The sequence below is a fragment of the Pseudogymnoascus destructans genome, assembly GCF_001641265.1.
Source record: "Pseudogymnoascus destructans isolate 20631-21 unplaced genomic scaffold scaffold_10, whole genome shotgun sequence".
Taxonomy (NCBI): Eukaryota; Fungi; Ascomycota; class Leotiomycetes; order Thelebolales; family Thelebolaceae; genus Pseudogymnoascus; species Pseudogymnoascus destructans.
In genome coordinates this window covers 527,825-791,225 of record NW_020167529.1, presented here as the reverse complement: position 1 = coordinate 791,225, position 263,401 = coordinate 527,825, and the positions used below count along the sequence as shown (strand labels likewise).

The window sequence follows — 263,401 nt, the reverse complement described above, 5'->3', positions numbered from 1 at the left end:
GCTACCACCAAGCATGAAGATACATCCTGTCTTTCACAGCAACCTCTTACGACTTGACTCAGATGATGCTTTACAAGGCCAGCACCATGAACCACCCGTGCCAATCGTTATAGAAGATGAACTTGAATGGGAAGTTGAAGAAATCCTAGATTCTAAATTCCTACGGAAGAAGCTGTTCTATATGGCAGCATGGAAGAACCACCCACCAGACAACACTTGGTTTCCTGCTACAAACTTCAACAATGCACCTGAACTCACACAAGCTTTCCACCGAAAATACCCACAGAAGCCACAATGATCTTACTCTTGATCAGGAGATCAATCTTAGTAGGGGGGGGGGGTAGTGTTACGATTATAGCTTACGGTTGTTACGGTTGTACGGTTGTTACGGTTGTTACGGTTGTTACAGGTGCAGCCTTAGCCACCAAGGCTACAACTGCTAAGCAGACAACTGTATATTACGATGAATAGCCTCACCTTCCTTCCTTCTTCTTCTTCTTCTCTCTTTAGATTCAACCTAGCTTATTATTCTCTGGACTGGCTTCTTGACCTCCGTGACCATCGTAACAGCACCCATCTTACTGCCAAACGACGTAAAGCTCCTGCTTGGCCAGAGCTCGAGGCTGCTCTTTTCAAGTGGCAAAAGCACATTGAAGAAAAAGGAGGGATAACAACCGGGGATATACTGCAAGAGAAGGCGAAACAAATCTGGCAGTTGTTACCACAATACACGGATAAGCCTATACCTAATTTTAGTATAGGTTGGCTCGAAATTTTAAGAAACAACATCAGAGCAATAACCACATTAGACACGGCGAAGCAGGTTCAGTTCCTACAACAGCAGAAGACGAGATGAAGGCAATTCAAACACTAGCAGGAGATTTCAAAGAGGAAGATATATATAACATGGATGAAACAGGGCTTTACTGGAGGATGACACCATCAAGGGGACTCTCATCACAAGGAAGGCTCGGATTGAAGAAAGACAAGGCACACATTACTGTTGCAGTTTGTACCAATGCTACAGGTTCAGACTGATTCTGACCTTGGTTTATTGGCAATGCAAAGGTGCCACACGCCTTACGACGAGTTAATGTTTCAACAATGGGAGGAGAGTGGAGATGGAACAAGAAAGCATGGATGAATCAATATATCATGGCGGAGTGGTTACAGGCCTTTTACCTCCATATAGGAAGTTCTAGATCTATACTCCTTACCATGGACAACTTCTCTGCACACATTGCAGCTATTAAAGATAATCCTCCTCCTCTGAACATACGGATTATTTGGCTACCTCCAAACCTGACAAGTCGATTCCAACCACTCGACCAGGGCATTATAGTTTCTCTAAAAGCTCATTACTGTCGACAATGGCTTGAATTCATGCTTACATCATTTGAGAACAACACCAACCCTCTTGATCTTATGTCTCTTCACTTTGCACTTCGCTGGCTAATTCGCGCTTGGTATCACGATGTTACGAATACAACTATCTATAACTGTTTCCGCAAAAGCACTATAGTTGTTCAACCGTTACAGCTGCCTCTTGAACCTCTCCCTACGCTAAGCAACCTATACAATCAAGTTAACAATGCTGGGCATATTCGCGACGCTATGGACCTTGCAAACTTCTTAAATCCAGCTGATGAATCAGTACAAGAGGAGGCAAGTAATAGTGATGATATATTACAAGATGTTGTATCACAATATATTCAGGATACTCAAGATGATGAAGACGGAGAGCAACCTGAACAGCCAATATACTCTATAGAAGCTGCTCAACAGGCTTTGCAAGTTCTGATTAGGTATACTGAGTCTAAAGATGGGGTTGATACAGCATATTTACGCTCATTTGAGCGATTTGAACCGCTCAGCTGTCACAGGGCACATTGGACCAGTGGATGATGTAATAGCTTGGCAAATTTGATATCTCGGTTTTCTTGATAAGTCTATATATTTTAGCTGCCTACAATGTATCGACTTAGCGCGACTTGACTGTACTTGCCTTAAAACTCTACTTAGTTGCTACGGGTGGTTACGGACGTTTACTAGGTTTGGATTTCGTCCGTAATATGTTTACGGGTTTAAACACATGACCACTTACGGCAGGCAGACTCGCAGTAGGCGCCGGTGCACAATACTTGTTGTATTATTCTATACTACAACCCAGCAATTCTATAGTAGTTTCTATAATTGCACCTCAATATACCATGTAGAGCCATCAAGAGTCAACACAGTAAGCACAGAGTCCGAAACAAACCTCTCCAACCCATCCCATCCGCACCCTTCTAGTAAACAGACTCCACAAACACCCAGCCTCACTCCAGCGGCATCACCCGGCGGCAGAAAGCGCAAAATTAATTTCCGGCCAGACGGCATCGCACCACCCAATGGCGCTACCCCCTCATCCCTCTACCCCATCCCCATCATCATCCCCAAGGCTCATCATCGTCGCACAAGCCATTCCCAAGTCCAAACACCCCAAACCCACCACCCCTTGCACCACCACCCCATCAACTCCCTCCTCACCAATCACACCCCACCAATCACCAATCACCCCCCACCCCTGCAACCCACCAATCCTATTTTTACCCTCCCCCATCCCCACCTCTTCCCTGCACGAGCGTAGCCATGCCCGCCTCCAGCCGCGTATATGCACCTACCCGTATATGCACCTACCCGCCCCCTCGCGCTCGCTTCTTCCAGCAACCATGCGCGTGCGTGGACCTGCGTGTATCTGCGCGAGTTGGATGTTTGGAACCAATCAATACTCCGAGACAGATTCAGAACCATAGGCACACGCACACACACGCTATCGCGCGCCGCAGCCGTGTAAGCGCCGGGCGCCTTGGGACGAGTTGTGATTCGCGAGGTCCAGGGGTCGGTGTCTACGCCGCTGCACGTCGTGTGAGATGGCGTTTTTTAGTAGCGCGCGTCGTTCGCTGGGTTTCTTGACATGCTCGGTTTCGGAGGGGAAAACAAACTGTCCTCCACTACACAGCGAAAGCGCGCGCCGCGCGAGGTGCTAAGTTCTAAGTTTAGGTCTCACTGTCCCGCCCTCCTCCTCACTCTTCCCAACTCCCAACTCCCCCACCCCTGCTCGCATCTCACACCATTCCCGTCCTCACGGCGCGGCGTCGGCCCTCTGCTTTTCATGCGTGCGGCCAGGTATCTAGCCAGGCAACCGTGCAAGGCACGCGAGTGGAGAAATATTGTAGATTCTCCCGCTCCCCAACACCTCTGATACCACACCGGCGAAGTACAGATCCCCGAGGAGGATTCCCGGGTGGCTGAAGGGGGTTTAGAAGGGGGCCCGCTGCGGGATGTGCTTACACCCGGTTCTGGGCGTGCGGAGCGGAACAGGCTGGTGCCGTTTTGGGTGCGTGTTGGTGCAGGGGGGCTGGGTGGGGAGGAGGACGGGGAGGGAAAGGGGAGGGGAGGGGAGGGGAGGCATAAATTAAGGTGTGTGGGGTGCGCTGTTGGTGGTGGGTGAGGTGATTTGTTGGTTCGGTCCGCTGAAGGATTTGGGGGATGGGCTGCATGTCCACTTTCTTGCAGTCTGATGGGGTGTCGTGCTTCACGATGAGATATTCCCTCGTGACGGATAGAGGTCGTGGAGGAAGCTGGGCGAGAGTAGGCAGTGGAGATGGCACGAATGGGATTTGAGACCGAGATTCATGATACGAACGTTTATGTTCATTTGATCTTTATCTGTATGCGATTGATTTCATTCCATTTCCTTGCAAGCAGCAACAACGCCTTGAAGCCGGAGCTTGATATGCCCAGTATGCTCACTTTCCCATCCCATCCCAGTATGCTCACTATGATGCCCACCACATGCCACACTCCCGTTGCCCTTCAAGCCCCTCCTCTATACGATCTCTACCCCTCTTAGATATCTCCATCAAACCCACTCCCTACGTCCTCACCAACCCCTTCGCAAGCAGCAAATTCTCCTGGGAAAAGATTCTCTGCCAAATCTCCAACCATCTCGCCAGACCCTCAGGCATGGGCTTCCCTGGATTTTTGAAGCTGCGCGTCATGATCTCGCGCAGGCGCATGCGTAGCGTCCGGAGCACAACCATGGTCTTCCAGTCCGAGACGGCGAAGCGCGCGCGGTTGCCATCGAGGATTAGAACGCCGGCGTAGAAGTCGCAGCGTACGTCGCCACAGAGGAGGGCGATGGCGAAGTCGGTTACGGCGGTGGTTTCGTGCGCGTTGTAGAATCTAAAGTATGGGTTAGTATGGAGTGTGGTAATGAGTAGACGACGGGAACTTACTGCTTGGCTTGCATGATGTGGTAATAGGAGAGCCAGTTGATCTCATGATGGCCTTTGTTGACGGATGTGGGATGCAGGGATATGGATTGGTTGTTGGCGACGTTGCGGAAGCCCTTGCCATCGCGAACGAGTAGCTTCGGGTACAGCGCCCAGGCGATGACGGATTGGGTAATCAGGTCGTTCTCGCTGTTTACATTGGCGCGCTGCGGGAGCTCGAAGAAATCGTGGCGTCGGCTCGAGTATCTGTTTCGCTTGATATGCGCGCGTTCGCGTTCCGTCAGGGGCAGGAACCCAGAGTCGACGAGGGAGACTGTCAGTTGGCCCTTAAGATCTTCGATGTTGGATAGGGTTTGGGGGCTCAGGAAGTTCTTGCGGCAGAACTGGTACTCGGATCCGGTCGTGTTGCACACGCGCTTCCAGGCTAGGTATGCGTTGTAGTTTGTCAGCAGGTCGCTGTCACCACGGCGGAAGGCGAGCCTGACTGTGTCTGCTTGTTGGCGTGCGCCGAATGGAGCCTGGAATGGCGACTTGGAAGATAGGATTGCTGCGACGGTGATTGTTGCATCAAGGCACTTGAATATACTTCCTAGCAGGATTAACTTGCCCAGGAATACATCGAGAGGTAGACGCGACAGCTGTATTCCCAGAGGTGTGAGCCCTTCGGCAGCGGTGAGTGCTCTAACATCAATGAGTGCGTCGACAGCTCTTCGGATATTCTTTGCCGACGGGGGATCAAGGGCCTGACCCAGCGTCTCCTCGATGCCTCCCAGCTTGCAGGTCTTGACTCGTATAGCCAAGTCTTGGAGCGACAGCCGTAGTAGCTCTGGAGTTTGCTGATCAGACATGAGCTCATCGTGCCTGTACTTCGTAAACAGGTGGAAGCATAGTCCTTCCTGTACACGTCCAGCTCTTCCTCGTCGCTGCTTCGCGTTGGCTCGTGAAATAAACGTCTCCAGCAGTCTCGAGAGTTGTCGCCGCTCATCGAACCTCATCTCTCGGTGCTTTCCGGTGTCTATTACGCAGGTAACGTCCGGGATTGTGATACCTGTTTCGGCAATGTTCGTGGCTAGCACTATCTTCCGAGTTCCAGGAGGAGGCACCAAAAACGCCGCTTCTTGGTCTTCACTCGCGATGGATGAATGCAGCGGGTATACATACCAGTCCGTTCGGAAAGTGGGCAGCCCAAGAAGTATGTCATTCAACTGGCGAATTTCCCCAATACCTGGTAGGAATACCAAAATAGCCTTGCTGAAGGGAACATACCGCTCATCGGTAGCGATCTTGGCTATGAGTTGTGCCACCAACTCAAAATCAATCCGGTACTCATCCATTTGGAGGATAGTGTTCCGGGTCTTGGCGCTATAACCACGCAGCAGCTTCGTATTATCTGCCTTCGTCTTTTCGCTTGTTGGTGCATCCTCCAATTCGGCATCGTCGTCCAAGTCGGTATATCTCTTATTTTGTGAGCCATTATCCAAAGAATAACCGGTAAGCTCCACGGCATCCTCGAGGTAGCATGAAGTAACTGGGAAGGTCCTTCCGGGGACTTGCAGTACCGGGGCGCCGTCCAGATACTTTGAAAACCTCTCGGCATCGACAGTAGCAGACATCAGGACAACCTTGAGGTCTGGTCTCCGAGCCATCAGCTTCCGGAGGATTATTAGCAAAAAGTCGCTGTCAATAGTTCTCTCGTGCACCTCATCCAAAACTATGTGTGTGATTTCTTTGAGATCGTTGGAACTTTCCAACATGCGCATAACAATTCCAGTGGTGGCGTATACAACGCGAGTCTCTCGAGATGTGTTGGTTTCAAGACGGATTGCATATCCGATTAATGACCTGGGCGTCCCGACATCCCCTTTACGTTCCCCAAGCTCCTCGCTCACGCGCTTCGCAAGAGAAATTGCAGAAATTCTGCGTGGTTCTGTGCAATACAGCTTGCACGGCTTTCCTTGTGATAGCTGGTGTTCTAGAATAAAAGCCGGCACCTGGGTGCTCTTACCACAACCCGTTTCTCCACAAATAATGACTACTTGCTCCCGATCAATTGTACGAAGAACTTCCTCCTTGTAGCCCCACATAGGCAACTGCATGCGAGACTGCCGCATTGTCTGGTATGAGGGCGTGTTGCTCTTGTCATGCCATATCTTCTTGAGAGTCTCGGGGGAGACACTAGAGCTACCTGGTGTCTCCGTCCCAGACTCATCGCTGGTATCATTGGGAGTTAATAAGGCACGGCGTCTAAAGCTAGTCGTCAGCACGACACCATCTTCCTCTTCCCGATCCCTCTTCTGCCTGATAGTATCCCGAAAGCCGCGAATGGCTTCTCTATCGAGCGCATCTGCCTTTTCTTTCCTTGCAACAGCAAACTCCGTCCATAGCTCACGCCATACCGGAGGGAGCCGCAGGAACACTTTTTCTTCTCTCACTGAAGTGCTGAATATGAGAAACAGCGCTACGGTTGCGGCGTAAGATTCTGATTGGGCCGCATCAGGAGTGGAGATGCTGGTCATTGTAATTGTGATTGATTTTGGTGAACATATGCAATCAATCTCGGGAAAATCCGAAGTTGGTGACGGGACTTCTTGAGCCTTGGACCAATTTACCCTGACGGAATGGCGGTTGGAATAGCTAGTTTTAGAGACAAGCGTGTAAACTATCTTCACGGAAGAATCTCTAGAACGGCAAGCTTCTTCTAATACCCTTCTAGGACTTATGCCTATCGACTTTCCAAAATCTCTGAGGGTGATCTTGCCGCCATTGGTATCGTTGATAACCACAGTGCTCTTCCCGGTGACTGGGTCAACTTCAGTAACGGGAAGATTTGCAAACAGGTCGGCAATGGCACCATCGTCATCGCTTGAATCATCTTCGAGTAGGTCTGCTCCCATTTTTGCAGCTGCGCGCATAATCTCATCATCAGAGTCATCATCACTAGACTCAGCAGGGTGTGGGATCCTCGGGGGAGGGCCACCAGACAATTCCTGCCTTTTCGCCGCAGCTTCTTTCTCGAGGGTAATCTTCCGCTTTTGCCACTCCTGTTCAGCCTCGTATTGATCAAAAAGAACGTCGGATTCAATTTTCACAAGTTTCCTATGTAGCTTTGCCATCTCTGGGTCTTGGGGCGCTTGGGTACCCTTGTTTCTCTTGCCATTGCTGGCCCCTGCTCCACGCTGGGCTGCACCCCGTGCCGAGTTTTTCGGGGGTTGTAGATGGAATAGTTTCGTCTTTGCTTCTAGATATTCTGGGAGTAGTTCGTCCGCATCTATATCGCTCTCGTACTCGACAACTGCGGCCTTTGCGGGTCGCGCGGCCACTTTTGTAACGGGTTGCTCTGCAATGCTGTCTTTCGAGTCTACGTGGCGTATATCTGCTTTTATCTGCCGTGGTGTGGTCATTCCTGACACCGTAGGTGTGCCGGCTTGAGAGTCTGATTGTCGGTCGGTTAGCTAACTGATCCAAAGATACGCTTCGCCCACTATGAGGACCTACCCATTTGTAACTTTAGCTGCAACAGGGATTTTGTTTGCCAATTCTCATAGTCCGGCAACTCATCTCGGGAGCATTCACGTGCCATCCACTGCAAAGATTCCTCAAGACCCCAGATTGAATCTTTATTTCCGCTGACCATCTTATCGGATATGCTTAGAATGTATGTGAGAGCCATGCGGACTCTGTCGTCTGGGAAGCCTGCACCGGCCAGAGCTTGCTGTAGGGTCCATAATTTTATGGTTAGATCCTCCTCTGTGAGCGGCTTCAACGTTGCAGGGGAGTCTGTTGTGCTCGGGCCCAAGGCTCGATGATCCGCTGTAACTATATCCAATATCTCGTCCATTAAATCTGGAGGGAGCCATTTTCGTGTATTCAAAAAGTCGGCTTGGCCTCGTAGTAGGCGCCGATCTGTCTGGAGCCTGGTTACCTGGCGGGCAGCATCCCGTTTAGCTTTTTGCGAGTACTTTTCGACCAGCACTTGAAGTTCCGATTCTTCGAGTTGTTTCTCGAATTGCTCGGGGGTTAGCTGCGTATCTGTATTTCCGGTTGTTGTGGACTTTGGCAAGCTTTCCGTCGTTGTCTCATCCTTCCGTTGCTCTGATTCATTGTCTGGGCTTTCGTCTGAAGGTGTGGTTTCAGCAACTTCAATTCTCACCTTCGATGCCACCGAGGTCGTAGCAAAGCCACGGGCAGGGTTTGATGCTGGCTTCTTTTTCTTTTTGCCTCCCGCCATAGTATTATAATTTTGTCGGCGTTCTATTGAAAAAAATGGCGGGGGTCACCACCGCGTAAATAAAGTTGAATGACGCGGGGGTGCCTAAGACCTTAGTAACTTAGTAACTTCGGGTGAACTTTAATCCTTCGTTCAGCGTCCCTGGCGACCAAAACTTCCATGTCCGGTGAGAACTATCTCGCCTCAGTAATCCGCTCCATTGCCGTAAAATTGCAAGATGGTAGGGGCAGATCTGAAAGATGTAAGGGGAATGGACCTCGAGGCCAGCAGAAAGGCGCTCTCCTCCTCCTCAACGGCGACCCGCACAGCATATCTTCACAGTATTGATGAACGACTCTCAAACAAAGGTGCGTGGCAGGATGAACCTATTCAGTGAGCATGCTAACCTCTATTCTCTGTAGAAATCGAGCAGTCATCGTATCCAACTCTACTGGAACTTATTTTTACCACATATTCCTTTTACCAAGACCGAAGCTCTAGACGCCACGTTGAACAATGTCTGAGGACAGTATTTCGAGCAGGCGCAAGCCCAGACATTCTCTCTCCCTTCATCAAATCTTTACATACCGAGGCATCGAAAACCAACATAGCAGCTATCAACGCGTTTGTTTTAACTGAATGGTTCAGCATCCTTATTCAGGAGTGCAGTGGGACACCTTATTGGGCGATCTGGGGGCAGGAACTAGTTGCAAGTGACGCAAAGGTTCTAGAACAGTGCCAAAAGACAACTACAAAACCCAATATTAGGCACTCTGCTTTCGTTGTGACTAGAAGGGCGCTTCGAAAGGTTGTTTCTTGCCAGGATTCGGCAGAGGCTTCGATTAGTGATGCGATTGAAGGACTGAGTGCGAAAGCTGCCCAGCCCAGCGCAAGAAATGCCATCATGCTGGGCGTCATCGCTGGGGTCTGTTCGAGAAAACCAGAAGCAAAAGGCACTCTTGAAAGAAAGAAGGAAAATTACTACAACTTCTACACAAGAGAGATTATTGGATCTCGGACGCCAGTGCCGGCCCATATTGCAAATGGACTTTATGATTTCTTCTTGGATTTCACTAGTGCAGAGGAATTGGCGAAGCACGTAGCACCATCCCTAGAAAAAGCCTTGCTCAGGGCCCCCGAGATTGTCCTGGATGATCTCATTACGCCGTTGGTGGAATCGCTACCTAAGAGCATCGACCTTTCAAAGATTTTGCAGGGGAACCTCTTGAAACCATTACTATCAAACCTTAAATCGACAAACGCAATCATTCGAAACGGCGCGCATAGCGCTTTTCGAGTCACCATACCTCGTTGCCACGACGATTCTGCGCTCAGCGTTATCACAAACGAGATTCTGCTTCCCTTAAAGTCTGGGAAGCTTCCGGCTGCGGATCATCGGATCCTGCATTCGGAAATTCTGAAGGTTTTGCCGATAACCGAAAGCTTGGTAGAAAAGGTCTTGCCGGCAGTCTCTGCGGTTGCCGCAAAGGAACCCAACGAAGGAGCGTTGAGCGCAGAGACATCGGTTCTGTCCCTTTACACATCATGGTCACTGACCAATGGGACACCACTTCCCAAGGTGGTCCTAGAAGCATTCAGCAAAGGCTTATCAGAAAAGAAAGCGCCACTACGAAAGCTGTGGACGCTTCGACTGGGTGATATTTTGTGGGCACAAGGGGATTCTGACCTTGAAAATAAGAATGTTATAGAGCTCGCTGAAGCCACCATCCCAAGCTTGGTTCAACTCTTCGATGAGGTTGCCTCAAACCCCATTGCTGCTGGCCAATCCGGCGTTGTTGTTGGTGGTTATGTTTTGATAGCTCTAGCAGCAGCCAAACTCCCTTCTTTGAGAAGTTCGAAGGTTAACGAAGCCATCAAAAAAGCAAAGGTTATTCAACAAGCTCTGGCATTTGAACCTAAACCTTCATTCTTACTCAATCATCGAGTTTACAGTAAATTAACTAATGATGAGGATCGTCTCTGGCTTATTCGTGCCCTCTCGGCTACAGCTGATGAAGCCTCTACATCCGGTCCGAATTCTGCGACAGCCATCGCGTGGTCACAGGGGGTAATATCCTGTATTTGCTCAGCAAACGTTCCGCCTGCTGTGAGACGACAATGCATAGAGGTGTTATCGAAAACCTACGCACGACTCCCCCAAGAAACTTCACCAATGATTGTCTCTGGCCTATGGCATTGGGTTCGCGACATCGAAGTTGGAGAGAAGGACTGCGCCGCAGCAGCCTCTAAGTCCGACAAGGCCAATCTCCACTTCATCGCAAAGGCCATATGTCTTTCCGCTGCAGATGCATCGAAATTTGGCTTCGAGATAGACCAGTCCGTAAAGGAGAACCAAATGGTAAAGATGTTGGTTATTGCTCGTCCCGAACTTCTTCCTGGCGTTCAGTGGATTGAGCTTTGCCTCAGAGTTGGTGTGGACCCCGGACATCTCTGTAGACAGTATAACGATGCTATTATTGAGCAAGTTTTGGAAATTACAGATTTCAAAGAGGTATGTTCAGCCTCTATCCAATTGTACGCCACTAACTTTTTTGCAGACTGCAGACCAAACCCAGTACACTATCAAAAGTGCAGCTTTCAATGCCGCGGCAGAACTTGCCTTTGTGGCGCCTGACGTTATGACTTCCCGAATAGTTGATCTATTTCAACACGATCTCGATCCTAAACAGTTGGATGATATTGGTCCTACAGAAGCCGCAATATTCCGAACTCCTGAAGGCACTTTATTTGTTGACGTACTGGCTAAAAATTCACAGGACTACGTGCCTAACAAGAATACAAAAGACTACGACACGATGAAGTGGGAGGCAGAGTTGCGCACCCAGCTAGCTCAGAAGAAGGGCCAGCAGAAAAAATTGACTCCAGAAGAAAACGCAAAGATCAATGCACAGCTGAAGAAGGAAACCGCGATACGCTTACAAGTTCGGCAATTGGAAGCTCAGCTAGTGCGCGGAATTGGCATTATCAAAAGTCTTGCTGTTGGCCCCCCAACTGAAGCTCAACTGTGGATGAGCCCAGCTGTCACCTCTCTGATCAACATCATCAATGCTGGAGCAGGCCTTGTTACAGGCAATGCAGCTGCCGAGGCATATAGGCTTCTATCGGAGAGGGTGGTCACCCGCATCGGACCGATTCGTCCATTCATCGGAATTGCAACCCTAAGAGCGTTGGGAATCCCCCACCTACCCAAAGAGCTTACCCAAGAGTCCCTAGGGGAGCTCATCACCAGAGTTCTGTATCGATTACGGTTCTCTGGCGAGCAGAGGCCTTTCGATACGGTTTCTTTGACGTACATGTTACCTCTGATATTCCTTGTGTTGCGCAATGGTGGTTTTGGTACGCAGGAAGATTCTGAAGCGCAAGTAGTACTTGCGATCGATTTTCTCAAGTTCCACACCGATGCGTGCTCCGATATTATAGTGCCACGTCGCGAGGTTCTCTCAGTGCTTATTGGATCGATGCAAGCCTATAACCAGCACTACAAGGCTATCAAGGAGTGCCTGGCTGACCTTTGTCGCTCGGTTGCCCCCACTATCAACGAGGATGAAATTGCAACTCTTGTCCGAGGAGCTATCGTGCCTCAGACATCGGTCCGAACGTCAGTTTTGCAATCTATCAGCGCCGAAATCGACCTCAGCGACCTAGAATTCTCAGAGGAGATTTGGCTTGCGTGCCACGACGATATTGAGGGCAACGTTGAGCTCGCGCACGAAATTTGGGTAGAGAGCGGCTTTGAGGTTTCGAGTGATGCCGTCTTCACGATCCTACCATATCTCGAAAGAGAAGACAAGCAGCTTCGCCGAGCAGCCGCTCGAGCTCTTGCCGCGGCAGTAAAGCTGCACCCCGGATTAATTACAGAGATCCTCTCGCGCCTTGAATCCTCGTACGTAGAGCTAGCCAAACCAAAAGTGCCGCAGCTCGATGAATATGGGATGCCTAGAAAGATGGATATGAGAGATCCTTGGGAAGCTAGAAATGGCATCGCACTGGCCTTCAGAGAGTTATCTGTCGTCTTCAGGGAGGAATTACTGGATTCGTTCTTGAAATTTCTCATTGAGCGCGGACCACTCGGTGACAAGAGTCCTCATGTCCGAGAAGAAATGATCGAGGCCGCGAGAGCCATCATTGCATTGCATGCGAAAAACAAGGTCGAAGACCTGATGAAGACTTTTGAACAAACTCTTGAAGGGCCAGATAAAGGCTCGGATTTCAGCGACAGAGTGAACGAAGCCGTCATTATCCTGTATGGCGCACTCGCGAGGCACCTGAATCCGGGGGATTCTCGCATTCCGAAGGTTGTAGCAAGACTTCTTGCGACTCTGAGCACCCCCTCTGAGACGGTTCAATACGCCGTTGCTCTCTGCCTTCCAGATCTTGTCCGGGCCTCCCCCGGCGAGATTCCAGACTACACGCAAAAGGTCATGGACCAGTTACTCAATGGTAGTAGCTATGCTTCACGCCGTGGTGCTGCGTATGGTCTCGCAGGGTTAATCCAGGGTACCGGTATCGTTGCTCTCAGAGAGTATCGCATAATGCTCACCCTCAGGAGTGCCATCGATAACAAGAAAGATGTCAAGCACCGTGAAGGGGCACTGCTGGCTTATGAGCTTCTCTCGACTATCTTGGGTCGTATTTTTGAGCCATATGTCATTCAGATTGTACCCCAGTTGCTCTCCAGCTTTGGAGATTCTAGTGCGGACATTCGAGACGGGTGTCTTGCTGCGGCAAAGACATGTTTCGCTAGTTTAAGCTCATACGGTGTCAAAAAGATCCTTCCTACACTTTTGGATGGTCTTGATGACCAGCAGTGGAGAAGCAAGAAAGGTGCCTGCGACCTTCTCGGTGCCATGGCCTACCTCGATCCTCAGCAGCTTGCCCAAAGCTTGCCAAAGATTATCCCCCCGCTTACCGGTGTTCTAAATGACAGTCACAAAGAAGTGCGTCTGGCTGCCAATCGCAGTTTGAAGCGCTTTGGAGAAGTCATCAGCAACCCCGAGATTAAGGGTCTTGTGGACATACTCCTAAAGGCTTTGAGCGATCCGACAAAGTACACGGATGATGCACTTGACGCGCTGATCAAGGTTTCCTTCGTCCATTATCTTGATGCACCTTCTCTCGCACTTGTTGTTCGTATTCTGGAGAGAGGTTTGGGCGATCGATCCGGAACAAAGAGAAAGTCAGCACAGGTTATTGGAAGTCTTGCACACCTGACAGAGCGTAAAGATCTCATATCTCATCTTCCGATCTTGGTTGCTGGTCTAAAGATTGCTGCGGTAGACCCCGTACCCACCACGAGGGCTACAGCGTCCAAGGCTCTCGGTTCACTCATCGAGAAGCTGGGAGAAGATGCACTTCCAGATCTTATTCCAGGGCTCATGCAAACCCTCAAAGCCGATACTGGAGCAGGCGACCGCCTTGGATCGGCACAAGCTCTCAGCGAAGTCCTCGCAGGCCTTGGCACGAGCCGCCTCGAAGAGACACTACCCACGATCTTACAAAATGTCTCGTCATCGAAAGCATCTGTTCGCGAAGGTTTCATGTCTCTTTTCATATTCTTGCCTGTTTGCTTTGGCAACAGTTTCGCAAATTACCTCAGCAAGATCATTCCTCCTATTCTTACTGGCCTTGCCGATGAGGTTGAATCGATCCGCGATACATCTCTCAGAGCTGCCCGACTCCTTGTCAAGAATTTCGCTACCAAAGCCATCGATCTCCTCCTTCCGGAGCTTGAGCGTGGCTTGGGAGACGATAGCTACAGAATCCGTCTCAGTTCCGTCGAGCTGGTTGGGGATCTTCTTTTCAACCTAACTGGCATCAGTTCCACGGACGAGGATGAGGTTGAAGAGGGCGCCAAGGAAGCCGGAGCATCTCTGTTGGAGATCCTCGGCGAAGAGAAGCGAAACAAGGTTCTCTCTGAGTTATATATCTGCCGCTGCGATACTGCCGGCCAGGTTAGAACTGCAGCCGTCAACGTGTGGAAGGCTCTTGTTGCCAGTCCTAGGGTTCTTAAGGACTTGGTTCCTACACTCAGCCAGCTTATTATTCAACGCCTTGGATCCACAAACGCTGAACAGAAACTCATTGCTGGCAACGCCCTGGGTGAACTCATCCGTAAGGCTGGTGATGGGGTGCTCTCCACCTTGCTACCTACTCTCGAGGAAGGCCTGCGGACTTCTACAGATGTTGACGCCAGACAAGGCATTTGCATTGCTCTTCGCGAGCTTATTTCATCTGCGTCCGAAGATGGATTAGAGGACCATGAGAAAACACTGATATCTGTTGTTCGCGTTGCTCTTATTGATTCGGATGAAGAGGTTAGAGAAGCCGCAGCTGATGCATTCGACTCTATGCAGAACATGTTTGGCAAGCGTGCCGTGGACCAAGTCTTGCCATATCTCCTCAACCTTCTCAGAACAGAGGGCAAGGCCGATAATGCACTGTCTGCACTTCTAACTTTACTGACGGAGACCACTCGCTCCAACATCATTCTCCCAAACCTTCTCCCAACCCTCACTGCCTCGCCAATCAACGCATTCAATGCAAGGGCCCTGGCTTCGCTATCAACTGTAGCCGGAGGGGCTATGACAAGGCGCCTGTCAACCGTTATCAACGCACTGGTGGACAATATTATAGTGTGCAAGGACGAGGAGCTTCGCGCAGATCTCGAGTCATCGCTAGACACTGTGCTCCTTTCCATCGATGAGTACGATGGTCTCAATACAACCATGAGCATTATGTTTGGCCTTGTCAAGCATGACGACCACCGAAAGCGCGCAGCCGCCGGATATCGCCTTGCCAACTTCTTTGCAAATACCGACGTCGATTACAGCCGTTACAACCAGGATATCGTCAGGAACCTGTTGATTTCGTTCGATGATACCGATCTGGAAGTGACCAAGGGTGCATGGAGTGCCCTGAACGAATTCACCAAGCAGGTGAGCAAGGTCGAAATGGAAGCTTTGGTCCACTCCACCAGACAAGCTCTTCAACGAGTTGGCGTACCAGGATCCGACCTGCCAGGGTTCTCGTTGCCAAAGGGAATCAATGCCATCCTCCCAATATTCTTGCAGGGTCTCATGAATGGCACGTCTGACCAGAAGACGCAGTCCGCGTTAGCCATCTCCGATATACTCGACAGAACTAACCCCGAGTCTCTCAAACCATTCGTCACGGCCATCACTGGACCTCTCATTCGAATCGTATCAGAAAAATCGACTGATGTGAGAGCTGCTATTCTCCTAACCTTGAACAATCTGCTTGAGAAGATTCCAGCTTTCTTGAAACCTTTCCTTCCTCAGTTACAGAGGACGTTTGCCAAATCCCTCGCGGACACGTCTAGCGAAGTTCTGAGGACTCGAGCTGCGAAGGCGCTTGGAACTTTGATCACCCTGACTCCTCGGATTGATCCTCTAGTGGCAGAGTTGGTGGCAGGATGCAAGACCTCTGATATCGGTGTCAGGAACGCCATGTTGAAAGCCTTGTATGAGGTTGTCAGCAAGGCCGGAAGCAACATGAGCGAGGCCTCGCGCTCTGCGGTGCTAGGTTTGATTGACACCGATGTCGAGGACAAGGATGCCACCATGGTAATAACAAACGCAAAGCTATTTGGTGCACTGATCAAGAATGTATCGGAGGACAACGCCACAAGCCTAATTAAGAACCGCGCCATGACGACTCACTTTACCCACGCTTCTATTTTGGCCCTCAACTCCGTTCTACTGCAGGCACCTCAATCATTAATGGAGTCATCATTCGCTGAGGGTTTGCCGTCTGTGATCTGCAAAGGCATAGCTAGTAAAGACGTGAGTATTCCTAGTCTATATCAGAGAATATTACTAACTTAATTAGCCCTTCATTTCCGACAACTCTGTGTTAGCAGCCGGAAAATACATCTTGACGAAAAGCCCAAAATCTTTTGAGGCCAGGAAGCTGATTTTCGAAACACTGGCTACTTACATCCCAGCGGGGAACCCAGCAGATACGCGAAGGCTAGCTTTGGTTGTCGTCCGCACCGCTTGCCGGCACCACATGGAGCATGTAAAGCCACACCTCGCGGTATTAGCTGCACCAATTTTTGCCAGTGTCCGAGACACTATCATCCCAATCAAGCTATCAGCTGAAGCGGCCTTCATGGCACTCTTTGATGTAGTTGATGAGGAAGGAAAGGTCTTTGATAAGTTCATTGCGAGTCAAACGCAGATGACGCCGGTCTCAAAGAGAGCTATGCAAGACTACTTCAAGCGTGTTGCATTACGTTTGGGTGCCCAGGCCAGGGAAAGGAGGGATGCTGAGGGTGGCCAGGGCGGTCTTGGCCTATCCAACGATGAAGTCGACGACGAACGCGAAATATGGAGCGTAGGCAAGGTTGATCTTGGAGAGGGGACTTCAAGTGATGACTGATGTATCTGAAATATTCAATTCTGTAAGGCATGGCGCTCTTGATATTAGGCGCAGGCCAGAAGAGTAGGATACGGTTCACAGTGGTAGATTCACCAGAAATAAAAATGTATATATGAGCATAGCCAATGTTGTCTTACCATGAATTCGTGATTCTCCCTTTCCGTAGTGATTTATAAACAGATATGCATTAATAACTATAAAAATACACTGGTCGCCTCATACATTATTCCTGTCACGATTGACAAAGTCGTTGGTCGCGTGGGTTGATCCTCGGGGGTCCTTTCAATCCCTTATCTTATCTTATCAATGGCAAGGGCTAACCCTCCACTTCTCTCACATTTCGGTGGTTAATCCCCGAAGAAGTTTAGCGTTTTGCCACAAGCGAAAGCCGCCATCTTTGAATTCCATTCCGACAAAGTACAGAGACGAGGTCGAGAGAATTCACGACAACCATCGACAACCAACGGAATCCATCAGGAAAGACAAGATGTACGTTGTGCGAAAATACTTCTGGACGGCATACCTTGAGATACCCTATCCGAAGACGTTAGTTACGATCGAGTGGGAGCACCCACGATTGATGGAGTCATCGATATGGAGGTCCCACTCGTCAAAACTATTCACGACGGAGTCGACCACGACACTTGGGGAAATCTGTCCAGCAGAGGCTTCTGATTAGCATTAACTAACGGATTATCTTTAGGGTTAACCTTCGTACCCAGAAGCGCCTCGCGGCGGCCGTTGTGGGATGCGGACAGCGCAAGATCTGGCTCGACCCGAATGAAGTCTCCGAGATCTCCAACGCCAACTCCCGTCAGACCATCCGCAAGCTCGTCGCTGATGGTCTCATCATCCGCAAGCCAGTCACCATGCACTCGAGGGCACGCGCGAGAGACCACACCGATGCTAAGAGACTCGGTAGACACAAGGGCTTCGGTAAGCGTAAGGGTACCGCAGATGCTCGTATGCCAAGGTATGCCACACAACTCCGGCTATGCGCTTTAGGGGGCGAGAGACTATGGAATAGGCACTGACAACCACCACAGCCAAGTCGTTTGGATGCGCAGACTCCGCGTTCTCCGCCGCCTCCTCGTCAAGTACCGTGCCAGCGGCAAGATCGACAAGCACCTTTACCACGAGCTTTACCACCTGAGCAAGGGTAACACCTTCAAGCACAAGCGCGCCCTGGTTGAGCACGTACGTTCCACCTCGACACAATTTGCAACATCTGAGCTAACAATGCGCAGATCCACAAGGCCAAGGCTGAGGCCGCCCGTGAGAGGACTATCAAGGAGGAGATGGACGGCCGTCGTGCCAAGACCAGGGCTGCTCGCGAGCGCAAGCAAGAGAGAGTTGTCGCCAAGCGTGCTGCCATGTTCGGTGATGAGGAGGAGACCGAGACCAAATAAGCATTGCAACTTTTTACGGGGTAGCTGGAGCGGGGCAATGGTCTTGCAATTAAAAGGCTTGGTTGCTTTTCGTTATCAGGGCTTTCAGCATGTACTGCATGGACAATGGTGTCATGAACTCTTTCAAAGCGTGAAAGCCTTCTTCTGTTCGTGGTGACAACAGGAGATACTGATCTCCCTCGTGTGGCCGACCCCTTCCAATGCCCATGGATATACCGTGTTTCTGTTTACTGACCGTGAAGGACCAAAGCAACTCTTTTCAGGTGAGCGCAGCGCCATGCTTTCACCGTGACCAACTTCCCTCGTTTGACAGCGAGTTTTATTCGGATCTTCAACATCCAACCATTGCATCCAGCCACATTCTCAGCCATGATCAAACGCAACTTTCAAGTTGTTTCTCAGTACCTATTTCTATTTGTCTTCATTTTTCTTTGTTCCACAGTCCACAACTGTGTTCCCCAAATCAGGCATTAGTGTGTACAGCATTTCGAGCTCTCAATGCTCCTCTGCTGAAGGATAACTATCTTTCGTGCCAAGATCTACCACCAAACCCTTTCCTTACCAAACACCTGCTCCCTATTTCTCTCTGGGAAACTGGTGCATGAAGAAGGGGTTACATATCACCTATTATACTGTCTATTTGGACGTGTAATAGTTTTGTGGGCATTTCGAGGGTTTCTACTTGCAGAGGTATGCATATATTTTCTGTTTACTATGATATTATACATCATCGCCCATACAATGATGACAAATGGTCAAGAGACCAGATATATAACCCAGCTCGTTGAGGCACAAATTGCCCTATGAAATAAGAAACATGTTCTGATACAACAACAACAATTATTCTACATTATTATAACTCAGCAGACCCGTTCCGTTGCTAACGTTGACTGCAGCCGGTTCACGTCACTGTGACATCTACAAAATCTGCGAGACAAAGTCTTCTCGAGGGTACGTTTATATATTTTCTATTCAAGCTTCCCCCATACAATGATGACAAATGGTCCAGAGACCAGATATATAACCCAGCTCGTCGAAGCACAATATACGTGCATTGTGAGATAAGAAACATGTTCTGATATTTATTTAACTTCTTCTTTTGAATCAAACATATATTATGGCTCATCATACTAACTTGGTATCAAGGTTTTCTCTCTACGACTTAAATATTGTTCTTGGGGTTATAGCTAGACAGTATAAATGAAGAATTATTACACTTATGATTGTTTGACCGCGTGAAATTCATATTCGTGTTCCATAAGCACACTTGCAACTAATAATCTAGGAAGCTAACTATATCCCATGATCCACATGCAACGTAAAGACCAGATTGTGTACGAACGAAGTAGGTATTCTACAACCACTTGACGCCAAAACCGCCCATTTATCTGCCGGGCCACTAAGCAGTGGAGTCCCATGGCAGAGCAAACGTACCAACCCATTCCTCAACCTCACTACGTAGCTGTACAATCTCCGTCTGGCCATCGCCCTCACCGACGAACTCCAAGAAAGCCTTGACGCTACCAGGGTTCTTCCTCCCCTTCTCAGTCTGCGCCTCAAGGGCCTCCTTGTCCAGTCTCTGGGTAATCGTGACGGCGCGGTTGACAATGTCTGCCACGCGAGAGAAGTCCTCGGGTGTGAAGCCACGGGTCGTCATTGCTGGCGTACCCATGCGCAGTCCACCGGGCTTCAGAGCGGACTTGTCACCTGGCACGGTGTTCTTGTTGGAGGCAACACCGACGAGCTCGAGGATGCGCTCGACACGGGCACCATCAACACCTTGTGGCTTCAGGTCGATAAGGACAAGATGGTTGTCAGTACCGCCAGAGACGATGGTGTAGCCGAGACCGCCCTTGTCCTTGGAGTCACCAAGGCGCCTGGCCAAAGCCTGTGCGTTTACGAGGACGTTCTCCTGGTATGCCTTGAACTCTGGGCTTTGGGCCTGCTTCAATGCAACGGCAAGAGCAGTGATTGTGTGGTTGTGGGGGCCACCTTGGTGACCTGGGAAGACGGAGGAGTTGATCTTGTCCTCAAGGTCGTACATAACCTCCTTCTTGGTCTTGGGGTCAACCTTGCGGACTCCCTTGCGGTAGAAGATCATGGCGCCTCTTGGGCCACGTAGAGACTTGTGGGTCGTCGTGGTAACAACGTCGGAGAAGGGGAATGGCGAGGGGATAACGCCAGCGGCAACAAGTCCGGAGATGTGAGCCATGTCACTGAAGAGATAGGCCCCGGCCTTGTCGGCGACCTCGCGGAAACGCTTGTAGTCAAGGAGTCTGGAGTAGGCCGATGTACCGGCAACAATCAGCTTCGGCCTATATAGCATAGCCAGCTCTTCCAGCTTCTCGTAATCAATCAATCCGGTCTCCTCATTGAGACGGTATGGGAGCGTCTCGAAATACTTGGAGATGGCCGAGATCTTCTTTGTAGGTGTTTGGTAGCCGTGTGATAAGTGACCACCGTGAGGCAAGTCGAGGCCCATCAAGCGATCATGGACATCAAGGACAGCCGAATAGGCGTAGAGGTTGGCGGGCGAGCCGGAGAGTGGCTGGACATTGACGCCCCATTCGGCGGGGTCCAGGCCAAATGTCTCCAAGGCTCTCTTCTGGCAAAGCACTTCCGCCTGGTCGATGAACTCGTTACCGCCGTAATATCTCGCACCTGGGTATCCCTCTGAGTACTTGTCTTTGGCAATTGGTTAGCATTGTTCCGGTAATTGCGGGGGGGGTTCAACTAACTTTGCATCACACTTCCAAGGGCATCAAGAACGGCTTGCGACGTGAAGTTCTCCGACGGAATGAGGTTGATAAAGTGCTTCTGGCGACGTTTTTCCTACAGCAGAGTTAGGAGCAGTTTTCCCCGATTGCACGATGGTATCGCTCACCTTCTGCAGGATCTCATAAACTTGGGGATCGCCATGTTCGAGGTCGAGCGTTAGAAGCTGCAATTGAGTAGCGGAAGTCAGTGGAAGTCCCTCAGATTCGCTAGATTTTTGTACTTTCTGCTGGCCTTCTGCGGACCTCGAGGACTGTGCTCTCCGTGCAAATGCTACTGAAGCAGATGCAGTTCGAGGGAACGGCCTGGAGGCCACAGCACCCAAACGAGACGCGAGTTTCAACGACATCGCAATTCTGGAGAAACGTGTTTAGTCTCTGTCGAATTCGTTAATAGGGTGTGCCGTCTTACCTCAGAAGGCCGATATAGGTGCCTCTTTTTCAGTGCTTCTGTATTTATATATACATATATTATTGGGCGGTTTCTTGTGCTGAAGCCTTTCGGAATCGGAAGTCCATGCCCGTACTAGATAAGCTCGGTAGGGTAATGTGACGCATTCAAATATTTCCCCTGCGCGCAAATCTTGGCTTGTCACTCTACCCCCCAATTGGCAGGAACTTGGCTCTACAAACTCTTACAATCGTCCATGAAATGGCTACAGAGCTACACAGGCAGGTCCAGCTCACGCCAATTATAGAATATTAACAGCAATTTGGCAAAGTCGTTATTGCAACCTCAAATTGCATTTCTACCATGTATTGATGCAAACCCTCAACAAGCTATGAGACTTTCTTATTCGCATTCATCGTAAACTCAACTAGATCTTTGATCCAATAACACTTCCGCCGTCCAGCGTGATGGTTGCTCCATTGACATAAGAACCAGCCCTGCTACTCAAGAACAGGCAAGTCCCAGCCACATCCTCGGGGCTTCCAATCCTGTTAAGCGGGATTCCGGCCTTGATATTTTCGCCAAAGTCCTTCAAGGTCTGCGCCATCATTTTGCTTTCAAATGGCCCGCATGCAATGACATTGCTTGTAATGTGTCTCTTTCCAAGGTGGTTGGCCAGGACCCTGGAGAGATGGTGCAGACCAGCCTTTGAAGAGCTGTATGCAAAGGTCTCGAGGGTCGGCACACGCAGGCCGTCGACGGACCCGATGTTGATGATGCGAGAGGGAGAGTCCTGGCCAGCCTTTGCCTCCAGGCTCGGTGTGAGGAGTTGGGTAATTGTGAAGACGCGGTGAAGGTTGAGGGTAAGAACACGGGTCCATGCGGCGTCAGGGTACTCGTCGAACGAAGCTCCCCAGTTAGAGCCAGAGTTATTCACCAAGATATCTAAATGATCCTCACGCTTCTTGAATTCTTCGGCGAGGCGCTTGCAGTCTTCCAGCTTGTAGAAATCGGCGGGGATAGCATGGGCAGACCCAGGACCTTGATGGTGAGAGATGTTAGCAAATGACGCATGTGATGGAGCATTGCTTACCCAGCGCATTCAGTTCAGTGCAAGCCTTGTCGCACGCCTTTGCGTCTCTAGAGGAGATGTACACTTTGGCTCCGTTGGCAACATAGCCCTCGGAGATCATACGCCCAATGCCTTTAGCACCACCGGTGACGAGAACAACCTTGCCCTGTATTTGGATTCAGCCTTCAATTCTGTAGGGTCATTTGAGACACCCAAGTAGCTTACCGTGACGTCGAAAAGAGTAGAACGATCCATCTTTAATATATTTCCAACTTCTGCTGCAAAGATATACACAATTAAAGATATTTGTAGAAGTAAATGGAAGAGTAATTGAATGTTGCGTTCCCCTCCGGACCTAATTAATCAAATCTATGCCTCGGCCCGTGGGCGAGTTTGCTATGTTTGACCACCTACGTAAGTATTGATTAATAACCAACGGGAGTGATGATGATGAACTCCCGTGGCGGGGTACTGATTCTGGCCTTCCAAACTTACTAATGTGATATTTATTAGAAAAGATATAAACTCGTTAGTTAGCTAAAAGGCACCTTCTCCTCCACACACACAAACCAGTGAAGGTTGAAGCACCCTTTTCAAGACTCCCCAACCACACACATAAGACGTCACAATGGCCAACACAGAGGCTCGAGAGCGCCTCCGCCAACACTTTTTAAATGCACAGGAATCAGACCACCCTATTAAATGGGATGAGCTCTACCGTGAAGGCTTCATCCCCTGGGACAAAGGCCTCCCTTCCGCACCCCTCGCTGAGGCTCTGGCGCGGCGCGATCTGATCAGTGAGCCTCCGGTTGCTGTATCTGGCACAGGAAAGCAACGCAAGCGAGCTCTTGTGCCGGGTTGTGGCAAGGGCTACGACGTGCAACTTCTTGCTGCGTTTGGATATGATACCTACGGGCTCGAGACGAGCGAACTGGCACTGAAAGGAGCGAGGGAGACAGAGGAGAAGCACGGTGGTGACGAGGTGTATCGAGTGAGGAACGAGGAGGTCGGAAAGGGGAAGGTTACGTGGATTACTGGGGACTTCTTCAAGGATGATTGGGCAAAAAGTCTGGGGGAGGGGTTCGATGGTACTTTCGATGTGCTGTTCGATTATACCGTATGTTCTAGATCCAAGGTGATATCTCCAAAGCTAATAGCTAATCTCATCTAATAGTTCCTAAGCGCGCTCCCGCCTACTCTGAGGGCAGCTTGGTCACTCCGATATAGCCAACTGCTGGCGCCTACCGGCCGCCTCATCTGCCTCGAGTTTCCAACCTATAAACCTATCAACTCGGGAGGTCCGCCATGGGCTCTTCCCCCGAGTGTATATATGGCGCATCTGCCCCGTCCAGGGAAGACGCTAGAATATGATGATCAAGGCGGGATCGTTGAATCCAAGCTGGGCGAACCGCTTAGCGACGGCCTCGTGAGGGTAGCGCACTTCCAGCCACAGAAGACTCATGCGGATGGGTACGATGCGGACGGTAACATGACGGATTGGGTTGGTGTCTGGGCACACCCTATACTCGAATCATAAATTCGTCCATCTGTAGCAATTACGACACCATTCAAGGTGCCTTCCGAAGCGAGTTATAGTGCTCGCCCAATCCGTATCCGTGGTGATAGTATGCCAGCCATATCTTCTCAACCTCTTCTTCCGTCTCTTCTGGGGAGAACTTGTCCAGCCTGCCATCTTGTAGAACGCAAATCTCGACATTGTAGCTCTTCGCAAGCGCAATCAGCTCGACTTGTCCACCCCACTCTGCGGAATTTTCTATTTTCTGTACGTATGCCGGAAGCGGTTCCTCTAAGAACGCCTCAAACTCGTCGGGGTGGCCTTTAATGTATTTCGCCGCGGTCCTCCTGACTGCCTTGTATCTGAATGCTTCCGTCTTCTCGGCGTCGTTCTTTGTCCTGAGATCTATGCCAGCTTGGTCGAGCTGATCCGCGACGGACGAAAATAGACAGTGGCCATCTGGTCGGATCTCTTTTTCGTCCAGCTTGTGGGTTTTGAACGCCTTCAGCATGGCGGTCCGTTCTTGGCGTTTCCAGTTCGGGAGTTTCGCGGCTTCCTCTTCGGTTTTGATGGCCTCTGCTTCTTGCTCTGCGGCGCGGCGGGCTAGACGCTCTTTTTGGCGGTTGCGTTTGGGCTGAGCCTCTTCTGAAGGTGCAGGGTCGGAAATGGCAGTTTTCTGAAGATCCGCGGCGAGGGTCTCGTCCTGGGTAGGCGCAACTCTCGCATCATTCTCTGGTTTGGATTCTACCTCTGGCTCGTCTTCCGGGGCGTCTCCGCACAGTGCAGCGAGCTCAGCTGCCTGAGCCTCTTTCAGCTGCCTTTCAAGCTCTGCGCATTCATCGTTGGCACCTTTACGTGTCTTTTTGGTGGCCTGCTTCTTTTTTTGGGTGATGCGCCCTTGGAGGTCTTTATTTTCTTTGCGGTGTCTCGCCTGGGCTTCCTCCAAAGCGTTCATGGCTTCGTGTAACTGAAAGAAGCTGGCAGATGTTTGCGTCTGCTACCACAAAATTTCGCTGTTACCCCATGAAGTAGCAATGCGTACGCGGGGGGGCGTGTGCGTAGTAGGAATAGTAAGAACCCCTCGATATTGCACAATTGTTTAATCTTCACCGCTAGCGTCTTTTGAGCCTCGGCCTCCCATCATTCGTGGGGGAAACTTCACCCGCTAAAGTTATACGAGTATTTGCGTGCCGTTACTGCCGAAATCTATACCAAATGACGCCAATTCCCAGGATGGATTCCCAATATGTCAAGCTTTTTACGCCGAAGCCCCTAGAGGCTTATGGGTTTAGTTGTAGGCCGGGCGGCTATGAAAGGCCCTCATCCCCCGCTCTCTGGCCATAGATGATCCCAACATTCTCCTCATGTTATTTCCTCGGCCTCGTTCTATTTAACGGACATTTGCACACAAATATACATACGTCCATGTCCATATACATATGCTCCAAGTTTATAATTTTATCTGTGGCAAAACTTTCTCTGCTAGACCAACCAACAGTGTACTTTAAGAGCCCCTCCGGTATCGCCATTGCCTCGGCGTGATATCTGACTGTTATTATGGTAGATGAGCCAAGGTTGGGCAAGACACTCGATGAGACCCAAGACGTAGAAAAGGTGCCTCTGGGCATTGTCTCGGAAGCTGACCACAATGGCGAATGTGGTGCCGTCGGCAATGGGGAGAAAGCAGAGAAAGGCTTGGGTGGCCTCTCAATTTCTCGCCCTTCAACCAGCTCCATAAGTCCGGACCGGGCTGAAGAAACGAAGGAACATACTCGATCCAAATCTCAGTCGGCTTCGGTGCGCTCAAAGGCTGTGACCATAATACCGCGGTCCAGAAGAAGGGGGTTGCTTGGGCATCTTGCTCTTATTCCCGAAGTAACACATCCTCCGGAATATAAGAGGAAAACGAAATGGCTCATAACATTCATCGTGGCATTGGCTGCTGCGGTTGCTCCCATGGGGAGCGCTATTGTCTTTCGTAAGTCAATTCACGGCTCTCACCTGTATAATTTGAACCTCCTTAACCCGTACTGATTATTTTTAGCTACCCTGTCAGAGTTGTCAGCAGAGCTCCATGCCTCATCTACGGTCACGAATCTTTCAGTTGCTTTATATATGCTTGCCATGTCTATATTCCCATTATGGTGGTCTTCATTTTCCGAGACGCTGGGTAGACGAACCATATATCTTGTGTCATTTACACTATTTACTTTATTCGCCATTCTTTCTGCGATCAGCACTTCGATTAGTATGCTAATTGTTATGAGAGTCTTATCTGGTGGTGCTGCCGCATCGGTCCAGGCCGTTGGTGCAGGCACCATTGCAGACATTTGGGAAACAAAGGAGAGAGGAAAGGCGATGGGGATTTTCTACCTTGGACCTCTCATGGGCCCTCTACTTGCACCCATCATCGGCGGAGCCCTTGGACAGCGGTTTGGCTGGCGAAGTTCGCAATGGTTTCTTGCCGTCTATGGCGGTTGCCTGATTCTGGTCCTCACTTTCTGTCTCCCGGAAACGCTCCGGAGGACCTTTCCTATCAACGAGTCCGCTTCTGCAAACCCAGAAGCTAGCGGAGACGCCGTCATGCCAGTTGCATCACGCATCACAACTCGCCAGTCAGTCAAAGACCAAACTGTCACCGTCGCCCGCGTTTTAAAGCGGTGCTTTATCGACCCGCTCGTGATTGTTACGTATCTGCGTTTCCCTGCTGTTGCGCTGACAGTCTATTATGCGTCAATCACCTTCGGTTGCCTCTACATCCTCAATATATCACTCCAACAAACCTTCTCGTCGCAGCCATATGGGTTTGGTACCATGATTATCGGCCTCATGTACATCCCTAACTCTTTAGGCTACATCTGTGCAGCTCTCTTCAGCGGGCGCTGGTCTGATATCATCATGGCCCGTGAGGCCAAAGCTGCAGGCCGCTACGACACCGAAGGCCGGCTCATTCTCCTCCCTGAAGACCGTATGTGTGAGAATGCATACATGGCGGCAGCAATGTACCCGCTCGCATTGGTTTTGTACGGCTGGATCGCATGCTATGGGCAGCATTGGATAATCGCTGCCGTAGCAAATTTCTTTTTTGGCATTGGCAGCATGATCATTTTCAGCTGTGCCACGACCATGTTGACAGAGTTCATGTCGAAGAAGAGTAGTAGCGGGGTGGCATTGAATAACTTTGTGAGGAACATATTTAGTTGTGTGGGAGGCATAGTGGCGAGCCCTCTCATAGATACCATTGGAAACGGTTGGCTATTCACTGGTTTGGGTGTTTGGGCACTGGGGAGCGGCTCAGTAGTATGGGCGTTGCGTCGGTTTGGGCCCAAGTGGAGGGATGAGATGGTGAAGATACAAGGGTGAGAGGAGAGAGACCCGAGGGTGAATTTGTAAAGGTCGGCGTCTGGGGTTTATCAAACATATTGGGAAGTCCCGATTTTGGGTATTTGAAGCGGCGTTAATATTATTATTGGCATAGCCGGCATGTCATGTTGGAAACCTTCCAAATTCACAAATCAGTTTTCTTGACCACCTCCTTGCTTCGCTGCCTTTTATATTGATGTTCTAGTCATGTCACATGGATGCGACGAGGTTTGAGGTTTTTGTGCCGAGTGGCAGGTTCGTCTGTGTTGACGGGCTCTATAACAAATCTGGACTTGTCAAGGCCGAGAACCAACGAGATGGCATGGGTTGGTTGTGAAGCGTTACTACCACCTAAGACAAAGTTGGGCTACAAATCTGTGGCATGTCTTATGCGGGTAGGGATAGTACTGAAACAGCTTGATTTCCAATTCTCCGTAGTGGACAATGCCGTGAAACAAAAGGTTCCTTCTATCGAAGACATGTGTGGCTTCGCGGCAAAACAACCACTCCACCTTGCCAGAACGGTGGAAATGTAACCATGCTCGTGGATCCCCCAGGTCAGAATTAACAAAGTAAGTGAATGAATGGGATTTATGATCAACTATATTTCACGACCATTCCCTTTGGATAGTCTTCTTTCACAACTTAGAACATGCAGGGATCAGGTAATCTTCATAGTTCTCGGTTCTAAAACTAGCACTCTTTGTTCTAATTTTATATTCACTACTCCCCACTCATTGTTATTGAGGACAAGGCAAAGACTATTCACCTCACTTCGGCACCATTCTGTCCTTGGCGTCACACATATATACCTTAAGGTATCCGTGAGTCTGCTGCCACTCTCAGTAACTTCTTCACACACCACTATCCTGACGCTCTGATAACTTGAACTTTGGGATATATCTTCATCATGAGCTACGTCCAGTGGCTCTTCGAGGGCTTAGACTACGACCAGAATAAACCTGTGAGTTTGATATCACTTCTTCCCTGTCTATGACTTCATAGATGCTAACTTGCATGAATCAGATCTATATCGATGCGAACAACCCAAATCGCAGCCTCTCCGCTGCCCAAGTCAAGACTTTAGTCCTGAAGATAGGTTCAGGCTTGCAAAAGTTTGGCCTCCAGAAAGGCGACTGTGCTTGTGTGGTCAGCCTCAACGACGTAAGTTTTTTTTTCGTCTCATAATGTCTCATTCTAGAACAATAGAGCTGACCATTCTAGATTTATTACACGCCGACATACCTCGGCATCATCGCCGCCGGAGGAATTTTCACTGGTGTAAATCCAGGATACACAGTTTTCGAGGTGGCACATCACTTGCGTGTCTGCAATGCGAAATTCGTCATCGCCGACTTACAAACCTTGTCCAAGGTTAAGGAAGCAGCTACGGAGGTTGGGATCCCAGAATCCAACATTATTATCTTCGATGTGCACCATGAAGGTGTGCTGTCCGGGGCAACGTCCTTCTGGGACCTCATCGGCGATGATGAGATTACCGTGGTGGACGTAGTCGACTCAGCAAATGTCCCTGCATCATACATCAGCAGTTCTGGCACGTCAGGCCTCCCGAAAGCCGTGGTGATTCCACACGCATACTTGATCAACCAGTGTCAGATCCAGACTGAGAGGAAGATGTCATACGAGGTAAGTGTTTTCTTAGTATTCCAGGGACCAAACTGACTGTGTCCAGGTTAGCAGACTGTGTTGTCTTCCTCCGTTCCCTGCCTACGCCGCCCCGTCCCAGCATGGGATGCCACTGAAGACAGGATCCCCCTGTTACGTTATGCCGCGTTACGATGGAAATTCGGTTTTGGATGCTGTTGAGAAGTATCAAATTACGGAGGTGCTACTTGTTCCACCGATGGTGCTCTCGCTGCCCTTGTTGCCAAAGTGTACGATCTCAGCTGTGGCATCTCTGCGTCAGGTTTTCTGCGGCGGAGCGGCGATTGCATATCATATCCAGGAACAGTTGTATGACATTCTTCATCCGGATGCTCGCATCAACCAGATCTTTGGGATGTCGGAATGCGGCTGGGTTTGTGGATTCCAATATCCAGAGAAAGATGAGACCAGTAGTGTTGGTCGGCCATTTGCGGGGTTCTCCCTCAAGTAAGTCTTATTTATCTCCTTTCCCAATTCAAATTTATAAGCTAACCAAACCCCAGAGTTGTAGATGATGCGGGAAATGACTGCCTTGAGGATGGCCAGGTTGGCGAAATCTACATCAAGCCTCCCTTCCCGATGCTCGGGTACCTCAACAACCCGACGGCCACCGCGGAGGCTTTTGCTCCTGGTGGTTGGACCAGAAGCGGAGATGTCGGATACGTCAAGGATTCTAAGTGGTACGTCCCTGACCGCAAGAAAGATGTCATCAAAGTCAAGGGCTGGCAAGTGAGTCCAACAGAGTTGGAGGGCGTCCTCTTGCTACACGAGGACATCATCGACGCGGGTGTGATTGGCATCCAGGCCGCCAATACATACGACGGTGCTCCCCGCGGCTTTGTTGTTAGGCGCCCAGGAAGCACTATCACTGAAGATGATGCCAAGGTTTGGATGAAGGAGAGGCTTGTGCGGTATAAGCAGGTGGATCGAGTTATTTTTGTTACAGATATCCCACGAAACCCAACGGGGAAGATTCTGAGGCGCCTGTTGCAGGAAGGCAAATACACCGAGGAGGTCCCTGCTGTTGGCGAGCATACTGCTGTGTCGGAGGCCGCTGTTGAGAAAGTCCTTGTCACTGAGAACGGAACCTCGAACTCTGCGGCTATAGACGAGCATGTTGCTGCACCAAAGGCCATTGCTCAGGAGATCCTTGTCACTGAGAACGGGACCTCAAACTCTGCGGCTATAGACGAGCATGTTGCTGCACCAAAGGCCATTGCTCAGGAGGTCCTTGTCGCTGAGAATGGAACCTCGAACTCTGCGCCTATTGAGGGGCAGATTGCTGTACCAGAGGCCATTGTTGAGGAAGCCTTCATCACTGAGAATGGGGTTTCAAGCTCTGCAGATGCCAGCGAGCATATTGCTGCACCAAATGCCATTGTTGTCACTTGGAACGGGAATCCAAAAGTCCTCGTCACTGAGAACGGAAATTCAAGCCCTGCAGCTGTATATGAGTATATTGCTTTGCCAAAGACCGTTTATCAGAAGGTCCTCGTCACTGAGAACGGAAACCCTGGCGCTGCGCCTGTCTATGAGTATTTTGCTGTGCCAGAGACAGTTTATCAGAAGGTCCTCGTCACTGAGAACGGAAACCCTGGCGCTGCGCCTGTCTATGAGTATATTGCTGTGCCAGAGACCGTTTATCAGAAGGTTCTCGTCACGAGGAATGGAAATACTGGCTTTGCGGTTACCGGCGAGCAGATTGCCGCACCAGAGACCGTCGATCATAAGGCCCCCGGCACTAAGAATGGGCTTTCGGGTTCTACGACCGGCTGCAGCCACATCGCTTTATCAGAGGCCGTCGCTCAGAAGCTTCTTTCCACTGAGAACGGAAATGCAAGCCCCGCGGCTGCTTGCGAGCATATTGTTTTACCAGATGTCGTTGTTGAGGAGGTCCCCATCGTTGAGAACAGGATTTCAAGCTCTGTCTTACCCAGCGAAGATCGTGTTGCTGTCCCTTCTTCCTGATTTCGCGGATTTACGGATGATAACTGGGGGTGTGATAGGGCGTGAGTGGGCATCAGGGATTATTTTTGTAGACGAATGATATTTTTTGCTGGGTTGCCTTGAGAGTAGATGCGTTTATTTGCGTTAGACTGCCATTGGGTATTATTATTTGGCTGTTTATTTTAACTACCAAAACATTACCCAAATAACATTTGCAATCGGTCCGCCCCTAGGGTTAGCAATTCGAATATAAACTTGAATACGGAGTACTAGGCTATATTCATATTCATGAATATTTGAATATAGATAGCTCTAACTAAATTAGGTAAGGTAATTACTATAACTACGGCGGAGGTGTTGTTCATAAGTTTTGTGAGTGGGTCGGGCTAGGGCCCCCTGCGTAGGCTGGCTTGGCAATTCTGGCCAAAGTACCGATTCTCATGCGTCACGAATACTTGAGTGTGAGAGCAATCAATTCTGTATAATAATGAGTAGAGTAGATACCTAAACCCCTATATAAAACTATACTATAAGTCTAGTACTCTGTGTGCATACCATTTGCAGCAATTACTGCTGCCATACGTGTAGGCATACTATTAAGGAGAGCATTAAGCTCAGCTTCTCCAACTTGCTCCCATGCTTCCTTGATGTCATACTGACATTCGTTGCACTCAGTTTGCTATCAAACTCGAGAGCAAACTTAGAAATCTCCTCCTCAAACCTACAAGTCACCATACATATCTTGGCTTATCACACCAACAACAGAAACAATACTACTCAACGATTGCTGCAAACTCTTCTACTACATCTGTTTATGCTACATACATCACGGCATATCATTTGGACACTCATTGAACAAGTTATTAAGAAAATCTCCTCCTTAAGGGGGTGGGCCAATACTACCACATGGCATATCTCTACCAACTAGAGGCCTAGGAACATGAACGATAGCTCTAGAAGCTTCTACAACCCTCTATGATTCATTACACGTCATCGCTCCTTAGTTACCCACAAGATTGGTTAAGTTATGACATAATTTGTCTATAGGTACTCTGACCTTGGACCTCCTTTTCACTTCCTATAGGCTAGGAACCCAAGAGATGGTTCTATGGGATTCTCTTACGTTCACTACATGATTAGCAAGCTAGTTGTGGGTCGCACTTGATTTCTAATACATTTACCAAGCCTGGTTAGTCATGGAAAGTCATGGAAAATGAGAGAACTACACTCCTTTGGCATAAATAGGATTGCCCTTTCCTTAAGAAAGGGCAAGCAGGCAATACAGTAAATCGACTAGCACATACTTCTACGTCTTTTCCAAGCTTCCAAGCATTGATCTTGTTATTCTCTGTTTTTGAAAAGTCAGTGAGGTGCTAACCTCTGACTTACCCCTGAGTTCTCAGACTCAACATTTGTTGCAACTTGTCTAAACCACTTCACCACATCATACACCTGATTGCTGCGTTGTGGAATAGTCTAAGCTACAACCCTTTGGCTCTGTTTCCTAAGACAGTGTGTTGTCTTAGTAAATTCATCCCTTCCTTGGGTGGCTAGATTCTCATATCTGGTGCACCCACCATTACACTTGACAGCTACACGGAGCTGGTCGTAGGACATATGTTCTGGATGATTATCTTGTAGATAATTCTTCATAATATGCCACACCCGTTCAATTGGGTTGAGATATGGTGAATACGGGGGCCATTCTATAGGGCAAATACCACAGGATCTCAACTCTTCATATGTTGCACCTGCTCTATGACCTGGAGCTCCATCTTGCATCAATGTAAGGCCTGGGTGTAGGCGTAGCCAGCCGTGGATTAGAGAGACAGTATGAGCCATATAGGACTCAGCTCCTATTTTCCCATATTCCTTCTCCAAAATAGTATAGGACCCTTTCCAAGACCACCTGAGAAGCAGCCCAGAACATCCAACCTCTAGGGATTGTTAGTAAATCCTATAGTAAATAGGAGTCTCTTACCTTCTCTGTTGTACTCTATCTACAACACACATATCATCCCACATTTCCCCTGCTTTTCGAGTAACCCACGTAGGAGTATGGCGGCCTCCCGTTACCCACATCTCGTCAGTCCAAAGTATCCTATTCCAACCATTCCATACCCAATCCTTATGTTCAATAGCCCATGCAAGTCGCTTTTGTCGATTTGTCTCTGAGATAATAGGCTTCCGCATAGCAATCCCTTAATAATTATTAGTCTATATAGTAGTAAAGTAGAGAGGGATACTCACGTCGATTATAGCCTCTCACAGACAGAGCACAGGTTAGGACAAGCCGTGAGCATGGAATATTAAGAATGCATATTATATTTGTATATGGCATACGCCTATTCGTGCGAGATGAGGCTATAAACTCAATAACCTCTTGAACTTGCTCATCAGATAGAATAAGTGGCCTACCCGAACGCTTCTTCGGAGTTGGAGGGCCCTGGCAAGCATACCAAGCCTGCTGTTCCGTGCAGCCAATATAGGCTGCAACTTTTTGGAACTCCCAATCTAGGGAGCGTAGTAGTGTGCAACGAAGCTGCTCATTGCGAGTAAGATGATGTAACACTGACTTCTAAACAATAGAAGACACAGAGGTTTCTTGCGTAAGGTTGACTTGACAGAGGAGGCAGGGGATTAGACACAAAGGCTTTCCAAGTAACACGTTACAGTATTGTAAAGAATACTATATTGAGTTGAGCACGAAGCTCCTATCTAAGGAAATACTATCTACATATATAGTGGCGTCGTGCCAAAGGGATATCCGTGGATAACATGGATAACATAATATCCATGATATCCAATGTTATCCATCACCTGATATTCCGTGGATCCCTGTGGATAACATGGATAACATAATATCCAAGATATCCAATGTTATCCATCACATGACATTCTGTGGATCGCTGTGGATAACATGGATAACATAATATCCATGATATCCAATGTTATCCATCACGTGAGGTTGCAGCCGTAACCGCTAGCCATAGAACTAGCACTTAGCCGTAACACTAGGTCCCCCCCTAATAGGCCTAGTCCCTAGGTCTTGGTGATTAAGTAGTATGCTGACTACTTAGGTAGGGTGGCACCCACCACTTGTAATGGTGGGTGCACCAGATGTGAGAATCTAGCCACCCAAGGAAGGGATGATTTTACTAAGACAACACACTGTCTTAGGAAACAGAGCCAAAGGGTTGTAGCTTAGACTATTCCACAACGCAGCAATCAGGTGTGTGATGTAGTGAAGTGGTTCAGACAAGTTGCAACAAATGTTGAGTCTGGGAACTCAGGGGTAAGTCAGAGGTTAACACCTCACTGACTTTTCAGAAACAAGGAGTAACAAGATGAATGCTTGGAAGCTTGGAAAAGACGTGGAAGTATGTGATAGTCGATTTACTGTATTGTCTGCTTGCCCTTTCTTAAGGAAAGGGCAATCCTATTTATGCTAAAGGAGTGTAGTTCTCTCATTTTCCAAGACTTTCCATGACTAACCAGGCTTGGTAACTGTAGTCGACGTAAGAGAATCCCATAGAACCATCTCTTAGGTTCGTAGCCTATAGGAAGTAAAAGGAGGTCCAAGGTCAGAGTACCCCTATAGACAAATTATGTCATAGACAAATTATGTCATAGACAAATTATGTCATAGACAAATTATGTCATAACTTAACCAATCTTGTGGGTAACTAAAGAGCGATGACATGTAATGAATCATAGAGGTTCGTAGGAGCTTTTAGAGCTATCGTTCATGCTCCTAGGCCTCTAGTTGGTAGAGATATGTCATGTGGTAGTATGAGTGATGTCATGTAATGAATCATAGAGGGTTGTAGAGATATGCTATGTGGTAATATCGGCCCAGTAACTAAGGAGCGATGACGTGTAATGAATCATAGATGGTTGTAGCAATCGTTGAGTAGTATTGCTCTTGTTGTTGGTGTGATAAGCCAAAATATGTATAGTGACTTGTAGGTTTGAGGAGGAGATTTCCAAGTTTGCTCTTGACTTTGATAGCAAACTGAGTGCAACGAATGTCAGTATGACATGATACCCCTCTTAAGGACGTTTGTTAGCTGTGTGCTTGCCCTTTAGCCAGGTGGCTTTCTTAGAAAAAAATTCTAGAATCAGCTTGGATGCATTTTTTAGATTTCTCTTAGGTTCCCAAGTGTTGTCACTTGTAGGATAGCCTTTCCACTTAACGAGGAAGTAGTCCTGACCTCTAAGTGTCTTTTTGTCAAGGATAGACTCTACTTCATATTCTGGTTGATCCAAAATCAGAACAGGAGGTGGAGGAGACTGAAGTGGTCTTAAGGAACTTTCTTGTGCCTTAGACAAGAGAGATGCATGGAAGACATTATGGATAGTCCAAGTAGGTGGTAATGCAAGCTCGAAAGCATTCTTGCCAATAGTCCTTGTGATCTTAAAGGGTCCAAGTCTTTTAGTATCAAGTTTGTCTGATGGTCTAGTAGTTGTGATATGTCTTCTAGACAAAAAGACTTGATCACCAACTTTGAATTGTGGTGCAACCACCCCCCTGTTAAAGGCCTGAGCCTGCTCGTCTTGTGCACGCTGTATTTGGACCTTGAGATAGTCCTGGAGGCCCTTAAGGTAGATGATTCTTTCAGTAGCAGAAGGGTTTTTGAGATTTTCAGGACAATTAAGTTCTGCCACTTCAAACCTAGGGTGATAACCATAGTTTGCATAGAAAGGTGTCTCTTTTGTGGTGTTAGAGACCGTGTTGTTGTAAGCAAATTCTGCAAGATGGAGAAGATCTGCCCAGTTGTCTTGAGCATAGTTTGTATAAATTCTTAGATATTGTTCAAGTACAGAGTTGACTCTCTCTGTCTGGCCATCTGTTTGAGGGTGATAAGCTGTAGAAAAGCGTTGTTCCATGTTTAAGAGTCTAGAGAACTCCTTAAAAAAGTTTGAAGTGAAAACTGCTCCCCTATCTGAGATCCAGTGTCCAGGAATTCCATGATATTTAAAGACCACCTTGAGGAATAGCCACGCAAGTTCAGAAGCTGTGATAGTCTCATTGCAAGGCTCAAAGTGTGCCATTTTTGTGAGCCTTTCTACCACCACAAGGATAGAGTCATAAGGGGTAGCACCCCCTTTTGGGATAGAAGGAGGCAACTTGACTATAAAGTCAATGGATATGGAGTCCCATGGGCGTTCTGGTATAGGTAGAGGCTGCAAGAGGCCATAGGGCTTTTGCCGTGTAGGTTTGTTCAAGTTGCAAGTTGTGCAAGAAGATATATAGTCTTGAAGAGTAGTCCTTAGACTAGGCCAGTAGAACTTTCTTGTTAGAAGTTCATAAGTTTTTGCAAAGCCAAAGTGCCCTGCAGCTGGAGCATCATGGAACTGCTGTAGGAGGTGTAGCTGTAATCGTTTATCCCTTGGGACATAGATATAGCTCTTGAATAAGAGAAGTCCTTGCTGATTTTTTGAGAAATTTTGTAGTCCAACTTTCTCAAGAGAGGAGCCTTTCTTCTGGAGGTATTCCAAAGTTCTTTTGGCAAAGGGATCGTGGTTGTAAGCATCTTTGAATGCTTTAAGAAGTGTTGCTGAGGGTGTATAGTCTTTAAAGGTCTCTGGTTTCTGAGAAGAGGTAATGGGGGCAACTTGGTTTTGAGGGGATAAGTTTCCCTCTAAGTCCTCTGTAGTGCGAGGGTTGCTTAAAGATGCTGCTATAAGCTTTGTAGAGTCTAGCAGGGCCTTTGTATTGCTTGTTTTAGCAGAATCTTGGTAGTCATGTCTTCTTGAGAGGAGATCTGCTCTTTGATTCTTGGCCCCTGAGACATGTTTTATAACAAAGTCAAAACCTCCTAGTTGTTCAGACCACCTTGCTTGTCGTCGATTGAGCTGTTTAGTGGTTGTAAAGGTCAAGAGATTTGAATGGTCACTGTAAATAGTGATAGGATAGTTTGCCCCTTCAAGGTAGCATCTCCAATGCTTTAGAGAACATACTATGGCAAGCAGTTCCTTGTCTGTAATGGGATAGTTTTGTTCGGCTGCTGATAGCTTTCTTGAGTAAAATGCCACAGGCTGTAGCTCTTCTTGTTTGTCTTTTGGAGCTTGGTATAAGATTCCAGAAATGGCAAAATCTGAGGTGTAAGGACACAGGGAATACGGCTCTCCGTAGGTGCATATGGGAGTGCGAGTCGGAGGTGATGCTGTATTCTATCCTATAGGTCTACTACGAAGGATACAAAAAAGATAAAGGGGGAGCTTACAGCTTCCTACCCCTTAAATATCCGTCTCGGGTCCGACTCTAATCAAGCTTAGCGTACCCTCGGTACTACTTAGTCGGTAATCCGAATCGACCCCGACTCCAACCCCTATGTTGCTGTACTACTATGTTATCTACTGCGCGTCCCCTTAGGGGTCCGAATGCACCCCGTGTAAGGAGGCATCCTTACATTACCCCCCGCCTTAAGGAAGTGCTTTGTCCTCAATGCACGTGGCATAGTATCGCGACCGAGGAGTGTCCGAGTGTAGGCCCTAACCGTAGTCTTTGTTATGGGAAACGTATGGCTGAATGCGTAAATTGGGAGTGGTGCTTTAATCGTAATAAAGGGTATTTAGGCAGGTCCGAATGCACCCCGTGTAAGATGTCCGAGGGTAGCAGTAAGCGTCGCGAATTTCTCAGTTACTGTGCGCGCGCTAATCCGTCTCAGAGATTCATTGTTGTAAGCGGATGTTATGAAGCAACCGGTTCCGCCCACATTTCGAAGCTTCTTTTACCACAACAACGCTCACGAACCCCCCTCCCGAGAACAGTAAGTGGCCCCGTCTGTTCGAATATTGTATACTAACTGATTGTTTCATAGAAACAAAACCAATACCCAGACGATCGCGTAGGTGATGGTTGCGCGTCGACGCGCGGGTGATAACTCCTGTGGCTTGGCTGACGGTTCCGTAGGAACCCATTCCGCGACGATGCCGGTGCCCCCTCCTCCCGGGGCCCTTACTGCAGCCTTCCGCACTTTGTGCATGCGCTGCGTCCGCCGCAAGGCGAAGGTGGGAGCGGGCGAGCCCGCCCACGACTGTGTTTGGAGCGCCTCGAGCTCCAAATGCAACCACTGTGTGGGCCAAAAGGCCAATTGTGTTCCGGTGAGTTGTCGGGTGGCCTACGGGCTCGTGTTTTGGTTTCTGTGGCTGACCTTGTGGGGATAGATGGCCTGGTTCCTAGCCGACGAATACCAGGCGATTGTCGACGCCGAAACGTCAACCAACCCCGATCCCGCCGCCGCGAAGGCTGCTGCCGCGGAGGCAGTTCGGGTGGCCAACCTCACGGCCGCCAATATGCCGAAGTTTCGCTCTCCGGCCGAGGCTTCGGCCTACATGGAGAGCATGGCTCTCCGCAACGCCGTCGAGGACGGCCTGCGCGTAAGTCTACCCCTTGTGTTATGTCTTGTTTTGGAACTGACGCTGTGAAGCATGTCCGCCAGGCGGTGACGGCGGTGGGGAGGGATACGGCCGCGCTCCTCGAGGGGCAGGGCTCCTTGCTGGAGGGCCTGGAGTCCTCCCTGAAGGGGGTGGGGAAATCGGTGGTGGCGGCGGTGGACAAGGTGTCCGTGGCCGTGGCGGCGGGGCCCCGCGGCCAGAAGAGAAAGAGGGGGGAGGAAGATGGGGATGAGGCGGCGGAGGGGACGTTCTCCGCGCCCATTGGATGAGACTCTGTGTCGGAGGGAACTCGGGCTGGGCTCTTCGCGTGGGGTCGCTTCGACCCTTCGTCTCACATGGTGGTAGCCGCTTGTTGCGACGCCGGTGGGACGTTTGGGAAGGGTGGCTCCCGCAAGAGCCCGGGACGAGTGTGCCCTGGCTCAGAGGGTATTTAGTTTAGATTCGTGGGTAGCAACGAGTCTGTTTTTTTCTGCTTTGCCGTGCCTTCCGTGACCGTAGCTTGGCCCGCCCGTCTCCCATGCCGTGATCCATCCGGGTAAGTCCTTCGGCGGTCCTGGTAGGTTGGGGTATTCCGTGTGGAACTCTCGAAGCTTGAGCGGAGAGTTCTCGAAATTGGCTGCCGGGTACCACTCCGGGTCGGGGTCAAATCCTACCCAGCTCACCTGGTATTGTAGCTGCCGGCGGCGAAGTCTCACGGCGAGGATCTTTTCCACTTGCCATTCTTCTAGGCCGTTAATGACTTCGCTGCTAGGCTCTGGTGGTGCTTGCCCAGGTAAGGGGTTACTCGGAGCTTTAATGAGTACGTCCGGCGAGAATACATCGTGTATTTGAGACCCAGTGGGTAGTCGTAATCGGAATGCGTGACCGACCTGTTCCAATACCGTATACGGTCCGACCCATTGTTGCCCTAGCTTACGGCTAGGACGGGTATTTTTGAGATTCTTCGTCGAGAGGTAGACCTTGTCTCCTACGCTCCAATCGACAGCTCTTCGGCGTCGATTAGCATGCCTTGACATCTCTTCTTGCGCTTTCGCCATATTTCTTTTGGCGTATTCCCAGGCGGTGTGCATACGAGTAGCCACCTCCTTAGCTTCGTCTTGGTTCAGAGTTTCTCGGGGGGTGGTTCCCTTTGGTGTGTTCCAATCCCAACTGGTACGGGGATCCGTTCCGTACTTGAGTCGATACGGGGTTATCCCGATCGATGCGTGAGGGAGCGTCATCTGGACCCGATCCATGATAGGGATGAGCTCGCTCCAATTATCCTGGTAATAGGATACGAATGGGCGCAGTCTCTGATCGATATATCGGTTCATGATTTCCGTCTGTCCGTCGGTCTGCTTATGATAAGCCGTCGACAGCTTGATCTTGACGCCGATGATCCGGCAGAACTCGTGCCAGAAGGACGACACGAATTGGGGTCCGCGATCACTAATGATCGACACCGGGGTATGTCCGAATCGATAAATCCATTCGATGAATAGCTGCGCCATTTGCCGTGCATCCGTAGTCTTGTGGCACGGTATGGTTACCGAACTCTTCCCGAGGCGGTCCATGAACACTAGGATGCTGTCGTATCCGTGCTTGTCCCTGGGGAACTCCTTAAAGTCCATCGTAAGGTGTTGCATAGGGTAGTCGGGGACCGGTAGGGGGTGAAGGAAACCCTGTTGCTTCGTGACATTGGTGTGCGATAGGCGGCATGTCATGCAATTGCGTACGTACCGTGAGCAGTCCGCTTCCATACCGACCCAATGATACTTTGGGGCGAGCAACTGGTAGGTCTTCCTGCCACTTGGGTGTGCGGTCGACACTTGGTCATGTGCCTCCCGGATGAGTTTTGTACAAAGCTCTGTGTGACGGTTCACACATAGGCGGTCTTTGTACAGGAGGAGTTGGTCGGCTAGGGCGTACCCATCCGGTAGGGGTTGTTTCGCGCGTGTCTTGGCGAACGACTTCCGGTTGCCTACGCATAGTGCCTCAATCAGATCGAAGGGCATCTGCGTTTTCAGGGGGTCGATGGCATTAATCGATGCTACATAACTGTCGGCCAACTCGGCACTGATACGGGGGTGTAGGCGGGCTGGGCCAAGTAACACCCTCGCACGACTGTCTAACTTGACTTTTTGCTGCATTACGAGGTCTTGGCCTCTTCGGCTTAGAATATCCGCCTTCTGGTTATTCTTACCTGCCGTATACGTAATGTGGAAGTTGAAGTCGGAGAGTAGCTCCATCCACCGTACCTGCTTCGCGGTGAGAACCTTCGTGGTCATGAAGTATTCCAGCGATCGGTGGTCCGTATAGACGTCCACCCGGTGTGTCACCGAAGCCAACTCGGGTCTCCATTTCGCGAACGCTTTCACGATTGCGAACAGTTCTTTGTCGTGGATCTCCCAGTTGATCTCGTGGCCGGTTAGTACGTGGCTATAGAAGCTTACTGGGTACCAGAGCTTGTCCGGGTGCTCCTGTGATAGCACGCCGGCGACGACTCCGTCTGAGGAATCGGTCTCCAGCTTCGTAGGCAATTCGGGGTCGAAGTGGTAAAGTGCCTGGACTGTTAAGAGTTGTCGTCGCAATTCTTCAAAAGCGTTCTCACACTCCTCAGTCCATAGGAACGGCTCCGAGGGGCTTGTGATAGTGGTTAGGGGCTTGGCTATTTTCCCGAAGTTCCGTATGAACTGGCGGTAGAAGCCACAGAAGCCTAGGTAAGACTTTACACCGGTGACGGTGGTTGGTCTGATCCAGTTACAGAGTGGTTCGATCTTATCAGGGTCCGCTTCCACCCCGGAAGTGGTCAGTATGTAACCCAGGTACTTCGTACGGGTAACGTCAAACTCGCATTTCTTAATGTCAGCTTGGAGTCCGGCTTCTCGTAGTCGCTGTAAGACTTTATGTACATGATCTACGTGTTCCGAAGGGTCTTTGGAGTATATTAGGATGTCGTCTAGGTAGGCAGTACAGAAATCATCCAAGTACGACATGAGAACGTCGTTCATGTACCTCTGATAGGTTGCGGGACCGTTGGTTAGGCCAAACGGTAGCACTTTACATTTGTAGGATCCGTAACGAGTCCGAAAGGTCGTGTACTCTTCAGAGTCGGGATGCATCCGTATACGATGGAAAGCTTGTCGGATGTCGAGCTTCGTGAAGATCTTTGCTTTTGACACCCGGCCGAGCAATTCATCGATGCGCGGAATGGGATATGGGTCGTTACGAGTGAGGCCATTCAGCTTCCCGTAGTCGATACAAAATCTCAGTTTCCCATCCGCTTTCTTAACGAATAGTATAGGCGACGCAAAGGGGCTATCGCTATTGGCGATGAAGCCCTTGTCGAGGTGCTCCAACAGGTATTGCTTAGTAGCCTTTAGCTCCTCGGTGCTTTGTCGGTAGAGCGGTGAAAAGGCGTTTGGTAAGGGGGCCTCGAGCTGTATCCTGTGATCGTATATGCGGTGTGGTGGAAGGCGATCTGATTCCGACTTCGAGAAGACGTCGGCATAGTTTCGATGCACAAACGGGAGCTTCTCCTGGATGAGTGATGTCGTCTCGTCGTCCTCTTCCGATTCTCTCTGCCGAAGGATCTGATCAATTTCATATATACTAGCCTGGAAGAACTCGGCGTCGCTCCACATCATCTCATGATAGAAGGCATTCGCACTAATCTCGCAGATCTGCACCGGTGCAAACCCATGCGTTGGCGTCCTCTTCGGTGGTCGTGATGGAGGATCCTCCTCCTTCCGAGGTGTGCTCGGTGGGGAGTCGGTGATTTCTTCGTAGTCCGAAATTATCACTTTCATTTCCATCGGGCGTCCGCCTGCGCGGCGTCTGTCTTCGTGTTGGATGGCGGCATCCCTACGATTCGCATCCGACTGGTGTGCCGGATGTCGAATGGACGTTTCGCGCGAGTGGTAGGGCAAGGTGATCTCCTTGCTCCAGCTAGGAGTTGGCGGGTACTCCTTTGGCCATACTAGCCGGCTCTTTGCAGAGTCGAGTAGTATTCGGAAGCGGCTGAAAAGCTTCCTCCCAATTATCACATCTTGCGCTCCGAGGTCCAGGAGCACAAAGGGGCAGTTATATATTCGGCGTCCTTCGACTGTTAAGTGCAACCGAATATACTCCGATACGTGACCTTGGATTTTTCGCTGAAAACCACGTATGGGTACAGAGTAGGGCAGTTTCCGTATGGGGCTCTGAAGCGCCTTCGACAGTCGTAGCGCGAAGGGCTTGTTGATGACGAGGTATCCGTTTGCTCCTGTGTCTGCGAGAGCCTTCGTTTGCACACCGAGTCCGTTCAGACTCAGCGTCGTGTCGACTAAGAACTGGGTTCCGCCCAAGAGTTCTTGTAGGTCGAGATCTCGCAGATCACATTTGCGTAGACCTAGGAAGGAGCCTTTCCCTAGGCCTCGTCGTTTTCCTCCAGGGACGCATCCGATTGGAGTTCGACTGCGTCCTCCCACTGCTCTTCGGGTTCAGGGGCTTCGCGGTCAATCTCTTTGACTGTGGGGTTGAGCGGGCACCTGTCCTGGAAATGACCGGGCTTCCCGCATTTGAAACAGTTTCCAGACGCAGCCGGCACGGCGGTCCGCACGCGACCTGTTATGTCCGGCTTGGGGGCGGTGGGTATGAAAGGAGTCCTCTGGAAGGAACCCAACGGACTTCTTGTCGTCTTCGGTGGTTGGGTCTTGGCGGCCTCCACAGGCGGGAACCTGGATGAGCCGAGGCGGGCCCGTCCTGGGAAGCTCGACTCGCCGCTCTTGGACTGGGAGCTCAACTCGCCGTTCCTGCGTCGCTCTTGGTCGAAGGCGGTTAAGGCTCGGACCATGGTGAGGTAATCGCCTTTCCATTGGTCCTTCACGACCGCCACGCGGCTGCGGAATTGCGGTGTGAGCTTGTTCCACATATACCGAAACCACTCCGATTGTGATACTTGTCCCGTAATCGCCGCACTTTGGAAGCGGGCTTTGAACTCGGGGAAGGTTTCGTGTAAGTGACCCTTTTCGCCCATCTGCATATCGTCGAATTCGTTCCGGGCCTGTTCGGTCTCATTACCCGTAAGGTAATATGATCCTAATAGGTCCATCATTTCGTCTGCGCTCTGGAAGCCATGCGTATCCGATAGGTATTGGGGTTCCAGATATTTCTTTGCCAGGCCGGTCGTAGTTCCCCATATCAACGCTCTTCTCGAGACGTCGGTAGGGTAGTGGTCCTCATTGACTACAAGTCGGTCCCGAATGGACGCGCTCCATTGCATAAAGGTATGTTCTATCCCATCGCTGAGCGGCGTAATCTTCTCAGAGATGGTGGATTTCTTGTAACGGTTCGGAGGGTCCACGGTGTACTGTCGGGGTAGACCCGGGATTGAAGGAGAGCGCGCATTGTCGACAGGTGGCAGTCGAACAGTGCCGGGCGTGTTTCACATTGTCGGTGCAGGCTGTTCGTCTTCGTCGGCCTCAATGGTGCGCACTGGGGCGTCGGCAGCCGGTGGTGGCGTAGACGGTATTCGGGTCTGGCTAGCTACGAGGCTGGCTACCATCGCCTTGAGCTCCCGCATCTCGTTCTCGAGGTTCGCTATGCGATCCGGGGGGCTTTCGGATGGCCCTGCGGTCGTGCCCGCTGTGGCGGTTTGCCTAGTTGTCATTCGTAGCGGTTGACCGTCATTGTCGGGTGGTGGGTTTTGTGTCGTCTTGCGCGACATCTTGATTCGGGGGTGTATCGAGTCGCAGTCGATACGGAAGAGTTTGACTTCCGGTAGCTTGTAGCTATCAACACTCTTGTTCACAATTGCCTCTGTGCTTGAGGGGGTTCTTTAGGATCTCGTATCCTATTCGGCGCCAACGCGTCGACGACTTTACCAGCTTGCTCTGCAGGATCAAACCCTGATCCACTGGCTGTCCGTGAGTTCTCTGGGGTCACGGCTATTTGGAGTCATCAGGTCTCTACTTCGAAATGTCACCGAGTCGCGGTCGGTGGTGTTTCGACAGTTCTCCTGAGTCGTTCCGGTTGTGGGATTTATTTAGGTACGGCCGTCCCCGGCAAGCGTGATCTTTTTTGTATAATGTAAGGACACAGGGAATACGGCTCTCCGTAGGTGCATATGGGAGTGCGAGTCGGAGGTGATGCTGTATTCTATCCTATAGGTCTACTACGAAGGATACAAAAAAGATAAAGGGGGAGCTTACAGCTTCCTACCCCTTAAATATCCGTCTCGGGTCCGACTCTAATCAAGCTTAGCGTACCCTCGGTACTACTTAGTCGGTAATCCGAATCGACCCCGACTCCAACCCCTATGTTGCTGTACTACTATGTTATCTACTGCGCGTCCCCTTAGGGGTCCGAATGCACCCCGTGTAAGGAGGCATCCTTACATGAGGCATCTGTCTCAAGAGTGGCAGGTTTCAAGGGGTTAAAGTGTAGTAACATTTTCCCTTCTTTGAATTCTCCTTTAAGAGCATCGAAAGCATCTTGCTGTGTCTTATCCCAGTGATACAAAGTGTCCTTGTGAAGTAATTGAGTAAGGGGTAAAGCCAAGGATGTATATCTTGGTATAAACCTCCTGTAATAGTTGGCAAACCCAAGGAAAGACTGAACCTCTTTAATGCTGGAAGGAATAGGCCACGTTTGTACTGCTTTTGTCTTTTCAGGATCCATCTGAATGCTTTCTGTTGAAATTCTATGTCCCAAGAAATCAACTTGAGACATATGGAAAAGACATTTCTCAAGTTTGCAAAAGAGTTGTGCTTGAGATAGCTTCTCTAAGACTTGTCTAACATGTAGAACATGCTCTTGAGTGTCTAAAGAGTATATAAGAATGTCGTCTAAGTAGACAACAACAAAGATATCCAAGTAAGGTCTTAGAATATCATTCATGAGAGCTTGGAAAGAAGCAGGTGCATTGGCAAGCCCAAAAGGCATTACCTGGTATTCAAAATGACCATAGCGTGTTCTGAATGCTGTCTTCCACTCATCATCTTCCTTGATGCGTATCAGGTTATAAGCTCCCCTGAGATCTAACTTGGTAAAGATCTTTGCTGAAGAGAGCCTATCCATGAGCTCAGGGATAAGGGGTAAAGCATATCTGTTTTTAACAGTGACTGCATTAAGGCCCCTATAATCAACACAGAGACGCAAGGAGCCATCTTTCTTCTTGACAAAGAGAATAGGAGCTCCTGCTGGTGAGGAAGAAGGTCTGATAAAGCCAGAACTAAGGTTCTCATCTAGGTATTCTCTGAGAGTTTTCAGCTCTAATTCAGATAGAGAGTAGATAGGGCCGTAGGGAGGCATTGAGCCTTCTGCGAGTGGTATCTCATGGTCATAAGGCTGGTGCTTTGGCAGAATTGATGCCTTTGCCTTGTCAAAAAGATGTTGGTAGTCTTGGTATGCTAAAGGCAAAATGACCTCCTGAGATGATTTCTCCAAATCTGAAGTAGCTGCTATCTCCAGGACAGGTTGGAAAGGTTTAACCCATATCAGAGATGATATATCGTCCATAGTTTGGTCAAAATCCTTGATCTGGGACAAGTCTGAGTCTTGGACCTGAATAGGGGTAACTGAGGCTTGAAGGGTTTTTTCAGTATTGAGCTCCGGATTTGAGCTAAACCCAAGCGATAAATGCTTCCAATTGATAGTTGGATCATGCCTTTGAAGCCATGGAAGACCTAGGATGACTGAGTACTTCATTGGTATAACATCTAAGGAGATGGTGTCTGAAAATGTTGATTTTCCTAGGGGAATCTCAAGTTTGAGTACTGGGGTGTTGCAGGTAATGGAACCTGAACTGATAGGAGTTCCATCAATGACTCGGAGCAACTCTGGAGTGCGTTTGGGAATTGTAGGTAACTGGTGTGTCAAGATGAGGTCTTGAGATATAAAGTTGCCTGTTGCCCCTGAGTCTATCATAGCCCTTGTAGATAACACCTGTTGTTTGAAATGGAGTTGAATAGGGATTAACAGGTGTGTGAAACTCTGAGAAAGCACCATCGACACATCTTTGTTGTCTAGGGGAGAAGTTGTAGTCTCAGTTGAAGTTGTGCCTGGTGGGGATTTTTCAAGTTTTTCAGGAATAGCAGCTGTGACTGTGTCTGAGGCTGCTATATGTTTTGATTCAGCACTCCCCCGTGCTGAATAGCACTCCTGAATTCTGTGCCCCCCTTTGCCACAGTATAAACAAAGGTTGTTGTCCATTCTGTGTTTTCTTTCTTGAGGAGTAAGTTTACCCCTTTTCAGTTTTTGAGGGCTTCTTGTAGGCTGAGGTGCTGGATTTGCTGTAGATCTCTTTATAGAGGCGTCTAAGTCCATAGGTTCAGGTGCTGAGTCCTTAGCAGTTGGTGTAGAGGTGTAATTGTTGAAATTTCTTGTTGGATGCCAGTCTTGGTTCTTCTCCTTTCTTCTTTCAAAAAGCCTATCATCAAGTCTGACAGCTTTCTCTATAAGCGTTTGAAGTGTTGTAGGGCGTTCTTCTTTGCTGAGTTCATCCTTAATAGAGCTCTTGAGCCCTTGGTAGTAAGTGAAGACTAAGGCTTCTTCATTCCAAGTCAAGTGAGAAGTGATTCTCCTAAATTCTGTTGTATACTGAGCAGCAGAGGTCTTTTGACATAGTGTTACGACGGAACAAGAAGGCTGGCCAACTACAGGACAGGAAGGAGGGAGGTCGCATGAGACCGGCCCTGGTACCTGGAGGGGCAGCGGGGAATAGTAGTTCCGAAAGTATCACGTGACGGACTCGCAGGATGATGAGAAGAGTCCTAAGAGTCCAGGACTCCGAGGACTCGAGTGAGTTCCCAGGAGTCCACTAGGCACGTGATGGACTCGCAGGATGATGAGAAGAGTCCTAAGAGTCCAGGACTCCAAGGACTCGAGTGAGTTCCCAAGAGTCCACTAGGCACGACGCCACTATATAAGTAGATAGTATTTCCTTAGATAGGAGCTTCGTGCTCAACTCAATACAGTATTTGTTATATACTAGTAACGTGTTACTTGAAGCCTTTGTGTCTGATCCCCTGCCTCCTCTGATAAGTAAACCTTTACGCAAGAGAACCTCTGTGTCTTCTATCGTTTAGAAGTCAGCGTTACACTTTGAGCACCACTTCTACGAGGTACCGGCTTACACACAAAGCAACATGTCTGTCGTCAGTTCGAAGGGGAAAACCCCCACCACGCCAACTTCGTCTCAGAGGTCTAAGCCTGAGAATGAAGAGATGCCTGATGCACCCACCGTCAACGAACTCAAGGAAACTCTACGCGTCAAGTTGCCCGACACTTACTCCGGCAACCGAAAGGAACTTGAGGTGTTTTTGCTACAGGTCGAACTGTACCAGCACTTCAATGATGAGAAGTTTCCCACCCAGGAGAGCTATGCCCTGTGGACTGCGTCCTACCTTAGGGGGGAAGCCCTGCGATGGATCGAACCATTCCTCAAGGACTATTTCAAATATGAAAGTACCAATGGAAGCATGACAACTACGCAGACTATGTTTGGCAGCTGGAATGGATTCTGTAAGGAAATCCGACGCATGTTCAGAGACATCGATGAGATTAAGACCGCAGAAGACCATCTGTTTGCACTTAAGCAGACTGGCAGCGCCCTCACATACTCCACAGAATTCCAGAGATACGGCAATCAGACAGGATGGGACGCCAGCGCACTCATCAGCCACTACCGACGTGGGCTGAAGAGCCATATACGTATGGAACTTGCCCGTTTGGAACAACAACCAACGGACATGGTAGCGCTAATCGAACATACGGTCCGAATCGACAATCGACTATACGAATTCCAGAAGGAACGTCGGACCTATGACAAGCCCAAGAAAAGTTACCCCTACCGGGGAAACGAGGGCAGACGACGGGATCAACACCCGCGAGACAACCGTTGGTCAGACCCAATGGAACTCGATGCCACGTTCAAACCTGGACGACCCCGTGACCCTAAGAAAGACAGACAATTCAAGGAACGACTCTGTTTTAACTGCGACAAGCCAGGCCACATGGCCCGAGACTGCAGACAGCCAAAGAAAGGGAACGGCGGACGCAAAGTCGGCAAACAACTCAATGCCACCTGGACAGGACAGTTGAACGCAACGTTTGTGAGCAAACAGGACTGGGGAATAAACGGCGAAAGCACCCCAGAAGACGAGAGCTCAGATGAAGGGTCGGAGGCGGAATCGTTCACCGTCTCGGAACAGGAGACCTTCGATGAACTCGCACCTACGGAACCAATGAGTCCACGGTGCAAGAACGTAGTAAGACGCATGGCAAAACACGCCCACGCGAAGATTAGGGCCGAACGAGACAAGCCCAATGGCCAGAGGAAAATCCCCATGCTTAAAGACCTCTACGGGAACCTGTTACAGGAACTTCCATTAAAATGCAAGGTGGACGACTGCAAGGATGACCTCTGGAGATACTACGACCAACTAACGAATACCCGCAGGCTGCTTGGCACGTCCCAAGACGTAGCTAAGTTGGAAGCCCAAGAAGCGGAAGAACTGGAGAAGGATGTCGAGCATATGGCTAAACTGAAGTATATGAAAAGCGTCGAACTTTACTACCAGGACCGCAGGAGAGCCCTGAAGAAGTACGACGAGAAAGCCAGAGATATGCTCCGACGGGAAAATGCGAGACCCACTCCACGCATCGAAAGGAGAGCCATGGAGCAACTAGACACGTTCTCCACGCCTCCGAGGGAAGATAGTGCATGGGTGAGAGGACAGCAGGAACTATCAACGATAGACGCAACAGAGACTGATCATCCCTGGCACGCGTATGTCTACTGGGAGTATTGCAGCGAAGATGACTGCAAGCTCCACTGAAAAAAGAAACACCAGAATCAGTTGTTTCCCCGATCCTCGCCCAGGATACACTTCAGAGACGCAGAGCAAGTTCACGCCCTCAGGCGAAGCCAGTCTGAAGGGGACTTGCCTATCAAAAGCGAACAGGTATACGAAAGATATCCACACCTGCTGAACGACGCAGCAGAGACAGGGAGACGATCTCCCCAAGGACCACCATTGGAAGCGGATGAATACTATCCTTCCTCGGACGAGTCAAAAAACTAGGAGTCCTCGACGGTAGGCCACCGGCGAGCGACACGAAGAGGCCTAGTACAGACCAGCTATGCGCCACGACGGGCAGCATGCAACTATATGTGGTCGCTAAGATACAACAGCGACACCTCCGAGCAATGATTGACTCAGGAGCGACGGGCAACTTTATGACAAAGAAAGTAGCAGACACGCAAGGTTTCAAGACGCAATTGAAAACCGAACCATACCCGTTAATGGTCGTAGATGGAGAGCCCATCTCGACTAATGAAGGAATGGTGACCCACGAAACGGTCCCATTGGAAATGGTCATGCTACACGGGCACAAGGAAACGATTCAGTTTGACATCGTGCACATGGACAACCATGCGTGCATCCTTGGTATGCCATGGCTCAAGAAACACAACCCCCAGATCGACTGGTGGAACGAGAAAGTTGTGATGAGCCAGTGCGCGTGTGAACAACGGACGGACACGCGACAACGGGAGAAACCCTCCCAGGGCCGGAAGGAGTTATGTGCAACCTCCGAGCTCGATGACCTAGCCCAGGCATCCTCACCGACGAGTATACCGGTGGAGTACAAGGAATACGAGCAATTATTCCAGGAAGGCCCTAAGAACGAGGCGCTTCCTAAGCACCAACCATGGGATCACGAGATACCTTTGGAGAAAGACAAGAGTCCACCGTTCGGACCAATATATCAGCTATCGGAAAAGGAGCTGAAGGTACTTAAGGAGTACATCGATGATAACCTAGTGAAAGGATTCATCAGACCATCCACATCACCAGCAGGAAGTCCGGTGCTTTTCGTACCAAAGAAAGACGGCTCCCTACGGTTATGTGTGGACTATCGAGCGTTGAACAACATCACAATCAAGGACAGGTATGCCCTGCCGTTAATCAACGAACTACACGATAGATTTCAAGGAGCAAAGATCTTCAGTAAGCTAGATCTGCGAGGAGCATACAACCTGATCCGAATCAAGGCTGGAGAAGAGTGGAAAACAGCATTCCGCACCCGCTATGGCCTATTCGAGTATCAAGTCATGCCCTTTGGGCTAACAAACGCACCCGCATCTATGCAACGACTGATGAATGATGCTTTGCACGAATACTTAGACATCTTTACCATTGTCTACCTAGACGATGTCCTGGTGTATTCAGCAACCAAGGAGGAGCATGTCAAGCATGTCAAACTCGTCCTGAAGAAACTAAAGGAGTACAGCTTACTCCTCAAACCAGAGAAGTGCGAGTTCCATAAAAACCAAGTCGAATTCTTGGGTTACATTATTGGAACGCATGGCATCAAGATGGACCAAGCAAAAGTAACGGCAGTGTTGGAATGGCCAACACCGACCACGGTCAAGGAAGTGCAAGCCTTCCTAGGCTTCGCCAACTTCTACCGAAGATTCATCTCGGGATATTCCAAGGTAGCTCAACCACTCACGGAGCTTACCAGAAAGGATCTCGAATTCAAATGGACGGACAAGGCAGAGGCTGCTTTCCAGGAACTTAAGACGAAGTTCACGGAAGCACCTATCCTTGCTACATTTGACCCTGCAAAGAAGATCATCCTCGAAACGGACTCTTCTGACTTCGCAATTGGAGCATGTCTGAATCAACCAGACGAGAACGGTAAGTTCAAACCAATCGCGTACTACTCTAGGAAACTGTCACCCGCGGAACTCAATTACGACATCCACGACAAGGAGCTACTGGCTATTGTCGTTGCCTTTGAGCAGTGGCGAGTATATCTTGAGGGATCCACCTACCCTGTGCAGGTATGGACGGATCACAAGAACCTCATATATTTCACCACGACCAAGGTTTTAAACCGCAGACAAGTCCGCTGGGCAGAAACCCTCGCAGCCTACAACTTCACGATAACCTATCGCAAGGGCTCCGAGAATGCAAGAGCAGATGCTCTCAGCAGACGGACCGACTACGCCGGCCCAAAGGAAGAAAGACCTAGAGCAATTCTGAAGAAAACAGATGCAGGAATACAGTACAACGAGTTACTAGCGACGATCTCAGTCATCGAAGATACAGAACTCGAGGAAAGACTCAAGAAAGCTTATGCAACAGACGAATGCGCCAAGCGAGTCTTGTCCAAAGTCGAAGGCGACTTCACCATCGACGAACAAGGATTGATTCGATACAAAGGGTTAGTGTATGTCCCAAGTCAAATGAGACGCCCGCTGGTGCAAGAACAACACTCGTTACCAGCACACGGTCATCAGGGAGTAACGCGAACCTTCGAACGAATCACTCGACACTACTACTTCCCAGGTATGAGGAAGCAGGTAGAGACAGTGGTAAGAGAGTGCGATATTTGCAGCAAGTCAAAATCCAATAGGCATCTGCCATATGGACAACTCAAGTCGACACCAGTACCAAAAGGAGCGTGGAAATCAATAGCTTTGGACTTCATCGTCAAGCTTCCACCCTCCAAGGACCCGTTAACAGGAATAGAATACGACTCTATCCTCGTCATCACGGAAAGACTCACGAAATATGGGAAGTTTATACCATATCTAGAAGCTAGCGACGCCGAGGCGCTCGCATATACCTTCATTCGAGTCATATTAGCCGATCATGGGATGCCAGAAGAAATCATCTCAGATAGAGACAAGCTCTTTACTTCGAAATTCTGGAAATCATTGATGGCGCTACTGGGAACAAATCATAAGCTATCAACAGCTTTTCATCCCCAGACAGACGGCCAAACAGAAAGATTAAATCAGACCCTTGAACAGTACCTGCGAAGCTATGTCAATCATCAACAGGATAACTGGGTTCAGATCTTACCCATCGCACAGTTTGCATATAACAGCGCGATGACAGAAGCAACGAAAGTCTCACCGTTCTTTGCCAATTATGGCTACCAGCCAGAAGCATATAGGCAACCAAGACCGGATGAATCACGAGCTGAACAAGCCCTGATCGTGGTGGAACAACTGAAATCGTTCCACGAACAACTTGCGACGGACATCCAATTCTTAAATGAACGATCCGCCGCATACGCAAACAAGAAGCGCAGTATGGAACCTGCCTTCAAGGAGGGGGATAAAGTATACCTACTCCGGAAACATATCAAAACGAAACGACCAAGCACAAAGTTGGACTTCAAGAAATTGGGACCATTCAAAATATTGAACAAAGTCAGCTCAGTTAATTACAGACTGCAGCTACCTAAGAAGTCTAGACTACACCCGGTATTTCATGTCTCACTACTGGAACCAGCAAGAGGAAATACCCCAATTGCGACCGACACCGAACTCCAACCCGAGAATGAGATAATCGAATATGAGGTCGAAGCGATCCTAGACAGAAGGTTAGTAGGACGTCGAGAAGAGTTTTTGATAAAATGGGAAAATTACGAACCTACGGATAATTCGTGGGAACCAACAAGGAACATCAGCAAAGAACTGCTGGAGGAATATCGACGCCGCCATCCGCCAGCCATTGATCCCAAGATGCAGGGGAGTAGGCCAGTGGATCGGAGGAAGCGGAGGTCCCGGTCACAGACGAGGAGGCAGCGCTAACTGCCTGTTCCTCGACCTCAACAGCGTCACGCTTCTCAGCAGCCACACGTTCGGCCTCCTCTGCCGCATCAAGCTCGTCGAGGGTTTTCAAACCTCGCCGGAGCATATCTTTACCACGGGTTCGGATGAGGCGTTTCTGCTTCCGCAGACGAAGTAACTTCGAAAGGGTTTCTTCCTCTTCGCAATCCAGGCGATCCTCCTCCCGTTCGAGCTTCACCCAGTCGGGATGCTCAGGACCCATACAGTCACACTTTTCTTTCAAGTTGCGACGAACGCACTCGGCGCACCGCCGTGAATCATTTGGAGACGACACGCAAGTAATGTTTCGCCTCACGCAGTTCGAGCAAGAATCCATTTCGGGTAGTTCGTATCCGTGGTTCTTTATTCGACGGACAAGATCGTTGCGTTCCTGGAGTTTGCGGGCAGTGTCAGTAGGCATGTTGCATGTTGAAGGACTCGCTGAGGAGCAGCAGAGTCCCGGGGACATGGACGTACTTATAGGATTTGAGACGAATGCCCAGGGGAAGGGAGCGAGTGTTACGACGGAACAAGAAGGCTGGCCAACTACAGGACAGGAAGGAGGGAGGTCGCATGAGACCGGCCCTGGTACCTGGAGGGGCAGCGGGGAATAGTAGTTCCGAAAGTATCACGTGACGGACTCGCAGGATGATGAGAAGAGTCCTAAGAGTCCAGGACTCCGAGGACTCGAGTGAGTTCCCAGGAGTCCACTAGGCACGTGATGGACTCGCAGGATGATGAGAAGAGTCCTAAGAGTCCAGGACTCCAAGGACTCGAGTGAGTTCCCAAGAGTCCACTAGGCACGATGCCACTATATAAGTAGATAGTATTTCCTTAGATAGGAGCTTCGTGCTCAACTCAATACAGTATTTGTTATATACTAGTAACGTGTTACTTGAAGCCTTTGTGTCTGATCCCCTGCCTCCTCTGATAAGTAAACCTTTACGCAAGAGAACCTCTGTGTCTTCTATCGTTTAGAAGTCAGCGTTACACATAGCTTCTGTAGCTCTCTTTCTGCTGTAGCAGTTTCGTTGATGTCTCCAAAGGTCCTGGTAAGTTCCTCTTGAAACTGGTCATAAGAGGTAATCAAAGGTGTAGTGGTATTTTGGTTGTTGCCACTAAGTCTTCTAAGATATGGCTCAAAGAAGTTGAATGCAGATCCACGGAGGTAGCTGGCAGCGAAATATATCTTCTGAATATCTGAGGTGAACTGATGAGGCCTGAGGGTGAAGTAGATGTCCAGTTGCATAAGAAATCCCTTCAACTTCCTCCTGTCTCCATGGTATAAATCTGGTGTTTGCACTTTAGGAAGTGCACCTGGGGTACCCGACATAGCCAGAGGAGCTGTGGGAAGCTCTGTATGATGTGTCTGAGTTGAGGATTGTGTTGCTGAAGTGTTGGCTTGAAAGGTGTTTTCCAAATTCTCAAGTTTGTTTGCTATATTTTGTATAAAGGCAAACAGTTGTTGCATCTGCTGTTCAGCAGTAGTTGTAGGAGCTTGGTCGTCCTCCATTGTAGTATCGAAGTGCTGCTATAGAAATAGTTGAAGCTTGAAGCAGACAAGGTGTAATGGTGGGTGCACCAGATGTGAGAATCTAGCCACCCAAGGAAGGGATGATTTTACTAAGACAACACACTGTCTTAGGAAACAGAGCCAAAGGGTTGTAGCTTAGACTATTCCACAACGCAGCAATCAGGTGTGTGATGTAGTGAAGTGGTTCAGACAAGTTGCAACAAATGTTGAGTCTGGGAACTCAGGGGTAAGTCAGAGGTTAACACCTCACTGACTTTTCAGAAACAAGGGGTAACAAGATGAATGCTTGGAAGCTTGGAAAAGACGTGGAAGTATGTGATAGTCGATTTACTGTATTGTCTGCTTGCCCTTTCTTAAGGAAAGGGCAATCCTATTTATGCTAAAGGAGTGTAGTTCTCTCATTTTCCAAGACTTTCCATGACTTACCAGGCTTGGTAACTGTAGTCGACGTAAGAGAATCCCATAGAACCATCTCTTAGGTTCGTAGCCTATAGGAAGTAAAAGGAGGTCCAAGGTCAGAGTACCCCTATAGACAAATTATGTCATAGACAAATTATGTCATAGACAAATTATGTCATAACTTAACCAATCTTGTGGGTAACTAAAGAGCGATGACATGTAATGAATCATAGAGGTTCGTAGGAGCTTTTAGAGCTATCGTTCATGCTCCTAGGCCTCTAGTTGGTAGAGATATGTCATGTGGTAGTATGAGTGATGTCATGTAATGAATCATAGAGGGTTGTAGAGATATGCTATGTGGTAATATCGGCCCAGTAACTAAGGAGCGATGACGTGTAATGAATCATAGATGGTTGTAGCAATCGTTGAGTAGTATTGCTCTTGTTGTTGGTGTGATAAGCCAAAATATGTATAGTGACTTGTAGGTTTGAGGAGGAGATTTCCAAGTTTGCTCTTGACTTTGATAGCAAACTGAGTGCAACGAATGTCAGTATGACACCACTGTCCATAGACAGTCAGGCTTTAACCATGTCTTCTTCCAAACATACCAAAATCAAAGAACGTCTTGCTCTTTCCCAAAGGATATTGGCTACTGGCTTCGAGATGCCTTCTTGTAACCGTTGCGAAAAGAAACACTTGAAGTGTGTTGTTTCTGATGATTCGAAACGCTGTAGTGAATGTGTTCGCGTCAATGTGCAGTGTGATGCTTGTGGTCCTTCTATTAGCGACTGGGACAAGATAGAACGTGAGGAGCATCGTTTGCAAGCAGGGAGGAGGCAGTGATGGCCAAGATCCTTCAACTTTGTCAACAACAGCGCTTGTTTTGTTCCCGTGCTAAGGACATGCTTCGTTGTGGTCTAAAAACCATGGACGAGCTAGATGAAGCAGAGGAAAAGGAGTGTAGGGAGGCAGAGGCCAAAGGGACTCTCTTATCCAACCCTTCTACTACTGTCTCCGAGGGCATCGCCCTTGACCAGGAATTTTTCGCAGCCCTGTCTCCTGGCTTCTTTGAACATTGGGGTGCCGACGGTGAAACGCCTCCAGCAATTCTGGACAGCTAAGGTTTCCTACCATTTCCCATGAATTGTCCGTAGGTTCATAACCTTTTCATTTTATCAAAAACTCTTCTTTGGGTCCTACTAACCTCTTGTGTAGGATCACTTCGACTTCGTATTCAATGATCTCATTCTCTGGTTGGAGTTCTGTATCGGTCACAATTGGGGTGTTTCCTCTTGCTGGTTCCAATAGTGAGACATGAAATACTGGGTGTAGTCTAGACTTCTTGGGTAGCTGCAGTCTGTAATTAACTGAGTGTAAGGACACAGGGCACCCAGCTCACAGTAATAGCATATGAGAGTGTGAGTCAGAGGCTAAACGGATGCTATCCTATAGGTCTACTATGAAGGATACAAAAAAGATGATGAGGAACCCGTTGGGTCAATCCCCTTAAGTACCCGAAACGGGTCCGACTCGGCTAACCTGCCCTAACTCTCCCCACGTGACCATAACCTGCCCGACTCCAATGCTTTCCGTCACTGATGGCGGAGGCATCCTTACACTGAGCTGACTTTGTTCAATATTTTGAATGGTCCCAATTTCTTGAAGTCCAACTTCGTACTTGGTCGTTTCGTTTTGATGTGTTTCCGGATTAGATATACTTTATCCCCCTTCTTGAAGGCAGGTTCCATACTGCGCTTTTTGTTTGCATACGCGGCAGATCGTTCATTTAAGAATTGGATGTCTGTCGCGAGTTGTTCATGGAATGATTTGAGTTGTTCCACGGCGATCATAGCTTGTTCTGCTCTTGATTCATCTGGTCATGGTTGTCTATATACCTCTGGCTGATAGCCGTAATTGGCAAAGAACGGTGAGACTTTTCTTGCTTCGGTCATCGCGCTGTTATATGCGAACTGTGTGATGGGTAATATCTGAACCCAATTATCTTGTTGGTGGTTGACATAACTCCGTAGGTATTGTTCAAGGGTTTGATTCAGTCTTTCTGTTTGACCGTCTTTTTGGGGATGGAAATCTGTTGATAGCTTATGATTTGTTCCCAAAAGAGCCATTAAAGATTTCCAAAATTTCGAAGTAAAAAGCTTGTCTCTGTCTGAGATGATTTCTTCCGGTAATCCGTGATCGGCTAATATGACTCGAAGGAAGGTGTATGCGAGTGCTTCAGCATCGCTAGCTTCTAAATATGGCACAAATATTCCATATTTCGTGAGTCTTTCCGTAATAACCAGGATAGCGTCAAATACTACTCCTGTTAACGGGTCCCGAGAGGGTGGTAGCTTAGCCCAAAGCTATAGATTTCCATGCTCCTGTTGGTACTGGAGTCAATTTCAGCTGTCCATATGGCAAGTGCCTATTGGATTTGGATTTGCTGCAAATGTTGCACTCTCTTACTACCGTTTCCACCTGCTTCCTCATACCTGGGAAGTAGTAGTGTCAGGTGATTTGTTCGAAGGTGCGTGTTACTCCCTGATGGCCGTGTGCTGGTAGCGAGTGTTGTTCTTGCACTAGCGGGCGTCTCATTTTGTTTGGGACATACACTAATCCTTTGAATCAGATCAATCCTTGTTCATCGATGGCGAAGTCGCCTTCGGTTTTTATTAAGACTCGCTTTGCACATTCGTCTGTTGCATAAGCTTTCTTGAGTCTTTCTTCCACTCTGAGTTCTCCACAGTGGCAATCGTGGCTAGCAACTCGTTGTATTGCATTCCTGCATCTGTCTTCTTCAATATGGTGTCATACTGACATTCGTTGCACTCAGTTTGCTATCAAACTCAAGAGCAAACTTGGAAATCTCCTCCTCAAACCTACAAGTCACTATACATATTTTGGCTTATCACACCAACAACAAGAGCAATACTACTCAACGATTGCTACAACCATCTATGATTCATTACATGTCATCGCTCTTTAGTTACCCACAAGATTGGTTAAGTTATGACATAATTTGTCTATGACATAATTTGTCTATGACATAATTTGTCTATAGGGGTACTCTGACCTTGGACCTCCTTTTACTTCCTATAGGCTACGAACCTAAGAGATGGTTCTATGGGATTCTCTTACATCGACTACAGTTACCAAGCCTGGTTAGTCATGGAAAGTCTTGGAAAATGAGAGAACTACACTCCTTTAGCATAAATAGGATTGTCCTTTCCTTAAGAAAGGGCAAGCAGACAATACAGTAAATCGACTATCACATACTTCCACGTCTTTTCCAAGCTTCCAAGCATTGATCTTGTTACTCCTTGTTTCTGAAAAGTCAGTGAGGTGTTAACCTCTGACTTACCCCTGAGTTCCCAGACTCAACATTTGTTGCAACTTGTCTGAACCACTTCACTACATCACACACCTGATTGCTGCGTTGTGGAATAGTCTAAGCTACAACCCTTTGGCTCTGTTTTCTAAGACAGTGTGTTGTCTTAGTAAATTCATCCCTTCCTTGGGTGGCTAGATTCCCACATCTGGTGCACCCACCATTACACAAAGGGTTGTAGCTTAGACTATTCCACAACGCAGCAATCAGGTGTATGATGTAGTGAAGTGGTTTAGACAAGTTGTAACAAATGTTGAGTCTGGGAACTCAGGGGTAAGTCAGAGGTTAACACCTCACTGACTTTTCAGAAACAAGGAGTAACAAGATCAATGCTTGGAAGCTTGGAAAAGACGTGGAAGTATGTGATAGTCGATTTACTGTATTGTCTGCTTGCCCTTTCTTAAGGAAAGGGCAATCCTATTTATGCTAAAGGAATGTAGTTCTCTCATTTTCCAAGACTTTCCATGACTTTCCAGGCTTGGTAACTGTAGTCGATGTAAGAGAATCCCATAGAACCATCTCTTAGGTTCGTAGCCTATAGGAAGTAAAAGGAGGTCCAAGGTCAGAGTACCCCTATAGACAAATTATGTCATAGACAAATTATGTCATAGACAAATTATGTCATAACTTAACCAATCTTGTGGGTAACTAAAGAGCGATGACATGTAATGAATCATAGATGGTTGTAGCAATCGTTGAGTAGTATTGCTCTTGTTGTTGGTGTGATAAGCCAAAATATGTATAGTGACTTGTAGGTTTGAGGAGGAGATTTCCAAGTTTGCTCTTGAGTTTGATAGCAAACTGAGTGCAACGAATGTCAGTATGACACTTTGGCTCTGTTTCCTAAGACAGTATGTTGTCTTAGTAAAATCATCCCTTCCTTGGGTGGCTAGATTCCCACATCTGGTGCACCCACCATTACACATGTTATCCACGGGGATCCACGGAATATCAGGTGATGGATAACATTGGATATCATGGATATTATGTTACCCATGTTATCCACGGATATTCCTTTGGCATGACGCCACTATATAAGTAGATAGTATTTCCTTAGATAGGAGCTTCGTGCTCAACTCAATATAGTATTCTTTACAATACTGTAACGTGTTACTTGGAAAGCCTTTGTGTCTAATCCCCTGCCTCCTCTGTCAAGTTAACCTTACGCAAGAAACCTCTGTGTCTTCTATTGTTTAGAAGTTAGTGTTACAATATAGCTGTGAGGGAAGTGCGCTCCTCTTAAGTAGCTTCTATAGTTAACAAACTACGTAATAGGGCCTTTGGCGATACGAGTCTAATCTACTAAGTGAAAGAAGAATAGCAAAGTTGCTATGGCATACACTGCCTAAGAACAAACCCAGAATGTTACGATGGTCATAGAGGTCATGATGCTAGTCTAGGAAAAGTAAGCTAGATTGAATCTAAAGAGAGAAGAAGAAGAAAGGAAGGAAGGTGAGGCTATCCCTCATAATATATAGCTGTTCGCTTAGCGATCCCTTGTAACCTTGGTGGCTACCATAGCTGCCTGTTCCTATAGTTGCTAGCAGCTGTAAGCTGCGATTGTAACATAGAAGACCTTAAGTCTATAAACGACAAGACAACTTTAGCAGGTGAGTCTAAGAAGAGAGACGAACTTCAAGATGATATCCTTAGAGCTTAACTTGAGGATATTGGATTTGCGCTGAGTACAGGAGCATTTTGTAAAACCTTGTGGAAAATTGGCAAGGTCACGTCTCGTATTTCTCAGTAAAAGTGCTGATCGTTCCCATCGAGCCTGATGAATGTATTCATCCCCAATTCCGCATCTGTCATCAGCGCATAGCCAGCATTGATCTTGACGAACCGCTTTGGCTCTCTGTGAATATCAAACTCCTCGGAGCTGTAAGGGCCAGATCTGTCGAACACCCAAAGCCGCATCACGCTTCCTCAGATCGTAAACCCGGGCACGAATCGCCGAGCCGGTTGGCTTCCAAACACCTCGCGCGCGTAGCCTGCCAATTGTAGCAGTGTTTCTGTAGACGGTAACCCCTAGTCACTATATTTGATATTTCTATCTTATTTCAAACCACCAGCCACCGCACCGGAAAAGTCTGTGGAGCAATACAACCTGGCAGAAAATCAAACCAATCTTCCCTCGTGTTGTATGTATTGGTTACTTTCATGCATTCGTCGTAATCCGGGTAGAAGCCGCTTTCCTCCCAATCGATAATGCCAGTCACAACACACCCGTTGTTTTCGTCCATTTTGACCATAATGTTATCTCTCCTGACGTCGCAATGGGTGAAAACAGATTCCTGTACTGGAGGGGGGAGGAAACTCCTTCGGAATTTAACATAATGCCCACCCGCAAAGTGTGAAATCGAGAATTGCCAATTTTCGTACTCAGCTCCTGTGCTGATGACCTTTCGACTCCTATAGTCCTCCCGATGACAGTCTGCCACACCTTGACCGCCGATGCCGCCTAAGGGGTAGCCATCCTGCTGCCTCAACGTCCTAGGCCTGCCAAATATGTCGCCCAATTGGCGCTGACTATAGACTTTGTTTTCTAACGTGAGCGTTGGCCACGCTTTCGTCAATGTCATTGAAGGAATATAAGTCATAATATGACTTTATAAGGGTCAAGGTCGATTAGTCCATGCGGCCGTGGTGCAGGTATGTCTGGTGCGTGCTCAGCAAGATATGCCATAGTAGTATATTCACCCGAGTTAACCATTTTCTTTGTCACCGATGTCCTCGTCTCTGTCTTACAATAGTATAGTTCTTGGGGAATTGTGAAAGCACATCAACTTCTGGATCCTCATTGATCATGTCCTGTAGTTCGTTGATGGTGTTACATCCGGCCGAGTGCAACGATTACACTATGCCCCCGTAAATATCATATTTCTAATACAACAACCACCTACCTATATAAAATGTCTCAAACACGTGGTATGGTATGTCTCGGAATCTCGCCGCGACTCCTCAATCCTGAATTGCTTTTCCCCACACGACCAATCACTCAAATTAATAAGCTGTAGCGAGATATTACCGCTGCACATGCACCCAACAGCGACCTCGATATCCAAGGTTTTGAAACCAAACCACGTGATTGGAGACACATGCATCGTTGTCCCTACAACATAGGCACGCCGGCCCTGTCCGCACATATGGGACGCATGGTATGCGGCCAATATCGGTCCGGCGCTTGGGGTGAACTGGTGCTGTGTTGCTACAGTACAGCCGTTGCGGGATACCAGAGTAGGAGGTTCACGGAAGGCATTGAAGGAGGATAGTCCACGCGGTGGTACTCTAGTTCACGCGGGGAAACGGAGATGTGTATCCACACCTGCTGCTTGGATGCATGCACATGCTACCCTACGCACAGTGCTTGACCTGGTTGGAGGTCGCTCCATGGAACCTCACCAGCTCGTCTCACCAAACGGCTCCATACTTGCGGCGACAAAGAACGGATGAGACCTACTATCCGCATCAGACCGCAAACCCGAGAAACCACCTACCTCACTAGCCACACACAACCTCACACCTTACCATCGTCCCTTCTCCCCGGCCAAAAACACAGCCAATAACCGCCCCCCTTGGCAACACTGATAATGAACGGGCAAGAGCCGATGGATCGACGGCGCTGCTACACGCATAAGCCCCTTCACCCTAAACACACCGCCCGCCATCCACTCGGTCTTCCCCCGACCCCGTCCTCGGACGAGAACAAGAGACGGGATGTGAGAATTCGACAAAAGCGAGCGCCTCTGAAGATTCCCAGCACGCGCTACGGGGCGGTGGATGCAGGGTGTGGCCATGCAACGGGATGGTGCTTGGTGCAAGCATGCTGGATTTGTCCGATGCATGGTTGCGCTGTATTTGCACACACACACGCACTCACAGTCACACAGCACATCACAGGAACCTACATTGCATCTCCCCTTCCTTCCTTCCCACTCCGCTCCAGTATCCCCCCTCGAGCGAGCCCCAGCGCTCAACTCCAACTCAACAAGACCATGTTTTACTAACCAGCACCGCCGCCCATGCGGATCTTCCCCCTTCCCTGCCCAGCACCGCCTCCCATGCGGATCTTCCCCCTTCCCTACCCAGCACCGCCGCCCATGCGGATCTTTCCCCTTCCCTGCCCAGCAAATGTCTTGCCCGTTTCCACGCCCCGGTTCCGCGGGCAGCCGGCCCACACACCCCGTCTCGACCAAGCGTCCCACCGCCATGGCTTGGTATCCCCGTGGCAGCGTGGCCCTCCCGCCGCCCCAGCTGGCGTGCGTTACGGTCGCTCGGTTGGGCACGCGAATACAGTAGGGTAGGGTAGGGAGGTGCGTGGTTGGGCACGCGGGTATTTGGGAGGTGCTGTATTGCACGGGCGGGCGTGGACAAGGTGAGGTGAGGTCGGCGGTTGCAGGTACAGTAGGTAGGTGCTGCAGAGGGAATGAAACAGTACCTTTCGCTCGAACCCGTTTTGAGAGGAGCGAGTTGTTGGTGGTGCTGGGTTTCCAGGTTTCCCATCCCTATACCCCGTACGTTGTTGTTTATGCAAACCGATTTCGTGCATTTATCCATAGAGAGAGTGGTGTTGGCTGGTGCACCATGAGCGACTTGACTTGCTGGCGATATCTTCCCGCGGGCCCCGGCTGTGGCCGCGGAATCAACTCACGACTCCACCACTCCATAACTGGAGCGACGAGTGCGACAGTGCTAACCACAGTGGTGCCCTCTCCAGAATCGCTACCAGCAATCCACGCCGATATAATTTCCCTCCCATAGCCATAGCTCCATCCCCCCCCAACCTAGCTTATTGACAAGATGCTGTATTAAAACCACAGTAAAAATTCCAGCCCCCAATAGAAAAATGAGCCTTTTTCTTAACAAAAAAAAACACTATCCATCCCATGCATGTATGTAAGTAAGTAAGAAACAAACACTAGCCACCAACCAAACGAATTTCTGGCACCTTGCATGTCCGTGATCCTGCTGGCAGACAGATCCATATCCATGGGGGGGAAGCGACCACGGTAATTCCCCCCTGAGACCACCCCTCTACTTGAGACCTCTCTAGGGGGCCGCGGGCGCTGGGCACACAACGAACCAGCGTTATCATAGGGGAGTGGAGAGGGGAGCGAAGAGGGGAGGGGAGACGGGAGGGGAGAGGGGAGAGGGGAGTGGAGATGGCAGCGAAGAGGGGAGGGAAGAGGGAAGGGAAGAGGGGAGGGAAGAGGGGAGGGGAGAGCGTCCCTCGCCGGTGCTAGCCCTTGACGCTCCGCTTCGGGGGATGGAAACACGTCAGAGTGATCAGCGTGTTGTTGGAGTCAGTGCTTCAGTAGTGCACAGCTGCCCCCTCCCTTTCTCGGAAAGGTCACCCAAAGAAAATATACACACACAGGGAGAGGGGACATCATGGTGGTAATTTCTAAGTAGTTGTAGTAAGTTATCCGTAAAATTTCCAATCAGCTGTGCTACGTCAAGTGGCAAGCCATATCTTCAAATATCGATGACGATCCAAGATGAATGTGACCGGGCGAACAAGAAACCCCCAAAACTATGTGCTCGTTTCTCTCTGATATATATGTGCCTTCGGGAGAGCTCTTTCCATCAAACTAAAAAGGTAGAGCTTTGCGCCGACAAACTCCACGCCATATTTGCAGTTTGAACCCTAACACACATCTCTCATGACATGAAATGTGACCCTGTTGAATCATACGCCAACGTTTGAACCCCCTCCCACCACCCACCCAACCCAACCCTCTTTTGATACTCCGTTCGCCGTTGGGAGAAGAGCTGAACAAGAACAATGCGAATGACATGACGTGCGTGCAGATGTGATGTGATGTGACATACGTCTACGCAAACGTACGTCTGATGAAAAGACGAATTCGGGTTAAACCTGCTCAGGCTGGGGTTTCTGTAGATGATGATGATAATAACGACGCACTCCGGGGGACCATGCCGCTTCGGAGGAGCGGCGTCGCTCTCGCACAATCGATGTAGTATAGAGGATAGAAGTCATAACGGTCATGGCACAGCCCAGCGCGGGGCCTCGGCATTCCTGTCGCTAGACGGGCAGGGGCCGCTCATAAAATAACACACTTCTTGACCTTTGGCTTATCGTCCCTGTGGTTCCTCGGTGGCCTATCGCCGCGCGACGTCTCGCCGAGCGTGGACGCCGTGCCCCTCGCGCTCGGCGTCGAGCGCAGGCGCTGCTGCCGTTGTCGGCGGAGCAGGCGCACGACGTCGTAGAAGGCCTTCTCGACGTTGATGCAGTTCTTCGCCGAGGCCTCGACGAACTCGCAGCCCAGCTCGCGGGCGAGCGCGTGGCCCTCCTGCGTCGAGACTTCGCGCTCCGTCACGCGGTCCGCCTTGTTGCCTACGAGCATAATGGGGACGGCGCCGGGGGGGGCGGAGGGCGCGGAGAACGAGCCGGGGTATGAGGGCGGAGAGGCTTCCTTGACACGCTGGATCTGGTGGTGAAAGCGCTGGATGCGGGTGAATGAGGAGCGAGAGGAGATGGAGTAGACGAGGACGAAGCCTTCGCCGTCGCGGATCCACTGGTCGCGTAGGGCGGTGTATTCCTCCTGGCCGGCTGTGTCGAGGACCTCGAGCATGCAGGATTGCCCGTCTATGACGACTTGTTTGCGATAGGAGTCCTCAATTGTCGGGTCGTAGCTGGATAATTGCACATTAGCCACGGAGCTGGAGCTTCGGGGGGGAAGTCACTCACGTCTCGACGAAATGCTGGAGGCATAGCTGTATCGTTAAAGCGGTCTAGAGCTGTGCGTGAGCTTTCATGTCCCAGGGGCGGAGGGAGAGGGCCGCGAGAGCACCGACCTTGCCAACACCACCATCTCCAAGGACGACCAGCTTGTACAGGATCATCTTTCCCGACATATTGTAGAGGGTTCTTGTTCTGCAATGCTGCTTCGCTAGATGTTCATGTATCTCGACTGTGGGGGGGGGGGGGAGTTTATCGGCGGCGGGACGAGCTTCTTTCAAGGACGAGTAATGGTGGGGCAAGAGACAGAAGACTGGTTTTGCATGGGCTTTGGGTTGCTGCTTGGTGGTACTGCTGGCTTGCTGCGCCAAAATTGTCTGAGAGATCGAGATGGCCAAGCTTCTACAACAGTACGTCTTTCCAATGCAGTCTCGTGCGGGAAGGGAAATTTCAGGGAAGAGCGACAGCGGAAGGAAGGAAGTAGAGTACAGGTGTAGTCGCAGTAGTCGCAGAGTAGTCGCAGTAGTCGCAGTAGTCGCAGTAGTCGCAGTAATTGCAGTAGTCGCAGTAGTCGCAGTAGTCGCAGTAGATGGGATAAGAGCAATGTAGTAGTGCGTTCAGAAGCTCGGACGGAGTTTTGGGTGGTGGGTAACTACTCTAGAGGACAGTGGAGTAATTAATTGTACAAGCAAGTACGGAGTACAGCACAGTACAGCACAGTACAGCACAGTACAGCACAGTACAGCACAGTACAGCAAAGTACCTACATACCGTCAACCCACCGTCAACCCATCCTGCCGCTACGATATCCACGCCGAGAGAGAGATTTACAGTACAGCACAGTAATAGCACGGCGGCAAAGAAACACAATCCAGTCCTGGGCCCCCCAAAATCACCTTCTCCACGAAACTGTCACTATGACAGCAAGTCCCCATCTCGTCAGCACTCTAGTTAGCGAAGCGACACACCACACCACCCACCCACACACACACAATGTAAGCAAGGGTTACGACACCACACCACACAACACTGGCATAACGGCGGGACCACACGGCGAACAATGAAGCTTGGAGCTGTGCCTGCTAGGTGGACCCAGTGGCGCCCACAGCTCTCACTCACCACTCACCACTCACCACTCACCACTCACTCCATGGACCGAATTGTCAATGTCAAGCAAGAGGGGTATGGGACACTTTGATGTATAAAAATGGACGTCTGGGCTCGATCAGCGACGGATCGGCGAGGTACCGTCTCGCGATAGCGATAGGCGCGAGGGGATGCTCATCATCGGCTCTGGTGAGTGGCGTGCGAACCACGCCGAGCGCTCCAACGCCGTGGGATATGGGTGGTAGAGAGAGGAGCCTTCTTCTAGCCTTGGCCATCGCCCAACTACTACTACCCCCGCGGCTCTTACTAAAATCACGCACGCTCATGAGGGGGGGGGCCAATGGTATGGTATGCATGAGAGGTGCTTGTAAAAGCTGTATTTGAATGTCGTAAATCGCCCGTCTGGCGGCTGCTTTGCAGTTTGAATAAACCTATCTGCATCTGTTTGCAACAATCTCATCCCCATCATCCCCATCATCCCAGCCATAACCCCTCCCGGCCAAGATCAACAAAAATCCTCCAAAAATCCATCCTATCCTAAACAAAGAAGAGTTTTCCCAACTCCTCCAAACGCCCTTTCAAGTATATACAGAAAAATCTGTCGGCTCGTCGTTGAGCCCTTTGGTATTTGGTTTGGTGAAATGCGATCAATCAGTCGCATGCTCGTCGCCAAACGGCGTCCCATCCTTCTTCTTAGCCTCCTCCTTAGCGCTCGCCTCGCTCTGAGCCTTCTCCGTCTGAGCCTCCTCAATGACCGCGCTCAAGCTACCCTTCTTCATATGTCCCTTCGTCCTCGGCGACGAAGCAGCTGGCGACGGATCGCTAAACGGCCCCTGCTCAACAGTGGGCGTGTCGTCGATAATAGTGATAGCTGCGGATTCGCGACTAGCATCATTTTCCTTCGCCTCGGCCTCACCCGACTCCTCGGCCGTGGATTTCGGCTTATTATAGATCCTTTTAGGGGTCACTCTGACCATCGTTGGCTTGATCTGCGTAGCTGTAGCTGCGCTGGCGCTGTTGAGGAAGGTGGAGCCGATGCTGGATACTGGGCTGGGCGGGGGTTGCATGTTGTTGTTCTTATATCGGTTGCGGTCCACGCTTGGAACCGGGGGTGTTAACTCGGCAGGACTGTGGCCTACGTTGGACTTGACGCTGATAACAGCTGCCTTTCCTCTCATGACGGTCTGGGCGGGTAGCGGCGAGACGACAGCGTTCTTGCCGTAGATGGTAGATGCGACACTGGATCGTGGTGCGTATGAAGTTCGGTCAGTCATAGCAGAGTATGTAGAGTCGCGGAGGTCGCCAGGCATGAAGAAGTGTTCGTCCTCGTAGCTCGGGGTGCTTGCGCTCGAGAGGGCGATAGGGATCGGCGGAACCGGGGGAACGAGGAGGCCAGGCGTCGAAGGCGCCGATCTGTTCGTAACACCTGGAATATACGCAATCTGGATGATGTTGGATGCTCTGGTGAGAACGGTAGAGGCGATAGAGCTGACTGTATGAGTAGACGCACGCGCGTCCCGCCTTGATGCGAAATCCTTCTCCGAATCCGTCGCTTGGTTGGTATATTGCTCCGCATATTCCTCCTCGTACTGGGCCCTCTTGTTCTTGACAAAGAATCTCCACGCAAGGTATCCGATAATCGCAATCGCGGCCAGTCCTCCGATAACACCGCCCGCGATGGCACCGACATTGGGGCCAGAGCCACCACCGCCACCAACTGTTGACGTATCAGGGTTCGCTGGGGCGACTGCTGTAGAATCGGCAATACAGGACGTCGATTGGCAAGTGTCGCAGGTCTGGACTGATATCGAGCATTTCGAACCTGTCGGACAGGATGGGCAAGCAGGTGTTACTGAAGGGCAAGGGACACACGCGCGGGCAAACAGACCCCTCGATACTAGCAAAGGTTAGAATCAAAAGAGAGGCAGGTGGGTTGGGTTATGAACTTACCATCGCCGCCGAAGACCGCCATTTGAACGGTTTATGGATAGTATATGATAGGGATGGGAACAGGCCCGGTATAATTAGTAGAGAGAGCCTCTGCTAGCAAGGCAAACGATCTGAGCACAGCCCGGAGTCGTCTCACAAGTTGTGGTTGCTGCCGTACCGAGTTCTGGTCCTGAAGCTGACGTGGCACAGCCGTACGAGTCTATTCTTCTGACCACCTGCTGATGTCCTGTGGAACTCTGTTGCTCAACTCGTACGAGCTTGTGTGTTGTGCCTGGGGGTGTATAATGATATTTGATTGAAGTAGAACAGTCGATTGCAAATCGTATCGGCTGGCTGTTTTATAAAGGTCGGATTCGTGGTAAGATATTTGTTTGAATCGCGACAGATGAGGCCAAGGCTAAGAGCGGATGTCGAGGGTCGGGGTTCGAAGTAGCGTTGGGGACCCGAAAAGCCGGTGAAAGAAAGAGCAGTTCAGGGAATCGAGAATTGGGAAGGAAGTGTGAAAAGAGGACCCTGAACAATAACACGGATGGGTATGAAGATGAGGGTGAAGATGGGGATGGAGATGGAGATGGAGATGGAGATGGATATGGAGATGGAGATGGAGATGATGGTGAGGATGAGGGACGAGGCAAGCGGTGGTGAGATGAGATGCGAGTCGAGGGGACGTCGTGGGTGTGGGCGGCATGGAAGCCATGGCTGAATGATCCGAAATGACAAGGGGGGGGGTGGTTGATAACGCATTAGGCCGAAATCAGCTAGGACATACAGGATTAGCCGTGGACCCCCAGTGAGCCCTTGGTGTTCCTGGATGGCGGCGTTTGATTCGCGTCGTAAGGCCAAAGTACATACATGTACTTTGTGTAATATTAGATCTAATCTATACGAGTGCGCTGTACGGACGCTTATACCATTGGCAATCATATGAAGAGGAGACACATGGCTGTCACGGGCGAGGGATCATCCCTCGCACAAACACAACAGACGGTCTTCTCCGTCTTCTCCTCCCCGCTATACCCAACCTCTCCCATCGCAAATCCCAAATCCCACCAACTCAAGCATGATATATATGCACAACCAGGCGCAGAAAGGTGGCGTTCGGAAAGGTTCCCTGGCGTGCTGAAACATGGCCTCTCCGATCATCCCCACTGTAAAGGTGATACTGTACCGCGGCCGTTCGCTATCACCCACGTTTCAGAAGCAGACTCTCCACTGCATCTCCACAGATCCGCTCGACTGACACTCTACCGACTCTACGTGTATTGGTCTTTCTTGGCAGAGGTCTGGCCTTTTTACGGTCGTGGGTTCAGGTTGCTGTATCCACATAATCGTTCAGACAATCAATCGAGCGATTGAGTTGCTTGTACTCGGAGGTTAATGTGAATCACGATGCTGAATATTGCCTGGTAAAATTGCACATGCGCAGTGGTCAAAGTGAGGGAAGCAAGGGAACAGCCATGCCGAAACTTGTACAGATCTCAAATGTCTCACATAAAAAAAAACGTGATCTTTTTAATACATGTAGCAACATACCCAAACAAAAAACGCCGGTCATTATATGTTGACGAGACATACTTGCGAGCGCAATACGCCCTTTTCAACGTCTCCTGAAGCAGCGCTTGATTCCGGACTTACCCAGGAACCACAGGCATCCAATAAAGCGAACGAGAGACAGACAGACAGTAGCGATGAGCAGGGCCTGGAAGAACTTGGCTGTGCGAGCAGATGCTTTGTTCTATGATATTGTTAGTTAACGCTCGATGGTGTGTATGGATGTTTAAACTTACCCCGAATCCGAACGAATCGAAGTTGTCGCTAGTAATGACCACCGCAAGAATGGCGTTGGAGAAAATCCAGAAAGCCACCAGGGTCGTTCTGAAAGACTTGTACGAATCCTCCAAAGACTTGGACTCATCCTCCTTGGGTGCCTTGTATTCCTTGAGAGCGCGCTTGACTGTTGCCTCAAACTGGCTATCAATATCCTCTTGTGGCTTGTCGACTTCTTCGATGACAGCAGCCTTGCCCTCAACCTTGGTTGTCTGTGCAGATGGCAAAGCATCGACCTTGTCCGATCCCTTGGTTCCCCAAGACACATCGTGCCAGTTGCTGTAGGAGTAGACGTTGAGGATGTTGATGTACGAAGATGCAACAAGCAGGTATTGAGGGAAGGAGTGGAACATGTGCCATGGGTCCAGGTAGAGGAACGAGGCGACAAAGTATAAACCGAAGGTGGCCGCCAGCGCGATGAGAATGATAGCGGAGCTGTTTGACGAGAAGATATTGGTGGTGAAGATCGCTGTTTTGTCCACGTTTGGTCCGACAAACGCGCGTACAACCAAGAACATAGACAAAATAATGACATACAACTGAATGAATGAGAAGATCATGAACGATGTGATGTAAGTGTAGCGGGATCCCTTTGGCCTATTTCCGAGGGCCAACACGAATTGCATGACCAGACATCCGAGGTATAGGTACTTCAGAATCGTGTTGATAATTGGCGTCGCTGTGTCTCCGAAAGGCCATCCGTGATGCTCTGCTCCGGTACCCGAAGCTGGCTCTGGAAGACCAACAAGATCCATAATGACAGTCGTTGTAAGCCAGTAAGATGCGAGCGAGAACCAAGTGAGGATAACCGTGAAGATGTTGTAAAGAAGTTGGATATGGAAGAAGAACATGCGGACGAAGTTGTGTCCACTCTTGTACATTCTACCAAAGTGCATAACGGAGTAGACACTGGCAGCAAATGAACCGTTGAGCCATCTTCTACGCTGGCCAATGAATTCAGGGGCGCCCTCAGGAACATCCGTTTCTCCCTTTGCCGCCTTGATGTATGTCAAATGCCACTTCGAGCCAGCCTTGGCAACCAACTCGAAGCAAAGAATACGATCCTCAGCCAAGAACATGTTCTTCTTGAAAATATTCATGCCCTCGATACCCTTCTTTCCAAGAATCGCAGAAAGCGTGTGATCACCATGGAAGTACTGCTCGAGCGGGCGGCCAATGATAGCACGGTAACGGTATGCTGAGAAAGCACCCGGCAACACACTGACATATCCGAAAGAACTCTCAAGCGGCTTGTCGAGAATGTTACTGATCTTGTACTCGAAGTTCTGGGCTGCAACCAGAGGGTTGATCAGGTTGCGCCCACCCTTGCCCAACATGGCGTGGATTTCACCACAAGCTCCTCCGAGATCTTTGTCGTTGAAGAAACCTTCCCACAGCGACAAGAGCGATTTGGGACCAGGCTTAGTACCGGCATCCAGCAGAATACAGACCTCTGGGTTCAGAATACGCCCGAAAGCGTTGAACAACCAACGATGGGAGTTGATCTTCTTGCTGTTCTTCTGCTTCAAGCAGAACATCATCTGCACGGGTGGCAGGTTGTTTGCCGCACCCTCTTGAGGGCGCACAAGCTGCTGGTTGGCAGTCACCGAGATCTGTGTCGTGTACTCGAAGATATGGGCAACTGTCTCCTTACCGTCGATATCCTTCTTCATGACACCTTCTTGGAAGACACCGACCGTGGCCAGAACGTCAAGAACGTCCTTGTCGCAAGCATCAAAACCATCGAAGACCAAGCAGACGACAATCTTTTGCCATGCCTGTCCTCCCTTGTTCCAGAACTCAGTCTTCTTGAGACGGACAATGTCGTTGATGTTCTGCATGACACCGTGCAGCGTGCGCGAAAGCAGCGCCTTATCTTCGTTATAGTATGTAATTGCAATCAGGAGCTCGGTGTGCCTATTGTACATCGCGGGCCTCAAATTGTAGCCGTTCCTCATTGTGAAGTCGTTGGGGTCGCAGGTAGCCGCAGTGTATCGCATGTGGGTGAATTCTTCATTCCCAGCTTCGACATCGGCGGTGTATTTCTTCTCTATCGAGTTCTTGATGGCACTCGGGACTGGGTAGTCGATACTGAGGACCGAGCCCTGAATAAGCTTCACCTTTCTTGTAGGGTAGCGCTTGAGTCCGCCGCCAGGAGCCTGACGCTTTCTCCAGGCATCTTCCGAGTCGATCGTTCGCGATGGCGACGGGGCTCGGTTTGTGCCTCCGAAAGGAATGTCCTCGAGTTCGATTCCTTGCTGGAAGGATGAGCTGCTCGAATACTCTGTTGCGTGGTGTGGGTTCTGCTGCCCAGGCACCGCGTACGACTCTGTCAAGCTGTATGCTGTCGAGACAGGCCTCTGAATTTCCAGGTTCGATTGATTGTTGCCATCAAATGGGGACTGGTATGCATGCCCACCGCTTGGGGATAGCAGGCCCAGTTCGGATTCATCGCGAGTGTCTGGCCTAGGTTGGTTATACTGGCAGTTTGTTAGCATTTGGCAGCAGTTGGTTCACCACGCCGAAGGGGTAACACATACTCCAGGATTCGAAGGATCCACCTCACGAAGAGATGCCCCTGGATTGTAACGACCGTCCATTTGTGTGATATTGATGGAGGCGACGCGTGTATTGCGTTTAAACCATCAAATTATTGCGAAATGGATGGATCCAGAGATATCTGTGTAGCCTCCCGAGCAGGACGCGTTGCCTGGTCGAACAAAAGTTGTTTCGGGTTTTCGAACAAAAAGTTGTTTCGGGTTTCGCAGCTTTTGGGTCTAAGGATAGAGGGATAGCGAGAGACAAGAAGGCACAACGGAAGATGGCCTTTGGGGGGTGAGGATAAAAAGGGGTGAAAACAGTTTTCTTTGAAGACCCCAGTGTGAGGATTTGGCAAGAAGTCTTGAAGCAGAAGAAATGTTTCACAGTTGTGCTCTGTGATTAGCATTCTTCAGCTTTGTGGAGTTGAGTGCTCCAAAGTCCCGCCAAGAAGCGCTACTCCTAGCATTGCCGCGACAAAGAAGGTGCCGTGATAGTAGTATGGTACTCTATTTCAGAATCCACCATCCTGAGTTTACTGTGTATCTGTGCATTGGAGATTTTTAATCTTGTCCTCCCAACTCCATGAAAGCAAACTCCTTACTCCTGAACTCTATAATATTCCTGTCGAAACAGACATGTTCTCTGGACATGAGAGACAACAGGTGAGATTACTCTATTCTAAGCAGGATCCCCCTTTTGCCCTTTTGCCCTTTTGCCCTTTCGCCCTTTCGCCGACCAACCACCCTATTCAAAGGGGCTTTTTTTAATGAAGTAATCTATAACATACTACAAATATATACATAGCACACGCTGACAGTAGATCAAGGACAAAAGCATTTAATCCTCTTTGTACAGAGTATTGAACAAAGAAATGGGTCGTCGGATGTACAGTAGAGAGCAAGACTTCTTAGCTGGCAGACAAATTTGTCTTTGGTACCTACCAAAAAAACAAATAAGTACGCGGCGAGCTAGGGGTAGGTACCCCTAGCTCGCCGCGTAAGTCACTGTGCCTACGTCGTTTTACTCCACAACATGCTATTTTATACTTTACCGAGGTATGGAAGCGGCAGCCATCCGTGCTTTATTCTAGGCTTTTGGTGACGCCGAGACATCATATCACAATTTCGGTGTTCTACGCGTGGTCATTCTCGCTCGCCATACTGTACTTGCTTGAATTCAGTATCTTGTTCACCAATCCCCGTTTCATCATGCCTTAGTACTACTAGTCCATCGCCCATTTCTGTAGTGTAGTGGTATTCTGCAGTACTCGTATGCATGCATGACAGAATATCAGCGATCGTCGATATGGTCTCGCGACTTATCGTATAGGAGAAAAATAAGGGTCGCGGAGTTGAAGTTGCACCCTTTTGCCATATAAGGAATCGATAGCTACAGCATGCCGTAAGACGTTGCTTATACGGAGTAGAGTAATAAGAGCTTCAGTGTTGTTGAACTGACATATGGCTGATTTTTGACCACCAGTTCGGTTACAGCGCCCGACGACAAATTAATTCAATCTCACGTGACCACTATCAACCACGATACTCAAGATCGCCAATGTTCAGATAACAAAACAAGTCTCCCCCTCATTCTCCCAACCCAACCTTCAATACTCACTTCTCGCTGTTGCATAACACTCCACTGCCCTCTATTATATAAACCAGCCCGCTCTATCAAAAGAAGGGCTTGCTGTTTATCGCCCTCTATACGCCGTCGGAGAGGGGCGCCAGCCAACCAGAAGAGCACCGGGAATACCTTCCCGCAGGCGTCCAGCCTGGGTATACCGCCACCATGTTGAAAATATGGTCCATGGTATGCACTTTCCACAGCCGGCCCCCGAGTGCCCCGAAGCATATTATGCTAACGCCCGATATAGAAAGCAAAGGAGCAAGCGGCTGCCAACGCAAACGGCACGAAAAAGAAGAAGGTCACAGCAGCCCAGCTGCGCGTGCAAAAAGGTCTGTCCAGCCCAACCGAGAGAGAGCGCCGGGGCTAATCAAGCCAGCTAGATCTCGAAGAGCTTGAGCCCAGCCGAACATGGCGCACCGAGTTTCCCGACCCCAACGACATCCTCAACTTTACTCTGACGATCGACCCTGATGAGGGCATGTACAAGGGCGGACGCTTCCACTTCTCCTTCGCTATCAACCAGAACTTCCCGCATGACCCGCCGAAAGTAAAGTGCACGCAGAAGATATACCATCCGAATATCGATCTCGAGGGCAATGTGTGCCTCAATATCTTAAGGGAGGACTGGAAGCCGGTGCTGAACCTTAACGCGGTTATCGTTGGATTACAGGTTCGTGGTTCCCCGCAGATCCTTTATAACACCACTAACATATGTGCCAATAGTTCTTATTCCTAGAGCCCAACGCCTCCGACCCTCTCAACAAAGATGCAGCCGAAGACCTACGGTCAAACAGGGAGGGGTTCAAGAGGAACGTCAGGACAGCCATGGGCGGTGGCCCTGTGCGGGGTGTGCCTTTTGAGAAGGTTCTGAAGTAGCAAGCCCGCGATATAGAAGCATATGGGAACTACGGGAATATTTTTTGGGCATCTGAGGCGTTTTAGCACAGCGGGCTCATGGAGCTTATTGCGGAGGCTTCGGCCGTCGCATTCGTGAGGAATGCCCATATATTACTACGGGCGGCACTGAAATTCAGACTCTCAAGGCAACTTGCTATGGTCTTTCCGATGTGTCCTGTGATGATGTGTAGGCCCATGAGAAGGTGAGACGCTTGAGGAGGCACCAGCTCGTGTGAGTGCCGCCTAAAAGTCTGGGGAAGGGACAAGCGTATGACAGCAACCAAGAGGCTCCGACTAGCCCGCAGTCCCCGTTGTTGTTCAAGTTGCCAACAGTAACTACCAAAGCTTTTCAATCTGTTAGTGACTGACAACTTCAACTATAAGAAGGGATTCTATTAGCTTAATTGTAGGTATTAGTTCCTAGCTCTCTAATACTCGAGGTAACACACGTGCGTTAGTGGCGGAGAGGCTCGATGCCTACATGACTCATGTAACATGAGGAACATTAGCTACATTATTATAATTCCATAACTTGCTACAAACTTATAGCAAGCTTTCCACAAGTATAATCGAGAATTTGGCTTGTCGTTGCCTTTGCCCATGCTACCATTGCATATAGTAAGTAGCACCGCTTATTATACGGGTGATCAAGGCAGGACGACATAGTAGGGCCGAGACATAAAGTGAGTATTCGTGTTATCTAGCCAAATTTCAAAGAATGGTATTAGTTACACGGCCTTCCTTTGGCTTTCTAGGCTCCTGCAAATGAACAATTAGATGATTCGGTAGATAGTTTCATACGCCTATGACAGTTCTATACATGGTTTTGAACCCTGTTAATGATTTTGTCTGTTATTAGCAGATGCCCAAACAAGTTGCTATATTCCTAATTCTTAGCTACGCATAGTCCCGGGCTTTTTGGGCATTATGCCACCTAAAAGTATAAAGAGTGACTATGCATAGTATTAAAACTAATCGAACTTCTCCCTTCGGTTTAATTTTTAAGTGACAGGGGAGCAAAACGGCTATAATAGTTTCTGGGTCATTTGGAGTCTTCATCTTGTTTATAGTTGCTAAAGTCTACTTGAGCGATAACGGTGCCTATGGGCTGATCTGATCCTCTTAGTAGCTGTTATGCACGGCCTTTTCCTCCGACTTTTCGGCGGCAAAAGTAGCAGCTCTCAATTCCGGATTTATATCAGCTTTGAGTCACCGAAAACGGCAAAAACAATGACCAGGCTGGGGTTCGATCCCAGGACCTTTTCGGTACATTTGAAATGTTAACGAAACGTGATAACCAACTACACCACCCGGCCAATTAGATATCCTCCGTAGTGATCAAGCTCATCAAGAACCAAGGACCGCGTCATGAAATAGGCGAGCCTGTGGAGTAACTACGGTTTACCGTGCAGCAAAACCCCATAAACACGTGACTATGCCGAACTAGCGCGCTTTTAGCTATGGGGCGTCGGGGAAGCGAGATCGGCCTCAAAAATTAATTCAATACTCGAGCTACGTATCCCCCCACAGACCTTGACTCACTGTTATAAGTATCAACAGCCCCCCCATCTTTCTTAGCTATTGAACCACAACACACAAATGGCTTCACGAACTCTTTCACGAGCTGCCCGCTCCCAATTGGCACGCCAATTCTCTGCGCCAGTGGCTAAGCGTACCTTCGTGTCCGCCATCAATGCTGCTGCCAGACCAGCTGTCGCCAGAGCTGCAGCTCCAGTCCAGCAGTTCCGTGGTGTCAAGACCGTTGACTTTGCTGGCGACAAAGAGCAGGTCTATGAGCGCTCCGACTGGCCTCGTGAGAAGCTCCTGGTAAGTCCTCCCCGACGATGAATCGCCCAATTGGTGATCCCACCGCCTTTTCGGGTTTTCGTGCGACCTCGGCTTACGATTTCGTAGGAGTACTTCAAGGATGACACTCTTGCTATGATCGGATACGGTATGTTGAGCTCGCTCGGTCAATTGGTGTGCACTACTAACCAATTGCTCAGGTTCGCAAGGACACGGTCAGGGTCTCAATGCCAGAGATCAGGGCCTCAACGTCATTGTCGGTGTCCGCAAGGGTGGACAGTCCTGGAAGGAGGCCCAGCAGGATGGATGGGTTGAGGGCAAGAATCTCTTCGAGATCGATGAGGCCATCACCCGTGGTACCATCATCATGAACCTCCTCTCCGATGCTGCCCAGTCCGAGACCTGGCCTCATATCAAGCCGCAAATCACCAAGGGAAAGGTACATCAAATCTACATCCAGTGCCTAACTTCGTATTACTAACACTCTTTCCAGACTCTTTACTTCTCTCACGGATTTTCCCCTGTGTTCAAGGAGCTCACCAAGGTCGATGTGCCAACTGATGTCGATGTCATCCTCGTCGCCCCCAAGGGATCCGGCCGCACTGTCCGCACCCTTTTCCGTGAGGGCCGTGGCATCAACGCCTCCATCGCCATCTACCAGGATGTCACCGGCAAGGCTCTCGAGAAGTCCACTGCCCTCGGTGTTGCCGTCGGCGCCGGATACATGTACCTTACCACCTTCGAGAAGGAGGTCTACTCTGACCTTTACGGTGAGAGAGGCTGCCTCATGGGCGGCATCCACGGTATGTTCCTCGCCCAGTACGAGGTTCTCCGTGAGCAGGGCCACTCCCCTTCGGAGGCCTTCAACGAGACCGTCGAGGAGGCTACCCAGTCCCTCTACCCTCTCATCGGTGCCAACGGCATGGACTGGATGTACGAGGCCTGCTCGACCACCGCCCGCCGCGGTGCCATCGACTGGAGCAACAAGTTCAAGGACGCCCTCAAGCCCGTCTTCAACGATCTGTACGACTCTGTTAAGACCGGCAAGGAGACCCAGCGCTCCCTCGACTACAACTCCCAGCCTGACTACAGAGAGAAGTACGAGGCTGAGATGCAGGAGATCCGTGACCTCGAAATCTGGAGGGCCGGAAAGGCCGTCCGCTCGCTCCGCCCCGAGAACCAGAAGTAAATGGTTGATGGGTCGGCGGTGGCTGGTGGTGGTTGGTGAATGGCAGTATTTGTTGATGGGGGAATTTATTTTCGAACGGCGCATGTTTGTACTATAACTCGGTTTCTATATCATCGAATATGACGCCTAAAATGCAAAAAGTTGCTTACTCCATTAAAAAAAATTACCTTAAACATAACATCCTGATGAATTCGTATGTGAACTCGCACCATGTGAACTCACCGAATTGCGATTGAATGTATTCCAAGACGTAATAGTCCAATAATGACACATTCCTCCGCAATCGGCATTCCGCAATCAGCTGCCAAACCACTCCATTCCCCTCCTTGCCCCGGTTGTTCGGCGTTGCTCCGATATCCAGTTTTGCGGCTCGGTGTGCGGTGACCAAGTCAGTGCCTGTCTTGCGAGAGAAAATGTGGGGTTGAGGGTCTCGCCGCCGTTCTCGCCGTTATCGTATCAGGGCTAGGAGATTAGTCAATGGTGCGGAGTAGAGGCATGGTGGGATAGCTTTTCTATGAGGGGTAAAATTATAGGGTTAGGCTGGAAGAATGGTAGGAATACGGAGTACGAGGAGTAAAGTCTATATGTGCCTCAAAGGGGCAGGTAATTGTAGATTCCAGGGCGTAATATTCACATACTAGTATAGTATAATCAGGCCCAGACGCACCTCCACATGTGCTTACCCCGCATACCCCTCCATCTCTCGTAAAAATATATCTTCAACCCCTCACGCTCACATCCTTCTCCTAACATCCCCATACCCTCAAATCTTTATACCCTCGTATTCCCCTACACACCCGCTACTACCACATCACCGCCACCACAATGGCCGACCCCACCTCCCTCCCCCTCACCCGCGCCTCCGTCCTCTCCGCCCACACCCTCATAACGCCCTTCATCCACCGCACCCCCGTGCTCACCTCGACCTACCTCTCCCAGCTCGCCTCCACCCCTCGCGCCGCCGCCGAGCTCGAAGGCACACCCTGGGCTGGGCAAACGCCCGCGAACCCAAAGATCAGATTCTGGTTCAAGTGCGAGAATTTCCAGAAGGTGGGTGCGTTCAAGGCGAGAGGCGCGTTTCATGCGCTGCTGAGGCTGGTGGAGAGTGAAGGGTGGGAGGAGGGGGGAGGGAGGGAGAGGGGGGTGGTTACGCATAGTAGTGGTGAGTTCTTCTTCTTCTTCGTCCAGTCTCTGGAGGATATAAAGCAATTGCTGATTCAATTACCAAACAGGCAACCACGCCCAAGCCGTCTCCCTCGCCTCCGCAACCCTCAAAATCCCCTCCCACATCGTCATGCCCCGCATCAGCACCCCCGCCAAAATCGCCGCCACCCAATCCTACGGCGCCCGCGTCCTCTTCAGCGGCTCCACCGCCCCCGAGCGCGAAGCCGTCGTCGCCGAAGTAATCACCGAGACAGGCGCTACACTTATCCCTCCCTACGACCATCCGCATGTGATGCTTGGACAGGGGACCGCGGGGTTGGAGTTACAAGAGCAGGTTTTGGAGGCGCAGAAGGAGATTGGGAGGAGCGGGGGGCTGAATGCGATTATCGCGCCTTGTGGGGGGGGGGGTTACTGAGTGGCACGGCGCTGAGTGCGGAGGGGACGGGGATTGTGGTTTTTGGCGCGGAACCGGAGTTTGAGGGCGCGGATGACTGTAAGAGGGGTCTTGCGGCCGGAAAACGGATCGAGGCGGTCAAATCATTAACGGTGGCTGATGGATTAAGGACACCCGTGGGAGCGTGGCCGTGGAAGGTGATCAGTGATAAGAAGCTGGTGAGGGGAGTGTATAGTGTTACTGAGGAGCAAATCAAGGCTACGCTGCGCTTGGTGCTGGAGAGGATGAAGGTGGTTGTTGAGCCGAGTTCGGTGGTGGGGTTGGCGGTTGCGTTGTGGAATGAGGATTTCAGGAGTGTCGTTGAGGCGGAGCAGGGACGGGAGGAGTGGGATTTGGGTGTTGTATTTACGGGTGGTAATGTGAATCTTGAGGGATTGGGGAAGTTATTTGAGGCGAAGTAAGGGGAGAGAAGTGTATCTCATCTATTTGTATTTGGGGATTGAGAACAACTCTGTGGCTCATATTACAACAATATCACATATTTATGCCCTATATACCAGGCATACATGCCCCTCACTACCACTCTACGCGAACGCGTACACAAATCCCACCCAACCCAGCATCGCGTCAACCGTGTATTTGTCGCCTCTTCATTATCTGCCTCTTCAGCCCCTTCACTCCTGCACGTACCTCGCCAGCAACAAACGACACGACCACAAATCATGTCCACCGATCTTGCAGTATCGAAGATTACACCCGGAGTTCTGGAGTTCGTCTACCTGCCATAATCAGACCGGAGTCGTTGGAGCTGACTAACATTATCCAGTGCAATCTTCAACGACCCCGAACGACGCGCCACAGACTTCCCAGTGCCAGTATGCCAGTGCGTCCAGATCAAGCCTCTGGCATCCCAAGGAAATGGAGCAGAGAGATATAGGGTGGTCCTCAGCGATACCAAGAACTTCGTACAGAGCATGCTCGCCACAGGTACGAGGGATGATGAACGTCGCCTGGCACACCAGCATCTAACAACAGTACAGGGGCCAACCACTTTATACACGACCAGAAGCTGAAGAAGGGTTCGCTGGTGCGCCTGAAGCAATTCCAGGCAAATGCCCTCAAGGGCAAGCGGTAAGTGAACCCCAGGTGTCCTTTGAATCGGACACTGACGTTTCTAGGATCTTGGTGATCATGGACATAGACGTTTTGGCCGAGTTTGGCGAGCCGGACAAGATCGGAGACCCCCAGGCGCTGAAGGTGAAGGACGAGGAGGAAGATGTGAAACCTGCCCCAGGCGCCGTATCAGGCGCTGGGTTTTACGGAAACAAGCCCGCTCAACAACCAGCACAGCAATCGCTCCCATCCCGGACCGGTCCTTCGAGCTCTGCCGGACAAGGGAACATATACCCAATCGAGACGTTATCACCATACGCACATAAATGGACCATCAAAGCTAGAGTATCAAACAAATCGGAGATCAGGACGTGGCACAAACAGAGCGGCGAAGGGAAGTTGTTCAGTGTCAACCTGCTGGACGAAAGCGGCGAGATCAAGGCTACGGGATTCAACGAGCAATGTGACCAGTTATACGACTTATTCCAAGAGGGTTCTGTGTATTACATCTCGTCGCCATGTCGGGTTCAGCTTGCAAAGAAACAGTTCACAAATCTCCCAAACGACTACGAGTTAACCTTTGATCGGGAGACTAAGGTTGAAAAGGCCGAGGATCAAGAGAACGTCCCGCAAGTCCGGTTCAACTTCACAGACATCGCAAGTCTACAAACGGTAGAGAAAGACACGACGATCGACGTCATTGGAGTGCTCAAGGAGGTCGCCGATGTCACCCAAATCGTGTCAAAATCTACCAGCAAACCATACGACAAGCGTGAGCTAACTCTCGTTGACGACAGTGACTTCTCTGTTCGTTTGACCATATGGGGAAAGACTGCGGTGTCTTTTGATGCTCAACCCGAATCGATTGTTGCGTTTAAAGGAGCCAAGGTCTCGGATTTTGGTGGGAGGAGCTTGAGCTTGCTTTCATCCGGCTCTATGACCGTTGACCCTGACATACAAGAGGCTCACAAACTTCGGGGCTGGTACGATACTCACGGACGCAGTAACACATTTGCGTCTCATTCTGGAATGGCGAGTGCTGGAGCTGCAGGAGGCCGCCAGGATCCCGTCATGACCGTTGCCAAGGTTTACGAGGACAGCCTGGGTATGTCAGAGTCGACTGACTACTTCTCTACCAAGGCAACGATCGTCTATATCAAGCAGGAGAATTTTGCCTATCCTGCTTGCTTAAGTGAGGGATGCAACAAGAAGGTTACAGACATGGGCGATGGCACATGGCGCTGCGAAAAGTGTGATATTACACACCCCAAGCCCGAGTACAGATATATCATGTCTCTCAACGTCAATGATCACACTGGCCAGCTCTGGCTGAGCTGTTTTGACGATGTTGGACGGCTGATTATGGGCATGTCTGCCGACCAGCTGATGGCTCTGAAGGATAGCGAGGACCCAGCTGCTGGGCGGGCATTCGAGGAGGCTAACTGCAAGACTATGTTGTTTAAGTGCCGCGCCAAGATGGACAGTTTCCAGGACCAACAACGGTAAGCACTCCCATCGTTGACTTTGTTTAGAAAATACTAATGGAGTAATATAGAGTACGTTATCAGGTCACCGCCGCAAGTCCCGTGAACTACTCACAGGAAGCACAGAAGCTGGCCGAACTGATTAAATTGTACAACATCTGATTATTACGAGCGTCAAATAGTCTGAGCTCTCATGTATTGTCGAGTTCAGGCTGCAAACAGCAGCTAAGGGGGGTTGCTATGGTCTGGACGGGGAATATCTATCTCACTGTAACGAAAATGAGTCGTATAGATGAATGGGATAAATATTATGTAATTTTTTGTTGTGGTCTCCTCATACTATTCATTAATCCGTGACCCCAGTTGTCATGATTCATAAGCTTCCACTTCGTCTGTACACCCACCCCCTATCCCCAATCTGGGCCTGATCTAGGCTACATTACAGCCATAAGATCTTCATCATCCGTGCCAACAATCCAACCCAGATCATCTCCACCATAGGCATCAGCATAACTAGCGCCCACCTGCTTCTTCTTCTGTTTACGGACCCACGTCAAATACTCCTTCTCGTGCGTAAGAAGATGGTCGGTGGCTTTGATATCTTCCACCATAATTTCGATGCGCCCCATGGCCTCAGCAAGTTCTCGTTCCACCACAGCTTCATCAGAGACCCGTTCTGTCGGGGCGAAACGGAGAAATGCAGGTTGGTCTCCCTGGGCGCCAACAAGAGTGCCGCGTAGTTCCCCTTGCGATATCATACTACTGACCAAGGCTTCCACGGCGCCTTGAGTCTCCAAACTGGCACCTGTCTCGGCACTCACGGTATTTTGAGCGATGTAAGAGACTGGAATCGTCTCGTACAGACTCGATAGCCTGCGTATCTGGTGCTTTTGATGGGCTCCCAGTACAACACGCATCAGACCAGCATTTCCGTCTCCACTCCAGATGTTCGTGCCCGCAGTAATCTCTGCGTTGAGTCTTGGAGCAGTTCCCGACTCAAACAAACTGGCCACCATGTCATAGGGTTTCCCGATGACATGGAACGCTTTGGCAGCATTGCTGTTTGTATTAGGGGGAAGGGTTGGGACCTTCCCAGTCAGAAGCACCTTCACCAATTTCCACTTTTTGTAAGTCTCCGCCATTATCTTGCTGACCGCAATTCCCCTGACCGGATATGTAATGACATTCTCAAGAGACTCCGCGGCGTTTTCCCACTGTTGTAGACCGATAAATATTGAGCCGCTGAAGGAGAAATATTCGAGGATATCTTGTGTACTTATTTTCTTGGTGAGGCCCGACTCTACCGTGAGGTACTCATGGGCCGTGAGACGAAGCGAGCAGGCATGTTTCGGGTGACGGCCAGTGGTTGGGATATATAAAATGTGCCGCTCGAGGATGGGAGCCGCACGAGTGTATTCCTGGGATTCAAGGGCCAGCCGGCTCAGAATAAGATGCGCCGATGTTAATGTTGACGCTCCTGGGTCCAGTCGCAGGATGGCGCTGGCGATAGGTGAAACGGCAGCTCCAGGCTGTAAAGGTATTAATAATCTATGTCACGAGTTTGATTGGGTTGGCACATACCTGTCCAAGATGACGAGCAAGCGCTGCCACAACTGTAATGATTTCTAATGTCTCTGACCCAATATATCTAACCTGTCTAGAATCGAATTTCTCCAGAAAGTGTACGATTTTCTCCCATAATGGCAACAACTCTTCAGGCGGAGTGTTTTGAGCCGATTTGGGGGCGCTCTGGACTTCGCTGACGCGGGCGAGAAGTGCAAACGCATATGGTATTGAATTCAGCGCCGGGTTGATAACCTGCAGGAAGTTAGTCAAGAGCAGTGAATTATAGCGGTGGGAGCCTCACATTAAGAATATCTTCACCGCCAGAGGTCGTCTGGAGAAGTGTTTTTGCGGGAAGCTTCTTGATGCTTTTGACTTGCGACTTTATGATCTGGTCATAGTGTTCGTCGGACAGTGGCTGAAGGGGCGGCGGATGAACTGGAAAGGATAGCAATGATGGCAGTAGTTTATCCATCTCCGTCTGTAGGGTGAGTTACTGTCAAGCCGTGACGTTGTGGGTTCGATACGTTGTGAGGTGAACGTCAGATTTGTAGTCCAGGCGCCCACGCGATAGCTTCTTTAGCAATACGCCTTACCCACCATCAAGAGACTGCCTAATGGAGAAGCTGTGTAGAGGTCCTGCAAGCACTACCAGTGCGCAAGAGGCGTCAGAGACCGTGCTGCCAAAAGTGGATGGGCAGTAGTGTAAGTCCTCTACCGTGAATTAGAAAACGTGAATCAGAAAACGTTATGTCCTGTGATAGCTAACTTATCGTGTTGTAACTTACCTTCAAGGCGGCGCGACATCCGGGCTGGTTACGGAGCCATGGTTTTTCCGCGACTTCAGGTACCAATCGGATTGTATCTCGGATTGATCTCGGATTGTGTTTTTACTCAATCCATCTCTCACAAATGACTCTTATAAAATTATAAATCAAGCAATCAAGCTTTTCCACCTTCAACTGCAAACTTCGATCAGTTGATCCCTCTATATCCCGATTTTATTTAGCGACGACATTGCCCGTCCTCCCCCAGCCTACAGCAACGAAAGCTGTTCTCTCGAATTCGCCCCGCCATCTCGAATCCAAGTCCGAGCTTATTTATACCCCTCACTCAATGTCTCTCTCCAACGCCCAACCCGTCGACGCCGGCAAGGCCGCCAAAACAGCATCCCACACCCTCGCAACCCTCTCCTCGAGCGCCCGAAACGATGCGCTCACCGCAATCCACAGCGCGCTCTCCCAATCCAAGGACGAGATCCTGGTTGCGAATGCGCGCGACCTGACAGCCGCCAGGCAGGCGGCCGAGGACGGGTCGCTGAGCGCGAGTATTGTGTCGAGGCTGGACCTGGGAAAACCGGGAAAGTGGGAGGATATGCTGAAGGGGATACTGGATGTGCGTGGACTGGAAGATCCAGGTAACTAAATGCTGTCCCTGCATTTAAATGTGATATATGCTAAGAAGCGCCTTTTATAGTTGGAAAGGTCACCCTCCGCACCCGTCTAGATGACGGCTTAGACCTCGAGAGAGTTACCTGCCCCATCGGCGTCCTCCTAATCATCTTCGAGGCACGCCCAGAGGTCATCGCAAACATCGCCGCCCTGGCAATCAAGTCCGGCAACGCAGCCATCCTAAAAGGTACGTACGCCCCGTCCGACATTCCCCGAGACCCAGGCTGACTAGGTTGTTGCTGCAGGAGGCAAGGAATCCACCGAGTCCTTCGTCGCCATCTCAACCGTAATCTCCAGCGCCCTCTCCACCACCGCCGTCCCCAACGACGCCATTCAGCTCATCAAAACCCGCGATGTGATCCCCCAACTCCTTGCGCTGGACCAGTACATCGACCTTGTCATCCCGCGGGGCTCCAACGAGCTCGTCCGCTACGTCAAGTCGTCGACTAAGATCCCCGTCCTCGGTCACGCGGACGGAATATGCTCGATCTTCCTCGAGCAGAGCGCCAACCAAGATCTAGCCACGAGAGTCATCGTCGATTCCAAAACCACATACCCCGCCGCATGCAACAGCGCCGAGACCCTCCTCGTCGAATCCGCTGCCCTAGGACTCCTCCCGCAGGTCGCAGAGGCACTACTTGCGAAGGGCGTCACCTTGCGCTGCGACGCGGAGAGCAAGAAAGTCCTCGACGACAAACTGCCCGCGAACGAGTCGATCCAGGCTTCCGAGCCCGTGGATTACGATACCGAGCATCTATCCCTCAAGCTCGCCATCAAGACGGTAGACTCCACCGAGGCAGCGATAACACACATCAACACGCACGGATCCCACCACACCGACGCGATCCTAACCTCCTCCTCAGAGCTAGCAGAGCGCTTCATGGCGGCCGTGGACTCAGCGGGTGTATTCTGGAATACCTCCACACGGATGGCGGACGGTACGCGCGTCGGGTTCGGCACAGAGGTGGGCGTGAGCACGAATAAAATACATGCTCGGGGTCCCGTCGGACTCGAGGGGTTGATGATCTATAAGTACAAGCTGCGCGGGCAGGGCCATATCACAGCCGAGTATGGGGAGGGGGAACGCCAGAAGAGGTGGAAGCATGAGCGGTTGCCTATATAGATGAGAAAGAGGACGAATGAAAGCGAAGACACATAAGCGTGAGAGGTTAGTTGTACATATAGATGAGAAATGAAGAGAATTGAGAAAGAGGAGGAATGAAAGCGAAGACACATAAGCGTGAGAGGTTAGTTGCACATATAGATGAGAAATGAAGAGAATTGAGAAAGAGGCGTGGGATTCATTGCTGTTCCACTACCCTATCTATACATGCTTGACCCGTTAATCCCATATTCTACGTTAATACTCCTACCCCCAAGAAACTTAATAACAATTTATCCCCCACACCCAGCCTTAATCCCGTCCCTTATAACTCCCCATCCGTTCAATCGACCCCATAATCCCACTCCTCCCCCCCAACCCACTCCCCGGCCTCGCCTGCCCACTCCCACTCCTCGCCCTATCCCCCGCCCCAGCACCACCGCCGGGGGGTCTAATCTTCCCCTCCCCCGCCGCCCCCGCACTATAATTCGGCGCCCTCAGCCCCGACGCCCTTGAAATACTCCCCCGCAAATTCTCCACCCCACTGTTCACCGCCGGCCCCCTCACCGACGCACTCGCTTCCTGCAACGCAAGCAGCTCATCACACGCCGCGACCAGCTCCCCCTTCTCAATCCTCTCCTGCTGCAGCTCCTCGCGCAACCCCGCGTTATCAGCCTTGAAACTCTGCACCTCCTGCGCCAACCCCTCAAGCCGCGCCTCCAGCTCCTTCGCAATCTGCGCATCCATCGCCGCCTGCGCGCGCAGCTCCTCCGTGACGTCGTTCACAGGCATGCGCGGCACGACACCGCTCATCGTAGCGTCGCGCCCAAGTCTAAGATGATCATTCTCGTGGCCAAGGTCCTCAACCTTAGCTTCGAGCTCCTTAACCCTCCTATCCCATCGTCCCTCATAACTCTTCTTCAGCGCCGCCACCTTGGTCTCATGCTTACTCTTATACAGCGCATGCAACTCCCTCGCCACCTTCTCGACCGCAAATTCCACCTCATGCGCCGCGCTCGCCCCCGCCGCCCTCCTCGCCGCCCCCTCCCCCGGCGACCCCGGCCCCGCCGCGCTCTGCGCAGCCACAGCGCGCATACCAGCCATCTTCGACTCCGCCTCCTGCGCCATTCCCTCCGCCGCCTCACGCCGCTTCTCACTCTCATCCAGCCGCCCCTCCAGATCCTCGCGCTCCCGCTCCGCATGCACAATCTCCTCCTTCACATTGCGCAGCACGCCCTCCATCTCCCGTCCCCTCTTCTCCCACGCCTCCTTCTCCGCCTCCAGCTGCTCGCGCGCCGCGCGCTCGTCGCGGAGCATCTCCATCCCGTCGCCTGCGCGCTTCTCCGCGTCGCCGATCGCCGATTTCAGAAAGACGACTTCGGCTTCCTTCCCGCTTAGCGAGGCTTTCAGACTGCTTATCTCGGAGAGCAGGGCGGATTTCAGACCTTCTACCTCGCGGGGGGTGACGGAGGGCATGCTCCGCGGGGTCGGGGCGGGGGGGATGTCGAAGTCGAGGAGGTTCGACATGCGTGTTGAGGAGGGGACTTGGAAGCTGCGGTGTTTGCTGGGGGAGGGTGTGCGCGCGCTGCTGCTTGTGTAGGAGGTTTGATTCCTCAAAGGGGACTCGTAGCTGTGGCGCGCGCTGCTGAAGTTGTTGAACTGCTCGGTGAAATCGATGATATTCGTAGTGTCGTGCTGCTCGCGGCGCGGCGTCGGCGAGGATTCCTCCTGGAGCATTGGTCGACGGAGCGTTGCGGGCGTGTAGGAGGCCAGGTTGGGGGGCGCGCGCGAGGAGAGCGATTTGGTGGGCGTGTGCCCGATTTGTGCGTACGTCGTCATGTCGGGGACGGCGGAGAAGGCGCTGAATGCAGTTTCGTCCGCAAATCCCTCGTCGTCGCCGCCATTGCGCGTCAGGACCGTATCATCGAAGCCGGATTCGGCATCGGCGTAGTCGTCGCCCGTGCCGTCGCCGCTGTCTTCGTCCTCGAGTATCTGGATCGCTTTCGTGAGGCCCTCGTTGTCGCGCAGCACGTCGTTGATGGTCAGGGTCGTCTCCTGGATTTGCCTAGGCGCAGGTTGAGGCTGGGGTTGGGGTTTCGTTTCTTGTGTGGGCGAGAGCGCGATCTTGACGGGGAAGCGGCGGTCTGGCGAGGAGATCTTGCGCGGACTCCTTTGGGATGGTGTGCTTGCGTCTGACTGGATCGAGCGGATCTTGAGCATCTTCAGGGGAGACACCACGCTATTGCGATTCGCGGGCGTCGGCGACGGCGATGAGGCCTCCTGCTTCGCGGGTGGGATGTTTTCGGACTGGTTGCCGTTTGTCATGAAGGGCGAGCTGGGTGGCCCTTCGGACAGGTCCGCCTCAGGGTCTTGGTACATATTTGTTGACATGTGCTGTTTGAGCGGTGATGTCGACGTGTTCATTGCGGTGTTGGACTTCGCGGAGAGGGGTTGCGCCATCCTCCGAGTGCCGGCCTATCGGGAATACAAATGTCTTTCGCCCTTTTGCTGTGGATTTGCGCGTGTCACTGGTGCTGGTAGCTTACGCTGACTCCATGGGAGCGGTCGCGGAGGTGGTTATCAGTGAATAAAGTTGGGTTGTGTTGATGCCAAGTAGTCGCCCTGGTAACCGACGCAAAAAAGGCCAGAGCCGCCATCTTCTCAACGGGTTTGACAAAGACTTTGACTTATTTAAGGCGCGACTAGTTTTACATGATCTCAGCATGCAGCTCGAATGTTTAAGAAATACTCTAATATAGTGCCTGTGCACCTCTCTTTTTTACAGTAGCTATATATCTGCTATATCGGGAAAGAGTCGGCGAGGTGAGTCTTGTGTCTGTCTCGTCTGTCGTTATCGGCGGGAACCGAAACATTTTAAACGTGGACAGAGGAACGAACGACGAAAATCAGAAGGGACTCTGATACGCGTACCTTGCTGGAGGAGGCGGGCGGCGGTGCAGTAGAGGGGGAGTACAGCATGTGCTCTTTAGTACCGACAGACGCCTGATCCGCAGTGGCAGTTGCTAGAGGATGTACGCTCATGCCAGTGATGCGTATCCGCTAAACTTCCCGCACCGTACGGACCGTTGCAAGGGGAAGAAAGAAAGTTATAGCACAGCTACTGGTAAGTGTTAGGAGCGGCTAGAGTACGGCTAGAGTACGGCTAGGGTACGGCTAGAGTATGGCAATAGTACAGCTAGAGTATGGCAATAGTACAGCTAGAGTACAGCTAGAGTACAGCTAGAGTACAGCTAGAGTATAGCAATAGTACAGCAATAGTATAGCAATAGTATAGCAATAGTATAGCAATAGTATAGCAATAGTACAGCAATAGTACAGTAATAGTACAGTAATAGTACAGCAATAGTACAGTAATAGTACAGCAATAGTACAGCAATAGTACAGCCACGCTACAGCACAGCACGGCTACAGCCTACAGACAGAGCCGCCGTCATCGTTCGGGATGTCTCGGCGGGGAATAATAACTTTGCTTTGGTAATGTGTGTGCAGATGCAAGGCATACATTAGCATTTGGAACGACAAGCGTTTAGCCAGGACGGGAGACGGGAGGACTGGGGATCTGAGTTTTGGGGGGGGGGGGTATGATATGGGGAAGGGGGATCTGAGTTGGGGGGGGGTGGTTTGGGGAAGGGGGGGGGAAGGGGGAAGGAGTGGAAGTGGGAGGGGTGGTTTGATGGAAAGGGGTCGGGGCAGGCTGTCTCAACTCTGTACTCCGGATACTGTCGCTCTGTTACTCTGCGAGATGCAGCCATGGAGACAGGCATGCTGCATCCCCTATCTCCTAGGAAGCGCAGGCTTTGAGTTCCTTGATACAGGGCTAGACTGGGTTGGGAAGGGGCAGGGTGCAAGTAGCCGTGCAAGCACAGCGATTTTGTGATTTTGTGATTTTGTGATTTTGTGATTTTGTGTGGAGTATACATGGGACACAGCATATTTTATATGTACAGATGGATAAGCATAGTACAGACGTCTAGAGGGGTGATGTGCACTAATATGTACAGAAGAGTCGAGACAGTTCAGACGAGACGACTGGTCTCGGAGTGCATTTGCTGTAAAGAGCAAGTGGGAGACGATCAAGATCACCATCACCATACCATCAAGATCACCATCAAGATCACCATCAAGATCACCATCAAGATCACCATCAAGATCACCATCAAGATCACCATCACCATCACCATCACCATCAAGATCACCATCATCACATCACCATCACCATCACATCACCATCACCATCTGGGGCGTAGTCGAGTACGGGGTCAAGGGATTGGGTATGGGCGAAAGGTGAGTTGAGTGTCTGATGGGCCGGATAAGGGAGGACCGAAGTAATGAGGCTAGGAGGAGCAAGGAGCAAGGCAGAGTTGAATTGCGACACGTATGAGCCGAGCACATGACAGAGTGACAGAGTGACAGAATAACAACATGACAGAATAACAACATGAGAGAATGACAGAATGACAGAATGACAGAATGACAGAATGACAGAATGATAGAGTAGAGTATACATGTACTACAGGTTGCATACATACAAACCTACGACTGTTCCTCTCTCCTCTCTTCCTCTCTCCTCTCTTCCTCTCTCCTCTCTCCTCTCCGCCTCTCTCCTCTCCGCCTCTCTCCTGTCCGCCTCCCCGCCTCTCCTCCTCCGCCTTTCAACCGTAGTACTGCGTAAGTACCATGTATGCGTGGTGCGTGGTGCGTTGTGCGTTGTGCGTTGTGCTGTGCGTTGTGCGTTGTGCTGTGCGTTGTGCGTTGTGCTGTGCGTTGTGCGTTGTGCTGTGCGTTGTGCGTTGTGCTGTGCGTTGTGCGTTGTGCTGTGCGTTGTGCGTTGTGCATCTTCTAGTAGTAGCTAGTTCCCGGAGTGCAGGTGCAGATGCCGCGCCGCGCAGCGCAGTGCAGTGCAGTGCAGCCGTCCGTAGTCTGCCCGTAGAGCCATCCAAGCTTTCTAGGGGACGCGCACGATTTGATGGTACGGTGTGCGTTGTGTGTAGTGTTGTACTCGTACTGTATGTGTGTACTGTATGTGTGTACTGTACTGTACTTTGTACTGTACTGTTGTACTGTATGTGTACTGTACTGTTATACTATATGTGTGTACTGTACTGTTATACTGTATGTGTGTACTGTACTGTATGTGTGTACTGTACTGTATGTGTGTACTGTACTGTTGTACTGGATGTGTGTACTGTACTGTATGTGTGTACTTGGTACTTGGTACTCGACTACTGTTACTGTACGTGGGACGGGTGGATGGAGGGACAGGGGAACTTGGGTGATGGGTGGACGGGGATGGACGACGGGGGAAATGGGGAAATGGGGAAATGGGGAAATGGGGAAATGGGGAAATGGGGAAATGGGGGAGGGGAAACGGGGTTAGGGGAGAAGATGGGGAGGGGAGGGTACGGAGTACTCTAGTAGTAGACGACCAGATAAGAGTACGTACCCGACCTTGTGTGTGGTGTGTACTTCTAATCGACCAATGACAGGCAACCACGTCTGTGCTGCCCGCTCCTCTCGGGGCCATCCTTAGTCTGTATGTGTCTGGCTGGAAGTTCGGTAGGAACAAAACACTATGGAGTCGGGGAGGAGGAAAGAAAGATACACTCAAAACCAAACTGCCAGACATGGTTCTCTCACCATAGTTACTATACTCTATCTACCTATCTACTCTACCCTTCTCTGCCCTACTCTCCCTTACTCGGCCTCCCAGCCTCCCAGCATCCCAGCATCCCAGCCTCTCAGCCTCTCAGCCTTCGCTTCTCATGTTGGCCCTCCTCCTCTCCCCATCACCTCCCCCCATCATTTCTCCCTCTCCCTCTCCCTCTCCCTCTCCCTCCTCCCTCCCCTCTCTACCCGCCCTCTCTACCCGCCGCTCCCCAGCCCCTCCAATTGGAAATGGCCCCCTTCATTGGACGATCGACCCCTTGTCGGTTCTTATTGCCACGCCACACACAACACACAGCCGACCGCGAACGCGCCAAAGGTACTGTACCAGCTGTACCTGCTCGACTGGCCAAAAGTACCGCGCTAAAACTAAAAGATACCCCGGCGCCAGTACGATTAGTGTCCTACCCCATACTACCCTCATTCCCTCTGCCCCAACCGCCAATCACGCACGGTCAGACCCGCTATTCTCAACCATACCGGCGCTAAAGACAGAGCAGGGCACTCGTCAAAAGTCAAAAGTACTCGGAAGGGTACTTCGCCTGGAACCATCTGCTATTTTCACGCCCCGCCCCCCTCCCCAGCTTCACCCCATCCAGTCCTCTTCCGCCCACCACCACTCCCACCAAATACTCACCAAACACTCTCCTATAAGCTAACAACACAACACCACCAACCAACTCGCTTAGTCATCATCAAAGGTAAAACGAAACCCTTCGCTTCCCCCACCACCTAACCAATTGACACCATACAACACCAACTGTGAACTGTAAAAAAGGACTCAGATTCTTACTCTTAATCCCACCCCCCCATCATATCCCTTCCCCTGCCCCTTCCCCTGCCCCTTCCAGTGGTGGTGGTGGTGGCTTGTGTGGTAGAGTATACATAGTATTCTACTTTTGTAAGTTACTGTACTCTCTCTAATTACCTACTACCCTACTACCCTACTACCCTACTACTCTACTACTCTACTAACTCTACTAAAACCACTCTACTCTACTCTACTCTACTCTACTAAAACCACTCTACTCTACTCTACCCTACCCTACTCTACTACCAACCTCTACTACCAACCTCCTCCTCTCTTCCTCTTCCTCATCCTCCTCCTCCCACTCACCCCCCCCTTCCCCCCCCAAATCCCTACCCCCCCCCCCTCCCCCACTCCTCTAATCCTCCCAAAACCCTGCCCACGTCCTTGCACCTCCGTTCCGCGTGCTGTACAGCACTCTTGCCGTAGCGAGCACAGCTCTACTCCCTCTCCACTCCCCGCCCAACCACTCACAATTCCCGAACTCTGCTGTCGCTAATGCTCTTGCTATGACCTGTATACTTACCAACGTAAACCTCCATACCCCGTTACTACATCCCAACATCCACTTGCATTTGCATCTTCAACCTCTTCTTCAAAACTCTTTCTTAACCTCCTCCTCCCTCCCTCTACCCTCTTCCCCCTCTCCCCCTCCCCTCGCGTCGTCTCCCCTCCGTCGCCAAAACCGAATTCTATTCCCCCATCGCTGTATCTATCTGGAGAGGTGTTGGCCCCGATCAGGTACGTCTTGGGCAAATCTCATCTCGGCTGCTGTCGCCAATTCTCCTCGCGCGTCTTTGTCCTCCCAGTCTCACCATCAAGACATACATTGCGCGTGCATTCGACGGCCGCTGACTCTTTTTTTCTTATGTTAGAGAGTGGTGGAGGACATCGTCATCTTCACACAACAAATATTCTTCGAGGAGCTCTACGAGTCTCCAGGTGGTACTACTCCTACTACGCCGCTGCTACTGCTGCTTGGTTCACTTGCTACGTTCACGCTCAAACGACCTTAACGACCTTACGAGCTCTTCCTCGGCCACATAAACGCCTACGCGCCCCAGGACCCTCGCCGCCAAAATATCACGTCCCAGACTGCCTCAATTGGCAAGAGTACAGCAGCCCCCCCCCCCCCAACGACTCTTAACGAACTCTACGATATACACGTTCTGCTCTTTGAATATTCCCCCGCATTAACGAATACCAACTTGCGATATCCATCTTCTTTTACCTTGCAGCGAGCATAGAAGCATCATCACAACTCCCCCACACGTTCCCACAAAACTTTACCTCATAGTTCTTCTCTCCAGCCTTCTTCCCCAAGTTGGCTCTAGCTGTGCTCGTCCGCTTCCTGCAAACGGCGCCAAGTTTGTCACGTAAACATAACCCTTCCCGCCTACACGCACTTGGCAGCTGCGTTTCCAATCGCCAACGGATCGCGCGTCTCTTAGCTATATCAGGACCAGCCTACCGAAAAGCTGGATTTTCCGTCTCTCTCCCACGCCTCAACCTGGGGACCGAGCAACATTCCGCCCTACAGCCTGCAGTCTTTCCAGCGGTCGTCGCATGCGAATGAGAGGTTGCCGTCGTTGCCATTGCCACAGCCGCAAGTGGCCTATTCGTCCAGTGCCTCATCCCCTCGGTTTGGCTCCACGTCGTCAGCATACACCAATAGCACCGCAGACACGTCGTACTCCGCTGACTTAAACGGCGCGAAATCTCAATCTCCCACTCTGCAAGCTAGTGGAGGCCTCCAAACACTGTCGCATCAGACACCGGCGAGCAATTCTGCTACTGGATATCAGTACAGCCCAGAGTCATACAACAATATGAACCAGGCGCCTCCTGATATGTATTACTCCACACATATGTCGGCCGGACAGGCCCCAGCACCGCAGACCGTGACATCTGGTGGCCTGGGTCATTACCCACACCACCAGCAACCGCCGTCGCTTCAGCCCGTGCCGGGGCAGTACTCCGCCGCGCCGGGGTCTTATGGACAGTATGGATATTCTAATGGCCTCACATCACCTCAGCAATCGGGGCAGGTCTCAGGCTCCTTAGGGTCACAACCGAATGTCCTGTCGCTGCCGTCATTAACTGCAGCGCAGCCAGTCATGCACGGGCAAGGATATCCTCAACAGCAGCAGCAGCCGTTCGATTCGACCGGCCAAATCGCTCCTCCTGGCATGAAACCCAGGGTGACGGCGACGCTTTGGGAGGATGAAGGAAGTCTCTGCTTCCAGGTAGAGGCCAAGGGCATCTGTGTTGCGAGGAGAGAAGATAACCACATGATTAACGGAACCAAGCTTTTGAACGTCGCGGGCATGACTCGAGGACGCCGAGATGGTATATTAAAAAGTGAGAAGATGAGACACGTGGTCAAGATTGGGCCGATGCACCTCAAGGGCGTCTGGATACCGTTTGAACGCGCTCTGGATTTCGCCAACAAGGAGAAGATCACAGAGCTGCTGTACCCCCTCTTTGTCCACAACATCGGCGCGCTCCTCTACCACCCGACAAACCAGTCGAGGTCACACAGTGTCATGGCTGCGGCCGATCGCCGAAAGCAGGAGCAAAACCAGATGCGAAACCCGCAAGCTCCCGGCCTGCCTTCCATGCAGTCACATCATCACCACTCGATGCATAACTCTGGAGGTGGCTCTCTGCCAGGCCCGCAACACTCCGTCTCGGGGCACTCGGGGATTGGTGGCCGCTCAGATATCCAGCGCTCGCATACGTTTCCAACTCCCCCGACCAGCGCCTCGAGCGTGATGGGAAACCTGGGGACTTCTGATGGCTCATTCCAGTGGGGTGGACAGAATCTAAATGGCGTTCAAGGGTCCAACCCGCTCGCGATTGATACTGGGTTGAGTAACGCCCGTTCGATGCCCACAACTCCTGCTACGACGCCCCCGGGAACCTCCATTCAAAACATGCAACAGTACCAGCAAACATCGCAATCATACGACACGTCCAGACAGCAAATGTACTCTGCGCCGCCTCTGCAACAGGGTGCGTATCCTCAACCGAATGGCGCTCAGACGAACATGGGCCGGTACAATCAGACTGGTGCGTACATCAAGAATGAGATGGGTCCGCCTTCAGGGCGTGCGCCAGGGTCCGTGTCGGATGGCGAGCACCACGATACGAAGCTCCCCAATGGTCTCATCCACCACAGCCAAGGCAATGATCAAGTGAGCCACTCTCAGCCAGAAGAAGAGGCGGAACACGATGGGGACTACGCCCATGATAACGCCGCCGCCTACGATGCGAACCGGGGCTCGTACAATTACGCGCCTGGTCCTCCAGTCGGTTCCATCACAGGCGAGCACGCCCATATCTCCCCAGAGTTGACAGGCTCGCCGAACCACAACAGCGGATCTGGCCATGTAACACCGCGCACCGCCACGACCTCTCAGGCCTACTATTCCCAACACCAGGGCGGATATAGCACTCCTCCACGAGCCCAGCCGCCGTCGAGTAATCTGTATAATGTAATGAGCAGCGAACGAGGCACCGCCAATGGAAGCTCAACTAATGAAATGTACGGCAACCAGTCAGACTTGGGTAATCCATTAACAAACGGATTTGTAGGCCAGCCCCTTACCAACGGCGCCACGCCGAGCAATAAGAGGGGCCGCGACGACGATGACGACCAACGGCCCTCGAGCCGCGATGCGGGAGGAGAGACCGATGGCTTGAAGAGGAGGAGAACCATCCGCGAAGACTCGGCGCATAATCTCAACTACGACGCGCCCCTCAACCGCGCTCGCGCGACGATCTCCCAGCGTCGACGATGATGCAATCAATGAATGACTTGACGCAGCAGTACTTCCGTACTATAGATGTTGGCGATTTTGTACCCTTTTTTTTAACTCTTTGGCATAGCAACGGCATCTCAGCACCCCTCTCTCCACCACCAAAAAAATACACCTAAAAAAACCTCTTCAACGTCCTGATGGCAAAGAAACAGTTGGCCAAAAAGACCGCTTTTCTCGTCCATCAATGACACAAACACTACACTCATTCGAACAATCTTTTTCCTTGGGACGTCTTTAACGAAAGTGTGCCTTCGACCTTTTTACCTCCCCTTTGTGTGTTCTGTCCCTGCTCACGAAAAGGGGGGGTGCATACGCACCACACCCACACACGCACACGAAACACACCGATACCGAACCCTATTTTTTACGTTTTTGCCCCAAGTTAAGGAACGAAACACACCACACCCCACCGACCCTTTTTAACGACTATTGAAATTTTTGAGATGGGAAACATGAAATGAAATGGACGCACGCCCTATCCCCTCCCCCCAACGAAGAAAACGGGGGGAAGCCGGGGGGGGGAAATATCTTATTTTCATGATCTGGTTTTTTTTTACAGATATACAATGCGATGTTTGCTGGCTCGGGAAATTGGGAATGGGAAATGGGAATGGGATGGGACGGCTGTCCCGCGTCTTTGATGAAACCAGGCGTCGTGGACGGAGTTTCGAAATGAATCCCCCTCCCCCCCCCCAAAGTCTCCCCATACTACTCTAGCCTTCTGGGCTATGAGAGAAGTTTTTTTTTATGATGACATGATGAACCTATCTTGCTTTTTATGTTTTTTGCTTTTTGAAATTTTAACTTTTAAATGGGGGACTTTTTTTTATGTTGTTGGTTGATGCGTCTTGCGCTTGGTTGATAGAGTAGCCCATCGTTCGCGTTTTGTGGAATGATGTGATGAGGGGACAATCAAAAGCCTTTTTGTGTTGAACGTCTTGTTTTATGAGGACTATGTGATGTGACGTGACTCGTGATGTTGTTGTGCCCGGACGTCCCTTGCCCATGTTTGATTCCGGACAGAGTAGACGGGGTCTAGAGAGCCAGATTGAACTCGACTATAGCCAAGTCCTCCCATTCCATCCTCTGGCAGTATTGATAGCTTGCCCGCCGCCGCGAGGTAGATAGATGAACGGGCCTCTCCAAGAGGCTTAGCTTATCTCCCGATATTTCCAGCATCTATGGGGAAGGGAAACATGCATATTTCTACGTCAAAAACTCATAATGCCGTAGAAGATATCCCACGGCGAGGGCGGATGTTGGACATAAGCACCTGTCATACTGCCATGGCTACACCTGCTAACACCCCCGTCAGCACCAAAAGTATAGCCATGCACCGAAAATGAGAATACCATCACTGTCAATCAACAAAGTTAAAAATCAAAACCTATGCCACTACATCATTAACACATCCTAGCGCCGCTCAACCCATCCAAAGCTTAATCCCTACATATAAACCCCCCAATCCAATTCCCAAACAAAATACATGTTTTTCCCACATCATACAGGTATCACAAGTCTTCGGTTGGTCGTCGGGTAAAAGGAACAACCTCGGATCACGTGCACTTTTACGCGGTAACCCAGCCAGGTCTCACGACGTACCTTGTACTACAAAGATGGCACATTGTGCATCCCGAGCTTCAAGGCAGGGAAAGTGTTCGAACTCTCGTTTTGCTGCTGTGATCAATCATTGATTTCGCGTCTACGGGGTTTATGACATTATACGGACTATTTGGCATTCAAGCGTGTGCGAGAGTATAGCAAGAGCTTCGAAGGTAGGTTTGTGAGGTTATCCGTCGGTGCTGGTTGCACGTATGGTCTCTGTGTTGCCAATTGGGCTTTCTTACATAAAAGAGAGGGAGAGAGAGGCCCAGCAGCTTCAGTTCTAGCATTCCACACAGAGGAGAGAAGACTTTTAAGCACTCACTAACACATCAGCAGACTACCATCCCATCACCCACAATGCCTCCCCACGCCCAGGACGCCATCCAGCGTCGCTCCCTCACCGACCCCGAATCCTTCTGGAGCGAGCAAGCCTCCCAGCTTAGCTGGCACAAAAAGCCATCTCGAGCACTCACCCTCACGCAAAAGACTCTCAAATCCGGCAAATCACACGACCACTGGGAGTGGTTCGCCGGCGGCGAGATCTCCACCTGCTACAACTGCGTTGACCGCCACGTCGAGGCTGGGAACGGGGATAGCGTGGCGATTATATGGGAGAGTCCGGTGACGGGGGGGAGGACGACGTATACGTACAAGCAGTTGCTGGATGAGGTGGAGGTGTTTGCGGGGGTGTTGAGAGAGGAGGGGGTTAAGAGGGGGGATGTGGTGTTGTTATACAGTACGGCCTCCAGTTTCCTACCTATCAATTCCTCTCAATCCCCATCTTCAAATCAGAGGGAGAAGAGAGAGACCAAAACTAACACCAACCGCAGTGCCCATGATCCCCGCAACCCTCATCGGCACCCTCGCCATCTCCCGCCTCGGCGCCATCCATGCCATCGTCTTCGGCGGCTTCGCCCCCGCCGCCCTCGCGCAGCGCATCGAAGACTCCAAGCCCGTCGCCCTGCTCACCGCCTCGTGCGGCATCGACGGCTCCAAGCCCGCCGTGAGCTACACGCCCTTCGTGCGCCAGGCCATCGCTTTATCGTCTCACAAGCCGGGCAAGACGATAATCTGGCAGCGCGATCAGCTGCGTTGGAAACTCGATAAGATGGCGGGGGAGAGGAATTGGCAGAGGTCGGTTAGGAGTGCGAGGTTTAGGGGGGTGAAGGCGGGATGCGTGCCGGTTAAGTCGTCGGATGGGTTGTATATCATCTACACCTCTGGCACGACGGGGCTGCCCAAAGGTGTGTTGCGCGAAGCGGGCGGTCATGCGGTAGGCCTGCACCTATCCATCAGCTACGCCTTCGGCATCCGCGGACCAGGCGACGTGATGTTCTGCGCCTCTGACCTCGGCTGGGTGGTCGGGCACAGCTATATCCTCTACGCCCCGCTCCTAACCGGCGCCGCGACGGTGCTCTACGAAGGCAAACCCGTCGGCACCCCTGACGCCGGGGCATTCTGGCGGATCGTCGAAGAGCACAAAGTCAACACCCTCTTCACGGCCCCCACGGCGCTGCGGGCGATCAAGCGCGATGATCCCGAGAACGCGCGCTTCCGCGAGGTGGGGGAGAGGGGGGGGTTGAGGTCGCTCAATGCGCTGTTTTTGGCGGGTGAGAGGTCCGAGCCGAGTATCGTGACGATGTATCAGGGTCTGCTGAAGCAATATGCTGGCAAGGGGGCTGATGTGGTGGATAACTGGTGGTCCTCCGAGTCTGGGTCTCCCATCTCCGCCATTGCTACCTTTCCCAACTCGGGCACCGGGCGCAACGCGACGACGCGAGTTGCACCGCTGACTGTCAGGCCGGGGGGGGCGGGGAAAGCGATGCCGGGGTTTGATGTTAGGGTTGTTGATGATGAGGGGGTGGAGGTGAAGGAGAGGACGATGGGGAATATTGTGATGGCGTTGCCGTTGGCGCCGACGGCGTTTAGGACGTTGTGGGGGGATGAGGAGAGGTTCTATGAGGGGTATTTGGAGAGGTTTGGGGGGAGGTGGGTGGATACGGGGGATTCGGGGATGATGGATGGGGAGGGGTATGTTTATGTTATGTCGAGGTCGGATGATATTATCAATGTTGCTGCGCATCGGTTTAGTACTGGTAAGCCGTCTCGTCGCCGTCTGGTCGTTGTCTTGTCGTCTCGTTGGGGAAAGCGAGGGGACAGTCTGTATGAGAGAAAGGACGAAAGCTAACCAGCACAGGCACAATCGAACAAGCCATCTCCTCCTCCCCCCTCATCGCCGAATGCTGCGTCGTCGGCATCCCCGACTCCCTCAAAGGCCACCTCCCCTTCGCATTCATCACGCTCTCCACCCCCTCCCACCCCACGTCCGCGACTCCCTCCGCCGCCGTCTTCGCCGAGATTCAAGGGTTGGTACGTTCCCAGATCGGTGCCATCGCGAGCCTCGGGGGGGCGATCCAGGGGAAGAATATGATACCGAAGACGAGATCGGGAAAGACGCTGAGGAGGGTGCTGAGGGAGTTGCTGGAGAACGCGGTGCATGGCGAGTTTGACAAGGCGGTGAAGGTGCCGGCGACGGCGGAGGATGCGGGGGTGGTGGAGGTGGCGAGGAAGAGGATTAGGGAGTATTTTGAGGAGGGGGGGAGGGAGCAGAGGGCGGCGATTGAGGGGAGGGCGAAGTTGTAGGTGGAGGGTAGTTGGGGGAGGGGAGAAGATTGATCGAGTGGTCGTGGGGGAGGGGAGATGGCCGAACTACCTATCTCCAACCTTAGATACGCGTGAGGAGAGGAAGAATGTGATGATGAGGTCATATCAAAACAATTCCCCCCCCCACAGAAACGCGGATGGAGCCTTCTCCAAGACATGATCCGGTCGTAGCGAGACAAGACCATGCAAGTCGGAGCGGGCAGGGTGGTACTTTGCATATCTCCTCGTACCTCACTCCGGCCGGAACGCTCGCTGGGAAGGCTCGGAACCTGGGCCGGCATGATGGGGAGGTGGCATCCGCGTGGAAAAGCGGGACCTTTGGCGTCTGGGCGATCAAACAGGCATGTTTTGTCATGATGCATGCGGTGGGCCGCGGAAAATGGGCGATGAGGTATGTAGTGGTTTCGGGCAGTAGTTTCGCCACGACAAGGAAGGGGAAGGGAGGAAAGTTGGAGGACACAGGAGAGAGGGACTTGGAGGTCGTGTTTGTGTGATTATATGTGGACGGCTTGTATGGAGTGAGTGGGTTGGTGGGGGGGTGGGTGAAATAAGAGTAGGAGTATCGTATCTTGCGGATGGGTGGTGTAGATGGTGGTGTAGTGGTGTAGTGGGTGGTGTAGATGGATGGTGTAGATGGGTATGTATGGGGATGGTGGTGTAGATGGTGGTGTAGATGGGTGTAGTGGTGTAGATGGTGGTGTAGATGGGTGTAGTGGTGTAGTGGGTGGTGTAGATGGCTGTAGATGGCTGGTATATGGGGATGGTGGTGTAGATGGGTGGTGGGTGGTGTTGGCTGGTGTAGATGGCTGTAGATGGCTGTAGATGGCTGTAGATGGCTGTAGATGGCTGTAGTATCGTACCTTGCGGATGGGTGGTGTAGTGGGTGGTGTAGTGGGTGGTGATGATTTAGTGGGTGGTGTAGTGGGTGGTGATGATTTAGTGGGTGGTGTAGTGGGTGGTGTAGTGGGTGGTGATGATTTAGTGGGTGGTGTAGTGGGTGTAGATGGCTGGTGTAGATAGATGGCTGGTGATGATTGTGGCTGGCTGGTGTAGATGATTGTGGCTGGCTGGTGTAGATGGGCAGGTGGAAGGCGTGAGATAAGAAGATAAGGAAATCAATGCTGACTGGGGTGTCTGTGTGAAAAGTCTGATATGATGATGCCCCCCCCACTCCAAACCCGCCCTAGACCAACCAGGTGACAGCCACAACAACCCATCCAATCACCTCTCCCCCATCTGGCGCCCTACCTGAAATGAAATGTGGGGCCCGGACTAACGCGTTAGAGAATTGGTTGCTGAGTGGGAATTGGTCTTGCCGAGTGGGATTTGGTTTGGTCTTAGCGCCTGGGAATTGGACAGGGTATAGGGGTTGTACTAGTGGTGAGGTGCGTGGGAGGACTGGACTGGTGTGCGCTTTTGTGAGGGGAGGTACTGCCTTGGTAGTGTGACCTGGGACAACTTTAAGAGGAGAGGTCCTGCCTTGCTACTGTACCTTGGGACGACTTTAACAGAAGTACTGCCTTGGTAGTGTGACTTGGGACAACCTTAAGATTGCGTGGTCCCACTGCAAGTCACCACCGCATCCTACACCTCGTACCAATCCGTCTCGACGCGTCTTTCCCACCACACCCATCATCACCCCCCCATCCCATCCCCCCCCCGTCCCCCCAACCCACCCCCCCCCCCCCCACACCCAAATCCTTCAACACCGCCGCTCATCATTCCGTATAAGATCGTTTCCTCTCCCGACATTTTCAACTTCTTTTCCTTCCTTCCTCACCCAACACATTCCCTCACTCAAAACAACTCCAGACTTTTAGTCACTTACTTTCGTTTAACACACGCCCTCTCCAAAAACTCACCAGTAAACCATCTAATCAACCTTTTTTACTTTTATTTTTATTTTTTCAAAAAAAAAGTAAATTCACCCAATCTTTCAAGATGCAATTCTCCGCCGCCGCCGTCGCCGCTGCCCTCGTGGCCACCGTCGCTGCCCACAAGAACGTCACCTACGTCACTGAGGTCGTCACTGCTTACACCACCTACTGCCCGGCCGCCACCACCTTGACCTACAACGACAAGACCTACACCATCACTGAGGCCACCACCCTCACCATCACCGACTGCCCTTGCACCATCTCCAAGCCAGTCACCGTGACCCCAGTTGTCGTCTGCCACACCTGGTAAGCCTCCAAAAATACTACAATCCAGTTCGAAAGATCCCACCGCCCCCAAGCTAACAAACCCTCCCTCTACAGCTCCCAGCCAGCTGCCCCTACCTACGTCAACTCCACCACCCCCGTCGTCCCAGTCGTCCCAGTCGTCCCAGTCGTCCCAGTTGGCTCCGGGGTTCCTCAGCCAACCCAGCCTCCTTTCAAGGGCAGCGCCAACCGCGCCGTCGTCGGCTCCGCCGCTGGCCTTGCTGGTCTCCTCGGCCTCGCTGCTTACATCTTGTAAGTAGCTAGCTGCTGAGTTGAGGTGGAAAACTATCTTCTGAGAATCGGGAGACACTACGCACCTTCCTTCACGTGGACACGATGATCGGCACACTTTGCGAGTCGGGAGTTCATGAGATGGATTTTAATTTGATGAGGGGATCTGTGTGTGGTATTTGTGGAAGCGGTCGGGGGGATTAGATGAGAGGGATTTATTAATTCAAAGATGTGTCGGTGTGCATTGCTCTATGGAGACTCTTCATGTGTTCTCTACTTCATGGCCATAAACCTTTTACTTCTTTTTCTCGTGTGTGCAACCGCTTTTGATGGATTGGACGATATTTGGTGTGTGTGGGAGACTGGTTTTTACTTCTCTCTGGATGAGCTCGACCTTTTTTGGCATCTCGATAGATGGAAGGCTCATGCAAATATGAAACGTTTCGATATATTCTCTCTCGCCCTGTCTTGTATGTTTTGACATTCTGCCCGCCCCTTTCGACTTCACTTTCAAAACCTCACATTTTTCTGCTGTGGGCAGCATTTCCTTGGCTCTACCCACTTTCAAAACCTCACATTTTTCTTCTTGTCGGCAGCATTTCCTTGGCTCTACCCAGTTTCCTCACCACAGTACTCCATAACAATCTATATAATAGCCACTATCGAAAATACCCATCCCATCCCACCTCGTATCCCCAAACCCACGCGATACAAATCTCCACATAGACGGGTATTTCGTGGATGAATAGTGGGTTCTTTTACGCCCCGTCTGCGTTCCTTGGTTCCGTCCTTGTGTACAGCAGATTCGCCGCGGTGCCGCGGAGCCGGTGAGCCGCCCGCTTTTTTTCCTGTTACTACAGTACACAACTTTCCGCAATATGAAAAAGCAAAAACAGGGTTTTTTGGTACCGAGGACAACAGTACGGAGTACTGGTGGGTAAGATACCTGCAAACAACAACAATCGCAGTAACTGGCTGATGACTGGCTGATGACTGGCTGATAACTGGCTGATGACTGGCTGACCGACTGACCACACGGATATGCCCGGCTTGCTACATCCAATAAACCACTGCTTTCCCCCGTTCCATCGGAAACTGCCCCTTTCCCATTTTCCCGTCCTTTTGCGCCTCCGGCTGCACCGGCCGGGGCCCGGGGTGCGTCGGTCCCGTCTGTCACACAGCCAGTCAGTCAGTTGGATGGATTGGTTGGATTGGTGTTGGAGTCATCCGTCACGTCAGCGAGATTGATTGTCAGATTGTCCGCTTGGTAGGTACTGTACTGTCGTACGGAGCGCCAAGATGATGGTAGGGCCGAAGGGATACGGTAGGATCGTAGACCACGGGATATATGGGACGCACTCGGGAATTACCCATCATACCGTCCCGTCTGATCTGAGGCACGAGAGCTGATGGGGATGGATGCATGGGATGGATAAGTGGTGATGATGCATGGGCGTGCTCCTCGGCGCTGTGCTGGGCAGGGTGTGGCAGAGACTCAGACTCTGGATAAGGGCAAGCACAGAAAGCAAATCGAGGAACTAAAAGCAATGTTTCTACCCATCCAAAAGTTTTATATTCTCCGTCCTCTCCCCTTCCCCTCCCTATATAAAACTACATGTTTGTATACAAAAACAAAAAAGACTATCGAAAAATCGGGAAAGAGTACCCCCACAAACAAGCAAGGCGGCTCGCTCTTCTCTCTCTCCCGAAAATGAATGACAAGAATGGTATAATGCTCCGGCAAAAGGAACAATAACAAGGTCCCAGCCCCCTTTCCCCTTCCCTTTCCTCCAAAATTTTCGGTGTAAATAATGCGCCAGCAGTTGTTGTGTCTGCTGTCGGTGGCGGTTGGTCCCAACCCCCGAATTCTCCCTCTTCAAACCATTACCTCCCCAAAGGCCTTCGTCTCACGCCTCTCACGCCTCTAAAAGCCTCTAAACGGATCATCCCTTCCCCCCCCCTTCATCTCCTCCTCCCCTGCCGTCCTACTCCCCCCATACCAATCCTCCACATCCGCCGTCGCCCCATACGCCCCCCTCCCACGCCCATAATAACTATCCCTATTCCGAGTCCTCCTCCTCCTCTCATTACTCCTCCTCCTATTGGCCCCCGACCGCGTCGACCCGCCACCCATCCCCAGATCATCAATCTGGACCGGATAATCGTTATCGCTCCTCGGGAACGCGAGCGGGCTGATAAACGCCTCCATCCGCACCGTCCCGACCGCTTCGAAGAAGTTATTCACCACGGCGCCGGGGCGCGACGAGGCGTCGGAGGTCCGGATCGAGGTGCGGTTGGAGTTGTTGGACAGGCCGTTGGAGAAAGAAATACTATTCCCCCCCATGACGGAGCTGGAGCGCTGGGAAGCGGTGTAGATATCGCTCGACCCATTAGTCCCAACGCTCATCCCCGCCGTACTGCCCGCAGGCGCGTGCCCGTAATTGCTGAACCCCCCACCGCCGCCGCCATTACTGCTCCCGCCCGTCGACATGGCGCCACGCTCCGAGAAGCCGCGGAAGGATAAAGGCGGCGGGATGCGCGAGCCGGTGTTGCTGCGTTTGCGGCCGTGGCCAATACCGCTGATTAGCGCGCGGTCGGTGAAGCGCGGGACGATGGGCGGGTCAGCGGCGTCGGGGACGAAGCCATCACCGCCGTGTGGGGCGCCGATGTCTTTGACGCTGTGGTCAGTGGTGCTGGCGCCGCCGCGGGTGCTGGTGTCGGTTCGGATGCTGTATTCGCCGCGGTGGATGCTTGACTGGGCTGTTGTAGGACCGGATTGGGTGGCGAGGGTTGTGCGGCCCTTGGCGAGGCGGATGGAGTCGCGGATGGGATGTTTCTGGAGGCGCGCGCCGTTTTGGCGCAGGATGTCGAAGTTGCCGCTTTCGATTGGGGGTGGGTGAGGCGCCATCACTTCGGGGATGGCTTGGGAGGAGTGGGCGAGGAAGGAGAGGGCGGTTAGCCAGATGTAGTGGCGTTCTCGTGATGTTGCGGTGAATTTCAGGGCGCGTGCTGGGGTCAGGATGAGAATGGAGCGGTTGAAGAGGTTGTTAACGCCCTTTGGCGCCGCATTATCGTCCTTGACGTCCAAAACAGATTGGATCGTTACTGTAGGCTTCTTAGATATGAACATAGAAAGGAGTTGATATTGCTTACACTTGCGACCACTCTTCCCCATCAGAGCAGGCCCAGAAGTCGGCTGTCTGCTACTCCACATGACTGCTCTCTCGTACGGTGCAAGCCAAACCCAGCGCTTGTGACGAACGCCATTCGACGCATCACTATCCAAAGCGCCAGACTCTGGGACCCCAAACGACTTCCTCCTCCTGACATATTTGAACATCCACTCGCCGACCATCGTTTGGGCAATCGCATCAACCACGCTAGTGGCTTGAACAGAGCTGCCAGCAGATTGTTGGGTATTAACTGTATTCGCCGTGGTATTCGACGGCTGCTTCCTGTGCGTGCTGTATCCGTACGAGCTTCTGTTGTCGCGGTGCTCCATGTACGGCGATGTGATTTCGTTGTGCGGCATTGGCGGCAGCTGTGGGCTCTCTGGAGCTTCTGTCGACGGCGAAAACGGCGGCGGGGATCTGCTCCCACGACGTCGAGATCTGCCACCAACATGAGGCAGCGCGGCAGCAGAACGAACCTTGCGAATGCTATTGATCCGGTGATGTCCTCTACCGGATGAACGGCGAGACCACGGTTCCCGAGTCGGGCTCCTGCTGCCATCGCTAGGAGCACTCGCGCTGAACGGAGTCTTTCGGGAGCTTGCACGCCTCGGAATGGGGAATGGTGGTTCCTTGACAGTATCTGGCAGGCTAGGGCTGCGAGTACGGCCTTGGTGCGCAGCAATCCCATTGGATATAAGGGCAGCACGGCGCATTGTCGTCTGTTGAGGTCGAGCAGGCGGCATTACCAGGCTAAGTGGCTTATCGAATTGTCGGATAGTTCGCGTGACGGCCGACTTTGCGCCAGATGTATTCGAATTATCTCGCATTATCACCTCGCCGTTGGCATCGTAGCCCCCTTGTGCCGGTCGGGCTTGCTTTTTCACGTGGTTTGAGAAAGCCTCTTCAGCAGGCTCCTCATCCTCTGGAACAGATGTTGGCGCCATTGAGGTCCGCTTGCCTCTGTTGAGAGATTTCCTCGGTCTTGGAGCAGAGAGCGCTGTCCTGAAGTCGCTATCACTCAGATCACCATCGGCAAAGTCATCCGCGTCATCAGAGCTGACATTCTCGAAGCCAGCGAACAAGCTGCTAATGCGAGGGGGGCGTCTGATCCCCTTGTCAGTCGAAATAGGTCCATCATCATTGTTGCCCGGATACGAATCGTGTGTCTCGGCTGACATTGGCGGGGCAGGAGGCGACCGCATAGGAACTGGCGGCGACGAAGGCGGCTCTCCAATGCTCTGGTTGCTCTTCTTGCGTCGCGGGTTTCGAGGCGGCGGCACCACACCCGGTGTGAAAAAGCCAGCGGGCTGGGTTGACGGTTCAGGAGAAGGAGGGCATGATGATATTGATGAGGGCTGTAGGTGCACGGGAAGTAGATTTAATCGCTTATCAACTCTGATTTCCTCCGTTTGCACGGAAGCGGAGCTGTATGGAGCGGCTACCTGCATGGAGACTTGGCACGCAACGTCCTTAAAGTACTGTGGTAGCAGCGATTCTTTAGGAGTTGCTGGCCTTGACGTCGGTGGGTGTATTGAAATTGATGGGATTGTTGGGGGAACAGGGGGTGCCTTGACCACAAGCGCCCATTCACCTTCAGTCTGTGTCGAGATCGAGATCATACATTCCTTCTCCACCTCCGAGACAGAGGTCGGTGTCGTGGGCGTTCTCGGTGGGCTAAGTGGCTCATCAACGGTCTGGCACGCACTAGAGACCATTGCATCCGCTGCGTTGGGAGCGACTTGGGGAACAGGAGTACTCGCCCGGACGCGTTTGCGGCGTTGGTTGGCCTCCGTCTCTCCTCCTTGGCTATTGTCAACCTGTCTCAGTTGCGGGTCGGCCGCGGGATCTGGTAGTACAGCTGGGCTCGAGGCAGAGATAGATGGAGAGTACTGTGTGCTGGAATCAACATAGTCAGGCTTAATGAGTACCAAGGTTTCATCGCCTTCCGCAATGCGCCCTTCGAGCTTCTCCAATACCGACTGGTTAGCAAGAACTCGGCCGCGGACAACGCTACCAGGCCTCCTGACGCTTTCAATGCTCTGGGTATGTTTGTGGTTCCTTGATATCATACTATCGCGGCTGAGATTGCGCCTATGCGTTGTGGAAAGAACGCTTTCGGGCCCATGAGTGTTGGAGAGAACGCTCTCGTGCCCATCCGGATACATTTGCGACAGCTCATCGTCGTCTCCGAAATCGAGCTCGTCGGCAAGACTCATACCAATCAGCTTTGACCCGTTATTGGGGAGCATAGAGAAGCGGACACTGTTTGTCATGCTCATAGAGCGAACGCTGGCCGTGTCACTACCATGCCCTCCGAGCTCCTCGGCCTCGGACTCCTGCATAGGGTGGCTGGCTTGATACGCTGCAACCTCATCAAGGACGGTCTTTAGGCGTCCTTCAGCTACGTGGACCTTGCGTTCGAGTTTCCTACGCTCATCGTCCCACGAATCTTTGTCTTGCGCCCACAGGCTGTGAACCCTATCGGAATCCACCTCTTGCGCGCGAACCTTCTTCTGTGAAGCATCTAAACGTTTCTTGATGTCGGAAATACTTTCCACGGCCTCATCACGCTCTCTTGCCAGCTCCCCAAGCGCATTGGATGTTCCGCCTTCCAGGAGCGCTAGTTGGCGCTTCAAAGACCGGTTCTCCTTTGCATTGGTAGACAGAGAGAATGAGAGCTCCTCCACCTCGCCTTTCGACGCATGGAGAGTCTCTTCCAGCCCCTCAATGGCTCGTATCTTCTCCTCCTGGTCCCGTCTCAAATTGAGAATTTCCGCCACCAGGTTGGCATGAAGCGTAGGGGTGAAACGTCTCGGGTCGAGTATGGATATGTTTTCGTCCGTCGTCACGCCCCTCGACTCCCTCCGGTTGTGCATCTCTGCATGGGGTATGGGGCCCGGCGACGAAGCGTGCAGTGGCGATACGGACTTCTTCCGCCTTGAGCGTCGAGAGTGACGGGACGAGTTCCTACTGGGTGTGTCTACGGGCGTAGGCAACGGCCGCTGAGCAGCCGAAGCATACTCGTCGTCCGTCTCCCACGCGTTCATCTTGCCCGTCGGAGGGTTGCTAATGTCATTTGGTTCGTTTCGTTACGGCGTCGGTTCGCCGATCCGCACTGGTATGCTGGGTAGAAATCCGATGGCCAAGTCTGATAACTATATAACGCTGGAGAGAACTGGCGGGGTATGATTGGAAAGACGAACGAACTGCGTGCAACCGTTAGGGCGTGTGAACAGCATGAGAGTTTGGCATTCTGGGGAAACTGACGAGTCTACTCCGGATATCTTGAGGTCAAGATTGCCGACAAGGGGAAAAAGGGCAGTACAGCAATTGGCGGCTGAGAATAAGGAGATACTCAAAAACGAAGGGCTCCAGCAAATCGCAGATAGAAGGCGAGTGTAGGAATAAAAGCTCTCGAGTCAACTCGAGGTGAAGAATGGTCGGAAAAGTAGAAGGAAGCTGAGTCGAGTCGACTCAGCAGCGTTCGTTTTTGGTGGATTGTCGAGTTGTTAATGGTGGAGCGTAGGCGTTGTTGATTGAAGGGGAGTAGCCCAAGCTAGCCAGACGGGATTAGAAGGATGGGGGAAGGCGGGGGGAAGGGCGGGGGGGATGTGAGGAGGTAAGGTACAGGGAACGATTTAGGAAGTACCTCATGGTAGGGCAGTCGCAAGGCACACTAATTGGTAGATTCGCAAGTCGGCGGTGTTCCTGACCTGTCCCCGATGCTGTTTCCCCCTTATTCCTGCTCCAGTTGGCGTTGTTGTGTTCCACTTCCTGTTGCAGTTTGTGGATATTTCTTTTTTCCCATTCTCCAAATTAAGCAAATTAACCCAAGGTGGATGCGTTAGCGTGTTTGAGATGCATGCGACCTTAATGTGATTGTGACTGTGATTGACACGGACGATAATGTGCGGCCCTAAGAGAACCTAAGAGAACGGCGTACTGTACTGAGGAGTACAGCAGTTAACAGTTAGTCTACAGTATTATCTCGTTAAGTCGATACACGATTAGTCGATTTTCTGGATAACTCGATAACTTTCTTCGGATCCTTCCATTCGTCATACAAATCACGATACACACGATATTGAGTCCCTTTTCCCAATTAGCGACTTAAACTAATTACTGGACTACTCTTAGAATACCTTCAAAATGCCTTCGAAAAAGCTCTATTCTATGTCTCTCGAACAGCGAAAAGCCCTCCGAACCTGGCATCGATCTCACCATCCGAAACCTACACAAAAGGCCACTATACAGTGGTTCCTCGAGAAATACAATCGTCAACTTAGCCAATCTACAGTCTCAGAATCCCTTAGCTCTCGATTTTTGGACCTTGACAATACTTCTAATACTCTGGAAACAAACAGCTCTAAAGCTCAGTGTCGCCGCACTGTCGCCTGGCCTGAATTAGAAGCTGCTCTTTATGACTGGCAGAGGCTTATTGAAGAGCGTGGCGGCATTACAACTACAGAAATCTTACAATCAAAGGCGAAGATTATCTGGAATCAGCTACCACAATACCGTGGACTACCTACGCCAGAATTTAGCTACGGATGGATCGTAAAGTTTTGACAACGGCATAATATATTATATCGAACTCAACATGGCGAAGCTGGATCTATTGGTGTCACTGCAGAAGAACAAATGAAGGCTATACAAACTATTGCGGGGGAGTTTTTAGAGGACAATATTTACAACATGGATGAGACTGGGCTTTACTGGAGGATGAGCCCTTCAAAGGGCTTTACAACACGATCAATTCCAGGACAGAAGAAGGACAAAGCACGCATATCAGTAGCCATTTGTATTAATGCTGCTGGAACAGATCGACTTCCTCTTTGGTTTATTGGAAAGGCTAAAAAGCCTCGAGCTTTACAACACGTTGATGTAGGGGCAATGGGTGGGGTTTGGAGGTGGAATAAGAAGGCTTGGATGAATCAATTTGTTATGGCAGATTGGCTAAATGCTTTCTATACTCATATTGGTACGTCACGTTCTATACTGCTTACAATGAATAACTTCTCAGCCCATATCGCTGCAGTGGAATCGACGCCTCCTCCTCCAAACATACGAATTATCTGGCTTCCTCCAAATGCGACCAGTCGATATCAACCTCTCGATCAAGGTATTATAGCCTCTTTAAAAAGCTATTATCGTCAGCAATGGCTCGAGTTCATGCTTGAATCTTTTAGCAACAACCTGGATCCAATCAAAACAATGACAATACACTTTACAATTTGCTGGCTTATTTGATCATGGCATCACGACGTTACAAATATGACTATCTACAATGCTTTCGAAAAAGCATGATTCTTTTATGCCCAATACAGCTTCCTATACACCCACTCCCTGTTCTAAACGACTTATATACTCGAGTACAACAAGCTGGTCATATATCAGACGCTATGGACCTTTCGAACTTTTTGAATCCAGCAGAGGAGGGAATACAAGAGGTGGAGGGAGGCTTAGATGAGGACACAATTCTACAGGAGGCGATGGCTCCATATATACAGGTTTCCGATGCTCAAGATGATGACGATGAGGAGCCCCAGCGTCCTGTGCTCACCACACAGAATGCTGTACAAGCCCTCCAAGTTCTGATTGAGTTCTCAGAATCTGAGAATAGTGGCATCACGGATCCAGCATCATTTTTGCGCTCTTTAGAGCGCGTGGAGAGGCAATTAGTGGCCAAACAGGCCAATGAGTTGGTTCAAGGCACGTTGGATGGATGGATGGTTTAGCTGAGGGGCTACTTCGGGTCTACTTCAGATCACTTTCTAACTCAATATTTCTATAACTCAATATATTTATGCATGACCAATTACATCAACTTAACGAGATAAAACTGTAGTATCTAGTATCTAGTATCCAGTATCTAGTATCTAGTATCTAGTATCTAGTATCTAGTATCTAGTATCTAGTATCTGGTTTCTAGTATCTAGTATCTAGTATCTAATACTAGGTCGTCAGCCTACGTATTCAATCGCTCTTCAAGGAGCAATTAGCAGTGACAAAGTTCAGGACTGTCTATGAAGGCGTCTTCCTCAACTACTTGACCGGCCACAAGGAGCTGAAGTTCCTTGTAGTACTAGCATTAGTGTTTGTATTAGGGTTGGTGTTTCTAGGGGAGTCGAGTCTATAGAGTGAACACTCTTAGCGCCGTTCTCACTTTGCCTTTCTTCTACAGAATCATCTAGTATATCCTCATCGTTAGGATCATCAAAGCCAGAGTGCTCTTGTGCTCTCTAGCTAATGGATCTATTACGACTTTGAGGATAAGTCTGCTAGTGCCTCCACTTTGTAGCAAGAGTAACGGATAACGAGTCTCAAGTATTAAGCGCTCGCTATGACGAAGTGATAACAGTATTTACTACCTTACTTCGCTGTGTTTCAATCTGCTTTTCCTCGCTAACAACCCTAATCTAGTTATAAGTTTAGACAGTCAATTCTGACTCGCTATCAGTTTGTTTAGTCCTAAGCCTTAAGGTATTTCCTTCTCTTGTCGATTTCCTGCTATACTACTTAGTAGAGACTCTTGTGGTCTTTACTAGTCTCCCTTTCGAAATCGGCCTATATATAAGACTAGAATGTGGTCTTCTTCCCTAGTCAAAATGCTTTAGCGTTTCGATTGCAAAGTCAGAAGAGGACTAGTACGTTGTCCTTCGTTAGGGGCGCCATCTTCGCTAGAGAGCCTTAAGGATCACTATGTGTTGCTAGCTTGAGACTTGCAATCCTCTTAGCATTTCGGTATTGAATTGCGCCTTAACCATAGGCTGAACAGGCAAAGGAGGACTACCTATATCATCGTCTTCGAGGACAGAGCGCTGCTAATGACTAGGAAGTAAAGTTAGAGGCTGGTATGCCTGGAATTCAAGGGGTTTGGTATACTACTCCATAGTTATCACTTGTATTGAATATAATACAATCATACGACTCCATTACTAACTCTACAGCTACATAACATTCCTCTAAGGTGATTACTAACAAATACTCTTAACTACAACAGGATTATGGCTTGTTATAAGTCTTTAACAGATAACTGTTAAACCTCTACATGTCATACTGACATTCGTTGCACTCAGTTTGCTATCAAACTCAAGAGCAAACTTGGAAATCTCCTCCTCAAACCTACAAGTCACTATACATATTTTGGCTTATCACACCAACAACAAGAGCAATACTACTCAACGATTGCTACAACCATCTATGATTCATTACACGTCATCGCTCCTTAGTTACTGGGCCGATATTACCACATAGCATATCTCTACAACCCTCTATGATTCATTACATGACATCACTCATACTACCACATGACATATCTCTACCAACTAGAGGCCTAGGAGCATGAACGATAGCTCTAAAAGCTCCTACGAACCTCTATGATTCATTACACGTCATCGCTCTTTAGTTACCCACAAGATTGGTTAAGTTATGACATAATTTGTCTATGACATAATTTGTCTATGACAAATTTGTTTATAGGGGTACTCTGACCTTGGACCTCCTTTTACTTCCTATAGGCTACGAACCTAAGAGATGGTTCTATGGGATTCTCTTATGTCGACTACAGTTACCAAGCCTGGTAAGTCATGGAAAGTCTTGGAAAATGAGAGAACTACATTCCTTTAGCATAAATAGGATTGCCCTTTCCTTAAGAAAGGGCAAGCAGACAATACAGTAAATTGACTATCACATACTTCCACGTCTTTTCCAAGCTTCCAAGCATTCATCTTGTTACTCCTTGTTTCTGAAAAAGTCAGTGAGGTGTTAACCTCTGACTTACCCCTGAGTTCCCAGACTCAACATTTGTTGCAACTTGTCTGAACCACTTCACTACATCACACACCTGATTGCTGCGTTGTGGAATAGTCTAAGCTACAACCCTTTGGCTCTGTTTCCTAAGACAGTGTGTTGTCTTAGTAAATTCATCCCTTCCTTGGGTGGCTAGATTCTCACATCTGGTGCACCCACCATTACACCACAGTCCTAAGTCCTAAATAGGAAGTAGTGGAGCTTGGGCTTGCAAGGTTTGTATAGGGATTATGGCACTAAATTCTCATATTTCTATACTAACTACATATGGGGGTGTTGAACAGCCTGTTCAACAGTTGCTAAAATGCTCTACTGTCCCTAACTGTCCCTAGCTGTCCCTAACTGTCCCTAGCTGTCCCTAACTGTCCCTAACTGTCCCTAACTGCCCCTAACTGCCCCTAACTGCCCCTAACTGCCCCTAACTGCCCCTAACTGCCCCTAACTGCCCCTAACTGCCCCTAACTGCCCCTAACTGCCCCTAACTGCCCTGTCCCTAACTGTCCCGAACTGTGGTCCACAGCAGTACGCCCTAGCTTAGCCCGTCCGTCCCCTCATTCGGCATCGCTGACTTGCCGTGTGACTTGCCGTGCTGCTGCCAAGATAAATATCCCTTCTGCCAAGATATATAACTCCCTCAGCCTCGTCATCCTGACCGAAGCCTCGTCCATTTTATCAGTATCTATCATATCCATGTCGTCCGTCGCGAAGGCGTCCTCCGAACAATGAAGGAGTGGTCGCGTATCCCAGTGTCGTTCCTCAATCCGACGGCGCAGAGGCGTCCAATTGCCCAGCCTCCGGCGCGTCTCAGTGCCCCTGCTCTATGACAGCCGCCCGTCAACACAACCTCCAAGAGCCAAGACTGAAGCTGATAGCAGCCAGAGAGTTCAGGATGTCCATCATCTGTGTCGCTCAAGAGACAATCGAAAAGGTATGCCCTCACCAGCGCGCGCTCTATTCGCAGCTCCATCTTGCTAACCAACTTGCAACAGAGGCACGCCATAGCCGTCTCGCCCGCCGCCGAAGGCCAATTCCTCGCCCCGCCACTCTCGAATACCCCGCGACCAATCCTCCACAACTCTGGCGCATGCTCACATACTACCCGGTCTGGGACGTCTCCTACATGGTTGCTCAATGGTTCACCTGGGGCTCGGTAGTCTGGGTCATAAACTCCTTCCTCGTCTGGCTGCCCTCCGTGCACCCCTCGTCCGCCTTCCGGGGTGAAACCACAAACGGTGGCGGCATCTCCGCCTTCATCGGCGCGACCATCTTCGAGATCGGCAGCATCTTCCTCATGATCGAAGCTGTCAATGAAAACCGCACACAGTGCTTCGGCTGGGCTTTCGAAGAGGCGCTCGAGGAGAACGGGCTCCTGCGTCTACGACCAAGTAGCGAGAATTGCACGCACCACCACCCAAACAAAAAGAACCTCGTCGGAAACCGCAAGATTCCCTCCGGAGAAACCGCTCAGGGGAAACTCCTCGCCCCCAACAAATTCGCCGAAGCCAAAGTCCTCGAAACCTGGGTCTGGTTCCCCTCCCTCACCGGCACCACTACGTCCGCGAAATTGGCTTCCTCACCTGCCTCGCCCAATACGTCGCTGCAACCATCTTCCGGATCGCCGGCTTCACCGCCCTCCCCACATCCAATCCTCCCTCTCCCCTGCGGCCGTAGACGGCGCATACTGGGCCCCCCAGGTCATCGCGGGTCGGGCTTCATCATCTCCTCCCTCCTCTTCATGATCGAGACGCAGGAGCGGTGGTGGAAGCCTGCGCCGCGGACGCTGGGGTGGTAGGTTGGGGCGTGGAATTTGGTGGGGGCCGTGGGGTTCACGATATCGGGGGCGTTTGGGTATTGGCAGTGGTGCCGAGGGGGGAGGAGGCGGTGCGTCGTGACGTGGAGGGTGCGTCGTCGTCGGGTGGTACGGAGTAGTGGTGGTGATTTCGGAGTTATTTGGGTTGGACAGCACATATACTATTTGGTGGGATTTCGGAGTTATTTGGGTTGGACAACACATATACTATTTGGTGGCAGGCGTTTCGGGTTCTGGTTAAACAACGCATATATGAATTGTTGTACAGCAGATATTTCGGGGTTGTTTGGATTCGCTATGTTCATATTATTAAAAATATACGTTAGTGTAAATATATTCAATTTATTCGAATTTGTTAACACGTTGGTGAAAACTTGGGATTTATTTGTATTCTCCAATACGTAGATTAATGGACGATAATAATTTAGGAAGCAAGGGAGAAAGTAGTTAGTAATCCAGCAAAAGAGTGGTTTTGGAATTAAACTAAGAAATATAATTATATATTTGTCATTCCAAATGTGATCATTTGCTGACTGAGGATGAAGAGCTTATTGATCAGTTTCTGAGCGAAATTGAGCTGTATTTTACAATTCTATGTTCTGTGCCAGAGACTGTTGACGTCCAGTATTATTGTTTACTTGTCGTATTGGGAACAGATTTTGTATCACGTATAGGTGTATCACTTCACCTCGACGACAAAACCATAACTGCCAGTGGAATAATACACACAAATGGGCTCATAGCTTATCATATTCTAGTCAGGCAGCATCCTTAGCAGAGGCGTAGCTTATGCTGACGCTTGGTAACTCAAGCCCCCAGTAGATAGCTACAAACGCTCCAAGAAATATACATAGGCAAATTTCTTCACCTCCTCCATATTGTCAGCCTCCACAACCTTCTCATCGTTGAAGAGGACCCATGACTTGGCCTTATCCTGTTCAAGCTGCCGCCTAATAAAGGCTACATAGTGACTACCGAGAGTTAGCACGTAACAAGCTATAAGAATGGACTACCTCAACTTACCCAGCGTGGATGCTACCACCCTTATGGCAGATAATCGACTGCAACTCAAACCTAGCAGGCAGCGCATCAGAACCAGAAGTCTCATTCGAGCGCCCCGTATCCGCAGACTGTCCACCCTCATCAACGTCACCCTGGTCATCAGGGTGACTGAATAGCCAATCAACAGCGCGCTCCATATCGCCCCCCGTTTCCTTCAGAGCTTTACGGGCGTGGTTTGGGCTGAACCCCATATTGCCGAGGTTTTCGAGCTTCTCCGCATCCACAGATGCTGCTGGTCCAGCAGAGGTCGCAATGACCAGCGGCTCGTCGATATCGGGGTCCTCCATGTGAGCAAATAGCCATTCCATGGCTGCGTTCGCATCAGCGTTGCCGGTTGCATGCAGCGCCTTCTCGCAGCGAGCGGCTGGGAATCCCATCTGCTCCAGGTTGGAAAGAGCTTCTGGGTTTGCGGTGAAGGATGGCTGGGCGCCTGCTGCATCTTCGGGCATGAGCTCCTCAGTGTCCTGTTTCCCAAGAGATTTATAGCTATCTAGCGTGATAGGGTCGTCACCGACAATAACTGGGACGTCCACCTTCGTCGGCACCCAGTTCACGGCCATGATTCGTCTGGCGTTTACGGCTAGGACGGCGGGGAAAGTTTTGAAGAGGGATCTCTTGGTAAAGCCGTCCTTGCTTCCACAAGAGACACAGGTTAGTTCGACAACCTCCTCTGCAGTGAAGCTGTCCAGGCATTCCTTGAATGTGACAGGCTCGTATTCTCCTGCAGAAGAGGATGGTTCTTCACCGTCTTTCCGCTCGATCTTTCGGACAGGAAGTGGGACAGAGATGTTATCCTGCTCTTCCGTACTGTACCTAACTTTCTTACATGACAGGCATTGCAGTCGTTGCTCCATGACGAATCGGAATGCATCTGTTGGGTCGCCTAATTCGGGCGGATGCTGAGATCGATTGATGAGCTTGAAGAGATGCAGCAGGAACTCAAAGGCATCTTGTTGGCGCATTGTTGAAAACTCGACGTGCCCACGACCAACTAGATGTTTCAGCATTGCTGGGGCGAGGCCTTTTTGGCAAGGAACCTCTGCCGAATACTCGGATGCAATGACATCTGAATCGGGCTTTGAATATCTGCCAGAGAGAAGGCCATCGGCGATCTTTCGCAATTGGGTCTCAAGGTCTTGCGCCGGCTCCTGGACTTGCAAGGGTTCTTCATTGGGGTGGAAGTATCGTTTTTGAAACTGAGGCAGCGAAAATAGGCACTGGGTTGTACTAGCCAAATAGCAGCTGTTGCCGAGATTCTTGAGACCCGTTAGGCCAGGGCCAAATAATGGCTTGAGCTCCTTTCCGTCTTCGGTGGTCATAGAAAATTCCCACCTTAGATTCTGCTCAATCTGCATTTCCGTGAGACTCTTTTCTGTCTTCTGGCGCTCGGCAAGAATAATGCCCCAGTGAGCTAGATGCTTTCCGAGATCTTCATCAACTCTCTCCTCGTCACACTGGTAACAGTACACGTCGGCCGTGCCTTCAGGGGTGATTGATCCCAGCTTGACGGCAACGACGTGGTGCGACGCATCGGCATGTGCCAAGCCGTGAGACTGCCCACCAACTCCGCCAAACTGGGCTCGGCCACAACCCAAATTCCCACATTGGAGACATAGCCAAAGATTTTCCTGCAAGTTGCACATTGAACAGTGGCCAAGGTTTTGAGACTCAATCGCTCGCGCTGGTTCTTGGGCGAGTGTAAGGATATGCTCGCAAGACGTCATTTCCTGTTCCCATGCCTTGACTTCTTCTTGTCTAGAAAACGTGTTTGCTTTCATGACTCCATCAATAACCGATGCGATACGGGCTGAAGTTGTATCCACATCATCAATCCCGCACTCGTAGCAGCGAACAACCAAGTGGGTATCGAAACGATCGGCTTCTGTTTCTGCGGCTATGGCAAGCTTCGACATCTTTTGTTTGGGTTCATCTCGAACAATTACTCGCTTGGTTCGGCGGATGTTGAGAACGAGGGGGTGGTGTGACCGAGCATAATGTAGCTTGCCATGGTTCCTCTCGCCAGTGCATCCTCCATTGAAGCAATAGAGGCAAACGTCTAATCCAGCCGAATCATCCTGGATGAGAATATTAACAATGCATCGTTGTGTTGTTCAAAGGTTGGCATATGCTTACAATAGAATCAAAGCACTGTGTGCAGTCTTCACGGTAGACAGCTTGATTTGGGCCTGGTGGGCGCAACTCTGTTCGATCTAGTTAGCAGGCTGGCTAGTGAGACTCGCAGGTCACAAGATTAAGCCTGTGAGATACTGAAATGGACATAGGAAGTGGGCTGGATTGCGACTGTCATTAGCTTACCCAAAGATTCGAGATGTTTACACGCCATGTTGTCTTGTGCCTGGAGCGAGCGTATGGAGAAAGAAAGAGCGTATGGAGAAAGAAAGAGGGTGCGACAGATTACAGTATTGTGGGTTTCGGGATTCGCGAGAACTTGGGATAGTTAGATGTCCATAATAAAGCTTTTCGTGTTTTGTAGTGGATGCTGAGCTTGGTGTTATCGAGGGGAGCTGTTTGGTGTTGTCGAGACAAAGAGGTCTGAACCTGAGCAAACATGACAAAATGGCGGGATGACGAGAGGGGCGGGGTTGTAGCGGTTGTAGCCTGGAGGTACTGTAGGTTGTGTTGTTCAAAAAAGGTTGGCAATATGCTTTTTACAATAGAATCAAAGCACTGTGTGCAGTCTTCACGGTAGAGACATAAGTTACGGTACGGAGTTAGACATGGGAGGGGTTGATTATGCGCTCGTCACGTGCATCGGAATTTGCCACCCATGTCTGGTGATTTCATATTTCCTGCATCTCCCGCGCGATTACCGTTTATCTGATCCTCCATCCTCTTACTCAATACATACCCACAGACCTCGGGATTCTACGACCACCTACCTCGTCATCAACCTCGATAAGCATTAAAACCTATACCATTTCGACTAAATCGATCTATTACACCACTGCAGGATCTACGATGTTTCAACGGGTTATCGCTACTGCTCCGCGGGCGGCCGCGAGGGCATTATCAGCTCCGACCCCGGCATTTGTACCTTCTTCGACACGGATTGCAACACCCGTCGTCGCCAACCGCATCGCAAATGGCCGCAGACAATACCACGAGAAGGTGCTAGATCACTATTCTCGGCCGCGCAATGTGGGAAGCATGTCCAAGGCCGATACCGATGTCGGAACGGGACTTGTTGGCGCACCAGCTTGTGGTGATGTGATGAAGCTCCAGATTCGGGTGGATCCCACCAACAACACCATTTCCGATGTGAAGTTTAAGACCTTCGGATGCGGTTCAGCAATCGCCTCATCATCATACTTGACGGAGTTGGTGCGGGGAATGACCTTGGAGGAGGCGGGAAGGGTACGGAATACGGAGATTGCCAAAGAATTATGTTTACCTCCAGTGAAACGTAAGTACTATCTGCCATCCTATACAGAACCCTTTGCTAATTATACTATAGTTCATTGCTCTATGCTGGCGGAGGATGCAATCAAATCAGCTATTTCAAACTACTACACCAAGAACCCGGAGACCAAGGCTACTAATCTCGGTGGAACCGGCTCAAGCATGCCAAAGATTGATATCGAGACTGTGGCCCAGGGATCATCGGCGACCGCGTAGGTATGAGGATACTTGTTACGGAGAGTAGTGTGCGGCCATGGATAGATGGCATGACGAGAGTTTTCAAAGACGGGGAATCCACGGGGAATTCATGGGGAATTCGTATGTAAACGAAAAACAATTGGTAAGCAGAGCGACTTCTGCTTAATGACAGGCTGGGTTCTATGAAAATTGGTATCCGGAAATGGTATTGGACCATTTGAAAAGTGCCATGCGACTTAACTCTCCTTGGATTATGCATATTTAGGGGTTCGATATTGCTCACTGTTCCAAATTGGGATTACTTAGTTTGAGCGCAGGGTCGTTCTATGAAAATAAATTCAGAACCTATTATAATTGATTAATCACATGACTCGCTGACTTACACGGCGAAAATTTGATCCGATCGGTGAAAGCCTAGAATATTTTTTGATTTAGTCTCGTCCCTAGCCGGAACTTTTGAGAAACTTGATAGCTTCGGCACATTTGCACAATCGCGCAATCATGGTCAAGAGAGCACTCGAAGATCCCGAGGTTGCAGCTGCGTCTGCCGGAATTCAGGCTACTGCGCCGGCGAAAAAGAAAAGCCGCAAGGAAGCGAAATCAGGTGGCGCATCAGACAATGGAGCCGATGATACTGTAAAAGAGACAAAGGAAGAACGCAAGGAGAGGAAACGTCGCAAGAAGACGGAGAAACTTGCTGCCGAGAAAGATGGCGATGCCTCACCGGAAGATCTGGCTGCTCTTAAAAAAGAGAAGGCCGAGAAAAAGGCATTAAAGAAGGCAAAGAAGCTGGAGAAGGCTGAACCTGCCTCAGTTACGCCCCCGTCCACCGAGTCGACCACATCAGCAGCATCGACTACACCAGCAGCAGAGACTACCAGCACTGGCAGTTATACTCCGTCTGCCGACCTGGCAGGCCTTCCACAGTCCAAGGTCGACCAATTCTTGACTGATAACTTCATCAACATTACCGACCCAACGTCGCAGCCCTTGCTGAGACCCATCATCGACTTTGCCCACCTTCCAATTACCGACCCGAAACAGCGCGCGCCCTTCAAAGACTTCAAAAGCCCCACACCAATCCAGTCGGCAGCATGGCCCTTCTTGTTGGCCGGCCGAGATGTCATTGGAGTAGCGGAGACGGGTTCAGGGAAGACAATGGCATTCGCTGTGCCATGTATCAGGCACATCAGCGAGCAGCCAAAGTTCAAGGGAGCGAAGGCTGTGGTTGTTTCGCCAACTCGTGAGCTCGCGATGCAGAGTTACGAGCAAATCAACAAGTTGGCCGCCTTGTCTGGCATGCAAGCCGTCTGCGTGTACGGTGGTGTCGCCAAGGATGAGCAGCGAAGAGCGCTCAAGACTGCCGACATTGTGGTCGCAACCCCCGGTCGCCTGAACGATCTAATCCAAGAGGGATCGGCGGATCTTAGCAAGGTCAGCTATGTCGTCTTGGATGAGGCTGACAGGATGTTGGATAAAGGTTTCGAAGAGGAGATTAGGAAGATCATCAATACCGCCCGCCCACTGGGCAAGAGACAGACACTCATGTTCACCGCCACCTGGCCAGAATCTGTTCGCTCGCTGGCATCGACGTTCATGACGTCGCCAATTAAGATTGCCATCGGAGACAACCCCACGGGAGACCTGCGTGCGAACACTCGCATTGTGCAGAAGGTCGAGGTCGTCGACCCTCGCGGCAAGGAGTACCGCCTGTTGCAAATCTTGAAGGAGCACCAGAGCGGCAGCCAGAAGGACGATAGGATTATCGTGTTCTGCCTGTACAAGAAAGAGGCAACCAGAGTCGAAGGTTTCCTCCGCTCGAAGGGCATTAGAGTTGCCGGTATTCACGGCGATCTATCACAGGAACAGAGGACGAAGAGTCTTGACGCTTTCAAGAAGGGAACTACACCAGTACTTGTCGCCACCGATGTTGCTGCGAGAGGTTTGGATATCCCAGCAGTGAAGCTCGTCTTGAACTGCACGTTCCCCCTTACCGTGGAGGACTACGTCCACCGTATCGGTCGAACTGGAAGAGCTGGCAAGGAAGGATTGGCAATCACTCTGTTCACGGAGCATGATAAGGCACAGTCAGGAGCGTAAGTTTCTCTAATTGGTACCCCATAACTGGACAAGAATCTAATGTGCTGCAGTTTAATAAATGTCCTAAAGGCTGCAAACCAGCCAGTCCCAGACGAATTACTTAAATTCGGCACGACCGTGAAGAAGAAGGGACACGAGGCCTATGGTGCATTCTTCAAGGATGTGGACATCTCGAAGGCAGCGACCAAGATCAAATTCGACTAAGGACCGTTACGATATTGGGATCATGTTGACGGCGTTCGGACTGAGCGGTAGCATTGCAAAAGGAACTTATGCTCGGACAGGACGCTTATTATGTTAGCGGGTATATGTTCAGTAGATTAGTGGGTTTACTTACAGAAGAATGAAGAAGCTACCTCCAATTACAGTAGTGGTGATGAAGGTTTTGATGTCGCTGCCCTCTTGTGAGCTCTGGTAGTAAAATATGGCAATAGTCCCAAAAGCAGCAGCCACCGTCGTTGCAGTTGGTAGTATCAGACCCAAGTTCAATTGGCTGTTATGCCTGCGGAAAAAGTTGTTGATAAAGTTATAACTCCATAGTATCCGAAACACCATGTTTGCCATATTTGCGTAAACAAGACCTATCGCGCCGAGATCGACCAGACGAAGGAAAACATAGCCAGTGCTAGCGAATCCTACAGAAAATGCCAACATCCAGAGCGACTGGCGGTTCAGTTGAGATTCGGTCGCAACAACCGATACGAAAGCTTCCAGTACGCCATTGTATGCCAGGAGGGGTATGTAGTAGCAGTACTTGGAAAGAACGTCGCCTGCACCGCTTGACGCCCATCTACTGCCGACAACGAACTTCAACAGCAGCGGTGCCATGGTTGGTCCAACGGTCATTGCCGATATTGACATGAGTGTGTATATCCGCAGAAGCTTGTGCAAATCGTCTCTAGCAGATGATATTGTCCCACTCGAACGCTGGCCGTTGCTGGAGTAGAGAAGTTTGCCAAAATAGTTCCTGCTGCTCTCTTCGATGGGTTGGAAGACCATGCGAGCAACAAGACCTCCATAGTTCGATGCCAGGGCATATATTCCCTGAGCGGAAAGAGATGCTAGATACGATATCAAGAGCACATCTCCTTCTGTTAGAATATGTTTGACAACTCCTTGCACAAAAAGGCTCGCCCCGAGCGTCACCAGTGGCTTTGAGAAATATGACATGATATAAGTTTCATTACTACTAGTTCTGGTAAGTAAAAGCCTGATTCAAGAACCACATCCCACTTACCTCGGCGCTATCGGTCTTGCAAGCAATGAAAAGTTGTCTGCAGCTGATATAGCTGAGACTCGCCAGAGATAACATAAAAGTATTGACAGGCCATACGTCCATTGGCCAAGTGCGAAGGGAAACACGCCCAGATCCAAGCCAGTCTTGGAAGCGAAGACGATGGAAGCGCATGTAACGACGCAACGGAGTAACGCTCCTATAGACTCAGCAAAGGCCCGTGTCTTGTATTCGGACTTCTGCTGGACAACAACAAAGCACGGTTCGGCCAGCAACTCAAAGACAGCTGCGATCGCATAGAGCTGGAGGGTTTCTTTAAAGTAGAGGGTGCCGAGAACCTTGGGGTTGGAGCGCAGAGAGCGAATGTATGCCCAGGCCAGTCCCCACGCAAAGAAGATCCCCAAGAATATTGAAACGTAGGCCAGATTCACAAGCGCCTGCGTCTTTTCTATGGCCAGCTTCCTCTTCTGTTCCGACTTTTCTCTATCCTGTGTAGATTTGTCTGCCTCTCCAGGACCTTCAGAAACTTCGGATTGCCGTTGTATTGCTACTCGTAGGGACTCTCGGGCGAAAAATAGTACCGATATCAGGTACACCTCGAACTGAGTCGATATTCCTAGCAAGTCTGGAGATATGAATCGCAGGAGAATCTGGTTGGCGGCAAATGTCAAAGCCCGCGAACCTATCTGTAACGCGATGAGGAAAGTCGCGCCATGAGCAGATTTTTCGAGAAGAGACTGTTGCATCACAGAGCTAGCCGTCCCTGTCGCGTCCATACCTGTCGATTGACTGTGAATAGGGAAGCTTGCTGGAGGTTTGGACGTCGGACGGAATGGAATTAATTTATTCCGAAATATTTATAGCGGTCTCCTAGTTAAACCCCAAGAAAGCTAGCCTTTCCACCCCTCTTGTCTTTTTTTAATGGTGAGAACGCAGCATTAGCAATACCCGCACCGCTCTTGCGAAGGAAAGCAAGGTTTCCTCCAGGTTTCGCCAGAGCAGGGGCAAGGGATATCCTTGTTGGTCGTTTGTCTGCCTCGTTATACTCTTCGTCAAATATCGTCTTCACTGTCCCGAATACCTTGCGCTTCCTCTTCTTGGGCTCTGGTTCATCGGGGATTATAGGCGCTGGAGCTCCTGATGACTTTTTGCGGACGTTGTGCTCTAGTTCATGCGGGATTATTGGCGCTGGAGCTCCTGATGACTTCTTGTGGACGTTGCGCTCTGTTTCGTCGGGGATTATTGGCGCTGGACCTCCCAGTGATTGTTTGTGGATGTTGCGCTCGCTCTCAATGGCTAGCTGTCGAGTGTTCTGTTCCTTCTCGAGGGCAAGTTTCTTAGCGCCCCGTTCCTTCTTGAGTGCAAGTTGCCGAGTGATTCGCTCGGTCTCGGCGGTAAGTTTTTGAATGCTTCGGTCTTTCTCGAGGAGAAGTTGAGAGTTTCGCTCGTTCTCAATGGAAAGCTGAGTGTTTCGCTCTTTCTCGAGGATGAGTTGAGTGTTTTGGTCGTTCTCGACGGGAAGTTGAGTGTTTCTCTCGTTCTCTTTGGCCAGTTGGGTGTTTCGCTCGTTCTCAAGTTGGGTGTTTCGCTCGCTCTCAATGGCTACTTGTCGCTGGAGTTCGTCGTTATGACCTTGGAGCAGGAGGATTTGAAGTTGAAGGCGCCTCGAGTTTTCGTCCTTGGCGATGCTCTCCTGTTTTAGCAGGCTGTTGGAATATTCCAACTCCATGTACTGCGATGTTGACATGTGCTATAAATTCGTCAGTAACCCCAATAAACCCCACCATGTGCATTAGAACACACCTCGATAGTAGTCGAATCCTCGAACATCAAAGATGAATCCATGGTATGCATAAAGTATAACTCGAATAGCTGTAAGTATTAATTAGACATAAAAGATGCGATACTCCGGTAAAGTTGGTATCTATTTACTTGATCATGTAGATACCTGCAATCGCGTCAACAGTAAACAACGCTACCGATACCCCTGTTAAGTTAGCTTACTCGAAGCTTACGTAAGCTTGTTTGAGGACAACGAGTATCTGTGAGCCAGCTCAACTACAAGCGTCGAACGCAATCGTAGCTCTTCAATTGAACGATACGATTTCTTCACGATGCGTCTCTTCGGCGATCTGATATTCGCCCTCCTCTTGGCGCCATGCCTCGCCGCCAAAAAGGCAGCCACGGACCGATTCCCCGATTTCCACGCCAAGTCGCTGGCGTCGTCACCATTGAAGCTCACTGATGCGAGCTATGGCAGATTGACCAAGGCACCGCGGGATTACTCGGTCGCAGTCCTCTTGACGGCTCTGGAGCCAAGATTTGGATGTGTGATGTGCACTGAATTCCAGCCGGAATGGGAACTTTTGGGCAAGAGCTGGGCCAAGGGCGACAAGAAGGGCGAGTCTCGTCTGATATATGGCACACTGGACTTTGGCGATGGCAAGGACACTTTCCAATCCGTAAGACTATAGTGGCTTGGAAATATACATGTGCTAACAATAATAGCTTGGGCTTCAAACTGCCCCAGTATTGCTATTCTTCCGACCCACAACTGGCCCTCTTGCGGTTGCAGGCAACGCACCTCTCAAATATGACTTCACTGGCGGGTGAGTTCTACTTGTTGTTACGTATATGATAGTCTGCTTACATTGATAGACACCAAACCGCCGAGCAAATCCACGCCTGGGTTAGCCGACAAATACCGGATGGCCCTCACCCTGCGATAAGCCGCCCTATCAACTGGATACGCATTATCGCAGTGACAACGACTGTTCTCGCAACGATCACATTCCTCGGCGTTGCATGGCCGTACTTGCTGCCTATCATTCAAAACCGCAACCTGTGGGCGGCCATCAGCTTGATTGCCATTCTCCTCTTTACGAGCGGACATATGTTTAATCATATTAGAAAGGTGCCGTATGTCGTCGGCGATGGACATGGTGGCGTCAGCTATTTCGCAGGGGGCTTCTCCAACCAGTATGGTCTGGAGACTCAAATAGTTGCAGCCATGTGTAAGTTATTTGCTTTCATTGTCTCTTGACGATGAACCTCCATACTATGAACCGAATCTAACAGAAACAGATGGCCTTCTATCCTTTGCTACCATCTCGCTGGCTCTCAAGGTTCCCCGCATATCTGACCCGAGGACTCAACAAGTTGCTGTGATTGTTTGGTGTGGTATTATCTTCGTCATGTACAGCTTTTTATTGAGCGTTTTCCGCATCAAGAATGGTGGATACCCATTCTGGCTTCCACCGTTCTCATAGACGTACCGTATTCTAGATACGTCGTGGTGACACAAGATGAGAAAAACAATAGTTTCGTGGTATGGGGTGGCTGAAGAAGTCAGGATTGTGGCGTTGTAAGAATTACTGGGTTTCAAAAATGAGACTTAGATGTATAGAACGGGCAATGTATGCCTTTATCTATTCGACCAATTGCTCATCTTCTGACTGTTCGCTTTTGATGTGGAATTTGTATTATTATTTCTCTTCACCAATCAATCTATGTTACAATGCTTCCTGGAAGCTGTTATATCCCATCTCCCCCGAAAATGTCCGCGTATTTGGCCGCTTCTTTTCGGCGTAACGCCACAAAATATGACTCTTTTGATTCCTGATCTCATAAGCATGACGTCGGAATGCAATTCTGGGAGTACATACACTTCTGGAAGATTCCGGCTTCTCTCTATGAACGGCGCCAAACAGTTTCTTAAGGCGGTTCTCCAACTGTTTATCTTCGGCGCCTTGGTAGAACTTGCAAACAAAATGGCCGCCAGTTTTGAGAGTGTCGTATGAGAACTCTAGCGCAGCGTTGCATAGATCCTCGGACGTGTTAGCTGGAACAAAAAATTAAATAAAAGGCGACTCTTACCATGCTCCCTGTGTGGTCTCTGAACGGTATACCGCTCGTATTCATCATCCTAATATACGGATTACTTAAACTCCTCTTCCAAAAACCACTCGTTTGTTCCCAGGGTGCGGACATATCACTTAGAACAATATCAATCGTCTTCCCCGATTCATCCTTGAGCTTCTTGCCCTTGTCCGCCGTTGGCACATCTTCTAGGGAATCTTCTAAGCCGGGCTCCTCAGCCATAGGGGCGTGCATCTGCTGTTGAGGTCGACCTCTATGTGGATCATTAAGAAATCGTTTGATCTCTGCCTGCACATCTTTTGACAAGAAATTTCCTTGGATCGTAGATACGCCCTTCGGCGGCTGCGCAGGAATGATATCTATTCCAATAATACGGCCATTGGGCTTGGTGCGTTCCACAGCAACCTGAGATTGAGCGTCAAGCGGGTTCCCACTGGCATCTCAAAAACGACTTACCTGTGACCAGCTTCCTGGTGCATAACCCTATACTGTCAACAATCGAAACATCGAGGTAGGTCAACAGCTCCTTACCAGATCTATAACAGTCTGTCCCTTTTTGAACAGCTTGTATTTCGAATCGATCTTTCAATCTATTAGTTGCAGTTCACATATATTAAGGGGAAAACGGGTTCCCACCTCTAGCAATTTGAATGCTGCCCGGCTTTGAAGACCTCGAACCTTAGCTTCCCTTGCAAAGGAGTCTCGCCCTTGCCTGCTCTTCCACCGAGTTGAAGAGGACGAGGAGCTTTGTCTTGTTAGGGGCGGCGTAGAGCTAGTTCGGAAACAGCACTGTGCGACCAATCGACAAGGCGTCAACAAATGGTGATGCAGCCTCCCATTGCGGATGACCCTTGCTGCCGGCAAAACAACGAAGGGTGGCATGTAGAATTAAATGGTCAATTGTCCACCTTCCATAACCAGATGGCTTTGCTTCTGATTGGGTTTGAAGTTCAGGATCACGGGAAATCCGCGAAATGCGCGGTAGGTGTCTTTCGAACGCCGTAATCAGAGTTCGGACTTGGGGCTGTCTCACTAGCTTTTATGGTGGATTTGTGCAGATATGGGTGGTGACAAGGTGCCACGGGCTTAAATTGCGATCATGATCTCTCAACCCCCCACAAGTTCCACACTCGAGAAGGTAAATAATGTCTACGGGGTAAATAGCTTCATATCTGGACCAAAGTGAAATAAGGCACAAGGCACGAGGCACAAGACGCACATTTATAACCCCCCAGCGCACAAATCCCGAATAGGAAGCCGCATCGCCATGTTTAAAGAATGGGGCACACGTACAAAGTGGGGAAAGGGCTGATGATGATGCGCGCCACGCCAAACCAGTCAGGGGAGGATGGCTGGGATAGTGCAAGTACATAACACAGCTTACTACATACCAGCCACTCAGGGTCACGGATGACAGCGGTTGGCGCACGTGGGACCCTCTTCAGATCAAAGGGGAAGCTGAAGTGATTCGGTTACTGTCCTGTACGTTCGTCTCGCCTCGTACGGTGCCTGGTGGGTGAGAGAATAGCGTGCTGCATCGCCGGTGCTTGGACGCTTTGGGGAGGGATCAGACGGTGGCTGCCAAACTAAAGTACGGAGTATAACAGGGATATGATATACTGAAGATATACGATGGATGCAAAGCTTGATGGCATGCTGCCGAGATGGGGTAGCCGAAGGCAGGGCTGGGTGGGTATTAAAGATGAGCAGGCGCCACTGTGGTGGGTGCAGACACGAGAGCTTGTTGTGAAAGAGCTATTCGCCATGGATGAGCACGAGAAGTATGATCTACTTGATGACGCTGGCCGCGAGGGCGAGCCAGCGAAACAGCGCACGCGACGGGGGAGACTGGCGGCATGGGTCGCGGTGCCGTTCGTGATAATCGCTGTGATATATGCGGCCTGGGCGCTGTCGGTTGGTATTCAAGACGAATCGGGCGGCTGGGCGCAGAGATTTGGAGGCAATGGCCACAAGGAGATTCGAGAGGAAGGCAAGCAGGAGTACCTCATCGGTGTCGGCAAAGGTGATATCACTGGGTATGTAAACACCATCCTCTAAACCTTACACGCAAGACGCAGATCCTAACAGCTCCTAGCCCAGTCGTAGAGCTCAACTTTATGGGCTACGCCAACACGGCGCAAATTGGCACGGGCTTGCGCCAGCGCCTGTACTGTCGCGCCTTCATCGTCGGTGATGTCAATAAGCCAGAAGATAGGTTCGTCTACCTCATCACCGACATTGCGATGGGTGACACGGCCATTCGATACGGGATTCTGGAAGGCCTTGCTGCATTGGGACCCGAGTACGCCATGTACTCGCAGCAGAACATTGCTGTCACGGGGACGCATTCGCACTCCGGGCCGGGCGCTTGGCTCAACTACCTCCTACCGCAGATCTCGAGCAAGGGATTCGACCATCAGAGCTACCAAGCCATTGTCGACGGTGGGGTTCTCGCCGTCAAGAGAGCCCATGAGAGTCTTGGTCCTGGATACCTGCGCACCGGTCAGACGAAGGTATTTGGTGCCAACATCAACCGCAGTCTGTTCGCCTACTTGGCAAACCCGGCTGAGGAGCGAGCAAAGTACAATGCTAGCTCGGAGGATGATGGATCTGTTGAGAAGGACCTGACGATGCTGGCTTTCCAGAGTACCGCAGGCAAGGACCTTGGCGTTCTTACCTGGTTCCCCGTCCACGGAACGAGTATGTTGGGAAACAATACCCTGGTAACAGGTGACAACAAGGGTGTCGCCGCATACCTCCTCGAGAAGTCTATCGGCGGAGACTTTGTAGCAGGATTCTCACAAGCGAACGTTGGTGACACAAGCCCCAACGTCCTTGGAGCCTGGTGCGAAGACGGGTCAGGCCAGCAATGCTCCTTCGAGAAGAGCGTCTGTAGCGACGGGAAGAGCGAACAGTGCCATGGACGTGGTCCATTCTTCCGCGAAAAGGATAACGGCGCAAAGTCGTGCTACGAAATTGGTCGACTGCAGTACCAAGCTGCCGCTGACCTCTATTCCAAAATCAAGAATGGGAACTCTTATGTCGTCGGTAGCTCGGTGAAGTCGTACCACACATTCAACGACATGTCGCACTTCAAGTTCCCTCTCGCCAACGGCACGGTCGTAGAGACTTGTCCAGCCGCTCTGGGCTATAGTTTCGCGGCCGGAACAACGGACTGGCCAGGCTTGTTCGACTTCACACAGAACGATCCTGGGGAGCCCGACGCGAACCCAGTCTGGAAGTTTGTTTCCGCGCTCCTCAAGGCGCCCAGCGCAGCGCAGAAGGCGTGCCAGTACCCGAAGCCGGTGCTACTTGACGTGGGCGAAATCACCGTTCCGTATCTCTGGACACCGAATATAGTCGACGTGCAGTCATTCCGCGTGGGCCAGTTATTCATCATCGTCAGCCCCGGAGAAGCGACCACCATGGCTGGCCGCCGCTGGAAGACTGCTGTCCACGACGCTGCCATCTCCATGTCGCTCACCGGATCCTCCGCCTCCGTTGATCCCATCGTTGTCATCGGTGGCCCGGCAAACACCTACTCGCACTACATCACCACGACCGAGGAGTACGGCATCCAGCGCTACGAAGGCGCAAGCACACTCTACGGCCAACACACACTAAACGCCTACATCAACCTGACGCTGACCAACCTGCACTACCTTGCCCCCGGCGCCACCGACCACCCCGCCCCCGGCCCGCTTCCACCAAACCATGTCAACAACAGCGTCAGCTTCATCACGGGCGTCGTATACGACAACCCGCCAATCGGCAAGAAATACGGTGCCGTGAAGACCGATGTTTCTGCGACATACACCCGTGGCCAATCCGTCTCCGTCACCTTCATCGGCGCGAACCCACGTAATAACCTCAGACTCGAGGCCACGTACGCCGCTGTGCAGAAGCGCGACACATCAGGTGCATGGGTTACGGTGCGTGACGACCGCGACTGGAGCTTGATGTATAACTGGAAGCGTCTGGATGGACTAATGGGGACGAGCGACGTGACGATAGTGTGGGAGAGCGAGGCGGATAGCAAGGCGGGGACGTATCGGATTAAGTATTTTGGGGATGCGAAGGCGCCGATTGGGGGGAAAATTTCGGCGTTTGAGGGGACGAGTGGGGTGTTTACTCTTTCTTGAGAAGGGATGAATAATATGCGTTCGGTATATTGCTAATTGCATTTGCTTTGAAGATAGCTTTGCTTCAAACTCGCAAACAGGGACTCTCACATCCAATTGCGATCAATGAAATAACTCATGTGATATATGGTATTTGGGTGAAACTAAATACAGCCAAACTCCACTATTATAACTTTGAACAGCCCTCTTTTAAAACCCAAGTGCCTTGTTTCCCTCCTCCAAAGCCTTCCTCACGCCCTCGCTTCCCTCAACATTCCACTTTTCAACTCCCAGCGACCTCCTCGCCTCCTTACTCTCCTTTGCCAGATCAGCCTCGGACCCACGACCAACGTGGTGCTGCTCTCCCAATCCGCCTGGGAAATCTGGCGGCGGGAAGCCCTTGAGGAAATTGGCACGCTGGCGAGCAAGGTAGGCAGCGTTGGCGGGAGTGAGGGGTGTGGCGGGGATGTAGATGACGCTGGAGTCGGTGGTACCGGTGTGAGAAGTGTCGACAGAGTGAATTGCTATGAGATGTTAGCTATGTGTTGGTAGAAAAGATGGATATGAGGGAACTCACTATCGCAGTGCCATGCCACGTAGTCGCCAGGACGAACGGCGGGGATGTTAATCATCGACTTCTCTAGCTCAAGGTGAGGATGCAGCGTATCATTTAACTCAAGGCACAGACCCGGATACGCGCCCTCCAGCGTCGAATCCTGCTCCTTCTTCAACCTCCAATTATCCACCGCCAGGAAGTCCTCCTTCCCCAAACCCTCCGGCCCCCTTACCGCCTCAAAGAACGGCCGAAGCAAGTAATACGCCGTAGCCCTATCAAACAACGGGTTAACCCTCAACGTGCCCTCCCCCGGCGCCGTAGTCGACATGCTCATCCACCCCTGAAACATGCGGAACATGCTACAAGCACCCGAGCCACCATAGTTATCACTAACAGCATTCAACCGGCTGGAAGACTCCCACGGATCGAACGCCGCCAAGTCGCCACGGAAAACAGGGTCATAAACGCCGCCCAGCCCATAGCCGTGATCCTCCCACCGCTCGACGCTGCCGCCGTCGCAGTGGGGACCGAGCGCGAACCGGTTGTCGCCTGGGTTGCGGATGCGGAGACGGTCGGCGTAGGAGACGGGAAGGGTGGGGGAGAGGGGGGCCGTGGGGGAGGAGGACCGCCAGTGGCTCATTAGGAAGGATTGTGTGGCGAGGAGGTTGGGGTGGGCGCGGGCGCGGAGCTGGGGGCGCGACCAGTAGAGTTCGTAGACTTGGGGGTCGTCGGGGGGGAAGGCTGGAGGGGGGGAAGTTAGCTTGATGGTAGATGGGAGTAAGAGGCGGGGTGGGAGGTACCTTTGGTTTGGGGGTTTTGTTTGATGTATTCTCTTATCTCGGCCTTCCAGCCTAGTGCTTCCTCTTCGCTCACTACGTCTCTGATGACTGCAACGCCTGTCTTCTTCAGGCGTTTAGCAAAATCTTGCTGGGTATCTGGGTGGTCGATGTCCTTAAAGTCCAGCTCTGGGATAATGGCCAGGCCTGTGCTCTCAATCTCTTCTATCTCTCGACGAAGTTGGGGCAGGAGAGTGTTCCATGCATGCCTCACTGCATCTTCATTGCCGTTTATCAAGCGCTGTTTCTGCTCTGCAAAACGCCGAGGAAGCGGCTTTTGGACCTCACCGCTGAGAGAGGAGAAGACAGACGAGATATCACCTTCCTTCCTAGACTCGGTGGATGCAGACTGCATACCACGCCTTCCAACACGGGCAATCTGAGAACGCAAGGGCTGAGACAGCCTATTTGGGGATCTGAGAGTCGAATGCATAGCTGCAGTTTGGAATAAAGTCAGAACCTATTATCCAGCGGAAATCACAGAGCCAGGCCATATTTATAATTTATTAAATGCTATAGAAAATGTTCGCACAATCGCGACAGTTCCCCATGGGTTACAGTGGTCCGGTACGTCACTATGAGAAGAAGTCTTAGAGCCAGCCCGGTGTGGCGGTGGCTGGTGGGGCGGGGTTTAGTGGGGTAGAGTTCTCTTTCATCACCTCCTCGGCCCGACGTGAAAGGCTACTCTTTTTAGTCTTATGTTCTGTCTTCTATTATATCATAACCCATACTAAATGTTAAATTATTAACACCTGTGCTGTCTTCCTCTAGAAGCTTTATATATCCCTGCCTGTCTGATTTGTTACTTAAGTCTCAGATTGTTGCGCTGGTTGCTTGCCAAGCTTTCATATATTCACTGTTCCTGTATTCTATGACGTCGTCGGTTCGGGACCATCCTTGCATCCTTGCGAGAAATGTTTTGTGTGTACCTGGAACCCACGACAAGAGAGCGACCACAAATGCGTCAACAGCAAGCCAAACCCAATTGTTTCTGAAATACATAGGATTTCCGATGCAGAGTTTCTACTATCTAAATAATCGATTGATCAACTTCCTCGACCAGTAGCTCTCGGCGCGCGACGAGGAGCTCGTCCGGTGGCAAATGTCGAACCTTCCACCGAACTACGAGCCAGCAGATGAGCTGCCGGCAGTATTTATCGGGCCAGATGGTACAATCGAATACCCCTCCCTTATCCCGCCTCATGTCGAGTTCCCTTGCACCACACCACGGGGCACACACATACAGCGGCCGGTCACGGTCAAGGCGCCCGCTGGAGAGGGACTTGGAGTGAACGAGCCTTTTCCAGATCAACGGCTGGGTGATGCCTCGACGTGCGGCAAACCATTACCATATAGACCGTTGAACCAGGAGGCTGGAGAGGTTGGCGAAACTGGCCCTGGAGCCCTAGAGAATCCACCGAGGGATGTATCGCCACCTTATCTAAACCACCGCCCTTCGCCGGTGATAGGATGGCGGACAGAGCAACCGGAGCCGGCGAGGAGACATAGGATGTCGCATGGCCGTCGGGCAACCGAAGGTTCTGGGCCCACTGGCCTGGTTTTGACCCCTACAGCTAATGGGGTCAACGCGGTTGATTCAGCTGATACGAGTGATACATCGTCGAGCTCACCATCATCATCCGAAGAATCCTCATCAGAAGAAGATGAAGAGCCTCAGGGGGTTCTTATGAAAGCGCAGAGTTGGGTTGGGCGGGGACGTAATAGAGCAGATAGCGACCCCAAGTCGTCAAGGAGGTCATCTACAAACGCGAAAGCTCGAAACCGCTACAGGAAATTCAACCTGGGGAACGATAAATATAAATCGTCTGGAAAGGTGTCGAAGAATGACGGGCGGCTGAAGATTAGTGTGAGCGACACGAGCAATACTGGGTATCTGGCCAAGGCACTGGGGGCAACGTTTCAAAGACGCGTAGGACATGAACCTGAGCTAAGCCGGCCAAGCCCCAGTGGTACGGAATTCAGTTCGAGACACAAGCCATTAGCGACATGTTCGGACTGGAGCTATCCTAAGCAGCAGAAGAAGCTCTCACTGAATGTTGTGATTATGGTGATTGGTAGCAGAGGAGACATCCAGCCGTTCCTCAAGCTCGGAAAGGTGCTCAAAGAGAATCACGGACATCGCGTCCGAATCGCAACACATCCAGCATTCCGAGATTTTGTGGAGCAAGACTCCGGTCTGGAGTTTTTCTCAGTCGGCGGCGACCCAGCAGAGCTTATGGCCTTCATGGTCAAAAACCCGGGCATGATCCCCACTATGGAGACTCTTAAAAAGGGAGAGGTGGGAAGAAGACGAGATGCAATGGCAGAGATGTTCGAAGGTTTCTGGCGTGCTTGTATCAATGCTACCGACGACGAGCATGATGTTCACAACCTAAAAATGATGGGCACAAAAGGGCCATTTATTGCTGATGCCATCATCGCAAATCCCCCGTCATTTGCGCATATTCATTGTGCGGAGCGTCTTGGTATCCCTCTACATCTCATGTTCACCTTCCCATACACGCCAACCCTTGATTTTCCCCATCCGCTTGCGAATATCAAGAAGACAAACGTTGACCCGGGGTATACGAACTTTATGAGTTATCCACTGGTGGAGATGATGACTTGGCAAGGTCTGGGTGACTTAGTGAATGGCTTTAGGGTTAAGACTCTTGGCCTTGAGCCAGTTTCGACACTTTGGGCACCAGGCCAGCTCTATCGACTAAGGGTTCCGTACACCTACATGTGGTCGCCAGGCCTGGTCCCCAAGCCAAAGGATTGGGGCCCAGAAATTGATATTGCTGGTTTCGTATTTCTCGATCTCGCATCGTCCTTCGAACCGCCGGAAGAGCTAACGAAATTCTTGGACGATGGGGAACCACCAATATATATCGGCTTCGGTTCAATCGTGGTTGATGACCCGAACAGGTTTACCCAAATGATCTACGAAGCAGTAGAGATTGCTGGTGTCCGTGCTTTGGTGTCCAAGGGATGGGGCGGATTCGGTGGAGATGATTCTCCAGAGAATGTCTTCTTGCTGGATAACACGCCTCACGACTGGCTATTTCCTAAGCTGAAAGCGGTTGTTCATCATGGTGGAGCTGGGACTACAGCAATAGGCCTCAAATGCGGTAAACCGACTCTCGTTGTCCCCTTCTTCGGCGACCAGTTTTTCTGGGGGAATATGATTGGGAAGGCAGGCGCAGGAGCCGAGCCGATTCCATACAAGGAACTCACAGCTGAGAAGCTGGCAGAAGGGATCAAAACACTACTGGAAAGCAAGACCCAGAAGAAAGCCGAGGAAATCGCCAAGAGCATCGAAAAGGAAGGTGATGGCGCCGAAAACGCGATCAAGGCGTTCCAACGTGGGCTGGCTATTCGGAACGAGCAGTCCATGCGATGTTCCATCCTTGATGAGCGATTAGCTGTTTGGACGCTCAAAAAGACGAACCTTAGATTGAGCGCTTTGGCAGCAGACTTTCTTGTGGCTTCGAAAAAAATCAAGTGGAAGCAACTCAGACTTCTGAGGCATGTCGAATGGAATGATTTTGAAGGGCCCGGGGAGCCTGTAACGGGAATCGCCTCTACTATTGCTAAGAATTTTACTTCTGCCGCTACAGGAATAGCTTCTATCCCATTTAAACTGGCTCAAAGCGCAAAAACACGCAAGCACCATGAAAACAAAAAGGCAAGAAAGGAGCGTAAGGCTATCGCTAAGGAAAAGCGAAGGCAAATGCGTAGTGCGCCTGTTCAGAGCTCATCCTTTGCTCCTGGGAATTCAAACAATGGAGCTGGACAGCCGCAAAGTCAGCAAACCGATCCTCTTGAAGCTACTATTGCAAGGCGAGATCTCCTTCCTCCTAACCAGATCCCGAATGTGGTAGCATTCACGCAGGGTGACACGGCTGCAGAACAGATTCAGGGAGGACGTCCTGAGGGGTCTCAGGCTGGAGGGGACCAATCTGTCACAGACAATGACTCTGTCCTAACTGCAGAAAACCCTCAAGGGTATGCTGAGGAGATTGCTGGGGATATTACAGGCGGATTGAAAAAGAGTGGCTGGGCAATAATAAAGAGTGAGTTTCCCAAGCGCTCCATATGAAATCAGCTCTAACTATAACTCTGCAGCACCCATCGATCTCTCGACGGCGGTAGTCCAGGGGTTCCACAACGCCCCCCGCCTTTATGGTGACGAGACTGTTCGCCGCCCTACGCGCATCACAGGCATACACTCTGGACTCAAAGCCGGAGGCAAGGAATTCATCTTCGGCATCTATGACGGCTGGACCGGCCTGGTACTCCAACCGTACGACGGGGCCGTCCGCGACGGGCCCGTGGGCTTCATAAAAGGCACCGGGATGGGCCTCATGGGCTTCGTCCTCAAGAACCTCTCGGCAGCCATTGGGCCATTCGCGTACACGGCCAAGGGCGCGCAGAAGGAACTCCACAAGGGCAAGCAGCCGACGAAGTTTCTCCGCCGCGCGAGGATAATTCAGGGGCAGCGCGATCTCGTTGCGCTGAGCGACGAAGAGCGGGCTGTGGCATCGAAGAGGGTCGCGCACGGGTGGGCGGTTATGGAGGAGCTGTGGTATGAGATGGCGGAGGAACGGCGGGGCCGGTTGTTTGGCCATATCAAGGCGGTGCGTGAGCGCAAGACGTGGCGCATGGAGGTGCGATTTGACAACACATTCATGGCAGAGAAGGCACTCGAGGCGCTGCACCGCGGGGATGGAGAGTGTCTGGAGACGATTTTCGAGCACCAGAGGAGGCAAATGGAGGAGGAGCGCATGTTTACGAGGACGGCGGCGAGAAGAGATAGGGATGTTGGGCGTGACAGGGCAACGAGGGCAAAGAGGGTGACTGAGTTCTTGGCTAGGGAGGAGGAGGAGCAGCGTAGAGCGGAAGGGTTGGGCGGCGTGGGCCCGGTTATTGAGCGGCCAAGAGGGTATGGTGATGGTGGTGTGGAAAATTCACAGAGCCAGAGGGATACGATGGATAGAGTGAATACCAGAGAAGTTTAGTGCTATGGAGAATGGGTTTGTACTTTGGTGAAGGTCTTGAGAATACCTAGTGACGCGGGCATACAGGCGGGCTAAACATATACCACCTTTATTTATAGACATCTATAGCACATACAGTACATATGATATGTATAATGGAGACAACAATAATCAACTATGAAAGCAAAATGTGATATATTATCTATTTATTAACTTACCTCTACTAATACCCATCTATATAATCAAAAAAAATCAAAATTAGTGGTGATAAAGTATAATAGGCATCTCCAGCCCGTCCTTTCCAAAACGTTCCTAGCCTGCTACGGAATTCTACCACTCCTCCTTCAGGGAACGCCTCCAAAAGGCAGATATCAACACACGAGCCGCCTTCTGGTTGGCCACAACCGAGTGGATCACAGATCACGCTTGGTTGTTGCCTTGCGCCGTAGGCTTTTGCTCTTTGGCGACGGGTAGCGGAATTGAACAACCCCTCTCAACCTCCGCACTCGTCAAGGGGACTCCACCGCTTAATGTAACGGGTGCGTAGTGGGATTTCATCCAGTAGGACGCGTCACGGGGTATTGTGAATCTTTCTGAGTTTGCAGGTGCCGCCTCAACAAGAGGGGTCTCTTTCGCCTGATCTTCAGGTTGCTTCTTGGCTGGGGTTGGGATCTTTGAGGTTGTTGGGACCTTTGGAGGCTGCCCATCGGAGGGTATAGGCGCTGAAGCTGACTTTGGCTGCTGCTGGGGCTGAGTAGGCTTGTCGGAGTGTACAACCACTGGAGTTGACTTTGGCATCGAGGGTTGAGTAGACTGGTCGGAGTGCACGGCCTTTGAAGTTGGCGTTGGCTTTAAGGATTGGGTAGGGTGGTCCGACTGCACAGACTTTGAAGTTGGCTTTGTCTTTGTGCCTTGGTCCATCTCCGCTTCGGCCATCCCCTTCCTGAACGTGGCCTGCAGTTTCGAGAATTCTGAACCTGGAAGCTCTGCAAGATCCTTGGCTGCTTCACGGGATCGTTTTTCAGCAATATCCTCTGCGATCCTTTTTCCTTTGTCGAGACGCATCCCCATTGCCTTTGCCTGTACTTCTGTAGGTGCATCGAGTGCCTCTGATGTCCCGCTACCACCGGCTTGCTTTTTTGGAGGATAACCTGGCAGCAGAGCAATATACTTCTTGTCTCTCCTTAATGACGCATCTTGAGCCATAATAAGATCCGCACGAACACCCATAATTTCTTCCTTCATTGCATTAGCTGAAGCCTTCCACTGGCGCAAGTCATATGAGCAGCTGCCTTCCATAAAGCTGAGCTTTTTTTGGAGCGTCGCTAGCTCTTCCCGTAATACAGCCTCGTTTTGGGAATGGCTGTCGCAAACTGCCTTGTGGTCGTTGACAAGAAGCTCCATATCAAGACGGTGTTGTATAATCAGTCCACGATTCTCTTGGGATGATTTCTCATGTGCTCGGTGAAAGTTTGTAGCGGTATCCATCGCTGCCGCGTAAGATCGCTGCCCTATAACTAAATGGGCTTGAAGATTCCGAATTATATTATCCATCTGACGAATTTGTTCGTCCCGATGCCCTATAGCAACCTGAGCCTCTCGGGCGCGTGCTTCGAAGTCATTCTTGCTGGTTTCCTCCAAATCCACATGGCTCTTCATCTCCAGCGCTAGTTTGGCCTCGGCGTCTCGGCATTTTGTTGTTCATCCGAAAGCTCAGTGCTGAGAGTTTGGAGCTTATGCTGGAGGTTGCGAGATTCTTCGGCGCCTTTGTTGAGGCGGGCCATCTTTCTTGCCACTTGATTCTCCAGAGTTTTGATTTGATTCATGTAGAACTCTCTCTGTGCATTGGCGTCCCGTTTTAGGTCGTCGATTGTGCCCTGCCTCTGCTTATGGGTGTAAACCGACCCATCTGGAGCCTTGACTTGCTTAAGCACCGCAATATACCCTGATACTCTGGCATCGAGATCATTAATTTTCTCAGTCTGATCCTTGATTTGCGCGCAGGCTCCGCGATATTGCACTTTTAGATCGCCATTCTCGCGAAAAACTTCTTTCCTAATCTTCAGAGCCTCTGCGAGTTCAGTATCGAACTGGTCCTGTTGAGCTTGCATGGATTCGGCGTGCTTGAAATAAGCGTCGTTGAGTTGTTCCTTGAAAACCTTGTCATTGTCTGATATTTCCTTTTCAGCCTTCCTTGCCCTTGCCTCCAGAGCCTCACTGATACGCATCATATTTTGTATTTGGAGCTCATGTATATTCAAGTTGGCATCAGGCCCATCCTCAAAAGTCCAGCTTCCCCCATCAGATGCGTTATCGCTGTTGACGCTATTGACGCTTTCAGGGTTGTCCTCAGCAGATTGTGAAACTTCCAGCAGCCAACTGCGCTTCTGCAATTCCGGAGTGACCACTAAGACAGGATCGTCGTGCACATTTCCGTCTGCGCTTGGATTGATAACATCTGTTGTCTTAGTGTCACAGCCAGTATTATTCACAAGATGCTTGCCGTTGTCACTGTCAACATTTTGCTGCAGCCTGTCGTTTATACCTTCATCCGGATTGTTGCATTGATCTCCTACTTCTGGACGGCTGAACTGGGGCGATTCTTGGAAGCAGTTCTCGTCGGCCACCTTGTAGCCCATCTTTCTCGTTGCAGAACTGGCCTGATTCACTCTGGAATGTAACAGGGGCTTATTTATCCAAGCCAAGTGCTGCTATTGCTAGCTCCCTCTTGGTTTATTTTTTGTTGGCAATCATAGTTTGTGATCTTTATTGGCAAAAGGAAGCAGTGGGGTATGAGAAGTGATATCTGTGTAAATACAGGGAAAATACGAGATGGAGTAAAAAGGGAAAGAAAGACTCGGACCATATATAAGAAGAACACGCAGAATCACGCCGTTATAGCCTCGGAAGCTTACTATCAGTCCCATGGAATCGAAATCAAACTGGCGCCTGACACATCTCAAGATATGCGGATTTAGTGCCTGTCCTGGCTTAACGCTATGTTTGAACCATGAACCCCAGACGTCCTCCTGAAATACCATGCACCGACGTTCCACACCCTGTCTGTTATTATCCATGAGTGTCTCAGTGTCTACCGTGGTATTTCGGGGTTTGTGCCTTCCAGTGACTTCGACGCAATTATAATCCCAAAATGGCGGAACATGCCATTCTTAGCCAGATGTCTTAAACAGCGGCATCTGACACATCTAGCGGCGGGTAACTCTTGATAGTGTCTCAGTGAAAACGCGGGAATCCAATTACTAAACTTAATATTCGTCAAACGGATTTGTGGCGTGATAGTTACCACCCAGGCCATGTTGTCATCGCTATCGCCAAACGTACGGTGATGTTATCATCCACTAAGAAAAAGGCAACAGTAGACTGGAATCAGTTGAAATGATATACACAATTTCCCCATGACAATAGAGTAATTCCTGAACCTAACCTTCAACTCAGTTTGGTAATGGGAGAATGCCTTGCTCTTTCTCTTCGGACGTCAGAAGTCTAAGTGGGTAGGTAATGTCGTTCAAACAAGCAACTATGGATTCAGATGGGAAGGCGGGGCTTCCTAGTCGTTGAAGATCGAGCTAGTCCTATTAAAGTATACGGTCCCGTCAAAGTACGAAGTACATATACAGTATACTGTCGATCACCCCACAGATGGCACGAGTGCAGCTGCGTCTGGGCTGATATCAACAACGCCGTTACAGTTGGTGGTCATGGCTCGCTCGACCACGCTGGGTGTGTTGATTTGTGGATCATGGCTGGACTATACAACTTGTGTACAAGTTCACTTAATAGCAAGTTTTCGTGGTGTGTAAAACCAATTTATTCGAATTGTTAAATCTACAGTCTCGAATATTAAATCCCAACAAAAACAATTTCTGTAGTATCCAGGTATCGACACTCCAAAATAATATCCCCATATGGATACCACGACAATGCAGCCGGTAAAACTCCTTCCTCTCCCATACAGGAAAGACCGTAAGCTACATCCGACTATCACCTCCGAGCCCTTTTCATATATCCGTAACTCCTGTTAAACTCCAACATTGAACTATGCGTCCATATCCCGTCCCTTCATTACGTATTCACGTCCATCATTGCCGTCATCATGTTTTTAATGCAGGCGGCCCCGAAGCGTTCAGCCTCTTGAATTCATTCCCTCCAGCCATATCCTCCTCGTCTAGTGGCCGTTTACCGTTCTCATTCGTGTTTGTTGTTGGGTTACTGCTTCCTGGTTGCTGTGTGGTGATCTCCGACGACTGCTGCGCAACCGCAGTCGGCTGTGGCTGAGCAGCAGCCGCAGGAGAATCGTTATTGACTGCTGATTGGTACAGTAGTTTTTGGTGACCTTCGTTAGATTCTGTGCCAGGCGCATTCTGAACTTGATGTGGTGTCAAGTCACCTGAAGCTGAAGTGGTGTTTGCAGCTGGAGGAGGAGCGGGTGATGCGCTGGTGGTGGCCCGGAAGGAGGGGTTAGCGGAGCTACTGGAATTGGCTCGAGTCATCCCTGGAGTCATCATAGGCGGTCGAGGAACAGAAGGGCCGTTTGGTCGATTGTGGGATTGGCCAATAAATGTAGGTCTTTGCACAGCGGGACCTGGTGTTGGAGCCTTCTTGGCGGCAGAGATGTCGGAGGTTGCATGAGCTGCGTTTCCTGTTGGCGCAGGGGTGAGTTGGGCCAAGGCCTGTCTTGGCGCAGCCTCCGTTTGTTGCGTGCTTTGCTGCATTGTATTTGTCCCCAATTGGGCGGGAGGTTGCTGAAAAGTGCCGTTGTTAAACTCGGGGAATCTTTTAAGCATCGATTTCAGGGCAGCCATAATTTGATCCTCTAACTTCAAATCAGATTCTACCACCGTAGCTGTGCTCTGAGAAGTAACCCCCATGACACGGTTGATAGATGACGCAACTAAAGCTTCGGCCTTGTTATTCTTTGGCTTCATAGTAGCAACCAAATTTGTCCGAAAGCTATCAATGGCTCGCCACATTGCGTTATCCGGTTGTGGGGGCCCTTGCTCAATCGGTCGGGGTTGTTGTGGAGTTTGGTAAGGCACACTTTGAGGGGGCGCTTGGCTAGGATTGTGAGATGTATTTGGTGGCGCTTGTTGAGTGGGATTAGCCGGTGGCTTTGGAGCATATGGCGAACTGTAAGTATTGCTCGTAGCACCCATGGGCTGAGCAGTCGGTAATGCGGAAGGGAATCCTGGAGGAGGTGCGCCGCCATTCATGGAGTGCTGTCCTGGTGGAAGCGGGTATCCATTCATGGGCTGCCCAGCGTATTGTGGAGGTTGTCCTGGCCGTAAATGGGGCGGCATGTGGTTCATGGCATAGCCAGGAGGCGGCATCATACCAGGAGGCCCATGCATCATATGAGGATGCGGCCCAGCACGGTATATCGGTTGTTGTAAATGTGGAGGCAACTGATGAGGAGGAGTGGGCCGTCTCTTTTTCTCCTTCTCGATGGAAACTCCGTCTACGATAGCCCACATCCAACCCTTCCCGTCTCTCTCAACCTTCCTAAAAGCGTGGTGCTGCGAAAGATTGTGCCTGACACTACTTTGCCAGCCATTTGTGTTGCACTTAAGCACGAAGAAAGGATATCTACGCTGTATGGCGCGATATATCTGTGGTAAGGACATTTGACCTGTTGGCGAGTTGCTGAGAGCTTCATGAATAAGGGTGACGTAGTTTGCTTGAGGCTTCGCTAGCTGCTCTGGAGTAAGATCTGCCTCGTTGAAAGTAGGTGACGGAGAGCGAGGTGGTTTTGTGGACTTTTTTTCCTTCTTTTCTTTGGAGGGTCTATCGTCCTCCCAAGAGCCCTCCTGCTTGGATACGAGAGCATCCGGGTCCTTAGGCTTCCGCTTGGTGTACTTCCTTTTTTCGGTCTTGACCGGAGATTCCTCTACTGGATTCTTCCTAGGTCTACCAACTTTGTTCTTTCCGGACGTGTCCGGCTGTGAAACCGTCTTTTGCGCAGCTCTCTGCTGTGCCTCCTTCTTGGCTAGCTGCTGCTCCCGTTTCGACATGATGCCATTTTTAGGTGGACGCCCGGGGCCTCTCTTCTTTTGTGGCATGGGCATCGACTCTGGAGTTTCTTTGGATTGCTCATCTTGGTCATCATTTCCATACTCCGCCTCATCCGGTACCTCTGACAGTTCGCTGTTGTCTTCTTCGATATCGCTCCCTTCTTGTTGCTCTCCAAGTTCATCTCCGTCTCCTTCTTCGTCGTCTTCACCTTCAATCCCTAATTTGGGCCGATCTGCATCATCCGATACTTCGTCACTGCTATCTCCAAGTAGAGCGCCTTCACGAGTGGCATCGTCGAAATCGAAGCTCATTTCCTTTCCTCCTTCGACATACCGATCTTGTATACCAGATTCTCCGTGCTCAGCTGGGATTTCAGCGCCTGTTTCCCCAAGTGCAACGTCAGGCAGCACAAAGCGCACAACGACCCCCCCAATCTGAAGATAGCTGCCACTCTTCAAAGGAATAACATCCTCATGATAGTAGAAAATCTCGTCCACAAACGCGCCATTCCGCCCGATGATTTCGGCTTCAAAGAGAGATTTCTTTGAATTGTAGGCAATCTTTACATGCCGCCGGGAGATGGCCTTGTAGCCGCTTGCAGGAGTGGTGGCGGGTGGATGGATTCCCACCAAAGGGCAATCGTGTGGGGAAGGTCGTAAGGATGCCGGGTCAACAGGTACTGCTCCGGCGGTTTCGGGGGCATGCCGACGAGCTTGGGGCTGGGCCTGATACTCAATTTTGCCGCTTGGTTGCACCAATGACTGCCTCCTAGACACTCGGTTTGACGAAGACCCGGTAGATTTTGACTTCTTGCTGGCTTTGCGGTGCATGCGACGCCTCGAACGTTCGTCGCTGTCGGAATCATCGCCATCTCTGAGGATACCACCACTTTCGCTAATGACGGACTTTGTATATTTGCTCTCCTCCCTTTTGATCCGAACCGGGGTTTTTGGCTCTCCCCCAATGCTGTGCTCGTCCATATTCGCTTTTGCCTCCTCCGCATCTCGCCTCATGGCATTTCGGGCAGCTTGGCGATCTCGCCCCAGTATTACCGAGTAAGTGTTCATATAGAATTGTCCGTCCTCGAACTCGAGAAGAGCATATGCTGAGATTCGAGTCTCATCATTATGACGGGTAGGCTGCGGCATCTCGGCGTAAGGTCCGTTGGAATCGTTTGTGTTATCCATCGAGATGTCGTTTCCAGAGAGAGTTGCCATTGCGGACGCGTTCAGAGCTTCAGCTAGTCCTGGCGGGGCCTGATATTGCAGCATATGTGACAAAGCACGCAGTTGTTCGTAGTCGCCAAGGGGGACGCGGGGATATTCCGTGTCATCGTCGTTGTTCTCTGGTGTCCGAGGGATTGCCGGCTCCATGATAAGGTCACTTTTAATTTGAACTGGTTGTGATTCGGCCGCGGCGCTTTCCACATTTGGCCCAACATTATCATTGTCTGCACTGATCTGGAGCTGCTCAATTGAAGTGACCCGTTCTGCGTATTCCGGGTTCGCATCCTCTCGCGCCGTGGCTACTAGGATGTCATTCGCTCCCGGAGCGGCGTTATCTCCAGCGGTGAGTTCGAAGTTGGTTGGCCTATCATCAAAAGCAGTTGTGACCATAGTGGCAACAGCCTCATCTGAGGCAGCATGCGGTGAAGTCATCGCTGTCGCTCGATAGTAGTGACAGCTCTTTCACCGGCAGTGAATCCGTCCGATAGGTGTCAGGGTACGCTCAGTCGCGAGAAGGCAAAGGGCGGGTTCTGATTGCGACAATTAGTACTTTCTGCGCATCCATGTTAGCGCCGTTATCACGTGATATTATGGAGGGGTGACCCATGAACGACATACGAACAATGATGGAAGCAACAAAAAGACTGGGGATTCCTATCTCGACATTTCCACGGGAATAGCAATGCTTTTATGGAAAGCAGCAATGTTAATTTATAGTATACACGGATCCTTCGGATGGCTTTCTTCGGGAAACTTAAAAATGGGCTCAGGCGTTCTGGCCTATGACTGACTTCCTTTGAGAAGCACGAATTGTAATTGCTCATGTTCTGGTTTGGAGCGTTACTAGCCTGATCAACGGTCGCGTCTACCAAGCGCAAGTTTAGACTCAATTTCTTCTCTGTGTGGTCTTATTTCCCTTCCATTCTGCGCTAGTACTTCATTATAGTCCTAAATCCAGCAGCAGTGGTCGCTGACGTCACATTATTCCCAAATCTTGATATCAACTCTTTATATCAACTGTCATTGTGCTTTCAATGGGTTCAAATACAACCAGTTACTATATCTCAACATACTTATATCTCACCAATCTGGTGCTATTTTGCCAGCAAGTAGCTGACGTGGCCGGCATGTCGATTCCTTTTGTCCCAATCGCCTTTACAAATGACAATCCTTGTCACATCAAAATTGTTGGACCATGCCTTGCAATCCCAGTGGTTGTTGTACTAGCTGTATGATTATCACTTCTCAAGCCTCCACTGTCTCTATCTGACTCTCTTAAGGTGGTATGCTGGCCGGCATCGCTCTTCTGTGGATGTTGTGCTACCGAGAGGGGAACGCGGTATGTTAGAACATTGTTCTACTCTAAAAATACTTGAGCTGATCAGCGTCAAAAACGAAGCACTGCGATGCTGCCTAATAAAACATACGGCGATATCGTAAATGCAATACCCATATAATGGGACATTCTATCCATAGTGGCATGCAGATTAGATATCTTCCAACATCATTTATTTCAGCCCGATTGAGGGCTTTGTATTAGGAACGATTAGTTGATCAGTACTATATATATATACTGGCAGGAGACTTTTGTATAGACTCAGAGTTGAGTATCGCGAGCATTATCATTAAATTGTGATATTGAAGTTGTCATGGGAGATAAATTCATAAAACATCAAATGCAATTGCTTCATTATCTCTGCCTTGAATACCTATATTGAAGTAGCAGAAGAGGGAAGCAAAGGCGGCCTGGTTCCATTTTCAAGCAGAGATGATTTGAGGCTAGGTTATTCGTACCTCTGCTAAGCATTTTTTTGTTTACAACTTCTTTCGAAATTACCTGACACGCCTAAGTGCTTACTTTGTTTACTCCTTGCTCCTCAAATTCACTTTTCACTTCCATTGCTTTCATTTCCTGCCGTCTTTCAATCGTTCAGTTCGTGCATCCGAATGCTGAACACAATAACTTCCACTACACTCATTGATAGTCACCTTCAAGCTTGCAATTTTTGCTTCCAAAAGCTTAGACACATTCACGCCTGCCACACTCATTAAATTGTCTATTCCAATATTACAATTCCTGCATTGGAAAGCTGTACACATAAACTTCTATTACGCTCATTGTCCATCACCATTCAATCTTACAATTCTTGTATCCGAGACTCCGATGTCCACCACTCACAATGGGCCGAGTGAATAGAAAGAGAGCTCAGAAGAGCTTTGATGCTCGTCATCGCAGTACACGCTTTCATCGTGCTACTCGTTTCAGTATGATCTCTACAGAATATCTATTTTATCCTACTGACATAAATAGGAGCGTTCAGATCTGCACTAAAAGGCGTTGAGAGATTACCTGACGAATTCGTGAAAAACCTCAGATGGTTTACGCCATGTCTTGGTTAGTGGCCTCACTCCCTACTTGATGAAGTCCATACTAATTCTTGGTAGGCCATCGCCGCGAGGCTTCTCAAAATAACGCCCACCTTCTACCCGAAGGGTATCTGACTAACCATGCAGACGCACCTGGATATATTCCTGTTGGCAATAGGGCTCCCCAAGACTTGCAAAACAAGCAGAGAGCTCTGAAAAACTTTTTGTTTTCTTCTAGAAAGACCCGTGTACGCGGGCACGATGCACGAAAGCGCAGTCTACCCCATCCAAACTACATGGGGATCTCACCGGCAATCTTGCTGGAGATGATGGTCAAAGTCGCAAAGGTTAAATGGAAACCGCCACCTATTTTGGGACACGCAAGTACAAGCAATGCGATTATGCTGCAAGCTGCGATGTCAGAGGACTCGCCAACAATGGTTTCGGTGAAGAATATCGAAGGAATACAATATGCCCTCGGTTTTCTTAGCAATCTCCCAGAAAATGTATTGCCAACATTTGTACAGAGAAATTCGACGTTGAAGAGGTTCATACGGCGAATGGAAACACACAATACCTTTACCGCATCAGGCCATAGCGAAAAGCCGAAAAATGATCTGGGCATTATAGAACAGACGGTTAACCAACTGCAACGCCGTGACCTGGTAAAGCCATACCTTGACAAGTTGACTGCTTATTCTTCGGGGCAGAAGGATTTCAGCGTGGATGCGGAGACTTTGATGCAGAAAGTTCTCGTTGACGCAACAAATAGTGCTGCTCTAACCCCACGTCCAAGAGAAGGCGAAGTCGATATGATGATGGTGGATTCCAATGAGCGAAATCTGCCGAAACTTCACCTTGATACGTCTCAGAGGCGTGCGGTGATCTCACTCCAAGGTAGCCGCTGCAATCCTATTAATCTTGAAAACATTGGTTTGCCTCAAGGTCTTTTTCAAGAACTTCCAAATCCCTTTCTTCACTCACTCGAAGGTGGCCGTTGCAATCCTATTAATCTTGAAAACCTCAGTTTGCCTGAAGATCTTTTTCAAGAACTGCCAAATCCATTTCTTGACAAGTCTTCAAACGTCGCGGCGATTAATCTCATAAATATTTCTCAGGGACAACCGGATGCCGTTCTTGGCAAAAGGCCTCGAATTGTCATGACGGGAGATCCTGCGCTGTTGGAACTTTGTCCTGAAGAGGCAGCCATGCATTGGAGGTTTGACCGTACATTGTACGTAAGAGCCCCCGAAGCAGCTCGCGCAGCCATAACAGCTCCACCGCCTTGCCATCATGCGCCATGCATGTATAGCACTTGCGAAAATTACTTGAAGAAGCGTATCACGTCTCCTTTTCGCGAATTCCCTATGATAGGTGGACCAGGAGGACAGTATATGACAACCCCATTTAATTTCGGGGACCACGTTGAAGGCGTGCAGTTTTTATCAGCGGCAATCAATGCCGATAAAACTCGTAAACCGGGTAAGTCATGAAATTCATTGCTGCGCTATAGGTAACTGACAAATATAGACCTTGCGAGACAAAAGACAGTCCAAAAAGCAGCTGAAGTTCAGAAGTATAGGAGACCGATTCACAGATATTCACAGGCATTGCAGCAGACGAGACTTGCTGAAGGACATCCTAACTGGCACGACCTGCCATATCCAGCAATATCTCTCGAGGAAATATCATCTTTGGAATTGGAACTCACTGAGGCTGACAAGAGCTTGGCCCGCCGCATGCTCATGGATGAAATAATTAAAGATACACCTGAGCGGCGCAAAAAACTAGAGGAATATGATATCCAGACCCTTTTTCCAGAACTACAGCCAATCCAGCACGAGTTTGAAGAAAATGGGTATTCCGAGCCGCGTGCAGTGCAACATGAGCCTACCACGGTATCCAAAGAGTCTATTGCAGAAGACCACTGCAGTAATAAGGGCCAATCTGGACATGGATCAAAGCGTCATCAAGCCTCTCCTAAAGAAGAACCCCGGCCACGATATTTCAATTTTGAGCTGGAAATCAAAGCGACTCTTCTCGATGGTCCTCCGATATTCCGTCCAAGGAGTCCTTCGCAAATGTCCACATCGTCTGAATCTGATGTCTTTGTAGACTGCGAAGAAGAAATCTCTCTCGTTAGATCTTCTCCACCAAAAGCAGAGGCAGAAACACACCCTGAGATAGATAGCGATGAGGTTATGCTGCGCTTTCAGTTTGCTTCTGGACCGGTTTACACCCGAAATACAAATTTGTATTCGACTTACAGTTCAAGCTTGCCAGAAAGTGCAGAGTGCAACCAGCACCCCACGAGAACAAACCAGGCCAACAAGGAGCCAACATCAATCTTTGCCGGAGAAACGGCATTCTCCAACCTAACAATTGCAGATATGCAGCCGAACAGCATGCCTGGTACTGGATTTCCTTCAGAGGCATCACCACAAGCAGCAGTGTCTACTGATTCTATTCTGGTATCAGTATCACCATTTGCCCCTAAGTCCCTGGCTAGCGAGCCGATGGTCAAATCATGCCCCAAATGCGACAAGAGGTACAAATACAACGGGGCCCTCAAAAGGCATATACAGAGCTGTCAAGTTCCAGGTATCCCTGAAGAATCTCCCCTACCACATCCTTGCCCCACCTGTGGAAAAATATACAAGAAGCTAGGGAACCTCTGGCTTCATATTGCTACATGTAACTCAAAAAACAATAAGTTTCAAGCCACAGGATTTTCAAAGCAGGAAATTGAAGAAAAGAAGGCTTGTGGAAACTTGGTGCCGTTTCCACGTGATAATGCGAGAACTGCCTCTGGAAAGCCACTCTGTGAGGCGTGCAAATCCAAATTCACTTCAAAGAGGGAGTTGGCCAAGCATATCAAGGCTGAATGTACGACATTGCGTGCCCAGGGTTCATACGGCAGAAAAAATAATAAGCAACTTGGGGCCCCGCTTGCATTAAGCTTCAAGGAGCCGATGTCTGCCTCGGATTTTGAAAGCTCAGATGCCGAGAGCGTTGCTGAAATGACTTCTAGCATATTCGCTACTCCAATTGGCAAATATGGTCAAAATTCTGTGCGAGCAGAAAGGCAATCAACAAAGGGCGATGCTTCTGGAATGGACTGCGGAGTGAGGAAAGGCTCCATGGCAGAACAGTTGGAGCTAATTTATGGACCACAATCCAAATATCGTACTCCTACTAACCTAATGTCCTACTACTCATCCAATATCATGGAGAATCCAGCTCTGGGTGATTATTCCGGAACAAATGGAGCAAAAAATGGTAATGATTCTGATATGGATGTCAGCCCAACACCAGAGCCGAAGTCGCACAATGTTGGAAAACTTTCCAGGCTTGCCTCGAACTTGAGCTCAGGGCAACGACCAACCAGAATAGGAATGTCTCAAGGCTCGGAACCAATCGTCGGCGGCGAAACTCCAGCGTCTGTCTCACGTGTCCTCGTCCTCGAATCTGGACTGTCGGAGCTACAAGATACCAAGCCCCAACCTACTAGTCGAAAACTTTTCTCCCATGCCTCTAACATGGCTGGTATGTCCAGTCACTCACTTCCTAAAGTTCAAGATCAGCAAGTTCTCAAGGGATTCGACTTGGACTTTCCACCACAGCCCACCTGCTTCTCACCCCACAAGGCTTCTGCAACTTTCCGCCGCAGGAGGCTATCAAAAGGGTTGGGACCATATCGCAGCAGGCTAGGATCTTTTGGGTCGGAGGTCGTCACTATCCGATGTGCAACCCAAGTCGTTTGTGATAAAATTGTCAATTTTCTTGGTAAATTCAAGGAAGAAGATGCCAGACCCCAAATCGTAGTTGTGTCGGCGGGTGAGAACGAGTTGACTGTGAAAGTCATTGTGCGGCCAGGGTTTGATATCACCGGGATTAGGATTGATGAACTACCTGGAGTTTTTGTGGAGAGTGCGAATAAAACGTTCATATTTGCGCAACCAGGTCCAGACGTTGGGAGTAATATTGAGAAAGGACGCCAGAGAAAAGCAAGAGGTTGAGCTGGGGACACCTGATGAGAAACCAGCTAAGAGGACAAGAGGATGGAATCTCACAAGGAAATACAGGGAGGAAGCTCGCCATCTTAATCACCACCGCTAGGTGCCGATAATGATGGCCATGGGTGGTTCTAGAAGTAAGAGATGCCAAGTGTTGCGCGAGAGGGCATCCATGTAGGATATTTGTTTGTATAACCATATCACAGCGTGTCTAGCCATCTGAGATTTGTGAAACATGAGTAAGGGCAAGAAAGGGACCGCAAACGGCAACCTCTTGAGCTTAGTTTCTATTTACTTCGGAGTAAAAGAAAGAATAGGCTTGCTCATGGGCATCCTACTGACACGAGTTTGATGGATATTACAGGTGTCGATCATTGCACTAAACTATGCACGAGGGCAGGCTAGCAATACAACACACTTGTTTTTAAAACCAGTCTGGATTACTTCGATGCTGTTGAGTCGTAAATTTTCTCCACTAAGACTGTTAATGTGACTGTTCAAATCAAAGAGTTTGCAGGCGAAATGGAACGCCTCTGTTAAGTGCGAACCATATCAAATTTTGAGCCGAAAGCTATATTAAAAGCTCTAAAGAGACTTAAGTATTAATAGGTTTAAGAACACTCAAATCCATACATACAATTTTCTCTGGAATGATCACACTTGTATTCCCTCCAACTTCTTAACAACCTCTTCATAAAATGTCATACTTAATGTCGCAGCCACCTCCCCTCCCGTCTCATCTTCACCCTCCTCAATCCCCAACTCCTTGCCGCCTCGCAAACATCTTCGAGCAACCTCCTTATACACCCCCCCCATCCTCGCGCCTAACTCGCTCACACTGCTGTCATCCAGAAGTTTTGCCCGGATAGTCTCAACTAGCTTCGGGTGTCCACGTGCACGCTCCAGATCAAAAACCTCGCCCCCCGCGATGCTGCTGCGAGAATGCTGCAGACTCTCGGTATGAAGCCGAGCCATTACCCTATCGATACTAGACCAGTATGCCAGCTCGACCAAGATAACTCCAAAAGAGTATATATCGAAACTTTTCCGATACGCAGGTCGTTCTGGACCCATGTTGAGTGTTGACGGATGGCGGTAAATGCCAAACTCCACATCATCCGCCGGTTGCTCGGTGAATTCACCAGGTCGTGCTGGCCGCGCAAAGTCGAACCCAGAGAGATAGGGTTCGCTGTAGTCCAGGTCTGCTGTACGGTTCTGCTGAACACCACGGCCGGTACGTGGGAAGAAGATAATGTTATCGCTTCGGAGTCCCTTGTGGAGCCAATTAACAGAATGAAGATACAGAATGCAGTTTGCCAGTGCCTTTGCAAGATCAACACGGTCGGTGATGCTTGGATTTGAGAGTTCAGTATCTTGTAGGAGTTGCAGAAGCGAAACTGGCGGCGTGGATGGGTCTACTCCATGTGGTTTCTCAAAGACGAAGCCGATGCGGAAAGCCCAATCATCTTCATCTTCATCTTCACCCTCTTCCTTTCCCTCATCCGACTCAGAATCCGAGTCTGAGGTTTGTTTGGGTTCCTTGTTTATTTCTGCATTGTCAAAGTATCCAAGGCAATGTGGAACACGGAAATGTGCTGGTTTGGGCTTATGATGTAGGAGAGCAGCGAGTTTCTGTGCCCGGTCGATAATCAACGGGGATGGGCCTGGTGTGCTTGAAGGAGCCCACTCATATTCTTTCCATTCGATCCAAACGCATCGGCTAATACCATCAACTAGATAGGTAGCTTCGCAGCGGGATGCCCGAACGTCGGAGTTAAACGTGATAGCAGATCTGCGGATTTTCATGGCCACCTTCTCGGCACTGGGGTCACCGAGTTTAAGAATGCTAGCGGTATTGTAGTCAGGCGGAGCGTCGGCTTCAATTGACTCATTGAATGCCTTGAACCTAGCTAACTGTGCAAGAGTCTCGAGCCCACTGGCATTGTTCTTTTTGCTGTGGGTGGTTTGATATGGTGGAGGGTCTGTGGTGACTTGACCTTGAAGAGAAAGAGTTGTCATAGCAAAGGTGGCCTTGACAATTTGTTGTAGATCTGCAAGTTCATGGTGTAATTGCAACACTGCTCTATTCGTATCTTGTGTTGTGTTCCATATCTCTCTTTGCAACCTCGTGTCAAGAAGGCCCGTCATATTGTCATTCAAGACAGAGAACTGTTGCAACAATATCTCGAAGTCGGCCTTATCAAAAGCCGCCCAACGAAGCCGCTTCATCCCGGACTTAGATGTATTCTTCCACGTTTCTAGTGCATTCATAATGTATTTCCTCTTTGTAGGTGAGAGAGGAACAGAAGTCTCATGGGTATCCAGCAGCAGTTCTGGAGCTGAGCCCAGCTTTTGTCCTCGCTCTTTGGGAACCCGCCTGTTCTCAGTATCTTCATACTCCGCACGTAACCTCATGTGACGTTTTTGCGTTATCTCAAAATCTTCAAAGAGGACCTTTATCTGAATCAGCAGATCGAGCACAGTTGATCTGTGAAGTCCAAAGACGTTGGACTCCAACAACTTTGAACTATTCTCTGGCCCATAATCCAACAGCCCGGACGCCTCACTCCAAGCCAACAACCTCTCCTGCTCGAGCCGTAGTCTTAGAACCAAATATTGCTGATCTTTATGGATATCTCTAGCCGTAATAATAAATTGTATTGCTGGAGATTATTAGTTATGGATATTGATAAGAAATTGACAGCTCCCTACTTGTGATGCATCCTGAGAATACTTGCCCAGCGAGACCAGCCACGCCCAGAACGATTCCAACCACAGAACCCGGGTCCATAACTAAGTATGACAATATATATGTGAGTAGAAGCCAACAGCTGTTCTTCTCGAAGCTCTTGCAGTTGCACGGATAGAGTATACACTTTGATCTATGCCATATTCACGACTTGCGATTATACAATGCCGCCTTTTCAGGGTTATTAATGGAATTAAATGCAATAAGCTCAGTCAATACCCCCACCCAATCAAAGATTGTTTGTCAAGGGCAATTTGGGGGTTTGTTTCGCCTTATGTCGTGGAGAAGGAAGTGTCTTGTCAGTCACACTGTGTACTTATTCGTGATCGGCGGTTAATCGGCGAAGCTAACACGTGATGCTATTCTCACATCGGTTAATAGTGTTGAGCACAAATTTGGACATACAGTAGTATATATACCGCCTAGCGGTATATAGACTACACTGTGTAGCGTACTTCTAGGAACGTAGTTCCAAGAGCCAGTATTGTCCCAAATGCCCAACAACTAGAGAAACTCTATTTACTCCTGCCAAACTCTACACTCTACTTTTTCCTATTCAACGTCCTGGGGGCGGTGGCCTGGGCCCCACAATTTGCCTCCTCCCGGCCCCAATCCCCTGATTACCCCTATTCTGACCATCTCCACCTGTATACCCAGTCCACTGATTCACATCCCATCGGCCTCCAATCCCTCCTCCAATTCCATCTACTCCATCCGTCTGTCCTCCCATCTTCGCCGCCTGCGCAGTTGCCTTCTGCCCCTCCTCCCATTCCTTCTGTCGCTCTCTCTCCATCTCCATCTCCCTCTCTAGCAGCGACTTCGAGGCCCAGCCACCTGCTTTGGTCTTCGTCTGGGATGCTGCTCGCCGGCGGTCTTCGGCATCACGCTCCGCAGTGGAGTCAAAGGCACCTAGCTCAGATGCGTAGGTTGTTTGTGGCTGCGCGGCTTGTGGGGCGGGGTTGGAGGAAAGGTATCGGTCTGTGCGGCTCTGAGGTGCCGCTGCTGCTGAAGGTGGGGATTGATAGACTGAAGGGTCAGGCAGCGGGCGCGAAGACGGGCCAGTATTGTTTTTCAAAACTCGAATAGGCGCTACTGGCTCAGGTAGCGGACGTGGTGGCTTTGAGGGGGCAGCCTCCTCTGTATGCTGAAACCCCCGTGGAGGCTGTGGCGGTGGTGCCTCGTCAGCAAACTGGTTGCTGCGCGAGGGTTTCGGCGGCGGAGTATCGTCGTGGTTTTGCTTTGACCATTCTTTGCGGAGGTAATCACGCTCATCAGCAACCCATGAATCTTCGCTATTCTTATGGGACGGGGCTCGTGGTCGGCTTTGAGATCGGTTACGCGTCCTAGACGGGCCTCTCTGCTTCAGGCGAGACGAAAGGTCGTGAGCTTCGGTAGCGTCGCGATCGCGCGATTTAACTCTCTCCTCGCGCTCGCGTTCATACCGTCGCTCACGATCTCGTGCAAGTTCGAGCTCACGCTCAAGTTCTTGAACTCTACCCGACGGTCCTGGGCTTTTGCTCCGATCTCTACGAGCGAGGCCACGTTCTGCCTGATATTGACTTAGAAACTGACCTTGCAAGCGCGCGTCGGAAGTCGCCCGTGATCGTCGAGTTTCTTTCTCTAGGCGCTCCTCGGCCTCCCGTTCTTCTTGCTGACGTCTCTCCTCTTCCTGCTTCCAGCGCCTCTCGTCCTCCTCCCACCTCTTCTTCTCTTCAGCTGCCTGTTCCTTCAGCTTCCTCTCTTCTGCCGCCCATCGTTCTTCTTCTTCAATCCTGGCACGCTCCTCCTCAGCTTCGCGCTCAATTCGCCTATGATGCTCCGCTTCCTCCGCCTGCACCCTCAACCGCTCCTCCTCAGCCTCCTGCTCTTTCCTCTTCCTCACTTTCTCTGCCATATTCGGTACGTGTGGCCCAGCACTTGTAATTTGCCTCCGACCTCCAAATGCAATGCCCATATTTCCCTGGCTCGCGCCGCCCATATATCCATATTGTGCAATATTCCAAGCAGGCGCCGTAACACCTTCGTCTGTCTTCTTGCTCCAACTGCTAGTGCCACCACCTGGTGAAGTGGACAAATTAACAGCCTTCGTTGGACTCCGCCGCCCCGTGTTCGTCTCGCCTGTTCGTGTTGGTGTCATGGCGCCACTACGCCCGGTTTGGTTGTAAGCTGACGACGTATTGCTCGTGGTACTAGCGCCTCGCGCCCTACTCCCAAAGCCCCCTCCTCCAACTGTCGGGGTTCCGGTGCCTTGGGGGCTCATGACTCCCGATCTCGACTTTGGCCCAATAGCAGTGGGGAACCTCGATGGCTGCACCTGGTTCGCAACCCTGCTGAATGCGCCAATGCATTGTAGGACCTGCGTGGGATCTTTCTGCTCGTATAAATCGACAGTGAGGAAGACGTCATGCGGTTGCAGATTTAAAGGCGGCAATTGGCAGGCTCGGAGGAAGAGCGAGATGTTCTCCATCTGGACGAATGGCATGGCGGAGGTCTTGAATTTGACGCCGGGCGAGGGGACAGCGAGGTTGACGAGCCTATAACCATTGGTTAACGACAATGAAGAAGTATAGGAAGAGTTAGAGATACGTACTTGCATAGCGCGACGCCATCTTTGAGTGCATCGAGCAGGTCGCCTCCGGCGAGTCGCTCACCAAGGATGCCTTCTATCCAGCCCCGCACTTCATTCGCTGCCTGCGGAGTATATTTGTCCAACCGCATTTTGCGCAAGTCCTTATCTAGCGATGACACCGACGCCATGGCTTCTTATGAAGGTTGACGATATGTGCTTTGGTATGTGTTGTGTTGTTCGCTTTCAAATCAACCCAAATCCGTCGTGTTATGCCTGACTTTCGCTTCTATGCGCTTACAATGGTTCTCGAGTAGCAGATCGAGGGCCGTTACTAGTTTCCGAAATGACAGTCGTGCCTGTGAAGTACCGCAGGTGAATAATATTGACAAAGAAACTACAGCTCCCGGCGCATCTCTTATTTACATTAGCCGTCAACAAGAACAAGGCCAGCAACAAACAGCGTGCGTGGAATGTGACGTCTGTAGGCCTGCGCCACACTGCCCGCCCGCTGTGGCTGAACGCCCTGATTATCTCGCCCTTCAAAATAAAATCCCCAGCAACGCAATCCCGGTCAACAAACCAACCATGTCCGCCCCAACAAGCTCCTTCCGTAAAGCCTGGCTAAAATGGAAATCGATGCGCCTCCCCTGGCGCAGGCGTTTCCTCGTTGGTCAGTCCCCCACCACCCTCTTCCCCAGCTCCAACTCAAAGCTAACTATCCCCCCAGGTCTTGACCTCCAGGGAAACACATACTGGGAGTTCCGCGATACGCTCTCCCCAGGTCGCATGCGCCGAATCGTCGACTACCCACCCCACGTACAGTACTCAGACGTCTCGTCACACATCACGCCCGCGTGGCACCAGTGGTTGCGGCATACGCGCCAAGCTGCGCCAACGATCGCGGAGCAGGAGCTAGATGTTCTTAGGCGGAGGAGGGTTAAAGTTCTGGCTGCGCAGGCAGATGAGAGATGGGAGGCTAAGGGTAGGCTGGTGGGTGGGCCGAACATGAAGCAGATGGGGCCGGGGCTAGGAATGGGCAATGCGACTGCTGCGGGTCAGGCCGCGACGAGGAGGGGGACTGCTGGGGTGGGTGTGGATGCGGGAGGGCCTACGATGGGGGGTGACGCTGCTGCGGGAGGGAAACAAGGAGGGACGACTACGAGTACAGTTGCGAGTGGACAAGAGATTCTGGACCGAGAATCTGAGCGGATGAAGGTTAGTGGAGGGCCGGCGCCGAAGGTATATACAAACCCGCGAGTGTCCGACCCGGAGAAAGCGGCGAGAAGGGAGCCAGCAACCCCCCCGCCGCCGAAAGGAGATCCATGGAAGAATGCGCGTGGCGGCCCGAGCGAGGATTGGCAGCCACAGGCTTGGAGCCCTGGGCAGGCAACGCGGAGGTGACAAAACGACTAATATATACCCTTGTACACTACTCATGTATTCATAATAAATCAAATCTTTGGTTGACTATAGGTAATCATGCAATCATAAAGCAATCAAACAATAGTTGAATGTGGTGATCGTCTTCTACGATCGCCAGGGTATTGTAACCTGCAATCCGGCGCCAACCATGATAATCACGCATATTTTCCACCATAGAACCCCACCATCGCCGAACGCCAAACCCAGCTCCTGTACCATACATATGCATGCACCCCTTCAATCCGCCTTCGCAAGAGTAATGATCAGTGTAGACGCCAGGTCCTTAATCCGCTTCTGCAAGAGCGATAATCAGCGTCGACGATAGGTCTAGGAACGGAAACGGCGACGTGACGTCCTTCTCCTCGAGCATAACGCCCGCCGCGGTCTCATAACCAGCACACTTGAAATCAACCAGATAGACACCTTGCTCCATCTCGTACAGTTGGATATCGAGGTGCATGATAACACCTTCCTCCGGATCGTTCAATGGTCCGGAGCCCGAAACACTACTCATAGATGCGAGAGACTGGCGGCGTAGATCAATTTGGGAGGAATGGGTCGACCCAGGCGGGACCGTGCCGGGAGCATACATGCCTCCTTTGCGCCAGCGGACACGAAGCACCCATGGGTCCGCGGGGAGTTTGTACTGTGCGCCAGGCGGGAAGTCCTTCGCCAGGTTGTCTTGGGAGTTGAAGCGGTGTAGAGAGCCGCCATCATCAGAGTCGCTATCGTTGGAGCCGAAGCTGCGTTTTCGTTGTCTGTAGTGGTCAGTCCTTGCTCGAGCACCATGTAGGACTACGTACCTCTCGTTGTCGTTCTTCTTCTGGGTGACTTGGCGATAATTCTCATCTACGACCCATTCTGCACCAAGCTTCTTCAGCGCCCTGTAAATACAGCCAATGGCCTCCAGGGGCTGGTTACGAGATCTAATACCGAATTGCCACTTTGTCGGCTTCGATTTCTTCTGAGGGACTGGTGTCATTGCAGCAGGCTTGTTGTTTCCTTCATCGAGCTTCAGCTGATGGCGAGAATGCGGATTAAGGCGTCTAGCTGTCTCGGCCTGCTCTTCACTCGATTTGGCGCGGTTTGTTTCGACGTGATCGACATCCACCTTTGGCGATGATGAAGGTACATCCTTACCGGTCTTACGTGCCTCCATATACGCACGATGGTATGCTGGCAAGCTACTTGGCAGGATTCCGATCTTGCTAATGAAAGGCCTAGCAGGTCTATCGCCACTCAGAACAGTATTTATGGAGCCAGACCTCGAAGATGCCTGCTCAGCTGAGGGTTGAATTGTAAGGCCACCCAGACCGGCAGGCAGGGACATTTCATCCACGTCTCCCGAGCCAACAACGTTCTGCGACACAGTCGCAATGGACTTGTCACGCAGTGAAGATAGAGGTTCATCCCATGCCGGTGGAGAGGAGCCTAGGAGGGCGTTTATATTTGCTGATAAGACATAATAGTTAGCGGGAAGAATGGAATTAGGGGAATGAGGTTCAGATGGGAGAGGCCCACGATTTGCTTGTGCAATTGTGTTTTCTCGCACAATCAAATACGCATCCTTGATCGCCGACGGTTCATCAGCTTCAAGTGCCTCCTGAACATCCTGCTTTCCGTAACCCATCTTCTTTCCGAGTTTCTCTGTCACCGCGTCGTGGAGTTTCTCTTGCACTGCGCGGCTAGCTCCTGGGGCGATACCCTGGGGGTTTATGGCCTTTCCGGAATCCACGCCAGTATCCATGAATTCCTCTACTGGAGGCATCAGGTATGCTGGCAGATCTAACAAGAACCAGGGGTCTTGGCGGATCTCTTCGATTGTCACTCGGTGTACCGGATTCACTGCCAACATCTTTTTGATAAGTGAGGCTGCGCCTGGGGTCATATAATTTGGGACAACATAGTGACCCTTCGCAATTTTTGCGAATAAAGCCGGAATGTTATCATCGTCAAACGGCAATCGTCCAACAAGGAGAACATAAAGAATAACACCACAACTCCACACATCTACTTCTGGTCCAGCATAGAGTTTGCCGTTAATTACTTCCGGGGCTGCGTAGTTAGGACTTCCACAGCTAGTTTTCAAGAAATTACCATCCGTCATGATGTTGCTGAGACCGAAATCTGCAATCTTGACATTGAGATCGTTGTCCAGCAGCAAGTTCTCGGGCTTGAGATCCCGATGGACAATCTTGTGTCTGTGGCAATATTCGACAGCGCAGATAATCTGCTGGAAGAAACGTCTGGCCTTGGTCTCCGTCATCTTTCCATGTTGAACAATGTAATTGAATAGTTCGCCGCCGGCGAACTCGAGGACCATGATAATTTCGGTTTGTGTCTTGATGACGGTGTACCTAGCGGGGTGTGTCAGTAACCAGCAACAACCAGGATAGTGAATCTTACAGTTTGATGATGTGGGGGTGCCTCAGTAGCTGTAGATACTCAATCTCGCGTTCCACTCGCCCCGCCATATCGCGACTAATCAGTTTCTTCCTGGCAATGATCTTAAGCGCCACCTGCTGCTGAGTAACACGGTGCACGGCAAGCTTGACCTTGCCGAAAGAGCCCTCGCCCAGCGTCCCCTTGATATCATATGCACCTATGCGCTGCTCAGCTTTGCGTGCAGGGACAGTCGGGCGTCGAACCTCCTCCCGCGGCCGGTTAGAGCGTCCGGAGCTGGCATCAGGCGGCTTGTTCTGTGTACGGCGGTTGTTCGAAGGAGCGAGCGAGATGGAGAGCTCCTCGTCATCGTAGCCTTGGGAGGGCTGCATCGCTGCAGTTTGTCACACGCTGTGATCTACAGGAACGGGAATCGTGGTATGTTCGTGTTGGGGCCTCGGTGAGGGCTCGAGGTGAGGTTGACAGTTACAACAGTGGTGACAGCACCCCACCAACGATTCACTAGCGCCTCCGAGCGAAGCGAAGTTGTACAAGGGTATGGTAAACACAGACGTCATCCAACACGAAAAGTTACGGTTTACTTGGGATTTTATAATGAGGGTCTCTATCGATATTGACAATTGCACAAGGAGAGATTCTTCGGGCTATTCTATCGTTGAGTTGATATCTTAATTTTTTTAGGCAGCTCGGCATTGTTCCGCCGAATGGACTCCGAGACCGGCGCGCCACCATTCCCTACACACCACGCGCTTCAGACACGTGGATTATATGTCACATAACTCCATATAGTGTCCGGATTATACAATATTGTACAAGAAATTGCTCCTCACCGAGTGGTACTCAGCATCATCTGCGAAGTTTCTCTTCTTCCTTCCTCAGTCTCTGTACGACCTTCTCTCTGAGAAAGTCGCTCAGTCCCAATCTACAAATGTTAGCAAGCCCCCCAGGACAGACAGGATCGAACTCACATCCCCTCCCTCGTCACAACGCGATATGTCCCGCTCGGCTGGTAATTTCCCCCATCCAGCATGTCCCCCTGCCCATCCACCTCTAGACTGCCAAATATGTCCTCAGGCCATGCAATGCGTCCGTAATCCGGCGGATTCCTCGAGTCGCTCAAGTGCACCCATCCTCCCCTCCCCCCACCACCAGCACCGCCTTGTCCACTTGCCCCCCCCGCGCCATCCCCTCTGGCTCCGTGTGTTGCATCACCACTTCTGTGTCTAGATTGGCCTCGGAATATAGTGCCTCCGCTGTTGAATTGAGAGGTGGCGTTTACGGCGAAGGCTTGGGCCTGAGAGAGCACGCCTTCATCTTTGTGCGCATGCTCTTTCAGTACCTCTTGGAGAATGGTCTGGAAGCGTGGGTTTTCGGTGAAGGAGTCGGGCGTTGGAGGGATAGCAGCAGTTGTGCCAATCGCTAACTCAGGAGTCGGCGGGTCCGAGGGGAGAAGCGTGAGGTAGTGGGATGTGGAGTTCTTGGGGAAGGTATACTGGTATGGTTTAGTTTGGGCATTTTATCCACGGCCGGGGAAGCATACTATGTGGGAGTTGTTGGGCAATGTTCCAATCATTCGCCTGAATGCCTTCAATGCACAGCTTCGAGCTGCTACTTTCAATGGTGAAGCGAACATTTTGTTTGATTTGTGTTCTTGAGCTTCCTGGCATCATATCCTCGGGACTATCAGTGCAAACGGAGCAAACACCAATTAAGCTTTGACAGGGGTATTTCACGTGATTGCTCCTACGTTCTTAGCTATAGATTCAAGGATTTCAGCCCTAGCTTAAAGATGTTTTAAGAAATGGCCGATTGCCTCAAGTGCACCCATCCTCCCCTCCCCCCACCACCAGCACCGCCTTGTCCAGGCAACTTTATATCTCAAGACCTCATCTTGACACACCAGTTACCTACAATTCCCAAACGCACTCCAGAGTTGCTCCGAGTCATTGATGGAACTCCTATCAGTTCAGGTTCCATTACCTGCAACACCCCAGTACTCAAACTTGAGATTCCCCTAGGAAAATCAACATTTTCAGACACCATCTCTTTAGATGTTATATCAATGAAGTACCCAGTCATCCTAGGTCTTCCATGGCTTCAAAGGCATGATCCAACTATCAATTGGAAGCATTTATCGCTTCAGTTTAGCTCAAATCCTGAGCTCAATACTGAAAAAGCCCTTCAAGCCTCAGTTACCCCTATTCAGGTCCAAGACTCAAACTTGTCCCAGATCAAGGATTTTGACCAAACTATGGACGATATATCACCTCTGATATGGGTTAAACCTTTCCAACCTGTCCTGGAGATAGCAGCTACTTCAGATTTGGAGAAATCATCTCAGGAGGTCATTTTGCCTTTAGCATACCAAGACTACCAACATCTTTTTGACAAGGCAAAGGCATCAATTCTGCCAAAGCACCAGCCTTATGACCATGAGATACCACTCGCAGAAGGCTCAATGCCTCCCAATGGACCTATCTACTCTCTATCTGAATTAGAGCTGAAAACTCTCAGAGAATACCTAGATGAGAACCTTAGTTCTGGCTTTATCAGACCTTCTTCCTCACCAGCAGGAGCTCCCATTCTCTTTGTCAAGAAGAAAGATGGCTCCTTGCATCTCTGTGTTGATTATAGGGGCCTTAATGCAGTCACTGTTAAAAACAGATATGCTTTACCCCTTATCCCTGAGCTCATGGATAGGCTCTCTTCAGCAAGGATCTTTACCAAGTTAGATCTCAGGGGAGCTTATAACCTGATACGCATCAAAGAAGGTGATGAGTGGAAGACAGCATTCAGAACACGCTATGGTCATTTTGAATACCAGGTAATGCCTTTTGGGCTTGCCAATGCACCTGCTTCTTTCCAAGCTCTCATGAATGATATTCTAAGACCTTACTTGGATATCTTTGTTGTTGTCTACTTAGACGACATTCTTATATACTCTTTAGACACTCAAGAGCATGTTCTACATGTTAGACAAGTCTTAGAGAAGCTATCTCAAGCACAACTCTTTTGCAAACTTGAGAAATGTCTTTTCCATATGTCTCAAGTTGATTTCTTGGGACATAGAATTTCAACAGAAGGCATTCAGATGGATCCTGAAAAGACAAAAGCAGTACAAACGTGGCCTATTCCTTCCAGCATTAAAGAGGTTCAGTCTTTCCTTGGGTTTGCCAACTATTACAGGAGGTTTATACCAAGATATACATCCTTGGCTTTACCCCTTACTCAATTACTTCACAAGGACACTTTGTATCACTGGGATAAGACACAGCAAGATGCTTTCGATGCTCTTAAAGGAGAATTCAAAGAAGGGAAAATGTTACTACACTTTAACCCCTTGAAACCTGCCACTCTTGAGACAGATGCCTCAGATTTTGCCATTTCTGGAATCTTATACCAAGCTCCAAAAGACAAACAAGAAGAGCTACAGCCTGTGGCATTTTACTCAAGAAAGCTATCAGCAGCCGAACAAAACTATCCCATTACAGACAAGGAACTGCTTGCCATAGTATGTTCTCTAAAGCATTGGAGATGCTACCTTGAAGAGGCAAACTATCCTATCACTATTTACAGTGACCATTCAAATCTCTTGACCTTTACAACCACTAAACAGCTCAATCGACGACAAGCAAGGTGGTCTGAACAACTAGGAGGTTTTGACTTTGTTATAAAACATGTCTCAGGGGCCAAGAATCAAAGAGCAGATCTCCTCTCAAGAAGACATGACTACCAAGATTCTGCTAAAATAAGCAATACAAAGGCCCTGTTAGACTCTACAAAGCTTATAGCAGCATCTTTAAGCAACCCTCGCATTACAGAGGACTTAGAGGGAAACTTATCCCCTCAAGACCAAGTTGCCCCCATTACCTCTTCTCAGAAACCAGAGACCTTTAAAGACTATACACCCTCAGCAACACTTCTTAAAGCATTCAAAGATGCTTACAACCACGATCCCTTTGCCAAAAGAACTTTGGAATACCTCCAGAAGAAAGGCTCCTCTCTTGAGAAAGTTGGACTACAAAATCTCTCAAAAAATCAGCAAGGACTTCTCTTATTCAAGAGCTATATCTATGTCCCAAGGGATAAACGATTACAGCTACACCTCCTACAGCAGTTTCATGATGCTCCAGCTGCAGGGCACTTTGGCTTTGCAAAAACTTATGAACTTCTAACAAGAAAGTTCTACTGGCCTAGTCTAAGGACTACTCTTCAAGACTATATATCTTCTTGCACTACTTGCAACTTGAACAAGCCTACACGGCAAAAGCCCTATGGCCTCTTGCAGCATCTACCTATACCAGAACGCCCATGGGACTCCATTGTTACGATATCAAGTGCGCCTTGCAGCTCGAGTGGGGGTTCAGGGGTGTGGGGAGCTTTCCGGGGTTGGAGCGAAGTTTTCAGTTGTGGAGTGAATTCTCAGAACTAGTCTTGCTAAAGAGAATTCTGTAACGCTGACTTCTAAACGATAGAAGACACAGAGGTTCTCTTGCATAAAGGTTTACTTATCAGAGGAGGCAGGGGATCAGACACAAAGGCTTCAAGTAACACGTTACTAGTATATAACAAATACTGTATTGAGTTGAGCACGAAGCTCCTATCTAAGGAAATACTATCTACTTATATAGTGGCGTCATGCCTAGTGGACTCCTGGGAACTCACTCGAGTCCTCGGAGTCCTGGACTCTTAGGATTCTTCTCATCATCCTGCGAGTCCGTCACGTGCCTAGTGGACTCCTGGGAACTCACTCGAGTCCTCGGAGTCCTGGACTCTTAGGACTCTTCTCATCATCCTGCGAGTCCGTCACGTGATACTTTCGGAACTACTATTCCCCGCTGCCCCTCCAGGTACCAGGGCCGGTCTCATGCGACCTCCCTCCTTCCTGTCCTGTAGTTGGCCAGCCTTCTTGTTCCGTCGTAACAAATTCACTACACAACAACATAGCTGTATATAGATCGAGCCACTGCTCGAGTGCTCCTCTTCTCTTTCCTTTCTTCTCTAGATTGAGTTTAATTCATAATACCCAACTGACGCCCTATGCCTTGGTGAACCGTGACATCCATATCCATTGACTTTATAGTCAAGTTGCCTCCTTCTATCCCAAAATGGGGTGCTACCCCTTATGACTCTATCCTTGTGGTGGTAGAAAGGCTCACAAAAATGGCACACTTTGAGCCTTGCAATGAGACTATCACAGCTTCTGAACTTGCGTGGCTATTCCTCAAGGTGGTCTTTAAATATCATGGAATTCCTGGACACTGGATCTCAGATAGGGGAGCAGTTTTCACTTCAAACTTTTTTAAGGAGTTCTCTAAACTCTTAAACATGGAACAACGCTTCTCTACAGCTTATCACCCTCAAACAGATGGCCAGACAGAGAGAGTCAACTCTGTACTTGAACAATATCTAAGAATTTATACAAACTATGCTCAAGACAACTGGGCAGATCTTCTCCATCTTGCAGAATTTGCTTACAACAACACAGTCTCTAACACTACAAAAGAGACACCTTTCTATGCAAACTATGGTTATCACCCTAGGTTTGAAGTGGCAGAACTGAATTGTCCTGAAAATCTCAAAAACCCTTCTGCTACTGAAAGAATCATCTACCTTAAGGGCCTCCAGGACTATCTCAAGGTTCAAATACAGTGTGCACAAGACGAGCAGGCTCAGGCCTTTAACAGGGGGGTGGTTGCACCACAATTCAAAGTTTGTGATCAAGTCTTTTTGTCTAGAAGACATATCACAACTACTAGACCTTCAGACAAACTTGATACTAAAAGACTTGGACCTTTTAAGATCACAAGGACTATTGGCAAGAATGCTTTCGAGCTTGCATTACCACCTACTTGGACTATCCATAATGTCTTCCATGCATCTCTCTTGTCTAAGGCACAAGAAAGTTCCTTAAGACCACTTCAGTCTCCTCCACCTCCTGTTCTGATCTTGGATCAACCAGAATATGAAGTAGAGTCTATCCTTGACAAAAAGACACTTAGAGGCCAGGATTACTTCCTCGTTAAGTGGAAAGGCTATCCTACAAGTGACAACACTTGGGAGCCTAAGAGAAATCTAAAAAATGCATCTAAGCTCATTCTAGAATTTCTTTCTAAGAAAGCCACCTGGCTAAAGGGCAAGCAGACAGCCAACAAACTTCCTTAAGAGGGGGATCATGTCATACTGACATTCGTTGCACTCAGTTTGCTATCAAACTCAAGAGCAAACTTAGAAATCTCCTCTCAAACCTACAAGTCACTATACATATTTTGGCTTGTCACACCAACAACAAGAGCAATACTACTCAACGATTGCTACAACCCTCTATGATTCATTACACGTCATTGCTCCTTAGTTACTGGGCCGATATGACCACATAGCATATCTCTACAACCCTCTATGATTCATTACATGACATCACTCCTTAGTTACTGGGCTAATACTACACATGACATATCTCTATCAACTAGAGGCCTAGGAACATGAACGATAGCTCCAAAAGCTTCTACAACCGTCTATGATTCATTACACGTCATCGCTCCTTAGTTACCTACAAGATTGGTTAAGTTATGACATAATTTGTCTATAGGGGTACTCTGACCTTGGACCTCCTTTCACTTCCTATAGGCTAGGAACCTAGGAGATGGTTCTATGGGATTCTCTTACGTTGACTACAGTTACCAAGCCTGGTTAGTCATGGAAAGTCTTGGAAAATGAGAACTACACTCCTTTAGCATAAATAGGATTGCCCTTTCCTTAAGAAAGGGCAAGCAGACAATACAGTAAATCGACTATCACATACTTCCACGTCTTTTCCGAGCTTTCAAGCATTGATCTTGTTACTCCTTGTTTCTGAAAAGTCAGTGAGGTGCTAACCTCTGACTTATCCCTGAGTTCTCAGACTCAACATTTGTTACAACTTGTCTAAACCACTCCACTACATCATACACCTGATTGCTGCATTGTGGAATAGTCTAAGCTACGACCCTTTGGCTCTTTTTCCTAAGACAGTGTGTTGTCTTAGTAAAATCATCCCTTCCTTGGGTGGCTAGATTCTCACATCTGGTGCACCCACCATTACACCTGACTAATAGCTCATCATTAGGCAGTGTACATAACACTTGCTAGGGATTAAATGGAAACAAGCCAGCACTATAGTACGCTAACTCAATTTTCTGATGATTGCATACATCAAGCTGTGCCTATATGTACACCTCTATCCATTTATACTTCTGTATGCATGTAAGTTGCGCTTAGTTGAGTTGGGAGAGCGCTGCTGTTAGACTCTTTTTTAGTAGGCTAAATATTACAACATCTAACAGTTGTAACAAATGCGATATATAAGGAGGAAGAATTAGCAATGCGATGCAGTTCTACATGTAATGCATAATGAAACTTCTGCTAATATGTAAGTCGTAGCCATCGCATATAAGAAGCTGATGCTAACTGTCTGCTTTCATGTGTGTTGTTAGCTTAAAGGTGTGTTTTAACAACTCTAACCTATAGAGATTGCTTGTCTAACCTTTCGTATTTGCAGAGAAGAACCACTAGTTAATGACTAAAGGCAGAATCTATAATTAAAGAACATTCTTGCCCTTAAAGATCCCGAGGGGCAGAAGGATCGTTCCATCTATGCAAATACACTCAACTATTAAAGCCCATTCCTAATGGCTAGGATGCGCTTGAAGCTTTGTACGAAGCGTTGAATCAAGTATAATTCGAGTAGATTCTATTGCCCTAATCGAAAATCTGGATTCGTCTATGTTATATGTATTTTCTTGCCTAATTCCTAACTGTTAAACGACCGGTGCAACTGGATTTCTTCAGCTATTTCCTTCAACAACCGATGCCCCGGAGAATAACCAGTGATTGTTAGGTTCTTAATCCACTTCAGAAGTATCACCTCTTGTGCGCCTGACAAACTCTGCTGTTGCTAGCGGGCTTGAGAGCGTGTCAAACCTCCGTTAGCACGACGCGTCACGGAACTCTTAGGTAACCCCGCACTTTCTCAGCATGATATGCGCTCTTGTACTTCCCAGATTTGACGTCTAATACTGCTTGGGCTATTAAGGTTTCACGTTCAGCAATACCCAGGTGTTCGCGACGATTCATTGTTGAGTTATTTACAGTTATCTGAAGTTGGTGGGGGTAAATCCACCGCGTTACCCAGTCCCCCGCATTACACCGTCACTTACGTTAGTTGAGCGTTTTATTATGACCATAATTGCTGTAACCACCAGCTCTTGTGCACAGTCCTTCTACAGGCTTTGGACGGCACGAATACTGTACGTGTCTTGCGCGGGATCCGTAAACACAGCCTAGGCCTAGAATCTGAAAAGAATGCCTATATATTAAACCCGAGGCTCCAGCCCCAGGTAACCGTCATCTAAATTACAGTGAAGCGGGTATGTATGACAGAAACTCCAGCCCACCAGTACTCCAGCAATTCCCAGGCTCCAGTCCTCAAAACAAAGCCCCATTACTCCCACCACCGTCACTATCATACCGTACGACGTAGTCGTTAATCCATATCAACATCCCCCCCTCTACCCAGACGCTGCCCTCGCCCTCCTCCTCCTCACAGCAACCCTATCCCAGGTCCCCGCAAAGATCCCATCACATTCATCCTCATCCTCCGAATCAAACATCACATCCTCTCCATCCCCCTCCCCCTCCACAACATCGCCCCTTCCCATCTCCCCCCTCCTCCCCCTCTCAACAACCACATCTTCCCACCCCTTCACAGCTACTACCCTCCTCATCTCCAATATAAACTTCCCCACCTTGTACTTCTGCCCCTCCTCCCTCGCATCAACATACTTCCACCCCACCACCTTCTCACAAATCGCACAGCTGATATCCGCCACCACATGCGCCCCCGTCGCCAGCTGCCGGCTCATAGGCCTGCCAATCGTGATATTGATGAGGCTAGGCTGTGTATTTTTATCGGCTCCGCGGGGGGAGGCGGGCGGGGAGACGAGGTACGCGCGGCCGTGGCGGCCGGTGAAGGCTTTGCTGATGATTTGGGAGGCGAAGGCGAGGTCGGTGGCGCAGGTGGAGCATTTGAGGTGGTCGGGGCGGGCGCAGTGGAGTTTATAGGTTTGTGTTGGGTCTGTGTCTGGGTCGACGTCGTAGATCTCTGGGGAGTGGCTGAAGGAGGACGGCGAGGTGGGTGAGGTTAGAGAGGTGCTGGGGGAGGTGTTGAGGGATCCGAAGCTGGTGGCTAGGGAGAAGATCGTAGGTGCCGTGGCGGTGGAGCTGGTGGAACTGGTGCTGGGGGTTGAGGAGTGACGCTTGCGGAAGGGGCGGGGGAGGGTGGTGAGGGAGGAGACGAGGTAGGTTGCAAAGGATGGGGGTTCGGGGGGAAGCATGGCTGGTAGCTGGTTCGAGAGGGTAGAGATGTGGTCGTGGTTGAGACTTGTGTGTTGAGGCGGGAGCTGGGTAGGTCACAGATGCTGGAGACGTAGGGCGGCACCTTGGTATGGCGGGTTTTTTATGTCTCGGTGAGGAGCCTGAAGGCTGTAGATGCCCCGAGAAGGCGTGGAGAGTATATCACGTCTAGCCGTATCTTGAAAGTGCGCCGACTTGTGTAGAGAGATAACGAAATGTCGGGCGAAGTTGGAGAGTCCAAGAACGCAGCTAATCATCGCAGGGTTTGGGCAGGTGATCGATCACCCGATAAGTAGGTGGCTTGGACGAGAAGAGCTGGACTACCAGAATACGTAGATGGGCATATGGGCAAGTATTGTAGTAGTTTGCCAGTCAATAATAACTTTGAGACAGTGTGACCGACTATTCGGCCATTCAAAGCAAGTGCGGGGAGTGAACAGTTGGGATGATCCCGTTTCGTTTCGTAGCGGTAGAGTTTAATCCGCTGAAGTCATGATTGTTAAGTCAGAATCATACATTACATCTAGCAAACTATAATTTTTGGGTTTAAGCCACCTATATTCAACATTTCGATACAAGAAATGTACGTACTATAAAGTAGGGATAACCTGTATAAACAGCATTAGCCCCTATACGTAGCCTGGTTGGATAAATGCTGCTTATCGATTACAGCTACGGGCACTTCCGCGTCTGACATATTCTGCCAGCCAAAGTCCGAAGTTGGACCAACCGAAGCTGAGAACTCATACTTGGTATTTTGCCTATAGTTGCTGTAAACGGTGACATTACGGACAGTCCCTCTTGTACTTTTGCGTGGCACAAGGCGCTGGTTTATCAGTAGAACAAAGAAGGCATAGCACATCGGTTTCATAGCTTCCACACGTAATCATTATATTGTAAATCAATTTCATTTTGTGCAAATATTCATTCTGTGATCTCTCTTTTCTCTGTTCAACAGAGAATCTACGAGCCAGACGCAGCAGATGCTCCAATAACCCCAATAGCGTAAAAACCTCGCCCAAACTATGCTCCTCCACGCGCCACCTAATTGAGAACCTGATCTAGAACCTGATCGAAAACTTGCTGTGTCTCGTTGCCAAGAAAATATTATACGTATGGCTGCGAGAGTCGGAGAACCGTCTTCTCTACAACTCCATTCCAAGGAAAAGCCACTCGTTGCTCGGCCTGCTGCGTGATTCTGCCCATAAGTCGAGTGTGACCAGCTCGAAGCCGACCCATCGGAGGCTCTTCAGCAGTGACTTGCTATCCTCGGCCGAAATTGACCTGTCGAGACAAACCACAACCTGAGAACATCCCAAGGGACTGCTTGCTAGATCGATTATTGCCATCAATCTACATTTTTGTCAGCATTTGAATTCTTCCTTCGGAAAACTTGTGGGGGCACCTACGCTTGCTTCAAATCGCGATTGATGACCGAGTGATCAAAAAACGTAAACAGACACCTTTCGTCGTCTGCCCCAGCCACGAAGCCCTTGAAACTACACCCGCCGGCGTAGTCCCATAGCTCTAGCCACGACCCAACACCATTGTGGCGCTGGACCGCGTTCTTGAAATAGCTCTGCCCATCCATCCCCTCTTGTGGGGGTGAATACGCGTTCGCAGTCCATTCGTAGGAGCCATGCGCTACCGAGTCCCTCTCACCAAGGAATACAGTAGTCATGGTCTCGCAGAAGAGTCTCTCACACTCTTCCCGAATGGAATGCGCTGCCCCGCCGGTACGCCCCCCCCTCACCGCGGTGCCATCGTCGCCGTGTCTCCGGGATTTGCTTCCAGAGACGTAGGCGTGTTCGTTGGCTGAGGTGAAGGCCGCGAGGGGGGGGCTGGAGGGCGGGGAGGGAACGCCTGAGGAAGGGACCTCAGGAATACCACTGTGCCCCTGTGTGTATGTTAGTTTCTGCCGCAGGTGTCAGAGGGGGGAGAGGTGTGACTAACCGTCCGCCCCGGTAGTGGAGTAATGGAATCCAGTCAACATCGAAGAACGATCGACGACATAAGCCGAGGCGAGGACGACAGCACGACGTGAAACCACCTCGCCACCGCAATTATTACTTTGACTGTTACTTTTGGTTTGCAAAAGAGCCATTTTTGAGGGCGGCCACGGTTGTTGATAAGTGGTGGTAAGAGGTTTGGTGCTTTGACTCAGCGGTCGAACTGTGACGTTGTGACGAGTTGTAAAGTCGAAGACGATTGAAGTATTTGATTGATGTCGTAAGACGATTGTATTTTCAGAAGTTGGCAGTTGACAGGTGCTGGAGTTTTGGCTGTAAGAAGGTTGAAGTAGCGTTGATTTCTTTGTAGGATGATGAAGTTGTGGTGGAGGCGAAAGTGTTGGAGAGTGATGTTGGTTATCCAATCAGAAAAAAGCTTGGGCCAGATTTTCTACGAGGCACGTGTTCGCATCGATAGGATGGGCACATGGCACATGGCACGTGACACGTATATTACCTAACCAATCACTCATGTTGGAACTATTGGGTGTGGCTAGCTTTGATCTCGGATTCGATCCAACTTATTCATACAAATTTATTTACAGACCAGCCATGACTCAAATGAACACGAAACCTGGCCTGCCTAACCCAGCACAGCACCCACCACCGGTAGCTCCCGCCTCGAAGCCCTCCAAATGCAGCTGATGCGCCAAGAGGAACAGAACAGAAGGAGGCTGCTTGCGGCCAAGCAAGAATTAGAAGCTGGCGGAAGCGCACCTCACACAGCGCCCACGCCCGGTTTCAGAAATCTTGCCTCTCCGGAATATCAGATGCGGATTAGGTTCCTGAGGGAGCAGAATTAAAAGGAGGCTGCTTATGGCCGGACAAGATGCTGAGACGTCTACGGCTGGTAGGCCGGCCATGGGACAGGCGTTTGATGGGGATAAACCAGATGTGGGGTAATTGGGTGTGCACCTGCACAGACAGCGTTTCAAGTCGGAATTTAGGTCGTTTTCCCGAGCTGGTTGAGGCTAACGCGGATGTACTAGGTGCTGTGGAGGAGAAAGCCGGTGTGGTGGAATCAACACCAAGCTATGGTTAAGTCAGACGGCTGTTTATACGAGCTCAGTGTCGCTATGCTGGAGCGATGAGATGTCAGACACAAGATAGGAGCAACGCTATTCGTAGGTAGAGAAGCCCAAGGCGCTTACGTGAAATGCAACATAATATATCATACACATATAAAACCTCTCCGTTGTGGTATTCTTAAAACAAATTTTCGGATCATACATAATCTTACGGTGTCGACGGCAACATTGTGGTGGAGTATACAGATCGAACAGCTTCTCCTCCCCAACAGATCGCTTCCCCCCCCCAATTCTTTTCTCCACCAAATTCACTCCCTTCCAACATCACCTACAGCTTTGCACGATCACCTACGCATCCTTAGCAATAGCCCCCTACCTCAGGTAGTCTGGCAACCCACCGCGACTATCAATCCCCTTCTTCGCAATTGCTGCGATCAAAACAAAAAGAACCCACCTCGTGAAGCCCCCCGTCACACCGCTGCCGCCCAGAAGGAATGCGGCGCGGAGATAGTCGGTGATGCCGTACTTGGTGCGCAGCTGGCGATCAAAGTTGGGCTTGACGGCAGAGGTGGCAATCATCTTCTGGAGCTGGAAGGGAGTTAGCTTGGTTAGGTTCAGTTCATCACGATCCCCGCCTACACAACTAGTCGAGGCTGGGCTGGAGGTGAGAATGAGAGGGGGAAAGGGTAAAAGAACGTACCTTGCCACTGTATGGGGGGTAACGAATATCGAGCAGCTTCTCCATCCACCCAGGTGTGCGGGTGATTGGACGACGATGCGAGAAGCAGTCGAAACTGGCCTTTCCGCGGTAACTGCCCTGTCCGGAGTCACCGACGCCACCGAACGCCAACGTAGGGATACTGGCGTGGAACAGCGTGTCGTCGATGGTGGCACCGCCGCTAGTGGTGGCTGTAAGGATGCGGTTGACCTCCTCCTTGTTGCCGAAGGCGTATAGGCCGAGCGGGGTGGAGTGCACCTCGTTAGCGATACGGATAGCTTCGTCGAGGTTCGCGACGGGGAGGACAGGGAGGAGCGGGCCGAAGGACTCTTCCGTGATGAGCGAGTCGTTCTGGTCCTTGACCAGTACTACCGTGGGCTCGATGAACCGGTCCGCGGCATCAGTGGCACCACCGATAACAATTTTACCCTGCGTCGAATCAAGCATCTTCTTGACGCGGGCGAAATGGTGATCAGAAACAATGCGACCGAAATCCGGGCTGGCCTTTGCGCCGTTGGGATAGTACTCCTTATTGGCGATACGTAGCTGCTTGATGAACTCATCGGCGACATCGGCATCCACCATTGTGTAGTTCTGACTGATGCAGACCTGGCCAGCGTTGATGTGCTTACCCCAGAGCAGGCGGCGAGCGGCGAGACGGAGGTCTGTGTTTCTCGTAACGAAGGCAGGGTTGCGTCCACCCAGCTCGAGCGCGATGGGCGTCAGCGTCTCGGCCGCCTTCTTCGCGATGATCGTCCCAACAACGGAGTTACCAGTGTAGAAGATCTTGTCCCACTTCTCGTTCAGTAGCACGGTGGTCTCATCCTTGCCTCCGTTGGCGACGGCGAAGCAGTCGGAGTCGAGTTTCCCGATGAGCTTCTTCAGCACCATCGCGGACGCAGGGCTGATCTCGCTAGGCTTGAGCACGGCGGTGCAGCCAGCAGCGATGGCTCCGATGAACGGGCCAATGCTGAGCTGGATGGGGAAGTTCCAGCAGCCGATGACGAGGACAGCGCCGAGTGGTTGCTTGCGGATAACGGGGCTCATGAACTTATTCGGCAGAGAGATGTCCGGGGGTGACTCGTCCTGTGCCCACTTCTCGAGGTTCTTGGTGACGAAGACGATGTCGTTCTTGCACCACTCGATCTCTGTAACCTGGGACTCGTAGACGGACTTGCCGACGTCGAGCTTCAATGCCTCGAGGAACTCAGGGGTGAGATCCACGAGCCCCCAGTAGAGCTTGCGCAGCTGCTGGATACGCCATGCGATGGGGCGTGTCTTTTGGGAGGCATAGGCGATGCGCACGCCGGAGGCGATAGAGGGGAGGGTCTCGATGGGCGTGCTCTCGAACGCGTCCAATGGCGCCATGGCGGCGGTTTGCTATTGACTAGCGCTTGTGTTTAATAGTCGTGAAGGGTGGCGTTATTGCGAACGTAGAGATCTCTGGTGTTGAATTAAGAGGTTTTATATGATGATGCAGTCGAGGGGGAGGAGCTGCAGTGATATTGTAAAGGGGAACGGAGAGGAGACGGACCAGATGATGACGGTCTCTCCGCAAATTGTCATACATCTCGCTGACTTCCCCACACTTGCATCGAAGATGAGGTACCGAGACCGAGGCATGTGAATTATGATCTAACCAGAAATGGCATGGGCACATGCTAGTCACGTGCTCTTTAGCCGTTGATACCGCTAAGAATCCGACCCGGACGTTGCTATTTCGTCCGAATGCCGTCCACCGAGCCACCGAGAGCCGTCCACTACACTCACGTGACATATACACGTGACATATACGACCTGGTCAAGTCCAAGGTGCATGGCCTCAAGATATCTAGATTCCGCATTTCAATCAGTATTTGCGCCGTGAAAATTGCATCAAGAAAGAAACTTCTCTATCCTAGCTTCCATCCACGTGTAAATATGATAATATGAAACAAGTACATCGTCTATTCTATCACATCCATATACAACAGTATCTTACAATGTAGCCCAATCCCACATTCGTACACTCTCTACCGCCTCACAAACACTTTCTTCGGTGCCTTACCCCTGCCCGCCACCATAGCTGGCTCCGCGAGCTTCGCAGTCCCAGCCAACTTCGCAGCCTGCGCATGCGCCTCCCTGACAAAAGCCCCCCCATCAACGAGCAGCCCGCCCTCTGCCCTCGCCTGATCAAGCCTCAGTGCCTCCGCCCGGCCAGCGTCAAGCTGCGCTTGCCTCTCTGGCGTAATGCGCCACTCACGCGGGAACTTCGGCTTCGTCTTGAACGTCTGATGGCGCGTATCGAGCGGGACATCCTCAAACGTGTCCTTGGGATCCTGTAGTACGTTAGTTAATTAACCCAATGAACACGCCCATAGCTGTGAAATAGAAGACGTACCTTGGCCTCACGCACGAGGCTGTCAACGAGGTCGCCTAGGTAGCGCTTGTTCTGCGCCTGCGACTGAAACATCTCGCTGCTCATCTTGACGATCTGCGTCTCGGGGTTGAAACGCACGCCCACCAGCTTCTTGAGCTTGTCCTTCTGTACCGGCTCAAGTCCCGGGATGTCGTCGGGGCAGAACTCAACCACCACCTTCTTCTCTGCTGGGTGATCCTCGCCCATGTATGTCGTGTACCTGAAGCGTAGCACCTGGCTCTGGTTCGGAGGCACAAACGGTTTCGCCATCTCTGTTCCGTGTGTTAGCATATCACATCCCCTTTCACCACAAGACACAAGATAAGCGTACTCGTCAACAGTGGCATCTCCCACGCCATTAGCCGCGCATACTCGCGGAACTCGCGGTGCTGCTCAAGATCCCCATGCGCCAACGCCGTCACATCGTCCTCCTCGAACTCCGGGTCCTCAACGCTGTCCTTCTCGTTCATATTCAGGAGGCCCATCTTCTGCTTCTTTTGTGGAACCGATGCCGGCCGCCGCCGCCGCTGCGCCTCGGTCATGTTCTTGTTCACGATGCGGGCTGACGCACTCGCTAGCTCGCCGTGTCGGATCGATTCAATCGTGTTCTCGAAGCGGGCCCATTGCGCGTCCTCGGGGTTTAGGGAGGCGGCAGGGGCGGGTTCCTTGGGGCCCTTAGGTGTTGATTCCTCGAAGCGAGAGGAGGAGGTGGTGAAGCTTCGGAGGAGAGGAGATTGCTTGCTCGTCAGGCCGCTTTGGCACCTCCTAGCTACGAGACGCAGACTAGATGCTGCTGCCGACATAACGAAGCGTACCTCCTACAATTGAGTAGAATCGATTGTGTAAGTGCTAAAGCACTCGATTGACGAGAGCGCGCTGCGAAGGGGGATGTCGTGCGCAGTTGCCGCTTTTGGTCGTTGAGCTCTAGGAGGTGCGGAACTTTTTGACGATGGAGATATATCTTGCTGCCTGGATTATTAGGCACGAAACCATAATCCTAGTCACTAAAGGACACTCCCAAAATTAATTTGAAGTTTAATGCCATTTAATTTCAAGATGGTTAGTTAATCTTTTATCTCTGATGCCTATATCCTTCTCTCTCGCTACCATATATAATGAGCACTATCAATCTAATTTGAAGCATATATCCAAACACTTCTCACCGCTTCTCCGAAACCGGCAGAATCGCCTACCCCAGACCGACCGCCCCATCCTCGACCAAGCATCACCTACCTTCCCTACCTCTCTCGCCTCCTCAACACCCAGAAACGCCTCATAACTCCTAGTGCCCGAACCCGCATCTACAAACAACCACCAGCACTATTCCCCCACAACCATCCCCCATGTCCCCCCGCACCTGCCTCATAACCCTGGGCGCCACGGCTCCCTTCCCCGCCCTCCTCTCCGCCTCCCTCTGCCCCCCCTTCCTCTCTACGCTCTCATCACAGGGCTACACAAATCTCACCCTCCAATGCGGCGCGGACCTGGTCCCCGCACAGGACTGGATTACGAAGCTCGCGCCAACACTAGAAAACCTGGGGCTGAGTGTTAGGGCGTTTGGTTTCCAAGGGGGAGGATTGGGGGAGGAGATGAGGGAGTGTAAAGCTAATGAAGGCGAGGGGAGGAGGAGGGGGTGTATTGTTTCTCATGCTGGTTCGTTGATCTTGCGCCCCTTTGTTGTTTTGCAGGCCGTGCGAATAGACGGCGTGGAGATAGCGAGACATGCTAACACAGCCCAGGCGCAGGAACAGCTCTCGATGCCCTCCGCCTCTCCCTCCCACTTATCCTGGTCCCAAATCCCGCACTACTCGATAACCACCAGTTGGAGCTCGCGAAGGAGCTGGATAGGATGGGATATGCCGTCCACGGCCGTCTAGAGGACCTAAGCGCCGCGCTAAAGGCGAGCGAGGAGCGCGCGTTGAGGGAGTGGAGTGAGACGGGTGGTGGAGGTGGGAGGGGGAACGTGATGGATGTTGTGGGGGGTGAGCTGGGCTATGAGCCCGAGAAGAGGAGAGAAGAGGATGTTAGGGGGGTATTGGATTGAACAGATGCGTGTGAGGAAGGACTATTGTGGTACATGCAGACGCCGGACTACGATGTCGAGGTGATGGTGCCTGTCTATGGCTCCGCAAAGATAGGGATCTATCGAAACGAAACGCCAAGACAGCGTCCTACCAGGACGCTACTCGCATGGGGCACCGAGAAGCGATTGGAGGATATAATCGCAGGAGGAGGAGGAAACGTTCAATAGCAGCTCGCTAGACGTAAGACATTCGAAACGAATATCAGAGTAAGAATATTATTCTTGAATATAGCCTATCATCTATCACCCTGCCCTTTTTTGGCCCACCACCGCCATCGCCCCCCTTTACCACCAAAAGAGTACGCCGCGGGATTAACAGAAAAAAAAATTGCGCGCTGACCGGTCCTATATGCAACCCTACCATCCTCTAGCGAAATCATCAGTCATGAAACAACACCGTCGCCCCATTCCACGAGGCTCATCACCACCACCTCATGACGCCGGTGACTTCCCTGGCACCACTTCTCCCACCTCTGGCTTACGTCCCCACATCACATGCATGCGATGATATGCATGGACATCCCTATCCATCAAGCTCTTCCTCACATCCACCAGATACAGCTCAATCTCGTCCGTGCTCCACCCCAACACGCGACTAAAATACGCCAAACTAAACCCCGCCAGGCCTACCGACATATTCTCCGCCCACCAGTGCCCAAGGTCCTTCATCGCTGGGTCCTTCGGCCAGCGGCCTATCGGCGCCTTGAACACCCGCTGCTGCACATCCACGAAGCCCGCGGCCTCAAACCAGCCTCGCAGCTTCGGCGTAATGTCGAGTTCGCGCCCAACCTCCAGCGAGGCCTCCTGCAGCTTAGCGACGTACTTCGCGAAGGGCCAGTCGTCGGGCATGGTACCATCGTCGCACTGGGGAAAGGGGTTGAGCTCCTGGCTCTCGAGGAAGCCGCCAGGCTTGATGTATTTGAAAGCGGTAGCGATGACGGCGCCCATGTCGGAGAAGCAGCCCTCGAGGATGCGCGTGTGCACGAAGTCGTAGTGGTTCTCGGGGATGGCCCAGTCGGACTGCTCGGCGTCGTCGATGATGAATTGCACGTTTGCTGGGACGGCGGAGGGCTGGATGGGAGACAGGTCCGTGGCTTCGATCATGCCTTCTGGGTAGAGGTCGCCCATTTCGATGGCCCAGTCGCCGGTGCCTGTGCCGATATCGAGGACGGTTAGGGGGTAAGGGGGAGGGGGGATAGGGGCGTAGAAGAGTTTATTTTGCAGGCAGTGGTTGACAAGGACGTGTTGGTATTCAAGGCGGTCGACTTCGTTGGCGTCGTTGGGGAAGTGGTAGGCTGGTTGTGTTAGTAGGGGGCTTAAAATAAGGGGCGTAAGGACATGATCAGAGTATTGCGGACGAAAGAGTTGTTAACACAAAGCCAGCTTGCCGAAGCTACAAACATAAATCGAAACTGCAGGGGAGCACAGGGAAGCAAAGAGAGCACTAAAGAAAGTTAAATACTTACATCCAGCACGATACCCATGATACGTCCTCCCATTCTCCCGATGGAAGTTAAACACACTTGTCGTCACAGAGCGCGTCGACATGTCGCTGCGAACAGGGTCATCGTTAGTTTCATCGTCTCCTTCATCTCCGTCTCTAGGGCGTGGGGGGCTTGCAGGCGGGGGGGCGACAGGCAGGGGGGCGACGTACAAGTTCTCCCCAGTGCTGCTGTGGTTGGATGCCGACTGCGGTGCGGGTTAGGATTGGTGCTGCTGTGAGGAGTAGAAGGGGCTTACGTCGGCCTTGACAATTTGAGAGCGCGCTTCGTCGGGTTGGGAAAGGGGCGCGAGGCGGCTGGGTGAGTCGGGGGGTGAGGGAGAGGGAGAGGGCATGGTGAGAGGGGTTGAAAGCATGTGGCTCCCAGATGTGGCGTTGCGAGGAAGACGTCGGTGAGGCGGAATCCCTTAGGGCTCAGTCGAGTCCGAGTTTAGAACTTTGCACTCGGGGGGATAGTGAAGCAAGCCAAGCACGCACGAAGCGCAAGGCCGTTCGGTCCGTCCGAGGCGCCTCCGTTTCCGTCAACGTAGGAGGTCAAAGAATAGGTAAGAAGGGGAGAAAGCGAAGGGGAGAAAGCAAGGTCGGAAGCCAACTGTTCAATATCGCCTCCAAATCAGTTCCGTATATATCAAATCTCTTAATCAACCCGGAGAAATAGAACCCTAATAAATGGAGCGAAAATGGAACAAGGAAAAGGGAGGCGCATACTTACAATACATATACACGGAGCGACGCAGCCCCACCCGGAGCACAACCCACCCATCATCCACCTGTTCCCCACCGGGCACGTCCAGCCCCATGAACCCAGGAGCCGTGTCGGTGGGAAGCTTGCCGAATCCCCACTGGCACTGGCGGGTGCTAAATTCCCAGGGAATTTAGGAAGTACAGGAGTACAGAAGTACGGCAATACGTACTAAAGCGCTAAGTATTATTATTATTTTGCTTTAGAAAGGGGGGGGGGAAAAGGGGGGGGGGGAGGAACCGGAGGAGGCGTTGTTGGATAGGGTGTTACTGTAGTGGAAGGAGATGGTGGTATTGCATGCAACATTACAGGATACATAGAAAGCACTTATAGTATACTCAGGGAGGGTAAGTTATATATTTTGGTATGGTAGAATTACTATAAGTAGAGTACGGATTAGCCTTAGGGGACGAAGTAGAGAGAGTACATGTTGGGTGCCGTTGAGGGTTCTTGGTTCCGCGTCCCTCAGTGTCGGGATTGCTGTCCGTGCGGGCGGGTTGGAGTGTTAGGGGGGTGGAGTGGAGGTGATAGGTGACCGGATGTGTGGGTTGAGATATGTCTTTGTTGGTCGTACGGCAGGACAGTTTGAGTATCATAGTAGTACGAGCTGGAGTTGGTTCCAGTCGCAAATAGTAAATAGTGGAACGTCGCCGGTAAGGGTCCAGAGTAGAGCGGAGGGTGAGGAGACACTGTGTCTGAGAACCAACTCTGGTGATTACGGTGGAAGACTCTGGATGATGCACGAGTATAACCCTAGGTAGTTACCGCATCTTAGCTCAGGGGCCTGCAATGTCTACTCTAAAGGGTCTGCACCGCCGAACCGCACTTAGCTCCCTTACTTCCCACTTCCCTCGTACTCCCTAACTTACAGTGGCTTAAGCAAAATCCTAGCACCCGGTACTCGTCTCGATCTCGACCCACGAGACAGGCGACCGGAAAATCAGCATGAGACCAAAACCACTCCTATGGTACGCTCCCTACGTAAAACAGACAGATCCAGCTTGTGCGACGAGTGCAGAGGCTGAGCTGAGCGTGATCATGTAGGGAGCAGCATACAGAGCACAGTACAGGACGATGTGCTGCTCTGTATGGCTACTCTAACTAATATCATGCACTAAGAGCATATGTATGTGCCGAGTACCTACCGTGTGACTGGTCCCGTTGTCTTTTCTCCCTTCCCTTGCTTCCCGCCGTCGCCTTCCAGGTAGGGATCCAGGGATCCAGGGATCCAGGGATCCAGGGAAGCAAACATCCTACCCCGGCTCTTCTCAATCCCCAAAACAGACACTTCCCCGTCCCAACCCACTCACCTGGGATCCTCCGTGCAACCCTCAATGCCACCATTCTCTCACAGAGTAGACACCCGCCCGAGGCGCTGGCCGACCGACCCATGTGGTCGGTCGGCGTTCTCAGCGGCGCAGACGACGTGTTCGAGACGCTGCGGACGAGATTGCGAGAGGCAAGGTGCAGCTACTGCTCTGCGCCAGCCAGTTTCACCCTTGCCAGCAGAACTTATCAGATCCGTCCCGCCTGTCTCGCGCACCACCCACCTCACCAAGCAACCAATCACCCAACTCGCGCGCCAACCAACATCCCCCTCCCATCTCCCCATGAAGCAAGACAAATCCCCTCAATCCCGACTTCCCGGGTCTGTCCAGCAACACACATGCACGGCACGACACTGCGTTGGGTGCGTGTCTGTGCTGTCTCACCGCTTCCTTGGTTGGCCAAGAACGGTGGATTGTTGGAGGATGCGGTGCATGCATGGTGCTACGAGCGGAGAGGTGGTGCGTTGTTGAGGTGGTGGTGGTTTGATGTGGAAAAGGTGGGAGTGCTTGTGGGAGAAGGAGGGATACCGAGGCTCGCTCACTGACGAAAGCCGTTAGGGAGGCCCCATACCCAGCAAGCAATATTAGACCATCCTAGGCTGTCCTGGACAACCAGCGAGCGCCACTAGGACCACCAAGGCCACCGATCTAACCAACCTAGCAAACAATTACCAGCCCATCCCGAAGGAATTTCGTACCACCGCCAACCGTCGTCAACAGCTCTAGCTCAGGAGAGCGCCAATCCTACAGAAAGCTGTCGAGCTGAGTTGTTGGTGCCGGGGTAGGTATGTGTGTGTCTCTTGCGGTTCGCAGCCAGTCATCATTGGGTGGTTACGTAAGTGATAGTGTTTCAGACGCTGCGGGGTGGATAGGTGGTTCGGCCAGGAGGTGTGCGCGAGACTCTTAATAGCTTGAGCTGAGCATTTAGTGTCTCTCAACGATGGCGGCGACAACAAGTTTTGAGGGGGGGATGGATGAGGAGAGACACGGGCGAAAGGAAAGCCGAGAGGGGAGCTGAGGTGAGAGACGCGACGAGATGGGTGCTGGCATGGTTTTATTTTGCTTTTATTTTGCTTTTCGGTATGCATGCATGATGCAGGGGCCCGCGCCGAATGGTTAAGGAGCTTTCCTGGGTGCTAGATGGGTGGGGGGAGGGGAGCAAGTGGCTGAGCGAGTTGGCGAGTGAGTAGACGTACGGATAGGAGTCTGTCCCGAGCGTCCGAGCTAGCCATGTGAGGCTACGGGGAGGATTGCCCTCTGGTCCGAAGTATCTCTCAGACATCATGGGATATCCTGGCGCTGTTGGGTGTCTCGTCTGGCATTATGGAGGTGTGGGCGATCAGGATTGGAATCGAGGTTAGACATCCCAAAGAGGGAGTTAGGGACCACTTGCGAGGGGCTAGGTAGAGCTGAGAGGGCTGGGATCGATAGTGACGCACTTGCCATATCCATGGCGGTGGTTTCAGTCCAGTCGACCCTAGGAAGGGGGTTAGAACGGCGCATGCCCAGCACAGCGGGTCTATAGCCTGCTCCACGCATGGATAGGGGGCCAGATGCCGTGATGTGCACCAGATTGCCGTCTCTTCCCGAGACCAAGGGGTGGGGGCGGCACTGGGGGGCATAATTCGGGCAGTTTAAGCTTACAAATGGCGGTAGACTAGAGATAGGATGTATGGATGCGCCGGATTGGGCGTGTCTATATGTCTGTCGCGTCGATGCATATCAGTTAGTCACGGTAAGGACAAGAAAAAAGGGGGCAGCCTCAGTCCTGTGTTGGTTGTGAGGCTTACGACAGTCGGTATTCTGGGGTCTAATGTCGGGCTCTGACTCGCCTTCCTTGACAAAATCTGCGGTTGGTTTATTTCACATCAAGGGGCGCTTGCGAGGGGTGGGATACTCGGGTCTTGTTCTCTGGGTTTGGGAGTTTCATACTGTCTATTTTTTCTTTCGAGGTATAATCTATATTTCCTTTCCTGTTCCTAGGGAGTAGAGAGCCATGATTCTCTCTCTGTTCCTTATTATTGTATTTACTTGCTCCTAACAGTGCCGCTAGGCGAGCAGCACTTAGTCCGACGTGGTCGCTACCTACCTTCTAGGTAGATTCCCATCTCGTCTATGGTAACTGTACTGTCCAGTATGCTTCTAAGTCGCTGTAATAATTTCCTGTTGATCACCCCCTTAAATACTAGTCCATTCGTTATCTCCTGCTTGCTATCTCTACTTCCCATCATGTGCCTAAGGTCCGTAAATCACGCTGGGTCCCTGATATTGAGGACGCGCTGTTGAAGTGGCTTGGGTAGCTAAATAGTAGAAAGCTAACAACGCTGCGCACAACACCTCCATTTAACATATTCACAATTAGAAAATCCCAGTCTCTCAAGCCGATCTATCTATGTCGAGACAAAAACAGAGGCCGCTGTCGAACATGGCAATTCAGTCCGACATATTAACCTCGATTACACGCCATTTGAGACGCTCCCGATCGATCTCGTGATATGCATATCTGATTTCCTTTCCCCGTCGGCCGCTGCCTCATTAGCCCTGAGCTGCCGCAGAATCCGTCTTATCCTGGGAAACAATCATCTCGATGCGCTGCGTCGTAAGGCGTTCAATAAGTCCCTTAGTCTACAGATGCCCTTGGATGCCGCATGCGGCTACTGCCTTCTGGATCACCGCTGCTTAGAGGAACGGCATAAGAACATGTTGCGCGGTCGAGAGGCAAGGATACCGTCGACGGTCACTGACGAAAGGCTGTTGTGTCTCTGTTTCTTGGCAAACCGTTCCACGACATCACATACTGGTCGATTATGAAGATTCATCGCCGTGGAATTCATTGCAGCAAGCTGCTTTCTTTGATCTCTGACGTGGACACCACATATCTACCTGGAGCAACCTACCAAAAAGTATCCATCTGTCGAATTGTGAACGGCCATCTCTTATTCCGCCATCAAAATTGGATTCTATACTGAGATAGGGGGATTAGAAAACTTCCGCCTCCTGATTCCACACAACTAATCGCCTACCCCCATCTAACAATGTTCCACGACTTTGTTGCGGATAAGTTAGTCCGCCAAACAAAGCACCTGCAAAATGTGCTGGATGGCGTGGGCCCTAGCAGTGCCACCTCTGCCCGGCCGAGTTCCAGATTGATACCAAGGACTTTGGAAGGATGGTGTAGCGTTAGTCGTTACGCGCTGGTTGGACCTAGGCGACGGGAGTGCACGGTTTGATCCGACGTGGACGAGCCGGGTGGCCAAAGGCCATTATCCAAGGCGGACGGATGTTGCTATCCCACTGGGGTCTATTAAGCAAGCTTTCCAACATCGTCTAAACAGCAGTGAATTGCTAATTCCATAATTCCCGGTCTCGCTGATGTTCCATTGCACGAGGAGGGAATAGAAAGTCTGATAACATTTTTTGAAAGGAACGTGGAGTATAACGCAATCAATATTGGTTATAGTAATATTGAGAGACGACTTCCTAATTCCTTTGCCGTAGGGATCAATCGAACTTCCTTCCATCTGCTACATGTCTTGTTGAAAGGCATCCGCTTCACCACCCCCTCCTACTTGCTGGAGAAACAGAAAGCCATTCCGAGCCGAAAAACCAAGATGATTCCACCACCTTAACTGAATAGAAGATAGATACATAAATATGATTTATCCCCCATTCTGTTGGAAGGTAAAGCGTGTGTCTGGGATATTGGGCCAATTTGGCTGTTGTTCCCACAGTCGCCACGAATTATCACTTTGGAGTACAGCGGAATGAGCTTCAGCGTACAGAACCGCACTGTAGAATACAGTATAGTAGAGTAGAATAGAATCAATTGAACTATCTAATTACCTATGGAATCTACGTAGTATATATAGGCCGGCTTGATTAATTGCCACCAGGCTCTACGAGCTGAAACTCAGCTGGTTATGCGCACTTGGCAAGCTAAATCAGCTACCTAGGCTTTTGCCACTACGCTACCAGTAGCGCTCAGCTCAGCCAGGATCCTCAGTTTTCGGTTTTTGGCCGATATTTACAACACATTCAGACCCTCAACTGGCGCAACCCCCCATTCCCACACTGAGAAGTGCATATAAACCCCCCTCTAAGCCTCCTCCCTCTCTCTTCTCCACACACAAAACACATACACACACGCACATCCCTAATTCCAACACAAACTCAAACCAAACCCAGACGCTAAACTCAAACCAAACACACACCACTAACTAACCAACCAACCAAAACAATCAACAAACCACAAAAATGTCCTGCCCAAACTGTCCCCGCGGCGGAGGCGGCTGTGGCGGCTACCCCGGAGGCGGCTATCCCGGAAACGGCTACCCTCCCCCTACCCCAGCGCCATACACGGGTGCGTCCCCCAATATGGGAGGGAACACGGGAGTGCCTTATACGGGGATGAATGGTGGAGGGTGGGGGTATGGTGGGCAGGGGCCGACTTTTGGACCTGGGAGCATGGGAGGGTGGGGTGGGACGTAGGGGGAGATAGGGATGGGGAAGTGGGAGATGTAATATAACTCCTTTATAGGAATGAATAAACGCGATGATTTTCAAAATGGAACAGTTGAGGTGGAGTGGTGGCGGTGATTGTATTACAAGCTATCCGCCCAAGCGTCTTCACGAAGCTCTCCTCTTCTGGCTCCGTGGCTCTCCCCTTCATGTTTCCCTGACCCTACAATAAAAATAACCTTTGCTTTTTCCCTGGCCCTTCCTATTATCCCCCCCATATACGCCGTTGTGTGTGAAAACATCGCAAAGACTCCATGAATGAGCCGGTGTGGGGTATATTGACAGTATGAAATGCTCCTTCCTCTGCTCTTTGGTTCTTTCCTTTCGCTTGATGTGGTGAATCGAGCAGTGCCAAAGATACTTCACGCTCTGCTCAACACTTCCCCAATTCTCCCGAGAAGTCCTCTCTTCTCACCCTCCCTGTCTCCCTTGGTCGCCCAGTTCCCGGCTCCGCCCCGTCCGACAACCCAGGTCTTCTCCCTCGCCTCTCTGCGAGTCTGCTCGCGCACTTCCTCAGCGAAGCTGAATGGTTCCTCCTCTGCCCGCGGACGGACATTGCCTGCACCCCCGCGGCCTGCAAAGACGCGCGCTGTGGAGGAGCTGCTGGATACAGTGGAGGATTTGCCGAGGCTCGAGGTGGTCGAGCTTGAGGAGGATTTGGAGAGCGTGGAGCCGCTGGAGGAGGCGGTGGTGGATCGTGTCAGAGATGGAGAGGACGAGGGCTTGTACATGTTTCCTGCGCCGCCGCGGCCAGCGGGCGTGTAGTGGTTCGGGAGAGGGGTGGGTGCGGGTTCGGCGATGGAGAAAGCCATTTTTGCGGTTGTTTTGGAGGTTGTTGTGGTGTGTTTGTTTGTGGGGATTGCGAGGTTATTCGTGGTCACCAGCGCTGTGGCTATAGGTGTTCGTTTGTGGGAGTTGTGAGGTTATTCTCCAGTATCGTGAGTATCAAAATCATGAGTGAGTAAATGACTGGTATCGTATGCGTGTTCGTACAGTCAATTCCCGTCGTGCTATAACCCCATAATTGCTCTTGCTTTTCCTTCCCCATATTCTCTGGGGCACGCAAGCCATATATCCCTCTCCATTCCAGCATCACGTCAACTGGCGTCATGCACCTCAAAAATCTCTTCCCCGCCCCACGCCCCCTGTCCTTCCTTGCACAGTGGCACCGTGACCCCTCCCCTCCTTGGCGCCCCACCTTCCCGCCACTAACGCCATCACGCGCAGCCTCCCCTGCACTAAATTTCGTAATAAGCGAGCCTTGGCGAAGGGCCTAGTCCCACCCAAGCAAGCCAAGCTTATTGATCCGGGAGCGTGATGGGTCTGGATTCCAGGAGGGACCGTGCGGCGAAGGAGGAGCGGGGTTTCTGTTACGTGACGGCGGGGGCGTTGACTGGATGGGAAGTTGGGATGGTCACAGGGGGGTGGCAAAAGAACAACAAGGCAGCGCCAAGACCTATTTTGAGGTCACACGTGCTTTGGGCTAGGTTCACTTGTTCCATGTTGTGCCACTGTAAATCTCTGTAAATCGCGCGGTTGCATAGCACGTGACTAGCGATCGTCGTTTACCGGTCACGTGTTTTTAATATGACAACAATTGGGAGAAGATGCTTTTTATTGTCAGTATACTCCTGTCGGCAATCGAATTATCCTCTCACCGAGTCGAGTATTGGCTAGCTATGTGTGGCTCGCTCGAGGGGTCTTTTGGGTTCTAAGCATCATGTCACCAAAAGCGATCGGTTTGAGCTGCGACTAGCCTGCGTCACGGGGGACTGGTTGTTGGTTGTGGGTATTTTTCCTTTGTTGCTGGGGTTTGTGATTAGGTAACTTCGTTTGGGATTGGGATGAGCTGTGCGAAGTGCAAGCTGAAAGGCATTGAAGCTTGGGCTGTAGAGTACAAAGTCTGAAGCCAACGACATGCAAGAAACAGAGCTCGTTCGAGTAAGGTTCTCCTGGCTAACTGGGTATCATGTACATTCCTCACTACACTACATCTTGCCGCTTGCCTTTCTCTCCAGTTCTCTCCGCCAACTGTGGCGACAGGACTGCTCTACTTACGCCCTTACACGCCGTTTAATACTACGCATAACCCCATTCCCTACCCCTCTCCTTCATCTCGGTAGTCGAGTAGCTGCCGCATAGTAGCCACGCATGCTAGTAGGTTGGTTAATACGGCGGGACATTGCAAGAAGACAAATTATACGCGTTTCAGCCGCTTGCGCGCCGCCCTTCTCTCATTTTCCCATACACCTAGATACTGGTTGGACGATCCGCCGCCCATCCATTCATCTACGCAAACTTGGTGTGGATGATGTCCGGATTCTCATGCCAGTCGTTAATGCTCACCCACATCTATCACATGTTAGCCACCTTTCGCTCAATCCCCAACCCAAAGCAAGAACAACATACCTTCCTAAACGTGCTCAGCCCCGCCAAAATACTGCCTCCAATCCACGTAGAGTACTTCCGCTCCGGCGGCGCAAAGATCTTGATCCGCATATCCTTGACGGCGAGGCGCTGGACCTCGAAGAGCAGGCGGTCACCGAACCCCTTGGTCATCGTGGTGCCGCCCGAGAGCACAATGTTGCCGAATAGCGACTTGCGCAGGTCGAGATCGGTGCGGTTTATGGAGTCGACGACGATCTGGTGCACACCAGGGTACTCGAGCCCGATAATCTCGGGGTTGAAGAGGATTTCGGGGGCGCGGAAGCGCTCAGCTCCGACCTGTGTTTGTTTGTGTTAGGAGGGTATGCCAACGTATAGTTAGGACAATGGGGGCACTGAGGCGCACCTTCAATTTATTCCCATCCGGCAGCACGTAGTCGACCATCATATTGTCCGTAGTCTTCCTCACACCCCAGCCCCTCTCCTCGTCCTTTGGGTCCAGCGACACATAGCTTAGCTTCTCCTTGATCAACCGCACAACCTCCTTCTCGGCACTGGTGTGGAACACATGGCCCCCCTTCCTTAACAACATTTGCATATGCTCCGTGACGTCGCGACCCGCGACATCGATACGCCGAATCGCGCTTGGCATTGCGAACCCCTCGTACACGGGCACGGCGTGTGAGACTCCGTCGCCAGAGTCGAGAACGATGCCTGTCGTGCGCCCGGACGCGTACAGCGAGAGCACTGCCTGGATCGAGGTATGTAGAGCGGGGACATTGAAGGTCTCGAAAAGAATCTGGGCGGCTGTGTCGCGGTTACTTCTTGGGTTGAGCGGTGGCTCTGTCAGGAGCACTGGATGCTAGAATTATTCGTCAGCGCCATGCATTCATTTCCCCAACACAAGTTACCCACATCTTCACTTAGTGTTTTTAGGCCGTCCCCGTAAACCCATTCCCAGATCTTCACCATGTCATCCCAGTCCGTCACGATGCCGTGCTCCAGCGGATACCGGATCTTCAGCAGCCCGCGCAACTCCTGTGCCCGCGTCCCGATGAACACGTCCCCCTCCAGTGCGCCCGCCAGCACGCGCAGGTGCTTCGGCCTCCCAACAAAGGACGGGAAGAAACATTTGGGAAGATCCTCGCCAGCGAAACCCGCGCGAATGGTGCCTGAACCGTTGTCAAGCACGATCGGCGCGTTGTGAAGGGTGGTGTCCCCCATCTTGTGTGGATGGCAACCTGGCCCGAGGTGAAAGATGGGAGGTCAGAGGCGCAGCGGGTGTGTTCAAAGTCAGCTAAGACTGCATGTACGTGTGAGGCGACGAGGGTAGTCGTGAGGAATGAGAGTTGGGTGTTTTGTTTGAATTTTTTGGGTTGTTCGGTGTCCGTTGGCCTTCTTCGCCAGGGTCTGGAAACGCGAAGTTGGGGAGGCGGTGCCAAGAGCGGGACAGGGGTAGCTAGCTTCCCCTTTTCAACGTTTGATGACTTGACAGCTGGAGGTGTTGTAAGTGCGGCATATGCGAATCTTAATATTTTCTATATAATTAACTTAGAGTATGAAGTCGACGAAATGGCGGCAATGTAAGGTCAAGTATCTATTTAAGCAGCACCCTCTCTTCTAGGTCGGTTAACTTTCTTAAGTTAGTAGAGATATCGCGTCGTGAGTCTTGCCTAGTGCGTTAGCGACGAAAGGTTGTATAAGGGACATTATAGGTTGTAGTTGTAGATAAGACTGTAAGAGCAGGGTCGTTTTTAAGGGCTCTAATAGCAAGGATAATGCGACTTGGATTTTTATTTAAAATAAGTGCTGCACCTTTTCATTTATAGGCTACGAACCTAAGAGATGGTTCTATGGGATTCTCTTACGTCGACTACAGTTACCAAGCCTGGTAAGTCATGGAAAGTCTTGGAAAATGAGAGAACTACATCCCTTTAGCATAAATAGGATTGCCCTTTCCTTAAGAAAGGGCAAGCAGACAATACAGTAAATCGACTATCACATACTTCCACGTCTTTTCCAAGCTTCCAAGCATTCATCTTGTTACTCCTTGTTTCTGAAAAGTCAGTGAGGTGTTAACCTCTGACTTACCCCTGAGTTCTCAGACTCAACATTTGTTGCAACTTGTCTGAACCACTTCACTACATCACACACCTGATTGCTGCGTTGTGGAATAGTCTAAGCTACAACCCTTTGGCTCTGTTTCCTAAGACAGTGTGTTGTCTTAGTAAATTCATCCCTTCCTTGGGTGGCTAGATTCTCACATCTGGTGCACCCACCATTACATCAAGGCTCTTAATAGCCCATAGATGACCTGTTTTGATATCACCTCTACTCTCTGTAAACTCAATAAGAAGATTCAAAGCATCCCTAGCATCCTGATTGGTAGGTACAGGTGGTTGTAGTACTTCTTCTTCTTCTTCTTCTTCTTCTTCTTCTGGAGTTTCAAGGTGTTGTGATATAATCTCTTGAAGAATCCGTCATGATTTAATGCTTCTTCATCCTCTACCATAGACTCTTCAACTGGGTTAAGGAAGTTAGATATTGCCATAGAATCCTGGATATTGCCAGCTTGTGCTACCTGTGTATATAGCTCTGATAGATTTGGCGGGGTTATTGATGTAGGAAGAGATATTGGGTTGCTAAGGAGCATTGACTCCAACTTCGAACAGTCCAGCGTGTCACGGTTCACCAAGGCATAGGGCGCCAGTTGGGTATTATGAATTAAACTCAATCTAGAGAAGAAAGGAAAGAGAAGAGGAGCACTCGAGCAGTGGCTCGATCTATATACAGCTATTGTGGAGTGAATTCTCTTTAGCGAGACCAGTTCTGAGAATTCACTCCACAACTGAAAACTTCGCTCCAACCCCGGAAAGCTCCCCACACCCCTGAACCCCCACTCGAGCTGCAAGGCGCACTTGATATCGTAACACAGCGAACTGCAAGATGTAGATTCATTGACTTTATTGGGTCTTGATTTGATGCAAAGCATTGTAGCATAAAAGATAGCCATTGCCATCGATAGTAGCCTTTGAAACTCTGTATAATGACTTGATCAAGGGGTTGAAATCGACTTGTAGAATTGGCTGGAAGCCAGCAGATTCGAATATTTGAGGGCGGTTGTAAGGATGCCTCCACCCTCAGTGACGGAAAGGATCAGAGTCAGGTTACGGTCACGTGGGGAGAGTTAGGGCAGGTTAGCTGAGTCGGACCCGTTTCGGGTACTTAAGGGGATTGACCCAACGGGGTTCCTCATCATCTTTTTTGTATCCTTCGTAGTAGACCTATAGGATAGCATCCGTTTAGCCTCCGACTCGCACTCTCATATGCTATTACTGTGAGCTGGGTGCCCTGTGTCCTTACAGCAGTGGTAACAACTCTAAGGCAGAGTAATGAGCAGAGAAGTTGTCCATTGTCAATAGAATCTCTCAAGTCCTCCCAACATGTTGATAGAAGGCTTGAAGCCACTCGCTCATAATCACTGTATTCATCAAGCCTTCTTATTCCACATCCATTCTCCCACCCATTGTTGTAACATTGATATGTCGAAAAGCTCGAGGGTTCTTTGCTTTGCCAATTATCCAAACAGGTAGTCAGTCATTACCTGTAGCATTGGTGCAGAATACTAATGATATTCGACTTTTGTCCTTCTTAAAACCAGCATGAGAATGTTACGGCTAAGTGCTAGTGCTAATCGTGGGTCGAATAACCCACCGCTACGCGGTGGGCGCAAGCGAGATGCATCGCGAAAGCGAGTTGCATCGCCCCAGATTTCTCAACCACCCAATTTGTATTGCAATTGAACCTTGAACAATGCCACCACCTGCAACCCACGAATACGAAGAGGCTATAGCCCAGGCAATTGCCTGGGCTACTGCCAATCCTGACGAGAGTGAGATTACCGCTGCACGTATTTTCCACGTGAATCCTCAATGTAAGGACAGTTCAAACTGAGGCTGACGTTCAAGTCTGCAGAAGTATCCGAAGTATAATGTGAAGACTTTGATACTCGAAGCAGTAGGACAAGGTATAGTAGTTCAGGCTCCAAAGCATATACTTTATACCACAGGGGTCAAGTGGTGAGACTAACAGGTTGGCCAAGTGGTTCGACTCGAAGTAAGGGAATGCAAAGTAAGTCGAAGCAGGAGGAATTGCAAGAAGGCCAAGTAGTATATAATTTGCTAGCTAAAGATCAATAAGAGACATGAGCAATAAGTGCTTATATAACAGTAAAAATCCCTAGTGCCAAATAAGCGAAGGCACTAATTAACCAAACCCTAGCTAAGCGAGCCCTAGTGCAGCAAGCCAATAACAGAGAGCCTAAGCCAGTAGTCAACATTTGGGCTGATCTAGGTCAGCAAGTGAAGCGAAGTGAGCGAAGTGAGCGAAGCAGGTGAAGTGAATGACATAGTGAAATAAGTACTAGAGACTAAAGCGAATCGAAGGGTCATGACACAAATATCGAAGGAGTGTCATGATACTGAAACCCTCAAATCGAGGATACGACGAAAGAAGCAACGCGACGACCGCCCTCATATAATACACGGAGGCCAGAATCGAATCCTCTCTAGGCCACAACACGAAGCTATTATTACATATGCAGACGATATGCACAGGACAGGCCTCGGGGCTACGAAACAGATGGTCTTTGCGATAATCGAATACCTAAAGGATCTAGAAGGCAGACCGCGACCGTCCTGGCGATGGTTTCAAAACTACATAAAAACAACCCCAGGTTTTCTTCATACACTAAAAACAAAGCCAATTGCACGAAACTGAGTCGGTGCACAAGATGTTAAGGATGTACAGGATTGGTTCAAGAATTGGATGACTTGGTGTGAAGCCCATGATATTCAGCCTGGTGATATTATCAATTTTGATGAAGCTGGGTTTCAAATTGGAGTAGCTTCTGGAGAAGATATTCTTGTCCCTACCTGGATAGTAGATGTATGTATATTCCAGTTATAATATAAAATATAGTATAGCTAATAAACTATAGCCATTGTATACACCTAGCCCTGAAAATCGACGTTCTATTACCATTATAGAATCGATTATTGCAAATGGAACAACTATTCCTCCTATTCTAATTGTACAAGGTGTGAATCATATGACGAATTGGTATACCTTATTAGACGGAAATACAAGGGTATTAATGTTTGATTCTGGATATATCAACTCCCAATTAGCTCTTGAATATCTTGATCACTTGATTCTTCATATACAAGCTGGGGCAAACGCACGTCCTAGGTTTCTATTAATGGATCAACATGGTAGTCATATGACCCCGGAGTTTATTATTAAAGCTACAGAAGCTAATATACACCCGTTTCCTTTTCCTAGCCACTTGACGCATGTTCTTCAACCTCTTGATATCAGTGTTTTTCAGCCGTATAAATGCTGGCACTGGAAGGCTGTACAAGATGCAACCCGGCATCTAGATATTGAATATAGAGTTTCATCGTTCTTCTGGGACTTAACGGAAATCAGGGAAAAGACTATGAAAAAAGAGACTATTCAAGGTGCCTTCCGAAAGTCTGTAATCTGGCCAATTAATTGCCAGAAAGCTCTTAAGAAAATGAAGACGTATATGGTACCAGCGATGGCAATGGCAATGGCGACAGTGATTGAATTACCCTGTCCTCAAACACCAGTAAGAGGTGTTCAAGCTGAGAGATCTCTTCAAGAAATAGCATCAAAAATCTCAGAGAAGATTGATATATTTAGTAGTCCTACACGCCGGAAAATCGACTCTACAATACGAGGGGTCCAGAACGTCCTTCTGACTGCAGAAGTCTGGGACCGGCAGTACGAAGACCTTCATAATAGGGTTCAAAATCAACAGAAGTCTAGGATTCGAGGGAATCGGAAGGTCTTACAAAAAGGAGGGGTCCTTATAGGAACTCAGGCACAACAGATCCAGGAAAACAAGCGTGAAAAGGAGCAGGTTGATAGGATCAAAAGACGACAATATCTTATACGAATTACAACAAATAAGATTAAGAAGAAGTATCATATCCAAGGGGTTGCTGCACGGAAATCAGAGAAGGAACGTCAAAGGACAATTCTAAACTTCAAATGGAGGAAAGAAGCTATTCCTATTGAGCTATTCAATCCAATCCCGGACCCAGAAAAGCCTATAACCGATAAAGAGATTGATATACAGGTTAAGGAAGCTCTTATATCCCTCCCAGAATTTAATGGGGTCTCATTTGAATACGAGGAACTAGGTGCAATTGGTGTCATTGATCCAGGACTTCAGGAATTTACGTCGCAACAGGATTTCATATCATTCGAAGGCACAAATATATGGGGCCGTGATTCAATTGCGTCAGAAGACGAAGAAGATGAAGATTCAATTCAAGATGCGTTTTCATACTTGTAGTGGTAAAATATTTCCCATAGTCTACGATTCAATTGCAATACAAATTGGGTGGTTGAGAAATCTGGGGCGGTGCAACTCGCTTTCGCGATGCAACTCGCTTGCGCCCACCGCGTAGCGGTGGGTTATTCGACCCACGATTATGGCTAGCGCTTACAGCTGCAACCTCACGTGATGGATAACATTGGATATCATGGATATTATGTTATCCATGTTATCCATGGGGATCCACGGAATATCAGGTGATGGATAACATTGGATATCATGGATATTATGTTATCCATGTTATCCATGGATATCCTTTTGGCACAATGCCACTATATAAGTAGATAGTATTTCCTTAGATAGGAGCTTCGTGCTCAACTCAATATAGTATTCTTTACAATAATGTAACGTGTTACTTGGAAAGCCTTTGTGTTTAATCTCCTGCCTTTACAGAGAACTTGTTGCTAGGCCATTCGCCAGAACAGCCCTGTTTCATCCATATTATATATATCCTCCTCTTGAAACTCCCCCGCTAAGGTTTGTAAACTCTTCATTTGTTCCTCTGCAGACTCTGGTACTGATCCTGCTTCACCGTGGAATATATGCTCGGAGATGTGATGTCGTTTCTTGAATCGTTGAAGCTAGCCAGTGCTAAAATCCGGGCATTCCTGGCCAGAGTATTGTGGCAACTGATGCCACACTTGTCGAGCTTTCTCACGGATGAAGTCACCGCTTGTGAACCCTCCTTGCTCTTCAATTCGTTTCTGCCAAAGGACGAGCAGAGTCTCAAGGTCTGGCCACTGCCCTAGGCGAATTCGTGAGCCTTCAACCTTGTTGTCTATGCCACTGAGAGTCGAAAAACGGTCGCTAAGGGATTCAGAAACAGTAGATTGGCTTAAGTGGTGGTCAAACTGCTGCTGAAACCATGCAATACAAGCTCATTGAGAAGGACGGTGATGTTGGCTTCGAACCCAGATGCGTAAAGCTCGGCGCTGCTCGAGAGTTACACGCTGCTTTCGAGGCATTATATGTTGTTATATGTCTGTATAAGACGATATGCTGGAGGAATATAAGGATACCGTGAATATTGATAAATGTATGGTATTTGAATCCGTCCCGAAAAATAAATCGCACAATCGAATATATCGTCTTACATAAGATCGTCTTAACGGTGTTTGACTGTAGCTGTAGATATACCTAGTTTATCAGATTCCGAGTAGCTTTAGTCAATTTAATGTGTTGTGGTTGCTTAATTATATTTTGAAGTGGTAGAGATGGGGGGCAGTGCGCGACTCGGTGTCGTGCGCGACTCGGTGTACAACCATGTTAGTTACCATAAGATAGACTTAAAGAGACAGTCACTATAAGCTAGACTTAAAATGATAGTTGCTATAAGATAAACTTATAGAGATAGTTGCCGTAAGATAGACTTGAAAAGACAGTTATAGTGAGATAGACTCGAAGAGGCAGTTACTATTAGATAGGCTTGAAAAGATCTTAAAGAAAGAGGTTCTATTGGCCTAAATTGCCGATATCAACTCTTTCCTCTACCCAGTCCTTCCTCGGACTTTCGGGGGCAAGAGTATTGATGGTCCACCTCATCCCTCTGTACTTCGTGATTCATGACCTGTCCTTCCGTTTGTTGTCCCGTTCGTCGTTTGCTCACCCATTGTCAAAATCAACCCGCAAAGGCACAATCATAAACGAGTAATCAATCTCTCATACAATATATACACCGCCAATATGCTCTCTCCCCTCCCCCTCCCCAAATTTTCTATACCCTCTATTGGAATTCCTTCTTAAACAACTCCTTCCCCCACGGCTCCCCCTTCAAGCTCGTCAACCCCCCCGTCGGCTCACAGCTCTCTCTTCCACTCGCCGGTCCCGGCGCCGGCACCTTCGAAGGAGTCCCCGCCACATCCTTCGCGCTCGCCTCCAGTGCCTTGAGCAGTGCCACGATCGACTCGGGAGTCAGATCCTCGTAGTAGTCATCGTTGATCTGTACCATCGGCGCGTTAACGCAGGCGCCCAGGCACTCAACCTCCAAGTATGTGAACAGGTTGTCCTTGGTCGTCTGTCCGTTGTGGACGCCTAGGTGGCCCTCGATGGCCTTGACGATGGCGTCGGAGCCGCAGCCGCCGAGCTGGCAGGGGGTCTGGGTGTGTTAGCTCGGATTTGCTGTCGTCGCATTGCTGGGGCATTTGATAGGCGAAAGGGGACTTACGGTGGTGCAGACTTGCACGTGGTATTTCCCGACTGGGGTACGGTTATACATGGTGTAGAAGGTGGCGACCTCGTAAACGCGCATAGGCGGCATCTCGAGGAGACGCGCAACCTCGTTCATGACGCTGAGGCTGGTGAATCCGTGCTGGCGCTGGCCGAGGTCGAGGATGGGCATCACGGCGGCCTTCTTGTATTGGGGCGGGTAGCGGGCCAGGATCTCCTTGATCACGGCGTTGTTCTGCTCGTTGAACTTGAACGGGATGCTCGCATTGTTGTCGGCGGAGTCGCGGTGCTGGGGATCGTGTCAGCGGATGTTTCGGGGGGGTGATTGGGGGGAGGGGAGGCCGAAGGGCGGCATACCACGAAGAGGGAATCACTGGCTACCCGGCAGGAGGCGACGAACGCCCGACGTTGGGATCGAATGGCTGGGCGCGATGCAATGCATACCCGCCTTGCGGCCGAGCCGAAGACGTAGGGAGTGATCTTGGAGGCCATTGGAGCTGTCGGGGGTCGCAATGGCTGGTGTGATGGAGATGCCGTGCGAGATATTTGAGTTCACGCTTTGAGGTGTAATCAGTATTTGCCGCGATTGATTGGTTGGGGTGGATTGGCTGATTATGTCAGCCGGATTTTGTAACCACACCAGGACCTGTCAATATAATTTATCAGAGCAACAATCACTTCGGTCATCACGGAATCTATAAGTATTACTTTCTATATCGTGTTTTCTTTGTAGGAAGGTTCGGGTTTTAATTTCATATACTACCACCAATCTTCATGTGCAGAGATGCCTTGGCTAAGTGATATATTTAAGTTCATTACATCTTGTCTGTGCCCAATATCTCGTTATATTATTAAATTGAAGCGCAATCGTTGTATTGCAATAGACAGCCCAGAATACTGGCAAACAAACAGAATTAACGCCTTGAGAAAATTGGATCGAGGGTATTCGCAGAAGCAGCAAAGTTTCAAAACCAGACGGGTTATGTCTCCAGCGACCTACGATCTTGCAATCAAGATGGAAGGGCAGCCTCTTAACGTCTGTACCAGCGTCTGCGAGCAGGGATTCCGTCACCAGCAACAGCACCATGGTGTGGTGTGTGCTTGCGCATGAACCACATTCCCACAAGTGCGCTGACGAGCCAAAAGATGGCCGATAGGAAAGAGAAGGCGACGTCGGCCTTCCACTTCTGACAAGTCCCATTCTGTGTGATATCGCCCCAGTTGAAGATGTTGCCGCAGTTAAGAGGGCCAATGAACTATTCCCCAAGTTAGCAATGCGGAAATTATATTGGGGCTTTATGCACATACGTTGACCAGCAGACCGAAGGCGGCAATCCAGAGACCGAAGAAAACGATATCGACCGGCCAGTGAATAAAGGCGCCCGAGAATGGGAGGAGCCACAGCAGTGAGAGGAGTATCGATAGTGACGCGACAATTATGGTGTAGATGAACCGCTTTCTGGACCAGTTGCTCTGACCTCTGGTTTCATGGAGGTATTCGCCGGTAAGCCCAGCAACGACGGCTGCGAAGGCAAGCTTTATATGGTCAGTTTATGCATCCATGATTTGGCGGAGGAATGAAACTCACCTCGCCCACGCGAAGCAGCATGCCAACGATTCTATCAATGGCCATTTTGATATGTTTCTTCGACACCTGGTGTTTATGACTAAAATATTTGGGATATCTGCGTGAGATGGATGGCAGGGAGAAGTTGAACCTTTTTCTACGGGTGTCGCTCGCCTTTAAATAACAGATGCGGAAAAACCGGAAACGGAAGTGTGGAGGGCTACAGGTGACAAAGACGTTGGTTAGGTTTTGTCAAGATATTCGTGCCTACTCATATTGCCTCTGCATCGTCAGAGGCTGCGCAAGAGGAGGGGTCCACCTCCTTGGCACATCTGGAAGCAATCAGACCGATCTAGAGTGCCAGGTGTAACTGAGCGAAAGAGGGGAACTGAGGGAGGTCGCGCATCTTTCCCCGCGCCCTGAGCGAAACAGGTTTGGTGGGTTGAAGTTGGCTATAACATCTTGAGTCACTGGCGAATGGTATATACCTTAACCCATCACTGTATAACCAGGGATCGTCAATGAAGTCATTGATGATAATACAACTATATCGTACTCTATATCGCCCCCTAGAGCCTTGCTTTGCCTTGCCCGACTATAAACTTGGGAATACCTGGTGGCGATCGGTGGCCACATAACTGAGGTCTTGTGGCTTCAAATTGGGCTTATTATTGTATCTAGAACGGCCTTCCATGATTGGCCGGGACGAGAACCTTTGACAATTAGGACGGGTGAGACAGACAGTTGTCATACCAACATTAGTCAGGACGTGGAATCTATATGTGTTTGGTAAAACCAGCCGAGCCATGGTTGGCCCCAGGAATGCTGGTGTTGACACAGTGGTAGGGATCGATTCGCTATATGGCTCGAGCAAATGCTCAGAACTGGATCAGCAGCGTCAGGTGCCATCCTCTTTGGTTGGCTTGGGCATGGGGTACGTGTGCAAATGCATTTACATTTGCAGAGATTCATGCAAGTAGCCGTTGATACCCTCAATACACTGGCTGAACTGTTGTATAAACAAGAAAGCTTCCGATATTCTGGCTGATGTTGACGTCATAGCTGCATGGCAGAGGTGAGCTTTACCTTAATATATGATTCTATAGAGTTCAGGTCAGGTGTTTATGATGCCCCTTTTTTGACAGCTGCCGAGACGAACCTCGCATCGGCACTTGGACCTTTGCAAGCGAGAATAAATCAACACCATCAACACCATCAACAGGGCCAGAGTATGACATCTCGGCCTCTGCCTGATCCGTGCCTGTTTATAAAAAATATATATATATCAAACATATGACAAAAAAAAAACGCAAAAAAAATGGACTGGTCTACTTGAGAGTAGATGGTTCTGAAATATTCCGAACCGGGGAGTCGAACCCCGCGCAACCGCGGATTCATAATTCTTTCGAATGGTGAGAGGCGGATATGTTACCGATACACCAGTTCGGAGTGGGTTGGAGTTCGGAACAAGTATTAGGGTAGATGTAGTAGTGTTGGTGGTATCCCACAAGTTTTTTTTGGCGTGTTAAACGGGGCGATCCGACAGTCATGGGCGAGATCCCCAAAGTCACGTACCTCAGGCCCGACTTCACAATCCAACTAAATAAATATGGCTCCCCCGCTGCATATATGAGCCTCTCTACATATAAGAGATATAATTGAGCTGGATTTCCTTCTTTTTGTTCTTGGCATCTTGCCCTGTTCTTGGATATGTCGACCTTGACTGAAGCCGACACAATTGTCTTAAAGAACCTCCGATACGACATTCAGAACGACATCCGAGACTCGAGCACAGCAGCTGCAGAAGCACAACCCAATCGGCCCAAATCCGACGACGATGACGACTCAGTGAGGCCCATCCTGGAGCAATTGAGTGTGGAATCCTCAGCCTTCACTTCATGGGACAATAACGAAATAAATCCGACGCTGGATCGTCTGGTGGTGCAACCTTATCTCGCATGGGCTTCGAAACTTGTACGACAGAACCCAGACACTGTATTCATCACACACATAATAATACACTTCACGACGCTTTTGCCAAGCGCCTTATACCTATACTACAGCTTCTCGTGGCTTCATGCCGTCCTCCACACCGTTTATGCCGTGTGGAACGCCGGCCCATTTACGCTGCTTCTTCACAACCACATACATAATAACGGCTTGCTCGGAAAACAATATGCCTTCTTCGATCGCCTCTTTCCATATATCACGGGACCTCTGATGGGTCATACCTGGGATTCATACTATTACCACCATGTCAAGATGCACCACGTTGAGGGGAACGGCCCCGGAGATCTCTCGTCCACCATCTACTTCCAGCGTGATGAGCCCCTGGAATTCATCAGGTACTTCGTTCGGTTCCTGGTGTGCACCTGGCTGGAACTGCCAATTTACTTCTACCGCAACAAGAAATACGATTTAGCCGCAAAGGCATTGATATCGGAGTGCTCCTCGATGGGCTTTATATACCTCGCGGCCCAGCTGAACACCCGCCCAACAGTTTTTGTACTTCTACTACCATTCTTCATAATGCGCCTCGGGATGATGATCGGGAATTTCGGACAGCATTGCTTAGTCGACAACGTGGACCCCATGTCCGACTTCCGCTCTAGCATCACTCTCATTGACGTCCCCGTAAGCCCCCACGCCCCCTACTATCTAGCACAACAGTCACTAACATCTTCCCAGAGCAACCGCCACTGCTTCAACGACGGCTACCACACCTCTCACCACCTCAACCCACGGCGCCACTGGAAAGCCCACCCCGCCGCCTTCCTCAAAGCCAAGCCCACCTACCAGGCCGAGGGCGCGCTGACCTTCACCGACATCGACTACCTGATGATCACGTACCGGTGCATCACCAAGGACTTCGACCATCTCGCGCGCCGTCTGGTGCCGATGGGCGCGCAGATCGGGATGACGCATGAGGAGAGGGTGGAGATGCTAAGGAGTAAGACGAGGAAGTTCACCCCTGAGGAGATTAAGCTCAAGTTTATGAAGAAGGGGGAGAGGGCGTCGGCGGCTGCGGTTGCGGCTGCGGCGGTGCCGGTGCCGGTGCCGGTGGTTGGAGGGGTGAAGGGGGCGAAGGTGGGGAGGTCGAGGAGGGAGTCGGTTACGGCGGCGGCGGTGAAGGCGGGGGCGTCGATTGGGGAGGGGTCGGGGAGGGTGGTTAATCATGAGATAGTGAGCCGTCGGCTATAAGGGGAAGTTCAACGACAGTTTGATAGATTTGGTGTATAGCAAACTGTAGAAAATAGACCTCTTCATACTGATGCCTCCTAAAAGTTCAAGCCTACAAGGCAACGACAGTCGTAGGACCATGTTATCCCACTACTTCACGCTATTAGGCTAGCACTATTAACCTAGCACTGTTTATAGACTCTTGGTTACTCACGGCTATAATTATCTAAGCTGGTTTCTCAAAACTATACCCAAGACCTCAGCTCCTCACCCAACACGACTTCTCTACCGTGTCCATCATGCGTGCTTCACTCCGCCGGCCCTTCTCGTTGGTCCGCACCGTCATATGCGCCAGATGCCTCCTCCGCGTCCTGCGTATGCACGCCCTGCCAATTAACCTCCGCATTCCTCGCCGCCGCCGTCCCATCCAAATTATACCTCTTCCAATCCCTCCTCGGCCGTCTCCTCACCCCCCTCGGCTTCAGCCGCATCGTCGTTCCCTTCTCCTCACTCACCGTCAGCATCTCCTTCCGCTTCTTCCTCCGCTTCACCGACCGCGCAGCAGGCTCGTCATCATCATCTTCATCCGCCGGCGCATCCGTCGGGACCCTTCGCTCCTGCTCATCCAGCTCTGCCAGCCGTCTCCTCGCCACCTCCGCCCCCTCGGGCGTCGCGCTGCTCAATCCCTCCCGTATCGTAGCGCGTTCATCTTCGATCCGCTTGCGGATTACCTCGATCCAGCCGTGGAACTTGGTGCGCTTGTACGCCACGACTGTGACCTCGTCGTCCTCGGCTTTGCGCTCTTTGATTCCCATCAATCGCTCCAGGAAGCGCGCCTGGTTGCGTCGCTCGGTGGACGCGGCGACGGAGACGGATTCCACGAGGGGGCCTTCCTCGTAGGGGGCGAGCGAAAGGGGTGTTGCGTGTGTGACGGGGACGACGGTTGCGGTGGCGGAGGTTAGGCGGGCGGAGCAGGAGGCGAGGAGGGAGACATCGCCGGGTAGATGGCGTAGGGCTGGGAGGGGGTCATCTGTGTCATCGTCGGGGGTGAAGAGGAGTTCGCTGCCGATATTCTTGGTCCAGCGGCAGGTGAAGGTGTGATCGCGGTATGAGATGAGCGGGTTGTCGGACTCGAGGTGTAGGATCTGGATCTTTTGCTCTGCATGCCCGTTGCTCTCGGGCTCGTTTTCGTCGTGTAACGAAGTGTCGTTGGCGGGGCTTTGGGGCTCTTCGTCGGCGGACTCGACGGGAACGGTGTCCACGCCCTCTTTGTCTTTGTCTTTGTCTCCGAGAGATATTGTGGGTGCGTGCCCGAGTTGGCGCTTATGACGCCCGAGGCCGGGGTTTATCCATTTGGTTTTCGTGCTTGCACGGCCGCTGGGGGGAGCGGTGGCTCGAGGGCGAGAAGTCGGTATGGATGGGGTTGTAAGGTCGAGTGTGAGGTAGAAAGTCTGCAGGATAGTAAACGGGTGTAGGATGGAGCAAGTTGTGAGGGGCACTGACTTCGGTTTCGGTGGTCGAATACTCGTATTCCCATTCGTCGGAATCGTCTCCCACTGAGCCCTTCAATGGCATTGGGAGGGGCTCAACAAAGGAGTGGTTCGAAGCTTCGTTTTGCGGGGTGGGGGCGTCCATCCAGGGCTGGAAGCTCTCCATGGTGCTGGTCTAGAATAGTAACTGGGCTCTATTGGTGTCGCGGAGGAGGACGCATGGAAGGATCTAACCGCGGATCCTAGAGGCGCCTAACAAGCGCAATGTGATAGGCAAAACGTGGCTATCTGAGACGCTGGCGGCATGAAGTGAGGAGTCTCGAGCGCTACAGGAAACGCTGGAGGCACACAGGGCTTTGCTCTTATTTTAGTTCAGCCTTGTGGTCTCGATCATAGGTACAAATGGTACAAAGTATATCCCATAATCGCGTGACCAATATCTTGTTTCAACCGACCCGCACTATATGGATTGATTGGCAGCTGGCGGTGGCTAACGGATGCGATAGTCGTGACACTTTCACGCGCGCTAAATTACATCCAAGCATATACACAGACATACATCTACAGTGCACTACTCTAATTCGCTCAACATTCAACCTCTGCATAGTCGCGGCCAACAAGTCAATAGTGAATAAAATATCCTTGGAAGGGTCAAGTGGCCAATACATAAGTATGCACGGTGAGTCCGGTTGGTCTTGCTACATATTCCGCCTTTGTCTCTGTTTCACCTTCCTCTTCTTTCTTTTATACTCCAGTACATATCTCACCCATGAATACTTCTCCTTTGCTCTACATCAACGCTTACCTCTGATTTAACTTTACCTCAACCAAAACCGAGACCTATATATCTTTACTGCAGCACGAATAACACCACACACTTACTGTACGGATATACGCTTACCCTCACAATGGCCTCCGCCATCCAAGACGTGCCAGACCAGGAGTTCAACGGCATCAGATATACCGGCTTCCCCGAGCCACTGAGTCTTCGTAAGTTCCTCCATCCCATCCCCCTTCCACCAGCCCAACTAACTTCCCCAGGTCGCAACACCACCCTCCCCCACCCCGACGCCAACCTCTCCCCCGACGCCTGCATCGAGTCCTTTGGCAACCACCTTGCCCGCTCCTCCTCCCGCCACCGCTTCTCCTCCTCGCGGCGGCGCGTCTCATCAAAGGGCTTCATCGACCCGACACAGGTGTACGAGGATATCCACTACGTCGATAGCACCGTTGCCGTTGTCTCCAAACCCGGATCCTCCTCCTCAAAAGAGAGCACCAGCCCTTCAGACGGCGACGGGGGGTTCAAATCAAGAGAAGAAGGGGGGAGGTCGTCGGGGGAAACCGATTCAAGCGAGCGAAATCACCGGAAGAAGAAGGGCTTACGCGGCTTGTTCCACAAGGGCTGAGATGCAGTAACACTTCTGGGCAGCCCTTTTAAAATGGGAAAAACAAAAGCTACACGGGGTGTTTCTTGGATATTCCTTTTGTTTTCGGGGCGAAGAGGCACTAGACCACTTCAGCAGCGTAATTTGCGTGTAGCAGCGTAGCAGCTTTAGCCTAAATAGGAAATAGTGATACGATAGTCCTTGCGGCCCCCTGTTGCCACTATATCCTAATTCGGTCTAAAGCTGCTACACTGTAGCAGCTCTTAAAGCGGTTAGTTCTACTCGTGCGGCCCAAAAGTTTCCACAGGGTCTGTGCACAACAGCCAATTAGATTGTAGGAATCTACCAAGCACCATGTACTTGTACCCGAGTACACGCGTAGAAAATGTACACGCGTAGAATATGAGAGTGAATGAAGCAATGAAGTAATGCTCAACAATGGCTGAAATCTCAATACCACTACGTGCTGCAATTATTACCTTGCGTGTATACATGAACGCATCATATGGAGAGATTGAAAAGAAGCTTGGAATCTCAGCTGACTCTATTGCATATATATGGCACCAAACTGTTAAAAGGGCAGGGAATACTGAAATTCACAACCTTCTCCAACACCTCGAATCAAAGCCACGAAGCGGAAGACCACAGACAATTCAAAAGGATTCTGAAGAGTCACTACTCATACGATCTTTGCTACTTGCAAATCCATTTGACACTTTTCAACAAGTTATTAATAAGGAAAATCTACCCTACGCACGATTGTAACGCTGACTTCTAAACGATAGAAGACACAGAGGTTCTCTTGCGTAAAGGTTTACTTATCAGAGGAGGCAGGGGATCAGACACAAAGGCTTCAAGTAACACGTTACTAGTATATAACAAATACTGTATTGAGTTGAGCACGAAGCTCCTATCTAAGGAAATACTATCTACTTATATAGTGGCGTCGTGCCTAGTGGACTCTTGGGAACTCACTCGAGTCCTCGGAGTCCTGGACTCTTAGGACTCTTCTCATCATCCTGCGAGTCCATCACGTGCCTAGTGGACTCCTGGGAACTCACTCGAGTTCTCGGAGTCCTGGACTCTTAGGACTCTTCTCATCATCCTGCGAGTCCGTCACGTGATACTTTCGGAACTACTATTCCCTGCTGCGCCTCCAGGTACCAGGGCCGGTCTCATGCGACCTCCCTCCTTCCTGTCCTGTAGTTGGCCAGCCTTCTTGTTCCGTCGTAACAACGATCAATTGTCGAACGAGTTGCAAAGAATCACTCAAGTGTTGAAATTCCACAACCTATTGTACGGAAAAACATCTGCCTCAAGGCCTACTTGGATAATATCATTCCTTCAGTACGATGGAAATTCTGCAAATGGGCACTATCCGAACTTCAAGCTGGATCAATTTTTATTTTCTCAGACGAATCATATATCAATTTCAGAGGGAATCCACATAAGAAATGACGGATAACACTTTAACGGGGTCAAACAGCAGAGAGCATGGCAATTCAACAGGAGAAATCTTTATTTCAAGTTATGTTTTGGGGAGCAATGAGTTCAGAAACCTCTATCTTACGCCCTTCTCGTTCATGGATTCCTGAAAGTATAGAAGAGAAGCAGATACATGTGCAGAAACTATGAGAGATAAATGCATATTGGAAATCAAAAGCAGAGAATGAACTTGTTAGAGCAACAACAGTTGGAACTCTTGAGTACGGATATATGGAAACTCTAAATGCAGATATTCGGAATGGCAAAAGCAAATGGAAAAAGGCACGAGTTGCTTCACAAGAGTTTGGAGATATAGAGACATGGAGTAGAGGACAGCAATCAGAAGGGCAAGAAGTTTCAAAGGGCGGGATTGATTGGTTTCTATATCGAGAGATGGTTCTTATTCCTCTTCTCTTGCCCTACTTTCAAAAAGTAAAGGCTTTACATCCTACAAAACGAGTATAGTTTGTGGATGATAATGTAAGTCTTCATTTGAAGGCTCACCAGTCATTGGAAGATTATATGAAGAAGGAGGGAATCTATAGAGTGAAATTTTGGCCTCCAAACTCTCCCAATTTGCACCCTATTGAAAATGCCTTTGATTATCTCAAGGATCAGGTTGACGGCTATACACCATTAAACGGAGGGAAGTGTAATGGTGGGTGCACCAGATGTGAGAATCTAGCCACCCAAGGAAGGGATGACACACTGGGTTGTAGCTTAGACTATTCCACAACGCAGCAATCAGGTGTATGATGTAGTGAAGTGGTTTAGACAAGTTGTAACAAATGTTGAGTCTGAGAACTCAGGGATAAGTCAGAGGTTAGCACCTCACTGACTTTTTAGAAACAAAGAATAACAAGATTAATGCTTGGGAAGCTTGTAAAAGACGTGGAAGTATGTGCTAGTTGATTTACTGTATTGCCTGCTTGCCCTTTCTTAAGGAAAGGGCATATTTATGCCAAAGGAGTGTAGTTCTCTCATTTTCCATGACTTTCCATGACTAACCAGGCTTGCTAAATGTATTAGAAATCAAGTGCGACCCACAACTAGCTTGCTAATCATGTAGCGAATGTAAGAGAATCCCATAGAACCATCTCTTGGGTTCCTAGTAGGCTGCGCACTACTCGCCCAATACTCGGCTCACTCACTCAGTGGGTTACTCAGCTGGGTGAGTAGCTGAACCTTTCACTCGACTCGGTGAGTGAGGCCAATACTCAGTTACTCTGTAAAAACCCAGTGAGTACTCGGCTGTCACGTGTAAGATATATGCATTACGTGAACAGTCCCTCATACGATTAATACTGTTTTATGGTTACAGTTGTAAGTTAACTTAAAGTATTACATTTATCAGCATCACTCTACCATCTCTAATAAGCTGTGAGAACGAATCACGTATATTCCTCTATCTAAGTACCACGATTATCAGAAGATTATCAGAACACTATATTATATATGCTCAAGAACATCTTTCCACCTTGCTTGATGAGGCCGGCCAGACCTACTAATACCTAAAGTATTTATAGGGTCTTGACGAGTAGCTTGAAAGATATCAAGTAGATCTCTTCCAGTCTTCCGAGGGCGTTGGATAGGCGTTGGTGGCGAGGACGGCATATCCTTATCTTCATCGTCATGAATAGTTGGAAGTATAGGCTCCTCATTATTACCATCTTCTCTTATATCTTCATTATCTGGGATATCGTCATCTGGGATGTCGTATAAGGTCTCGTTAAGACGGTCAGCCCTATCTCTTTCTTCACCTTGTTGGTAGCGCATTTGTCGTTCTTCATGTGCAGCTTGTGATAAGTCTTGCTGTTGCTGTGGCCGCTGAGGATTAAACGGAGGATATTGTACCTTTGAATATGTCTCTCGGATATGTGTATTTGATCGTGGTTCTTCTTCATCGCTGATATATTGTAACTCGATAGAATTGCACATCCGTTGTCGTTGTGCCTCATACTCTTCTTCGACTTGCTCCTCAGTCATATCAACGACGTCCATCATATCTGCAAGCTTGTCACGATGACCTTGACGATTCTTGTATTGTCGAGAGTAATATATAAGCATAATACTCTTAATCGTCTCAGGATTAAGTTGACCACGTCGGTGGCCACATACGTCCCTTGCGGCACTAAAGACTCGCTCAACTCCAGACTCAGCAGCAGGAATACAAAGTATATCACGAGCCATCGCTGATAGACCAGGAAATTGCTCTTCCTAGGCTCTCTTAACTCAAGCGCACATTGATGTATGCTACCTCATAATCTGGTAATCATCTGGTGATACTAATAGTTGATAGGCCCATGAAGAGTCCAATTTCCGCAAGTGGCAACATTTCTGGGATAGCTGTATCCACTCATATACGAGAAAGGCTGGAAAGCTGAGAAAGAAGCCTGAGCGTCTCTTTGAGTATATGCCGTGGATTGATGTAGAGGAAGGGTACGTCTCTGATCATCCTAGCAATCTTCTGGCAATACTAATTGTTTATTATAGCACTTTTCACGAGGTTATCCCACCACATAAATATTTCTGTTTGTACGAGCAGGCAGTTTGGAAAGTGGGCCTAATTACCAGGACCTGTGCAGTGGTACCCAAAGTCTTACAATCTTGTCGACAATGGATGGTTGCAAATATCCACTCATAGTTCTAGCTTCAAAGAGGCGTTCTTACTTGTCTACTCTAAGAAGTTTGATAAGGAAAAGTGGGCTAAGGTATCAGCTGCACAGGATATGTTGTTCCTGGAGCTAGAGTAGAGGAGAACTTGAGTTGCTAAAGTTATAGCGCTGGAGTACCTTTCGCGTTGGAAAACCAGGTATTTAAGTACTTCATCGTAGCCAGACTTCTGGTAACCTTCTGATAATCGAGCAATTTGCCAAATGCCATCTCAATACTCAGAGTTGTTTGATTCTGACAGTATTCTCAGACTCTTTTCCGTCTTCTCAACGACTATCCTCATTAAATCAAGTCTGTAAGGACACAGGGCACCCAGCTCACAGTAATAGCATATGAGAGTGCGAGTCAGAGGCTAAACGGATGCTATCCTATAGGTCTACTACGAAGGATACAAAAAAGATGAAGAGAGGAACCCCCGTTGGGTCAATCTCCTTAAGTACCCGAAACGGGTCCGACTCAGCTAACCTGCCTTAACTCTTATCATGTGACTGTAACCTGCCCGACTCAATCACTGAGGGACAGGCATCCTTACAAAGTCCCTGCAGGCCTTGAATATATTGGCAAGTTAAACCAATTCGTCAAATAGACTAAGGATACACACGATATATTCATTGAGTGGTGGAAGCTATCACGATGGTATGAACAACACTCAGATCATACTACAAAACTCCTTATGAAGATTGCATGGGATTCAACCAACTGGAGTTCTCAATACTGGAGAAGTTATCACCAAGGAGCAGACCGGCTTTCTGGAGAACCATGTGTTATTTGTACTTATTGTTCGAAGGCCCTTACGCATCCTGCAATCAAGTCTGCTGGCCCAAAGTCTATGGCAACACATCTTGCATCAGACATTTGCAAAAAGAAGTCACAGATGGGAAGGATAGTCTCTATCAAATGCGAATCAATCAAATGCAACCTCAACAAGTAAGGATTACCAGATTATTACCAGAATTATGTAGGTTAATACCTATAATAAGATCATATTCTCACACAAGAGACATTTTATGAACAAGTTCTATACACAGTTATCTTGACTCATAGCTCGTTCCGCTCAGTCGAGGATCCTCATCAAGACCCTATAAATACTTTAGGTATTAGTAGGTCTGGCCGGCCTCATCAAGCAAGGTGGAGGGATGTTCTTAAGCATATATAATAGATAATAGCGTTCTAATAATCTTCTGATAATCATGGTACTTAGATAGAGGAATATACATGATTCGTTCTCACAGCTTACTAGAGATGGCGAGAGTGATGCTAATAGATGTAATACTTTAACTTAACCATAAAACAGTTTTAATCGTATGAGGGACTGTTCACATGATGCATAAATCTTACACGTGATAGCCGAGTACTCACCGGGTTTTTACAGAGTAACTGAGTATTGACCTCACTCACCGAGTCGAGTAAAAGGTTCAGCTACTCACCCAGCTGAGTAACCCACTGAGCGAGTGAGCCGAGTATTGAGCGAGTAGTGCGCAGCCTAAGACTGTGCTTGGCCAGGATGTTCAACTGCTTGTCACTATACGCTGCATTCCCGTTCTCTGTTTTTGCCCTCTCGAGAAAGCTCCTCCAGATCGCTTTTCTCGTATCAACGCCTAAGGGGCTGTACTTAACACCAATGTGTATTCTGCTCTGCACTGCTTCATCAAAGTCTCTGACCCGGTTCGTGGTAAGTAACATAATGCCCTTATAATACTCGAGCTTCCGTAAAAAGACCGAGACGAGAGAGTTGTGATTAGAGTCATATGAGCGCTTGCACAGAAAGTCGTCAGCTTCATCGAGGAGAAGTAAAGCTTTCCAGTTTTCTGCAACTTCAAACATCTCACACAATTGCACCTCGAGATGTTTCGCATCCTTGCTTAAGTTTCCGGCAGAGACCTCACTAAGTCAGTACAAATCTGTGCCAGATTGATGTGGAAGTGCTTACTGTGTACAGAGGCCTCTTGAGGTGTTCCGACAGTCCTTCTGCTGTCATTGTCTTTCCTACACCTGGTGGACCACTATCGAGGATGTTAGACTTATACATGTCGATCGTTACTACCGTGAACATACTAGAGTAGCATAATCAAGCCACGGCCTTTTCCCTCCACAAAATCATCAAACGTATATTTAGCTTGTCCACCAGACTGGAACGTGGTCAGAGCTTCAATGAGCTTCTTTGACCTAGACGGTATAGCCACTTGATTGAAGAGTGACTCATTCCAGGAAATTTCCGAAATGTCTGCAACCGCAAATTCCACTAGTACGTGATCAGCAATGTCGCGACAGCAGAGCACATGTCTTACACCATAATTTGTCATTCAGACTGAAGCCCAGCACAGTCGGGCTACAGATTAGAAAATCTTCATCGGTCAGCGCATCAAGGTCCATACTGCTCTTCATAGCCGATTTATCGATCTGGTTGCTAGAAGCCGCATCTAATATCAGCCACAAATCAATACTGTCAGAGCTCTTGAAGATGCTTGGTCTGGTGTAGTTGGGATTGATCTCCTGAAATGATGCGGCATCAACCATAATTCTACTGTTGATAAATATCTCAACGGGTTTCTTTTTCTTCATCTGAAAGGCCCTGCCTCTATATTGCCGATGTTGGGTCCCGATTAAAGAGAAGCAGAACTTGCGACCGCATTTGACAAGTGTTTCTCTGATGCTCTTCTCTGTATCGTGGTATTGGAGAGGAAATGCCTCGAGAGAGTTGATATTTTTCGATCCGCGGAACCCGAGAATTGCAGTTTCGATTGGAACTTTCCCAAGCATCTTCCCGTCAAATTCCAAATACTTTCCTTTGATGTGGAAATATTCAACTCCATCTGTGGTTACTTTCGCTTCGCCAGATTCGAATCTGATGCATCGTGGGCTTTTCGTCCCGCGGCAAGTGGTATACACAAATTCGTTTGGCTTGAAAAGAAACGGGAGTAGATCGTAAGTTATCTCTCCCGTTTTCAGCAATGAGACAAGCCGTACTTTCGTATCCTTGTAGGATAAATTAATATGATCGATAAGGAGGGCAATGTGCTCCCGGATGATGCTGTCCTGGGGATCAACGCGATTCCATTTGCGGGACGCCTCAAGATCTGGGAGATAGTGGAAGAGGATATTTTGCTCGACCTTTTGAAGAAGTGAGAAAGTCGATCGTGATTGTTGGATAGGGCATGCTTACGGAGAGGCTTTCCTCGTTGAGACTAATCTCAGGAGCTTGTGCAAGTATAACTCTCAAGGTATCTCGGAGCAATTTCGACTTGATGTCAATATAGACCACTGGTATTTCGGTTTTCTTGACTGGAAACTTCCGTTAGCAGGTACTATTTGTGGGGAGGACATACCAACTAATACGCCTGCGCTCTATGAAAACGTATCGATCCAGTCTATCAACTTTTTCTTCCGGTTGGTGTTGTTCCTCGATGACATACTTGCACGACTTTTCATCCCAACTGCACCAGTATCTTGTGAGCCAGGGGAAGGCCTCAGCGACAGGAAGACTTACACTTCATTGACTGTCATGTATGTCTCTGGAGGGTCTTCGGCTTTAACTTCGTCTGCAGCAGCGGGTACTGCAGGGGCGCTCTGCGTAGAATTGAGAGACTTGAGAAAGTCTAAGAACTGTTGGGCGAAAGGCAACAATTCAGACTGACGACAATGAGGGTCTGGAGACATGGGTTGCATTTTCATAGCGGCGAAAATCTCACTAGCATCCTTATCGCTCATCGTCGGGGTACTGGGTGGGGTGGCTGGCCGTGGACTGTGCAGTGGAAGGCCGACTTGAATCATCTCTGTTGGAGCCATGATCAACGTAGAGTGTTGGTAGGTGCTTGATATGAGAGTTGGGAAATATGGACAAAAGTAAGAAGCTTGTGGATGAGTGATTATTTGAAGACTGCAGAGGTTGTGATTGAACTTCCGGGGAATCGCACGCCCTTATATATTCCTCAATTCTTTCGCCATCCTGTCAACGAAAGATCAACCCCTCTCTACAAACCAACAACGGCCGGGGGGATGAGGGAAGCTGATTCTTCTTCGGTTCAGGATCACCAGCAGCCCATGGTTGCAGCATCATGCATTGGCCGATTCAAAAATCAAAAAGGTTCAAGGGTGCATGCAAACGACGCAGGAGAAGCACATATCTGCAAGACAGTGTTGGGGGAGATGCTGGCGAGATCGATTCACAGAGCACGTTGGTTGGAAGAGTCCACTTTCCCAATTCTCATCCCCAAAGCAGCAAGAGGAACTCAATTGAAGTGGAGCGCACTGGCCTCTGAACAACCAGGATGGCATCGTGATTGGAAGATGGTGGTATAAGCCAGAAATGCATGAGTGAGAAACCGATGTCTAATGCAACGCGGATTATGAAGTGCGCACAAGCTTTGCAATGCTAATATCATGCGCCGCATAATTTAACAATGCATTACTTTTGCTCACGTCGTTTTTGGGACTCGCTAATTGGACATTGAACCGTGGGTGCCTAACCCCTCGCTTATTCTGCTGCCCAACTCATGCGACACACAACTTGGGTCCAACACAATGTTTGTTCCCAACATTCTGCACACATAAAGAAGGCCCGTAGGGTAATTTGCCATTATTCTGCGCCGCACAGTCTCAAATATACAGCATTCCAGTCACAGTAGTATCCCGCCATGTCCACTGCAATCGCCATCGCTCAGTTGAGTAGCTTAGTCCGAGACTTGGAGTCTTGGATAGCGGGGTTAAATGACATACCATTCGCGAAGGACGACTTACGCGCGTTGGACGTGCTGGGCATGAAGCTCTCGGATGCAGCGGCTACTGTCCAGACGAAGACTGGATCATTCAGGCCGTCCCGTGAGGATGAAGCATGGAAAGCGAGTAGAAAATTGAGATCTCAAGCTCAATCAACTATTGCACACTTGATTGACCATGGGAAACTAGAGCGTCCGGCAGTCTTTAGAAGAAATATCGTTCTCATATTTACGGGGCCTAAAGTTTCGGAATTTGATTCCGATGAGGTGAGGTCAAGAAAAGCAGCCACGCGACTGAGATGTGAGAGACTTAAGACACTTAGTCCAGATGGGGTAGTTGCATGGGCGGCTTCCTATACACCTACGTCATGGGCAGCTGGTCTCATGGGGAAGGATATATTTGAGTGCCTTATCGACAGTATTGAACTAGGTTCAACCCAGAATTGGCCGCCAGTTATTCGAGATACACTGCAGAAGTTACGGACTGATGAAGCACTTCAAAATTCACTTCAATATAGTGAATTTATGGTTGGTGAGTACGTGGATTGCGCGAAGAATGGAAGAACTAACTTTCGCCATAGCCACTAGTAACCCATCTACCGGCAGCCAGGCGCGGCTTGAAAATCAAATACATACATCAACACGTAAGCAATGGCAATCAAAGTGCAAAAAGCGCTTCTAACATTATAAAAAAATTGTAGCCTCATCAGAGCCGCATATCGGCACGTGGAATCCCAAGGCTGCTGGCAGCTCACATAGCCCATACAAAGAACAACTCGACAACGGGATGGCGCAAGAACAGGGAAATCTAATATTTATGCCAGTTTTATATTTGCCACGAGGTAAGAAAGAGGTGTCAATATTCACATGGCCAAACTAACTTTCATACATAGAATTCTACAAATACTCCGGACTACTCACTAGTCAACTGGAGTATATCTGCGGCCCGCACCTTTCCAATGCCATCAAGACGAGCTGTCTATGGGATGGAGGTGTTGCGACACATTGTTTTGGTGTAGCATTCCCCAGCAACCCTCTCGAGGATGCTATAGTCGTGATATCGATGAGCCAACTCGCTGGAAGTCAACTCGTGCAATTCATTGACTCCACGCCACCCACGTCTTCACTGCCCGGACTGCGTATCCAGCAGTAACAGTGATCTTTTCCTCCGGTTCTGGCTGATAGCGCCACTGCTCCTCTTTGTTCTTTGGGTGGAAGATGATGATTTCGTGGCCCTTCGCATACAGGATTCTGTCCGTTTCCGTCGCCTCAAATATTTTGAGTTTATCTATATAATCTCCGGTTTTGGCTATTGAGGTGGCCTCCTGCTAGTCATAAATCAGCTCAGGGTCTTATATTTAGAGTTCATAGACCTGGTCAAACCTGTTCTGACATGATAAATCCGGAGCCCTTTGTTGGTTGCGCCACAAGTAGTAGAGAATCTCTCGGTGTATAGCGTATTATTGAATACCCTTGATGAAGGCTGCGGAGCAACTGATTAAGGCGCGAATAACCTGTTTGCTTTCTCCGGGCACAATACCGTAATATGGAAGTAGGCGTAGCGTAAGGAGTCGTGAATCTGCTGGAAATATGCCGCAGAACGAAACTATGTCTAGCCAGTTGTCCTCAGCGTAGCTCAGGGTGACTTATGTTGGCGGAGCTCGTCGTGCAATAAGACTGAGTCATTATTCTTGCTCAGAACGGATCTTGGATGTGCCTCTGATCTCTTCATTTGAGAGGTTGATAAGTTTATTCATTTGCAAGAAGTAACCGTGGTTTGCCATGGTGGGGCCTAATGCCATGTGACTTGCTCAGCACCCACCCCGATACTAAACGGAAACACCCTGACGCACTCGGGCACCAACACCTTCAGGCTGCAAAACTTGGGATAACGCCTTGGTCACAACTCCTCCTGGCACATTCAACCATGTAATGTACTATGCGCCAAGAGGATCTCAAAACCCTTCGCATGAGCAGAGGATGCTCTGTTTAGGATGCACGTGTATGATCATCAATCGACATATAGGTCTGTCACGTGATTTTCGCCCGATCTTGACTGCCTAACACCTCAGGCATATTCCCTACTTCATCAAGCATGCAGGTGAAAGCCAGTCTGGGAAGCTCGGGGCCAAGTCAGCCCCTATGACAGTGCGGAAGTTCCAGAGGATACTTGCACTTACAGACTGGTTGGATATCGGGCTCTTGGTCAACCAGGCAGATGACCTCGGCTTCGAGACTAATCCTTATCCAGCATAGCGCCAACGCTTAATTCCCGTCGATTCCCATCCTCGCCGCCTTCCACCTTGCATCTCTGGCTTGCCAAACTTCTGCCGTTTCAAATCCAGCCATAATATAAGTTCATGCCTTACCCCTCGCCGTTCCAGTCGATATGGCACCTCGTCAACCAAAGCCAAACGTCCAAAAGGTTGGGCGGCAACCCTCGGCGCCAAAAGATCACGGCAAGTCATCCTTCGCCTTTATAACGTATTCCAACTGATCGTTGATAGGAAAGAGACCTCAAGGTGTCGAGAAAGGACGATCACAACTACCTTCTCGCAAGAGTGCGCGCTTAGAAAATTTAGAACGTCGCCAGAAACGAACCATACCTGAGGACACAAATACCGAAATAAAACATCGAGCTTTGTTTCCAAACAAAGTAGAGGCATGTCCCTCATGTCCCTCTTCTTCTATGATACTGTACAGCTAACTCAAGCTCTCCACAGAATCCATCGGAATTATTAACAGCTGAGAATCGAAAACGACTACGAGAATCCGAAGGTCCATTAAGCGGCGTTCAATCCAAGCCGGTTCGGAAGCGACCGCGAACATCAGCTTCAAGTTCGGTTATCGGGAATAAATCTAGTCAAGAGGCGGCCTGCAACGTCACCAGGTACAGCATCAATCCAATTGATCATTGGAGACGAGAAAGCTGCTGGCCCGAGGAATATTTCAAACAAGACGATCACGCTAGGAAAGATATCAGCAAAGCTTTTGAAGAAAGGTGGCGCGAGGGATATCGGGTACCGGAGGCGAACATGAATCATCTACTTGCAAGGCAGAAATCATCATCTTCACTTCGCAAACAATCGGAAGCCAGCTCTGCCGCGCCCAGCTCTAGCGATCAGAAGCCGAGAGAAGCTAAAAGTGCCACTTACGCCCGTCCCAGCTATGAGGCTGTACTTGCATCCAAGGGTAGCTTTATGGGCAAGTTCGACTTGGGCATCACAAATGCAAATAAGGGTCTCTGTCGAACTCTACTTGAGGCCGAGCAATCAGTCCCTCGAGATACACTGTTTCGTGACGACCTGTTTGAGGAAACATGCGAGAGCGTGCGTGCAAGAAACGAAGCTATGGTTGTTCGAGACATTTCCCCACTGATATGTCCATCCGCTCAAGTCCTAAGAGTCTATGGTGCAAAACATCTCAAGCCCTTAAATGAAAGTGTCAATGAAGGCTGGAATAGTGCCATACCTTTTTACGGTCCTCGTCCACAACCTGATTATTCGGTGGGGTTTGGACGATCTGCATTCTCTGACGATCAAATCAAAAAGCTTACGCCTTTCGTGGGCGAGGTCACGGATACTTTTGCCTCCTATTTCATGGCCACTTGGCAGATGTATTTTCCATTTCTAACCTGCGAAGTAAAATGCGGTGCCGCGGCACTCGATGTAGCAGACCGGCAGAATGCTCATAGCATGACAATTGCGGTGAGAAGTATTGTGGAACTCTTCAGGCTAGTAAAGCGCGAAAAGGAGCTTCATCAGGAAATTCTCGCCTTCTCAATCTCGCACGATCACAGCTCAGTGAGAATCTACGCCCACTTCCCTATAATTGATGGAAAGCAAACCACCTTCTACCGCCATCCGATTCATAAATTTGATTTTACAGCACTAGATGGCAAGGAGAAGTGGACGGCATATAGGTTCACTAAGAATGTCTACGAGACATGGGTTCCAGGTCACTTTAAAAGAATCTGTTCAGTTATTGATGAGTTGCCCCCTGATTTGAATTTTGAGGTCTTGGAGCAATCGGAGCTAGGGGAATCTGGACTTTCACAAGGGTTGGAAAGCCATAATCTATCTCGCCAATCAAGCCATGATGCTGCGTCTCTGATAGAGACAGCTGACAGTCAGTCAAGCCGTAACCCTTCGCGAGACATTACCCCAGATACGTCCCTATCTCAGGGGATTGAACGAGCCTTCAAAAAGCCAAAGAAAAGGGGTCGGGCAGTGGAATTACATCATTGTTGAGGGCATAAAGGTGCATTATGCGATTCAATGATACCAGGGATAGTCAATTTGATACCAATTGTTTCCAGCAGTGTTGTGATGGCTATTAATGGTTCGGCAGGTGTAACACGCTTCATTTGGTTACTTGGGAGCGTTGACTGATTGTAGGATAACTCTCGGCATGACAGGATGCTAGAGCGTAGACTCTGCAAATACCTAATGGTTACCTGTTGAATCGCCATCGGTATATCTCCATTAAAACGTCCTTCATGGCTACTACCAATGAGCTACAAATCATTAGAAGCAACCCAGTCAATGACTGGCTAGTGCAAGCTGTCTTTTCAACAGCTGCCACGACAGGTAAGGTCCCATTTGCGAGGCTATATACTCTGCTAATGTATATAGTTGCCAAAACCTTGGTATTCGACCTTATTTTAGCTTTGCAGAGGCAACCAGCAGCTCGCGTCGTTCCCCCCTCGATCAACGGACTCTGCCGTGGAGCTTGTCGAAAGAGACAATGATTTGGTAAGTATGGTAAGGTTGAAAGATTCACACTGGATGTTCGATCTACACTCAAGTATGGCAGGATAGGCGACGGTGGAAAAGAATAAACTCGCTGCTGAGGTGCAGAATTGCTTAGTTGTTTCCCCCGCTGGGCGGCCACTCCACGCATATAGGTCAACGAGGGAGCTTCTGGAGGCGCTACGTGATGCTGTCAGAGTTCACAAGTCGCTTCTCGAGGATGGGAAGATTCTTCGTCGGGATATTTCCGAGAATAATATCATTATCACTAAATCTGCGAAGGAGTTGGACAGTGTGCCGAGTGGAGCTAGCCATCGCACGGGCACTATGCAGTTTATGGCGATCGAGGTGCTGCAGGGCAAGGGCCACACTTATCGGCACGATCTCGAGTCTTTTTTCTGTGTCCTTATATGGATGTGTATTCGTTTGGAGTCATGTTGCATGGATGATGGGCAGGCCAGGCAGAGGACAAGGCCTTTGGCAACAAGTAGACTGCGGCGATGGTATACAGGGACATATGCAGAGATTGCCGACACGAAACTTGGTCATATGGATAAGAACGGGTTTGGGGGCATTATCGCGGAATTTGCCCCAAAGTTCAAGCTCCTCAAACAATTGGCTCGCGAGCTCCGAAATGTCCTCTTTCCAATCAGAAACGGGGCAATCTTTACAGGAACTTTCCGCGACAATGATATAATGTACGATGGAATGATCAAGGCGTTCAATAGTGCAATTAGGCTAGGAAAAGAGGAACAGGCAAATGCACAGAAGAGGCATGGATTTGGACATTAGTATTTTGAGGCGTATTGTTTCCTGCTGCGGCACCCTGACAAAGCCCTATGATACACTGCAGATACGACGGTCACATGGGGCCCGGGAAAGATCTAGCAACTTGTGGAGCGGATCAATTTTATTCCGTCTGTAAGTCGGTTTCAAGCACAGCACCTACATCCCGCACGAGTGATTTGAGGCCATGGTTGATTCACGTCATATGATTCTTGGTCATGTGACTTAGTCGTAGATATTTGTAACCCACAACAGGTACTACACCAGCGACATATACACGGTTAATCCTCGGTAATCCTATTTGATCAGGTTGATGCACTTACATAATTGGAGGATCAAACCTTCTGGGCCAGCAGTCCCATGAGAACGGGGTCAAATGACGCTTGATTTTGTCGACAAAATATGACATCTGGAAATGTTGTCTGCACGGCATTGCCGCTGTGTGCCATAATTATAAATACGCGGCCCCTATGTTGGTTACACGGCTTGCCGCAGAGATGGCTGTGACGTCTTTGCATGAGATGCGCAAACCTGTGGGTGAGCTGATTCAGCTAATTGGGGCAGGTCTAAGCACCTTGGCTAGTGACGTTGAGATCTGTCGCATATTGAAGGTTGGAAGGGACTGAACGAATACTGACAAGCATTGGGGTTTGGTCTGTGGAGTTCAAGTACGGTGCCTTCGCTCCGATAGCAGGGAGGGGGACAAGAGGAGCGCACGACACAGAGAGGAAGTGCTCTTAGCGCCGGCTGTGACAGCGGCAGGAGTAGCCGTAGTTGGTTATATTCCACCTGCAGCCAATCACACAATAGCGCTCTCAAAACCCACACTTACACTCAGAGCAAAAGAGAGCCGATGAACTTCGTCTATAGTTAGCCCATTTAGCATCTAGCTGGTAGCTGGGCTAACTATAGACGAAGTTCATCGGCTTACACCATACTACGTGACTTTGACACCTTCGAGTTACTCCTAACCGCCGACTTGAGATAAGACAGCGGCCATTTGGACCAGAAGTTAGTATTGTTTTATTAGCGCGCGGCTGGTAAATGGCGCTGCACACACTCCTTGATCAGCCAAGTTGTTGGAAAGAAGTTGAGATTTCTCAGCCAATACATCAAGTTCCAACACCAATGTCCTAAACCGAGTGACTCACCCAGCCTTCTGGGGCCGTTTGGTCTGAGTTATTCAGCGTGGCACAGCAAAAAGTATTTTCAACCTTATTTAGAGAAATTCAATATATAACGTCGAGCTGTTCCTGTAAGGAAGGCCATCACGTGCCACCACGTGAGGTCCCTTTCATAAGCGGCCCATAGGGCTCGGTAAAATAGGGCACAAGGTGCATAGATAAAAGGGGTTGGAGGCCTCAGAAGAAGGCCTCCAGTCAATAGTCGATGTATCTACGTAGACCTATTGTGCTTACAGAATACGATACCTTCCTGCCTCCTGACCTGGTTCCCTGGACTCCCGTGAGACCTTAGGCTTACGCTTTACAATTCTATTGACTGCACCCATATCCAGCCTACTGGGTCAGGATGGCGAGTATGGAAAGAAGGATTACGCGTGCGACTTCTGGAGGAGCAACGCCAGCAACTGACGCCACTGAGCCAGCTCCAAGAACTACATCCGTAGAAGCTAGCCATTGGACGGCAGGCCAGGACGAGAGCATGGCCTCGAAGCTGGCAGACCTTCAGAAGCGGATGGACGAAGAGAGGGCCTACATCAACACGATGGAGGAAGCCCTAGAGCTTTTCCGAAGAACGCACGGCGACGACTACAACGCCTACCCTGAGGCGGTACGGGACTTCGCGAAGAAGCAAGCCCGGATTCAGGAAGAGAACCGTCGGAAAAGGCGACACCAAGATATTGAGGACGAGTGGGAAGGACCCCAACAAGAGGAGGAGGCAGAGACTGCCTCTACCGTATCAATGGAGGTCACACCAGCCCAGAGGCCAATAGGAAGGGTCAAGGAACCTAAGGTATATAAGGGCGAATCCATCCGAGAGCTCAACGAGTTCATGGCCTCGATCCGCGCTATCTTCCGATACCAACCAAGGGTTTTTCCAACTGAGCAATCTAAGGTGGCCTTCGCTGCCCAATACTTGGAAGGACACCCTATGAAGGAATGGGATAACCGGTGCGCAACCCAAGGAGAAGGATACATAGATCCCTTGGATATCGCTGGGTTCGAAGAGTTTCTTCGGGACCTCCATGTCGACCCAGCCAACCGACAACGCATCGCGGCCTTGAAGTATAACGTCGCCCTACAACGGAAAGGGCAGAGCATCCGCAAGTTCGTGGCCTACCTTGAGGACCTCAAACGCGAGATGGAACCGTATACTGAATCGCAGAAGACTGTCCACCTTCTGACGAAGATTCACCCAGAGATGAGGCAGCGGCTCCTTGAAGGAGGGTACGCAGAGCGTTCCTCTACCCACAGGGACGCTATCGTTAATATCCTGGCGATGTTAGAAATGACAAACCAGTGGGTAACAGAGAGAACTCCTACTGTTGACAAGTCCAACTCAAGGGAAGGAAGGAATACCTCCCAGGGCAGCTTTCCATTCCTAAAGGGCAACTCTGGCAGCCACAGGGCTCCCCAGCCCTCGGCCCAAGGAGAAAGAACACCCTTCTGGAATAGACACCGCCCACAAGACCAGCGGCCGGCGAGAGGACAGGCCCCTACCCACAGTAGGGACGCTAGGCCAATCCCTAGCGGAATCAATTGTTATAACTGTGGCAAGGCGGGCCACCTCGCGAAGGAATGTCGAGGCCCACGCCAACACACAGGCCCAGGGGTGAGGAAATTGGACGCCTACACCCCCAAGAGGGAGTGACTCCCAGCAGAATCCCAGAAGCCTACGGCGCAGCGTCGAATGGAGATCGAGGTAGAGGTGCAGGTAGGGCCCGGATGGCACAAGGCAAGAGCCCTCCTCGACTCAGGATCTGACGCGTCCACCATCCACCCTCTGTTTGCCAAAGAGAAGGGTTTGGAGTGCCGGGATAGGGCACCGCCACGGGCAAGGGCAGTCGATGGAAAAGAGGTTGTGATATATGGAGCGGCCACCACCCAGGTCCGAGCTAGGGACCACTTTCAAAGGGAATGCGTGGTCTCCCAGACCCTCCTTTCCATGGACACCCCAGGAGTAGACGTCATCCTTGGGATGGATTGGATGACGCAGGTCAACCCCCAGATCGACTGGCGCAAACAGACCTGGCGCCAGCCCTTCGATATTGCGAGAGCCGAGGTGGCGGATATTGAAGAATGGGAGGAAGGTGATACTGCCTTCGTCTTGGCCTTAAACACAGATGATAGCGCGCCTACCCAATGCCCGAAGGAATACGAGGACTATATCGACGTCTTCTCGGAGGAAAAGGCAGAAGAACTGCCAGAGCTGGGAAGGAAAACCCATGCCATCGATACTGGGCCCCAGGAACCACCGTATGGGCCAGTATATAACCTATCGGAAACGGAGCTGGCCACGCTCCGTAAATACCTCGACGAGAGCGAGAAGAAGGGTTGGATCCGAAGGAGTGTAAGCCCTGCAGGCGCACCCATCCTATTCGTTCAGAAGAAGGACGGAAGCCTACGCCTCTGCATAGACTACAGAGGCTTGAATAAGATTACCGTGAAGAATCGACACCCGCTGCCACTGATCACGGAGACCTTGGATCGGCTCCAAGGGTCGAGGTGCTTCACAAAGCTTGATATTAGGAACGCCTACCACCGCATCCGTATTCGCCCAGGCGACGAGTGGAAGACAGCGTTCCGTACTCGATACGGACACTTCGAGTACAGGGTGATGCCTTTTGGATTGGCTAACGCACCTGCAACGTTCCAAGCGTACATGAATGAGACCCTACAAGGGTTGGTTGACACCATATGTGTCGTATACCTTGATGATATCCTCATCTACTCCCAGAAGGAGGAGGAACACGCTGACCACGTACGAGAGGTCCTAGGACGCCTACGCGAGGCGAACCTATACGTGAAGCTCTCAAAGTGCGAGTTCAATGCCAAGAAGGTAAGCTTCCTTGGGTATATTGTCACAACGGAAGGGGTGGCTATGGAAAGCGACCGGGTTGCTGCAATCGCCGATTGGCCAATACCTAGGACCCATCGAGAGGTCCAGGTGTTCCTCGGCTTTGCCAACTTTTACCGGCGCTTTGTAAAGCAATACTCCTCCGTGGTGGCCCCAATGACAGGCCTTATGAAAGGGGCAAAGGCAGGCAAGCAGACAGGCCCGTTCGTGTGGGGGGAGGAACAGCAAAGCGCCTTCGGCCAGTTGAAGAAGGCCTTCACTACAGCCCCCACACTGGTCCATTTCGACCCATGCCGTAGAATCAGGCTCGAGACGGACTCGTCAGGCTTTGCGCTCACTGCGAACCTGTCTCAATTAGTGGAAGGAACTAAGCCAGAAGAGAAGGGCGAATGGCACCCAGTTGCCTTTTTCAGCAAAAAGCTAGATCCAGCAGAGCTGAACTATGAAGTCCACGACCAGGAACTCCTGGTGATCGTGAAGTCCTTCGAGCAGTGGAGACACTACCTCGAAGGAAGCCAGTACCCAATTGAGGTCCTAACAGATCACAACAATCTGAAGTATTTTATGGAAACCACCGCCCTCACAAGGAGGCAATCGCGGTGGGTGCAGGCATTATCAGCCTATGATTTCCACATCTCCTATCGAGCGGGAAAAACAAACCCAGCAGACGGTCCATCTAGGAGACCAGACTATGAGGGTGAAAAGGGTAGCCAGAATGTGATGCTACCGACCCTTAAGAACAAGCTCCGAGAAGCCATGCAGGCAGGAGGTATCCCGCAGATAAGTCGGACGATAACAAGCCAAGAAGGCTTTCAGATAGGAGAACCTAACCTACAGCGTAGGAAGGCAAACGCTAGCAGCGTAAGACTGGGCGATGACCATAGTAAGGACACCAAGAGTCCAGGTCTCGTTGTCCCTCGGGTTGCAGTAGCTGCTGTAGCCAAGGGAGAGAGCGCCTATAGTGCTGCGTCTGAACCCCTAATAGACTTGATCAAAACCCTCCAGGCGACTGACGAGTTAGCTGTTAAAAGGGCCAAGGATATTGGGTTGGCGCGAGCAAAGGGCTCTTCAGATTGGAGAGTAGACGATGCAGGCATCCTACGCTTCAAGGGAGCGGTATATGTACCTCCCAACCAGGCAGTGCGGATGGAAATTTTCAAGATTTGCCATGACGACCCACTAGCCGGGCATTTTGGATATAAGAAAACCCAAGAGTTGATCCAACGCAAATACTACTGGCCTGGCCTCAGCGAGGAAACCAGGGAGTACGTACGGGGCTGCGATAGATGCCAGCGCATCAAGCCCGTGCAGCATAGGCCATATGGTGAAATGCAGGCCTTAAGAATGCCCTCGAAACCATTTGAATCCATAAGTATGGACTTTATCACGGATCTGCCCCCAAGCATAGGGGCGGATCAAGGCAAGGCTTCAGACTCCATACCCTGTAGGAAAACCATCACGGCCCCAGAGCTGTCGCGCCTCTTCCTTGCGTTCTGGGTAAAGGACTTTGGAATCCCAGCCGAAATAATCACGGATCGAGGGAGTGTGTTCACCTGTCACTTCTGGTCAGCGTTCTGTTTTCACCTCAAAGTAAGGCGTAACCTATCGACCGCTTTCCACCCTCAATCCGACGGCCAGACCGAGAGGCAGAATCAGAATATCGAAGCCTACTTGCGGATTCACTGTAATCAACACCAAGACAACTGGGTGGAACTCCTCCACTTCGCGGAATTGACCTACAATAACGCCTTCCACGATTCCATCCAGATGTCGCCAAACCAGGCCCGATACGGCATCAATATAGACCTAAGACAAGGGATCGAGGACGACCCCACCAGAAGGGAAGTGCCAGTCGCGAAAGATCGCATCAACCTGATCCTAGAATTGCGACAGGAGCTCGAAGAGGCGTGGAAACAGACGAAGGAAGCCCAAATACGAGGCTACAACAAGCTGCACAAGCCAATGCAGTACGTGGTAGGAGAGAAAGTATGGCTTTCGGCCAAGAATATCAGAACCACCCAGCCAAGTAGGAAGCTTGGGCACCGCTGGCTTGGCCCGTATGAGATCACCCAGCGCATCGGTAAGCAGGCTTACCAGTTGAAGCTACCGCCAAGGTATAAGGCGACCCACAACATGTTCCACGTGTCCTTACTAGAAAGGTATTGGAAAAACACAGAGGAACCCAACCCTCCACCTAGCCAAGAAATTGTGGACGGTGAGGAAGAATACCAAGTAGAAGCGGTCCTAGACCACAGGATAATCAAACGAGGCAGGGGCCAGAGAGAGGAGTACCTTATTAGATGGGCTGGTTATACAGCCGCAGACGACCAATGGGTGCCAAAACATGATGTAGGGCTATCGTTAATCGAGGCATATCACAGGAAGCAAGCACAAGGAAGCAAGGATGGGACAACGTAATGGTATTGGCCTTGGTGGCATTGCTGTATACGCGCTGGGCAGCGTGAAGGGCGCTGATGGCCTGGACAGTAGCCTCAGAATCAGCAGCAAGGCCAGCATCTTCGTCGTCGGCCCAACAGTTCAGGAGAGCGTCGGCCGCAAGCTGGAGGGCCTCCAACTCGGCGCCAAGCTGGGCAGCAGCCTACCCAACCATTAGTACAAACAAACAATGAGGAGGGAGTCCCTTACTGGAACGCACGCGTGGTTGCCCCGAAGGCAGTCTGCACACTTGGCCATGCCGGAAGGGACCCAGCACATCTGGCCTGGGAAGTTGTAATACGTGTGCGCACACTTCATGCAGCACGGGCAGGAGCCAGCGCGAAGGCGTCCTGCAGAATCAGGAACCTCACAGCGGGCAGCGACCTTCCACCCAAGCACGGTGCGCTCATCCTTTGGAGCCTCAGACTCAGGAACGACGGAGCCTTCGAGATCCTCAGCTTCGTCCTCAACTTCAGGCGAACGATACGGACGGATAGTGCGAGAACGTGATGTGGAGGAGGTGACAACAGATGGAACAGGCGTGGCGGGCGCCTGCGACTCGGGAGAGCTGGACATCTGGGCCACTGGTCGCTTGCGAGGTGTAGTAACTGGAGCCTTCCCCTTCGGCTTGGGAGCCATGATGAGGGTTGGATGATGTCAGATCTATCCGTAACGATAAGCTCCTGCAATCCAGGTGGAAAGGAAGTGATTACCTTAAAGAAACAAGCAACTGTGTAGGCCCCAAAGGTTGGGACTAAGATCGAGGGCGAAAGGCGAAGTAAGGTGATGTTGAGGATGAAGGTGGCAGGAAGTTCGATAGGAAGTTTGGAAGGAAGTAGGAGTTTGGCGCGAGACCCATAACAAAGGGGGTTGTCATACTGACATTCGTTGCACTCGGTTTGCTATCAAACTCAAGAGCAAACTTGGAAATCTCCTCCTCAAACCTACAAGTCACTATACATATTTTGGCTTATCACACCAACAACAAGAGCAATACTACTCAACGATTGCTACAACCATCTATGATTCATTACACGTCATCGCTCCTTAGTTACTGGGCCGATATTACCACATAGCATATCTCTACAACCCTCTATGATTCATTACATGACATCACTCATACTACCACATGACATATCTCTACCAACTAGAGGCCTAGGAGCATGAACGATAGCTCTAAAAGCTCCTACGAACCTCTATGATTCATTACATGTCATCGCTCTTTAGTTACCCACAAGATTGGTTAAGTTATGACATAATTTGTCTATGACATAATTTGTCTATGACATAATTTGTCTATGACATAATTTGTCTATAGGGGTACTCTGACCTTGGACCTCCTTTTACTTCCTATAGGCTACGAACCTAAGAGATGGTTCTATGGGATTCTCTTACGTCGACTACAGTTACCAAGCCTGGTAAGTCATGGAAAGTCTTGGAAAATGAGAGAACTACACTCCTTTAGCATAAATAGGATTGCCCTTTCCTTAAGAAAGGGCAAGCAGACAATACAGTAAATTGACTATCATACTTCCACGTCTTTTCCAAGCTTCCAAGCATTGATCTTGTTACTCCTTGTTTCTGAAAAGTCAGTGAGGTGTTAACCTCTGACTTACCCCTGAGTTCCCAGACTCAACATTTGTTGCAACTTGTCTGAACCACTTCACTACATCACACACCTGATTGCTGCGTTGTGGAATAGTCTAAGCTACAACCCTTTGGCTCTGTTTCCTAAGACAGTGTGTTGTCTTAGTAAATTCATCCCTTCCTTGGGTGGCTAGATTCTCACATCTGGTGCACCCACCATTACAGGGGTGGCCGCGGCAACCCACAACCAAGGGGGGTCACGGGACCAGCACACCAAGCACACACCCAAACAAGTCCACCACCCGGGTCAAAACAAAAAGTCTAAACAAGCCAGGAGGGCAAGTAAGCCCTAGCTGCGAAACCTTGGAATTGAGGGCAATCCCTCTAAGAGGGGAGGTAATTGTAAGGAAGGCCATCACGTGCCACCACGTGAGGTCCCTTTCATAAGCGGCCCATAGGGCTCGGTAAAATAGGGCACAAGGTGCATAGATAAAAGGGGTTGGAGGCCTCAGAAGAAGGCCTCCAGTCAATAGTCGATGTATCTACGTAGACCTATTGTGCTTACAGAATACGATACCTTCCTGCCTCCTGACCTGGTTCCCTGGACTCCCGTGAGACCTTAGGCTTACGCTTTACAGTTCCCATAAGTGCTATTTTAAACAAACAACTATTTTGGAAAGCATTGTTTCCATACTCATATCTTCTCCATTTCAGCTAAAGCCGTCTCCAATCCTTCTGAGTTCTATCTTTTTCTCTGATACTTAGTGCAAGAATTTTGTTTACATACAATTAATCAACCGTTAATAGCTGAAATGGCTTCCAACTCGACATCAGGGCCGACCGTACACTACAACGTGTACATAATTTATTTCAATCAAGCCACTGGTCCATCTCATGAAGGAATTGCCCTTGTACCATCACAATTCCCAAACCAGACGGCTGGTCGGTTCTACCATGTTAAAGGCACTGTGGGTATGGGAATGGATTATGAGTGTCGACCCGGATACAACTTTGGTGCTAGTCGATCGTACCAGAAGTCATCTTATCAGTTCCAAATCCCAAAGTCTCGACTCGCAGACTTCGAACGAATCGCCCAAAGCCGACCTCCTCCTCATGATCCCCGTGCGCTCACTGAGCGCAACCCGAACCCTCCAGTTAGAGACTGTGCGGAGTGGGTGGTCGAAGTTTTAAATGAAACCAAAACCGCTCTTCAAGGCAGTAGCACGAACGCCTAACTTTCATCGCTTCCTTATCGAATACGTCTCGGCAATCGCTCCCGAAAGGGCTGGAAATGCAGTTTTTGGTTGTTTGTTTTTTTGATTTCATGTCGATTTGTCGTGTCGCGCAATATAAGGGCTGAACGTTAGCAGAATCTGAGAGTCATATTGTGGTATTGTAAATAGTCAAAGCAATATAGCCATTAGCCTTGAATACATGCCTTGCTCGAAGTAATATGGCCTCAGAATATCAAGGAGATGTGTTCCCCAATCAGTGGCAAAATGCTCTAAATAGAGGGCCTTCGCAAATTCCCAATACTCCGGATACCACCCTGCCATCTCCCAGTCAAGGATTGCCACCACCCGCCCATCTCTCACGATGATGTTAGCAGGTCTGAAGTCTCCGTGGGTGAATACCGTCTCATGTTGGTGCATATTGAGCATGCCTCGGATGTAAGGACCAATGTGGCCTTTCGAATTCGACACAATCGCCTTGAAAATTGCAGCGTTGAAATCCTTTTCGTTGTCGAAAGGGCCTTAAGAAAACGACAGTAAGCATATGAACTGCAATGTACCGAAGCATGAGGTGAAATATAACCGTGCGGACTGACCTTTATCACTTGTTGACCACTCTAATATTACATCTGTGACTGGCCCGCGATCTACTGAGCCAATGTAATTGGCATTCAGAAGTGATCGAAGCTGTTCGATATACTCTTTTAGATCCGCTGCAATTTGCAGTTTGGCTGTGCTATCGTAATTATTCCATGATTTCTCCAAGGTGTCGCCCTCAATAAACTCCATAAAAATGTACGTGTCATAAAGACTTCCAGCATCATCAATATCTCGGTCTAATGGGCCATATGCGTATGCAGCATAGAGCTTTGGAACCGGTATGGATGTATGCTCACTCACGAAACGTAGTGTTTTTGCTTCGATGAGGGACGCATGAGTACCGTATTTGACGAGCATCGAAGTTGAGATTCTCGCGAGCTGCGTGCCTGCACCTATAGCTACGGTCTCTAACTTGGACATCTCGACCTGATCAGGACTGATAATTTCATGCCCTGGAGCGACGTATAACACATTGATTTTCGGACCTTCGGTTGTAGAATCGCTGAGCTCAGGCATAGCCGCTGCCTGTATTGCGGCTATGGGATGCTGTAGTACTGTTAGAACATGATTTTCCTAGATTATGCATTCATCTGAAAAGGAGGCTTGCCGTCATCGTTCTTAAGATTGAACAAGTTCCTCGGAAGCTAGGCGTTGAAGTTGACTCCAGCTCTTACCAACGAAACTATTGCGGCACCGTTGATAAGCCGATGAGGGTTACAGGAGTTACCATTCGAGCTGTACCTTGCGGGTGATGTTGAAGTGTACGTGAGTTTTGGCATGACGGATCTGTCGTCGCTGATGCACTTGAGCACTGGGCTGGGCGGGGCTGAGACGAGGTGGGGAGGCGATGTCGTATGAAGTTAGTCCAGGAGGGCTGAGGAGGAACAGGGCCAGGACCCGCAGTTAAATGAATTTGTCCAAAAAGGTGGTGTGGCGCGCGTTTGTGGCTGAGAAACGCTTAACGCTGGCGGTGACCTCTTTGGATGTGCGCAAATCCGTGAATGAGCTGACCCTCCAACCGCTAGATGTGGAATTTGATATGTGGAGACCGATTGATGGTCTGAACGAATCTGGAAGATCTAGCAGCCTGAACTCTAGGTTGTAAGTTGCCTCTCGTCCTATCCTCACGCACTTGAGAAAGCCCTGAAGAGGATATTCTTGGTAGTCCGCGCCTAGAATTGACTCCGCACGTCTCTGGTACAGGTATCTAATAAGGTGCCGAGGGGGCTACGTACCGAATGAGGTAGGATTGGCGACTCACAGGGTGAGTGGGGGCACTGTGCCACCTGGGGGATCGACGTCACGGGGGCTATGTTGCCCCGCGCCATTTTCTTTGGTGGAGATTTCGTACAAAGCCAGATTCTGCATCACCAATTCTGTTCCACGCCCATCTTCCAACCGAAGAATTGGGTCTAAACCCAGTTTCTTCATCGGTTTTATCTTCACAACCACATTCTCCTCGCACGATTTGGTTTAATAGATTTATCTTGCTAAGCTGAGCTGTACATCTCGTTGGTTTCTTAAAAAAACTATGTCCACCCAGCCCCCCACGAAACTCAAAGTGTTGCTTGGAAACGGATATCTTGATATCGAAGATGCTGCAAAACGGGAACATGACTTCGTACTTGAGACACTCATCAGTGCCTTTCTCCTACTTCCACTCAGTCCAAACACTCTCACTCGCATTCAACTAGGGGACTGTTTTCGCCGTTCACTCCAGTCTAGTCGGCAAACAACACCGTATCGCCTTCACACCATTGTTACCGAGTGCAAGGCCGGATCGGTCGACACATCCTCGCTGGAGGCGAAGTTTTTCGAGTACGAAGGGGTTCGGACTGTCACTGCTCTCGCCGCTGCAGCAGCGGACAATAAGCAGACAGTGAGCCTGCTAAAAGGTCTTTCGAATGCTGAATTCCAGGCCTTTCTGAAGTCCATCGATGCCATTGAACCACACCGTGATCTTCTCTTCATCATCGAGACGCTCGAGAGAAAAAGACCCTCGAGACTATCGAAGCGAAAACACGTCCCGGGTCCTCGCCCTCCTCGCCCTCGCCCTCGTGGCCACTATTCTCATATTCCCGGCAGTGTTCCACAGGCTTTAGAAAGGTTCCAAATGGTGAATGACACTTCTATCAATAACTTACCGGCAACATCACATAAGCATCGCTTGAATGACGCTGCAGCACACTTAGTCAGCCCTTCTACAGTTGGTAAACCCCAAGGGGGAGAAACTTCCATCACGTCGGACCTTGGACAAACAGCGGAAAATGTGCGGGCCTCGGGATTTAATACCCTTGTTGCAGTCGAGTTCCAAGAAAACGATGGCGCAGACAACCATACCTTTCCACAAGGCAAGTCTAGGTGTCCATTATCCGTGACAGTTGCTTATCATTTATGACGCTTAGACCACAACACTTTCCCTAACGTAGCATCAGGCCTGACCGGCACGTGGCAGTGTGATGGTAAGTGCAGCCATGTCATTCCAAACAGACGTTAACCGACTGCAGATAACTATAGGATTGACTTAGACAACCTTCACAACACTCCAAGTTATGGTATTGATGGAGAGAACTCCAACTTTGAACATTATGCTATCGATTTGGAGAGCTTCAACGCTTTGTAAATATTACGATCAATAGCAGTATATCTCCAGGAGCAACATTTATGCTAGCGGGCTGGGTGATTATTGTCCGTTCTCCGACGATTAACGGTTTCCCATCCATGGTTAGGGGGGAATCTTTGTCGTGATATAACGTCAGGATTTCGCCCGGGAACATTTCGAGCGATGTTGGTTCGAGAGATTCGCGACTCGGTCCGCGACACCTCAGGAGAAAAGCCGCTCGACCTTTGGTCTACAGGTAATAATTAGTATCGAAACAAGTGCGGCGAGACATTTGAGCATACTTCAACGTTTCCTGCACTGATCAAGGGCCTGACCCTACTTGTCCGATCTGGATGACTACATTGTTCAATCTCGACGCTGCCTCGGTACGGTCGCCAGTGCTCTTCGTCCGCAATCTGTTGCAGCCAAGCTGCCAGGACATGTGCCTGCTCCAGGACTTCCTTGGTTGCGGGGGCGACGCTCATGAGGTCGAATGCTTCATGCTATACATGATACAACCTCAACTTCATAGAAGTGGAAGTCGCATCAATCACCTCGGTACCTGATTTGCGGAGAAAAAGCCTGTGGGGTGCATGTGACCTCATTGGCTCGTCGGATTATGTCCTTCATAGGCGCATTGCCGCTGGACTACGGAGTTCCTCCGTAAGTTCCCGCTGTCACGTGCATACAACTTTTGCCCGCCTTTAGACCTTTGTCATTTTCAGTCCGTAGATGCTGATATCAGGGTTCGAGGCGGCATTTTAGGAAATATGATAGGTTTCCATGCAAAAGTTTTCTCCGCGCCTCCTCAAGCTTAGAATTCCAAGGTTGTCGCAGAAGACTCGTTGCGAGGCTTAAAACAGAATTCGTTGCGTTCTGACATTAATTGACGCCGGGAATATTAGGTGTCCCAAGGGCAATTTCACGATCAACTACCTCGTGGGGTTCTTGAGCCTGATATGACCGACAATGGTCAGGGCATGAATTGGTCGAGTTGCATATCGAGAGTAGGCGCTGCATGCTGTCTGCCAGGAAGGCCGGTCGAGAATGTATCCACTAACTTCTTCTGGCTTGCTCTTCTGCAGCAAGGCGTCAGCTCGCCTGGACTTCACAAGATGTTATCGCGTCAACGCCAGAAGCTCCCAGCAGGCAATTCCTTGATGGGTTTCGATGTGGTACCTTTGTACTTTCGGGCATATTACGTGGATGACGATCGCCATTAGCGAAATCTTCAGTAGCCAAGGGTTACCCGCAACCAGCTCACCAAACCGTCAGACAGAAAGCAGCGACTCTGGGCGGGATGGGCCGTCCCTTACTATTTTGGTCTACCCTTGTTTCGGATATAAATCACGGCCGCATTTTGTCCAGAAAAAGTCCAAAACCAATTTTCATTGGATATAGGCGAAGGTTTGCCGAGTTGCAGTAGAAGAGTGCGCAAATGCTCGAGTTTCATCTACAAACTAATTCTGTGGGAGCTCAGTGTATCTTCATACGGCAAACGGCAAATTAGATTTGTTTCGCATGGCGCGCGGCTACCGATGGAATGACTTGAGGGCCCAGCTGTGTACATTTCCGTGCTGCTCATCAGCAAGTTATCCGCCCCATCCTTAGCCGCCAGCCTCGCAATACCTGCAGCTTCAACTATATTTAGTAATTGTTGCAGATAGGGGGAACATAGCACATTGGCACTACGAGTTATATTAAATAGCCTAGGCGCCCGTCCCGTACATTGTTCCAAAGAGATGTCCACAATTATAAATCGCAGCTCAAAAAGGTGAACAACCTGTCGCCAGTTACACCGTTTGAACATTGTCTTCTTTTTCAGTCATTATTCACTCTGGGAAGACACGGACGGCTACAAAATGCAACGACTGCTTCAGCAAGTCACACTATCTCGCGAGAAGTCGGAGGATCTCGAATCACAAGGCCAGTCTATCAACCAGCAAGTACCCTACAATAAGCGCTTGGAATTCGTCCAATTACTGTTCGGGATCAAGTCCGAAGATCTCGTAAATTTCCCTGGAATCGAGTCGTACTGCGACTACTTGGAGCATGACGCTTTCCAGTCATTGATGGGCCCAACCTTTGACTCAATTTGGGACTTGATATCCTGTACGAATCCCAAAGAAATAACAGACTGTTGGGATTGGAGTCTTGCAGTGTTGCAGGCGACACAACCAGAACAACCTGAACTCAGCATACACGACATATTACGGCGTCTCGAAGAGCAAGGTGGGAACTACAAGCAGAATCTAGAGCGAGACAAGGATAAAAGCTACCTTTACATGGCTATTTTTGGGGTATTGTGCTGGTCAACCCTGGTGGTGCGGCCCAGATTGACCTTCAAAGACGACGAACCAGCAAACCTAACATGCCTCCTGCCACAGGGGTTTAAATCGAACAAAATGTCCACTACCCACAGACCAAGCGACAGACGTATGCGACCAGTGCTGACCACATTCCGGTCGTTCAAGGTACAGCACTGGGGTGACCAGTCAGATGGACGCGCACAGGGTGTATCGAGAGAGACGGACAGCCTGTACGAGGCAAGCCTCAACATCTACTCATTACGCTATTTTGGACACGTCACAATTCAATGGGTCGATACCGTCAGCGAGCATCTACGATTTAATCCAGCTAATCGCCGGCTGTCATTGTTTCGCTTCCCGACATTCTGCGCCTTGCTTGCCATCCATGGCGACAGCGTTTGTTCAGCGATTCGAAGGTATGATGCACATGTTGACACTGACCCTTATTAAAATCGTTTGGAGGTAACTCTTGATAGTATTGCTGAGCAACTTGACCCCTTGTCCCCGGAGGATAGAGACCTGTGTTGCGTCAGCCTAGAGCAAGAGATTATACTCTCTTACCGTCTTTTGTTTGGACAAGATAGCAAGTCCAGAATGGTCGCACGTGAAGAAGTCTGCAAGTTGAAGAAGTCGTGCGCAAATGAGAGTGTCGACGCCATGCTCTTGGATCTCTGCGAGCGCAAGTACGAGTACGGCAGTCTGTGTTGGAAAACGTACGACAAAGACCTGCAGAGCTATCCATCTGAGATATGGCTAGGCTGCGCACTACTCGCTCAATACTCGGCTCACTCGCTCAGTGGGTTACTCAGCTGGGTGAGTAGCTGAACCTTTTACTCGACTCGGTGAGTGAGGTCAATACTCAGTTACTCTGTAAAAACCCGGTGAGTACTCGGCTATCACGTGTAAGATTTATGCATCATGTGAACAGTCCCTCATACGATTAAAACTGTTTTATGGTTAAGTTAAAGTATTACATCTATTAGCATCACTCTCGCCATCTCTAGTAAGCTGTGAGAACGAATCATGTATATTCCTCTATCTAAGTACCATGATTATCAGAAGATTATTAGAACGCTATTATCTATTATATATGCTTAAGAACATCCCTCCACCTTGCTTGATGAGGCCGGCCAGACCTACTAATACCTAAAGTATTTATAGGGTCTTGATGAGGATCCTCGACTGAGCGGAACGAGCTATGAGTCAAGATAACTGTGTATAGAACTTGTTCATAAAATGTCTCTTGTGTGAGAATATGATCTTATTATAGGTATTAACCTACATAATTCTGGTAATAATCTGGTAATCCTTACTTGTTGAGGTTGCATTTGATTGATTCGCATTTGATAGAGACTATCCTTCCCATCTGTGACTTCTTTTTGCAAATGTCTGATGCAAGATGTGTTGCCATAGACTTTGGGCCAGCAGACTTGATTGCAGGATGCGTAAGGGCCTTCGAACAATAAGTACAAATAACACATGGTTCTCCAGAAAGCCGGTCTGCTCCTTGGTGATAACTTCTCCAGTATTGAGAACTCCAGTTGGTTGAATCCCATGCAATCTTCATAAGGAGTTTTGTAGTATGATCTGAGTGTTGTTCATACCATCGTGATAGCTTCCACCACTCAATGAATATATCGTGTGTATCCTTAGTCCATTTGACGAATTGGTTTAACTTGCCAATATATTCAAGGCCTGCAGGGACTTTGTAAGGATGCCTGTCCCTCAGTGATTGAGTCGGGCAGGTTACAGTCACATGATAAGAGTTAAGGCAGGTTAGCTGAGTCGGACCCGTTTCGGGTACTTAAGGAGATTGACCCAACGGGGGTTCCTCTCTTCATCTTTTTTGTATCCTTCGTAGTAGACCTATAGGATAGCATCCGTTTAGCCTCTGACTCGCACTCTCATATGCTATTACTGTGAGCTGGGTGCCCTGTGTCCTTACAGACTTGATTTAATGAGGATAGTCGTTGAGAAGACGGAAAAGAGTCTGAGAATACTGTCAGAATCAAACAACTCTGAGTATTGAGATGGCATTTGGCAAATTGCTCGATTATCAGAAGGTTACCAGAAGTCTGGCTACGATGAAGTACTTAAATACCTGGTTTTCCAACGCGAAAGGTACTCCAGCGCTATAACTTTAGCAACTCAAGTTCTCCTCTACTCTAGCTCCAGGAACAACATATCCTGTGCAGCTGATACCTTAGCCCACTTTTCCTTATCAAACTTCTTAGAGTAGACAAGTAAGAACGCCTCTTTGAAGCTAGAACTATGAGTGGATATTTGCAACCATCCATTGTCGACAAGATTGTAAGACTTTGGGTACCACTGCACAGGTCCTGGTAATTAGGCCCACTTTCCAAACTGCCTGCTCGTACAAACAGAAATATTTATGTGGTGGGATAACCTCGTGAAAAGTGCTATAATAAACAATTAGTATTGCCAGAAGATTGCTAGGATGATCAGAGACGTACCCTTCCTCTACATCAATCCACGGCATATACTCAAAGAGACGCTCAGGCTTCTTTCTCAGCTTTCCAGCCTTTCTCGTATATGAGTGGATACAGCTATCCCAGAAATGTTGCCACTTGCGGAAATTGGACTCTTCATGGGCCTATCAACTATTAGTATCACCAGATGATTACCAGATTATGAGGTAGCATACATCAATGTGCGCTTGAGTTAAGAGAGCCTGGGTGCTAGTGATCTCTTCATCGGAAAGCTCATCTGGTAGAACAGCCTCGTCATTTAAAATATCTCGCGCTGTAACATAAGCTCCAACTCCAAATCATCTTCAACCTCAGTATCCTCCCATTCGCTGTTATGATTGTCATCGATTGGAATACTTGAGATACCCTCAAATGCAGCAAGCTCAGACAGAAGTTGTTTGGGCGGAGTAGATGGTGGGGCTTGTGGAGAAGAAGAGGCGCTAATATTCTTGACTTTCTGATTCGCAATGCAAGATGCATGGGTACCATTCTCAGTCCTGTTTATAGTTAGATTGAGGCTACCAGAGATTACCAGAAGGAACTTACCGAACACAAATACGCTCAACCTTCAATTCATTCTGTAGATGTGTCTTGTCTTCAGTAGAGGCAGCGATATACTTTGTGTAATGACACAGGGCACCCAGCTCACAGTAATAGCATATGAGAGTGCGAGTTGGAGGCTAAAAGGATGCTATCCTATAGGTCTACTACGAAGGATACAAAAAAGATGAAGGGGGAACCCCGTTAAGTTTGTTTCCTTAAGTACCCGAAACGGGCCCGACTCGGTTATCCCAACCCTAGCCCTGAACCTTCCACCGCAACAGGTCCGCATCGACCCTGAACCCTACACCCTTACCGTCCCCCACTATAGTGTAACTCGCTATGTCCTCCTCTACTGGTCCGAAACCACACCGAGTCGGATTTCATGCTTGTGGTGACCGTAACAGCTCTGAGGCGGGTTCTTCGAGTATCTAGGTAAGGAGGCATCCTTACACTTTGCAGACTTATATAACTTCTTTAAGTAGTAGCTCAGATCAGCATGGTCAGCCTTGAGTGCTAAGTGAACAGCCTTCTCATCTTCAGTAAGGTTGGAGACGCAGTTGCGAGCTTTGATAGTATTCGCATTAGTGGAGAGTTCTTCATGTGCCTTGAGTTTCGCCATACTAACTAAACACGTGATTAGCAGAGATCTCCAGAAGTTCTGGCTATAGAATCAAGATAATAAACTTAGTTGAAATCCTAGAGAAGAGGTAAAGGCTCAAAAGGGAAGAAGAATGTGTAGATCGGAGAGTAACCAAGGAAGGTGGTTCTAAGGTCGTGGTTATTTTAAAGTTGCAAACAAAAATATTTGTGAAGGAATATTCACCTACAAAGAATTACTGTTCCAAAAACAACACCACAATGCGCACCTTCATATAAAACACATACCTTTCAACCTCTACCTCTTTACTATACTCTTCTTCTGCAATATTCTTTCTACAAACTCACTGTAAGTACACATATCTTTTGATCTACTTCTTTATCTTGTGTTTACTTTACTAACTCACCTTGATATTAGCAAATGACTCGTACCAAGCAAACTGCTAGGAGATCAACGGGCGGCATAGCACCAAGGATGCCACTTGGATTACGGGCTGGCTCTGGGCTTGGCGGAAAGGGACAGGAAAAGGCTGTGGGCACAGCAAGAAAAGCTCCAGTTTGCTCATCTCAAGCTAGCAACAATCATGCTCAGAAGGCCACGCGCTGCACAAAGTCTAGTGAGAGGATTACCAGAGGATTACCAGAACTCTCTAATAAACATATAGGCACCAAGGCTCTCCGCGATATCAGAAGACAGCAACTTGATACTAGCTCCCATTCCAGCGTCTTGTTAGGGAAATCACAGAAGACTTCAAGTCCAATCTTCGCTTCCAGCAATCTGCTATCCTAGCTCTTTAGGAAGCTGCTGAATGCTTCCTCATTCGAGAATTTGAGAGTATGATGTTTAAACATAGTGACAGGGACATACTAACAGTTATAGTGACAAACCTCCTCGCTATTCATGCGAAGAGAGTGACAATTCAGGCAAAGGGTATGATATTGGTTCGGCGTTTGCAGGATATGATGTTTAAGCTGTGGGCTTAATCGATGGAAATGTCTCTCACCCAGGAATGAAGGTCAGATGAGTTCTGGCAACCATCTGGTAACCTGGTACCTAAAGGCCAAAGGTTATAGTGTGGAATAGGACATCAACAATATGGGAATGGAGTTGGAGTTATGGCGTCTTGATCAATGAAGTCGCACCCCGTTTTTAACATAAGTAATGGCTAATCAAACACGTGATATAACTGAGTTGCCAAGACCCATACTAGGTACTCAGCAAGTGAGTAATCCTCATTCAACAATACTCGGGACATGAGTGAGTAACTCAGCTGGGTGAGTAAAAATTCTACTACTCGACTCGTGAGTACCCAGTGCGCAGCCTAGATATATCATGGGATTACGACTTGGTGGCTGGCTAAACACCTCAACTGTGGTCTAATTACATGTCTTTACTAATCCTGACTGTTGTCATGCACATATGATACCTAAGCAGCCCTCCTATGGTTTGCAAAAGAACTGAGGTCCAAGTCCCTTTTACCGGCAATAAAAATTGATATCCTACGCAATCCATACTAGACCTTGCGTGCCTGAAGTACCCTTGTGCACCGCCTTGCCGCCAGAATCTTTGTATGGGGTTCTCGGTGCGGAATTAGTTCTGGCAAATCCATCCTGGTACAAAGTCCACGTGGCAGCAACAGGTTTCACCCTGCTCTACGCCCAAGTCTGTCTGAGCTAACGACCTTCACAGAGGCGACCTTCTAGGCTGATGATCCGAGCTCGTGTTCTTCGTCCTTTCTTCCATACTTGTTTTCTTCAAACAACTCCCAAGAATACATTTCAGTCCTTTAGAATGGCTCAGGCACGGAATCACGTCATCTACGCGCCTTTAGACGAAGCTCCCCGCGGCGTTAAGTCTGTCTTTCTCGCTGGCACCACCAGCAAGATCGACACGAGTGACTGGCGCGAGACCCTATCCACCTCCCTCTCCGACGTGCCCATCACTATATACAATCCGTACCGTGCTGACTGGGACAGCTCATGGTGCGAGGATATCAATTTTGCTCCTTACCGTGAGCAGGTGGAGTGGGAGCTCGACAAGCAGGTCAAGGCCGACATTGTCGTCGTTTACTTCCACCCGGCTACCCAGGCGCCCATCAGTTTGCTCGAGTTTGGAATCTGTGCACGGGTTCCGGGGAAGGCTATCGTTGTCTGTCCCGAGGGGTATTGGAAGAGGGGGAATGTGCAGATTGTGTGCAAGAAATTTGGGATTGAAATGGTTGACAATGTTGATGGGCTGAGAGAGGCGGTTTTGAAGAGGTTGCCTGTTGGTTCGTGACTCCAGCGAATATTTATTTAACGGTTCGAGCGTAATGAATGCGATGTGACTGTCCGATCAAGACTTTACGTTGCCAACCCCAACTGGAGAACAACAAAGACAGTGAACCAAGGAGGAAGGTGCATACGATCGCAAGTAGACATTACATCCGATCTCAAAACATACTCCAGAGAGCGGGTCCTAGATCCTAGGGGCAAGACGCAGCGTCATCAGAAAGCCGATGGTAGAGGTCAGTCCGGATACTTGTTGGATGCGGACATATGGCACGAGTAGCAAACACTGGCCTAGGTAGATCGACTGTGGCAGGCTCAAAGGGCGTGGTGCTGGCGTGAAAAGGAAGCAGAGATATTGTGGCCACTTATGGATGGTCTTAAAGATTTCATTCTTCACTCTTGGTACTCTATCGTTGACTAATGTGTATAAGAGCATCAAAATCTTCCTCCTTTACTTGGTCCGAACGTGTGATAAAATTATCCCTTGTGATTTGGAAGTATAAGTCTTTCGCCTCTGTGAGGCGCTGATCAGCTTCCGCCTCCCCTCCAGGGACCTGACGTAAGTGCCTCGGATAGCTTTAACAGGCATCGAGCGTACTTGGCAGGATGCGTGTCTCTGTGAATAGAGCTAATGACCTTCGCCTCTTGGAGATGCTTGCTAAAAAGAAAAGAAATATCATAGTCAGTATAGGGCGTGATTTCACAGTGCACTCGTCATCCTCAGCTTGTCCAAACTTACAGTGCAGCATCTATGCCCCCTTGCATCATGGCGCAGCAACCCAGCTGGTATACAATGATACCGTTGAAGTCTAGAGCGCGAGACTTATCGCCCTCAAGCCACATGGACTGAGATTCTAACAACATGCTTTTCGCGGCTTCGTACTTCCCTTCGAACATTAGAAGCCGTCCTATGGCAAACTTGCACCTGTGTATTATTAGTATCGAATTTTACATGTAACTATGGGTTTCTCCTTTCTCTGGCACGCCTGTGTATAAGAAAGAGACAACTCACGTAGCTGTTGGGGCCCAGACAAACGGCTCTGCAGACAAAAGTCCATCTACAGCCTCAGTCAACTGCTCCCTTGATTCATCGAGCCTTCCTCCGTGAGTCAAAATTCTTCCACGCGTCAGCTTCAGAAGCGGAGGACACTTAAACTCAAAGCCCGTCGACTCGGACCAGCGCTTCCACGTCGCATGACTGCGCTCGTTCCACTCCATCGCAGTGTCAAAATCCCCCAAGCACCCATAAATGGAAGCCAAGTTATCTTCGATCCAGCAGGTATTTTGGAGGTCGATGGTGGACTCAGCTAGCTTGAGACTGTGTGCCGTCAACAAGCTCTTGAGGGCCATTTTGAATCGGCCCCGAAAGGCCCACATCGAGGCAACGTGGATTTCAGTTGATGAGAGAAGGTATATTTCCTTGTCCGGTTCAGGAAGTGTTTCCATGGCAATTCTGTTCACGATGACGAGGTCTTCGAGCTCGCGCCAGTTTTGTGTTTCAAGAAGGTAGCTACCAGCGTATCAGTATACATAACATAAGAGACTTTGGCTAAGGGAATGGAATGAGTAACCGTTGGCATTGAACCCATGTCTCGCAAGTCTCTCTGCAAGCAGAGAAGCTCGGGTCCCGCTTTCGCTCTTGCATGAAGCTACTTTTAAGCTGCAGCACATGCTGCAACCAAAGTTGACACCTGTCCCAGACATTGTAGAGATTGGCTCTGGCAGCCCCAGGCTTTTTTGGTCTCTTTGGAAAGGCATTATACATTAGGATTGAAGCTTCAAAAAATGCTTTTTGGAGGTCTTTGGGGTTCAAAAAGCGGCGGAACTGGGCTGCGATGAGACGGTGAATCGAAAATACGCGATCATATCCATTTCTTTTGATCAATGCAAGAGCCAACAGCTCCTCTGTACTTGTACTCAGACTATGGTGTTCATTGTTAGCAATCGCAATTGCTGCAAGCAGTTTGGATACAAAGAACAAACCACTAACCGATCAGAGTCAAGATACCATAGCATGTCATCTGTAAGGCTGTCCTTCTCTTCATTAAATTCGAACAACGACTGTGGGATGCTGTCTGGCGCACAGAAAGTAAAGACCGATAACAGTGCAGCACAGTCAGGCTTGAGGTTTTCAAAAGATAGTTGCCAGACGGTTTCAAGTCCGTCTTTGAAGTCCTTGGATCTATCATAAACCTCAACGAGCTCTGAGATAGACCATGAACGACGGTAGATCAAACCACACATGTTGGACAGCGCTAGTGCATGGCCACTTAACCTCTCAGAGAGACTGTACGCTGACTGCGTTTCGTTTGCCAAGAGTTCGGCACCGATGTGTCCTTTGAGAAGATGTAGCAGGAACTTGGAGCCTGTATCTGTATCCCAAGGGAGTATTTCAAGGCCAGCATCCGCTGGATCGAAACCGAGCATATGATTTATTGTTGTAATCAGGACTCGACCATTACTGCCAGATAAAGGCCAGTAATCTCGAAGAAGTTCGATAGTCTCTGCATTGTCGTAGATGATCATCCACTTACATTCTAATCGACATTCTTAGCATTTAGTCAGGCTGGGAAGTCCTCTCCAACGTACCAGTCTGCTGCAGCCAGCCTTTGAGAATCATTCGATTTTCGTCATGAGAGGCTGGCCCAGTATCAGGTAGTTTCAACTTAAGAGCAATATCTGTAAAGCTCTGTTGGATAGAAACCGGATTTTCTCCATTGATCCAAAAGATAGCATCAAAGTTTTTGATCGCCAGCTTCTTATCCAGATATTTCATGGCAACATGGCTCTTACCGACACCTCCCATGCCATATAGTGCCAGCGAGCGTAGTGACGAAGTTGAATCTCCGTCTTGGAAATGTTTTTCAACCTTCTCAATCACATCATCTCGATCGAAGAAACGGGCAGTCTGTATGGGTGGAAGGACGAAGCAAGGTAGCTGAGCCGTATCTCGGAACGCGCGAGGTGAGAGTGAGAGATAGGAAAACCAAGAAGCCATGTCACCCTGGTACTGTCTCTGATACATTGCGGCGACCCTGTCGATGCGATCGAGCGTGTCCTTGATATCATCTACGGCAGTTGTAAACTTCTCGGTCAGTTCAGTCCATGTGGGATGGTTCCGGCCTGCCTACATGCATTAGTTCACAAATATTCGCAAAGATAAACGATCTCTTGAGGTGGAATTCTAACTGCTAGCATATGTCAATTCTGAGACATCGTCGTCTGCTTGGCGCAGGCATTGCACAACATCCGCGAGGAACGTGGTGATTCTTAAAAATATATCAAAGCAAGACTCTTTGTCTTCCTTAGTGACGACAGGACTTTGTCGGCAGTGAAGTATGAAATCATGGCAATTCCTGCTTATCTTCTGAAGCATCTGGACAACTCTTCGCATTGTCTCATCGTGTTGTAAGGCCAACTAATGTTTGATCTGTCAGATATAAAAGAGTCCATAGCATTGTTGATCTCTTACAGTAAGTAATAGGCCAAGCAATCCCCAGAACATACCCGTGTCAAGAGTCGGACGAAGCTGTGTGAAGAAGTCGCTGAGCTTTTTCAAGTCGACAAGTCGCGGTTGCAGCATTGCCAGCTCATGCAGGGCAGCCTCGCCAGTTCATCTTGTTCGGCGAAAACATGCTCTTGCACATCCTCATATGTGCGGAAACTCCTGATTGTTCTGCGATCCTGAGGTTCCATACGTTCTGAGCAGGACTTGGTCGCCGACATCCATTGCTGGGTGAAGAAGTCCTCCCTGGTGAATATGCCCTGTTAGCGAATGCCTCGTCAAATTTACGGTACACAAATGAGAATATATGGACGTACAAGTCAGGGGAGTCCATGACACGTCTAGTTATTCAAGAGGAGCTGCTGTCCGTTGAATCGAACGGTCGTAGAATTGATGAAGAGGACCATGATGATAATTTGAGCGTGGGGGATGACATGTTTAGCGCCAAGCCCTTGTTCAGTGGTGCATAGATATCATTAAAAGTTGCAATGTTGGGATGTTCGACTTCGACTTGGGCTGCTATTGGTAGAGAGCTCTTGGCCAATTGGCAAGGCACACGTGTAACAGTAAATTGGGGGGGGGGTTTTGGTTCCGCTATTATGCACACATCTCACTTCTTTCAACCGAAAGCCTCATCAGCGATGGGATAGCTGCAGGGACGCTTCGCAGACACCCATGTTCTCATCCAGTGCACACTGTATGCAGGTCTTGGAAATAAGGTCTTCGACGGGATATACATATTTTTTGGACATGTTGGGTGGAGGATGGACGAATAGTCGCCCACACCCCCGAAAGCCCCGAAGGGGGAGGGTGCGCCTCGAGGGCACTGTGACGCTACTCGCTATATACTCTGGGGGGGTTGCGTTAGCCGGTCAGTGAAGGAAGGTGCCTGTGGCGGGCCGCACGCGGTAATACCTTTAGCGTTAGTTCACCCCCGACCTGAATTTATCTTGCGCCAAAACGCGATGTCCAAAGGCAAGCGGTAGCAACCGAGGCTAAAACCTGCCGCCGATCCAGTCCGCCTCCAATCTGCCGCCAAGCCGCTGCCAATCCGTTATCACCCCGCTACTCATGCGGCCCAAAAGTCTTCGTAGGGCCTGTGTTTTCTAGCCATTTAGCGCATCAGAATAGGGTCTTCAGCTCATTCTCAAGTCGTACATAACAAGAGTTTGCAGAAACAATATTTTGAAACCTTAACAGGCTGAAACCATCATATTATATGTATTCATACGACTTACTACTAGCCAATTTCTTAAGGTGGAAGAATTAGAGATGCCTCCTTACGAGGACCTCTGTGTGCCATCCGCACACGGAGCTAGCAAGATTGGTGGTGAAGCAGGGAGTAGTCACTTGTACAGATGCCGACCTCTCTCGGCCCGGAACGCGTATGAGGAGCGGAAGAAGTTTAATAGCAGGATGAACTCGCTCCGGAAGTCGTCACTGATGAGCCCGTCAACGACATATCCGTACGAGACAGTGCTAACTCAGCTCACGAGTTCAATAGACACGAATCACGAGTTCGATGCAGGAAGCCGGCTCTCATTCCACAATTTCGACGGCAATTCCGAATGTGAATAACGCGGCGGGATCCAGTGGATACTCGCCGTGCGCAGCCTTCGTGGAGTGGACAATGGTGGGGAGCTTCGATATGCGCTTCGATGGTTGTTGGGGTCGAACGAGTGTTACTAGATAGTATTAAGAGTCCGGGGAACGCCGCTTTGCTCACGGATGAACGTGGACGCAGGTTGTGGACAATCGAATCCATTTAGCGCCTCAAACTCAGGCTAGGTGTCCGGATTGTTTTGTCACCAGCTTTTGATCGATATCACGTGACATAAACGCTTCTTTGGTAGCACGTGGCCAGCGAGTGGCACAGAGATACTCATCCAACTAGCACTCCAGGCAAGGCAGTGAACTTTCCGCCACATGTTTGGCCCCGATTCCACCAACCAGACATATGCGTCAAAGGGAGGCAAGACACGTCAAATTCCGAGGCTTTCTGTAATTCCCACTGTCCAGTAAAGCTCCGGCGGCGGAGATATGGACGAAAAGATTTTATTCATGTGTGAGGTGACCATTGCCGCCTGGGTGTATTTCTGGTGACTCTACTATAACCACGTGGCAACAAGACCAGCTTCTCCTAATACGGCACCTTCACAGCCCCAACCACAGTCTTTGCTTTCACAACCGCCTTCGAAACCCTACACAATTCATCCGCAACATTAAATATCGTCCCGCCCGTTTTTCGCATCCATAGCGTTCCGTCCTTGGCAATTACGAACGCCCCCCGCTTCACCTGCCCTTTCGCATCTATATACCCCATCGTGCGTAACAACTTGCCGCCTGGGTCGCTGAGGATATTACAGTCTATCTCATCTCTCCTGTCGGGTAGGGAAGCGTTTGTGGCGGCTGAACTGGTTGTTAAACCGTAGATTGACATGTTTGATCTAGGGGCGGCGTAGGATGAACTTATTATCTCGGAGGCGAAGTCGCAGGCTTGGATGTCAGTTTGGTGCTTTATATTATTTTCTTGCAGGGTCACAGTGGGAAGGAAAATGTGGTTGGTAGGGGGTTAAATTGGAAAGGTAGTGGGGAACAGATGAGAAGAGCTACCTTCATCTTCGGCTCGGGGTTTGAATGTCCAAACCACGATTCCGCTTTCACTCTCATCTAAAAGTCCCATGAGGGTCTTGGGAGTCCCATCTTGTAGCCGAAGTCTTGCTGTGAAGTGGCCTGTAGTTGAAATCTTGTAACCAACCACAAGAGGCGTCGTCACTATAGAAGCAGAGGGATGCGTGTCCAAAGTAGTGCCCTTAAATCGAGGAGAGCTTCTCGTCCTGCCCTTTATTCTTGATCTGGACGCTGCCTGGCGGCTATGGTTGCGATTAGGGGCCAATACTCTCGCCATTTTCTATATTCATGAAGATGACGTGGCAGTTCTAAATTTCAAACATTCCGGGGGATGAGAATGCCTTATATATTCCCCTGGGAGTCATGTGATTGGCGAAAACAAAGCTCAGCCACCACACAATAGTTTCGCAACGCTTTTATCGTTTAATGGCACTGTAGTTCTAATCACCATTGATGCTATCCATTTTATAGATCTAGAGCCATAAATTCGTCGCTGCTGGTTCGGCCCTACACTATGCAGTTTATGGCGATCGAGGTGCTGCAGGGCAAGTGCCACACTTATCGGCACGATTTCGAGTGAAGCGATCCGATGCTCCTGTCCGGGAAGGCACGGATAGAAGCCCGATGTATCTTTTTCCACGGCAAGCCCTTCTTCTTAAGGCGCATCAGCAAATTGTCTTCTTGCTCTGTATATTGGAGGCGCCCGCGCTTTCTCTGCTTCTGTAGAGCGGGACTTGACCTCTTTGCATGAGATGCGCAAACCCCTGGATGAGCTGATTTTCCAGCTACTTCCTCGCTAGACGTGGTATTTGATATGTGTAGACCGATTGATGGTCTGAAGGAATCTGGAAGATCAGCCTGAACTCTAGGTTGTATCGTCTCTCGTCCGATCCTCACACATTTGAGAAAGCCTGGAAGAGGATATTCTTGGTAGTCCGCGCCTAGAATTGACTTCGCATCGTCTGGTGAACTCTGAGAAACTGTAGAACCTCGAGTAGTGTAGGCCTGGGCTTGGGCTGGCCAGTGAAGAGATCGAACGTCGTTCCTTGTCTAAATTACGTGAGCTTCATAAATGTAGTCACCGCTTTATATTCTGCCATAACTTAGTCTCTTGTGATTTTGATGTGGGTGTGGATGGCGATCGCCATCAGCGCGCTCCTGAGAGCTGGCGAAATATTCAGTGCAACACCACCAACGGAGTAGATGTATCTGCGGACCCTCTGCACATGGCTGACCAAGGATTTATAACCATAATATGATATAATATTCATACAGCTCCCAGCGCCCGTGTATATTCTGCAAAGATCTCATGCACCTCAGGCCGTGGTTTCAAAAATATTGGGATCCATCTATTACGCCATTCTCCATCAAACGAACAAGTATAGGCTGCTTTGCAATATTCCCAATAATCAGGATACCATCCAGAATGGGCCCAGTCAACGATCGCAAGTACACGTGGCGGCCCTGCTGAAGAGACGATAATGTTGCCTTGATGTAGGTCCCCATGGGTTAGCTTGATAGTTCCTGTATCTGGCAAGAACGTTCTATAAGGATCCTGGATATCTTCCGAGTTAGGAAACCGAAGCCAAGGCAGTCGAGAAAACCAATCGTTGAACTGCTTGACAGTATTGAAGGGTCCGCCTGGAGGGTGGCCTTCAAAGACAATGTCTAAGAGATGTTGGCGATTGATAGACCCTGAAGAAGATTTAGTCATTATCCTGAACTGCTTATCCATTTCGCAGCATACCAATGAACGAATCATTTGGGTCTTGCTCGACTTGCCGCAAAGATGTGGTAATCTCGCGTATGTGATCGCAAACAGAGGTTTTATCGGCGATACTCAGAGAATCCCACCGATCTTTCAGTGTCTCTCCTCGTACATACTGCATATATATGAACACATCACGCCCATCAACCCGCCAGCCATAGACCTCTGGCACAGGAACTTCGTTACGAAGTACTCTTTTAATCACCCAAAGACATTGCGCTTCAGCAATTGCAACATGAGGACCGAACTTGACAATGAGATTAAGATGCTCAAATATCACAGGAAGTGGTTGAGGCCTCGCCTGGTTTGTGCCTGACAAGGCTCGAACCTCTGTCGGCGTTGGCAAGCATCGGTTAGGTCCGTTGTTCTTGAAGAAAGAGGATTCGAGAAAGTCCATTTTCAGTTCTCTGCCATCTGGTAGCCCTGTGGCATGGATCTGAGGATTAGCTGGCATTATTAATGCCCTGGAAACTTATTGTGAGCTTTTGGTAACAACTACTATAACGAACAGGTTGTCAGGGAGGAGAGCTCAGAGAGAAGTCTTACCGAATGAGAAGCGAAGACGAGTACGGAGAAGGCAACAGTGGTCGACTCTGCGCAGGCAGCGAAAACAGTCGCACAAGGATACCTAATTTAACGCTGGCCTCCGTCTGTGCTTTGTGCGCGTAAAGTAGCCCGATTACAAATGCACGGCCACTGTGCGAGGGGTTGTGTATGGCGTTGTTTCAGCGTGCGCTTTCATCAGTGCTCATTCGCCACAATCGCACCGTCTCTAGCGCGCGCTACTTTGTGCACGAACGACACTTCAACTGGAGCAGGGAAAACATTGAACGAGTTAAGTGCGCTATCGAAAGCGCTTGCAGCTATAATTCACCTAGTCAACACAGATGATTGGCTCAACTTATACACCTTACATGCCAGGCAGGCGGCTATGCGGGCCACACTAAATGAGGGTTCCTGAACGCCCACCTTAGCTCTCAGAATGAATTTACTTTATGTTGTAAACTCGACACCAATCATCCAAGTTACACTGCGCAACTTTGAGAGCACATTATCTAACATTGTATCACAGGTGTCTCAACAAGCGCTGAGTTTCACTTATTTTTAAATGCTTTTGTGGGTGTGATGCCAACTCGTAGATCGCTGTTTGATTTTTTTCTGCATCAAGTATTTCTCAGAGTACTTAAGATGCCTTTTCTCTTCAAAGTCGTCTCGATTTTCTAGCCATTTCTATCATCAATTGTACTCTACTCTCTTCTTAAGTCATCAATCATTATATTATTATCGCGCCCTTGGCAAGCAAGTAGCGCCAACATGGCCACTCGAACCCTTCAACTCATCTCCTATCGCAATTCTTCCAAACAGCGAGCGCACTTTGCAATTTTTGTCCCGTCCGGTGCCAATCCCGATCTGGGGACTTTGATTCACGTTGTCGGCGCACCTATGGCTGGTTATATGCTCGAATTCAAGCGGAACTACTCTCCAACCATGACCCAGGAACGGCACGAAATGTACCCCATTGGAGAGGTTTTTGCAGCCAATATAGTCGAATCTACGAGCAACGACCGAAGCAGAGACAATAAACCTAGAGATAAACTTGAGCGCGAAGCAGCCCAGGTGGCCCCATCTCGTATCAGCGAAAACTTCAGGGCTCCTGTAAACGATGTGAGTGAATCCATCATTTGATAGTGTGGCGCCTCACTGACTATTAGGCTGCGCACTGGGTACTCATGAGTCGAGTAGTAGAATTTCTACTCACCCAGCTGAGTTACTCACTCATATCCCGAGTATTGTTGAATGAGGATTACTCACTTGCCGGGTACCTAGTATAGGTCTTGGCAACCCAGTTATATCACGTGTTTGATTAGTCATTGAAAAGGGGGTGTGATCGTGACTTCACATTGATATCGATATCGTAAAACGCCATAACTCAATAACTCCATTCCCATGTCGTTGATATCCTATTCCACACTATAACCTTTGCCTTTAGGTACCAGGTTACCAGAAGGTTGCCAGAACTTATCTAACCTTCATTCCTGGGTGAGAGACATTTCCATCGATTAAGCCTACAGCTCCATGATTAAACATCATATCCCGCAAACGCCGAACCAATACCATATCCTTTGCCTGAATTGTCACTCTCTTCGCATGAATAGCAAGGAGATTTGTCACTATAACTGTTAGTATGTCCCTGTCACTATGTTCAAGTATCATACTCTCAAATTCTCGAATGAGGAAGCATTCGGCAGCTTCCTGGAGAGCTAGGATAGCAGATTGCTGGAAGCGAAGATTGGACTTGAAGTCTTGTGCGATTTCCCTAACAAGACGCTGGAATGAGAGCTTTGGAATAATCAGGCGAGTATCAAGTTGCTGTCTTCTGATATCGCGGAGAGCCTTGGTGCCTATATGTTTATTAGAGAGTTCTGGTAATCCTCTGGTAATCCTCTTACCAGACTTTGCACGGCGCATGGCCTTCTGAGCATGATTGTTGCAAGCTTGAGATGAGCGAACTGGAGCTTTTCTTGCTGTGCGCACAGCCTTTTCCTTTCCCTTTCCCTTTCCACCAAGCCTAGAGCCAGCCTGTAATCCAAGTGGCATCCTTGGTGCTGTGCCGCCAGTTGATCTCCTAGCAGTTTGCTTAATACGAGCCATTTGCTAACATTAAGATGAGTTAGTGAAGTATACACAAGACAAAGAAGTAGATCAAAAGATATATGTACTTACAGTGAGTTTGTAGCAAGGATGTTGTAGAAAGAGTAAAGAAAGAGGTAGAGGTTGAAAGGTATGTGTTTTATTTGAAGGTACGCGTTGTAGTGTTGTTTAGAACAGTAATTATTTGCAGGTGAATATTCCTTGACGAATATAATTGTTTGCAATTTTAAAAAAACAACAACCTTACAACCAACCACCTTCCTTGGTTACGTTCCGATCTACACATTCTTCTTCTCTTTTGCGCTTTACCTCTTCACTAGGACCTCAAGTAAGTTTATTATCTTGATTCTACAGTCAGAACTTCTGATGATCTTCTGCTAATCACGTGTTTAGCATGGCGAAACGCAAGGCACCTGAAGAACTCTCCACTAATTTGAATACTATCAAAGCTCGCAACCGCGTCTCCAACCTTACTGAAGATGAGAAGGCTGTTCATTTAGCACTCAAGGCTGACCATGGCGATCTGAGCTACTACTTAAAGAAGTTATACAAGTCTGCAAAGTATATCGCTGCCTCTGTTGAAGACAAGACACGTCTACAGAATGAATTGAAGGTTGAGCGTATTCGTGTTCGGTAAGTTCCTTCTGGTAATCTCTGGTAGCCTTAATCTAACTATAAACAGGACTGAAAAAGGGCACCCATGCATCTTGCATTGCGAATCAGAAAGTCAAGAATACTAGCGCCCCTTCTTCTTCTCCACAAGCCCCACCATCTACTCCGCCACAACTTCTGTCTGAGCTTGCTGCATTTGAGGGTATCACCAGTATCCCAATCGATGACGATCATAACAGCGAATGGGAGGATACTGAGGTTGAAGACGATTTAGAGTTGGAGCTTATGTTACGGCGCGACGATATTTTAAATGACGAGGCTGTTCTACCAGATGAGCTTTCTGATGAAGAGATCGCTAGCATCCAGGCTCTCTTAACTCAAGCACGCATTGATGTTGGTACCTCATAGTCTGGTAATCTTCTGGTAATCTTCTGGTAATACTAACGGTTGATAGGCCCATGAAGAGTCCAATTTCCGCAAGTGGCAACATTTCTGGGATAGCTGTATCCGCTCATATACGAGAAAGGCTGGAAAGCTGAGAAAGAAGCCTGAGCATCTCTTTGAATATATGCCATGGATTGATGTAGAAGAAGGGTACGTCTCTGATCATTCTAGCAATCTTCTGGCAATACTAATTGTTTATTATAGCACTTTTCACAACGTTATCCCACCACATAAATATTTCTGTTTGTACGAGCAGGCAGTTTGGACAAACTTTACAGCTTGGAAGTTTGGAAAGTGGGCCCAATTACCAGGACCTGCGCAGTGGTACCCAAAGTCTTACAATCTTGTCGACAACGGATGGTTACAAGTCTCCACTCATAGTTCTAGCTTCAAAGAGGCGTTCTTACTTGTCTACTCTAAGAAATTTGATAAGGAAAAGTGGGCTAAAGTATCAGCTGCACAGGATATGTTGTTTCTGGAGTTAGAGTAGAGGAGAGAAATGGAGTACTTGATTTTCCGACGCGAATAGGGGCTATAGAGATTTAAGTATTTCATCGTAGCCAGACTTCTGGTAATCTTCTGATAATCAAACAATTTGCTACTTGCCAAATGTCATCGCAATATTCAGAGTTGTTTGACTCTGACAATCCTATTTCTAATATATTCTCAGACTCTCTTCCCTCTTCTCAACGACTACCTTCATTAAATCAAATCCCTGCGGGCCTCGAATATACTGGCAAATTAAACCAATTCATCAAATGGACTAAGGATACACACGATGTATTCATTGAGTGGTGGAAGCTATCACGATGGTATGAACAACACTCAGATCATACTACAAAACTCCTTACGAAGATTGCATGGGATTCAACCAACCGGAGTTCTCAATACTGGAGAATTTATCACCAAGGAGCAGACCGGCTTTCTGGAGAACCATGTGTCATTTGTACCTATTGTTCGAAGGCCCTTACGCATCCTGCAATCAAGTCTGCTGGCCCAAAGTCTATGGCAACACATCTTGCATCAGACATTTGCAAAAAGAAGTCACGGATGGGTAAGGATAGTCTCTATCAAATGCGAATCAATCAGATGCGACCTCAACAGGTAAGGATTACCAGATTATTACCAGAATTATATAGGCTAATATCTATAATAGGATCATATTCTCACACAAGAGGCATTTTACGAACAAGTTCTATACACAGTTATCTCAACTCATAGCTCGTTCCGCTCAGTCGAGGATCCTGAATGGAAAAGGCTTGCTATCTTACAGAATCCTCACTATCCACTACCCTCAGCAACAACTATTCGAAACCTCTTAACAACAAAGCTCACACAAATCGAAGAAGAGATGCTACAAGATGTTGTTCCTGGTTCAAAGATTGCATTATCGCTCGACTGTTGGTCAAGTGTTACTCGACTTTCATTTATGGGTGTTATTGCATCATTTATCGACCGTCATTGGAAAATGCAAGAGGTCTTGATTGGGTTTGAACCTATATATACAGAGCATACTGGTGCTGAGTTATGTGGAATACTTGAAAAAGTTATCACAAGGCAGCATTTAGAAGGACGAATTATATCCATTACGACTGATAATGCGTCAAACAACACTTCAATGATGAGAGATGTGGAAATAATGCTTGATAGTATTGCAGACAACGAGCATTTCATTGGAGGAAAAGTACAACACATACCCTGCCTAGCTCACGTTATTCAACTTGCCCTTAGTGCTCTCCTTGGTCGAATCCGGATTACGCCAACAAATCAAGAGATCTTAATGAACTGGGAAGAAGAGAATCAGATGGAGGGCCTTGCAAAGTTGCAGAAGGACAAGGGTATTGGATTTACACTTGGAAAGGTATATATTCTCTTGTTAGTTCTGGTAAACTTCTGGTAGTCTTTTCTAATATCTCATAGCTCCGGAAGCTCACTATCTTTGTTAATTCAAGTCAAACTCGAAGGAACAGGTTTATGACTTTGCAAAAGGCAAACATGAACCGGGGTCAATCATCTCAGAGGCTTCTTCGACTTATTCAAGATGTATCAACTCGATGGGATTCGACATGCCATATGCTTCTGCGAGCACAGCAACTCAAGTCAACAATCAATCAATATACTCGAGGCGATCATGGTGCTCACATGTTCAGACTTAGCGAGCTAGAATGGAAGCACATCGAATACATCATTGATCTTACAAGGCCATTCAACTTCTTTACAACAAACATTGGATCGTCAGCCGGACCTACTGTCTGCTATACACTTGGAGTATATCAAAAACTCTTATCAACGCTTGAAGGAACTCGGCACCGGCTACGGCATAAGACATATCCATGGGCAGCAAAGATGACTTTAGCAATCGATGCTGCAGAGAAGAAGATTAGGAAGTATTATAACAAGCTATACACAAATACTGGATCTATCTTCGCATTTGCTAGTATCTTAAATCCTAGTGTGAAGCTCTCACACTTTAACAAAAAGGTTTGCAAGCTTGACTTTTCAATACGAAATTGGGAGACAGAGTTTGAACAACAGTTTAGGACTCTTTATAAAGAGCAGTACTCTACAGTGCGAGTTGCGAGTCAATCAGGATTACGAGATGCAGATATGGATCCATTAGCCTTAGTATTGCAGCAAAGTCAGACATTAAATGGGACTCGGGGCCAGCGAGAGGAATATGTGAATGAGGCTGATCTCTATCTTGATGCTCGTAAGTTTCTGGTAATCTTCTGATAATCTTATTCTAACTTGTATAGCACATATCTACACAAAGATATTGCTATTTTGGCAACAAAAGGAAGAGCAATTTCCTGGTCTATCAGCGATGGCTCGTGATATACTTTGTATTCCTGCTGCTGAGTCTGGAGTTGAGCGAGTCTTTAGTGCCGCAAGGGACGTATGTGGCCACCGACGTGGTCAACTTAATCCTGAGACGATTAAGAGTATTATGCTTATATATTACTCTCGACAATACAAGAATCGTCAAGGTCATCGTGACAAGCTTGCAGATATGATGGACGTCGTTGATATGACTGAGGAGCAAGTCGAAGAAGAGTATGAGGCACAACGACAACGGATGTGCAATTCTATCGAGTTACAATATATCAGCGATGAAGAAGAACCACGATCAAATACACATATCCGAGAGACATATTCAAAGGTACAATATCCTCCGTTTAATCCTCAGCGGCCACAGCAACAGCAAGACTTATCACAAGCTGCACATGAAGAACGACAAATGCGCTACCAACAAGGTGAAGAAAGAGATAGGGCTGACCGTCTTAACGAGACCTTATACGACATCCCAGATGACGATATCCCAGATAATGAAGATATAAGAGAAGATGGTAATAATGAGGAGCCTATACTTCCAACTATTCATGACGATGAAGATAAGGATATGCCGTCCTCGCCACCAACGCCTATCCAACGCCCTCGGAAGACTGGAAGAGATCTACTTGATATCTTTCAAGCTACTCGTCAAGACCCTATAAATACTTTAGGTATTAGTAGGTCTGGCCGGCCTCATCAAGCAAGGTGGAAAGATGTTCTTGAGCATATATAATATAGTGTTCTGATAATCTTCTGATAATCGTGGTACTTAGATAGAGGAATATACGTGATTCGTTCTCACAGCTTATTAGAGATGGTAGAGTGATGCTGATAAATGTAATACTTTAAGTTAACTTACAACTGTAACCATAAAACAGTATTAATCGTATGAGGGACTGTTCACGTAATGCATATATCTTACACGTGACAGCCGAGTACTCACTGGGTTTTTACAGAGTAACTGAGTATTGGCCTCACTCACCGAGTCGAGTGAAAGGTTCAGCTACTCACCCAGCTGAGTAACCCACTGAGTGAGTGAGCCGAGTATTGGGCGAGTAGTGCGCAGCCTACTGACTATCCATTCAGACAACCAACAGAAGATGCGTGAGTGGACGATAGATTTTGTGCGACGGCTAATTGATAATGGTATTATTGCACAAACGGCTTTTGATATCGTTCAAGATAAACGTGACCCGCCAGGCCACGGGATTGTTTAGCATCTTAGGAGTCGCGGGCACTGGCATTGAAGTCCCTGGAAAGGCGGGACAAATAGCACTAGGGTGGTGCGTTTGGTTCGAATTACGAACTGGACACAGCAGCATTGGTTCTGAATGAGAAGCTTCTTTGATATCTGAAAAGGCACGTCGGGGCTGCTTAGCCCCTTACATTCCGCGTTCAACTGTGAATTTAGACGCGTTCCGTCGCACATGAAGCGTCGTGCCAACTCGTACCATCGCATCGAGCTGTGCCTGCATGAAGAGGAAATGCAACAACTTCCAGAAGACTTCTTCCGCCCAACTGGGCAGCGATGCTCTTACTAACGAATACGTAGCGTCTTCTTCGTCCCTGCCACTCTGCTAACGCCCTCGTAACCAAGCCCGCTCTCCCTTGTTTCCTAATCCCAGCCGTGTTCCAACACTTGTATTGCTCGATTCACAAGACTCCCCGCGCAAACAAGCTGTTGTCATGCGGCAACACCTTCGCACCCATTCCCGGTGGTCATCGAGCGCGTAGACCGGTGAAGTTGTCTCTCGTTGCTCTGTACCGGAAGTCGAACGCCTTCCAGAACCTCCCTCTAAAATGTCTTCCTTTAGCGGCGCTCTGCAATGAAGCCTTGACGATGCGCAGCTTGATCTTCGTTTGCTTTGCCGGTTTAATGGCTTTCACCAGACTCTTTCCTGCCGGATAAACAAGAACGTGCAGGATTACGTTGAGGCCAAGGAGCTTCCTTCTGAATGGCTTGCACGTGACCAAAATAAAGGGTTTTCACAAGCACACCGAGTCTCGGGTACCCTCCATCTCTTCCTTTAGCCACTCGACAAAGTCAGAACGCCCTAAAGGCTTGTTATTCGAATCATAGATATCTACTCTCCTAATTCCTCGAATGGAACTAAGCTCACAAATGCCAGGATCAGCCTATAAGCCTCCGGAGACATGCCCAGTATGAGGTCTCTCTCGAAATAAAGTCGCAAGTATCTCAGCCTCCTGCAATGCTTGAGCAGCTGGACACACTTCGCGACATGAAGGGTTGGCAAAGCCAACGAATGTCCGTTAGGCCCCGGAGCTTCAGCCCATTGGCACTGAAGATCTGTTCCACTATGCCAGGCAAGCTCCAGTGACTCAATGTTGTCACGAGCAATATCGCCAATTGCAATCAAAAGCTTAATGAGGTCGTCCATATCATCCAAGCGAAACACCATCTGACGATACGCAAGGCGCAGTGCCTCTTGACGCATCTGTCTATTGACTCGGGGCATGGCGTGGCTACTTGGTGAAAAGTAGGAACCACTGGGATCACCTATACCTTTAGCGAAGATGAGCTCATTAAAACTGTCAAATTCACGAGGAGCTTACTTGAGCAACAATTGTTCAAAAACCACCAAACTCGTTGTTATGCACGGTGACTTCCTTTTAAAGAGACCCTCGCTTCAGAACTTTGATTTGAGTATTTTCTCAGACAAAAGGCCCATACTTGCGACACGACTTTTGATGGGTGTCCGGATAATTTTAGAACCGCCTTCGCATCCACCTGAGCGGGATGAAGGCTGCGTGGGCCACCGCAATTGACCTTACCCGACTCTACAGTACCATTGCTAGATAACCGGCCTTGCGACCGCGCCATTTGGCGTGGATGATTGAAGCACTAGAGCCATGGACTGCACCAGTGGCACAGAATGATCTAAGCAGATTGTATTCAAAGAAGATTGTATTTCCATATAACTATATTTTATCAACATATAAAGAAATACTGACAGGGAGGCGGTGGGTAGGGTACTGGGTGGATTGAACTTCATATATCTCGTACAGCTCCTTTGCTTAGCAGCACCTCGACGATCTTGTCGTGGCCTCCAGTTGATGCCGCCTGGAGCGCGTTGCCGAAGTGTCCTCCTTGCGCATTGACATCGGCGCCCTTGCCCAGCAGCACCTCGACGATCTTGTCGTGGCCTCCAGCTGATGCCGCCTGGAGAGCGTTGCTGTAGTATCCTCCTTGCGCGTTGACATCGGCGCCCCTGCTCAGCAGCACCTCGACGATCTTGTTGTGTCCTCCAGCTGATGCTGCATGGAGCGCATTGCCGTAGTGTCCTCCTTGCGCATTGATATCAGCGCCATTGCTCAGCAACACCTCGACGATCTCGACGTGCCCTCCAACTGATGCCTCCTGGAGCGTGTTGCCCAAGTATCCTCCTTGCGCGTTGACATCAGCGCCCTTACTCAGCAGCACCTCAACGATCTTAACGTGCCCTCCAACCGATGCCGCCTGGAGGGCATTGGCGAAGTCTCCTCCTTGCGCATTGGCATCAGCGCCCTTGCTTAGCAGCATCTCAACGACCTTGTCGTGGCCTTCACCTGATGCCGCCTGGAGGGCATTCTCGTAGTATCCCCCTTGCGCATTGACATCAGCGCCCTTGCTCAGCAACACCTCAACAATCTTGGCGTGCCCTCCAACTGATGCCGCCTGGAGCGCGTTGCCGAAGTGTCCTCCTTGCGCATTGGCATTAGCGTCCTTGCTTAGCAGCATCTCAACGATCTTGTCGTGGCCTTCACCTGATGCCGCCTGGAGGGCATTCTCGTAGTATCCCCCTTGCGCATTGACATCAGCGCCCTTGCTCAGCAACACCTCAACAATCTTGGCGTGCCCTCCAACTGATGCCGCCTGGAGCGCGTTGCCGAAGTGTCCTCCTTGCGCATTGGCATTAGCGTCCTTGCTTAGCAGCATCTCAACGACCTTGAGGTGCCCTCCAACTGATGCCGCCTGGAGCGCGTTGCCGAAGTGTCCTCCTTGCGCGTTGACATCGTCGCCCGCCTCAACTAATTGGTTAGCGGTGTTTGCTATACCACCAAGTGACGCATAGTACAGTGGGTTAGGGCACGAGTCCAATTCTCTTCTAAAGTTAGGCGTACTCCATGCTTTGTCTGGGTCGTATAGACGAAGCCAGTTCAGATAAGCACCGTCTCTTGTGGAGAGAAACTTCGTGGCTAAATAACTTAGCCGATTGTCGCCCTCTTCTCCGTTACTGGTATGGATGATCCAGTGCTTAGCCGAGTATTGAGCTAGCGTATAGACCTGTTGGAGACATCTAGCAGATTCGAAACTATCAAATAATACCTTTTCAAATTGGAGAAGATAACCAATGGAGCCCTTTGCGATATAACCATGACAGGCATCCGGTTGCATGCTATACCGCGCGGCACGACCCTGACATATGCGCGCGGAGACGAGGTATTCCTGAACGGAGTAATGGGCCAATGTGGCAGTCCGGGATATTGTACTCAAGCGGCGATTCGGTTCACTCAAAGAAGGCTCTTCTATCATAACCACTGAGACAAGACTCAAGCAAATATCTAGAACGTCCATCGGGTCCTCAAGGGCCTCATCCCGATCAAAGGCGGTCTCTCGCTCTACATTGATAGCGACCACCTCAGCGAGCTCTTCTACTAATAGCGGCCTGGATGAAAAGGCCAGCCACTGAAGGATGCGCATAGCATGCTCTGAGTCTGCTTCGCTGATTGTACACAAGATTCTTTCGTACGTCTCATCTAGTGTTGTTGGTAGCGCTTTTAGAGCCTTTTGAAGCGCTAACCGAGTGCGACACTTCCCTAATGTGTCCATCTGGCAGACAGCCCATCGGAACCTTCTGAGTGTCAGTATAGCATATTTGCAGTAAGAGATGAGACACCTACATTCCGCGAGAGCCTTCCATTAGAGTAGTTTCAATCTCCCGCCTAATATCAGCATCTTTTTGCCATTTTTTTAGCCCCTTGTCGTCAGACAATCTCTGGCGAACGTAAGTTTGAATATCCTTGTCTACTACTTGGTGTTCGAGGCAGATGATAAACTCTCTACTGACGATGTCCTCAAGTGAGTTCTCAATATCACGTTCTTTCCGACTTGTAATCACGACACGCATTTCCTCGAGTTGCCAACCGGCCATCTGTTCGAGAATACTCAGCAGCTCAGCTCGGTCTGCGCACTCATCTAAGGCGTCTAGAATCAGATATGACTGGGGGAACTCTTGAAGGATCTGCTGTAGAACATCCATCAGTGCATCGAGGGGAGGTTGTCGATTTCCCTTATCCAAGGATGAGTATAGTGCCTCGAGGGCCGAAGGCATTTTGATGCATTGTTCCGAGAGCTGAGAGATCAGCGACCGTACCATAAGCTGGGGTTTCTGCTTATCGGTATCGGTGAAGTCAAAGTAGAAGTACGCAGCTACTTTACCAGGATCGTTGTCACAGTAAAAGAGGATGTCCTGAGTGATCGTCGAGCTTAGAATAGTTTTGCCGCAGCCAGAGATCCCATAGAGCCAGACAAAGGATGACCCATTGCTCTTCCACTTGGAGTATACTTCACTCTCTAAAAGCCAAAGCCCAGTGGCAGGCTGACGGACTTTGATTGCTTTCCGGTAATTGGTTGACGGATCGGGTGCGGACAGCCACCGACGAATCTTAACTAGTTTTGCGTCTATGACTACCCGTTAGCTATAAGGTTTGCTTTATCCCGCAGATGCACACCTTTCATAGGCTGCAACGTCGAAGACGCAGCGGCGTGGTAGAATGTAAGGGTTACGATTAGACTGGCCACGGTCCGGTCCGGTCCGGTCTTTTAATGTTGAGTGAGGACTGTTTTACGGTCCAGTCTTTTTTTTTAGGACTGGACCGTGAGACAAAAAGACCGGACTGATAACATTCTAGTCTTTTTTTTAGAGTGTAGACTGTTTGCTAAAGTTGAGGTCCCTTTAAAAGACCGGACTGATAATAGTCCAGTCTTTTTTTAGAGTGTGGACTGTTTGCGAAAATTGAGGACTGTTTAAAAGACTAGACCGTTCGGTCTTTCCTAAGAACAGTCCGGTCCAGTCCAGTCTTTTACATTATAAGTGGGGGCCACCACATGTCATCACATGATATGTTATTAGGAATAGCTTTAAGTGCAATCGAATATTAATAACGTTACTATTAAGTGTTACTGTACATGCATTTTGAGGTATAAGTTGAAAATAGTATAACTATAATAGTTCCATTTACACACTGTTAAATAATTACACGTGATTATATTTACACGTGATATTATATTTACAAGTGATATCATATTATTCAATCAAAATCGATCATAGAGTAGTCAATTAGTTATGACTTATATTTGATATGAGTTTAATTAAGCATTAATAGCAGCTACTAACGTTACTATTAATTATTACTATAGTTTGATAAATATTATATGGTTAACGTACATGTATAGTGAAAGCGCCAAACAAGCGAAAGCGCCAAAATGATGCGGTGACCAAACCCCCCAACTAAATGTTAAATTCCTCAACAACAAAACATGCCCCATAAAAACGATGAAAGCCAATTAGTGCTAGCTATCCAGGCTATGCAAAGCGACCCAAAGTTACGCCTTCGAGTTGCTGCTAGGATCTATTCTGTGGACCACCGCAAGCTAGGTCGTCGTCTAGAAGGTGTACCTTCACGACGCGATATCCAAGCCAACTCACGGAAATTAACTAACCTAGAGGAGTCCGTCCTTGTTCAGTATATACTCGACCTAGCTGCCAAAGGGTTTCCTCCTCGGCTGTCTGTTGTTGAAGATATGGCAAGTCGACTACTTGCAACACGCGACGCGTCACGCGTTGGGTCGCGTTGGGCTTCAAACTTTGTTAAGCGGCGTGTAGAGCTCCAGACACGCTTTCAGCGCAAATACGACTACCAGAGGGCTAAGTGCGAAGATCCAGAAGTTATTAATGGCTGGTTTGAGCTTGTGCGTAACACAATTGCGAAATATGGTATCGATGAAGCAGATATCTACAACTTTGATGAGACTGGGTTTATGATGGGCGTTATCTCAACTGCTATGGTTGTAACAAGCTCAGACGGGCGGGCAAAAGCAAAGAAGGTACAGCCTGGTAATCGGGAATGGGTTACAGTAATCCAAGGCGTTAGTTCTCAAGGTTGGGCAGTACCACCATTTATCATTGTTGCAGGCAAAAACCACCTTACATCTTGGTATGAGAATAGTGGATTTTCAAGCGATTGGGTGATTTCTGTTACTGAAAATGGCTGGACTACAAACGAGAGAGGCATGGATTGGATTCAGCACTTTGAGAAGCATACAAAGGCCCGGAGTGTTGGTGGTTATCGCTTGTTAGTCCTTGATGGTCATGAGAGCCACCACTCAGATGAGTTTGAGGAGTACTGCAAGGAACACAACATTATTACGCTTTGTATGCCTGCTCACTCTTCTCATCTACTCCAGCCACTTGATGTTGGCTGTTTCGGCCCGTTAAAGCAGGCCTATGGTCGGCAAATTGAAGATATGATGCAGGCTCATATTTCTCATATTACAAAGGATGACTTCTTTCCTGCCTTCCACACTGCATTTAACACTACAATGATGGAAAGTAACATTCGAGGCGGGTTCCGAGGGGCAGGGCTTCTTCCATTTGACCCTGGAGTAGATGAGAAGAGTGAGCAGGCATACAAAGCGTAATAATGTTGTGTTCCTTGCAGTACTCCTCAAACTCATCTGAGTGGTGGCTCTCATGGAGGCGTTGGTGTCCTTAACTTAAGATCAAGTGTAGATATCACTCTCTCAGGGTCAAATGGAAGAAGCCCTGCCCCTCGGAACCCGCCTCAAATGTTACTTTCCGTCATTGTAGTGTTAAATGCAGTGTGGAAGGCAGGAAAGAAGTCATCCTTTGTAATATGAGAAATATGAGCCTGCATCATATCTTCAATTTGCCGACCATAGGCCTGCTTTAACGGGCCGAAACAGCCAACATCAAGTGGCTGGAGTAGATGAGAAGAGTGAGCAGGCATACAAAGCGTAATAATGTTGTGTTCCTTGCAGTACTCCTCAAACTCATCTGAGTGGTGGCTCTCATGACCATCAAGGACTAACAAGCGATAACCACCAACACTCCGGGCCTTTGTATGCTTCTCAAAGTGCTGAATCCAATCCATGCCTCTCTCGTTTGTAGTCCAGCCATTTTCAGTAACAGAAATCACCCAATCGCTTGAAAATCCACTATTCTC

General features: G+C 49.8%; 77 protein-coding genes and 2 non-coding genes across 79 annotated transcripts; 34 read left to right on the top strand and 45 right to left on the bottom strand.

The window, feature by feature from the left end:
* Positions 1-3,474: 3,474 nt before the first annotated feature.
* On the bottom strand, positions 3,475-8,549 carry VC83_06211 (uncharacterized protein). The gene is made up of 3 exons (XM_024469814.1): positions 7,773-8,549; positions 4,281-7,710; positions 3,475-4,227 (listed from the first exon to the last, which is right to left on the bottom strand). Exons 1-3 carry the CDS (start codon positions 8,503-8,505, stop codon positions 3,918-3,920), a joined length of 4,473 nt encoding a protein of 1,490 aa, XP_024324242.1. The 5' UTR covers positions 8,506-8,549; the 3' UTR covers positions 3,475-3,917.
* Positions 8,550-8,657: 108 nt separating this feature from the next.
* Positions 8,658-17,179, top strand: GCN1 (translational activator of GCN4). Its single transcript, XM_024469813.1, has 4 exons — positions 8,658-8,852; positions 8,907-10,996; positions 11,043-16,307; positions 16,354-17,179. Exons 1-4 carry the CDS (start codon positions 8,723-8,725, stop codon positions 16,903-16,905), a joined length of 8,037 nt encoding a protein of 2,678 aa, XP_024324241.1. The 5' UTR covers positions 8,658-8,722; the 3' UTR covers positions 16,906-17,179.
* A 152-nt stretch (positions 17,180-17,331) lies between these two features.
* Positions 17,332-19,526, top strand: RPL19A (ribosomal 60S subunit protein L19A). Its single transcript, XM_024469812.1, has 6 exons — positions 17,332-17,394; positions 17,609-17,878; positions 17,952-18,102; positions 18,153-18,577; positions 19,211-19,265; positions 19,461-19,526. Coding segments are annotated over exons 1-4 (585 nt in total). The 5' UTR covers positions 17,332-17,392; the 3' UTR covers positions 18,315-18,577; positions 19,211-19,265; positions 19,461-19,526.
* SHM1 (glycine hydroxymethyltransferase shm1) lies at positions 19,527-21,502 on the bottom strand. Its single transcript, XM_024469811.1, has 3 exons — positions 21,199-21,502; positions 21,053-21,146; positions 19,527-20,999 (listed from the first exon to the last, which is right to left on the bottom strand). Exons 1-3 carry the CDS (start codon positions 21,436-21,438, stop codon positions 19,714-19,716), a joined length of 1,620 nt encoding a protein of 539 aa, XP_024324082.1. The 5' UTR covers positions 21,439-21,502; the 3' UTR covers positions 19,527-19,713.
* Positions 21,503-21,677: 175 nt separating this feature from the next.
* VC83_06207 (uncharacterized protein) lies at positions 21,678-22,899 on the bottom strand. The gene is made up of 3 exons (XM_024469810.1): positions 22,777-22,899; positions 22,573-22,717; positions 21,678-22,520 (listed from the first exon to the last, which is right to left on the bottom strand). The coding sequence occupies exons 1-3, from the start codon at positions 22,804-22,806 to the stop codon at positions 21,907-21,909; spliced, it is 789 nt and encodes a 262-aa protein (XP_024324075.1). The 5' UTR covers positions 22,807-22,899; the 3' UTR covers positions 21,678-21,906.
* A 280-nt stretch (positions 22,900-23,179) lies between these two features.
* VC83_06206 (uncharacterized protein) lies at positions 23,180-24,088 on the top strand (the record flags this gene model as incomplete). Its single annotated transcript, XM_024469809.1, has 2 exons — positions 23,180-23,668; positions 23,726-24,088. 2 exons carry the CDS (start codon positions 23,180-23,182, stop codon positions 24,086-24,088), a joined length of 852 nt encoding a protein of 283 aa, XP_024324076.1.
* A 31-nt stretch (positions 24,089-24,119) lies between these two features.
* On the bottom strand, positions 24,120-25,022 carry VC83_06205 (uncharacterized protein; the record flags this gene model as incomplete). The annotated part of the gene is made up of 1 exon (XM_024469808.1): positions 24,120-25,022. One exon carries the CDS (start codon positions 25,020-25,022, stop codon positions 24,120-24,122), a length of 903 nt encoding a protein of 300 aa, XP_024324073.1.
* A 602-nt stretch (positions 25,023-25,624) lies between these two features.
* On the top strand, positions 25,625-27,430 carry VC83_06204 (uncharacterized protein; the record flags this gene model as incomplete). Its single annotated transcript, XM_024469807.1, has 2 exons — positions 25,625-26,045; positions 26,112-27,430. 2 exons carry the CDS (start codon positions 25,625-25,627, stop codon positions 27,428-27,430), a joined length of 1,740 nt encoding a protein of 579 aa, XP_024324074.1.
* A 653-nt stretch (positions 27,431-28,083) lies between these two features.
* VC83_06203 (uncharacterized protein) lies at positions 28,084-31,156 on the top strand. Its single transcript, XM_024469806.1, has 6 exons — positions 28,084-28,394; positions 28,457-28,594; positions 28,655-29,077; positions 29,124-29,542; positions 29,599-30,226; positions 30,308-31,156. Exons 1-6 carry the CDS (start codon positions 28,341-28,343, stop codon positions 31,061-31,063), a joined length of 2,418 nt encoding a protein of 805 aa, XP_024324079.1. The 5' UTR covers positions 28,084-28,340; the 3' UTR covers positions 31,064-31,156.
* Positions 31,157-60,420: 29,264 nt separating this feature from the next.
* VC83_06202 (uncharacterized protein) lies at positions 60,421-60,960 on the bottom strand (the record flags this gene model as incomplete). The annotated part of the gene is made up of 1 exon (XM_024469805.1): positions 60,421-60,960. The coding sequence occupies one exon, from the start codon at positions 60,958-60,960 to the stop codon at positions 60,421-60,423; it is 540 nt and encodes a 179-aa protein (XP_024324080.1).
* Positions 60,961-64,060: 3,100 nt separating this feature from the next.
* On the bottom strand, positions 64,061-65,652 carry RAS2 (Ras GTPase ras2). The gene is made up of 3 exons (XM_024469804.1): positions 65,180-65,652; positions 65,073-65,116; positions 64,061-65,017 (listed from the first exon to the last, which is right to left on the bottom strand). Exons 1-3 carry the CDS (start codon positions 65,237-65,239, stop codon positions 64,426-64,428), a joined length of 696 nt encoding a protein of 231 aa, XP_024324077.1. The 5' UTR covers positions 65,240-65,652; the 3' UTR covers positions 64,061-64,425.
* A 221-nt stretch (positions 65,653-65,873) lies between these two features.
* On the bottom strand, positions 65,874-68,724 carry VC83_06200 (uncharacterized protein). Its single transcript, XM_024469803.1, has 2 exons — positions 68,121-68,724; positions 65,874-68,067 (listed from the first exon to the last, which is right to left on the bottom strand). Exons 1-2 carry the CDS (start codon positions 68,140-68,142, stop codon positions 66,818-66,820), a joined length of 1,272 nt encoding a protein of 423 aa, XP_024324078.1. The 5' UTR covers positions 68,143-68,724; the 3' UTR covers positions 65,874-66,817.
* Positions 68,725-68,782: 58 nt separating this feature from the next.
* Positions 68,783-72,985, bottom strand: CHS2_2 (Chitin synthase 2). Its single transcript, XM_024469802.1, has 3 exons — positions 72,488-72,985; positions 69,908-72,427; positions 68,783-69,855 (listed from the first exon to the last, which is right to left on the bottom strand). The coding sequence occupies exons 1-3, from the start codon at positions 72,545-72,547 to the stop codon at positions 69,718-69,720; spliced, it is 2,718 nt and encodes a 905-aa protein (XP_024324134.1). The 5' UTR covers positions 72,548-72,985; the 3' UTR covers positions 68,783-69,717.
* A 1,294-nt stretch (positions 72,986-74,279) lies between these two features.
* On the top strand, positions 74,280-74,993 carry UBC12 (NEDD8-conjugating protein ubc12; the record flags this gene model as incomplete). Its single annotated transcript, XM_024469801.1, has 4 exons — positions 74,280-74,300; positions 74,365-74,446; positions 74,498-74,787; positions 74,841-74,993. 4 exons carry the CDS (start codon positions 74,280-74,282, stop codon positions 74,991-74,993), a joined length of 546 nt encoding a protein of 181 aa, XP_024324135.1.
* Positions 74,994-76,245: 1,252 nt separating this feature from the next.
* VC83_06197 lies at positions 76,246-76,331 on the bottom strand (the record flags this gene model as incomplete). The annotated part of the gene is made up of 1 exon: positions 76,246-76,331. It is a non-coding gene; the product is annotated as a tRNA-Val (tRNA).
* Positions 76,332-76,545: 214 nt separating this feature from the next.
* On the top strand, positions 76,546-78,105 carry ILV5 (Bifunctional acetohydroxyacid reductoisomerase). Its single transcript, XM_024469800.1, has 4 exons — positions 76,546-76,841; positions 76,929-76,968; positions 77,021-77,259; positions 77,314-78,105. The coding sequence occupies exons 1-4, from the start codon at positions 76,614-76,616 to the stop codon at positions 78,007-78,009; spliced, it is 1,203 nt and encodes a 400-aa protein (XP_024324129.1). The 5' UTR covers positions 76,546-76,613; the 3' UTR covers positions 78,010-78,105.
* Positions 78,106-78,649: 544 nt separating this feature from the next.
* Positions 78,650-80,028, top strand: VC83_06195 (uncharacterized protein; the record flags this gene model as incomplete). Its single annotated transcript, XM_024469799.1, has 1 exon — positions 78,650-80,028. The coding sequence occupies exon 1, from the start codon at positions 78,835-78,837 to the stop codon at positions 80,026-80,028; it is 1,194 nt and encodes a 397-aa protein (XP_024324127.1). The 5' UTR covers positions 78,650-78,834.
* RFA1 (Replication factor A protein 1) lies at positions 79,571-82,456 on the top strand. The gene is made up of 5 exons (XM_024469798.1): positions 79,571-80,336; positions 80,394-80,554; positions 80,608-80,698; positions 80,746-82,182; positions 82,236-82,456. Exons 1-5 carry the CDS (start codon positions 80,134-80,136, stop codon positions 82,324-82,326), a joined length of 1,983 nt encoding a protein of 660 aa, XP_024324128.1. The 5' UTR covers positions 79,571-80,133; the 3' UTR covers positions 82,327-82,456.
* Positions 82,457-84,485, bottom strand: VC83_06193 (uncharacterized protein). The gene is made up of 3 exons (XM_024469797.1): positions 84,032-84,485; positions 83,746-83,982; positions 82,457-83,693 (listed from the first exon to the last, which is right to left on the bottom strand). Exons 1-3 carry the CDS (start codon positions 84,200-84,202, stop codon positions 82,599-82,601), a joined length of 1,503 nt encoding a protein of 500 aa, XP_024324132.1. The 5' UTR covers positions 84,203-84,485; the 3' UTR covers positions 82,457-82,598.
* A 148-nt stretch (positions 84,486-84,633) lies between these two features.
* Positions 84,634-86,471, top strand: VC83_06192 (uncharacterized protein). The gene is made up of 3 exons (XM_024469796.1): positions 84,634-85,144; positions 85,204-85,365; positions 85,424-86,471. Exons 1-3 carry the CDS (start codon positions 84,844-84,846, stop codon positions 86,299-86,301), a joined length of 1,341 nt encoding a protein of 446 aa, XP_024324133.1. The 5' UTR covers positions 84,634-84,843; the 3' UTR covers positions 86,302-86,471.
* A 121-nt stretch (positions 86,472-86,592) lies between these two features.
* On the bottom strand, positions 86,593-89,482 carry VC83_06191 (uncharacterized protein; the record flags this gene model as incomplete). The annotated part of the gene is made up of 1 exon (XM_024469795.1): positions 86,593-89,482. Exon 1 carries the CDS (start codon positions 88,738-88,740, stop codon positions 86,593-86,595), a length of 2,148 nt encoding a protein of 715 aa, XP_024324130.1. The 5' UTR covers positions 88,741-89,482.
* A 3,842-nt stretch (positions 89,483-93,324) lies between these two features.
* On the top strand, positions 93,325-97,531 carry VC83_06190 (uncharacterized protein). Its single transcript, XM_024469794.1, has 2 exons — positions 93,325-93,514; positions 93,649-97,531. Exon 2 carries the CDS (start codon positions 94,603-94,605, stop codon positions 96,574-96,576), a length of 1,974 nt encoding a protein of 657 aa, XP_024324131.1. The 5' UTR covers positions 93,325-93,514; positions 93,649-94,602; the 3' UTR covers positions 96,577-97,531.
* A 424-nt stretch (positions 97,532-97,955) lies between these two features.
* Positions 97,956-100,845, top strand: VC83_06189 (uncharacterized protein; the record flags this gene model as incomplete). The annotated part of the gene is made up of 3 exons (XM_024469793.1): positions 97,956-98,372; positions 98,539-100,298; positions 100,400-100,845. Exons 2-3 carry the CDS (start codon positions 98,921-98,923, stop codon positions 100,843-100,845), a joined length of 1,824 nt encoding a protein of 607 aa, XP_024324099.1. The 5' UTR covers positions 97,956-98,372; positions 98,539-98,920.
* Positions 100,846-101,003: 158 nt separating this feature from the next.
* On the top strand, positions 101,004-101,360 carry VC83_06188 (uncharacterized protein; the record flags this gene model as incomplete). The annotated part of the gene is made up of 1 exon (XM_024469792.1): positions 101,004-101,360. The coding sequence occupies one exon, from the start codon at positions 101,004-101,006 to the stop codon at positions 101,358-101,360; it is 357 nt and encodes a 118-aa protein (XP_024324286.1).
* Positions 101,361-102,574: 1,214 nt separating this feature from the next.
* On the top strand, positions 102,575-103,919 carry VC83_06187 (uncharacterized protein). The gene is made up of 2 exons (XM_024469791.1): positions 102,575-103,049; positions 103,125-103,919. Exons 1-2 carry the CDS (start codon positions 102,808-102,810, stop codon positions 103,321-103,323), a joined length of 441 nt encoding a protein of 146 aa, XP_024324284.1. The 5' UTR covers positions 102,575-102,807; the 3' UTR covers positions 103,324-103,919.
* Positions 103,891-110,246, bottom strand: VC83_06186 (uncharacterized protein). The gene is made up of 4 exons (XM_024469790.1): positions 110,121-110,246; positions 109,739-110,027; positions 106,452-109,677; positions 103,891-106,403 (listed from the first exon to the last, which is right to left on the bottom strand). The coding sequence occupies exons 3-4, from the start codon at positions 109,516-109,518 to the stop codon at positions 105,223-105,225; spliced, it is 4,248 nt and encodes a 1,415-aa protein (XP_024324283.1). The 5' UTR covers positions 109,519-109,677; positions 109,739-110,027; positions 110,121-110,246; the 3' UTR covers positions 103,891-105,222.
* Positions 110,247-114,942: 4,696 nt separating this feature from the next.
* Positions 114,943-116,275, top strand: VC83_06185 (uncharacterized protein). The gene is made up of 2 exons (XM_024469789.1): positions 114,943-115,211; positions 115,273-116,275. Exon 2 carries the CDS (start codon positions 115,368-115,370, stop codon positions 116,073-116,075), a length of 708 nt encoding a protein of 235 aa, XP_024324094.1. The 5' UTR covers positions 114,943-115,211; positions 115,273-115,367; the 3' UTR covers positions 116,076-116,275.
* A 419-nt stretch (positions 116,276-116,694) lies between these two features.
* Positions 116,695-119,850, bottom strand: VC83_06184 (uncharacterized protein). The gene is made up of 4 exons (XM_024469788.1): positions 119,472-119,850; positions 119,289-119,356; positions 117,117-119,230; positions 116,695-117,064 (listed from the first exon to the last, which is right to left on the bottom strand). Exons 1-4 carry the CDS (start codon positions 119,497-119,499, stop codon positions 116,920-116,922), a joined length of 2,355 nt encoding a protein of 784 aa, XP_024324093.1. The 5' UTR covers positions 119,500-119,850; the 3' UTR covers positions 116,695-116,919.
* A 165-nt stretch (positions 119,851-120,015) lies between these two features.
* On the top strand, positions 120,016-121,143 carry ISU1 (iron-binding protein). Its single transcript, XM_024469787.1, has 2 exons — positions 120,016-120,579; positions 120,631-121,143. The coding sequence occupies exons 1-2, from the start codon at positions 120,135-120,137 to the stop codon at positions 120,789-120,791; spliced, it is 606 nt and encodes a 201-aa protein (XP_024324096.1). The 5' UTR covers positions 120,016-120,134; the 3' UTR covers positions 120,792-121,143.
* A 1,954-nt stretch (positions 121,144-123,097) lies between these two features.
* Positions 123,098-125,952, bottom strand: RFT1 (Oligosaccharide translocation protein rft1; the record flags this gene model as incomplete). The annotated part of the gene is made up of 5 exons (XM_024469786.1): positions 123,098-123,161; positions 123,211-124,062; positions 124,111-124,793; positions 124,988-125,857; positions 125,911-125,952. 5 exons carry the CDS (start codon positions 125,950-125,952, stop codon positions 123,098-123,100), a joined length of 2,511 nt encoding a protein of 836 aa, XP_024324095.1.
* Positions 125,953-126,180: 228 nt separating this feature from the next.
* Positions 126,181-127,596, top strand: OST3 (oligosaccharyl transferase subunit ost3/OST6). The gene is made up of 4 exons (XM_024469785.1): positions 126,181-126,569; positions 126,616-126,716; positions 126,766-127,121; positions 127,192-127,596. The coding sequence occupies exons 1-4, from the start codon at positions 126,222-126,224 to the stop codon at positions 127,374-127,376; spliced, it is 990 nt and encodes a 329-aa protein (XP_024324098.1). The 5' UTR covers positions 126,181-126,221; the 3' UTR covers positions 127,377-127,596.
* MRM2 (2' O-ribose methyltransferase) lies at positions 127,597-129,271 on the bottom strand. Its single transcript, XM_024469784.1, has 6 exons — positions 128,623-129,271; positions 128,518-128,568; positions 128,443-128,469; positions 127,984-128,391; positions 127,773-127,934; positions 127,597-127,725 (listed from the first exon to the last, which is right to left on the bottom strand). Exons 1-6 carry the CDS (start codon positions 128,866-128,868, stop codon positions 127,642-127,644), a joined length of 978 nt encoding a protein of 325 aa, XP_024324097.1. The 5' UTR covers positions 128,869-129,271; the 3' UTR covers positions 127,597-127,641.
* A 91-nt stretch (positions 129,272-129,362) lies between these two features.
* VC83_06179 (uncharacterized protein) lies at positions 129,363-132,284 on the top strand. Its single transcript, XM_024469783.1, has 2 exons — positions 129,363-130,022; positions 130,082-132,284. Exons 1-2 carry the CDS (start codon positions 129,619-129,621, stop codon positions 132,126-132,128), a joined length of 2,451 nt encoding a protein of 816 aa, XP_024324177.1. The 5' UTR covers positions 129,363-129,618; the 3' UTR covers positions 132,129-132,284.
* VC83_06178 (uncharacterized protein) lies at positions 132,285-134,028 on the bottom strand. Its single transcript, XM_024469782.1, has 3 exons — positions 133,464-134,028; positions 132,685-133,404; positions 132,285-132,631 (listed from the first exon to the last, which is right to left on the bottom strand). The coding sequence occupies exons 1-3, from the start codon at positions 133,930-133,932 to the stop codon at positions 132,318-132,320; spliced, it is 1,503 nt and encodes a 500-aa protein (XP_024324178.1). The 5' UTR covers positions 133,933-134,028; the 3' UTR covers positions 132,285-132,317.
* A 201-nt stretch (positions 134,029-134,229) lies between these two features.
* Positions 134,230-138,675, top strand: VC83_06177 (uncharacterized protein). The gene is made up of 2 exons (XM_024469781.1): positions 134,230-137,575; positions 137,628-138,675. Exons 1-2 carry the CDS (start codon positions 134,602-134,604, stop codon positions 138,518-138,520), a joined length of 3,867 nt encoding a protein of 1,288 aa, XP_024324183.1. The 5' UTR covers positions 134,230-134,601; the 3' UTR covers positions 138,521-138,675.
* A 26-nt stretch (positions 138,676-138,701) lies between these two features.
* On the bottom strand, positions 138,702-139,987 carry VC83_06176 (uncharacterized protein; the record flags this gene model as incomplete). The annotated part of the gene is made up of 1 exon (XM_024469780.1): positions 138,702-139,987. The coding sequence occupies one exon, from the start codon at positions 139,985-139,987 to the stop codon at positions 138,920-138,922; it is 1,068 nt and encodes a 355-aa protein (XP_024324184.1). The 3' UTR covers positions 138,702-138,919.
* Positions 139,988-140,166: 179 nt separating this feature from the next.
* VC83_06175 (uncharacterized protein) lies at positions 140,167-141,449 on the bottom strand (the record flags this gene model as incomplete). Its single annotated transcript, XM_024469779.1, has 1 exon — positions 140,167-141,449. The coding sequence occupies exon 1, from the start codon at positions 141,136-141,138 to the stop codon at positions 140,167-140,169; it is 972 nt and encodes a 323-aa protein (XP_024324185.1). The 5' UTR covers positions 141,139-141,449.
* An 866-nt stretch (positions 141,450-142,315) lies between these two features.
* VC83_06174 (uncharacterized protein) lies at positions 142,316-146,252 on the bottom strand. Its single transcript, XM_024469778.1, has one exon. It carries the CDS (start codon positions 146,185-146,187, stop codon positions 142,612-142,614), a length of 3,576 nt encoding a protein of 1,191 aa, XP_024324186.1. The 5' UTR covers positions 146,188-146,252; the 3' UTR covers positions 142,316-142,611.
* Positions 146,253-147,641: 1,389 nt separating this feature from the next.
* VC83_06173 (uncharacterized protein) lies at positions 147,642-152,211 on the top strand. Its single transcript, XM_024469777.1, has 4 exons — positions 147,642-148,150; positions 148,201-149,051; positions 149,145-149,604; positions 149,653-152,211. Exons 2-4 carry the CDS (start codon positions 148,419-148,421, stop codon positions 152,139-152,141), a joined length of 3,582 nt encoding a protein of 1,193 aa, XP_024324179.1. The 5' UTR covers positions 147,642-148,150; positions 148,201-148,418; the 3' UTR covers positions 152,142-152,211.
* Positions 152,212-152,766: 555 nt separating this feature from the next.
* On the bottom strand, positions 152,767-155,178 carry VC83_06172 (uncharacterized protein). Its single transcript, XM_024469776.1, has 2 exons — positions 154,851-155,178; positions 152,767-154,801 (listed from the first exon to the last, which is right to left on the bottom strand). Exons 1-2 carry the CDS (start codon positions 154,927-154,929, stop codon positions 152,793-152,795), a joined length of 2,088 nt encoding a protein of 695 aa, XP_024324180.1. The 5' UTR covers positions 154,930-155,178; the 3' UTR covers positions 152,767-152,792.
* VC83_06171 (uncharacterized protein) lies at positions 155,155-158,023 on the bottom strand. The gene is made up of 2 exons (XM_024469775.1): positions 157,478-158,023; positions 155,155-157,421 (listed from the first exon to the last, which is right to left on the bottom strand). Exons 1-2 carry the CDS (start codon positions 157,642-157,644, stop codon positions 155,444-155,446), a joined length of 2,145 nt encoding a protein of 714 aa, XP_024324181.1. The 5' UTR covers positions 157,645-158,023; the 3' UTR covers positions 155,155-155,443.
* Positions 158,024-158,874, top strand: VC83_06170 (uncharacterized protein). The gene is made up of 2 exons (XM_024469774.1): positions 158,024-158,126; positions 158,184-158,874. The coding sequence occupies exons 1-2, from the start codon at positions 158,042-158,044 to the stop codon at positions 158,855-158,857; spliced, it is 759 nt and encodes a 252-aa protein (XP_024324182.1). The 5' UTR covers positions 158,024-158,041; the 3' UTR covers positions 158,858-158,874.
* SNF1 (ATP binding) lies at positions 158,875-161,771 on the bottom strand. The gene is made up of 4 exons (XM_024469773.1): positions 161,285-161,771; positions 160,400-161,235; positions 159,682-160,330; positions 158,875-159,636 (listed from the first exon to the last, which is right to left on the bottom strand). Exons 1-4 carry the CDS (start codon positions 161,650-161,652, stop codon positions 159,162-159,164), a joined length of 2,328 nt encoding a protein of 775 aa, XP_024324312.1. The 5' UTR covers positions 161,653-161,771; the 3' UTR covers positions 158,875-159,161.
* On the bottom strand, positions 161,772-163,006 carry VC83_06168 (uncharacterized protein). Its single transcript, XM_024469772.1, has 3 exons — positions 162,822-163,006; positions 162,250-162,773; positions 161,772-162,203 (listed from the first exon to the last, which is right to left on the bottom strand). The coding sequence occupies exons 1-3, from the start codon at positions 162,912-162,914 to the stop codon at positions 162,128-162,130; spliced, it is 693 nt and encodes a 230-aa protein (XP_024324311.1). The 5' UTR covers positions 162,915-163,006; the 3' UTR covers positions 161,772-162,127.
* A 6,616-nt stretch (positions 163,007-169,622) lies between these two features.
* VC83_06167 (uncharacterized protein) lies at positions 169,623-171,180 on the bottom strand. Its single transcript, XM_024469771.1, has one exon. It carries the CDS (start codon positions 170,650-170,652, stop codon positions 169,828-169,830), a length of 825 nt encoding a protein of 274 aa, XP_024324308.1. The 5' UTR covers positions 170,653-171,180; the 3' UTR covers positions 169,623-169,827.
* Positions 171,181-171,816: 636 nt separating this feature from the next.
* VC83_06166 (uncharacterized protein) lies at positions 171,817-172,352 on the bottom strand (the record flags this gene model as incomplete). Its single annotated transcript, XM_024469770.1, has 2 exons — positions 171,817-172,024; positions 172,081-172,352. 2 exons carry the CDS (start codon positions 172,350-172,352, stop codon positions 171,817-171,819), a joined length of 480 nt encoding a protein of 159 aa, XP_024324307.1.
* A 1,504-nt stretch (positions 172,353-173,856) lies between these two features.
* VC83_06165 (uncharacterized protein) lies at positions 173,857-175,988 on the bottom strand. The gene is made up of 2 exons (XM_024469769.1): positions 174,409-175,988; positions 173,857-174,296 (listed from the first exon to the last, which is right to left on the bottom strand). The coding sequence occupies exons 1-2, from the start codon at positions 175,792-175,794 to the stop codon at positions 174,081-174,083; spliced, it is 1,602 nt and encodes a 533-aa protein (XP_024324306.1). The 5' UTR covers positions 175,795-175,988; the 3' UTR covers positions 173,857-174,080.
* A 267-nt stretch (positions 175,989-176,255) lies between these two features.
* RSM24 (37S ribosomal protein S24, mitochondrial) lies at positions 176,256-177,736 on the bottom strand. Its single transcript, XM_024469768.1, has 3 exons — positions 177,156-177,736; positions 176,807-177,096; positions 176,256-176,744 (listed from the first exon to the last, which is right to left on the bottom strand). Exons 1-3 carry the CDS (start codon positions 177,625-177,627, stop codon positions 176,439-176,441), a joined length of 1,068 nt encoding a protein of 355 aa, XP_024324305.1. The 5' UTR covers positions 177,628-177,736; the 3' UTR covers positions 176,256-176,438.
* On the top strand, positions 177,737-179,116 carry ALG13 (N-acetylglucosaminyldiphosphodolichol N-acetylglucosaminyltransferase catalytic subunit alg13). The gene is made up of 2 exons (XM_024469767.1): positions 177,737-178,477; positions 178,564-179,116. The coding sequence occupies exons 1-2, from the start codon at positions 178,168-178,170 to the stop codon at positions 178,866-178,868; spliced, it is 615 nt and encodes a 204-aa protein (XP_024324285.1). The 5' UTR covers positions 177,737-178,167; the 3' UTR covers positions 178,869-179,116.
* Positions 179,117-181,103, bottom strand: VC83_06162 (uncharacterized protein). The gene is made up of 4 exons (XM_024469766.1): positions 180,648-181,103; positions 180,562-180,596; positions 180,374-180,459; positions 179,117-180,202 (listed from the first exon to the last, which is right to left on the bottom strand). Exons 1-4 carry the CDS (start codon positions 180,762-180,764, stop codon positions 179,340-179,342), a joined length of 1,101 nt encoding a protein of 366 aa, XP_024324310.1. The 5' UTR covers positions 180,765-181,103; the 3' UTR covers positions 179,117-179,339.
* A 5,845-nt stretch (positions 181,104-186,948) lies between these two features.
* VC83_06161 (uncharacterized protein) lies at positions 186,949-188,051 on the bottom strand. Its single transcript, XM_024469765.1, has one exon. The coding sequence runs from the start codon at positions 187,806-187,808 to the stop codon at positions 187,359-187,361; it is 450 nt and encodes a 149-aa protein (XP_024324309.1). The 5' UTR covers positions 187,809-188,051; the 3' UTR covers positions 186,949-187,358.
* Positions 188,052-188,930: 879 nt separating this feature from the next.
* On the bottom strand, positions 188,931-190,812 carry RO4 (Actin-like protein). The gene is made up of 4 exons (XM_024469764.1): positions 190,297-190,812; positions 189,788-190,243; positions 189,406-189,720; positions 188,931-189,348 (listed from the first exon to the last, which is right to left on the bottom strand). Exons 1-4 carry the CDS (start codon positions 190,603-190,605, stop codon positions 189,286-189,288), a joined length of 1,143 nt encoding a protein of 380 aa, XP_024324163.1. The 5' UTR covers positions 190,606-190,812; the 3' UTR covers positions 188,931-189,285.
* A 4,147-nt stretch (positions 190,813-194,959) lies between these two features.
* Positions 194,960-195,766, top strand: VC83_06159 (uncharacterized protein; the record flags this gene model as incomplete). Its single annotated transcript, XM_024469763.1, has 1 exon — positions 194,960-195,766. One exon carries the CDS (start codon positions 194,960-194,962, stop codon positions 195,764-195,766), a length of 807 nt encoding a protein of 268 aa, XP_024324173.1.
* Positions 195,767-197,212: 1,446 nt separating this feature from the next.
* Positions 197,213-198,642, bottom strand: NUO24 (NADH:ubiquinone oxidoreductase 24). Its single transcript, XM_024469762.1, has 3 exons — positions 198,332-198,642; positions 197,973-198,263; positions 197,213-197,903 (listed from the first exon to the last, which is right to left on the bottom strand). The coding sequence occupies exons 1-3, from the start codon at positions 198,464-198,466 to the stop codon at positions 197,532-197,534; spliced, it is 798 nt and encodes a 265-aa protein (XP_024324174.1). The 5' UTR covers positions 198,467-198,642; the 3' UTR covers positions 197,213-197,531.
* Positions 198,643-198,711: 69 nt separating this feature from the next.
* Positions 198,712-199,950, bottom strand: VC83_06157 (uncharacterized protein). The gene is made up of 3 exons (XM_024469761.1): positions 199,563-199,950; positions 199,283-199,510; positions 198,712-199,230 (listed from the first exon to the last, which is right to left on the bottom strand). The coding sequence occupies exons 1-3, from the start codon at positions 199,605-199,607 to the stop codon at positions 199,006-199,008; spliced, it is 498 nt and encodes a 165-aa protein (XP_024324172.1). The 5' UTR covers positions 199,608-199,950; the 3' UTR covers positions 198,712-199,005.
* Positions 199,951-200,897: 947 nt separating this feature from the next.
* Positions 200,898-200,991, bottom strand: VC83_06156 (the record flags this gene model as incomplete). Its single annotated transcript has 1 exon — positions 200,898-200,991. It is a non-coding gene; the product is annotated as a tRNA-Glu (tRNA).
* A 136-nt stretch (positions 200,992-201,127) lies between these two features.
* On the top strand, positions 201,128-202,742 carry VC83_06155 (uncharacterized protein; the record flags this gene model as incomplete). The annotated part of the gene is made up of 2 exons (XM_024469760.1): positions 201,128-202,175; positions 202,230-202,742. Exons 1-2 carry the CDS (start codon positions 201,252-201,254, stop codon positions 202,740-202,742), a joined length of 1,437 nt encoding a protein of 478 aa, XP_024324170.1. The 5' UTR covers positions 201,128-201,251.
* Positions 202,743-202,909: 167 nt separating this feature from the next.
* Positions 202,910-204,633, bottom strand: VC83_06154 (uncharacterized protein). Its single transcript, XM_024469759.1, has 2 exons — positions 204,225-204,633; positions 202,910-204,172 (listed from the first exon to the last, which is right to left on the bottom strand). The coding sequence occupies exons 1-2, from the start codon at positions 204,375-204,377 to the stop codon at positions 203,030-203,032; spliced, it is 1,296 nt and encodes a 431-aa protein (XP_024324171.1). The 5' UTR covers positions 204,378-204,633; the 3' UTR covers positions 202,910-203,029.
* A 486-nt stretch (positions 204,634-205,119) lies between these two features.
* Positions 205,120-205,617, top strand: VC83_06153 (uncharacterized protein; the record flags this gene model as incomplete). Its single annotated transcript, XM_024469758.1, has 2 exons — positions 205,120-205,201; positions 205,253-205,617. 2 exons carry the CDS (start codon positions 205,120-205,122, stop codon positions 205,615-205,617), a joined length of 447 nt encoding a protein of 148 aa, XP_024324282.1.
* Positions 205,618-211,173: 5,556 nt separating this feature from the next.
* Positions 211,174-213,462, bottom strand: VC83_06152 (uncharacterized protein; the record flags this gene model as incomplete). The annotated part of the gene is made up of 7 exons (XM_024469757.1): positions 211,174-211,635; positions 211,685-211,757; positions 211,810-211,996; positions 212,043-212,865; positions 212,918-213,036; positions 213,085-213,188; positions 213,242-213,462. The coding sequence occupies 7 exons, from the start codon at positions 213,460-213,462 to the stop codon at positions 211,174-211,176; spliced, it is 1,989 nt and encodes a 662-aa protein (XP_024324169.1).
* Positions 213,463-214,388: 926 nt separating this feature from the next.
* Positions 214,389-215,622, top strand: VC83_06151 (uncharacterized protein; the record flags this gene model as incomplete). The annotated part of the gene is made up of 4 exons (XM_024469756.1): positions 214,389-215,001; positions 215,051-215,113; positions 215,171-215,311; positions 215,363-215,622. 4 exons carry the CDS (start codon positions 214,389-214,391, stop codon positions 215,620-215,622), a joined length of 1,077 nt encoding a protein of 358 aa, XP_024324167.1.
* A 1,236-nt stretch (positions 215,623-216,858) lies between these two features.
* On the top strand, positions 216,859-218,719 carry VC83_06150 (uncharacterized protein; the record flags this gene model as incomplete). The annotated part of the gene is made up of 3 exons (XM_024469755.1): positions 216,859-216,928; positions 216,977-217,131; positions 217,193-218,719. The coding sequence occupies 3 exons, from the start codon at positions 216,859-216,861 to the stop codon at positions 218,717-218,719; spliced, it is 1,752 nt and encodes a 583-aa protein (XP_024324168.1).
* An 828-nt stretch (positions 218,720-219,547) lies between these two features.
* On the top strand, positions 219,548-220,012 carry VC83_06149 (uncharacterized protein; the record flags this gene model as incomplete). The annotated part of the gene is made up of 1 exon (XM_024469754.1): positions 219,548-220,012. The coding sequence occupies one exon, from the start codon at positions 219,548-219,550 to the stop codon at positions 220,010-220,012; it is 465 nt and encodes a 154-aa protein (XP_024324304.1).
* Positions 220,013-226,340: 6,328 nt separating this feature from the next.
* VC83_06148 (uncharacterized protein) lies at positions 226,341-227,119 on the bottom strand (the record flags this gene model as incomplete). The annotated part of the gene is made up of 2 exons (XM_024469753.1): positions 226,341-226,643; positions 226,691-227,119. 2 exons carry the CDS (start codon positions 227,117-227,119, stop codon positions 226,341-226,343), a joined length of 732 nt encoding a protein of 243 aa, XP_024324303.1.
* A 1,488-nt stretch (positions 227,120-228,607) lies between these two features.
* VC83_06146 (uncharacterized protein) lies at positions 228,608-231,052 on the bottom strand. The gene is made up of 4 exons (XM_024469751.1): positions 230,641-231,052; positions 230,507-230,581; positions 229,896-230,445; positions 228,608-229,820 (listed from the first exon to the last, which is right to left on the bottom strand). Exons 2-4 carry the CDS (start codon positions 230,510-230,512, stop codon positions 229,471-229,473), a joined length of 906 nt encoding a protein of 301 aa, XP_024324268.1. The 5' UTR covers positions 230,513-230,581; positions 230,641-231,052; the 3' UTR covers positions 228,608-229,470.
* Positions 228,880-229,302, top strand: VC83_06147 (uncharacterized protein; the record flags this gene model as incomplete). The annotated part of the gene is made up of 1 exon (XM_024469752.1): positions 228,880-229,302. One exon carries the CDS (start codon positions 228,880-228,882, stop codon positions 229,300-229,302), a length of 423 nt encoding a protein of 140 aa, XP_024324301.1.
* Positions 230,803-231,330, bottom strand: VC83_06145 (uncharacterized protein; the record flags this gene model as incomplete). The annotated part of the gene is made up of 2 exons (XM_024469750.1): positions 230,803-231,106; positions 231,161-231,330. The coding sequence occupies 2 exons, from the start codon at positions 231,328-231,330 to the stop codon at positions 230,803-230,805; spliced, it is 474 nt and encodes a 157-aa protein (XP_024324302.1).
* On the top strand, positions 231,169-232,428 carry VC83_06144 (uncharacterized protein). The gene is made up of 2 exons (XM_024469749.1): positions 231,169-232,250; positions 232,305-232,428. The coding sequence occupies exons 1-2, from the start codon at positions 231,431-231,433 to the stop codon at positions 232,394-232,396; spliced, it is 912 nt and encodes a 303-aa protein (XP_024324269.1). The 5' UTR covers positions 231,169-231,430; the 3' UTR covers positions 232,397-232,428.
* Positions 232,429-234,363: 1,935 nt separating this feature from the next.
* Positions 234,364-235,635, top strand: VC83_06143 (uncharacterized protein; the record flags this gene model as incomplete). The annotated part of the gene is made up of 2 exons (XM_024469748.1): positions 234,364-235,226; positions 235,287-235,635. 2 exons carry the CDS (start codon positions 234,364-234,366, stop codon positions 235,633-235,635), a joined length of 1,212 nt encoding a protein of 403 aa, XP_024324258.1.
* A 1,335-nt stretch (positions 235,636-236,970) lies between these two features.
* Positions 236,971-238,461, bottom strand: VC83_06142 (uncharacterized protein; the record flags this gene model as incomplete). The annotated part of the gene is made up of 6 exons (XM_024469747.1): positions 236,971-237,073; positions 237,285-237,424; positions 237,476-237,573; positions 237,657-237,796; positions 237,846-237,894; positions 238,293-238,461. The coding sequence occupies 6 exons, from the start codon at positions 238,459-238,461 to the stop codon at positions 236,971-236,973; spliced, it is 699 nt and encodes a 232-aa protein (XP_024324175.1).
* Positions 238,462-241,238: 2,777 nt separating this feature from the next.
* On the bottom strand, positions 241,239-243,735 carry VC83_06141 (uncharacterized protein; the record flags this gene model as incomplete). The annotated part of the gene is made up of 6 exons (XM_024469746.1): positions 241,239-241,368; positions 241,450-241,635; positions 241,723-242,220; positions 242,282-242,632; positions 242,701-243,247; positions 243,300-243,735. 6 exons carry the CDS (start codon positions 243,733-243,735, stop codon positions 241,239-241,241), a joined length of 2,148 nt encoding a protein of 715 aa, XP_024324267.1.
* Positions 243,736-243,894: 159 nt separating this feature from the next.
* Positions 243,895-244,518, bottom strand: VC83_06140 (uncharacterized protein; the record flags this gene model as incomplete). The annotated part of the gene is made up of 2 exons (XM_024469745.1): positions 244,183-244,518; positions 243,895-244,128 (listed from the first exon to the last, which is right to left on the bottom strand). Exons 1-2 carry the CDS (start codon positions 244,291-244,293, stop codon positions 243,895-243,897), a joined length of 345 nt encoding a protein of 114 aa, XP_024324176.1. The 5' UTR covers positions 244,294-244,518.
* A 969-nt stretch (positions 244,519-245,487) lies between these two features.
* On the top strand, positions 245,488-245,793 carry VC83_06139 (uncharacterized protein; the record flags this gene model as incomplete). Its single annotated transcript, XM_024469744.1, has 1 exon — positions 245,488-245,793. One exon carries the CDS (start codon positions 245,488-245,490, stop codon positions 245,791-245,793), a length of 306 nt encoding a protein of 101 aa, XP_024324205.1.
* Positions 245,794-246,355: 562 nt separating this feature from the next.
* Positions 246,356-247,123, bottom strand: VC83_06138 (uncharacterized protein; the record flags this gene model as incomplete). The annotated part of the gene is made up of 2 exons (XM_024469743.1): positions 246,356-246,711; positions 246,829-247,123. 2 exons carry the CDS (start codon positions 247,121-247,123, stop codon positions 246,356-246,358), a joined length of 651 nt encoding a protein of 216 aa, XP_024324206.1.
* Positions 247,124-248,113: 990 nt separating this feature from the next.
* Positions 248,114-249,068, bottom strand: VC83_06137 (uncharacterized protein; the record flags this gene model as incomplete). The annotated part of the gene is made up of 2 exons (XM_024469742.1): positions 248,114-248,541; positions 248,594-249,068. 2 exons carry the CDS (start codon positions 249,066-249,068, stop codon positions 248,114-248,116), a joined length of 903 nt encoding a protein of 300 aa, XP_024324203.1.
* An 860-nt stretch (positions 249,069-249,928) lies between these two features.
* On the top strand, positions 249,929-250,360 carry VC83_06136 (uncharacterized protein; the record flags this gene model as incomplete). The annotated part of the gene is made up of 2 exons (XM_024469741.1): positions 249,929-250,279; positions 250,358-250,360. The coding sequence occupies 2 exons, from the start codon at positions 249,929-249,931 to the stop codon at positions 250,358-250,360; spliced, it is 354 nt and encodes a 117-aa protein (XP_024324204.1).
* Positions 250,361-251,660: 1,300 nt separating this feature from the next.
* Positions 251,661-252,812, top strand: VC83_06135 (uncharacterized protein; the record flags this gene model as incomplete). Its single annotated transcript, XM_024469740.1, has 4 exons — positions 251,661-251,886; positions 251,949-252,271; positions 252,333-252,472; positions 252,527-252,812. The coding sequence occupies 4 exons, from the start codon at positions 251,661-251,663 to the stop codon at positions 252,810-252,812; spliced, it is 975 nt and encodes a 324-aa protein (XP_024324143.1).
* Positions 252,813-257,238: 4,426 nt separating this feature from the next.
* On the bottom strand, positions 257,239-257,631 carry VC83_06134 (uncharacterized protein; the record flags this gene model as incomplete). Its single annotated transcript, XM_024469739.1, has 1 exon — positions 257,239-257,631. One exon carries the CDS (start codon positions 257,629-257,631, stop codon positions 257,239-257,241), a length of 393 nt encoding a protein of 130 aa, XP_024324144.1.
* Positions 257,632-258,164: 533 nt separating this feature from the next.
* VC83_06133 (uncharacterized protein) lies at positions 258,165-261,323 on the bottom strand (the record flags this gene model as incomplete). Its single annotated transcript, XM_024469738.1, has 4 exons — positions 260,888-261,323; positions 260,057-260,837; positions 258,300-260,007; positions 258,165-258,200 (listed from the first exon to the last, which is right to left on the bottom strand). Exons 1-4 carry the CDS (start codon positions 260,892-260,894, stop codon positions 258,165-258,167), a joined length of 2,532 nt encoding a protein of 843 aa, XP_024324145.1. The 5' UTR covers positions 260,895-261,323.
* Positions 261,324-263,401: the final 2,078 nt, after the last annotated feature.

Coding starts and splice junctions, on each gene's coding strand:
- VC83_06173 (XM_024469777.1), top strand. CDS start 148,419: ATGGGGATCTCACCGGCAATCTTGCTGGAGATGATGGTCAAAGTCGCA. Junction 149,052..149,144: donor ATCCTATTAATCTTGAAAAC/ATTGGTTTGCCT, acceptor AATCTTGAAAAC/CTCAGTTTGCCTGAAGATCT. Junction 149,605..149,652: donor CGATAAAACTCGTAAACCGG/GTAAGTCATGAA, acceptor TGACAAATATAG/ACCTTGCGAGACAAAAGACA.
- MRM2 (XM_024469784.1), bottom strand. CDS start 128,868: ATGCCACCCTTCGTTGTTTTGCCGGCAGCAAGGGTCATCCGCAATGGG. Junction 128,569..128,622: donor CAGCATTCAAATTGCTAGAG/GTGGGAACCCGT, acceptor ATAGATTGAAAG/ATCGATTCGAAATACAAGCT. Junction 128,470..128,517: donor GACAGACTGTTATAGATCTG/GTAAGGAGCTGT, acceptor TTGACAGTATAG/GGTTATGCACCAGGAAGCTG.
- ALG13 (XM_024469767.1), top strand. CDS start 178,168: ATGTCCCCCCGCACCTGCCTCATAACCCTGGGCGCCACGGCTCCCTTC. Junction 178,478..178,563: donor GTGTATTGTTTCTCATGCTG/GTTCGTTGATCT, acceptor AACACAGCCCAG/GCGCAGGAACAGCTCTCGAT.
- ISU1 (XM_024469787.1), top strand. CDS start 120,135: ATGTTTCAACGGGTTATCGCTACTGCTCCGCGGGCGGCCGCGAGGGCA. Junction 120,580..120,630: donor ATGTTTACCTCCAGTGAAAC/GTAAGTACTATC, acceptor ATTATACTATAG/TTCATTGCTCTATGCTGGCG.
- VC83_06157 (XM_024469761.1), bottom strand. CDS start 199,607: ATGGCCATTGATAGAATCGTTGGCATGCTGCTTCGCGTGGGCGAG. Junction 199,511..199,562: donor TGCTGCTTCGCGTGGGCGAG/GTGAGTTTCATT, acceptor GACCATATAAAG/CTTGCCTTCGCAGCCGTCGT. Junction 199,231..199,282: donor CCTTCGGTCTGCTGGTCAAC/GTATGTGCATAA, acceptor CTTGGGGAATAG/TTCATTGGCCCTCTTAACTG.
- VC83_06186 (XM_024469790.1), bottom strand. CDS start 109,518: ATGAACGCGTGGGAGACGGACGACGAGTATGCTTCGGCTGCTCAGCGG. Junction 106,404..106,451: donor GGGGAAGAGTGGTCGCAAGT/GTAAGCAATATC, acceptor AGAAGCCTACAG/TAACGATCCAATCTGTTTTG.
- VC83_06187 (XM_024469791.1), top strand. CDS start 102,808: ATGCAATTCTCCGCCGCCGCCGTCGCCGCTGCCCTCGTGGCCACCGTC. Junction 103,050..103,124: donor GTTGTCGTCTGCCACACCTG/GTAAGCCTCCAA, acceptor CTCCCTCTACAG/CTCCCAGCCAGCTGCCCCTA.
- VC83_06165 (XM_024469769.1), bottom strand. CDS start 175,794: ATGGCGCCATTGGACGCGTTCGAGAGCACGCCCATCGAGACCCTCCCC. Junction 174,297..174,408: donor ACCCCCCATACAGTGGCAAG/GTACGTTCTTTT, acceptor ACTCCCTTCCAG/CTCCAGAAGATGATTGCCAC.
- VC83_06207 (XM_024469810.1), bottom strand. CDS start 22,806: ATGGATCGTTCTACTCTTTTCGACGTCACG. Junction 22,718..22,776: donor CTACTCTTTTCGACGTCACG/GTAAGCTACTTG, acceptor ATCCAAATACAG/GGCAAGGTTGTTCTCGTCAC. Junction 22,521..22,572: donor CACTGAACTGAATGCGCTGG/GTAAGCAATGCT, acceptor CTCACCATCAAG/GTCCTGGGTCTGCCCATGCT.
- SNF1 (XM_024469773.1), bottom strand. CDS start 161,652: ATGCAGCCCTCCCAAGGCTACGATGACGAGGAGCTCTCCATCTCGCTC. Junction 161,236..161,284: donor CACCCCCACATCATCAAACT/GTAAGATTCACT, acceptor ACACCCCGCTAG/GTACACCGTCATCAAGACAC. Junction 159,637..159,681: donor AAGAAGAACGACAACGAGAG/GTACGTAGTCCT, acceptor TGACCACTACAG/ACAACGAAAACGCAGCTTCG.
- VC83_06184 (XM_024469788.1), bottom strand. CDS start 119,499: ATGGCGTGTAAACATCTCGAATCTTTGG. Junction 119,357..119,471: donor TAAACATCTCGAATCTTTGG/GTAAGCTAATGA, acceptor TAGATCGAACAG/AGTTGCGCCCACCAGGCCCA. Junction 117,065..117,116: donor GGTGGTAGCATCCACGCTGG/GTAAGTTGAGGT, acceptor AACTCTCGGTAG/TCACTATGTAGCCTTTATTA.
- RAS2 (XM_024469804.1), bottom strand. CDS start 65,239: ATGTCGGGAAAGATGATCCTGTACAAGCTGGTCGTCCTTGGAGATGGT. Junction 65,117..65,179: donor GAGATGGTGGTGTTGGCAAG/GTCGGTGCTCTC, acceptor GCACAGCTCTAG/ACCGCTTTAACGATACAGCT. Junction 65,018..65,072: donor CTCCAGCATTTCGTCGAGAC/GTGAGTGACTTC, acceptor GCAATTATCCAG/CTACGACCCGACAATTGAGG.
- OST3 (XM_024469785.1), top strand. CDS start 126,222: ATGCGTCTCTTCGGCGATCTGATATTCGCCCTCCTCTTGGCGCCATGC. Junction 126,570..126,615: donor GCAAGGACACTTTCCAATCC/GTAAGACTATAG, acceptor TAACAATAATAG/CTTGGGCTTCAAACTGCCCC. Junction 126,717..126,765: donor AAATATGACTTCACTGGCGG/GTGAGTTCTACT, acceptor TTACATTGATAG/ACACCAAACCGCCGAGCAAA.
- VC83_06162 (XM_024469766.1), bottom strand. CDS start 180,764: ATGCTTTCAACCCCTCTCACCATGCCCTCTCCCTCTCCCTCACCCCCC. Junction 180,597..180,647: donor CTCAAATTGTCAAGGCCGAC/GTAAGCCCCTTC, acceptor CCCGCACCGCAG/TCGGCATCCAACCACAGCAG. Junction 180,203..180,373: donor TCATGGGTATCGTGCTGGAT/GTAAGTATTTAA, acceptor TAACACAACCAG/CCTACCACTTCCCCAACGAC.
- VC83_06200 (XM_024469803.1), bottom strand. CDS start 68,142: ATGGCGGTCTTCGGCGGCGATG. Junction 68,068..68,120: donor GGCGGTCTTCGGCGGCGATG/GTAAGTTCATAA, acceptor AACCTTTGCTAG/TATCGAGGGGTCTGTTTGCC.
- VC83_06167 (XM_024469771.1), bottom strand. CDS start 170,652: ATGCTTCCCCCCGAACCCCCATCCTTTGCAACCTACCTCGTCTCCTCC.
- VC83_06144 (XM_024469749.1), top strand. CDS start 231,431: ATGTCCACCCAGCCCCCCACGAAACTCAAAGTGTTGCTTGGAAACGGA. Junction 232,251..232,304: donor CAACCATACCTTTCCACAAG/GCAAGTCTAGGT, acceptor TATGACGCTTAG/ACCACAACACTTTCCCTAAC.
- VC83_06171 (XM_024469775.1), bottom strand. CDS start 157,644: ATGGCGTCGGTGTCATCGCTAGATAAGGACTTGCGCAAAATGCGGTTG. Junction 157,422..157,477: donor GATGGCGTCGCGCTATGCAA/GTACGTATCTCT, acceptor CAATGGTTATAG/GCTCGTCAACCTCGCTGTCC.
- VC83_06154 (XM_024469759.1), bottom strand. CDS start 204,377: ATGGAGAGCTTCCAGCCCTGGATGGACGCCCCCACCCCGCAAAACGAA. Junction 204,173..204,224: donor ATTCGACCACCGAAACCGAA/GTCAGTGCCCCT, acceptor ACTATCCTGCAG/ACTTTCTACCTCACACTCGA.
- VC83_06168 (XM_024469772.1), bottom strand. CDS start 162,914: ATGTTCGCTTCACCATTGAAAGTAGCAGCTCGAAGCTGTGCATTGAAG. Junction 162,774..162,821: donor TGCCCAACAACTCCCACATA/GTATGCTTCCCC, acceptor AAACCATACCAG/TATACCTTCCCCAAGAACTC. Junction 162,204..162,249: donor GTTGTGACGAGGGAGGGGAT/GTGAGTTCGATC, acceptor TAACATTTGTAG/ATTGGGACTGAGCGACTTTC.
- GCN1 (XM_024469813.1), top strand. CDS start 8,723: ATGGTAGGGGCAGATCTGAAAGATGTAAGGGGAATGGACCTCGAGGCC. Junction 8,853..8,906: donor TGAACGACTCTCAAACAAAG/GTGCGTGGCAGG, acceptor TATTCTCTGTAG/AAATCGAGCAGTCATCGTAT. Junction 16,308..16,353: donor AAGGCATAGCTAGTAAAGAC/GTGAGTATTCCT, acceptor TAACTTAATTAG/CCCTTCATTTCCGACAACTC.
- VC83_06170 (XM_024469774.1), top strand. CDS start 158,042: ATGTCCGCCCCAACAAGCTCCTTCCGTAAAGCCTGGCTAAAATGGAAA. Junction 158,127..158,183: donor GCGCAGGCGTTTCCTCGTTG/GTCAGTCCCCCA, acceptor CTATCCCCCCAG/GTCTTGACCTCCAGGGAAAC.
- VC83_06146 (XM_024469751.1), bottom strand. Junction 229,821..229,895: donor GTGGTCAACAAGTGATAAAG/GTCAGTCCGCAC, acceptor CGTTTTCTTAAG/GCCCTTTCGACAACGAAAAG.
- VC83_06177 (XM_024469781.1), top strand. CDS start 134,602: ATGTCGAACCTTCCACCGAACTACGAGCCAGCAGATGAGCTGCCGGCA. Junction 137,576..137,627: donor TGGCTGGGCAATAATAAAGA/GTGAGTTTCCCA, acceptor ATAACTCTGCAG/CACCCATCGATCTCTCGACG.
- SHM1 (XM_024469811.1), bottom strand. CDS start 21,438: ATGTCGTTGAAACTCGCGTCTCGTTTGGGTGCTGTGGCCTCCAGGCCG. Junction 21,147..21,198: donor TTTATGAGATCCTGCAGAAG/GTGAGCGATACC, acceptor ACTCTGCTGTAG/GAAAAACGTCGCCAGAAGCA. Junction 21,000..21,052: donor CCTTGGAAGTGTGATGCAAA/GTTAGTTGAACC, acceptor CAATTGCCAAAG/ACAAGTACTCAGAGGGATAC.
- RFA1 (XM_024469798.1), top strand. CDS start 80,134: ATGCCCCTCACTACCACTCTACGCGAACGCGTACACAAATCCCACCCA. Junction 80,337..80,393: donor ATTACACCCGGAGTTCTGGA/GTTCGTCTACCT, acceptor AACATTATCCAG/TGCAATCTTCAACGACCCCG. Junction 82,183..82,235: donor AGTTTCCAGGACCAACAACG/GTAAGCACTCCC, acceptor GGAGTAATATAG/AGTACGTTATCAGGTCACCG.
- VC83_06174 (XM_024469778.1), bottom strand. CDS start 146,187: ATGACTTCACCGCATGCTGCCTCAGATGAGGCTGTTGCCACTATGGTC.
- VC83_06172 (XM_024469776.1), bottom strand. CDS start 154,929: ATGGACCCGGGTTCTGTGGTTGGAATCGTTCTGGGCGTGGCTGGTCTC. Junction 154,802..154,850: donor ATTCTCAGGATGCATCACAA/GTAGGGAGCTGT, acceptor AATAATCTCCAG/CAATACAATTTATTATTACG.
- ILV5 (XM_024469800.1), top strand. CDS start 76,614: ATGGCTTCACGAACTCTTTCACGAGCTGCCCGCTCCCAATTGGCACGC. Junction 76,842..76,928: donor GGCCTCGTGAGAAGCTCCTG/GTAAGTCCTCCC, acceptor ACGATTTCGTAG/GAGTACTTCAAGGATGACAC. Junction 76,969..77,020: donor TCTTGCTATGATCGGATACG/GTATGTTGAGCT, acceptor CCAATTGCTCAG/GTTCGCAAGGACACGGTCAG.
- RPL19A (XM_024469812.1), top strand. Junction 17,879..17,951: donor GCAGATGCTCGTATGCCAAG/GTATGCCACACA, acceptor CAACCACCACAG/CCAAGTCGTTTGGATGCGCA. Junction 18,103..18,152: donor AGCGCGCCCTGGTTGAGCAC/GTACGTTCCACC, acceptor AACAATGCGCAG/ATCCACAAGGCCAAGGCTGA.
- VC83_06192 (XM_024469796.1), top strand. CDS start 84,844: ATGTCTCTCTCCAACGCCCAACCCGTCGACGCCGGCAAGGCCGCCAAA. Junction 85,145..85,203: donor GCGTGGACTGGAAGATCCAG/GTAACTAAATGC, acceptor CGCCTTTTATAG/TTGGAAAGGTCACCCTCCGC. Junction 85,366..85,423: donor CAACGCAGCCATCCTAAAAG/GTACGTACGCCC, acceptor TTGTTGCTGCAG/GAGGCAAGGAATCCACCGAG.
- VC83_06203 (XM_024469806.1), top strand. CDS start 28,341: ATGAGCTACGTCCAGTGGCTCTTCGAGGGCTTAGACTACGACCAGAAT. Junction 29,078..29,123: donor AGAGGAAGATGTCATACGAG/GTAAGTGTTTTC, acceptor GACTGTGTCCAG/GTTAGCAGACTGTGTTGTCT. Junction 30,227..30,307: donor AGCATGTTGCTGCACCAAAG/GCCATTGCTCAG, acceptor GCTGCACCAAAG/GCCATTGCTCAGGAGGTCCT.
- CHS2_2 (XM_024469802.1), bottom strand. CDS start 72,547: ATGGACGGTCGTTACAATCCAGGGGCATCTCTTCGTGAGGTGGATCCT. Junction 72,428..72,487: donor TGGATCCTTCGAATCCTGGA/GTATGTGTTACC, acceptor ACAAACTGCCAG/TATAACCAACCTAGGCCAGA. Junction 69,856..69,907: donor TCGATTCGTTCGGATTCGGG/GTAAGTTTAAAC, acceptor ACAATATCATAG/AACAAAGCATCTGCTCGCAC.
- VC83_06190 (XM_024469794.1), top strand. CDS start 94,603: ATGAACCAGGCGCCTCCTGATATGTATTACTCCACACATATGTCGGCC.
- NUO24 (XM_024469762.1), bottom strand. CDS start 198,466: ATGGCCTCCAAGATCACTCCCTACGTCTTCGGCTCGGCCGCAAGGCGG. Junction 198,264..198,331: donor CCAGTGATTCCCTCTTCGTG/GTATGCCGCCCT, acceptor CACGATCCCCAG/CACCGCGACTCCGCCGACAA. Junction 197,904..197,972: donor ACGTGCAAGTCTGCACCACC/GTAAGTCCCCTT, acceptor TAACACACCCAG/ACCCCCTGCCAGCTCGGCGG.
- VC83_06179 (XM_024469783.1), top strand. CDS start 129,619: ATGGATGCAAAGCTTGATGGCATGCTGCCGAGATGGGGTAGCCGAAGG. Junction 130,023..130,081: donor GGCAAAGGTGATATCACTGG/GTATGTAAACAC, acceptor AACAGCTCCTAG/CCCAGTCGTAGAGCTCAACT.
- RSM24 (XM_024469768.1), bottom strand. CDS start 177,627: ATGTCGGCAGCAGCATCTAGTCTGCGTCTCGTAGCTAGGAGGTGCCAA. Junction 177,097..177,155: donor GGAGATGCCACTGTTGACGA/GTACGCTTATCT, acceptor CACACGGAACAG/AGATGGCGAAACCGTTTGTG. Junction 176,745..176,806: donor GCCTCGTGCGTGAGGCCAAG/GTACGTCTTCTA, acceptor AACGTACTACAG/GATCCCAAGGACACGTTTGA.
- VC83_06178 (XM_024469782.1), bottom strand. CDS start 133,932: ATGCATTCGACTCTCAGATCCCCAAATAGGCTGTCTCAGCCCTTGCGT. Junction 133,405..133,463: donor ACAAAACCCCCAAACCAAAG/GTACCTCCCACC, acceptor CCCCCCCTCCAG/CCTTCCCCCCCGACGACCCC. Junction 132,632..132,684: donor CGTGGCATGGCACTGCGATA/GTGAGTTCCCTC, acceptor AACATCTCATAG/CAATTCACTCTGTCGACACT.
- VC83_06211 (XM_024469814.1), bottom strand. CDS start 8,505: ATGGCGGGAGGCAAAAAGAAAAAGAAGCCAGCATCAAACCCTGCCCGT. Junction 7,711..7,772: donor GCAGCTAAAGTTACAAATGG/GTAGGTCCTCAT, acceptor ACCGACAATCAG/ACTCTCAAGCCGGCACACCT. Junction 4,228..4,280: donor CACATCATGCAAGCCAAGCA/GTAAGTTCCCGT, acceptor CCCATACTTTAG/ATTCTACAACGCGCACGAAA.
- RO4 (XM_024469764.1), bottom strand. CDS start 190,605: ATGGGGGACACCACCCTTCACAACGCGCCGATCGTGCTTGACAACGGT. Junction 190,244..190,296: donor TAAAAACACTAAGTGAAGAT/GTGGGTAACTTG, acceptor GAATAATTCTAG/CATCCAGTGCTCCTGACAGA. Junction 189,721..189,787: donor CGGATGGGAATAAATTGAAG/GTGCGCCTCAGT, acceptor AAACAAACACAG/GTCGGAGCTGAGCGCTTCCG.
- VC83_06161 (XM_024469765.1), bottom strand. CDS start 187,808: ATGGCTTTCTCCATCGCCGAACCCGCACCCACCCCTCTCCCGAACCAC.
- VC83_06193 (XM_024469797.1), bottom strand. CDS start 84,202: ATGGATAAACTACTGCCATCATTGCTATCCTTTCCAGTTCATCCGCCG. Junction 83,983..84,031: donor GCGGTGAAGATATTCTTAAT/GTGAGGCTCCCA, acceptor AACTTCCTGCAG/GTTATCAACCCGGCGCTGAA. Junction 83,694..83,745: donor TTGCTCGTCATCTTGGACAG/GTATGTGCCAAC, acceptor ATACCTTTACAG/CCTGGAGCTGCCGTTTCACC.
- VC83_06185 (XM_024469789.1), top strand. CDS start 115,368: ATGCTCACATACTACCCGGTCTGGGACGTCTCCTACATGGTTGCTCAA.